Below are 243,793 nucleotides of genomic sequence, written 5' to 3'. Positions count from 1 at the left end.
GGGATTACTCAATTGAAGTTTCTAGAATGGTAGTGGCTGCATGTTTTGTTTAGTTACTCATATAAACAAGAAGTTACTCATTAATTATGTCATAACTACATGAACATCAGAGTACTCTAAGAGCAAGGTACTGACTTACAATTTGCTCTGTTGCTGGGGTATCTGGGTGGCTCAGCCAGTTGGGCATCTGCCTTCAGGTCAGGTCATGATCTCCAGGTCCTGGGATTGAGCCCCACATCAAGGTCCCTGCTTGGCAGAGAGTCTGTTTCTCCCTCTCTGCTTCTGCTCCCCTTGTTTGTGCTCTCTCAATATCTCTGTCAAATAAATAAAATAAATAAAATAAAATAAAATAATAAAATAAAATAAAATAAAATAATAATTTGCTCTGTTGCAATGCCCTTCCTCTCTTTCTTCATCTGGCTAACTCATACATCTCAAGTTCCTGTATCATCTCCAGGAAGCATCCCAGACCTATCCCTGAGTATCTGTATTCAATGCCCCCAAAAGAACTTGTACTTATTTCTTGTCATGTCACCCATTTTTATTTTAAAAATTATTACAAGAAATAGTTATATAAAACAAGCTACTGCACTTACTACAAAAATGCTGTTGAGCATGTTATTTTATGAACCACTTTGTATCCTTTATATAAAATTTCAGTGAGATATTTCTTGTATAATTCAGTGTTATAAAAAAAAACAGTTGTCTCTTCTGAAAAACTACTGATTCTTCCTTTATGATAATGAGAATGATATAGCTAATTACGTGTTTACTTTTAGGTACGGCTGCCAAAGGTTTAGGGCTAAATCTAAAGTTTAAGAGGAATTTTTAAGGTTATTGAAGGTTCTTTTTGGATAACTTTTTGGCCAATTTTGCCATTTTGTTTAATTTCACAGATCTTTTATCGTAAGCCACCTTACAACCTTTGTGAAAAAGGTAGGGCTTTGATAAATATTTATAAAAATAAAATGCGGATGAAGAGGCCAACTATCCAATGAATTTCTTTATTCTGGAGCAAACATGGATTTTTAAGTCAAAGTCCCTTATTTTTTTCTCTTTTTAGTTTGGGTTCTTTGTTTAAGTCTATTGCATCAGTTTGTTTGTTTATTTATTGCCATCAGTTTAGACCTGTTTGAATATTACTAATGAATTTGGTTTCAGTAGGGAATACATTTATTAAACCTGAAATTGTATTCCAAGAGTTTAATTAAAAAGATTTGGCCTTGTACAACTCCTTCTGAAAGCACACTTCACAATTAACCTCCCTCCACCTTGTTTGTACTTGTCACTTTTTTTCCCCCTCAATTTCATTTAATCAAGTTTCTCTTATGTGAACTTTGCTGACCTGGGAACACATATATAAATTATCCATATTTTGAAACTGTGGCCCTGAAATGCTGGGGGTGTTTGGTTGGTGTTTCTTCTGTGTCATTAAATTAATTCTAAGCATGTCACTGTCTTTTGAGATTTCCTATTACTTCACTTCTCAATTAAAAAAAAAAAGTCAGTGTTTAATTTGCCTTATGTCTTCCAGAGTATATGAACAACAGCATCATGATGGTAGAATCCAAACTTTGGGATTTAGACCTAGATTTGAAGATCTCTATTTGGGTAGTACAAAGAATGTTGTTAGTTTTTTCATTTCTGTTGCACTGCATAGCTGTTATATTTTGAACTATAAGGGTATTATAAATCATGAATAATGTGAAAGCATTGCAAAGAAATGAACATACATTTTATTTTACTATTTTTTAAAGATGTACTTATTTATTTTATATATAGAGAGTAGAGGAAGGGCAGAGGGAGAGAAAGAGAATCTCCAGCAGACACCCCACTGAGCGCAGAGCCAGATATAGGATTCAATCTCATGACCCTGAGATCATGAACTGAGCTGAAACCAAGGGTCTGACACTTAACCAACTGAACCATCCAGGCACCCTGAGGAGACACTTGAACAAAGATCTGAAGGAGGTATGAGAACATTAACATAAGGATAGAAAAGTTGTTAGCAAATAGATGTCAAAATCTCCTGGCTCAGACAAGAGAGAAAAAGGCAAAAAGAGACTTCAGGTTATTTTGCCTCAATTTTATCTTCAAATCTCAATGTTTCAAAGTGATTACAGCCCTAAGTGAAAACAAGTAGGTTTCTGATTAATTTCCAGTCCCAAACACAAACTTTATTTAAAGTCAGGAAGAGGTGGTTGTTCTCAAACATCCCCTATGTTACCAGGAGTTGGAGCAAAAATGCTGTAGATGACCTTGAAAGTATAAGCAACTCATGCCACATGAATGTGATATACATTAGATACTTAACAGTAGACATTGAAAACAGGTACCAAAGCTGGACAGCTCATACAACATTTTCCAGGAGATTCAATAACAATACATCAAGATGTAATCTCCTCCAGGACAAATTCATCCTTCCCAAGATGCCAGAAATCTTTTATCTGCTTCCCAGTGCCCGAAGTAATACATCAAGCAGTCATGAAAATGCCATGAATTGCAAAAGTAATTTTAATGAATCAAAAATGGAAGGCAACATGTCCACAGATGTGTAGTTTAGAAACTGTGATCAAACTGACAATTTAACTTACTCAATGTAAAAGTGACAGTTGCTAGATTAAATTACAATCATAGAGATATTATCTGAAAATATGAGATTAATAGATTCAGATACAGAGATTTTTTTTAAATGTATTTTCAGATAGTTCAGTCTATTGATTGCTTAACACGTTCCCAAGATCAATAAAAAAAACTAGTTGCTAGGGTCTTTAATTATTGCCCAAATCCCAGCAATCCTGTTTCTGCTCTTTGATCTGTTTTCCTTTCACTTGTACTGTTTCTTTATTCTTTTAATGAATTATATAGAACTATCATCAGTAGAACGTGTATAACATGCCAGGTGCCAACCTCGATGCTTTTGCATATATCATCTCACTTAAATCTCACATTCCTGTATGAATGTGTCTGCAGACATATACACATGATAGAGGAAGATGAGGGTGAACAATGAATCTGAGATTCATTTTATAGGATCTCAGAGAGGATAACTGCTCTAAATTCCCACATGTAGGAAGTATTAAAGCCAGGATTCTGCTCAGGTTTTTGTAGTCCTGTTGAGCCATCTGCTACTTAACAAAGGCCACTCTAATAATTACTGTTTGCATAGCATTGTATTGTTTATAAATTGTATTGTATTGTATATAATTGTACTGTGTTGTTTATAAAGTGCATTTACATTTTACTTAATTATATCATGATCCCCAAGATCATTCTAATTTTCTTAGTTTTCTTGAAAATTATCAGTCTATGGCACTGATATAACTTCAAAAACCCTGCAGAATGCACTAAAGCCATATGCCTATCTTTTGTGTATGAACACTTATAAACTCCACTTATATAGCAGACTCATTAGATTGCCTCTATCTCATGATTAGGAAAGACTGGATTTTCATTAAAAGCAGGCTCCATGCACTGGGAGCCCGACGTGGGATTCGATCCAGGGTCTCTAGGATTGCGCCCTCGGCCAAAGGCAGGCGCTAAACCGCTGCGCCACCCAGGGATCCCCTAGAGGTATCTTTATAATACCGTTGTTTCTTTACTTTCATTGCTTTTCAATTTAATAAATATATGCTTGATAGTAAAAGTTTATAACATATCAAAATATATAGAGAAAGTTAAAATTTCATTTCATACTTACCTTCCTCAATGCAACCAATTTTCCTTTCCAAGAGATGATAATGATTGCTAATTTGATACTAGTTCTTGAAGATCTATTAATATGCATTTATATTCATGAATTTAAATGTATTTTTTTAAATACATATCAAGCAAATATATTTTACTTAACAATTTTTTTTTGTTTTTGTTTAACAGTGTGTCTGAGAGATCTTGAATAGCTATGTAGTAGTAAGAAATTCTTTCTTATCAAAAATTATACATGCCCTGTATATTTCCCTCCCCCTGTGTGTGGCAGGACTTGTGAATGTGATGGGATTTCACTCATGTGACTAGATCACATTACACAGTTAAGATGGAGGGATTTTGCAACAATCTGAATTATCTTGGAAATAGATTCTTCCAGTCAAGCCCCCAGATGAGAACACAGCCTGGCCAACACCTTGATTTCAGCCTGATGAGATCCTGAGCAGAGTACCAGTGAAATCATGCCAAGATGCCTGATTCACAGAAACTTTGATAATAAATATGTTTCATGTTAGGATCTTAAATTGATGATAATTTACAATACAGCAACAGGAAATGAATATAGGCACACACCTACACATTGTATTTCCAAGCTTCTCTCACAGTGGTGTGGCCGTGAGTAAGTCCTAGCCAATCACATGAGAGCTGAATTCAGGTGAGCAACTTCTGATTAATATCATAAAATTAAATAATGAACATGCTTTCAATTCTTTTGGATTCAGAAGTGGAATTGTTGGATCATATAATAGTTATATTTTTATTTATTCATTTTTGGAGTATAAAGTACCTAAGATTTACTATCTTAATCACTTTTAAGTGTACAGTATAGTCATATTAACTATATTCACTTTGTTGTGCAATAGATCTCCAGAAACTTTTTCATCCTGTAAAACTGAAACTCTATACCCATTGAACAAGAACTCTCTTTTTTCCCTGCCACCTCTGGAAACCACCATTCTACTCTTTAAGAGTTTAACTACTTTAATTACCTCATATAAATGGAATTATATGATATTTGTCTTTTTGTGACTGGCTTATTTCATTTCATAATGTCTCAAGGTTAATCCATATTGTAACATATGATAGAATTCTCTTTCTTGTGCAGCCCTGGTGGCTCAGTGGTTTAGTGCCGCCTTCAGCCCAGGGTGTGATCCTGGAGACCCGGGATCGAGTCCCACGTTGGGCTCCCTGTGTGGAGCCTGCTTCTCCCTCTGCTTGTGTCTCTGCCTCTCTCTCTCTCTCTCTCTCTCTTACTCTCTCTGTGTGTGCCTCTCATGGATAAATATTAAAAAAAAAGAATTCTCTTTCTTTTTAATAATATTCCATCGAATACATAACCCACATTTTGTTTATCCACTCATCTGTTTATGGTCATCTGGGTTACTTCCACCTCTTGGGTATGTATACAGTGCTGCTATGAACATAGATGTGCAAATAACACTTTGAGACTCTGCTTTAAGTTTTTTTGCATATATACTCTAAAGTAGAATGCTGAATCATATGGTAGTTCTATTTTTAGTTTTTTTGAGGAGCCTCAAACATTGTTTTCCATACCAGTTGCACTATTTTACAATCCCACTAACAGTACACATTCCAATGTAACAGTAACATTCCAATGTCTCCATATCTTTACCCATCTTCTTATTTGGGGGAGATTTTTTTTAAGATTTTATTTGATTTATTCATGAGAGGCGCACACACACAGAGAGAGAGAGAGAGAGAGAGAGGAGAGGAGAGAGGCAGAGACACAGGCAGAGGGAGAAGCAGGCTCCATGCAGGGAGCCTGACATGGGACTGGATCCCGGGTCTCCAGGATCACACCCCAGGCTGAAGGCAGCACTAAACCGCTGGGCCATCGGGGCTGCCCTTTGGGGGAGATTTGATAGCAGTCATACTAATGGTTGTCAAGGGGTATTCCGTTACGGTTTTAATTTGCATTTTTCCAATGATTAGTGATGTTGAGCACCTTTTCTTATGCTTATTGGCCATTTCTTTACCATCTTTGCAGAAGTTTCTATCCAAGTCCTTTGTCTGTTTTCTACTGGTTATTTGATTTTTGTTGTTGTTGAATAGTATTCTTTATGTATTGTAGATACATGTCTTTTTGTCCAATATATTGATTTGCAAATATTTTCTCCCATTTCATCAATTGTCTTTTCACTCTATTGTTTGTGTCCTTTGAAGCACAAATGTTTTAAGTTTGATGTAGTCTCATTTATCTAATTTTGTTTTTGTTGTCTGTGCTTTTGGTATGATACCAGGAAATCATTGCATTTTCTTGATCCTGGCCTGATGCTTATTTTCTACCTTGCAAAAGTGCCTGGAACTTACTATGTATGCATGAACTTTCTGCTCTTCAGAATGAAGGCATCTCATGCTGTTCTAAGAGGGAAGTTTATAGCAATACAGGCCTATTTCAAGAACCAAGTAAAATCTCAAATAAACAACCTAACCTTACACCTAAAGGAGTTAGAAAAAGAAAAACAAACAAAACTCCTAACCAGTAGACGGAAGGAAACAACAAAGATCAGAGCAGAAATAAGTGAAATAGAAACTAAAAAAAAATAAAAATAAAAATAGAACAGATTAATGAAATCAGGAGCTGGTTCTTTTAAAAGATCAACTAAATTGATAACCTTTAGATGGAGTCATACAAAAAAACAGATATAACTCAAATGAAAATCAGAAATGAAAAAGGAGAAATAACAACTGACACCACAGAACTACGAATCATTATAAGAGAAATTATGAACAATCATATGCCAATAAATGGGACAACCTAGAAGAAATGTATACATTCCTAGAAACATATAACCTCTGAAAACTTAATCAGGAAGAAATAGAAAATTTGAATAAATTTTTAGTAATGAAATTGAATCAGTAATCAAAAAACTCCCGACAAACAAAAGTCCTGGACCAGATGGTTTCACAGCTGAATTTTCCCAAAACAGTAAATACCTATTCTTCTCAAACTATTCCAAAATATAGAAGAGGAAGGAAAGCTTCAAATTCATTCTATGAGGCCAGCATTACCCTGAAACCAAAACCAGATAAAGGCACCAAAAAAAAAAAAAAAGAGAGAGAGAGAGAGAACTTCAGGCCAGTATCTCCAATGAACATACACTCAAAAATCCTCAACAAAATATTAGCAATGTAAACACAACAATACATTAAAACATCATTCACAATTATCAGGTGGGATTTATTCCTGGGATGCAAGAGTGGTTCAACATTTACAAATCAATGAACATGATACATTACATCAACAAGAGAAAGGATAAAAACCATAATATTATTTCAATATACACAGAAAAAGCATTTGACAAAGTACATTTATTCATGATAAAAACCCCTTAACAAAGTAGGTGGGTTTTTTCAAGATGTTATGTATTAGAGAGAGAGAGAGAGAGAGAGAGAGAGAGAGAGAAAACATGAGAAGGAGGAAAGGTAGAGGGAAAAGCAGACTCCTCACTGAGCAGGGAGCCCAAAATAGCTCAATTCCAGGATCTTGAGATCATGACCCGAGCCAAGGGCAGATGCAAAACTGATTGAGCCATCCAGGCACCCCCAAAAATAGGTTTTGAGGGAACATACCTCAACATTAGAAAGGGCATATATGAAAAACCCACAGTGAACATCATACTCGATGGTGAAAAACTGAGAGCATTTCCCCTAAGGTCAGGAACAAAATGAAGATGTCCACTCTCACTTTTTTTTCTTTTTAAGATTTTATTTTTTTAAAGTAAACTCTACACCCAACATGGGGCTTGAATTTACAACACTGAGATCAAGAGTCACATGCTTTACCAACTGAGCCAGCTAGGTACCTTCACTCTTATAACTTTTATTTAACATAGTACTGAAAGTCCTAGCAATCAGACAACAGAAAGAAATAAAAGGCATCTCAACTTGGTAAGGAAGAAGTATAGCTTATTATTTTTACTAATAGGAAATATTTGTAGGTGTCATGAAACTATATATAGAAAACTCTAAATATTCCATCAAAAACTTCTAGAACTGATAAATGAATTCAGTAAGGTGGCAGGATACAAAACCAATATACAAAAATCTGTTATGTTTCTATACACTAATAATGAAGTAGCAGAAAGAGAAATAAAAAAAAAATCAAACTCACTTACATTTGCTTCAGGAATAATAAAATACCTAGGAATAAACTTAACCAAGGAGGTGAAAGATCTCTACTCTGAAAACTAAAATAATAAGAAAAGAAATTGAAGATGACATGAACAAATGAAAATATATTCAGTGTTTATGGATGGGAAGAACAAATATTGTTAAAATATCATACTACCTAAAGAAATCTACAGATCTTTAAAATATTTTTATTTATGTATTTATTCATGAGAGACACAAAGGGAGGAGGGCAGACACAGGCAGAGAGAGAAGCAGGCTCCCTGCATGGATGTGGGACTCGATTCTGGGATGCCAGGATCATGCCCTGAGCCAAAGGCAGACGCTCAACCACTGAGCCACTCAGGTGTCCCAGCAATCTACACATTTAATGTAATCACTATCAAAATGCCAACAGCTTTTTTTCACAGAACTAGAGTAAATAATCCTAAAATTTGTATGGAATGATAAAAGACCCCAAATATCCAAAGCAGTCTTGAAAAAGAAGAACAAAACTGGAGGTAACACAATCCTAGATTTCAAAACACACTACAAAACTGTAGTAATCAAACCAGTGCGGCACTGGCCACAAAAATACACACATAGATCAACAAAATAGTATATAGAGCGCAGGAAATAAAATGCTTCTGCACCAGAAAGGAAACAACCAAAAAAACTAAAAGCCTATAGAATGGGAGAAGATATTTGCAAATGACATATCTAATAAAGGGTTTATATCCAAAATACATAACAAATATATAAACACCCAAAGAGTCCAATTTAAAAACAGGCAGAAGACATGGACAGACATTTCCCCAAAGAAGACACCCAGATGGCCAACAGACACATGAAAAGATACTCAACATCACTCATCCTCAGGGAAATGCAAATCAAAACCACAGTGAGATATCACCTAACACCTGTCAGAATGGCTAAAATAAAAAATAAAAGAAACAATAAGTGTTGGCAAGGATGGGTAGAAAAAGGACACTCATGCACTACTGGTGAAAATGCAAACTGGTATAGCCATGGTGGAAAACAGTATGGAAGTTCTTCAAAAAATTAAAAACGTAGAATTACTTTATGACCCAGCAATTCCACTGGGTATTTACCCAAAGAATACAAAGACACTAATTTGTAAAGGTATATGCACCTTTTTTGTTTATTGCAGTTTTATCTACAATAGCCAAATTACTGAAGCAGCACAAGTAGTCTATTAGTGAATGAATGGATAAAGAAGATATGGTATTTAGGGACATCTGAGAGTCTCAGTCCATAAACCTCTGACTCTTGATTTTGGCTCAGGGTATGATTTCGGGGTCCTGAGATTAAGCCCTGTGTCAGGCTCCATGCTCAGAAGGGTGTCATGTCAGCTTGAGGATTCTCTCACCCTCTGCCCTCCCACCCCACTCTCTCTTGCAAATAAATAAATACATCTTTAAAAAAAGATTTACCTATGCAATAGAGTATTACTCAGCCATAAAAAGAATGAAATCTTGCAACAACATGGATGGACCCAGAGGGTATAATGGTAAGTGAAATAAGGCAGCCAAAGACAAGTACCATATAATTTCACTCATTTGTGGAATTTAAGAAACAAAAGAGAGACACCTTCGGCTCAGGGCACGATCCTGGATCCAGATCCAGGTCCAGGGATCAGGTCCCACATTGGGCTCCCTGCGGGGAGCCTGCTTCTCTCTCTGCCTATGTCTCTGCCTCTCTCTCTCTCTCTCTCTTGCATGAATAAATAAATAAATCTTAAAAAAAAGAAATGAACAAAGAAAAACAGAGGCAAACCGAAAAAAAACCTCTTAACTGCACAGAACAAACTGACAGTTACCAGAGAAGAGAGTTGGTGGGGGGATGAATGAGTGCTATTATCATGATGAACACTGGGTGATGTATAGAATTGTCTAGTATAGATATACTTACTATACTGTATATCTGAATATTAGTTCAGATACAATACTAAATCTTTCTACTTAAGTACTGTACTTTTCCTAAAGTTTTTATTTTGATCTTCTTAATATTATTTCCCTGCTGAATTTTACTATCTTTTCACTTATTATAGTATATTTTCCTTTACATCATTGAACAGTTATATTAGTTGCTTTTGAGCCATTGTCTGATAATTTCAACACCTGTGTCATCTCTTTATTATCTTTTCCTTTAAGAATACATCCCATTTTCCTATCAGTTTTTATGCCAAGTAAGTCTAAATTTTGTCCTTGATATTATGAACATTGTTTTGGAGTCTCTGGATTCTGTTTTATTTCTCTATAAAGTGGTGATGCTTTTGTTTAGCAAGAAATTTAGTTTTAAACAAACTGAAAATTTTGTCCTGTGTATAGTGAGTAACAGGTCAAATCTCGCTTCAGTTCTTTTATCTGAAAGAGTAGGAGTATATTCTATTTTGAGTTCTTTGATCTGAACTATTTGCATTCTGTCTTTGTTATTCAAATTGAATTAGTGCATAGCCAGAGATTGTCTGAATTTATAAACAGAGTTTAGAGTTCTCTGATTCTCCATTTCTGGAATTCCTCCCTTATTCTCAGGCCAGAAAGACAGTAGACTTTCTATGTGAGTTTTTGCTATCTTGTTACCACACCGCAATTTTTGTTTGTTCATAGGTCAAAGTCACTCAAAGTGGGAAATGCTGTGTTGATCACTTCATATGCATTTTGATTCTGTGTACTTCCGTCTATTCTCTGGACTCCTCAGGTTGTTGTTTTGCCGTCTGGAGTTTCCAGTTGTTATCTGTGGAAAGGTCAATCTGTTAGAAGTTTACTTCTCCATACTGGAATTGGAACTCTCCACACCAAAGTCATCAAAAAATTAAAATTTTGCATATAAACAATTAATTATAAGAAATATACATGCTTTGGGTGCCTGAGTAACTCAGTTGGTTAAGCATCAGACTCTTGGTTTCGGCTCAGGTCTCCATCTCAGAGTTATTAACTAATAACTCAAGCCTGAGTCATTAGGTCAAGCCTTGGGCATTAGTCCATGCCCAGCATGGAGCCTACTTAAAAAGGGGGCAGGGGATGCCTGGTGGCTCAGTGGGTTAAGCATCTGACTCTTGATTTCGGTGGCTCAGGTCATGATCTCAGGGTCATGACATTAAGTCCTGCATCCGGCTTTGTGCTGGGCATGGAGATTAAGATACCCCCTTTTCCTCTACCCCTCCCTCCCCACCCCCAAAGGAATTATGCTTGCTTGACCTAAGGTTTATGTTTTTGGCATGTGTGTTTAAGAGAATTTTCCCTCTACTTGTCCATCCCTAACCACCATTTTACTTTCATAAGAGAAGTTTATTTCCTTATTCTTTCTCAGATTGTCTAATAAACATCCCTTGATAAGCTGATAGGCAACAAACCTATAGATCCAAGTCAGTGCTAGTCAAATTGTGGTTTGCCAATCAGTGCTTGTCCATGAACTATTTATTGCCTGTCCACGATGAGATGAGAACAGAACTGAGAATATCTATTTAGAAACTTTTGTCCAATTTTTATGAAGTCATTTTATATCTGTTAAATACAAAGAAAATTGGCCTTGTATTTTGCACATGTTCAGTTTTTACTTAAGTTTCATTTATTTAGTAATTAAATTTTCTTGTATTTTAAGAAGCATTGGTTGATGCTTAGAAATTAAAAACAGAACACTGGTTCTCTCTGCAGATAATCTGAGAAACACTGGCCTAGATTTCAAACAAGAAAATTACTTTTGGAAAGGTTTCAAGTTAACCATTTAATAGGAGGGATTGAAAGAGGACTTCAACTACTGACATTTTGACCTCAGTCTATACCTTTTAATTAATGAAGTTCTTTCTGGCTTATTTCTTAATTCAGGCAAAAGACCCTGTGGGCAGGGGTGCCTGAGTGGCTCAGTGGTTAGACGTCTGCTTTGGCTCAGGTCATGATCCTGGGGTCCTGGGATTGAATCCTGCATTGGGCTCCCCACAGGGAGTCTGCTTTTCCCTCTGTCTCTGCCCCTCTCCCTCTGTGTCTCTCAGGAATAAATAAATCTTAAAAAAAAAAAAAAAAAAAAAAAAAAAAAGACCCTGTGAGCAAAGCATCCCCTGAGGGGAACTGAAACTAGCACCTCAAGCAGAAAGAGCTTCCCTGAGCAAGACTGCCCATGATTGACTCCACGATAATGATCAATTTAACCTTTACTGCCCACCTGCACATACCCACGGACCTTGGTCACACATTTTCCTTGTATAAATCTGGAAGTATTTTCAGCACTTTAGAGACAGCTGAGAGGATAATTTGCTGTCTTCCCTGTGTTGACCTCACTGAAATAAATTCCTTCCTTGTTTCACCACCATTGGTTTCACTGCCTTTGGATTTTGTCAAATGGGAGTGGCTGCACCTGGTCTGTATGGGCTCCCTGGAGCCAGGTGCTCCTGCACACCTGTGCCTCAGCTACAAGATGAACCTACACTGTAGTTTAATTTTAGCAATAGTTTCTGAAGACCTGGGATAGGCTAAAGTGTTCTTTTAAAAGATAAGAAAACTGAGTTGAAGGGGATTTCTAATCAAGGGAATTTCTCTTGGATATAGGACACAGTAGCCAATATGTCAGAAAAATAATTCAGTACTAATCATTTAACTTTTATCTGAGATTCAAGTATTCTTTGCTTGTTGTTCACTTTCAGAAATTACTGCTTTAATATTTAGAAGTAAAGCAGTAAGTTCAGAGGAAGAAAAAATAACAATAGCATCAGATCCATTTACTGAGATCCTACTGTGCAAACTCTGTATTGGGAAAAACAATCCATTATGTGGATGTTTTTATTCCCATTTCAGAGGTGAGAAAACAGTTGTTGGGGAAGCAACTTAATTGAAATCACAGGGCAAGTACATGATAGAATCAGGGCCCAATTCAAATTTGTCTGATTCTAAAATCTCTACACTAACATTATTATCATTATTATTATTTTTTTTTTTTAGATTTTTAAGTAATCCCAGCATCTAACATGAGACTCGAACTCACAACCCCAAGACCAAAAGTCACACACTCTACCAAATGAACCAGCCAGGTGCCCCACAGTACTGTTCTTTATTAATTACCAGAGAGATTCATATACAAATCATTACATCAGGCAGATGGTTTCAAGTGCTCTATTATCATAGTTCTAGAAAAAAACGGGGCTGTAGAGAGTGCTTGGGTCTCCCATTCAAGGATTCATCCATCTTCACCAAACTTAGCTTAGAAAAATCCATGTCAGAGTATCAGGTGACAGTGAGTCAGCATTTTGGAAGCCAGGTAGAAACCAGGAATCAATAAGCAAATTCTTTTATGAATCATTGTAGATGTTTATGCTTGTTAAGTGTTTCTAACTCTTTGCTTATTAGAGGAGTACAGTTAAAGGACTCTTTAAAAATCATATAAATAAAAACTATCAGCTGCCATCCGATCCTTGCCAAGCTGGAAAATGAAAAGGCAAAAGCTTTTGTGTTTAAAAACATTTTATTTTAATAAGTATGCTGAACACAACTAGGTTAGGTTGTTCTTTTGGGGAATGTACTTGCATGTTAATATTTCACTGGCCCTATACTTTTAAGATTTTCTTAAAACATCGGTTGTCAGTATGAATTAAATCTAGTTTAAATGAACATCACTCTATTCTAGCAAGAAGTGTTTTTTTTTAATACGCTTTTTTTCTTTTTACGGAAATAATCTTAGCATCATTTTATACTTCATACACTGCGATTTGGTCTCAATCAGAAAAATTCCTTTATATTTTTCTTCTGTCCTTCCTGTGTCTTCCATAACAGAAAATTATCAGCAGAAGCATTTCCCCTTCACCCAATTCCTATTCTCTTATCACAGCTCTATCTACCCACCCTCCCTTCCTGCTCCGCAGGGGAATTCAAGAGGGCAGGGAAAGATTGCTAAAATTTGTCCCCTATCCAACACTGCCACACTCAGTAGTAGATGCATCTAATTCTTTTTGCATATTTATCAGTTCCCATTTTCCTCTTCCACACCTCCTTGTTTGTACAATGGACTAATGACAAAGTGCTTTGCCCCTGCACGCTTACAGACCACAGAGACCTCAAATCATTGTAGGACCAAACATTTCTGCTTTTCTAGTGCACTTTCTACAATGCCGGGCTGGTGGGGGGATGAGGAGCATTAATTTTTTTCCTACCTGTCCTATACTTTCTCTGCTAACCTTTGTCATGCCAGCCACTTCTCACTTCTCTGCCATCCCTCCTACAGGTTCCTGTCCCACAGCTACCATTTTTGAAGCTGTATTACTGTTTATACACCTTAACACATCACATCCTAAGAACCCTCACAAAGTAGGGAGTACGACTAACAGCTAATATTTGAGTGCTTACCATGTGCCGATAATTGTTTTTCCAATATTTCATTCAAATTCAATTTGCCGACATTCCGTGTAACAGCCCGTGCTCATCCCGTCAAGGGCGCCCTCAGTCACCCCATTCCTCCACCTCCTCTCCTGCGACTCTGTTTCCGAGTTAGAAGCCTCTCGGGGCTGGTCTCCCTCTCTGATTTTCCGCACTCGGTTCCCCTCCTTTCCCTTATAATCCCTCTCACTATTTGTTATATTCCCCCAGTGAGTGAAACCATATACTACTGATTGTCCTTCTCCGAGGACGGACTTACTTCGCTCTGCATAATACCCTCCAGGCCCATCCTCGCCGGAGCAAATGGCGGGCGTCCGTCCGTCCGTCCGTCCGTCCTGAGGGCTGAGCAGGATTCCACGTGTACACGGACCGCAGCTTCCGTATCCATCATCCGTCGATCCTTCCTCAGTTTGGCTATTGTGGACACTGCTGCTGCGAACTTTGGGGACAAACACTGTTTTAAGCATCTTACAGGTGTTAACTCACCTGATCTGTGAAGATACTATTTTCCTATTTAACAGATAAGAAAGAGGGTGTTCAATGCCTTGGGTTACGCTGCCAGGGACGGGCACAGGGGGGTTCTGAGTTCATGTCCGACTGGCTAAAGGAACTTTTAACCACTATTTAATTAATAATTATTATTTCCAGCCCCAAACCTGGTGACCTTGGCCATCTCCACTACCCTTTCCCCTTCACGTGGTCCCGCTCTCCCTCTCCTGCCCCCCCCCCCCCGCGCGGCCCCCGCCCCGCGCCGCCCGCGCCGGGTCCCTGCCCCGTGTTTCCCAGCATCCCCGGCCCAGTTACCCGCAGCCCCAGGACCCCTGCCCCTGCCCCTGCCCCCGGTGTGCACTTAGTCCTCTCTTTGACTCCTGCCATGCTCCTCCTCCCAGGGGTCCCCCGACCCTCCGGGCAGCGCGGGGGCGCAGGAGCGCGCGCAGCCAGCGCAGGGCGTCGGCCGCAGCCGGCGGCAGCCCCGGGGTCCTCGCTCCTGCGCGGCCCCCGGCGCGGTGCAGGCTGGGGGAACATGGCCGCTTCCGGTCTCCCTCCCGGGCCGGCGCTGGCCTGACCGCGGCCCCTGCCCGGCGCACTCCGCCCTCCGCTCCTCCCGCTCCGCTACCGCGGAGGTCGCTTCGGCCTTTCCGTCCCGCTGTCCCCGCCGCGCCATGGAGAAGAGCTCGAGCTGCGAGAGTCTTGGCTCCCAGCCGGCCGCAGCACGGCCGCCCAGCGTGGACTCTCTGTCCAGGTAACCGGGATGCCCGGGCCCCGCCCAGCGCCCAGCGCCCAGCGCCCAGCGCCCGAGAGGGATGGAGAGGGGCCTGGACCCACCGGGGGCGCCCCAGCTCTCGACTCTGCTTCCCGATGGCTGCGCCGAAATTCCTCTCCTGGGGCCTGGGAGCCACTTCTTCCTCCCCCTCTGGGGTTTGCAGGCTGGGGAGAAGGGAAGGTGAACACTCGTTGCTGCTTTACCGGCGACTCTACCTTTCTTGTAACATCTTTTTTAAATCCCGGGTGGAGGCAGCCCCCAGTTCACTAGTATCTCTTGTTTCTCATTCCCTCTCGAATTATTTTTTTGGACAGCCCTTCCCCCAACCACCACCCCTCCTTTCCTCCCTGCCTTTCTTTCCTGTACGCTTTTCCAAACCGTTCTCCAGGCTTGCTTCCATCTGTTCGTCTGTCTTCGATTTGGGGATTCTTGCTCACTTTTTTTTTTTTTTCCCCCATCACTTTATTTCTCATGATTTTCTCTATACTCCTCCCCCTCCCCCCATTTTGCTTTAAAAATGTAAATAAAAATGCCCACTGTACATCGCCTTTCAAAATCTTGCAGCTGAAAATCATTAGGAATCTGAGCAGTCCTTAACCCTGAGTGAATAATGAGTGTTAGCTTTCTTCCTTCTGGGGCTACCGGTTTTCCTGGTTATTTCTCTTGTGACCAGATGGGATTTTTTTTTTTTTTCCTGGAATTTTGAGGAGGACTCTAGTATGCAATTTTGTAGATAGCTGTTGTGAGTATGAACTAGACATATTTCAGAGAATGTTTTCCCTTTGGTTTTAAAATAGTGAATTAAAATCTAAGGAAAAAATAATAGATGACCTGTGTTTGTTATGTAGCCAAAATGAAATCAGGTTCTTTTCTACCAAAAAAAATAGTCTAATTAGAGTTATTCGATACTAATCTGTGTGAAAACACACATTTCATTTTCCTCAGAATAAATTGAAGTTTCTAACTTTTAGTTCATTTTGCACTCTACTAAATATGAGTGACACAGCTATGTTTTCCTATTACTGTTCAGACCTTGTTGTGAAAATATTAGCTGTTTCCTTCATTATACATTAGATTCTCTTCCTAAAGCACTCCTGGGAACCTGCTCCCACCGTTTTCAGAGTTCTCAACAAACAGTGTAATCGTGGGTTAATTATTTTCTGCGAGACTGTAATCTACTGGACCACATCTTACTATCTTATCTCCAGCATTTAACAGAGACACCTTTCATGTCAGAGGTTCTCAATAAAATTTTTTTTTGAATCTATACATTTAATTACCCAGGAGAGAAGGATTTTTCTTTGCATTCGATCACATATATTGTACATCTGTTTCGAGTATTTTAAAAATTTTATTACTCTGAAATTTAGGAAACTTAAGTTACATTTTTAGCTTAAAATTATGCAGAAAACAGGTTGTAAAATTAGAATTGTATAGGAAAGTTACAAATGGCAGCTATGATTCAGAATAGAATGTAAAGAAAACAAATGAGGCAACCAGTAATCTCACCCAAGCAAGAGGAAGTGGAACCGCAGGAGGCAGCATAGTCTGTTAGGATGAAGAATGTATTGGAAGTTAGGAGGCTCAGACTCTTAAAAGTCCCTGGCTCTGCTAGTTTTTTGGCCCGTATCATTTAACTCTTCCAGTCTGCAATTTTCACATCTTTCAAAATAAAGAAATTGATCTAGAGAACCTGCAACGTCCCTTGGCGCTCTAAAATTCTGTCATTCTTTATCTTAATGACAGTAATGATTAAGATACAATCTTATCAATTACTAAGATATTCCCTTTATGGAGTTTTAAAATTATACTAAATAAATCTGTTATTTCAAATTAACGTACCTAATTGTGCCACTTAAGCATATTTATTCCCTCCCCAAAGAAAGCCCAGTAACTTTAAAGTTTATATATTTTAATTCTTAATTAAAAATTATGTTACTGACATATGAATTTAAGAAAATTAACTCCTTGAGATAGTTTTGACTAGAATATGTTAGCCTCTTCCTTATGATCTACTTTCCATAGGAGAATGCCAGCTTTCATTCCTTTCCTTTGGAAGGTAGAAAAAAAATAACATTTGTTGAATGTCTACTATGTAGAATTCACCCTGCTAAATTTTTTCATGTCTTTTAAGAATCGTTACACATGTTTGATCAACAGTGTAAAATAGTTGCATTGTAGACACTTGTTAGAAAGCTTAAATTTAAACTTAATCTAGGCAAACAAATTGTAGGTGAGAGGGCAGAAAACCATGATTATAATAGCTATGCTACCTGGCTATCCAGCTGTTTATGATTTTAATGTGATAGCCTATAATAAAGCAAAATATCAATATTTGGACTGTATTGTCTCAGCCTTCTGCAGAAACATTGCCCTTAAATTGTAGTTTATTTTTATGCCTTCTGTTTTTTTACAACTAGGAAATTTTCAGTGTCAAATTTTCAATTAGGAAATTGCCACGTGAATTTGTTCCGATACAACAATAGCTAATATGTTCAGTGTATTCCATATGTTTTTTACAGACTAGATTGATAAAAGTTTCTGTTGAGTTTAGCTTCAAGAAATACTGTTCATGCAAAAAAAAAAATGCTTCCTATTTGAAAATGGAAACTATGTAACTGCATATTTATCTTCAATTTGGCAGAAAGGCTTCAGTCAGATTTGTAATCAAAGTTGGTAATACATGCCTATCTGATTTCTTCAAGTATTCTATTAGATTAATTCAGTTTAAATATTATATTGAAATGTGTTAATTTGTAAGTTTTATGTTTTTCTGGGAAATAGGAATATAAATCTGAAAAATAATACACTAATCCTTCTGGTTGCCCACTGTTTTTTGAAAATGACACACTCCATTCAGGTTGGGCAACTGGCTTTTGTGAGACCTATAGTTCATGCTAAATGTACATCGAGTCTTGTGGTGCCTGAGTGGCTTTTGGTTGAGTGTCCTGCTCCTGGTTTTGGCTCAGGTCATGATCTCTGGATTGTGGGACTGAGTCTGGAGTCGGTCTCTGTGATCAGCACAGAGTATGTTTGAGAGTCTCTGTCTCACCCTCTGCTGCACCCCACCCCGGTGTGCACACTCTCTTTCTCAAATAAATAAATAAAATCTTTAAATGTATGTCGAGTCTTGATATGTCTGTTTATCTGTGTTTATCTATGTAGTTGTCTCAGAGTTGCTAGTACTTCTGGCTTTGCCTTCTAGGTCACCATAGGCTTGATGCTTTTGGCCACAAAAGGGTGATTTTATTTTATTTTTTTTATGTGATATCCAGATAGTAGTTTCCTAATAAGCTATAGTTATGTCATCTTGCATCCTTAAAAAAAAGTAATTTTTTTTGGTGAATCTTGCATGTTTATCAGCTCTTGTATATCCTTTGTTATCTATTCTTCAATGTGTCTAGCCCCACAGAGAGAGAATTGTGAAAAAATTCACTTCAGCACACTGATAATCTGGCTCTGTTCCATAATTTAATTCTTGTTGCCCTTGCTCTGATTCTTGACATAAGTATGATTTGTACAGGATATAGATAAAACAGTACTGTAGGCTAGATATGATAGGTAGGTAGGCTTGAGCCTTAGATTGTTTAAGTTGTACAGCAGGATTTGTCACTATCTTGGTATCTGGTTTTCCATTTTTTCAGTTTGTACACTGTTATAAAATGTACTGCTTGAGTGGATTTCTTTGACTCTTTTTTACTATGCATAATCACCTGCTAATACATCTAGTGCCATAGGTGGCCACTAAATGTTTAAATAAAGAAATATTGAGTGAATGTTCTGCTCTCTTCTTTGTTGTCTCCACTCAAAGCATTAAAAAAGGTTTTCTTATGTTGAATTTGGCCTATAAAGACACAATTTCAGGCTACTAAAGTTACTTTTGCATGATGCCTCTTGACACACTGAGCTGATTCTATTGGCTACATTATCTTTTCTGTGCCCAGTCATATATCTTTATAACATTGTGTTCATTTTATCCTACCTGCTTTTCCATCTACTACTCTGGATTGTTGTCTTTTTCTGTCTGACTTATGTCAGTCATCTTTTTAAATGTCTGTTTTTTTCTTTCATCTTTTATATACCCTCATTCTCTAGTTATTCTGGGCACCACTTGTTTGTCTCAGTTTATTTTGGTTTATCAGTTGGTTTCTAGTGAATAAAATTCTTTAGCATTTATATTTACATATTTATATGTATATGGTACTTACAATCTGAAAAGGGAGAAGAGTTTTTAAGGTTTCTGAAACACATTTTTTGTAAGAGGTCATTCCTAGTTTCAGCCTCAAGGTCACTTAGAGCTGATATATTGGTAGGACATGTGCTTTTGAGTTGTTTTCCAGTAGTGGTGATGGATTTGTGTCCAATCGCACATTCTTACCCACTCCCTTTGTGACTCTTGGCATGTATTCTGAGGTAACTGGCCAGGATTAGTGGTAGAAACTAGTTATGGAACTAAGCAAAACTTATAGGTTGAATTTCCAACCTTGGCAAAATAATTAGCACCTTGTGTCAAATATTGGACATACTTATTTTGTATTTCATTATTCTAGGACCCTAAGAGATTTTTAAAGTTCTGTCAGATAAGGTCCAATATTATTGTGAACTAATCAGTAATTACTGTGTAGATTTTTCTGAAAGAAAATTTAAAAAGATTAATTACTAATCAAAAGTATACAAATATACTAAAGTTGAGATTGGGTCCCATATTTTTTTTTTCTTTCCTCATTATGCTATCATCAGTGGTCTTCCATTAATGTAGACCAGTCAGTAGTTCCCAAATAAGTAGCATCAGAATCCTTTGGGGCTTTGTTAAAAATCCAGATTCCTTAGTGCTACGTCAGATGTAATTGGATAAAACATTCTGGGAGTGAAGCCCACAGTGTGTTTTAGCAAGTCTTCCAGGTGATCCTAAACTAAAACTAGAGTCTGAAAACCACTGCTTTAGATCTTTTACGAATTGTTTTTAGTAACTCCATCAGTATTTGTTGAAACAGACTAAGTTAAGGTCTATGTTACAGCTACCATAAGCTGATTACTTAAAAGCATTTTTGTAGAAATATTGACTGAAGTAGTGAAAGGTAAAAGTCATCTCTTTGAGATTTATGATACCTGATTTTTAGGAAATTTCTTGTGGTTTTTCTTTCTCAGCTATGAGTAATACATCAGGAATACATGTTTTAAGCCTTTACTTAAAAATAGGTCTTGGGGATCCCTGGGTGGCGCAGTGGATTGGCGCCTGCCTTTGGCCCAGGGCGCGATCCTGGAGACCCGGGATCGATTCCCACGTCGGGCTCCCGGTGCATGGAGCCTGCTTCTCCCTCTGCCTGCATCTCTGCCTCTCTCTCTCTCTCTCTCTCACTGTGTGCCTATCATAAATAAATAAAAATTAAAAAAAATATATTAAAAAAAAAAAATAGGTCTTTGGGGTGCCTGGGAGGCTAAGTTGGTTGATTGCCCAAGTCTAGGTTTCAGCTCAGGTCATGAGATCAAGTCCTGCATGGGTCTCTACTGTCAGCGGGGAGTCTGCTTGAGATTCTCTCTCTCTCTTACTGCCCCTCCTTCACTCTCATGCATACTCTCTCTCAAATAAGTAAATCTTAAAATTAAAAAAAAAAAAGTCCTTGGTGAAATCTGTAGTTGTAACATAAATTTTAAAAAACATTATAAATAAGTAATTCCAGGAAGCCATCACCTGAACCAGTAAAGTCTGGATTACGCCCCAGGGAAGGAAATACCCAGATACAGATGTCCAGAAATCAGTAAGTTTATTTTGTAAAGCTGCCAAGTTCATGCTATTGTATTCAAAATCAACAGGGCCAAAGGTTGCATGTGATTCAGTACTTGACCAGTGGAAATTCTCTAGATTTTAGTAGAGACTATTTTTTCTTTTTAAGAAAATTAGTTTTGAATAGGTAAAGCACTTGCTATCTTTGTCCTATTGTTTGATTTAGTTAAATCTGTAGATAGGATTAAAAACTATTGAGAGTTGATAGTCAAGGATAGGGAGTGACTTTACAAGCATTCTTCCCACAGGAAGTCAGGTTAAAAATGGAACTATTGAAAACAAAAGATTGGTACAAAGTTATTAAAATCGAAGGGACTAGAGAAGATGCCCTCTTTTTTCTTTTAAATTTATTTATTTGATAGACTGAGCAAGAGAGAGAACACATGAGCAAGGACAGAGGGAGAAGCAGACTCCCCACTGAGTATGGAGCCCAACTCAGGGCTCCATCCCAGGGCCCCGAGATCATGACCTGAGCTGAAGGCAGATGCTTAACTGACTGAGTCACCCAGGCATCCGAAGAAGATGCCCACTTAATGAAAATAATAGTCTCAGTTCCCTTTCCTGTAATTTTCTTACACAGAACGCATTGTGCTGTCCCTCGTAATGTGCTTTTATGTGTGTGCCAGTGCTGCCATCACTACAGACCACTAACGCTCCAACTTCACAGTCCTTCCCCTGTCAAGTACTTAGTACTTACAGCAGCAATCACTGATGACTTTTCAAAGACGCTTACTTTATGAGATTAACTCTTGAGGTCTTTAAATACTTTTTAGTCTAGATTAAATAAAGGCAGATACTGTTTTCAGTGTAAGAATTCACTTCTAAAATCTGTTTTTTAAAAATTTTTTTTAAGAGACTTTATTTATTTATTAGAGACACACACACAGAGAGAGAGGTTGAGAGAGAGAGGCAGAGACGCAGGCAGAGGGAGAAGCAGGCTCCATGCAGGGAGCCTGACGTGGGACTCGATCCCGGGTCTCCAGGATCATGCCCTGGGCTGAAGGTGGCGCTAAACTGCTAAGCCACGGGGCTGCCCTAAAATATGTTTTAAACTATATACTTCAAAAACCCTAAATACTGATATTTGGAAAACTCCTATTATTTTATTTTTTTAAGGTTAGGGTTTAGGTTTGATTGAATATAACAGAAAATCCAAACTTACTGTGGCCTAAAACAGATAATTTTAGTTTTCCTCCCACATAAAAATGCCCAGAGATAGTCAATACTAATCTGATATAGTGGACCTGAAGTAACAAGAACACAGCTCTTTACTGCAGTGTTACCTCATGAATCAAAATTGCTGTTGGAGCTCTAACCATTGCTTTCATTGTAGTCAGAAGGAAGGATGGAAGGATGAAAGGAAGAAGAAAAGCATGTTTTCCTTCTTTAAAGAATACTTTTTTGAGGTTACATCTAGTCTTTTAAGCTTATATCTAGTTGGCCAGAATGTGGTCCCATGGCCATCCCTAGACACAGGAAGGCCAGGATATGTAGTCTTTTCTGGGAAGCCTGTGCTGAGCTAAAAATTGGAGGTTCTGTCTGTAAGAAATAGGAGAGAATAGGCATTGGAGACAGCAGCTTCTCCATAGTATATAAATGAATCATTTTTGCAAGGAAGACAGTTTTCATTTCCGGTTAAAGTTGACAATACTTCAGAGACATTCTTAGACTTGCAAAAGCAGTGACCAAAGTGGAAAATATGCTAAGAGACATGATATATTGTAGCAGACCAAAAAAGAAAACTATCTTGGAACACTCTAAACTCTTGAGTTTAACTTCGTACTTTCTTTGTGTATTTTCTTGGGCCAGATTTTTATAATCCTAACCTGGGATCATAACGAAAACCGGTATGTTTAATACTTGTCAACTCATTAAGTGAAAGGCAAATGGAAATCAAATGAAAAATGATCATCTCTTCTATTTCATTTTTTATTTTGTTTGAAGAGCTCAAGGAATTGCATGGTAAAGTAGTGGTGGTAATGAGGATGGTGGCCAACACTGCTTACTCTTCTTTTGTTTCTAGTTTGCTTCCCAGCCATGTATCCATGTGTTTTATCTCCCCCCAAAATGTTGCATCAGGTTCCACTTAGGTTTTTCTCATCAGTTCTAAAAGTTTAGTCTCCATAGGGGAAATAAACCTGTCCATTTGGGGCAATGTTGGTTTATCAGTGCTTTTGCCAATATTGACTGTTTTTGTATCTTTGACCTAAAATTTTGGAAACTCAGAGAAATCTGTGTTTATGCATTTTTTTGTGTTTTTGAACTTAAATATTAATATTTTAAGCATGTAATGTCAAACATAGGTGTTTAATCTTTTGGGAGTGGGTTGAAGAGGGTAGAGAAGTCTCCTCTGGGTTGGTATGGCATTATTTTTTGGGCTCAGAGGATTTAAAAGGCACATGTCACAAATTATTCCAGAAGTAAATTTATTATTGTTGTGATTATTAGTAGTATATATAACAGCACTTACTATTTTTGAGTGCTTGCTGGGCATGGTGCTAAATCCCTTAATATGCATTTTCTCATATTATCCTCATAATTATATAAAATAAACAATATCATTGTTTCTATTTTACAGATGAGAAAACTGGAGATTAGGGAGAGCACTTTGACATTTGGATTCAAATGGTCTGTTTAACCTCAAGGTCTTTGTAAAGAACTGATCATGCCTGAAGATTTAGTGTTCTAGGTCTAGGCCAAAACTTGGTAGTTATAGGGCAGTCCTAGGGGAGGTTTGATTAAATGGTAGTGGCAAGGAAATGAGGTTCTTTGATTGGCTACACTGTAACGCAGGAAAAAGATACTAATACTCAGTACATCAGTGAATTCAGTGTGTCTCTATTTGGAGAGAATTTTCTCCGGCTTTGATTGTTTTTTGCTTCTGACAGAAAATAGGATGATTTTTTTTTTTTCTTTGCTTGATGATAAAGAGGATAGTGTCATTAGAATGATACTGCATTTTGAACATCAGATAAATTGTGAAGCAGGTAAACAGGGTACCAAAGCCTCTTCGGGCCTCTCCCTCCCCTGCAGGCTTTACAGGATAATTTAGAATACTTTACTGTAGGGTTCCTTAACTATCTGAATTCCCCTAAGTTCCTTTGTGTGTTTGTTTACAGTTAATGTGTTAAGAGCCATTGACATTTGAAGATCATCAGAAGTGAAGATAAAACATCTCAAAAATTATAATGTAAGTGAATGGGAAAACGGAATTAAACAATGGACAAAAGTTGATATTGTCACCAATATTTCTGGAATCCATATTCTTTTATCCCGAGTGAAATTTATGCATTTGAGTAACCAGTACCTTCAGACTTTAGTTCCATGTCCCAGTCCTTAAAATTCTGTGTTCTCTTCTATCCAGAGTAAACGGTTGCTATGTTTTAGTCACCAGTAATTTTCCACTAAAATTCTTTTGGCTTCTGTGTACTGTTTTTTCCCTTTTTTCTCTTTAGTAGTTTGCTGTTTGACAATGGCTCATCTTAATGCTTAAAATTGTATGTGTGTAGAGACTGAGGTTTTTATTCTTCGGCAGCTAATGTGTTTTGCGCAGTTTTAATTTTACTACTGTTTTGTATATTTCTTAGCCAAAAATATGACCGGTTAGCTATCTGGCCTCCTCCCTTCCTTCCTTCTTCCCTTTCTTCCTCTAAAAATTTGTTTAGCATCTACTATATGGCCTGCACATTATGCTAGATCCAGAATTCCTAAGGCATTGGTGCTGAAATGAGTTGTGTCATCTTTTTATACAGTTAGGGACGTTAGAGATATCTGGTGTGACTAGGACTTGTGATGACCTAAAGTGTGACTGACGACCACCTGTGTATTTCAGTCACTTTGTGGTGTTTGGTAGATATTTAGCTTCCTAGGTTCCATCACAGAAATTCTGAATCACTGGGAGTGGCCCCCAGGAGTCTTCATTTAAAGTGAGAACCTTCAGGGATGGCTGGGTGGCTCGGTGGTTGAGTGCCTCTGTTTGGTCCAGGGCATGATCCTGGAGTCCTGGGACTTTTGAGTCCCACTTTGGGCTCCCCACAGGGAGCCTGCTTCTCCCTCAGCCTGTGACTCTGCCTTTCTCTGTGTCTCTCATGAATAAATAAATAAAATCTTAAAAAAAAAATAAAGTGAGAACCTTCAATCCAGATACTTTTTGGACTCTAGACATTTGTAGATGCAGGAACAGACCTAGAGAAGTTTAAATAAATTACCCAAAGATATAATATGTGTTAGATGGCCAGACAATACTGGTGTTGTTTCCTCCAATTAGTGTTAGAAATGATCTCCTGACTCCCAATTCTAGACTTCACTAAATCACCTGGTGACTTTTTTGGGCCAGGCAGCTTTACTATGTGTATATGTAAAATCATAACAAATCTGTCACTGTTAATTAAAAAAATGCACATATGGGTTTTGTGCATGAAAAACATGGACTCTTTCTTCATTAGATATGTGACTGGTTCTGATTTTGAAATCACTGGGTAAAAAGACCTAAGTAGTCCCAAGTAGAGGGCCCCTGCTCTCCCCCTCCCCTGCCATGGTACTATTCCTACTTGGCCTTTAAGTTTTATGCTTTTTTTTTTTTTTAAGATTTTATTGATTTATTCATGAGAGACACACAAAGAGAGAGAGAGAGTAGAGACACAAGCAGAGGGAGAAGCAGGCTCCATGCGGGGAGCCGGATGTGGGACTCGATCCCAGGTCTCCAGGGTCAGGCCTTGGGCTGAAGGTGGTGCTAGACCGCTGAGCCACCCAGGCTGCCCAAGTTTTATGCTTCTGAGAAAGAGGGATTTGATTTAATTTTTGAATTATGGTAGCTAGCGTAGTGCTTTGCAGATAATAGGTGCTTGCTAAATTTTAGTATTAATAACTTACTGCTAAAACTTTTACTGTAAAAAACTTGTTTTTTTTTTTTCCTTTTGGATTCTATGAGGTACTATTAGGAGTGGTTTTATTTTCTTAGTATGGAATCTGATACTTTATATACCAAGACAGAGACCTTAAGCAGTTGAAGTTATTTTATATTTTTAATAGTGAATTATTATGGCTGAGTGAATTATTATGGCTAATAGTGAATTATTATCCCTCACAGTATCTGAGGGACTTAAATAATCTAAATTATTTTCTGAACTATAAGAGTTTGACTTTGTTTTAGTATTCTGTATATTTTATATTGTATTGTGTATGGTATACTGATAATTACTGAGTTATAATCTTACATTAGTAAATCCAATTAGTGATCCAATTTTTGGGAAATATTCTGTAATTCTTGAATTTATTAGTAAGTTTAACTATAAAATGCCATTACCCAATTTTCTGGATATTTTGGGACATGTTTTAATTATATGATGTAAGAAAAGTGATATTTTTTATTATTTTTTTTGAAAAGTGATATTTTAAAGTCACTTATTCATTTCTGATGTTTAAATATTTTGAATTTTTTTTTTAAGGTTTTATTTACTTATTCATGACAGACAGAGAGAGAGGCAGAGACATAGGCAGAGAGAGAAACAGGTTCTACAGGAGTAGAGTCCTCCCCCACGTGGGACTCGATTCCGGGACTCCAGGTTCACGCTCTGAGTCAAAGGCAGATGCTCAACCACTGAGCAACCCAGGTGTCCCACTATTATGAATTTTCTTTCTGTTAAATGATTTTGCTTTTTTTTAACCACAGGCCCAAAATCATAAATACAATAGCTCTAAAAGGGAACTTTACTATGTAGTCTAACTCCTTCTTTTTTTAATGTTGAGGCACTAAAGAGTGTGTAAGAGTGGAAGTTTTGTTGTATGTTAATGTACATTTGTGAACAAACAGGATAACGTTTATGTTTCTATGATGGTATGGTGAAATGCTTTCAAAACTGTAAAGTGTAACACAAATATAATGTATTATGATTACTGCTTTGATGATCCTATGTCTTCTGTGTTTTCTTGTGTCTTAACTTAAAATATTCACTATTGTTTAATTTAAAATCAAAAGAGAAATACATATGTTTGTTTCTTGGTCTTCCACCCATTTTCCATGGAAAAAATTAATGAATGCTTAGTATTAGCCCTCAATGTAATCAAAGTAGCTAATAGTAATGTTAACACATCTTAGTATAGTTTTTGTAGTTACAAAGCTGTTTGACCTACATCATCTCCATTATTTCTCATAACAGCCTTGTGAAGTAGGTCTTCATTTGACAGATCAGTAACTGAAGCTCAGAGAAGTGACACGACTATCCATTATCTCTTGCTTATGAGAGATGGAACTGGAACTGGAACTTTGACTCTAAATGCCATTCTGTTTCCACTGCCCAGCATAAATCATAACATGGAACTCCTGAAATTTCATGGGTCATATACATCTTAGCTATTTAAAGGAAATTCTGAATATTGGAAAATTGGTGACAGGTTCATCTGGTCCTGCCAGCCTATTTATGCAGTGCAGACTTCTCTTTAAAAGTCTGAATCATGTTGCTACTCTTGAAGTACTTAGAAGAGATAAGAGATGCAAGTGTCTTTTGGATCAAAGACTCATTCTTAGCATGGCTATCAGCGTGTGCTGCTTAAAATTGTTTGAGTGTGGGATTCCTGGGTGGCGCAGCAGTTTGGCGCCTGCCTTTGGCCCAGGGCGCGATCCTGGAGACCCGGGATCGAATCCCATGTCGGGCTCCCGGTGCATGGAGCCTGCTTGTGTCTCTGCCTCTCTCTCTCTCACTGTGTGCCTATCATAAATGAATTAAAAAAAATTAAAAAAAATGTTGAGTGTTTAAATGTTTAAAAACAGTAGTAATTCTGTCCTCTGGAAGTATATTGAACTGTATAAGCTCAAAAAAAAATATACCATGATATGATACAACACAGTGTACTGAAAAGTCTTGATCCTTAGTCCTTGGTTCTTTAGTTCTGATTCTACTTCTTGACTGTAACTCTGGATGAGTCATTTGATATCTGTGAGCCAGATTCCCTTATCTGGAGAAAGGGTAAAATCATAACCTGCAATCCTACCTTTACAGGATTGTTGTGAGGCCTAAATATGCGGATTGATGATGACAATTATAAGAGAAAAATCAGTTAACAGCTGTGTAGTGCGTACCATGTGGTAGGCACTGTTCTAAGTATTTTATGTTAATTCATTTAGTTCTCATAACAGTCCTATATGAAGTATAAGAATTGTCATTATTCCCACTTTAGGTGAGGAAACTGAGAGGTGAAGTAACTTCCTCAAGATTATACAGAGTAATTGAACCGAATTCAGTACCTGGCAATCTAGCCCTAGAGTTGGTAGTATGTATGGGAGATAATGTATGGATGAGAGTGCTTTGACTTTTCTAAAGGACTATGCTAATGGTTCAATATTAAAAAAAAATTGTTTAAAAAGCAAGATGTGTTCTTCATCTTTATCATACAGAGAGAGAAAAAGAAAGCAAAAACAAGCAAGAAAAAGTATCTTTTTGATTTATAATTTTTTACAATTAAACTTGTAAATTTGGAAAAGTCTTTGAAATTATGTAGAGAGACATCACTGAATGATGCTAAGACATTCGATTTTTTTACTTTAACCTTTCCAGGCTAGAATGAGAAAGAGACATTGAATGGTTTTCTTTTTCTACTGACTGTTTTAAGTTAATGACTGCAAAACAAAACAAAACACCTGTGTTAACTTACGGGATTTTGAAGGTTGTGCAGAAAATTTTTATCTCATTACACTGTAAAGAGAGTGACCAATTAATAGTAATAATTAGTTTTGCTCTATCTAGGATAAAAAAAAAATCTCTCTAGGTAGCCTGAAGAATATGTGACTTTCTGATTTTGATATTGAATTCAGATTTGCATGATGGAATAAGAAAATTATATGTGAGGTCATTTATCAAAGCCTGAATTCCCTATGTTGTTTCTGTTCGGGTAACAGTGTTTTTGAGCAGGCATTTATTGCATAGGTCAACTCTTCTTTTTTAGTATTTCTGATCTTATATTTCAATTTGGGATGGAAGTGTTCTAAAAGGAAATGCAATTTCAGAGTCAGGCACTTTGAGTTCTAATGATGTGACCAATTTTCAGTTTAATATGACATTTTCTTAGCTAAGCTGAAATATAAATAACTTTTCTCTTCGATTCTACTTATGAATCCATATAGGTTTTAATTTTAGCCTTCATCTGAGTTTTAGTCAGATTTAGAAGTTCTGAGAAATTCTTTTAAGGGGTTGCTGAGGGTGTTGGGATTGTCATTGGGACTCAAGGTGCCTTTTATTTCATTTTTACTCCACCCTCTATGGGCACACTCATTTTGGCTAGAATGCTTTGGCTTTTGCTTGCTTTATTTATTTAGATTTCCCGATAAGAGCTTTGAAAAAACACTACTTTGCAGAAAAAAGAGAAGTATGTACGGTATTTCCTTTACAGCCTGGTTTTTCACACTTGCTGGCACATTACCAAATTATATGCCGTACTTTTATTTTTGGAAGTATAGTTGATAGACCTGAAAACAAAATAATGCAAATTAAACTGTCCCCAAGGGCACATGTACCTTAGAACCTTGCCAGACTAAGTGCCAACCTGCTTCAGCTGTCCCAAGCTCAAATCCTCTTTGTTTGGAGAATACAAAATGTAGTCTTTCGTCTCTATCAGCATCAGATGCCATGATGATAAGATCATTTATGTCCTATCTTTTATATTCTAGACTGGTTAAGAAATTTAGGGTGCTGGTGTAGCATTTCAAAAATAATTATAAGCTGTAAATTAATTTGTTTTTGGTAGTTTTTCTATTTTGGGGATCCTGCAAATATTCTGACAATAAGTCTTTTGTGTCCTAATGTTTTACACACACTGCAGGCCTTTTATTATTTTCTTAATAAAATTTTGAACAGAATGACTAATAAAGCATGAACAGTGCTTATGACACTGTAGTCCATTGTGTAAGTACTGAAAACAAATTTGCATTCCTAGAAAAGCTTGTTCACAGTCAGAATATAGACCACATTCTTTAATGTTCTTGGGCAAACATGTTATGTATGTGTTCAGGACATTACTTTTAAGAGCATAATTTTTAAGAAGAACCTTTTCTTTCTATGGAATACTGAAGAAAAGTTAAATTGGCAGTAGGAGTGAAGCGGTTCAAATAAGGCAAGTGGTTTAGATTTTATTGTAATGACTATGGTCAATAATAACTGAAAATAAAAGACATGCAGCCTCTCCCAAATCCTCTGGAGGCATTTGTTGATTAGGATATATGAAAATATAGGTGACTTGTTTTCAGGTTGTTTTGAATCAAAAGTGTACAATGCTTGGTATGTTTATCTGCACCTTTAGTTTTCAGACGTACTTTTTCACTTTTGGTAGAAATGTTTTTATTGGATTTTGGAATATTAAATCAGGAGAAGTAAGAAGAAAAAATATGGACTCTGTTAATGTTTGGATTTTATATTTCTGTTTATTATTGTGAAATACCTCCAAGTGTACTGTGAATGACAATGAAGTAATAATAATTCCATTAACAGTCCAGCAAATCTGTAGAGCCAGAGAGGTTCAATGCTTTGCTGATGGTTACATTGAAAAATGTAAGTAATAGTTTATTGATTGAAACTTAGCAGTCAAAAAAAAGAAAAAAAAAAAAAGAAACTTAGCAGTCTTCTGTTTGGATATATCAGAAGTTACATAGGATGTGTCTGTGTATGTGTGTAATACATGTATTAATATAAATACATAAAATATAAAAACATTTATATGTATATAAAAACAAGAAAATAAAATTATAAATATAACATACATATAGAAAACTATTTCACATTGATATTTGTTCTTTAAGTGATTCATCAAACTCTTAAAATTTAAAAGTTTGTGCATTCAGTTATCGTAATCAAACGAGGACATTTTACAGTACAGGTCTAAGTAAGAAGTACTTTTAGGATCAGGTGCTTTGCTCCATTTTAATTTTATTAATGGATTCCTCCTTAAAAGGAGACCCTTATTTCTAATCTCATCCTGTTTTCCCTCCTGAAGAGGATACTCTTATTTTCACAATGCTATTTGTCGAACACTTTCTACCACTGAATTATTTAACACTAATAACTTTGTATAGATCATGTTTTTGATCCTCATTACAGTCTTAGAAGGTATCATTATCTTATTTTAGAAAGAAAGAATAGAGCCAGATTAAGGAACTTACCTGAATTATTATTTGCTGAGTGGTTGAAAGCAAGTCTCTGTGACCCTAAAGCTTATGTTTTCAGCCACTAAGCATTTCTGCATCTTGTTCTGGCTTTGTGTTCTCTTCTGTGTTTCTGTTGAGTCCTTTATATTCCTTCATTCATTACTGTATTGTTATGAGACACTTATATATCTGGCACCTTCATTATTAGACTGTAAGTCCCTTGAAAAAAATGAATCTGTTTTCAGCTCTATCCCCAGTACATAATACATTGTTGATGTTAGTAAACATCTGTGGAAGAGAGCTAGGTGGTATGATAAGGGAAACTCAGGAAGTTCCTGCTCCCCAAATGGAGGGGAAACATGGGAAGAGCAGGAAGTCAGATGGCTTTGTACCTTTAGTTGGAGGTAGACATTCTTTTTGTATTTATTTATTTATCTATTTATTTATTTATTTATTTATTTATTTATTTATTTATTTATTTATGGTAGACAGAGAGAGAGAGAGAGGCAGAGACACAGGAGGAGGGAGAAGCAGGCTCCATGCCAGGAGCCCGACGCGGGACTCGATCCCGGGACTCCAGGATCGCACCCTGGGCCAAAGCAGGTGCTAAACCACTGAGCCACCCAGGGATCCCTGGAGGTAGACATTCTTAATCTCCATCCTTCCAAGGAAGCTGAAGCGTACTCTGAGGCATGAGAATATTTGGAGGCAAGAGGTGAACCCTGCTCCCTGGAGGCAGATTTCTCTACCTTTAGCAGCATTAACAGTGATGCTTGTAAGTTTAGTAGTTTTGAGGCATGAAGTACTTCTCTATTAGGTGCCAAAATTTATTTGCTTGGACATAATTGTCTTAATTTGCAAGTTTTTAGCTTGATTAGCTCGCAGGAATGAATATAATTTTTAAAAAATCTCCTAACTAAAACAAAAAATAGAAAAATGGAGAGGATTTTCTCTTATTTGGTAATACTCTTTTGAAAAGCACATAGAGAGTAATTCCTGTCCTACTAATAATTAGTTTGTATAACTCTGTTCACCTAACTCTACACTTTGAAATCCTAGAACTTTTGAGACCAAAAGGGTAGAGCATTGTTCTTAGGAATACTGTAGCAAAGGGAAAAAGACACTCTGTTATAATAACAGCAGACCAGTAAATGTGTGGGAATGACTAAGAGTCAGATGATGGGATTTCTGTTTTGATCTTTTAGTGGAAGGAAAACTGTGTCACTCTGGCTAAGATAGTGGCAGGGCTATTAAAAAACAGTATGACTAGTGCTGCTCTGTGTTGTGCCTCTCTTACTCACTATTGACCAGAATTCTGTTCTTCCACATGTAATGAGTATATGTGTATTCATTTGGTTGTTTTGTGGAACCAGAAGTTAACATTTCAATAAGATTGATTTGATTCTTTTTCATTAGAAATAAAGAGAACAATCTGGTTTAGGATGGGATGAGGGGTGGGTTGAAAAGGGGGGAATTCTGGTGACAGTGACTTTTCCATATATGAGGGCCATCCTGCTGCAAATTTGGATAAATACGTTTATGAATGTAAATTGTTTGCATGTTCATGTAGTCTTAACTGCTCTTCCTAAGAGTTGATAACGAATCAGAATTTAGTACGTTAAACTTAATATAGTTTTATTCTAAGAGGTATTTTGAGCCTCTTAGGAAGTGGAGTCTATATATAAGTATAAAGGATAATTGGTATTATTAATCTGAGTATTCCACAGTGCTAGTTATCTTTTTTTTTTGCTAGTTATCTTTTGATTAGTTTTATTGCTTTTGAGAAAATATTCTTTCCATAACAACTTGATTAATTTCTAAAATGTATGTTTTATTATGATTTATTATGATAGCACACTTGACTTATCTGAGTAAGGGTATTTAATGCTTTTGAGGTCAGGAATTGTGTTTTGCCTACCCTAAAGATATTATGACTGTTTTTGTTTCAAAGTACACTTAACTCTCCATTATTCTGAATCCTATTAATTACTTACAGGTTATCCAGGGCCTGTGAATTTTCTATTCATATATGGCTTATATATTTAAATCATCTTGTCAGTAGTTTTTTTTTTTTTTTTTTTTTGTACCTCCATCAAAGGACTGATAGGAACAGAAGGGAATCATGGTTATAACTTAATTTTATTTCTTTTTTTTAAGATTTTTTATATTTATTAGAGAGAAAGAACGGATAGGGTAGAGGCAGAAGGAGAAGCAGACTCCCCAACGAGGGGCTCAGTCCCAGGACCCGGAGATTATGACCTGAGCCAAATGAAGGCAGACACTGAACTGACTGAGTCGCCCTTAAGTTTATTTCTTAATCACAACTGTGACTAACTAGAGATTTGAGCAGAAAAATGCCCATACTAATTAAAAATGAGGAATAAAATCTCACGGTGTTGCAGTTGGGTGAGGGCCTTTTTTTTTTTTTTTAAAAAAAAAGATTTTATTTATTTATTTATGAGAGACACACAGAGAGAGGCAGAGAGAGAAGCTGGCTCCTCTCAGGGAGCCCGATGTGGGACTCGATCCCCAGACCCGGGATCACACCCTTGAGCTGAGGGCAGATGCTCAACCGCTGAGCCACCCAGGCATCCCATGGGTGAGGGTCTTTCTATGGGGAAGGTTTTTGCAGTATAGCTAAGATATGATGTAGAACAAGTCTTTGAATCACATTTTCAAGTGAGACAATAGTTTATTTGTGTGTGTGTGTGTGTGTGTGTGTGTGTGTGTGTGTGAGGAAAAGTTGGGGGCATTTTAACTAGCTAGATGAAGGGATATAAAAAAAGTAAAACCCAGTTTAGCACATATTTCCACTATTTAGAACTGTAACTCTTCAATTCATTTGTGATCCCAGAATTTTATGTTTTTACTCTGAATCATAGAATCTTAGCTTTGAACTTGGAGATCATCTTGTATTGCAATTCAGCCCTTTAGTCTTCCTTATGACTTGAATGTCACCGTTGAATTGAATTCCTTTGAATGTCATCTAATAACATCATTCACAAAGCCCTCACGTCTTCAGCACTTCCTGCTCTGTTTCGAAGACCACTCTCAAGATAAAAAGAGGACTTGGATGTAAGGAACGACACTTTTTGTAGTCAGTCAATTAAATGGAATATTGATAATGGAGAATGATGGCTTAGTTTAGAAACATAATTGTATTTTTCAGTTAAGTATGCTTTGGGGAAAATCTGCATATGTAGGGGAGGGACAGGTGGCACTTACTGACTAAAGCAGATACTATGCAGTGGCTAGAGTTTAATTTGAATAGTAACACCACAGTTCTTCTGAGCTTGACTTTGAAATCTCTGTAAAGCTGTTACAAAATAAGGGCCATTTAAAAGTATTTGGACCATTAACCTGTAACTCTTTATATATCATATTTTCATTGGTGTGCCCAAATTCTAAGTTGGCTTTTGTCAGAAATGATAAGAAATTTTTTTTCATATTTTATGACATTCTGCTTATTCTTTTATTCTTTGTAATGATAGAACTGATCATCTCAAATATTTATTTAATGTTTTTTTCTATAAATCAGTTATTCCTTTAAGTTATTCTAGTATGAATAGATTAGGCCTGTTATTTTATTGATGCCGTTTTTAATACAATGGATATGTTATAAATGCTAATTTCTAAAGAGTTCTGATTTTCGTTTAGGAAGTTTCCTTGGTAAATAAGTGTTTATGAATTTGTGCATTTTATCCAACTAGAAAACATACGTTTGTTTGACATAGCTGTGAATTAAAGATGAATGTGCTGAATGAATCTGGAAAGTCTTTCTGAAAAGATGTCTTGTTTCTTAAAAAGCCCCATGCGTACTTTTTTTTTTTTTTAAGATTTATTTTATTTATTCATGAGAGTACAGAGAGAGAGGTAGAGACACGGGTAGAGGGAGAAGCAGGCTCCATGCAGGGAGCCCGATGTGGGACTTGATCCCAGGACTTCAGGATCATGCCCTGGACCAAAGGTGGTGCTAAACTGCTGAGCCACCCGGGTGTCCCACCTTTTTTTTTTTTTTTTTTTTAAACAACTTCTCTTAAAGTTTAAGATTTTAAACTTAAGTCTTAAACATTTTAACAGTAACTTCATTTTCAACATTTTAGCACATTATCAGTGGCAGAATGTTCCTATCCCAACCCCTTTTTTTAATCACTGGGATTTACCTATAAAAGACTCTTAACAATGCACATAGCATTTTCAGTTGTTGTTTTTTTTTTTTTTATAACTATCCAGTGAGATAAGAGCAAGTATTTTTATCTCTACTTGTAATATGAAGTCAAGGCTCCGAAAGGCTAACCAACTTTCCTTGAATTATGAGACCAATTTTTTTCTTTCTTGTAGTTTAAACTCACATGTCTTGGTTGGAGTGGGCGAGTAGCTTATTATGTGTTAGCATTTGCCAAAGTATCCTTTGCTTCATATTACAAAGATACTTTTTAGTATGGTAACACAGTCCACTATTAAATGCTTAGGTGTACACATCCTTTTTTGGTTTTGAAATAAAATAGTATGTGGTATTTGTGATGAAAGCATAAATGATCTATGTTTCCAATGATGATTTAATAATTGGAATGGATTGCTAGAAGGGAAGTGAAAAATTTCGTTCTCTAGAGGTTATTTATGTTAGCTTTTCTTTTTTCAAAAATATTTATTTATTTATTTATTTATTTATTTATTTATTTATTTATTTATTTATTTGATAGAGCGAGAGCATGAGTGAGGGTGGGCAAGGAGCAGAGGGAAAAGGACCAGCAGACTTCACCCTGAACGTGGAGCCTGATGCAGGGCTTGATCTCAGGACCCTGAGATCATAACCTGAGCCAACATCAGGATGCTTAACCAACTGAGCCACCCAGGGACTCCTGCTTGTCTTGTTTTAAATGAATTGTTATTAAGTTTTCTGTGGCAGCGACTGTTTGATTATGGGCAATTTAGTTCCTTGGTTCCTTAAAGATCAAATTATTAGAGTCTCATTTGTTTTACTCCTCAAATCCTGTGTTTGACCTTATTCTGATGAACTAGAGTTTTCTGATGGCAGCAGGAGGTGTTCTATTCCAGTCTCCCTTACGTTAAAATAGTTTATGTTGTTTTAGTGTTTCTGTTGTCAGGTAATGTGCTAATAAACTCTTTGCATGCATTATTATTATTTTTAAAAAGATTTTATTTATTCATTCATTCATTAGAGAGAGAGAGGCAGAGACACAGGCAGAGGGAGAAGCAGGCTCCATGCAGGGAGCCTGATGTGGGACTCTATCCTGGGTTTCCAGGATCCCACCCTGGGCTGAAGGCAGCGCCAAACTGCTGAGCCACTGGGGCTCCCTTGCATGCATTATTTTATTTAATCTTTATAAGTAAGTGAACTCTTCCTGGCATATGGTAAGCAGTCAGTAATTATTAACTAAATGGAGGAGATATTAAATAGATAAGTAAAACATAAAGTATGTCAGATGGTAATAAGCACTCTAGGAAAAATAAAACAGGAAAGGAATAGAGAATGAGTGGGCGGGTTTAGAGTGGTTTGCACTTTTAAATAAAATAACCAGGGAAGCCAACATTTGAGCAAATAAGCTGAAGGAAGTGAAGGAAGAAACGGGAAATGTGGAAGGAGAGAGAGATAACTGGTGAAATAAAGGTCTTCTAGTAGGAACTTGCCTGGTGTGTTTGAGGACTGTTATAGGGGAGCAAAAGAAAGAAAAGTAGGATTTACGATCAGGGAGGCTAGGGTGGGAGCAGATTGTGAAAAAGGCCTTATAGGCCATTTTAAAGACTTTGGCTATTATTCTGTAAGATGAGAAGGTAGTGGAAGGTTTTTTGCAGAAGAGTGATAATATTTCAAAAAGGATCACTCCAGCTGCTGGGTTAAGAAAAGACTGTGATGAGATACGAGGGTGATCTGGCTGCACCACATTGATTTCCAGGGTTGACTTGGCCAATCTGGCTGCCTAGGCAGGTGTCACCTTCACCACTCCATGTGCATAACTCCCAAAGCTGTTTTCTCAGGTGAAGAGGTGACCTTTCCTGATAGAGGAGGAGCATTCTTTTTGGGTCAAGGGCATATGAGTAGCTATGCTGCCCTGCTAGAACCTCCAAACAAGCTCTCAAGGTCCATTTGTAGAAAAACTTAGGGTTGAATTTCCAAGATTCCAGATATATCCAAATGAGCTGCTGCATGAGGCAGTCTGCCTTTCCTAAAACAAAAAAAACCCCACAAAACCCCACAAACAAAAAACAGACTGGGATGCAGAAGCAAGGAGACTGGTTATAGACAATTGGAATCATGCAGAGGAAGGAGATGATAGAAGAGGTAGAAGTGACTGGGTACTGGACATGTTTTGAAGATGCAGCCAACAGAATTTCCTTATTCTAGTTTTTGGTCCAAGAAAGTATAGAAGGATAGGATTACCATTTACTAACCATTTACTAAGATGTTAGAGCTGGTTTCAGGAAGAAGAATAGGAATTTGGTTTTGGGCATCTTAAGTGTCCACCTGGAGGTGTTAAACATATGTAGGTTATTAGAATCTGGAGTTCAAGAGAGAAATCTGGGATAGCACTAAAAATTTGTGCTTATCTATTTAATGCTCTTACAGCTGTGAGACTGCGTGAGATTATTAAGAGAGGTGTACATAGAGAAAAGAGATCAGGGACTGAGAGTTCAGGGGTACTCCTATGGTAAGAGGTTAAGAAGGTGAGAAGGAATCATTGTAAGAGATCTGTGAAAAAGAGTGCCTAGTAGTTAGTAGGGTTGCCATGAGTATAGTGTTTTGGAAGACAAGTATGGAAAGTATTTCAAGGAGGAAGGATCAGTTTCGTTAGATGCTGCTGATAAGGACTAAGTTGACAACTGAGTTTAACAAAATGGATGTTCCTAATGACCTTGGCAAAAGCATTTTTGTTGGCTCGATTGAAATAGGTTCAAGAGAGAATGAGAGGTGAGGAATTGGAAGCAGTGAATATAGACATCATCAAGGAACTTTGCTAGAAAGAAGCTCCAAGGAATGATGTGCTATCATGCTATCTGGAGAGATTGAGAGAAATAACATGTTTTTATGTTTGTTGGAATGATTGAGTAGAAAAGGACAGTTGTATGATGGACGAAGTGGAGGGAAGAATTGCTGGAGAGATTTTCTTGTGTAGATGAGTGGAGCTGGAATTCGGGGGAGGAGCTGGCTTACATGAGAGTATGGACAGTTTCTCCAAAGTAAGGGATGCACATGGGTTATAGTTGGGGAGCTTATGGAATATTTCCTTTGATTCCTTCAGTGAAATAGGAATGTAGATCATCTACTAAATTGCAGGATGGAGAGGGCAGTAGAGGGTGAAGAAAGAAAAGACTAAAGAAAGACCCAAAAGAGTTGTTTAGAAGAATGAGACTGGGGAAATGTGGTGTGACTGCTGAGCAGTGTTAAGGGCCTAGTTGAGGGAAGTTAGAATTCAAAATGAGTCCAGGCTGTATGGTTATCTCTGAACTGATTCATCTGTGTGGGTAGAGGTCTCACGTAGGCAGAGAGTTGGCTTTAACTAGCATTTGGGTGTTGCCAGGTTAGTACCATGAAGCAATCAAGGGCAAGGGAGTGATTGTCATGACAGGCCAAGAAGTTAATAATTGGGAAAAGACAGAAGTGAGGACATGAAATAGTAGTAGGAGCAGTGGGGGTCTTGGTAGGATTGAACAGTTAATAAGTGAGCTGGTGTGCTAGAGAGAAGGAGCTGGTGGTCAGACAGCAGAATGTTTGAAATTTAAGGAGAGCTTACAGTTAATTGGTACTGGCAGGGTATGATCCTGGTCTCTGATGTGGATCATTGGAGAAGAAGAGGTCCAGGAACTGAGAGCCAGGATGTTGGATGCTCATTGATATGGATATTGCAATCAGTAAAAATTACGGCAGTTGTACTAATATTAGAATGATGGGGAGAGTTAGAACAAATTATTTTAAGATTTGTGTGGAATCAGAAAAGACCCCGAATAGCCACGGGAATTTTTAAAAAGAAAACCATAGCTGGGAGCATCACAATGCCAGATTTCAGGTTGTACTACAAAGCTGTGGTCATCAAGACAGTGTGGTACTGGCACAAAAACAGACACATCGATCAATGGAACAGAATAGAGAACCCAGAAGTGGACCCTGAACTTTATGGTCAACTAATATTCGATAAAGGAGGAAAGACTATCCACTGGAAGAAAGACAGTCTCTTCAATAAATGGTGCTGGGAAAATTGGACATCCACATGCAGAAGAATGAAACTAGACCACTCCCTTGCACCATACACAAAGATAAACTCAAAATGGATGAAAGATCTAAATGTGAGACAAGATTCCATCAAAATCCTAGAGGAGAACACAGGCAACACCCTTTTTGAACTTGGCCACAGTAACTTCTTGCAAGAAACAAAAGCAAAAATGAACTATTGGGACTTCATCAAGATTAAAAGCTTCTGCACAGCAAAGGATACAGTCAACAAAACTAAAAGACAACCTACAGAATGGGAGAAGGTATTTGCAAATGACGTATCAGATAAAGGGCTAGTTTCCAAGATCTATAAAGAACTTATTAAACTCAACAGCAAAGAAACAAACAATCCAATCATGAAATGGGCAAAAGACATGAACAGAAATCTCACAGAGGAAGACATAGACATGGCCAACACGCACGTGAGAAAATGCTCCGCATCACTGGCCATCAGGGAAATACAAATCAAAACCACAATGAGATACCACCTCACACCAGTGAGAATGGGGAAAATTAACAAGGCAGGAAACCACAAATGTTGGAGAGGATGTGGAGAAAGGGGAACCCTCTTACACTGTTGGTGGGAATGTGAACTGGTGCAGCCACTCTGGAAAACTGTGTGGAGGTTCCTCAAAGAGTTAAACATAGATCTGCCCTACGACCCAGCAATTGCACTGCTGGGGATTTACCCCAAAGATACAGATGCAGTGAAACGCCAGGACACCTGCACCGCGATGTTTATAGTAGCAATGTCCACAATATCCAAACTGTGGAAGGAGCCTCGGTGTCCATCGAAAGATGAATGGATAAAGAAGATGTGGTTTATGTATACAATGGAATATTACTCAGCCATTAGAAATGACAAATACCCACAATTTGCTTCGACGTGGATGGAACTGGAGGGTATTATGCTGAGTGAAATAAGTCAATCAGAGAAGGACAAACATCATATGGTCTCATTCATTTGGGGAATATAAATAATAGTGAAAGGGAATAGAAGGGAAGGGAGAAGAAATGTGTGGGAAATATCAGAAGGGGAGACAGAACATGAAGACTCTGAACTCTGGGAAACGAACTAGCGGTGGTGGAAGGGGAGGAGGGCGGGGGGTGGGGGTGAATGGGTGACGGGCACTGAGGTGGGCACTTGACAGGATAAGCACTGGGTGTTATTCTTTATGTTGGCAAATTGAACACCAATAAAAAATATATTATTAAAAAAAATGATGGGGAGTCTGTGAGCCTGAAGCTAATTCTTCGGGGAATGAGAGAGAGTGACTTAGAGGTTGGTAGATAATGTCAACAAGGAGGGCTTTTGGGTGGTGTATTTCGATGGCATGAGATTGAAAGCTTGGGGTTTCTAAATGCAGACCAAAAGAATAGTCTGCAAGTGACAATGAGGAACAAAGTCCAGTTTGCAGACGCAGTGGTGGGAGAGGATATAGGACAGAAAATGTAGCCTTATTTTTCCATTTGAAAGATCTGTGGAGAGAGCAATGTCCTTGGGAAGACCAGACTTTGGAGTGAAAGGTAAAGAGACCATTTGAGAGAGAGAGAGAGTAGAGGAAATTTTGCTGATGTTTGACCTTGAAAATCCAAAATACAGGAGTTGGAGGTAAGTGGAGGATGGGATCAGAAGAGGGGATGAGGGTCTGGCAGTTCTGATTTCTTTTGGGTACCTTTGAAAACAGAGCTAAAGGATATGATGAAGTTAGTCCTTACAGTTTTAAGATAGAGTGTGGTGAGACTGAGCATTGAGGGGGGAAGGAAATGTAAGGTCTTGCACAGGGTTCTGGGGTTCCCTCTTCACTTTTCCCAGTGGTAGTGATGAGACTGGGGGGAGAGCTGGAGGGACAGTCGTACTCCTCCAGAGCATTTGGATTACTGATGCCCATTTTTTTTTACTCCAGCTGATGGGAGGGTAGGTACTAGAAGAGAGTGAGTGATCTTACTTGGAACACCAGCTGCTGAATAAATGCCTAATGATATGAAGTAGATTTCATCATCTTCATTTTACACACAAAAAAACAAAGACTCAGAGGGTAGAACATCCTGTCCAAGGCCACATGGCTACTTCATAATGGAGTAAAAAGAAATGAAGCATGGTAGTCAGTAAAATAGATGAGTCAAGGAGCAGTAACCTTCTGTGAGCTAATACTAGATTGTCATTAGGGTCTTGTCTTTATTTACTTTCAGATCCTGCAATAATGCTTGGCTTTCCATTGAATTCTAAAGGAGGGATTTAATTGACTATCTAGTCTTCTCATATAGACTGTGTTCCCTCTGTTTGTTTCCATAAACTTAAAAGAATTATGGGAAATGGATCTGAAAGTACTGCTTACTGGTAGGCTTATTCTTTAACCCACTTTTAAATCCAGTTCTGCTTTATCTTCTTTGATTGCTCTTAACTGACCTTCATCCCTATGCCGTGAGCTGACATGGAAGAAATACTGGTTGTGTGTGTCTGTGTTGTGTGTGTGTGTGTGCGTGTGCGTGTGTGTGTGTGTGTGTTTTATCTCCCCAGTTAGATAATAAGCACCCTGAGGGTATTTCTTCTTTTGGTTCTGTGCTCCATATAAGAAGCAATGTGGTTTAGTCAAAGGGGATCTTATTCTGTACCTGGGTCTGTCACTAATTTGAGAAGATACTGGGATCCCTGGGTGGCTCAGTGGTATAGCGCCTGCCTTTGGCCCACAGCGTGATCCTGGAGTCTTGGGATCGAGTCCCCTGTCGGGCTCCTGGCATGGATCCTGCTTCTCCCTTCTCCTGTGTCTCTGCTTCTCTCTATGTCTAGCATAAATTAAAAAAAAAAAATTGAGAAAATATTTCAAACCAGGAATGCCTGGGTGGCTCAGTGGTTGAGCATCTGCCTTTGGCTCAGGGGTCCGGGAATCGAGGCCTGCATCAGGCTCCCCACAGGGAGCCTGCATCCCCCTCTGCCTATGTCTCTGCTTTTCTCTCTATCTCTCATGAATAAATAAATAAAATATTTTAAGAAAAATAATTATTTGAAAAAGAATTTGATATTTCAAACCATTCTCTTCACTTTTCTGGGCTGTTACTTTATCTGTATAAATGAGAGGAGTTTCACTAGAATGATCCTAGAGGTCTTTGAAAATGATAATATCCTATAATTCACTGGTTGGCTATCAATGGGTGTCTCTACTTATATTTGAAAGAAACGATTTGAAAAATATTATCTGGTGTAATTCTTGTTACTTCACAGCTTACTGTCATTGTAAGGTGTGGGCAGTCACCAAGCAGGATCAGAGTGAGAGGTAAGGCAAGGCTGGAGGGAAGTTAGTCCCAGTAGCAAGTATTTGTGAATGCGGGACTGAGAACTAAAGATATGTTTGCATATCTTTTGCACAGAGGTGACAACTGAAACAGTGGGAGTCTGTATTTCTGAGAGATTCTTCTGTATTTCCTATTTTTGTCGTTTTGTGGCCTTTTTTTTTTTGTCTATTAAGACCTAATTCAGTGACCTATTAACTGAGTTTCTGTTAAAACTATATATATTTTCTAATTCTATAATCACAGCCTTAGTCTTAAATATGAAGACTCAGACGAAATAGAAATATTCCAGTATTGTATTTCTTATAATAAAGTCTTTAAGAGATTATTTGTATATAATTATATCAAATGGAAACTAAACCCAATAGCTGTACTTAATTTCAGAAACTCTGGGCTATCGCTGTGTAAAGTCAACACTCCTGATTATACACAAATAGAAATGACATCCTATCAAGAAATTTCAGGTTGGAACTCTCAGCTCCCTAAACTACCTCCTTTTCTTTTTTGCTACTTTGGCACACTGGTTTCTGTGTCAGCAAGACTTGGAATATTTTGACTCTTTTCTCTCCCTTTCTCATCATGTCAAGTTCTTTGCCAAGTGCTATTGATTCTGTCTCCACGGTGTCCCTTGCATCCACTTGTGTTTCATTTGTACTGCTAGGTTAGGACCTTAGTTCCTCTGACTTGGAGAGGTCTCCTAATAGATTTTCCTGCCCTTATCATCTCTTCTTTGACCTGTTCTTAAAATAATCTTCCTAAAACACAAAAACTTTCAGTAGTTTCTCACTGCTTTCAGAACTAAATAGCTAAATATCCACTTATTTGTCATAACCTTCTACAATCTAATAAAAAACTGTTTGAGGCTTATCTCTGATGATGGGTGATAAGTATCCTATACTCCAACCCAAGTGATCTATATCTGCAATAGCTTTAATATCCCCCAATTTCTCACTCCTTTTTAAAAAAAACTTTCTTGCTGTTTCTTAGTGAAATTGTTGAGATGTTGAACCTCTTCTGTGTTTTGGCTAAACTCAAATACCATCTCTTTTGTAAAATCTTTCTCAAGCCTGTAAATTAAAGCTGTATACAAGTTTTTCAATTTTCAATCTCTAACTGCTTTATGTTTCTCTCATTCATTTTCCATATTCTGTATTGTGTTTTGTGTATTTGTGTGTGTATACTTTAATAAAGCACATTGAACTGAAAACTCAGCAGAGGCAGAGAACCTCTTATTATCTCTGTATCTTCAGGGGTTCCTAAAACACTAGGACCTTGAATATAGTGGGTGCTCAAGAGTATTAATTATGTTCACCTGAGATACAGGATAACCAAAAGCATATGCTAGTGAAGGGAGATGAGAATTTACAGTATCAGAACCGAGAAAAGCGCATTTTTGTTTGTTTTGTTCTGTTTTTACAATTGGGTCACTAGTAATCACAGAAAGAGCCATTTTACGGAATTCATTAGAGGCGGAAGCCAGATGGTAGGGTTTAAGGAGTGAATGGGTATTGAGAAAATGGAGCCAGTGAGGATAGACACTTTGTTGTGATGTGGAAGGTGACTAACGTCTTAAGAAATGATATGATCATCTGCTGATTTGGAGAGAGACTTGTGAAGGAAAACCACAGGTGGTATTTAAAAAGAAAAATGAGGGTGCTATCAGAAACCCAAGTGCCAAAATTACTCCAAATCAAATGTTTTCATTTTTTACCTTGGCGGAGGAGTTACTCCAAATGATTCAGGCCTCTGAAGCTAATACCAAGTTGCAGTGAGTGTCCTGAGGTCACAAGGTGAGAGTAAGTGTGCACACCGTAGACTAAGAAGCTTTGTAAATATAAGCATGTTGGGCAGTGGCAAGGGTGATGTTCCTCAGTCAATGGAGTTTGTATTCCTCTGTTCCAGTTCAACATGATGAAGTTATTTAGAGAGAAGAGTGACCGAGTCATATGTATATTTTTATATATAGTCATATATTTCTGGGGATCTATTCCCTTAATTATTACCCATATATATTTTGAAATGTCATACATTTGAAAAAGATCATTATTTAGCAAACTAGAATATTTTTCTAATTTGTGCATTTTAAAAGATAGGTCTAGTTTCTGCTACGATCTCTTAATATGAAAACAGTGGAAATATTTAAAGAAATTGAGGCTTATATTTCTTTTTTTTATTTCTTTTTTTTTCTCATTAAACTTTTGTTTTAATGGGTCTCAAAATTCTGTGACAGATTTTTGGTCAAGTTGTTTCCATTAAAAAGTACTGATTTTAAAAACTAATAACTTAAAACTGCCACACACCACAAAACAAAAAACAAACAACAAAAACAAATGGTCCACAAAACATTCTCCTTTCCTTCTGAAGGTTTTACGATGCATTGTTATCATTAACCAGTCTTTTACTATTAAACTTAAATGGCCAGTTGACACAAACAGTTCTGAGACCGTTCTTCCACCACTGATTAAGACTGGGGTGGCAGGTATTGGGGATAATATTCATTTAGCCTTCTGGGCTTTCTGGGCAGACTTGGTGACTTTGCCAGCTCCAGCTGCCTTCTTGTCCTCTGCTTTGATGACACCCACAGCAACCGTCTTTCTCATGTCATGAACAGCAAAACGGCCCAGAGGAGGATAGTCAGAGAAGCTCTCAACACACATAGGTTTGCCAGGAACCATTTCAACAATGGCAGCATCCCCAGATTTCAAGAACTTGGGACCATCTTCCAGCTTTTTTCCAGAACAACGATCTATCTTCTCCTTCAGCTCAGCAAACTTGCAAGCAATGTGAGCTGTGTGACAATCCAACACAGGTGCATATCCAGCACTGATCTGGCCTGGATGGTTCAGGATAATCACCTGAGCCATGAAGCCAGCTGCTTCCATTGGTGGGTCATTTTTGCTGTTAACAGCCATGTTGCCACAATGAACATCATTGACAGTTTCTTGACATTGAAGCCCACATTGTCCCCAGAAGAGCCTCACTCAAAGCTTCATGGTGCTTTTCAACAGATTTTACTTCAGTTGTAACATTGACCAGAGCAAAGGTGACCACCATGCCAGACTTAAGAACACCAGTCTCGGGCAGCCCCGGTGGCGCAGCGGTTTGGCGCCGCCTGCAGCCTGGGGTGTGATCCTGGAGACCCGGGATCACGTCCCATGTCGGGCTCCCTGCATGGAGCCTGCTTCTCCCTCTGCCTGTGTCTCTGCCTCCCTCTCTCTCTCTCTCTCTCTCTCTCTCTCTGTGTGTGTGTGTCTATGACTAAATAAATAAAATCTTAAAAAAAAAAAAGAACACCAGTCTCCACTCAACCCACTAGGACAGTACTAATACCACCAATTTTGTAGACATCCTGGAGAGGCAGGTGCAAGGGCTTATCAGTTGGACGAGTTGGTGGCAGAATGCAATCCAGAGCTTCAAGCAGTGTGGTTCCACTGCCATTCCCAACTTTATGAGTGACTTTACATCCCTTGAACCAAGGTATTTTAGCACTTGACTCTAGCATTTTGCACCATTCCACCAGAAATTGGCACACATGCTGCTGTGTTGGGGTTGTAGCCAATTTTCTTAAGGTAGGTGCTGACTTCCTTAATGATTTCCTTGTATCTCTTCTGGCTGTAGGGTGGAATCCATTTTATTAACACCAACAATTAGTTGTTTTACACCCAACGTGTAAGCCAGAAGGGCACACTCACGGGTCTGCCCATTTTTGGAGATACCTGCTTCAAATTCACCAACATCAGCAGCAACAAGCAGACATCACCATCAGCCTGAGGTGTGCCTGTAATCATGTTTTTGATAAAGTCTCTGTGTCCTGGGGTATCAATGATGGTCACGTAATACTTGCTGGACTCAAATTTCCACAGGGAGATATCATTGGTGATACCACGTTCACATTCAGCTTTCAGTTTATCCAAGACCCAGGCATACTTGAAGGAGCCTTTTCCCATCTAAGCACCCTCCTTCTCAAATTTTTCAGTAGTTCTTTTGTCGATCCCACCACATTTGTAGATCAGATGGCCAGTAGTGGTAGACATGCCTGAATCTACGTGTCCAATGATGACGATGTTGATGTGAGTCTTTTCCTTTCCCATTTTGGTTTAGGTTTAGTGATGATTTTCATGACACCTGTGTTCTGGCGGCAAACCCGTTGTGAAAAAAAGAGGCTTATATTTCTTGATAGGTTGTTATTTCTATTTGTCTATAAGCAGGAGTGTTGAATTTACATAGTGATAGCCCAGAGCTCCTAAAATAAATATAGCTATTGGGTTTAGTTTCTGTTTGATATAATTATACACAAATATTCTCTTAAAGACTTTATTGTAAGAAATACAATATTGGAATATTTCTATTTTGTCTGAGTCTTCATATTTAAGACTAAGGGTGTGATTATAGAATTAGAAAATACATATAGGTACAAACACACACACTTTGTGGGCAATTTAATTTTTCAGTATTTAGATACTGTAATGGATATAACAAAAGGTAGAATAGTCATTTCAAAAGCCCTAGACTACTTTAGAACTAAAAGGGATCATTTAGGGGGCACCTGGGTGGTTCAGTAGATTATGCATCTGCCTTCAGCTCAGGTCTTGATCTCAGAGAACTGGGATCAAATCCCCCCACATTGGGAATCTGCTCAGCAGGGAGTCTGCTTTTCCCTCTCCTTTTGTCCCTTCCCCTGCTCATGCTCTATTTCTTCCTTAAGTAAATATATAAAATCTTTTTTTTTAATTAATTTATTTATGATAGTTACACACACACACACACACAGAGAGAGAGAGAGAGAGAGAGAGGCAGAGACACAGGCAGAGGGAGAAGCAGGCTCCATGCACCGGGAGCCCGACGTGGGATTCGATCCCGGGTCTCCAGGATCGCGCCCTGGGCCAAAGGCAGGCGCCAAACCGCTGCGCCACCCAGGGATCCCATTATATAAAATCTTAAAAAACAGAAAGAGGATCATCTGGGCCATGGTTCTTAACCTTAAAGTCCCTGATATTGTAAGCAAATCAGAGAATAGCTTTCATGAGATTCTCAAAGAGGTAGAGTATCACCAAAAAAGCATACTAAAATAGTCTGTCTAATTGTTACTTTTCACAGATAATGGAACTGGAATGGGGAATAGGTCATTTGCCCAAGGATACTGCTTTTAGCTTGATGGTACTAAAACTCTGCTTTTTAAATTCTCAACTATTTTTTTTAACCATCCCAATGGAAATAACATAGTCCAAAACAAAACACCTAACCAAAAAACCAAAACACACAGTAAAAAACCAGTTCCCAGCAGTTAAGGATTATTTGTCATTCACGTAAGACAATCTCTTTAAAGAAATGTTTTGTCCCAGTGTGCTAAGAAGTGTTTGAATGGAAATGGGAAACTATGATGTATAAAATAGCATACACAGTAATTCCAGAACTTAAATGAGATCATTTATCTCCCTCTATCCTTGTTCTGCCCTCCTTTTCCTTTCCCAAGTTTCTTTTTCATTTTGTCTTGGATATCCTAGTCATGGCCTCTGATGAATTTGGTTCGAATACTCCAATCTTTTGATCATTCTCATTCATTCTTTCAGTCATTAATTAATTCAACAAATATTCTCTGAGTGCCTGCTCTGTGGTCCTAGGAACAGAATGGAGTAAAATTGACATGGTTCCTTCTTTCTTGAAGTGTGTGGTCTTATGGCACATAGATGTTAAACATATGTAAAGAAATGTAAGAACAGGATTTTGTAGGTAGAGGGAACTAAAAACACAGAGTGTTATGAGACAGCAACTACTGAGGGATCTGATCTGATTCATCTGGTCAGATTTCCCTGAAGAGGTGATGTTTCAATTGAAAACTTAAATCAAGAAGGAGTTTGTCATAACCATGCTCCCTGCAGAGGGGCCAGCATATTTAAGGATCTCAAAGAAGACCAGTGTGATTGAACTGAGGCAAAGCAAGGAAGAGAGAGAGAGGTACAAGAGGAAGCTGAAGAAGGAGATGGGGAGCAGATCCTGTAATGACTTGAAGGCTGTTTGAGGTAAGGAAGTGGGAAGCCATTGGAGGATTTCAAGCAGGGGAATGACATTGACTGGTTTTGACTTTTTGACTATTATGAATAATGCTGCTGTGAACATTCATGTATATTCATGTGTATCCATGTGTTCTTTTGTGTGGACATATGTTTTTATTTCTCTTGGGGGTGCATTGAGGAATGTAATCGCTGGATCATTTGGAAATTCTGTTCACATTTTAAAGAACTGCCAGACTGTTCTTCAGAGTGGCTCTTATCATTTTATAGCCCCACCAGCGATATAGGAGGCTTCCAGTTTCTCCGTATCTTTGCTAACATTTGTTATTGTCTGTCTTTTTGATTATAGCTACAGTAGGTGGCATGGAGTGGTATCTTACTGTGAGCCCCTTGCCTATTCCTAGCAAAGCTTTTAAGCTTGGCACTAAGGATCCTCAGTGGTCTGGCACTAGGCTATCTTTTTGCCCTTTTGTCCATTTAGTTTTGAGTAAATTACTCATTGTCCACACAATAATACCCTATACTTTCCCAAGCTGTTTTTAACATTTCTTGTTGTATATGCTTACGCTTGATTTGCAATGCCCTGATCTGTGCCTCACAATCTTTATTTTTTAAAAAAAGATTTTATTTATTTATTTATTCGAGAGAGAGAGAGAGAGAGAGAGAGAGAGAGAGAGAGAGAGGGAGAGAAAGAGGCTAGAGACAGAGACAGGCAGAGAGAGAAGCAGGCTAGCAGGCTCCATGCAGGGAGCCTGACGCGGAACTGGATCCCAAGACTCCAGGATCACATCCTGGGCCAAAGGCAGGCACTAAACTGCTGAGCCATCCAGGGATCCCCCAACAATCTTTAAAGATCCAACTAGATTTTTTCTGTCTTCTTCATTTTATCACATTGAGCCCAATGCAATAGTTGATATTTGGTCATTTTACCTGTAGAAGTAGAAATTTCAAATGCTTCATTTTAATATATTTCTTGCTTTCCTCTAATCTTTTTTTTTTTTTTTTTTTTTTTGCTTTCCTCTAATCCTTAAATTACTTCCATTTCCTTTGATTTTTTTCTCCTAGTCCTTCCTTGTTTGTATCTTACATGATACTATTGATGTGCTGATGTGGTATGATGTCTCTTATAGGGCTGAAATCTCAAGGGCAGAGGCTATTCTATAACCCAGTGTTTTGTACATAGTAAGGGTTTGGTAATTGTTAGCTTTCTTTTTTTTTAAAAATTATTTATTTATTTATTTTTATTTATTTATGATAGTCACAGAGGGAGAGAGAGAGAGAGGCAGGCTCCATGCACCGGGAGCCCGACGTGGGATTTGATCCCGGGTCTCCAGGATCGCGCTCTGGGCCAAAGGCGCCAAACCGCTGCGCCACCCAGGGATCCCATTGTTAGTTTTCTTTAAAAGGAGTATGTGCACTATATAATGAGTCCATATGAACAAGATGAATCAGTATAAACATAGTATATCAGTATATACGTAACTATAACTGAATACGCATGCAAAGGTGTTGGAATGCCTAGATTTATTGGAAGGATCCAGTAAGGATAATTTAGGACTGGTTTCTTATGGAAAATGAACCTTCAACAGAAGATTTAGGTAGGTACAAACCACAGTGGGTGAGAAAAGGCATTTTGAGAGTAAATTAAAAGATAACTCAGAATTGAAAGTGGGAAGAGTCTGATTCTCATGACCGGTGTCCAGGAACAGGTTTGTGTAGCTGAAGTGAATGTAAACATGAGGTAGAATTAGGTATGGTCGAGAGCTCTGACACTCTGAAAACTATGACAATGAGATTTAATTTGATTTGGAGACAGTTGGGTGCCCATATAAGCACCTTTGTCATAATAAATGTAAGTGCTAAGGAATTGTTGGAGTGATGCTTGAAGTAAATTATTCTTGTAGATTTGAAAATATAGTAGGGACAGATGAGACTAACATCTTTGAAGTGACTGTAGGTATGAGCTGGTTTGGCTTTTTCAGCCAACCTTTATTCCTAGAATGAGACGTGAAAATGGGAAATAAAAATTGTATTCAATGTGAAACAAAAGAAGGGAGGAAGAAAGGAAAATATAGTTTCTTCTTGGAAATTAGTTTGTGCAATTGGAGTATCTGTTAAGTTGAGGTAAACATTTGTGGGAAATGTTGTTCTCTGGAAAACAGAAACAGGCCAAATGAATGTGTATTCATCTTCTACTCACAGTTTTCTCAGAGAAGCATTTTTCTTCTTGTTATTTACATACTCTCGATCTGGACAATACTGGCTCTGTCACTAGCTGTGTGACTTTGGGCAAATTACTCAACATTCTCTTTCTCAAGCACTTAATACTGTTTTTAAGAAATTGAGAGAAAAGCCCAGGGTTACACATTTCTTATTTGATGGTGTCAGAACTATAACCTAGGCCAATTGTGTTTTCCTCTAGTGGTATTTCCATCTTCTACCACTGCTTTTAAGACGGCTGGTTGTCAACAGCTTGGTAGTTGAGTTCAAATAAATACTGAGTTCTTAAAATTATTAGTATTTTTTTTAAAGATTCTAAAGCTATTATATATATATTTTTTCTTTTTTTTTATTGGAGTTCAATTTGCCAACATATAGCATAACACCCAGTGCTCATCCCGCCAAGTGCCCCCCTCAGTGCCCATCACACAGTCACCAACCCCCGCCCACCTCCCTTTCCACTATTCCTTGTTCGTTTCCCAGAGTTAGGTGTCTCTCATGTTTTGTCACCCTCACTGACATTTTCACTCATTTTCTCTCCTTTCCCCTTTATTCCCTTTCACTAATTTTTATAGTCCCCAAATGAATGAGACCATATAATGTTTGTCCTTCTCTGATTGACTTATTTCACTCAGCATAACACCCTCCAGTTCCATCCACGTCGAAGCAAATGGTGGGTGTCGTTTCTAATGGCTGAGGAATATTCCATTGTATACATAGACCACATCTTCTTTATCCATTCATCTTTTGGTGGACACCGAGGCTTCTTCCACAGTTTGGCTGTTGTGGACATGGCTGCTATAAACATCGGGGTGCAGCTGTTCCGGCGTTTCACTGCATCTGTATCTTTGGGGTAAATCCTCAGCAGTGCAATTGCTGGGTCGTAGGGCAGATCTATGTTTAACTCTTTGAGGAACCTCCACACAGTTTTCCAGAGTGGCTGCACCAGTTCACATTCCCACCAACAGTGTAAGAGGGTTCCCCTTTCTCCACATCCTCTCCAACATTTGTGGTTTCCTGCCTTGTTAATTTTCCCCATTCTCACTGGTGTGAGGTGGTATCTCATTGTGGTTTTGATTTGTATTTCCCTGATGGCCAGTGATGCGGAGCATTTTCTCACGTGCGTGTTGGCCATGTCTATGTCTTCCTCTGTGAGATTTCTGTTCATGTCTTTTGCCCATTTCATGATTGGATTGTCTGTTTCTTTGGTGTTGAGTTTAATACGTTCTTTATAGATCTTGGAAACTAGCCCTTTATCTGATACGTCATTTGCAAATATCTTCTCCCATTCTGTAGGTTGTCTTTTAGTTTTGTTGACTGTTTCTTTTGCTGTGCAGAAGCTTCTTATTTTGATGAAGTCCCAGTAGTTCATTTTTGCTTTTGCTTCTCTTGCCTTCATGGATGTATCTTGCAAGAAGTTACTGTGGCCAAGTTCAAAAAGGGTGTTGCCTGTGTTCTCCTCTAGGATTTTGATGGAATCTTGTCTCACATTTAGATCTTTCATCCATTTTGAGTTTATCTTTGTGTATGGTGTAAGAGAATGGTCTAGTTTCATTCTTCTGATTGTGGATATCCAATTTTCCCAGCATCGTTTATTGAAAAGGCTGTCTTATTTCCAGTGGATAGTCTTTCCTGCTTTGTCGAATATTAGTTGACCAAAGAGTTGAGGGCCGATTTCTGGATTCTCTATTCTGTTCTGTTGATCTATGTGTCTGTTTTTGTGCCACACTGTCTTGAAGACCACAGCTTTGTAGTACAACCTGAAATCTGGCATTGATGCCCGGTGATGCCCCCGGCTCTGGTTTTCTTTTTTAATATTCCCCTGGCTATTCAGGGTCTTTTCTGATTCCACACAAATCTTAAGATGGTTTGTTCCAACTCTCTGAAGAAAACCCATGGTATTTTGATAGGGATTGCATTAAATGTATAAATTGCCCTGGATAACATTGACATTTTCACAATATTAATTCTTCCAATCCATGAACATGGATATTTTTCCATCTCTTTGTGTCTTCCTCAATTTATTTCAGAAGTGTTCTGTAGTTTTTAGGGTATAGATCCTTTAGCTCTTTGGTTAGGTTTATTCCTAAGTATCTTATGCTTTTGGGTGCAATTGTAAATGGGATTGACTCCTTAATTTCTCTTTCTTCAGGGATCCCTGGGTGGCGCAGTGGTTTAGCGCCTGCCTTTGGCCCAGGGCACGATCCTGGAGACCCGGGATCGAATCCCACATCGGGTTCCCAGTGCATGGAGTCTGCTTCTCCCTCTGCCTATGCCCCTGCCTCTCTCTCTCTGTGTGACTATCATAAATAAATAAAAAAAAAATTTTAAAAAATTCTCTTTCTTCAGTCTCATTGTTAGTGTATAGAAATGCCACTGATTTCTGGGCATTGATTTTGTATCCTGCCACACTGCTATATGAGTTCTAGCAATTTTGGGGTGGAGTCTTTTGGGTTTTCTATGTACTGTATCATGTCATCGGCAAAGAGGGAGAGTTTGACTCCTTCTTTGCCAATTTGAATGCCTTTTATTTCTTTTTGTTGCCTGATTGCTGAGGCTAGGACTTCTAGTACTATGTTGAATAGCAGTGGTGAGAGTGGAAATCCCTCTCATGTTCCTGATCTTAGGGGAAAGGCTCCCAGTGTTTCTCCGTTGAGAATGATATTTGTAAAGCTATTATATTTTTAAAGAAAAATTTTAAAGAAAAATTTTAAAATTATATTTTTAAAGAAAATTTTAAAGTAAAACAGGTGTATACAGATGAGAGAGAGTTGTACAATAAGCCTCTGATTACCTCTCACCCACACTGAATAGTTAGCAAGAATTTGTCATATTTACTTTATCTGCTTTTCTTCTTCTTTTTTTCCTAAACTGTTTTGAAGCAAGTCATGTCTTTTCATTCCTACATACTTCAGTGTACATCTTTACATTTTTTCACATTATCTTGTAATTACACCTGATAGAATTAAGAACGTTTCTTTTTATTATGTAATGCTCCTCCATACCACAGGATGGCTTAAACAACAGTAATTTATTTCTTCCAGTTCTGGTGACTGGGAAGTCCAAGATCAAGTTACCAGATGATTTGATTCTTCATCTGGCTTTCTTTGACTGGCTTGGCATTGGTTGTCTTCTTTCTGTGTCCTCACATGGCTTTTCCTCTCTCCTAGGGTGCATTCATTGTTGATTGTGGAGGGGGAGATGGAAGGTGGTTGAGGGGCAAAGAGGGCATGGACGTCTATAAAGGACACTGCAGGTCATATCAGCAGGAGTAGCAAAGCACAGAGGTGTGAAATGGCTAGAAGATAGAATCTGCAAGCCATTTTCAGTGACTTTGATGAGTTAAAGCTACAGCCAGTTATGTAGAACAAGGGCCAAGTCATGGAAGTCTTCAAGCCTTATGCTAAGGAGTTTGGGCTTGATTTAGGAAGGATTGAGGAATCACTGAAAATTTAAGTCGGAGAATGATATGATCATTTCTCTGTTTTTGAAGGATCACTTTGGTATTGTTTTTGGATGATATATTGGGTGAGTGGGAGAAAGGAGACAGGTGATTTACTATAGTCCAGGTAAGAGGTATTGAATTAAAACTTAAAAGTTGGGATGGAAAAACAGATGCATTCAAGGTGATACCGAGGTAGACTCTATAGGACTTTGGATTGATTAGATGCGATGGGTTGCTGAGCACTGCCTTGGACCTAGCTCATGTTTGTAACCATGAGTCCCAAGGGATCCCAGTTTGACGATTTTCATTAGTAGCTAAGCTTTAGCACAGAGAGGATAGTTACATTGATCCAAACTTAGAGATTAGCAGAGCATTGATCGCTAATGGATAGGATATAAGGATCCTGAAGGTTTGCCAAAGGGATTATAAAATATTACTGTACATTTCAGGTTGGATAGAGAGAGTAGTGAGAGGTAGAAGGAGAGTAAAGAAGCATGAAGGATCATGACAAATGGAGGGGCTGGAGGATAATTTTTCTCTACTGTGTTGAACATTAGATGAAGGAAAAGTTGAGAAAGTGAGATATTTGGAAAGGATACCATCTGTTTATGGACAGAAATTGGTTTCCTTGAGTTTAAGACACTGAGTAGTTCCTAGAAATGATGAAGTCCAGGGTATGACCACAGATGCATATTGTTAAAGTGGGAATATGGATGAGGGGTGTGGGACTTGAGGAATTTTGAGATAGGTCATTGCTAGTTTATCCTTGTGAACATTTAAATTCTCATGATGATGGCTTTGGTGCAGAGAGAAGCTTTGGAAAAGAGAAAGTAAGACACTTTCCTTACTTAGTAAGATCCACCTTACTAGGTGGATCACAGTAACAGGAAAGCTGAATATGCAAATACCAGAAGAAGGAGAAGAAGAAGCCTTTTACGTATGAAGATGGAAAAGTAATTAATACTAGTGTAGAAACATGAGAGTGGAGGTGGGGAAGTGCTGATTTCACCTTTGGGTTTTGTTAGATGTGGAGAAGAGTCTCCTTTAGAAAAGACTATGAAAGAGTGGGTTCTTGGGAGAAGGGGTCGGCTGAGGGAAAGAAGTGGAAGGAAAATTCTGTGGAAGATGTGAGGCATTTGAGTCACTCTGAAATAAAGATTCTTGTGTAAAGGTTAGGAAGAGTTAGTATCTGAAAGAAGACCTGAATGGGGAGAATGGATGGAGGAAACACATAGACAGGAAGGTCTTGGCATCTTTGCCAGCGAGGCTCAGGATGACGAGGGTAACAGGAATGTTTGGACTGACTGCAGTGAAGTTTCTGGGCCTAGGGAAAGTGAGGACCAAAGTGGTATTGGTTACTTAATGAGGTTAGCAGATTGCAGTCTTTCTCCGAGTTCAAATGCCTTGCCAGTTACAAGATTCTTATCCTCTAGCAGTTTATAATTTAAAAAAGAGGTGGCCATGTAACCAAAGAACTTTAGTCTAATGTGGAAAGTGTTAGGTATAATTATAGAGTATAGGCAGAAGTCTGTGAAAGCTCAGAGGAATGAGAGTTTAATTCCAGCTGGAACACCAGGGGAGGACTTCTTGGAAAGCTTGCTTTTTAACTGAGTCTTAAAGAGTTGGTAGGATGTTAATAAATAGAGGGGGATAAAGAGGCATTCTGTTTTGGAATGGCATGGGTAAAGATGTGAATTCAGTGAAATACAGAGCTTGTTTGTGGAACAGTTCATAGAAGATAAACAGAGAGTTTGACCTCAACATAAGCAAGGCAGCAATAGAAAGGAGCAATGGACGTTAGATTGTATTATACCAGTGGCCCATGGCTATCAGAAACATGCACCGATTCCATCTGACAGAAGAAAAATAACTGAAAATGGAATTCTGCATTGTAGGGTGTCTGTGGCCACCTCCAATCTGAGTAGCCATAAAGGGCAGCGCTTCCTGTTTATATCAGGAGAACTTCGAATAGTTCTCCTGTTGTGTGTATGCATATGTGTATGTCTGCCATCATCACAAGGATAGCACGAGGATCTACCCTACCGCTGTTTCTTTCAGCCTCTCCATGCTTGCCTGGGGTTTATTTTATTTTATTTTATTTTATTTTATTTTATTTTATTTTATTTTTTTAAATATTTTATTTGTTCATGAGACACACACACACAGAGGTGGAGACCGTAGGGAGAGAGAAAGGAGGCTCCACACAGGGAGCCCAATGTGGGACTCGATCCAAGGACTCCAGGATCACGCCCTGGGCCAAAGGTAGGCACTCAACTGCTGAGCCACCCAGTTGCCCCTTGCCTGGGGTTTAAAACCTTTTGTAAACTGGTTATATTGAACTACACATCAGTGCTTATTCACATATAACATGGTGGATCATAATATCTACCCATGTTTATGTATGTCTGAAAAGAAGTTAATAATTAAAAGCTATTTGCCACACTTTTCCTTGAAAGACTGATTCTTTGATTCTGAGACTGCAAGTTATTAGTTACAGAACGCAGTTTTGTTATTTTATTTCCCTTAGATATTTACTTCATATTTTGACTTTAAAGAACCCTTGGGTTTCTTAGTGGGACATGCTATTATATTATCTCTGTCAAAATTATTTTTTTAAGTAATATACTACCTATAATTCCAAATTAAGTTTTAATGCCTTTAATTTTATCTTCTCTCAGAGGGTCATATGAATAAAAAGTAGTATTGCACATTTGAACTTGTCCAAAATAGACTTTATGAGGTGTTGATTGCCATATCCTTTAAAATTGTGTTTGGCTATACAGAATATAAACCTCCATTACAGTGATTTTAAAAATTGAACTTCAGGAGTGTGCGAGTGGCTCAGTTGGTTAAGCATCTGACTCTTGGTTTTGGTTCAGGTTGTGAGATTATGCCTTGTGTTGGGCTCTGTGCTCGCTGGGGAGTCTGCTTAAAGATTCTCTCCTACCCCTCTTCCAGTTTGTGTGCGTGTGCTCTCTCTCTCAAGTAAATAAATCTTAAAAAAAATTGAACTTTTTTACATAACAAAAATTTCATAAGTAGGGAGTTGGTGTGAACTCTGCTGCTTTGTGATACCATGAGATGAGGAGCTTCTTCTTCCTGTTGTTTGGCTCCCTGTTCTTAGCAGGCCACCATGTTGGTCATGTTTACAATCTGGCTACATATTTCCAAACTTCACATTCTTGTTCCAGGAAGAGAAAATGGGAAAGGTTAAGGGCTAGCCTTAGCTTGCTGTTTCTGCTCTCCTTTATTAAGAAAATAAAAGATTTCCATAACTATTAACATAGTTCCTCTTAAATCTCATTGACCAAAGTTGTGTCACATGGTTCTGCTAGCCACAAGGGAGCCAAAAGCAGCATGTCATATTGGGCTGGGCCCAGACTGCCCTAATCAAAGTAAAGGAAAGAAGAGGTATGTGTGTATCTGGAGTAGGCAACAAATAATGTCTCTCAAAGTACTGTGTCTAAAGTTTGATTATTTTACCTGTTATTTTAACACAGATGGTATTTGATTAGCAAGAAATTGGCTACAACAACAGAAAAAAAAAGGAAGGAAACATTCTCTGTCAATTTCTCTATCTTTACATTATAAAACTAGATAATAGAATTTCTTTTTATTTTTTAAAGATTTTATTTATTCATGAGTGACACAGAGAGGGAGGCAGAGACACAGGCAGAGAGGGAGAAGCAGGCTCCCTGCAGGGAGCCTGATGTGTAACTCGATCCCCAGACCTGGGGCGAAAGGCAGACAGACGCTCAACCTCTGAGCCACCCAGGCGTCCCGATAATAGAATTTCTTATGACTGTTCCTTTGTGTAATATTCTAGGTTGTTGGGTATAAACAGATAACAATTACAATCATACCTTCGGTTAGTTAATAAATATATGTTTGTATTTGAAAAAAGTATTATGAGATGTTTCTACTGCAATACTGTTTTTAATCCATTTAAGTGAATTTCTTTTAGGGGAGATGATTTTCGCATTGTATGAATACTTAAAAACATTTTGCAGATGGCATGATCTTATAAATGGGGAACTGTAAAGACTCTACCAGAAAAACTGTTAAAACTAATACACGAATTCAGGAAAGTTGCAGGATACAAAATCAACATGCAGAAATCAATTGTGTTTTTATACACTAACAACAAACTCCCCAAAAAAAGAAATTGAGAAAACAGTTCCATTGCAGTAACATCAAAAAGAATAAAATACTTAGGAATAAATTTATTTATTTATTTAAAGATTCTATTTATTTATTCATGAGAGACAGAGAGAGAGAGGCAGAGACACAGGCAGAGGGAGAAGCAGGCTCCATGCAGGGAGCCTGACGTGGGACTCGATCCCGGGTCTCTAGGATCGCAACCTGGACTGAAGGTGGCACTAAACTGCTGAGCCACCTGGGCTGCCCAATACTTAGGAATAAATTTAACCAAGGAGGTTGAAGACTTGTACAAATTATAAAACTATGGTCAAAGAAACTGAAGACATAAATCAATGAAAAGTTATCCTGTGTTAATGATTAGAAGAATGAATTGGCTTAAAATGTCCATGCTGACCAAAGTGATCTACAGATTCAGTGAATTCTCTATAAAAATTCCAGTAGCATTTTTCATAGAAAAAAACAATCTTAAAATCATTGTGGTAACATAAAAGACCCCAAATAGCTATAGCAATCTTGAACAGGAATGAAGCTGGAAGCATCATATGTCCTATCTTCCAGCTGTATTCCAAAGCTGTAGTTATCAAAACAGTATGGTACTGGCATAAAAAGTAGACACAAAGATCAGGGAACAGGATAGAGAGCCCAGAAATAAAACCACACATATACAGTCAATTTATCTTTGAAAAGGATGCCAACAATGAACAGTGGTTTTGGTAAAAATGGATATCCACATGCAAAAGGGTGAAATTGAACCCTGATTTACACCATACATACAAATCAAACCAAAATGTATTAAACATTTAAATGTAAGGCCTGAATCTGTAAAAGTCCTGGCGGAAAACTGGGGAAAAGCTGCTTGGCATTGGTCTTGAGAACCCTTTGTTGGATTTGATTCCACTAGCATGGCAACAAAAGCAAAAATAGAGTAGTGGAACTATACCAAACTAAAAAGTTTCTCTATAGCAAAGGAAACAACAAAATGAAAAAGGGACCTACAAAATCTGAGAAAATATTTTCAAACCATAGATCTGAAAAGTGGGAAATGGTGAGAAATTGATCAAAATGGGCAAAGTTTTATATATAAAGTGCATAGTTCCAGAGACCTAATATGTATAGCATAGTGACTGTTGTAATACTGTATTGTATACTTGAAATTGCTAAAAGAGTAGATCTCAGATTCTCTCACCACAAAAAGAAAAAGGTAACTACGTGAGATGGTGGATGTTTATATTGATTGCAGTACTCATTTCACAGTATATACATGTATCAGAACATCATGTTGTACACTTAATGTGTTGTACACAGTTTTTTTTTTAAAAGATTTTATTTACTTATTCATGAGACACACACACAGAGAGAGAGAGACGTAGAGACACAGGCAGAGGGAGAAGCAGGCTCCATGCAGGGAGCCGGATGTGGGACTTGATCCTGGGACCCCAGGATCACACCCTGGGCCAAAGGCAGGCACTAAACCGCTGAGCCACCCAGGGTGGCTACACAGTTTTTATTTAATCACACCTCAGTAAAGCTTAAAAAAATAACAATAGAAAATGAAGTGACAATTTCTTTTGGAGAAGATAATTTTCACATTGTATAAATAATTTAGTTATTGTTATAGGCAGGTTATGGTGGACAAATTTTAAAACGAAAATGTAATTTTTAACTATCACATCTCACAATGGATTATTTTATCAAAACCTGAGGAAAATTGACTTTGGGAGTGAGGAGGACTTTAAGTATGTTGAGAATGAAGCTTTAGAAAAACTTCAACTCAAAGTGTCTGAGATTTTTCTATCATTATCGCCATTATTGTTTTTTTGTTTTGTTTTTTACTTTAAATAACTTTCAGGTACTGATAAAAAGAAATGATATAATTCATTCAATTTGTGGCATAGTTATATTGTCAACCATGTTTTGGAATTTAACAAACCTAATACGTGTTAATAGTATACATAGGCATTGGAGTAGATGTTGTGGAAAATGAAGACAGAGTTCTCCCTTTTGGGGTAATTTAGTTGGTGAGAAAAAATGTATATGCACCTGAGATCATTATACAATAAAAGGCAGTAATTCTACAGTTACTCTGAGTACTATAGGAATTTAGGAGAATAAAAGTAACTATAGGGTGTGATTAATGTAATTAATTAATATAATGGAAGAAATAGATATTTAAGACAGGCTTCTATAGAAATTGATTTAGTGGAAAGGTATAGGTGCAAAGACAAGCTCATGTTTCTATCTTTAGCTTCTGTTCTTTTGTTTGTCTAGCCCTGTTGAACTCTAGTTCCTCAAGTGTTCTGGGCTCTGTGATTATTCTGTATCTTTGCAGTGCCTTTTTTTTTTTTTTTTTGTATGCTTTTGGAATTCCCTTACCTGTGTGTCAGCTTGGCAATTTCCTGTCTTTGAATACTCTGATCAAAGAACATCATGTCTCTGAACTCTTCCCTGAACTTCGTGAGTAAAGTTGGTTCTTCTTTTTCCTTTCTCCCATAGTGCATTTTCTCTGTCTCTGTGTCTCTGTGTTTGTAGTGCGTAGACCTCAAAAGTAAAACTGTCACTTATATTACCAGCAAAATGTATTTATTCAGGGATTACAGAGGATTACAATTTGAGACATGCAAGTTATGGCAAAAACCATAGGCAAGCTAGAGAACAAAGGAGAGGAATGCTTTTTTATGTGGGAAAGGGAGCATTTAGGGGAGCAGTTATAAACAGGAGGGGATATTATAAACACAGAATCCTTTGGAGTAAACTGAATGTTGGAAGTGTAGTGGCTTCAACTGGTTGTGTTGTGACTCTCTCTCTTTGGCGGGGCTGTTGCCAGGCAAGGAGAAAATCTTCCTACTGGGGTAGTAAAGTGTAGGCTTTTCCCTGTGGGCATGCAGAGGGCTGCAATGAATGGTAGGGTTTGCGAATTTCCCCTTGCTGGTCTCCTGACTCCATTTGAAAGGAGGCTTTCTTTATTCAGTTTCACAGGGGCTAGTGTCATCATCACAACACACCATTTACGTACTCATCTCTCTCTGCCACAGTTTGTGAGCTTCATGAGCATGAGAATTGTATAATATTTATCTCCAAACCATAGTGCCTGGTATAATGGCTTTGCATGTTGGATCATTCCATGAGTGTTCATTGGATGAATTGGGTGGATGGTTGAATAAAAAGAAGAAATTAGCCCAGAGTTTATTCAGGAGTCCTGGGATAGTCTATCCAGGGGGAATGTGGTAGGAATACTTAACCCTGTAGGTTAAGTATTAGAGTTTGAAATTTATTAGTGGTTGGAATTAAGCTTGAATAGACAAAATAGGACTAGTTGGCAATGGAAGTTTTTTTTTAAGATTTAATTTATTTATTTATTCAGAGAATGCATACAAGTAGGCAGACAGAGCATCAGGCAGAGTGGCAGGCCGAGCAGCAGGCTGAGGGAGAGGGAGAAGCAGCTGAGCAGGGAGCCTGACTTGGGGCTCAATCCCAGGACCCTGAGATCATGACCTAGCTGAAGGAAGATGCTTAACCAACTGGGCCATCCAGGCACCCCAGCAATGGAAGTTTTAATAAATAATGGAGTTATAATTAGTAAAATTTCTGAAATTATTTTTTAAACCCCCAGTTTTGAAACATAATTTGTTTTTATATTTTGTAGTGCTTCCACTTCTCATTCAGAGAATTCAGTGCATACAAAATCAGCTTCTGTAGTATCATCGGATTCCATTTCAACTTCTGCAGACAACTTTTCTCCTGATTTGAGGGTATGTACACTGTTTTTACATTTTGATGTAGTTTTGGTTAGCTGTTTGTGGCCAACACTATGAGTATAACCTTGCACTAAGTAAGCAGGAGATCTTGCTGGAGGAGTCTACCAAGACCCATCTTTATAAAATATCCCAGAACAGGCTAGCAGATTTGGAAATCTTGGGGAATCCCTGGGTGGCTCAGCGGTTTGGCACCTGCCTTCGGCCCAGGGCGTGATCCTGAAGACCCGGGATCAACTCCCGCGTCGGGCTTCCTTTCATGGAGCTTCCTTCTCCCTCTGCTTGTGTCTCTGCCTCTCTCTCTCTCTCTCTGTGTCTCTCATGAATAAATAACTAAAATCTTAAAAAAATTGAAAGTCTTACTTATTTGTAGAAGAAAAATGTGTAATTTATTTCTAAGTTTGATGACTTTTAAATTCTTTACAAAAAGATAATTAATGGACTTTGTTGTGGTATAAAAGTTTTTCACAATTATTCCCATAATGATGGCCAATAATAGCTAACATTTTTTAAGTACTTACCATGTCCCAAGTGATGTTTTAAGTTCTGTAATGAAGTATCTTTTATAATACTTCCAATTCTGTGAGGCAGAGACTATTTTCATCATCATTCTATAATAATAACTCATAGAAATTAATAATAAGTCTAAAGTCTCATCACTAATAAATTCTCTGGCTAATATTCTAGCTCACTAGTCCAGTTCTGGAGCTAAGTCACTTAAATGTTGTGCTGTGGTTGCTATACATCTCATTATCGTTTAAATATTACTGTATTTGCTCAAATCTTGTTGCTACACAATTAACCACATCAGTGATATCTTGTAGCACTTTGTACATTTTTGGATTCATCTGCCTTTCTACAACTGCTTATCTATGAATGATGGAGAAAATGAATTTTATGTGCAGTGCTAACCCTTAAACCTTAGTGTCTTTTTATCCTGATCAAGTGGCTGCTTTCGCAATGGTTATACTTTCACAATTTTAATAAGAACATTGTTTATATTAAGGAAGTCATTTGCTTTTGAGCATATACTGAGACTGTATCTTTTTCTTGTATTTCATTTTCAAAACAGATTCCAACAAATGAAAGAATACAGATTACAAACATCTGTAAAGACTTTCTGCTTATTTTTCCTTATGTATTGTGAATTGTCATAAAATAATACTTTAGGTATAACATGACTTTAAACACTAAAAATAATAAAGATTTGTCTTTATAACCTGGATATATGTTGTGCTAATTATGAAGGCTTCATAATATCTTTAGCTATTGATGCATGAAATACATTAAGGGCAGGTTCATCATTAACAGTAATGGATATAAATCTATCTTTCCATCTCCTTAATTTATTCCTATTTAAAAACACATGTTTTATATGTATATCTTTTATTTATTCATTATGTTGATTAAAAATCCACTGAAGACCTACGAATTTTTTTTGTCTACTTCTAGGCAGATTGTATTAATGAAAAACATTTTTAAAAATAATTTCATTTATTTACTTATTTATTTATTTGAGAGAGAGAGAGAGCCCAGGGGGAGGAGCAGAGGGAGAGGGACAAGCAGATTCCATGCTGAGCTTGCAGCCTGATGTGGGGCTGTATCCCTCACCCTGAGATCACGACCTGAACTGAAACCCAGATTTGGACACTCAACTGACATCATTTGTTTTTAACTTCATGTTGTAACTGATAAAGAACTCATACTAGGAATGGGAGAAATGGCACTTTTGCCTCTTACTATGCTTACATTATTAATATTATATTCTATCTGCAGTTTCTTGCCTGAAGTAAAATATAAATAAATGGTTCAAAATAAACCATTTGTGTGTTCTTGTGAGGGTTAATTTAGTTAAAGTACTTCGCTAGGTACACATGTCAATTGTGGTACATCACAGGATGCTGAAAGGTGGCCTCTGCTCTCAGCTTCTTGGAAGGCTAGCTTCCTTCATTTCCTCGGTACACTATACTTAGAAGTAAGAGTGACTGGCATACATTGGGACAAAATGAGGGTCATTATGTTAATCTTTATATTATACATTGTAATTTATTTTTATTAGGTATTTTACAAAATTTAGAACATGTTTAGATTTACAGAAAAATTGCAAAGATAGTATGGAGTTCCTATGTACTTGACCTCCAGTTTCCCCTCGTATTCATGTCTTATATTTGTATGGTACATCTGTCAAAAATAATAAACCCATGTTGATACATTATAATTAACTAAAGCTCATATTTTTTCCAAATATCCTTAGGTTTTACCTGATTTCCTTGTTTTTGTTCTAGGAGCCCATCTAGGATATCACATTACATTTAGTAGTCATGTCTCCTTAGGAGTCTCTTGGCTGTGACAGGCTTTTAGACTCTTTGGTTTTGATGATCTTGACAGTTTTAAAGAGCACTCATCAGGGGTTTTGTAGAATGATATTTTGCCCATAGACTGGGATTCTATCTTTTGGGGAAGAAGACCACAGATGTAAAATAGCCATCTTCATCACTCATATTAAAGGTACATAGTATCAACATGATTTATCACTGTTGATGTTAACTTTAATCACTTGGTGGAGGTAGTGTTAAGGGTTTTTCACTGCAAAATACTCTTTTTCCCCCCCTCTCCTTTTTATATTATACTCTCTGGAAGGCAGTGGCTGTGTACAGCCCACATTTAAGCCCGCTCTATTGTGAGTGGAACATCTACATGCATTTTTTGTAATTATTCTGCATGGAGATTTGTCTCTTCTCATTTATGGCTTTATGCAATGATTTATTTATCTTAGTATATACTTAATGGATATCTGTGTATTTTGGATTGCAATTTAGTGTTAATTTGTTGCTCAAATTGTTAAAGTTCCAAATTGAGCGTTATTTCAGTCAGATCCTCCACCCCTTTGCCATATTCGCATCATTGTGGTGGTGTTTTTGTTTTGATCTGAGCTCTGTTTCACTTTACTAAGTAAACACTGCAGGATGCTCTTGGCTCATCTTGGTATTTCCTGCCTCAGTCTTAAAATTGTCATCCATTTCTCAAGGAACCCAGGTTTTTTTTTTTTTTTTTTTTTTAATTGGAGAATGGTATTAGAAACCAAGATCTGGACACTAGGTGTTCTCCCCCCCACTTTTTTCTTTTCTCTTATTTGCTTTCTCTCTCTCCCTTCCTTTCTTTGCTTCCTTCTCTCCCCTTCCTTCCCCCCTCCCTCTCTCTCTCTTCCTTCCCAAAAAAGGAACAAAGTTATTTTCCTTCTGAAGCAAAAGATCATTTGCCTACATTTTATTTGGAGGTAATAATCATGGGTAGGGTGATCACATATGCACATTTGTTTGGAGTAGTCTTATTTTATGCCTGTTGTCCCTTCAGGTTTAATGTTAGATACAAAAATGTCCAGAATTACTGACTTTCTTAGCACTGTAGGGTACCAGGGGAATCTTTTGAAGTTATCAAAAACTGATGAAGGTATCATCAGCTTCGTGACTTTAGAATTATCTCCATTAGTACCTTATGAATTTGGCATCTTTCACAACTTAGAGGGTCCCCGAATGAAGAGACAGTTGTTAAATTAAGGAGAAGATGGTTTTGGGCCACAAAGGTTGACTGTACTTTCCATAGTAGTGTTTAAGCTGTTACCTATTCCCCTCATTTTTAAAGATATGTTTGATTACTAGTCTTTTTTTTCCCACTTGTGGAAAGGAGATGAATGATTAACATTACATTAATTGTTAGTATCATTTAAAAATGCAGCCTAATTTCAATTATGTGCTCTTTTCAGAGGTGGGGTGGGAAGAAGGATGTACTTCTAATACTTGAAAAAAAAATCTAGCTTGCTACTGATAAACATTTATATATGCTTCCTGTCATTTAACTTTCACCACAGTCCTGTGAGACATATTATTGCTCCATGTGACTAATGAGAAACCCGGTATTCATAAGAGATTAATTAAGTCCTGTGCTTAAAGGCACACAGTAAGTCTTGCCCTTACTTAGTCTCTGTTTAGTGATATTCCTGTGAAGCACATTATGCAGGGAGACTAGCTTTCTATGACTTTGTTGCTGTCTTCATAGGTGCAGTGAGGTTTTCTTAGGTGACAAGGAAAAAATGTAATAAAGATATTGAGGTAGTAATACCAGTTTTCAATATTACTTCCTTAGTAAATGAAAATTGCTTTTCTAAATAAGCAGAGAAAGAGACTTTTTGTAGTAAAAATCTTCCCTCTTCTCAATTTTATTAGTTGATGAATATTTTGCTTTTAGTGTGTAGATCTTTAGTGGCCATAAAATAGAACTGTGCTAGTTAATTATAGGTGGACCTAACTGCAGACAGCTGTGTGTTGTTTTATGCTGGATCATGGTTTGGCTGTATGTGTGAGATGAGGGGCTTGGTATGATAGTTGTGAAAATCATCATTCACAGATGATTTGAAGTTGGTTAACCTCTAGACTTTGAGTTCTCCACATAGCCTCAACTGTTTATCCCTGCCCTGAGCCTTAACCTTTCTAAAGCTCCTTTAGTAACAGCTTTTAAATGGAAGTATAGAAAGCACTGTGCATTGAAAAGCTAATCCAATTTCATTAAAAATCTTCATTTAAATTGTAGAAATTCAAATTTTCTGCCACAGGTATTATGCAGTGACACTTTACTGAAAGGATAGTGTGTTAGTTGATTAGCAGCTGAACATGAAAGCTTCTCTTGAGGATTTCTTATTGAAACAGGATTTGTTGGGACACCTGGGTGGCTCAGCAGTTGGGCATCTGATCCTGGAGTCTCTGGATTGAGTCTTCCATCAGGCTTCCCGCAGGGAGCCTGCTTATCCCTCTGTGTCTCTGCCTCTCTCTCTCTCTTTCTCTGTGCCTCTCATGAATAAATAAATAAAATCTTAAAAAAAAAACAACAACAAGGTTTTCTTGCTTCTGCATCAGTAAGAGAGAATGGAAAATTAGAGGGTATATGGAACTATGTCAGATATCTGAAATTTATATTTATTCAAGTGGAATTTTCTTTGTACTTTTCACCTTTTCAGTATTGCTTGTTGTGGAAAAAGTCCTATACAGATAAAATCCAGTACACGTTTTTCTGAAAAATTAAGCAACAAATCAGCCTTGGTAAATTCAGTCATGTGTCTCAGTGAATAATTGTAGAGTGTTTCTCTTTGTTTCATTTCCTCTTCAGTTGACAGTGGAACTTACTTTCATTTAAAAAATTAAAAAAGAATCATACAAAATTTTTCCCTTTTTTTCTCTGCCCTTCTTTCATACAAAAATTTTAATGCAAATGCATTTTAAAAAATAGATCTGGGCAGCCCGGGTGGCTCAGCGGTTTGGCGCCTGCCTTCGGCCCAGGGTGTGATCCTGGAGACCCAGGATCGAGTCCCACATCAGGCTCCCTGCATGGAGCCTGCTTCTCCCTCTGCCTGTGTCTGTGCCTCTCTCTTTCTCTGTGTCTCTCTCATGAATAAAGAAAATATTTTAAAAAAATAGATCTATAGTTTTTTAAAATTAGGCTTTCTTAATAAGAACATATTTTTAAAGTTTGACACTTAGTGGAATTAAGAACCTAGGAAATTGGTGTCTGGTTTGTTTATTTGCTGACTGAAATAATTTCCTTGAAGTCTAGGATTTTATATTTATTTATTTATTAAAGATTTTATTAGTTTATTCATGAGAGGCACAGAGAGAGAGAGAGAGAGAGAGAGAGAGCTAGGCAGAGGAAGAAGCAGGCTCCATGCAGGGAGCCCGATGTGGGACTTGATCCTGGGTCTCCAGGATCACGCCCTGAGCCGAAGGCAGATGTCAACCGCTGAGCCACCCAGGCGCCCCAGAAGTTCAGGATTTTAAAATTCAGATGCACAGCTCTATTTATTTATAAAGTGTAATTTGTATAGCACTGGATTTTAATTAAAGTAAGTTCCTTAAGTGATGATGACTAAAAGATAAATTAAAGGTTGGGCTATGCAACATTTCCTTTGTAATGTCTGCGATGAGCGTTTATACCAATGTTTGTCTGTAATTCAAAATCAAATATTAAAATGAAATTCTATTTTGTGTTTTATCTCTATTTTAGAAGGCCTTTTTGATCTTAGAATATATGACATACATATAATGTATGTATATATAAATATATATTCTATATAGGAGATAAAATTGTAATATTTGGATTTTATTTTTAACCATCTGCCCTTATCTTATAATATTTAATTGGCTTAAATGAAGTAAATTTGCTTTTTATATATTCATATTTTTTATTAACCAAAGGTCAGAGATAACTGGATTATTTCTTACCTAGAGCGTGTCCATGAATGTTGACATGTTCTAAAAATACGCAGATCTAGTCAGAATGAGTTAAGGCTCATAGAACCGATATTAGGTAGACAGTGAACAGTGTCTATTACACATAATCATTTCACTAGCCAGGGAAAAAAATGGTTGAAGTTAGCACTTATTTGTGATTAGCACCTCTACTGGCCAGACCAGCATCAACTCTTGAGCGCCTAGGAACTGAAAAGAACAACTTTAGCCAAATAAAGGATATCCATCAAAACTCTGCATTATACTTAATGGGGAAATGTTAGAAGCATAGCCTTTAAACTTAGAAACATGATGCAGAATTTGTAGCCAATAAAATACAAAAAATAATAAATGTAAGAAATGAAAGGAAGAAAGCTTTTTTTTTTAACTTACAGATGATTATGTGGAAAGTTTAAGAAAAATCTATATGCAAACTACCAGCACTGTTGGTGGATGCAAGATAACTTTATTTTTTTTTTATTTTTTATTTTTTGCAAGATAACTTTAAAAAGATAAATCTTGCTTCTGTACCTTAACAAAAATATTTAGACAGTGTGATTGATTTTTAAAAAGATTTCCAGTCACAAGAGCAACAAAATTACATTACTTGGGGGTACATCTAATAAAATATACATAAGAACTTTATGGAGAAAGTTACAAACTTTATTAATGAACTTAAATCTAAGTAAATAGATGAGTAGAAGGATGCCTATGTGGCTTAGTGGTTGAGCATCTGCCTTTAGCTCAGGGCATGATCCCAGGGTCTGGGAATCAAGTTCCACATTGGGCTCCCTGTGAGGAGCCTGCTTCTCCTTCTGCCTAGGCCTCTGCCTCTCTCTCTGTGTCTTTCATGAATAAATAAAATCTTAAAAAAAAAAAATAGATGAGTAGACACAATCGCCTGGAGATGTCAAATATTTTCAGTATGTATCTGTTAGTGCAATATAATTTCAAACCAAATTCAAAAGTTTGTCTTGCAGACCTTGGCAAGTTGATTCTGAAATTTATACGGAAAGGTAAAAGGTCAAGATTATTTAGGAGGAAAAATGAAGGGGGGAATTCATTTAATTAGTTTGTAAAGCTAAAGTAATTAGAACAGAAATAGATCAAGAAGACACATGACAGTTCAAGAATGACTGATTTTGTAGGGACTCTATATGACAGAGATGGTATAACAAATCAGTGGAAAAAGAATGAATTATTTGGTAATCAGTGCTGGGTTAGCATATTGAAATTTTAAAAAAAGAAGTTGAGTTCCTAATTCACATATACACAATGAATTCATTAGATTAAAATCCTAAAATTGAAAACCAAAATTTTATAATTTTATTTTATTTATTTATTTTTTAAAAAGATTTTATTTATTCATGAGAGGCAGAGAGAGAGAGAGAGAGAGAGAGAGAGAGAGAGAGAGAGACAGAGAGACACAGGCAGGGGAAGAAGCAGGCTCTGTGCAGAGAGAGAGAGAGAGAGAGAGAGAGAGAGGGGCAGAGAGACACAGGCAGGGGAAGAAGCAGGCTCTGTGCAGGGAGCCCAATGTGGGACTCTATCCCGGGTCTCCAGGATCACAACCTGGGCCGACGGTGGCGCTAAACCGCTGAGCCACCCGGGCTGCCCAAAATTTTATAATTTAAAAGAAAATATGTGATACTATCTTTATTACGTGCACAAGGAAGGGATTTTTATTTTTTAAGATTCTATTTATTTGAGAGAGAGAGAGAACAAGCAGGAGGAACTGCAGAGAAGCAGGCCCTCTGCTGAACAGGGAGCCCAAAGCAATGCAGGGCTCGATCCCAGGACTCTGGGTCATGACCTGAGCTGAAGGCAGATGCTTAACTGACTGAGCTACCCAGGTGCCTCAGGAAGGAATTTTTAAATAAGACTTAAAAATATTAACTATTAAAGATTATTATTAAATAAAAAATAAATTTTAAAATATGCTAAAATGGTAAGGACCTTTTCTTGCTTATTGATTACTGTTCATTTGACCTCTCTCATCTTAAGCTCTACAAAGGCAGGAACCTTACTTATATCCCTAGTGCATAGAACCACACCTGAGTGAGTGTGACTTAAAAGCTGTTTATACTTGTGTCCAGTTGCAGCCTCAAGCTCCCTGGGACACTGGAGACATTTGTCCTCTCATTTGCTCTGTTTAGTTGGTGGAAAAGTTTGAGGAGCACTTCTAATCAGGTGACTCTTGAAACCACTTGTTAGCCACATCTGGGAAACGAAGAAGGAAATTCTATGTTTTATTCATAGTTCCAAATAAAATCTGTGTACTTCTTCAATGACTCATTGTACTCTTGGAATTTCCTGGAAGTTTTGAGGAGACAGTGTCCAGTAAGACATGGTTTCTGCCAGCATGAGGCTTAGAGTCATGTCATGGAAAAGGAGGTAAGCAAATCAGTGATTATTGCATAATAGGATGAAGAAGGTATACCTTGGGAACAAAGAGGGCAGAACATTCTAAAGCATTCTAAAGTTTATATTACAAGTAAAATGCTGCTACATTTAAATATGCTTCTGAGAAAATATTTGGAGAGCATTTATTAAAAACAAGAGTTTAAAGAAAAATAAATTCATTGGGTAAAAAAAGACTATTGCTCTAAACCCCTTAAGGGCAGATATATTTGTCTTATTCCCTGTTGTATCCTTAGAGCTCGGTATCTAGAATGTGGAAGTACTTAAGAAAAATTTGTTGACTGAATCAGTAGAATGAGAAATATGAAATTGTTTGCTCATTTTCCTTTCATTTTTTTTCTTAGTTTTTATTTATTTATTTGACAGAGAGCACAAGAAGTGGGAGAGGCAGAGGGAGAATCGGACTCCCTGCTGATCAAGGACCCCGGCATGGGGCTGGATCCCAAGACCCTGGGATCATGACCTGAGGTGAAGGTAGACGCTTAACCAATGGAGCCACCCAGGTGCCTCATGCGTCCTTTCATTTTAAATAGTCCCCTAAGTCTTATGTATGGTATGCTTGCCTTTCTCTGATTTAGCTAATGCACCATCATAAGGCTAGTCTTCGTCTGATATCACTTTCATAATGTGACACCTCTGTTTAAAAATTCTTCTGGGGCAGTCCGGGTGGCTCAGTGGTTTAGCGCCGCCTTTGGCTCAGGGTGTGATCCTAGAGATCTGGGATCGAGTCCCACTTCAGGCTCCCTACATGGAGCCTGCTTCTCCCTCTACCTGTGTCTCTGCCTCTCTCTCTGCCTCTCTCTCTCTCTGTGCCTCTCATGAATAAATAAATAAAATCTTTAAAAAAATATTCTACTGGCAGGAGTGACTGGGTGGCTCAGTTAGTTAAGTGTTGGACTCTTGGTTTTGGCTCAGATTATGATCTTACGTTCCTGGGATTGAGCCTTGAGTGGGGCTCCAGCTGAACAGAGAGTTTGCTTGTTTCCCTCTCCCTCTGCCCCTCACTCTACTTTCTCTCTCTCTGGAATAAATAAATAAATAAATAAATCTTAAAAAAAAAAATCTTCCAGGGGATCCCTGTTTCTTACAGAAAGTGTAGACTTCTAAGTCTTGTGTTCAGGGTTCTCCATGTTTGGTCTCATCAAATCTATCACACTGAATGTCCATCTTTTCCAAAACATAACCCTATCTCTATAGATAGAGAGTCTTCTTATCTTCTTATAGTCCCTTAAATGTCACGTCCTCATTCCCGCTTCCATTCATCCTGGCTCACACATTTGGAATGTACTTGTTTCTGCTCTTCAGTGAAACAGATCATGGTCAAAATGTTAATAAGAGACACAGCCCCATCAGGTGATTCCAGCCCTTTATGATCTTTCTTTCCTAATAGAAGATGTGTGGATAATAATCAAATAATGTTGAAAAAAACTTTGAAGAGATTATATGAGGAAAATTTGGAAGAGAGGCAGAAGGTAGTCACTAATTTATTTCTGTCATCAAGAGCCACCAAAATCCATTTGAAAATATTCACAGTTGTCTCACATCCATCCTTAATATGGAAATGTTAGGTCCAAACTCCCATGATTTCCATTTTACTGAAACTTTCCTCTCCAACATTACCACTAACTCTCTTTTGTAAGATTTTATATCTTTTATAACAACACTAGGTATTTTTTATTATGAAAGCAATTAATGAAATAATCTGTGGGAAATAGATATAGGATTAAGGAAAAAATAAAAATCCCCAGGACTTTTACTACTCTTAGTATTTGGTACATAGAAGCTCTTCCTTAAAAATATCTACTTTGACAGTTATTAGGTTGAGTGTCAGAGTAAAAGCTCCTCAGTTCTGCTTACTAGAAGCTTATGATGTCAGCATTGGGCTCAGTAATGTCTTGCCTACTATTCTGTTAGATAGTTTAGTTAGCATGTTCATTGGATCTGTAATTAGTTTGATGTAATTTAAAGATACTATTAACCCCCTTAAGGCCTAAAAGAATAAAAACTCTGTGTTAAAATTCTTAGTAAAAAAAGCCAAATAATTACGATAGAATGATAGAGACTATTTAAAAATTAGAAAGTATGAGAAAATGATAAATGGGAAAGCAATATTTAATATATTCATGATGCAATAGGAATAATAGTGACTGTTCAATTGATAATAAGGAGATAAGGAAAAGTGTATATGTCTAAATTTTATTTAACTAGGTAGAACACTAATTAACATGATGCTAATTCTGGAAAAGATAAGAAATATTTCAGACTTCAAAACTGAGCATAGTGCAAGTGCTGCTGATATAATTTCTGTTATAGTCCACACATTTCACATAATCATCTTTATACAGAAAAGGCACATAATGAAAAGTATTTGACAAAATTCATCTATTTGAGATTTTTAGAATTTTTTAATTAGAAAGGAATAGGTAAATACTTATGTAAGCATCTGACTTAATAGTACAATATTAAAACAGTAGAAGTACTCCCATTAAAGAACAAGATAAGGTTACCTACTATCATGACTGTGTTATTTAGCATTGTTTTTAAGTATCATCCAATGTAATTTGATAACATAAATACATGCTATGCATGTTATTGAAAAGGAAGAGGCAAAATAAGCATATTTTAACCTGGAAATCAAGAAAATCAAATATATTATTAGAAACAAAAAACTTTAACTAGATGACTGGTTATTAAAAGGAGCTTGGAAGTCATCACTCTGTTGTAACAAATAAAAAGCAGAACAAGTTGAAAGTCAACAATGCTTCTTAGATCCATCAGAGAATTGAGATCGTGGGACAAATGGCTGCCTTCCAAATTGGACAGACAGGTAGAGCAGAAACCTATAAGCAAAAGCCTTCTCAGGAACCAGTATGGGGTATCAAAACAGGAACTGTAATTGAGGAGTTGCTGGATGCTCAATGTGGACAAGTCTGAGAGCTAACTCCAGGGAACCCCACTTCTAGGAGTTCTTCATACTTTTGTGAGTTTTACCAACAAAAACGCTACCAAGTTACCACACAGAGGTAAGAGAAAAATCTCTTTTGCTTTCTGGCAGAGGGGAGGGAAAAACAGCCAGTTTGAAATATGTCCAAAGCATTCTGTTCTTTTTGATAAGGCCTACCCTTGAGAGAAACTGTTTTACTAACCTATCCTACCTGGTTTTGTCACAGCTTGCCTGACCTGGGAGAAGGGAAATACTTAACTCCAGTCTCCTCTAGTCTTCTACCTGGAGGAAGAGAAATAGAAATACAAATTCTAGTACTCTAGTCATCCTTTCCTACCTCAGAGCTGGAGACTAGGAAGCACTTTTGGGTGTTACAGCCCAGGGGTACAAGCTCATTAAAAGATTGAGGACTGTATGTAGGACTTAGTCATAGGACTGTAGAATCCTTCCCCTCCCACCTCCATACCTCACTACCACATCACTCAAGGTTTGCTTATTTCAGTTCTTTTTACCTACTACATCATGTCCAGCTTTCAACAAAAAACTACAGGGCATACTAAAAGCCAAGTTTGATATATAAGAATTAACAGCTTTCTATTATGAAGATACTTAAAAATATTTTAAGTATACTTATATACTTAAGTATATATACTTAAGGGAGGGAATATCCTATTTATAATAACAATTAAAAATATGAAATATCCAAGAATAAACTTAAGATACATGCAGAGGTTTTATGAAGAAACTCTAAAATTCTGCTGAATAATATAAAAGAAGACTTAAATGGAAAGGCATATCTTGTTTGATAGAAATGGTTAATATTGTTTAGATTGTAATTCTTATTCTGCAGATAGTCTGGTTAAAACTTGACAGGTCATTGCTAAATTTGTAATGACAAAAGTCTGGAAATAATAGAAATGTTTTTGGGGGGCTGATAATTTATATGTTTATAATTGAATACTATGCAGTCTTTGGAAAGAAGAGGTAGGTCTCCACGTGTGAATATGAAAATATGTTCAAGACAGTTAAAAAAAAACATGTTGAACAGTGTGTATAAGTTCTCATTTGTTGGGAATTGTGGGAGGAGGAGTAAAAGAAACTGGATACACAAGCAGGTATATTACTTAGAGGCAGGTAGAATGGAAACAAGGAGACATGTTTGGAGGCTCTTTGAATAGTTCCAAATAAAAATTGATAAAGGCCATGTACAGGGTAATGACAAATGCGAAGTAAAAGACAAATTTGAAAACATATGTGTGGATGTAATGTGTTAAAGCTACTGAGTGTTGCAGATTCGAGGGAGAGAGGAGTCAAAGATAATGGCCCCTGATTTCAATCCTGGTGACAGTTTTTGGTTCACTTCTCTTTGGACTGCCTCTCATTGTACACTTCCCTGTCCTTTTTTTCTCAGCCAAAAGAAAGGCCTTAATGTGTCCTGCAGCCCTTGCTCACTCCCTGGCTCCCTTCTCCTTCCTTCCTTATGATTTTTTCCCCCTCCTTATAGCTTCAGCCATTGTTTGTTTATGGATGACTTCCACTTGTCACCTCTGGTCCTGATCTCTTTCTCAGCCTCCCATCCCTCATGTCATTTGCTTGCTATATAGTTGCACAAGGATGCTATCATGTCATGATCATAAGCTTAGTACAGTTATACAGTTCAAGTTCAGCTGCTGTTGCAAGGTGTATGTCCCCTTGGAAAAGTTGCTTAACTTCTATAGGGGTCAGTTACCCCATTCATAAATGGGAATAGCACTACTACTGCTTCTCTTGCAGGGATATTATAAGCAATAAATGAATAATGATCTTCTAAAAGCAGAGCATTAACTAGGCCAGTTCATGATGATTTTTTCCTTGGTGTGGGGTGAAATGAAAGTAATTGAGATAATATTTCATCTCTCTACCTATCTACTTCTATTTCATTTTGACAGATATTCCGTTATGCGCCATCTTTTATCAAGGAAGGACTGTTCTGTATCACAAGAATACATCCTCCTAACCTTTGGGTTTTAAAGATCTTTTTTCTGTTATATAATGATGTTCCTAATAGGTAGTAGTCATTATTGTAGTCCTATTTTAATAGTCTCACTTATAAGAAAATACAAAGTCCACAGCCCTGATTTCCCCTCTCCCACCCACACAATTTGTCTTCTTTGCATCTTGTATTAGTGTGGTGCAGTTGTTACAGTTGATAAACCAATACTGATACATTAATATTAATTAAAATCCATAGTTTACATAAGGACTCACTCTTTATGTTGTACATTCTGTGGGACAAATGCATAATGACATGTTTCCACCATTACTGTATCATGTGTAGCAGTTTCACTGCCTTAAAAATCCTCTGTGCTCCACGTTTGTCTCTCCTTCCCTTTCACTGAACCCCTGACAACCACTCATCTGTTGACTGTCTACATAGATTTGCTTTTTCCAGAATGTCATACAGTTGGAATCATCTAATACAAAGCCAGATTGGCTTCTTCCACTTAATGGCGACGTATCTTTAAGGATCCTCTGTTTCAAAAAAAAAAAAAAAAGGATCGTCTGTTTCTTTTTTTTTTGTCTTGATAACTCACTTCTTATTGCTGAATAATATTCCTTTGTATAGATGTACCCCCGTTTGTTTATCTATTCCTTGTCTGAAAGACTGGTTGCTTCCAAGTTTTTCCCAGTTAAGAACAGCTTGCATTTAAAATTCTTCAAGATTAAATTGGGAAAATTTTCTTAATATTATGTCTATTCATTCCTTGGGCTGCTGTAACAGAGTGTTGCAAACTGAGTGGCTTAGAACACAGGGATTTATTTTCTCACAGTTCTGGAGTGTGATATTGTGATAGAAAAAGAAATATATATTTTGGGCTTCACTTTTGGCTCCTGGCTAGAGCTCTTAAAACCTTGTAATTTACTAAGTAATAAGACCCATAGGATGATCTTTTGATAAAATATTTGTTTTTGGTTTCTGACTCATGACATAGTTCCCAGAGTGATAAAAGTGAAAGGAACATCTTTTGTTGTAACACACACCTTTCAACCATCCCTGAGTTTATGTTAACGAGGTGATGTTTGGAAAGCCTCTAAAGGTGGGGGCCTGGTTGTCAGGACAACACCCTTGTGACTAGAAGTTTGGAACTTCCAGCTCCACTCTCTTCTTTAGGAAAGGGAGAAGGGCTAGAGATTGAATTTATTAATGGACAATGATTGAATCAATCATGTCTAAGGAATGAAGCCTCCATAAAAACATCCTAACTGAAAGGGTTCAGAGAGCTTCTGGACTAGTAAATACTTGGAGGTGCTGGGAGGGTGATGTGCCTGCCCAGAGAGGGCATGGAAATTACATACGCCCTCTTACCTTGTACCTTGCCCTTGAGGCTCTTCAGATGGCTGTTTCTGAGTTGTATCCTTTATAATAAACTGGTAAATGTAGATAAAGTGTTGCCCTGAGTTTTGTGAGCCATTCTAGCAAATTATTGAACCTGAGAGGGGAGTGATGGGAATTTGACTTCTGGATGGTTGGTCAGATGTACAGGTGACCGCCTTGGACTTAAGATTGGTGCCTGAAGTAGGGTTCAGACATGTGGTCTGTGCTACTTGTGGGTATTAGTGTGATAATTGAATTGTAGGACCCCCAGCTAGTGTCTGCTGAGGATTGAAGAATTGTTTCCTATGGAAAAACTCACCATATTCAGTATCAGAAGGTTGAAAATAGAATATAGAAAACTATTTTTTCTTTTAGGGGGGTTAGAATCATAGATTGGTTTATAGTTCTTCCCTTGCTGCTGGTGAAGGCCAATAATACTTGGCGTTTTTTGGTTTGTAGATTCATCACTCCAATCTCCGCCTCTGTCTTCACGTAACATTCGCCTTATACCTCTGTGTCTTCACAGGATCCTGTCTGTATAAGGATATCAGTTATATCAGATTATGGGCTACTCGACTCTAGCATCTCCTCATCTTAACTAATTACATCCACAAGGACCCTATTTCCAAATAAGGTCACATTTCCAGATACCTGTTAGTCATGACTTTAACCTATCTTTATTGGGAGAAGGAGGACAGAATTCAACTTATAGCATGAAGTGATGCTTTCCAGACTTCCTCTTTAGATACTTCTTTTTTGTTGTTGAATTATTAATGGTGATGTAATGTTATTCGACCTTTAGTAGTTGTGGTTTCAACTGAAAACCAAATTGTCTTTGGCTATGTCATAATAAAAAAAGGGCTTTTCTGTACTCAAATTTGTACTTTTAAAGATATAACCAATAAGATTTATCCCAGATGCTAGTTTGTGGCTCTACCCTGTTCAGAGTTTTGTTTGTATGGCTCATTTTGCCTCCTTTGTGGTTTGTCAGTCAAGTTGTATAAAAAATAAAGTAAAATTGATGTTAGTTTTTTTTTTTTTACCAGAATTATTCAATGAAATATGAGTACTTAATTTTTTACTTCACAGTTTTAGTATATAAAGAAACTGTGGAGGATAGTTTGTAACTTCTACAGGCTCATTTTTCCCTTTCAGTTGATTAAAATATAGTGTTTTGCAGATTTCCAAATATTCTTTCCTATGTTTCTATCATCTGACATTCCATGTGAAAACTGACCTATAAATTTGCTCATACCCAGATCATCGTTATAGGCAAGTTTTCTGAATTTCCTTTATAGTAATTTCCTGATTGGAGAGAAAGAAACAGAGAGGGCGAGAGAGGGAGGTAGCTTAAAGTCACATGGAAAGTTATTGAGCAGTTTGAAAATAGTTTGATTAAGAGAATGTGGAAGAAAATGGGAACATTTTTTATTGGGGAGAGAGCAAAACTGAATTATGTTTTAGGAATAAAAGAATTATAAATTTCAGTCTGTGTGGCAGTTTTTTTTATTTATTTATGATGGTTACAGAGAGAGAGAGAGAGGCAGAGACATAGGCAGAGGGAGAAGCAGGCTCCATGCACCGGGAGCCCGATATGGGATTCGATCCCGGGTCTGCAGGATCGCGCCCTGGGCCAAAGGCAGGCGCCAAACTGCTGCGCCACCCAGGGATCCCAGTTTTTTTTTTCCACCAGTAAGATTTTAATATGATGAGTAGACTTTTCTTGATAATAAGAAATGCTATCAAAGAGCAGACCTTATTCCATCTTATCTATTGATACAGCCAAGTTCCTGAGACAGGCAGGGACCTCATGTATCTGTATCATATTTTATGTATTACAGAAGATTTCTCTCCTCCTCTTGTATCTGAGAGTCATATGACTTTTTCTACACTAAAGATATTTCCATGTTAATGCAGAAAGACCTAATGAATCAGTCTGGGTTTGCTGCCTTCATTCTTCAGACCCCTTTTTAGTAGGGTAGGCCTTGGTATTTTTGAGTTCTCTTGTTTTGCTGCATCTGTATTTCTTCTTCCTTTACTGAAATACCTGAAATGTAATTTTCTCAGAAGTCATCAAGTGTTACTCAAATGATTACTTGTATTTGTTTCATAAGCTTAGCGTCAAATCCAACCACTTCTTCCAACAGGTATCAAATATTCTTTATTACTGCTACTACAGAGTAATCCAGAATTTTGATATTTCTTAGATTATTATAATTTCATCTTTATCATATTTAGTGTTGTGCACTTCCTTAACTCTGCCATTTACCTGTATTGGGGTCTCCAATGATTTTCCTTTACATGACTGGTCAAGTTTAAAATCTTTATTCCTCCCTCCTAATATCTTGTTATAAAAATCCCCAAATACACTATTGAGTTGTAGGAGTTCTTTATGTATTTTAGATATTAATCCCTTATCAGATTTGCAAATATTTTCTCCCATTCAGTAGGTTGCCTTTTCATTTTGTTGCTGGCTTCCTTTGCTGTGCAGAACCTTTTTAGTTTGGTATAGTTCCACTTGTTTACTTCTGCTTTTGATGTCAAATCCAAATACCATTGCCAAGACCAATATCAAGGACCCTCTGTGTTTTCATCTAGGAATGCTATGGTTTCAGGTGTTACGTTAAACTTTAATCTATTTTGAGTTGATTTTTGTGTGTGGTGTAAGGTAGGGGTCCAGTTTCACTCTTTTGTACATACCTCTCCAGCTCTCCTAGCACCATTTATTGAAGGGACTCTGCTTTCTCCATTGTATATTCTTGACAATTTTGTTGTAATTAATTGACCATACATGTGTGGGTTTATCTCTGTGTTCTGTATTCTGTACCACTGATCTTCATGTCTGTTTTTATGCCAGTACCATACTATTTTGATTACTGCTGCTTTATAATATGGTTTGAAATCAAGAAGTGTGATCCCTCTAGCTTTGTTCTTTTTTAAGATTGCTTTGGTTATTTGGGATCTTTTGTAGTTCTATGTAAATTCTGGGATTTTTTTGTTCTTTTTCTATGAATGCCATTGGGATTTTGATAGAGATTGCATTGAACCTTTTATGTTTTTAATGCCACAGTTCTTTTTTAATATTGTGTATTTATAAAGAAATTATACTGGCTATAGTTATTTTTAATATTCATTTCCTTTAACTTTTATAATATAGTTAAGTGTTTAACATACCACCTAACACAGAATCAGTTTTCTGAATCTGATAATATATTTACCTTTACCAGTGAGATGTATATTTTCATATGTTTTTATGTTTCTATATCTTTTCATTTCAGCTCAAAGAAGTCCTTTCAGCATTTTTTTTCAAGGCAGATCTAGTGGTGATGAATTACCTTTGCATTTGTTTTTCTGGGAAAGGGTTAGTGCTTCTTTGTTTCTATAGGATTCCTTTGTAGACTGCAGAGTGAGGAGGGCATGGGTTTGGTACTTGGTCTGGTGAGGGTTCCTATTGCTTAGATGAGGGCATCTTTGGTTGAGGTTTTTCCAGGGATTCATGGGTGGGGTTCCTATTGGAGTACAGAATGGAGAACTGCATCCCTTTGATGCCCTCTGAAATTCTTATCTGTCTCTTTTCTGAATTCCTCCTTTACCCCCTGTCATGGGGCTCTTGTTTTAAACTTTGGGTGCTGAGGAAGAGAGATGGATTTCTTTAGCAGTGTCCGTTGCTGGGGAAGCTGGGCACTAACTCACTGCTTTACCCTTTCTTCAATGGGAGAGGTCCCCAACCTGCTTTTTCTCTGAGCTGTAGAACCTTGGGGGGGAGGGGTGATACTGGCAAAGTTTCTCTTACCCACTCTCATATGTCCAAACTTTTTTTTTTTTCATCTTCCAGTGAAATGCTGGAGCTTCTCTAGAAATCTGAACTCCTATAAAGGCTTTCTCATCCACGGGAATCTGCCTAAGTTAGTGTTTTCCAGATGCCGCAGCCAAGAAGGTTTGGAGTCCGTTCACAGGCTCCTGCTGTTTCCATAGCCTGTCCCAAGTTCTGTCTGCTTGTTACCTGCTGTATAAGTGGCTGAGACTCCTCCTAGGTCCCTTGATCCCATAGTTCCCATGGAGGCACTTTTGTTTGTGGAGAGGTGCCAAATTTTAGATGTGAAAGGGCAACAAAAATGACGGCCATCTTAGGGTGCCATGATTTTGACACCACTCTCTTTGCTCCGTAGAATAGTAAGAAGCTTGTTATTTTTTATTTTATTTTATTTATTTATTCTTGAGAGACACACACAGAGAGAGAGAGAGAGGCAGAGACACAGGCAGAGGCAGAAGCAGGCTCCATGCAGGGAGCCTGACATGGGACTCGATCCAGGGTCCCCAGGATCATGCCCTGGGCCGACAGCAGCTGAGCCACCCAGGCTGCCCAATGCTTGTTATTTTGTAGCTAAATTTTCAGGGGTGAGAAAGATTGATGACATGAAGTCTCAGATATTAAACCCTGTCTATTTTTTTTTTAAATTTTTATTTATTTATGATAGTCACACAGTGAGAGAGAGAGAGGCAGAGACACAGGCAGAGGGAGAAGCAGGCTCCATGCACCGGGAGCCTGACGTGGGATTCGATCCCGGGTCTCCAGGATCGCGCCCTGGGCCAAAGGCAAGCGCCAAACCGCTGCGCCACCCAGGGATCCCAAACCCTGTCTATTTTAGAGCAGAGGAACAAAGTGCCATGTGGAAAGAGAGTAAAAATTTATATTGATGCTGCAAAGTAAGTATTCTGTTTTTGTTTTTGTTTTTTTTAGTATTTTTTACATTTTGATAGCACCGTGCAAATCCCTTTATGATGCAGCTATCTCATTTCATATTCACTAACTGTAAGGTAGACATTATTTTGATATTAAATGATGAAACTAAGATTCAGAGAGGTTAGTATGGTGGCAGTAAATGGTTTTTTTGGGGGGAGCAGAAAGGTAGTTGAGATGTAAAACTTAAGTCTTTGCTATACATCACAGATTTCTTATATCTAAGTTTTAATGTTGATTTCCCCTTTTCAGCTTAATTATTACCTCAGTTAATTTTTTTTTTTAAAGAGGACATGTGGGTTATATTTTTGGTGACTTGGCATATGTAAAGCATAACTTCCTCTTGCCATCATACATATCAGGGAGGTTACAGCATTTTCTTTCAAAGATCTGCTAACATTTGTTACTGTTTTCTAGAGTATCATTTTACAGATAAGTTGAAGCTGGCCTGATCTTGCTTTTACATGCAACTTCCGCCAGACCGTTCTCTTTTGGCCTGTATTGTCATGGGTTGTCTTTTAATATTTATAGTTAAAAAAAATATGCTACAATTCACCTAGGCATATTTCTGTCCATTGATTTTTGGGGAGGGGTGGTAGAGGAAGAGGGAGAGAGAGAACCTTAGGCAGGCTCCGCACTCAGCCTGATGCAGGGCTTGTTCTTACAATCCTGAGATCATAACCCAAGTTAAAATCAAGAGTTGGATGCTTAACAGACTGAGCTACCTGGGTGCTCCTCTGTTCATTGATTTTTATGTGGAAACTGGTAAACTGTTTTGGTCAACAAATTTAGAAAATCTTTATTCATTTCAAAAATATGTTCTTCAGTTGTATCTTGGATTATTGCTCCTATTCTGTTTTAATGTTTTTTCTTTCAGGAAATGGGAGTTCTTGTATTGGTTTTTTATCATCTTCCCTTATGTTTTTTATCTCTATTTTTTTCCTATAAAGTCTTAGAGCAGTCTTCATTTTTGCCCTCAACATAAACGCTGTTTTCTGAATAATCAATTCAGTTCTTTATTATTTCCAACACAAATTTTATTACTACATTTTTAATTTTTGCAGTAATTCTTTATCTTACCTATTTTTTTGAGTCTCATTGTGTCTCTCCTTATCACTTCCTGTTTTTATTTCTTAAGGAATATGGTCGATTTCCTTTTGGTTATACCAAATAGCTTATAAATATTTCTACTAATGGCTATAGAGAATTCTTTTCAGAAGACTGCTTTTTTGTTGAGCCTCAGGCTGATACCTCCTTTTCCTTGCCAAATAATCCTGTTTTCTAGGCTCTGTTTTTTTCTCTTCTATTTAAGGATAAGTTTGTTCATAATCAATGTTTGCCAACAAAGGGTCTGGATTGCCCTTGGCCCTGCTCTGTTTACTCATTTGGGTTCCTTTTTGTATCTTCAGCTCTAAAGTGAGTTGTTTATGTATATCCTCTAGTGTATGCCTAAGTGTTAAAAGTCTGCCATCTTGGGCAGCTTTTCTGGGCAGATATGGGATCTTGACTAGCTTTTCTTCATTGCCTTGCTCTCTGACATTCTTGTCAGTGCAAGTATAAGAGAGTCTACGGCTCTGAACATGCACTACTTGCATGAGTTTCCCTGTCTATTTTCTCACTTTATAAAGCTTTACTTTGAAGATTATGCCTTCTGTACACTGTGTGTTTGTGCCAGAACTGCCTTCCTCTCTATCCCTGTAAACAACACACATTATCTGAGGTTGGCAGTTTTCTTCTAAGTGTAGAAATCTAGAAAGAGTGGAAGTGTGGTGAACAACACCATAGCAGCTACAAGGATGTATACCCACCCGTGCAGTGTGGGAATTCCTGTGGCTTTGTAGTGACATAATCTTTGTATTTCCAAGTCTGGTGGTAGATGAGGGCAAAGGATAAAGCATTTTAAATGATCTTTCACATATTGAATGTTTGATTTTGGTTCTTTTTGTACTGTGTTGTTATTTGTACCTTTTTAAAAAGATTTGAGAGAAAGCCTGAGAGAGAGAGCACAAGCAGGGAGGAGGGGCAGGGGGAGAGAGAGAGAGAAGCAGACTCCCCACTGAGCAGGAAGCCCGATGCGGGGCTCCATCCCAGCACTCCAGGATCCTGAACTGAGCTGAAGGCAGACACTTAATTGAGTGAGCCACCCAGGTGTCCTATTTGTGTATTTCAATCTAATTCTGTTGTTTTCATGATTAGTAGAAAATTTTACCAGATTTTAGTCATCAATTGTTAGTCTGAATATCTATTATTGTGATTAATAGAAAATATTTATTAAGTTATATATTATGTGTTGACCCTGGTATAAATGCTTTAAATGTATTAACTCATTTAACAGTTTTGTGGGGCAGTAGTATTATTACCATTTTATAGAGGCATAACGAAGGTGAGCACTCTGCCCAAGAATACTTAGCATGTACTTAGCACAGATGGGATTGGAACCCAGGAAAAGTCTATATATTTGCATATTTCAAGTTTATAACCTGCTTTTCTGCATCTCCATAGGCTCATCCTTCCTCTTTCTCTTCTTCTATCTTTTTCTCCCTCCCTCCTTCTGATCTCTTTCTTTCTTCTATGACTTCATAAAAGGCTATATCAGGAACTGGCAACTAGGTGCCATTCAAAAATATGACATTTTATGAATTTTCGAATGTGGAATATAAAAAATTATATGTATATATATATTTTAGTTCTTTAGGTATTGCATTAAGATTACTTTATGAAACAAACTTTTGAAAGTATGTTATAATTTAGACTGCAAGTTTATTGAACAGAATTAATTTATTCTTTATAGACCTTAGTTTATTGGCCTTAGGTGAACACTGGGCTGTGGCAATGTCTAACCCTTTTATCTAATCCTCCCTGAGCACCTAACTTAAACTAAGGAATGACTTAATTATCAAGAAGAATTAAATTCATTAGATTAGTACTGCCTAGTATGAGCATCACTAGAAATATGGCTATTGAGCACTTGAAATGTGCTAGACTGAGATATGCTATAAGGAGAAAATACACTCTGGATTTCTAAGGTGTATATGAATAAAAGAATATAAAATATATCATTAATACTTCAAAAATGAGTATGACATGTTGAAATGACAATATTTTTTACTTATCAGATTAAATAAAATATATTATTAGAATGAATTTTGCCTATTTTTCTTTGTTTAATGTGACTATATAGATAATTAAAAATTACATATATGGCTCGTGTTATATTTCTATCTGGTATTCTAAAGATATATCTCTTCTCTCAGAGTCTGGTAGTAGGAAAACAGATAAGTGGTTAGGAGTGGTGTGGTAAGTGCCAGATAGGAGATCCTGCTTAAGAGAACTCTACCCAAGTGTGAGGGCCTCCAGAAGGTGACCTTTAAAGCAGCAGTGGTTTTTTTTTCCTTCCTCTTTCCCTTGTTTTGAAGACTCTAAGTCTATTTTTCGGACTGAAGGAAATAAAAGTCAAAAGTTACTTAAAACAAGTCTTTGAGAATCTTTTTTCTAGTGGTCTTGTCTTTTTTTTTTTTTTTAGTCTAATGAAATGAGTCAGGGTTGAAGCAGAAGACCTGACTGCGCAGAGACCACTGCTCTGCCCTGACCTCAAACTGGCTTAGCCTAAACCAAATTGATGCTGTGTCCTTTGCTAAGTTTGGAACAAAGGTCAGTTTGAGATCTTTTGAGTTCAGGTGTCTGGGGGACATCTGAATGGGGAGGAACATTAGCATTTGGACGAATGGAACCTACTGTCCAAAAAAAAATCTCAGCTGGCATTGTAGATTGAAGTTAGGTGAAGTCATAGATAAGGTATAAGATATCAGGAAGTGAGTAAAGTGAGATACAGACAAACCTCTGAGGAACAGGGAAGGTTGAGAAAAGGGAATTAAAGGTCAAATGAAAAAGAATGGTCAAGAAGGAAGAGTTTAATAGGACAGTGTGCCTTCAGAAGCAGACAAGTGTAGGTAGTGTCAAATGTAGTTGAGAGATAAAAATAAAGACTGAGAAATGTTCATTTTCTTTAATAATGAGGTCATGGGAAGAACATGGGTTCCTTGGAAGGGTTGGGTTAGATGGCAAAGCCAGATTGCAGAATGTCATGGAATTACTGGGAGCTAAAAAATTGGAGACAATGACCATTATTGTTTGGTTGTGAAAGAGGTGAAGGTGAGGAGGCTCATGGTAGTAGCTAGGGGGATGTATTTATATTTAGCATATGACAACGTGTGTGTGTGTATGTGTGTTTGTATCTTATTTGGGTTTTCAATCCATTATACAATTGTATTTCTCTATCTTTACATTCTTGGAATCTAGTGTCGTGTTCAGTAACAGTTGATCATGATTTTAATCTATTTAATAAGTCTTTTTCAACAAGATACTTTATCACCATCATTTGCAAATTCTCTAAACATTAAATCTACATCAGAGCTTGATTTTATCCGGGTTTGAACTAAGGCCCCTGAGCATGGCTAGATGGAAAGAACATGGGTTGTGCAGTTCCCTAACTGTAATTCATATCTAGATTCTAACTTGTTAGCTGAGTGATCTTGACCAAGTTAATTGTCCCTTCTGGCTTGTTTTTCCTCATTTAGGAAATGAGGATAATAACACCTACCCTTTATAGGGCTGTTGTGGAATACATTGAGAAAACGTCAGGTGTTTTATATGGTACTGTATATGAAGGTAGGCACTTAGGAAATGCTGTGTAGAAAAATAGCAACTTCACATGTTATACATGCCAATACCACAATTTTTATAATTTGATTTAAAGTTGCATCTGTGATATAATGTTATAACTTTAAATTAAAAGCAAGCATGCTCAATTGAAATTTGAGTAAAAAAATAGCCTTTGAATAAAACATGTTTCTTTTCTTGCTCCCTCCTCCCGTTTCCAATCCAGGTCCTGAGGGAATCTAACAAATTAGCAGAAATGGAAGAACCACCCTTGCTTCCAGGAGAAAATATTAAAGACATGGGTCTGTAATGGTATTTTTTGTTGAATTTCTTTCTCCTTTCTGAGTGCACAGATTATTAGTACTCTTGATGTATAGAGACCAGGTTCACTGTCCAAGATACCACCTGTCTGGCCGCGTTCATTGCTGCCAATCTTCCCAACATTTGGTGTGTCCTCTGAGCCTAGATCTACCACACCTATTGGTTATGTTTGTAGTTGGACTTTAGGGAAACATGCAAATTCACATATATTATGCTTCTTCTCTGGATTGCTTTACATTCATTCAAAGTAGGTGGCTTTTTTTTTAAACGCTGAATTTTCTTTTCTTTTCTTTTCTTTTTTTTAAACTTATTTATTCATGAAAGACACAGAGAGAGAGGCAGAGACATAGGCAGAGGGAGAAGCAGGCTCCATGCATGGAGCCTGATGTGGGACTCGATCCCGCAACTCCAGGATCATGCCCTGAGCTGAAGGCAGATGCTCAACCACTGAGCCACCCAGGCGTCCCTTTGCTGAATTTTCAAAAGAATATTTCGTTGTTTTGAATGACTGAAGACTTTTTTTTTTTTGAATGACTGGTTTGCCTAGATAAAACATTAAATTGTTACTTTGTACAAGTGATTTTTCTTAAAATACATTCTTTTTGTTTCCCTTACTTTTTCTACTCTGAATAAACTTGTGTCAATTTTTGGATGAAAATATTTCATCTCCATTGCAAAGCAAGCTGTTTCCATGTAAGTGCTTTTCTTTTACAGCCTAAAGAACTAAGCATTAACTTATTGTATGGACTGGCAACAGGCATTTAAGATATTTTTTTTTTTTTGTCTTCATGCTTTTACTTTGTTAAATCTGTGTGGTAGTCTACAAAATACCATAGCTTTGGAGGAATAAACTATTAGGAGAATAAAGTAAAGGGTTTCTTAACCAAAAAAACACCACCTTTCATTTTACTATCAATTTATAATGTGTGGTAGAAGAGGAGCCAGCGAGGGAAGTTGAGGAATGAAGAGAGGGTGGTACTGTGTGAACTAGAGCAAGCCAGACTGTATATTTATCTTTGTCCAGGTAGGTCCTTTACTTCTCCACTTCTGTATCTTGGATTCAGTTCTTCCTGTGCATTGAGTGCCATCTCACCATTTTTGCCCATCTAAAGGTTACCTGCCATTGGGGCATAACTCACATGCCTATGTTCCTCAGACTTTTTAGGATCCTACACCTGGATGGACTTCCCTTTCATTCTATTACTTAGAGTATGTTTTTGTGCCTCTTTTTCTGTACAGATTGTATGCTCTCATCTATTACATTTGTCTGTATAAATTTTATGTCCTTGTAGATAGATATGTATTTTCAAGGTCACTTTAGCCTACCTCACAGAAAATATGGCTTCTTCCCATGAACTCAGTGAAAATTTGAGAGGGTTAGTAAATCTGAGCTCTTTTGGTACCACTAAGCAGTACCAGTATTGCAGAATTTAGAGGAATACCTAATATATTAAATATTCTGATTCAAAATAATCTAGACTTGATGGTATGTAAAAATGATATTTAACTTAAAGCGTAAGGCTAGAATGACCTAGAATATGTTAATTCCTGTAGAAAAGACATTCGATGTTTAGTTGGTCTAATGTCAATCTGCAGTTTAGTTTTTTTTTAATTTTTATTTATTTATTTATGATAGTCACACACACAACACAGAGAGAGAGAGAGAGAGAGAGAGAGAGAGAGGCGCAGAGACACAGGCAGAGGGAGAAGCAGCTCCATGCACCGGGAGCCTGATGTGGGATTCGATCCCGGGTCTCCAGGATCGCACCCCGGGCCAAAGGCAGGCGCCAAACCGCTGCACCACCCAGGGATCCCTGCAGTTTAGTTTTTTAAGTTAGTGTTAGGAACATCACAGCGTGCTTTTAAGGAAGTAACAGTCTCAGAGTATCGTGGCCTGGACATATCAGGAGAAGAGAGAGCCCCAGAGTCCAGTGTTTCAACCTTTAACACAGGAGTCAGATGGTGCTATGTTAAGCGGCTTGGCTTTGCATGGTGTGATGGAAAGAGACTTGAATTTGTCATCAGAGGAACTGCATTCAAGTCTTAATCTTAGCAGTTCCTGGTTCTGAAATATTAGTGTATTTGTTATGCTTCTCTGAGCCCAGGTATTCGCATTTAAAAGTTGTAGGTATAATTATAGGTCTTATATACAAGGTTTGGTATATTTAGGTTAAAGGAAGTACTCAAGGTGAAAAATACTTCATAAACTTTGAAGTGCTAGGCCATCAGAGCTGGTAGCTGGTTACTATTATCATTTGCTCTAGTATGGTTTCTGGTCAGAATGTCTCATCTGCCTGATGCAAACCCTGCTAAGCATAGACTCTCTCTTCAGCTGCCAGCCTGAGGAGGAAGGGTAAAGAGGACAGAACAGAGCAGAGCCTAATGATTGATGATAACAGTAACAGAGATAAAAACCCTTATGTATGTATAGTACTTTCAATTTTGGAAGTACTTTGATGAATATTATCAAAGGGTAAGGTGTAACAAAAACATGGGACTAACAGGGACATTTCTTGTAGTAGCATATAGAAAAATGAGGTTGATTTTCTTGTGTGAGTAAGAAAACTGGCTCTGGAAAGAATCCAGAAGTGTTTTAGTAACATTTAATAAAACTTCTCTACTTGAGGTGAAAATTTATGAGAGCGAGAAAATGTATGCAAGGCAGGTTTGTGTATCTTTCCATAATAATTTAATTTTATTTATTTTAATTAATTAATTTATTTATTCATTCATGAGAGATACAGAGAGAGAGAAAGAGGCAGAGACACAGGCAGAGGGAGAAGCAGGCTCCATGCAGGGAGCCTGACGTGCGACTCGATCCTGGGTCTCCAGGATCACGCCCTGGGCTGAAGGAGGCGCTAAACCACTGAGCCACCAGGGCTGTCCGGGTTTATTTAATTTTAAAGACGTCCCTCTAAATGAAACATGCATTGGAAACAATTCAAAAAAATGTAGCTCATTCTTGAACATTCCTGAGGGAAGATTTTGAAGGTTAGAAATGTTTGTTATAAGATCAGTCTCATTTTAGCTTGCATACAAAGTGTTCAGTCCTTCGAAGTGGTGAGTAAAAAGCAAGGTCAGGAAGTTGTAATAACTTATTAAATGTATTTTATGTCCCTGGAAAGTTCTTAGCAATTTGTTCCTCCTAGTAGTGCCTTCCTCTCTGGAGTAATGAAGATACTTCTTTATTTATTCGTTTGCTGCTGTAATGACATACCAGGGATTTATGAATATCTTAAGGTGTAAAAAAGTTTGGAGTGGGCATTATGAACTCTGCCATATTGAATATTATTTTGAGCTAGTGGTAGCTGAGTTATCTTGCTTAATGAATGTTTAAAAAGCATTATGCTGTGTAGATTCATCAATTATCATTTAATAGAACAATGTTCATAGTTATTTGTCTACAAGGTTCGACATCAGTTGCTTGGTCAGGAATATAATATTCTCTTATTTTACTATTATCTTTCTAAGAAATTATAGTTTCATATACATTGCATTTCTCTGACAGTATTTTCCCTGTTAGTATAATCAAGTCAGGAGTTTCTGGTATCATATATTACAGATATATTTTTAGAGGAATGTTGACAAATCAGACCGAGCAGAAGACAACCAGCAGATTGGTGAGGTGATCTAGAAACTGTGATGACTGGTGACTGTGGCTTGAGACATTTGCAGTTATTAACCACTTTACTACTACCCTTCCACCACTACTCCAACTTCCACAAGTGTTTTATCCAGTATCCAGCAGGGTTAGTGGCTAGCCTTGTCTCCTGTCTGAGGGTAGGGGCTATCTCTGCCTCTTTAGTCCTTGCCAAGTTTCTGCATGGTCACAAGCCTAGATTTGGCTTCTGAGTTCTGTTGGGACACTGATTCTGTGATATTTGAGCATAGGTTAGAACAGCAGTCAGGATTTTAGTACATTTCACTTGTGAAGAGATGAAAGTGCAGTTTTTAATAGTGCATGATATATACTAAAATGTGGACTCTTTGTTTTTGCAGCCAAAGATGTAACTTACATATGTCCATTCACTGGTGCTGTACGAGGAACTCTGACTGTCACCAATTACAGGTTATATTTTAAAAGCATGGAACGGGTAAGACTTGTTGAATTAGATTTTTATATGTACATCTGTGTGTTGTTCACAGTTTTGTTCATTTTTGCTCATTTTTAATTCAGGCATTTCTAATTAAGATATTTGTACAGAATCAATTGCTCAGTTTTAATAGTTTATTTCTTTCCTTCCTTTAGGATCCCCCATTTGTCCTGGATGCCTCTCTTGGTGTAATAAGTAGAGTAGAAAAAATTGGCGGTGCTTCTAGTCGAGGTGAAAATTCTTATGGACTGGAGACTGTGTGTAAGGTAAATGTTATATTTATGTGATTTTGTTTTGAAAAGCTTTCTATTAAATAGAGCCTATAGGTAGAAACTGGTTTCCAAACTGTCAAATACATTTCATACTGAAATATTCTAGAAGACTTAACATTTAGGAGTAATAAAAGGTGATCTGTTATGAATTAGGCTTGAATTCTTTTGGACCTCGTACAAGGTACTTTGACATTGATTATTTCATGCTGAGCCTCAAAAAATCTGAAGTAGGCATGATAGACATTATTACCCTTAATTTACAAATTGGAAGCAGGGCTGAGCAGTGAAGGCATAGGACTTCATAGTGGAAGAACGGGCTCTCATATATTCATCATCACCTGTCTTTTCTATTTATAGTTCTCATAATTTTTCTGCTTCCTAAACAATGGTGTGGAAAATGTGACATTACATACCTTTCCTATTTTCTTATCTAACTCATATTCTTTTTTCCTCATGATCAGCTCCATTTTATTTTCCTCCCTGTATTTATTATTGCCATGAATATTCTCTAACTCAGAGAATTTACTGTTGTAAAATTTTAATTCCAACGTAGTTAATATACAGTGTTGTATTAATTTCGGGTGGACAATATAGTGATTAAATAGTTCCATTTGTTACTCAGTTTTCATCAAGATAAATGTACTCTTAGTCCCCATCACCTATTTCCTTCATCTCCCACCCATCTCCCCTCTGGTAACCTTCGATTTTCTATAGTTAAGAGTCTGTTTCCTGGTTCGTCTCTCTTTTTTCTTTTGTTCATTTGTTTTGTTTCTTAAATTCCATAGGAGTGAAATCATATGGTATTTGTCTTTCTCTTACTGGCTTATTTTGCTTAGCATTATACTACTAATAATAATTATTATTATACTAATAATAGTAATATAATATAGTTAGAGATAACTACATCCATGACATTGCAAATGGTAAGAGTTCATTCTTTTTACACTTGAGTAATATACCATTTTATGTGTGTGTATGTGTGTATGTATATATATATATTTTTTTTTCTTCATCTTCTTTATCCATTTATCCACTGATGGACACTTGGACTGCTTCCATAGTTTGGCTATTGCAAATAATGCTGCAATAAACATAGGGAAGCATGTATCCATTCAAATTAGTGTATTTGTATTCTTTGTGTAAATACCTGGTAATGTGATTACTGGATTGTAGGATAGTTCTATTTTTAATTTTTCGAGTAACCTCCATACTGTTTTCCACAGTGTTTGTGCCATTTTGAATTCCCATCAAGAGTGCAGGAGGGTTCCTTTTTCTCCACATCCTCACCAACACTTGTTGTTTCTTGAGTTTTTGATTTTAGCCATTCTGACAGGTGTGAGGAGATATCCCATTGCTGTTCTAATTTGATGATGTCTAACTCATATTCCTTAAATGTATTGATACTTGAAGGAAACCTAAATTTTTCATCATTCTTTTCAGTCATAGCTATTTCATACCTGGAGTCACCTCAGTAGGTCAACTGTTCTCATTATGGCCTAATTAACACCCATGCACATTTTAATTTTAGTAATTCATAAGTTACTTTCATGATAATATTAGAAGTTTTGTGAATCTAGTAATAAAGGTAATGACTTTGTAATAGTTATTTTTATGCCTTTCTGTTATAGTCAGAAGGGCTCTTAAGAGTATAGTAGCTGTCAACCATGTGTTTAGCACTTTGTCTCCCGATCACTTTTCTGTAATCTAAGAGTAAATAGAGCATAGAATATAAGAGGACACGAGAGAGGGAGACTTTTAAATCTTGGTCATGTTAAATATAATTTCTTCCTTGAAACAAGACCATTATCAACAAACCCAAACATTTGTAGGGCCCCTGCTTTGGTACTTCTAGGTAACTATAATTAATGAAGTGATTATGGATATATCTACTAGTTGTTTAAAGATATATACTGAGGGAAAAAATAAGGTATTACCTTTGGTTTCTGCCCATGTTTGTTTTAAAGTATGATAAGGCTAGCGTCCTAGTTTTGGATCAGATTTGTAATAAAATGCCCTACTTGTTCATGTACTACAGGTGCATTAGAGTACAGTGTCTCTGTATTCACTTTTACAGAATGGGATATAGTAAAGCTATTTTGAATTCTGCCTTAGATTAAAACACTTAGATAAAATGAGTAGTCTTGAAATTATTCTTAATCCCCATGTTTTCCTTTTTTTTTTTTCTCCCCGTGTTTTCCTTAGCATATACATATGCTTGGAGATGTTTGACGAACTTAGACGAGAGGAGGAAGAGATATAAGTAGAGTGTAATTCTGTCAGTCTAGTAGCAAGAGTCTTATGAAGAGCCAATGAAAATGAGCCCTGGGAAGGGATGTGAAGTAGGAAAGTTAGGACCAGGCATGATGGAAGCAAAGACACTTTGGAAATAAAACATGAGCTAATCAGGTTTTTAATAGGGAAATTCATGACAGAAAATGGGCTTTCATAGGGAAAGGACATACACTGAGCTGTGTATCAGTGATGATAGTGAGCTTCAGATTTAATATCTCTTATCTCTAGTGCATGCATCAGATGGTGTCTCCTTTCCTGGTCTATCCTGAGTATATAAGCAGAAATAAAATTTCTGTGCTCTGAATTTTGCCTTGTATTAGAGGGTCTTGTGTGTGTTTTTTTTCTCTTTCAATAAGGCATTGTGATTTCCCTGCCTCCAGGAACTGCTGTCTTATTTTTGTATTCCACATTCACATACCTTAACATTTTACAAGATAGTTCCAAGTTACCCTCTGTGTTCATGAAATAAAAGGTGAACAGTTATAGATGTCTTGGAACATAAATCTTTTCTAGGATATTCGGAATTTACGGTTTGCTCATAAACCTGAGGGGCGAACAAGAAGATCCATCTTTGAGAATCTAATGAAATATGCATTTCCTGTCTCTAATAACCTGGTAAGATGTTTTTTATCTTTGAAAAATGTGTATCTTAATTTTTGGTGCGGTGTAAAGAAACTTATCTAGGCTACCTAGAATCTACATTTGTGATCCTACTTTGCTATTAAACCTGTTGTATAAGTTAGGTGTAATCTAATCTCTTGGAACAGGTGTTTTGGTTTTTTTTTTTTGTTTTTTTTTTTAGTATGAAATGAGAAGCCTGGACTGTCTGATTGGCGAAGTCTGTTCCTGCCTGTGGACATTCTATAATCATATGATTTTTCTCTCCAGGGTATTCCCATGATGAAAAGCTATCTGTGGTCTTCATTAGGAGTTGAAATCTCCTTTTTAATTAGGAGCTGAGAGTTAGGTCTAGCAATTTTAGGAAGAAAGAGTGGGCAAATACTTAGCTGAATTCCTGATGTCTGCTAGTGATGGGGTGTTAGGCCCCCTCATCAACATTGTATAATCTAACTTCCACATTAGCCCTGTGATAGTAAATATTATTTACCCTTATTTTAGAGTTGAAACCAGCAATGAACTCAAGGGCACAGCTAGTAGAGAGTAAAATTTGGAATCAGTACTGATCTTTTTATTCTTGTTTGAATGTTTTCCATTATAGTTTCTGTCATTCTATCTACATAAATGATAAATTAGATTTTCTTTTGGTACACTGCATGCCACAAAAAATATTTTTATTCAGTATGTTTTAGAAAATATAGCATAAACTTCAGCTGTTTAACTGCTGACATCTGTGATATAAAACTATTTATATTGGAAGATGTCTTTTATCATGTAAAGCCTTTCATTATTTAGAAGTAAACCTGAACAGCTGATATGTAAAGGAACTATGATGGTATGTTAGCATTTGTACATCTTGGTGGTGGGCTTCTGTGCTTTTCTATGTGTTTGAAAATATGAAAAAACAAGACATACTTAAAATTATAAAATAAGAGGTAAAAGAGCAATATAAAAAAGGGCACCGATACAAAAAGTCCTTGCAGATAAGTAAATGAAAACTTTGGGTGTGATAAGGATACATTTCTGATTCATTAACTCCTGAAATGTCTCTTTGTAGCTGTTAATTCTGTTTACTGCTTTGTAGCCTCTTTTTGCTTTTGAATACAAAGAAATATTCCCTGAAAATGGGTGGAAGCTGTATGACTCTCTTCTAGAGTATAGAAGACAGGTATGTACTTTTGTTCTTTCAGTTTTAATATTCTGTATCATTTTCATTACAACAAAAAATGGTGGAAGTAAACAGCCTTATGTAGTTTTGTGGGTTTTGTTGTTTTTTTAATGAAGGCTAATTCTGATTTCTTGTCTGCCTTTCAGTTTCTTTAAATTGTTTTGATACAATACTAGTGATCTTTTATGAATTTTTACTCATCTAAGAGCTAACAAGTGAACCAGCTTATTAAAAATGTTTAATAATGGTAAGAATTAAATGGTAAATACACTTTCATATTCTTATATGCCGTTCAACATTATTCACTCACACTTTTCTCTTTTGGATATCCTATAATTCTGAAAAAATTTCTTAGTAGTTCTGCTTATAATTTAGCTCCCCATGAAATTTTGAAAGTTTTAGATCTTCATAGAGGACACACTTATACATAAAATATTAACAGATAAAATCTGATAGTATACAAAAGAAATAATGCATCATGACTAAGGTGGTTGGTTTACTATGAGAAAACCTATCAGTGTAGTTCACCACAGTAAGAGATAAAAGCAGAATTTATTCTGGAAATCTATGTGACAGTCTGTCATCCTCCCTATTTTCTCTTAGTACACTACTTCCCAGAGCCCTTTTCTGAATATTTAAATTCTACCTAAAATATCTTTAATTTTTGACATGTCCACTCTGCTTTCTTGAGAATTTAAGTTCAGACACTTTGATTGTTTCTTTGGTAATCATTAGATTTGAGATCCAGATTATTCTAGAATTCAAATAGAAAATAAACTGTGGTTTTTGTATTTAGATTTCAAACATTGCTTTTGAATTATGAAGTTTCTAATTTATTTAAGTTTGTTTCACAAAACAAGGAAGAGTAAAAACCACCACTAGAGAACTAAAGATATCCAAATGGCTTGAAACAGAGTTTGTTGCTCAATAGCATGTGGTCAGTAAAATGGGAAAAAAAAATTTTTTTAAAGATTTTTATTTATTTATTCATGAGAGACAGAGAGAGACACAGAGACATAGGCAGAGGGAGATGCAGGCTCCATGCAGGAAACCCGATGTGAGACTTGATCCCCGAACGCCGGGATCACTCCTTGAGCCCAAGGTAAATGTTCAACTGCTGAGCCACCGAGGTGTCCCAAACAGAAAATTTATTATTCACTTGCAAAGCCATCAGCTTGGCAAAGTATGAAGCAGATTCTACACAGTAAAAGGATCAACTAAAAATCAATTGTCTACAAGTAATATTGAGAGATTTTTGCTAATTCAAAAAGCCAATGTCAGAATTAGGTGAGAAAGCAATCAGAAAATCTAACAAATGTCCTTAAAATTGTCAAAATGAGAAATAGTTTCTGGGAGTCTCGGCAAAAATTGCCATCTGTTCTAGTAGCATCCAGCATAGAACTCTGGAAAGCAGATGAAATATCCGTGTCCACATAAAAGAAATAAGTCACTGTGAAAAAGAGAAAATAAAGAGTAAATAAACAACTATAATCCTATAGAAAGAGAATTACAAGATTAGGAAATGTGGCTTTCAGAATAGAGCATTGAACTCTATGTTAAATGATACAGATGTTTTATGATCTTTGACTTTCTCAACAAACTTTCGACTTTTCTGCAGAGCTAACTCTGTCTCTGAGGTAACTAAAATGGCATATTGTGTAGAGAACACTGTATTTCTTGTGGTTAGATGATTCAGGTTCTGGGGTTGATTTTGATGTATACTAACATTGTTACAGGAGAAAATGAAGATAATCTTTTAATATAAACCTTCAGACTAAAGATAAAGCATCAGAGTGTTTCTTTTTTCTTTTCAATAAAAAAAATTATAAGTGGTAATACTTGCACTCTGTATAAAATTTAGAAGTACAAAAGGGTATATGGAAAGGTAGGTTTCCCTTCCAGGACAGCCTTGTCCCCCACTATTCCAGTACCTCTACTCTTACAAAATAATGTTGCTGGTTGCCTATGTATTCTTTCAGAGATTTTATGCCTTTTTCATTTTATGTATTTTGGAGGATACATACCATCTCAGAACATAGAGATGGGCCTCTTCTTTTTTTCTTTAGAGTTGATGTGTAATTCACATACCATAAAATGTACCACTTTAATGTATAGTCCACTGGCTTTTAACATACATACAAAGTTGTGCAACTATTACCACAGTCGAATTCCATAGCATTTAGAAGACCGAGAGACCGAGTTTGCATACAATCTCTACTCTCACTCTTAAATAAATGTTCTTGAATGAGCCATTTTTGTCATAGTGCTTTTATTTTTTACTTGGTCATAAGGATTGCTTTATAGGAATGTTTGAAGGATTAGTAATATATAGGAAGGTATTTTATTAACCAAAGAAATCTATCCAAATGATCATTATTGTTTTTATTACTTTGTAAAGCTCTAAAAACAGAAATCATGACTGGTTAGCTTCATGGTGTGCAGCCATTAAAACATGAAAGGAAAGCCACATACATTAATTCTATAGACCTATACATTATAGTGCTGATCATACAATTTTTAATGGGCAAAATTATTAATAACTATTTAAATTTGTTATGTAAGAGGATGTTTCTTTAACTCTTGATGCATGTAGTGATTATACAGAGGACCCTTGAAATTGGTGGATAAGATCAAGGAAAATCATCAAGTTGCTAAAAGAGTAAAAATCAGTATTAAGAAAGTGAACATGGTCTTCTGCAGAAATATTTAATCATAAGGTAAATGTGTTGCTTAACAAATTTGGGAAACATTCAAGTCCAGTCAAGGAAAACAGAATTTATCCTCAGAACTATAGTATAAATAACTAAGGAAGGCTATAAGCCAGTTATTTTGGTTGTAACATGACTCTGACAAATGGATACGTTAACTGAAAGGCAGAGATTTGCAAGAAGAGTGTAAAAATGTATGCCGAATATCAGTAGTTGTCAGTAAGTCTTTAGTATGACTACAAAAAGTGCATGCTGATTAGTCAACTCTACTTTTCAGTTTGGAAGGCAGTTCATTTAGGGGCAATAGATGTGTTACCTTATCTACAAATAGGAAGACAATAGCCATTAATGTAATTTAAGTCAGTGCTTCTACCCTCACTCTGCCAGTTTCCTGAAGAATGTGACACAATCCCTCCAGTAATAATAGTTCTCCCAAGGAATGATTTTTTAAGGATATGAGAAGGGCTTGAGAGATGGGAGTACATACGTGGGTTGGGGTAATATATCAGGTTCTCAGGTGATCCAACCATCTTAGCTCTGACTCCGTGTTTTCTAAGAAAACTTGAGAAACTAATTTTGCTTCTTATAAAGGCTTCCTTGGGGCAGCCTGGGTGGCTCAGTGGTTTAGTGCCGCCTTCAGCCCAGGGTGTGATCCTGGAGACCTAGGATCCCACGTTTGGCTCCCTGCATGGAGCCTGTTTCTCCCTCTGCCTATGTCTGAGCCTCTCTCTCTGTGTCTCTCATGAATAAATAAATTAAAAATCTTAAAAAAAAAAGGCTTCCTTGTGGTTCATTGATTTATTCATTTATTCCTTCCTTCCTTTGCTCATCCGTCCGTCCAATTTATGTAGCACTACATATATTAGTGACTAAATCTATGAAACAGGAAGACACAATCCTGACTTCCAAAGAGCATATATTTAGTGGAGGATTCAAAGAAGTAAACTGACAATTTTGGTGAATACAATGACTGATAAAGCAGGTACTCCAGTAAGAGAATATGAAGCCCTTTGGGAACTGAAAGTATTGGTATAGGCTTGACTAGAGTCTTGGGTGGCAAGAGATCAGACTGGGGAATGCTGGAGTGTGAAGGGCTTTGCTAAGTCCCATAAAGGAATTATTGAGAAATAATTGACATACATCACTGTGTAAGTTTAAGGTATAAACCATGATGGTTTGATTTACATATATTGTGAAAGGATTACCAGAATAGGTTCAGCTACCATCCATCTTCCATTTAGCTAGAATAAAAAGAAAAGAAAGAAAAAAGGAAAAAATTATCTCCTTATGAGAACGCATAGAATTTACTCTCAACAACTTTCCTATATCATACAGCAGTGTTAGCTTTGTCATCATGTTGTACATTACATCCCTAATATTTATTTCTCTTATGATGGAAGCTTTTGCCTTTTTACCACCTGACCCCTTCCCTTCAATTTCCTTTCCCCCAACCACAAATCTTTTCTTTCTATCCTTTTCTGAGTTTTTTTTTTTTCTGTAATAGTCCACATGTAAGTGAGATCATATAGTATTTGTCTTTCTCTGTGTGGCTTATTCCACCTAGAGTAATACCCTTAAGGTCCTTCCATGTTGCTGTAAGTGATAAGATTTTCTTGCTTTTCATGGTTGACTAATATTTCATTGTATAAGAATACCACAGCTTCTTTATCCATTCATCCACAAGTAGACATTTGGTTTGCATCTATGTCTTGGCTATAATAAACAATGCTGCTATGAATATGGGTGGTGCAGTTATCTTTTTGAGTCGCTGTTTTCATTTCCCTTGTATATATCCACAGAAGTGGAATTGCTGAATCATATTGTGGTTCTGTGTTTGATTTTTTGAGCTTCCTCCATACTGTTTTCCATAGTGGCTGAAAGTTTACAATCCCACCAACGGGGTTTCCTTTCTCCACATCCACACTAGCATTTGTCATCTCTCCCCCCACCACCCTGCCCCACTCTTATTCCTAATGGTGGCCATTCTGACAGGTATGAGGTGATCTCATTGTGGGTTTAATTTGCATTTACCTAATAACTATATTGAGAATCTTTTCATGTGTCTGTTGGCCTCTTATATTTTCCTTTTTTTTTAAGATTGTATTCATTTATTCATGAGAGATACAGAGAGAGAGAGAGAGTGAGTGAGTCAGAGACACGGGCAGAGGAAGAAGCAGGCTCCATGAAGGGAGCCCAATGTAGCCTCGATCCTGGGACTCCAGGATCATGCCCTGGGCTGGTGGCAGATGCCAAACCACTGAGCCACCCAGGGATCCTCTTATATTTTCTTTTTTGAAGAAATGTTCATTCAGGTCCTTCAACTGTTAAAAAAATTTTTTTTTAATTTGAGTATAGTTAAGATACAGTGTTACATTAGTATCAAGTGACTTGGTTTTTGCTGTTGTGTTGCATAAGTTCTTTATATATTTTGGATATTAACCCTTTATCAGATACACAGTTTGCAAGTATTTTTCATTCTGTAGGTTGTCTTTTCACTTTGTTTTTGATTTCTTTGCTGTTCAGAAACTTTTTAATTTGATGTAGTACCAAGTGTTTTTTATTTGTTTCTTGTGCTTTTGGTGTCTTATTCAAAAAATTTATTGCTAAGATCCATGTCAAGGAACTCCATTCCTGTATTTTCTTCTAGGGCTTTCATGGTTTCAGGTATTTTCTTCTGGGTATTTCATGGTTTTAGGACAAATGCATTTCAGTCCTTAATCCCCCCCCCCCTTTTTTTTCTTTTTAAAGAGAGGGAGAAGGAGAGATTGGAAGCACAGAAAGGGAATCTTAAGTAGTCTTCATGCCCAGTGCAGAGTGTGATGCAGGGCTCAATCTCACAACCCTGAAATAATGACATGAGCTTAACGAACTGAGCCACCCAGATACCCCCAATCTTTAATACATTTTGAGTTAATTTTTGTGAACGGTGTGATACATGGGGTCCAATTTCATTCTTTACATACGAATATCCAATTACCCAGCACTATTTATTGAAGAGATTGTCTTTTCCCCGTTGAGATTTTTGCTCACTTGTCAAAGGTTAGTTGACCATCTATGTGTGAGTTTATTTCTAGCCTCTTGATTCTGTTGTTAGGGTATTTATCTGTTTTAATGTGAGTACCATATTGTTTTGATCACTATGGCTTTATAATATAGCTTGAAATCAGAAAGTATAAAAGCTCTGGCTTTATTGTTCTTTCTCAGGATTTCTTTGACTATTTGGGTTTTTTGTTGTTGTTCCATATAAATTTTAGGAGTATTTTTTCTGCTTCTGTAATAAATGCCATTGCGATCTTGATAGGGCTTATTTTGACTCTATAGATTGCTTTTGGTAATATTGACATTTTAACAATATTAATTCTTCCAATTATTGAACATGGGATACCTTTCCATTTATTTGCATCATTGTCCAATTTCTTTTTTCCATGTCCTGTAGTTTTCAGAGTTGAGATCTTTTATCTCCTTCAGTTAGATTTATTCCAAAGTATTTTATTTTTTTAAAGGTTTTATTCATTTATTTGAAAGAGAGAGAGAGAGAGAGAGAGAGAGAGAGCGAGAGCACAAGTAGGGAGGAGAGGGAGAAGCAGACCCCCCACTAAGCAGAGAGTCTGACATGGGGCTTGATCTCAGGACCCTGGGAACATGACCTGAGCCGAAGACAGATGCTTAACTAACTGAGCCACCCAGGTGCCCCATATTTTGTTTTTGATGTTATCATAAATGGGATTGATTTCTTTGTTGTTTTTATTAGTAGATTCATTCTTAGTGCTACTGATTTTTGTGTGTTAATTTTTGTATCTTGCATCTTCACTGAATTCATTGATTAGATCTAACAGTTTTGAGTTAAGTCTAGGATTTTCTACATATAAAACTATTTTGTCTCAAATAAACATAGTTTTACTTCTTCCTTTCTAACTCTAATACCTTTTTTCCTCTTGTTGGGACTTCTGTTGAATGAGAATGGTGAAAATGGTCACCCTTGTCTTGTTCCTGATCTTAGAGGAAGAGCTTTTATTTACTTTTTTTTTTTTTTTTATTTTTTTGAGGAAGAGCTTTTAACCTTTTACCATTGAGAATGATTTTAGCTGTGGGCTTGTCAAATACAGCCTTTATTATGTTGAGATATGTTCCTTCTTTACCTGATTTGTTAAGAATTTTTATCATGAATGGATGTTGAATTCTGTCAGATGCTTTCCCTGTGTATTTTGAGATGATTGCATGATTCTTTCTACTGATGTGATGTATCATATTGATTAATTTGCCTATCTTGAAATATCCTTGCATCTCAGGGATCAGTTCCACTTGATCATCGTATATGATCCATTTAATGTGCTGCTGAATTTTGTTTGCTAGTATTTTATTGAGAATTTTTGCATTTGTATTCATCAAGGATATTTATATGTAGTTTTCTAGTAGTATCCTTTTTCTGGTTTTGGTATCAGGATAATGCTAGCTTCATAAAATGAGTTTGATTGTTCCCTCTTGTTCAGTTTTTTGGAAGAGCTTGAGAAGGGTTGGTGTTAGATCTTCTTTAATAAAATTCACCAGTGACACCATTTGGTCTTGGGTTTTCTCTGTTGAGAGATTTTTGATTACTGATTCAATCTCCTTACTAGTAAGCCGTCTATTCAGAGTATCTGTTTCTTTTTTATTTAGTCTCAGTAAGTTGTCTTAGAATGTTTCCATTTCTTCTAGGTTGTCCAGTTTGTTGGGAATTAGTTGTTCATAGTAACCTCTTACAGTAATTTGAATTACTGTGTTATCAGTTGGAATGTCTCCTTTTTCATTTATAATTTTGTTGATTTAGGCCTTTTCTCTTTTTCCCTTGGTTAGTCTGCCTAAGAGTTTACCAATTTTATTTTTCTTTTCAGGGAACCAACTCTTAGCTTCTTGTGTTCTCTGGTTGGGTCCCTTGGTCAGATAGGCTGAGAGCTATATTCAGCAGTGAGCTTGGCAGTGAGTTAGATTCCCTTCCTGAGTGTGGCAGGAGAAACAGTTCTAAAGCGAGTAAAGCTCTTTGTTATGTTAACTCAAGTTGATCTAGATCCCAAGTTCCCTGACCAAACAGGACCACTAGTTTTGTTCTGCAGATTCTTAGCTATTTGCCCACTTCTTGGCTTGAGTATCATTGGACTACACTGCTACTCTGAGTTGTTGCCAGCCCTTTCTGGTCACATGGGCTAGAAGACACTCTCCACAGCTGCTCGGTCTGTTTTTTAGCCTCCTTGCCTTGGTAGGAGAGGGAGGGGCCTCTCTAGCTACTCTCAGTTTCCCAAACAGTTTCAGTAGTTGGGAAGGGCCAAGAGCTACCCTGCTTGGGAACGCAGCTCTCCCAGTACTGGCTTTACTCTGGGAACAATCAGCTCTTCTCTCCTGTCTGCCTGCTTGACTACTGGTCCACACTCCTTACAGTTTTTGCCAGTCCTTTTGGTCAAATGGGGTGGGAAGACACTTTGCAGTGTGTGGGGCTGTGATGTAACTTCCGGTCTAGGGGTGGGCAAACTGGAGTTTAGGGCTGGCAAAACTCCTTGTTTGAGGGTCCAAATTAGGGAGTTCTACAACTTGCTGAGTTCCCTGGTCAGAGTGTGCATGCTCCTGACTACTCTGCAGATGAACAAAACCACCAATTTGGGTTACTCCTTTGGCACAGCAGATGTGAAAGCAGTTTGTCACGATCCATGTGCTGGTGGTTGGAAGCCCTTTCCCACTTCTCCATCACAGTCAGAGATTCCCAGGGGATAAGCCCCACAGATTTCCCTGCAGTCCCTGAGGTACAGGCTCAAAGTAGGGGCACCCACAGTGCTGGGGGATGGTGCTGGCTGTTTCCCCTGGGTTCTCCTTCCTGCTGGAGGAGCCAGAGGCTCAGGGGAGACCTCTCTGTGTGGTGCTGGGCTGGGCTAGGCTGGCCTAGGGGGAGGGATAGTGAGGTCAACATATAGCCTCTTGTCTTACCTTCTAATGTAGCGTCTCTGGGTCTCTGAAGTGCCGAAGTACTTCAGTCCCATGTTCTAGGATCCTCTCAGTGATGTCTTGTCCTTAAATAGTTGTTAGTTGTTCTTATGATGGAGAGTGAAGTCAGGAACACCTATGTTGCCATCTTGGTGACATCACTCCTGTTCATGGAGGAATTATATTTTATGTGAAAAGGAATAGGTAACCACTGACAATTTTTAGATAGAGGAATGACATGATAACTTACTTAGGTGATTATTGGAGAGGCAGCATGGAAAATGTATTGCAGAGGGACAGGAGAGGAGTGACAGTGGCCTGAATTAGGGAAGTTGTAATGAGGATTGAAAATAGCAAAGTTTTCTTTTGGTACTTTTAGAAGAAAAAATTAGAAATTGTTCGATTGGATGTAGGGGGTTAAGGAAGAGGGATGAGTTAAAGATGGTATCTAAAGTTTTTGCTAAAGTTCCACTTCTATAAACTTGCCAGTTCACTGTACTTTTTTGTTCTATCATGGAAATATATATATATATATATATATATTTAATTTTTATTTATTTATGATAGTCACACACACACACACACACAGAGAGAGAGAGAGAGAGAGGCAGAGACACAGGAGGAGGGAGAAGCAGGCTCCATGCACCGGGAGCCCGACGTGGGATTCGATCCCGGGTCTTCAGGATCGCGCCCTGGGCCAAAGGCAGGCGCCAAACCACTGCGCCACCCAGGGATCCCAGAAATATATTTTTAAGCTTCTAATTAAGTCTTTCTTTTATTTCTAAAAAATAATTAAGAATCTCACCTGAAAAATTGTCTAGTATATAAAGAAGTTGAGGAAGGCAAGAAGGAGGGGCTGACGTGTATCATAAGAAGTAGGTTGGGACTAAGCTAATTAAATAGGATGTAAATAGAGTGTAAGACACCAATGAAGAAACAGACCATGGCTAGGGATACATGGAAACTTTCTTGATGAGGGACATCTGGGTGGCTCATTTGTTGAGCATCTGCCTTTGGCTCAGGGCATAATCCCAGGGTCCTGGGATTGAGTCCCACAGGGGGCTCCCTGCAGGGAGCCTGCTTCTCCCTCTGCCTTTGTCTCTGCCTCTCTCTCATTGTGTCTCTTATGAATAAATAAATAAAATCTAAAAAAAATAGAAAAACTCTCTAGATGGTATTTACCATATGATTCCTGGGAGAGAATTTTCTCTCCTTTCTTAATGTTAATTAATGTCCTCTTGGGTGTTTGTTGATTACTTGAGAAAGACCTCTTTAAAGGAGAGTACATTCTGCCCTTTGATTTCATTTTTTTTTAAATGAAATTTAAAAAATTCACTCTTTTCATTTTTTTTCTTTATTAGAGAGAGAGAGAGAGAGAGAGAATGCGCACGAGTAGTCGCTTGGAGCAGCAGGCAGAGGCAGAAGGGAGAGGAAGCAGGGTGCCCGACTCGGGGCTCTATCCCAGAACCCTGGGGTCATGACCTGAGCTGAAGACAGACAGAAGCTTAACTGACTGAGCCAAACAGGCACCCCTGTCCTTCGATTTCAGATTTTAGAACAATTTCATGAACCAGTATAGTGTTTATATTTATAAAATATTAATTTTTTCAGGAACAATGTACTTTTAAATAAAAGGATAGATTTGGAATGTATGTGGAATTCTCTATTACCTCTTTCATTTTTTCATCTATCAAATGAAGTTAGCAAAACCTGAATATAATATGTGCATGTGTGAGTGTAAAGAGGCTGCTGGTATGTACCAGCGCATAATGTTTCTTGCTTGATAAATGTTTTTTTAAAATTATAATTGCTATAATAAATGCTTAATAAATGTTTTTTTAAACTATAATTTGGTTTCTTTAAAAATTCTTTTTCTGATTGATTATATGAGTTGTAAGGGGCCATAAAAGTTTAAATATATATATTTTCTTAATTCCAATTAATTTAATGGCTCTATTTTCTGTAGAATGAAAGATGGAGAATTTTTAAGTATCTTACTCTAACTTAGGTAACCCCTTATGTGAAATAGTAGACTGGTTATAGCAAATATTGAAGGACCAAATGAGAGCTTAATAATTGATATGTTTTTAAGAAGTTTTTAAAAAGTATTTCTTGCCTCTTGGTTTTGCCTTCTGTTACTCCCTTGCTTTTCTAATATGTGTCAGATTAGCAGCATTACATTAGTACTATAATTTAGGAGAGAAAACTTCACTTTAGGTCTGTATGTGATAAATATATATATAATATTCTGGTGGTTGTTGGTACCTGCTTCCTGAAATTTCTTTCTGTAGACAAATAGCAGAAAAGTCAATCATCCAGTCAACCTGAACGAGACTGTTTTGTTTTTGTTTTTAAGACAAGGAACATTTACAGTCTTACTGTGTCCTTGCTTCCTATTGGATATGTTTCACACAGACCCAGCCACCTATCAGTATTTAATGATTTGAGAAATCTTTCAATGTATAATTGGCTGCCAAAATGAACACAGATCCCTACATTAGAATATCTCATCCTAAAAGCCCAGTCACTACAGGTAGATAGTAATTATTCCAACAACTTAAAAAATGGACAGTGGAGATAAAAGAAGTTAAATAGGATGGCTTTTATTTCAATATCTTTTAATATTTTAGGTAGTAATTTGTCTTACATTCTATTTCACATGTAGGGAATTCCCAATGAAAGCTGGAGGATAACAAAGATAAATGAACGTTATGAGCTTTGTGATACATATCCTGCCCTCTTGGTTGTGCCAGCAAATATTCCTGATGAAGAATTAAAGAGAGTGGCATCCTTCAGATCTAGGGGCCGCATCCCAGTAAGTATGAAACTTTGAGACTTTGCAAATTTTTTTTTTTAAGATTCTGTTTATTCATGAGAGACAGAGAGAGGCAGAGACACAGGCAGAGGGAAAAGCAGGGTCCCTGTACGGAGCCTGAAGCAGGACTCGATCCCAGGACCCAGGATTACCACCTGAACCAAAGGCACATGCTCAGCCACTGGGCCACCCAGGTGCCCTAGTAAATGTTTTTGCACTCTGCATAATGCTGAGGTTAATGAATGGGAGAATGGATACAGGATAAAAATAGCTACAACATGTCTTCTATGGAGATTTTAGAGAATGAGTTATTTAGTAAAATTAAAATGAGGAAAGACTTAAAGAAGTTTCTGGAGAGTCTGACAAGGATATTAAAGAACTGCACAGAATTGTGATTCTTGAAAACAAAGTTGGCTGTTTATTGTTTACTATTTCTTTTTTTTTATTATATACTCTTTGATCAGGGCAACAGATGCTCTTTTCCTTTAAGTCTTGGAAAGAAGAAGACTTGATGAATTTATGATGAATCACTATGTTTTAGAAAGATCAGTTCAAATAATTTTATGTACAAAGTTACACATTCTGAAGTCTTTATAGTTGGACTGGTTGCCACTTTAATAATAAAACTTTAAGGGGTTTACTTAACTCCCTTTTAATGTATTTTTACTCTAGAGACAACACTTCCAAATAATCATGACTTCCATAAATCAATACCTGCTTAAAGGATTAGAGCAGATTTTCCATATGCCAGAATTGGCTTGAAAGAAAGGTGATGATTTTTATAGCAGTCTTGTACAGCCTTTGTGGTTAGACTTTGGAACCAGTTAGAAAGAATTTTATAGAGTGATGTTTTTGAGAAGAATTATAAATAGAGAAATATATAAAGAGCATGTCACTGTTTTCTCCCCCACTAAGGTTTTATCCTGGATTCATCCTGAGAGTCAAGCCACTATCACTCGGTGTAGCCAGCCCATGGTAGGAGTGAGTGGAAAGCGAAGCAAAGAGGATGAAAAATACCTTCAAGCTATCATGGACTCCAATGCCCAGTCTCATAAAATCTTTATATTTGATGCCCGGCCAAGTGTCAATGCTGTTGCCAATAAGGTGAGATTATCTTTCAGTAAATAAGATTACAGTTACAGTTTCATGAATCAGGTGAGTTTGATGGGAGCTACATTGTGTCGTAGAAAGATTTCAGGCTCTCCAGTGACAAACATGTAGATTCTAATCCTGGCTCTCTTATTTGATGGCATGACTTTGAGTTATACAGTCTCTTTCTCTCTCTCTCTTTTTTTTAAGATTTATTTGTTGATTTGAGAGACAGAGCAAGAGCGCGAGTGTGCGCTAGTACAGGGAGGGACAGAGAGAGAATCTGGAGACTCCCCACTGAGTGTGGAGCCTGACATAGGATTTGATCTCATGACTGACCCTGAGATCATGACCTGAGCCAAAATCAAGAGTCAGATGCTTAACTGACTGAGCCACCCAGGTGCTCCTAGTCAGTTAATCTTGTAATTTTTTATTTGTTTACTTTTTTGTTGAAGTACAGTTGAAATACATTAGTTACAGGTTTACAACATAATGTTTCAGTATTTGTGTAGATTGTGAAATCACCACGTGAAGTCTATTTACTATCCGTCAGCATACAAATTTCCAACATTCTCTTCTTCTAATGAAAACTTAAGATTTACCTTCTCAGCAGCTTTTAAATTTGCAATAACAGTATTATTGACTATAGTCCCCATGTTGTATGTTACATTCTCATGACATCTGTTTTATAACTGAAAATTTGTACTTCCTTATCTCCATCGATTTTGTTTCCTGACAAACTCTCCACCCTGTAACCACCAGTCTGTTCTCTGTATCTATTATTTGTTTGTTCATTTATTTTGTTTTTTAGATTCCACATATAAGTGAAATGATACAATGGTTGTCTTTTTCTGTCTGACTTCTTTCACTTAGTATGATACTCTTGAGGTCCATTTATATTGTAAAAATGGCAAGATTTCATTTCTTTTTATAGCTTAATGGTATTCTGGTGTGTGTGTGTGTGTACACACCACATTTTCTTTATACATTCATCCACCGATGGACATACAGGTTCTTTCCATATCTTGGCTATTGTAAACAATGCTGCAGTGAACATAGATTACACAGATCTTTTTGAATTAGTGTTTTTGTTTTTTCAATAAATACCCAGAAGTGGAATTGGTGGATTGCATAGTGATTCTACTTTTAAGTTTTTTTTTTTTAATTTTTAATTTTATTTGTTTATTCATGAGACACACACACACACACACACACACACAGAGGCAGAGTCACAGGCTCCATGCAGGTAGCCTGACGTGGGACTCGATACCGGGTCTCCGGGATCAGGCCCTGGGCTGAAGCGAAGGCGGTGCTAAACCGCTGAGCCACCAGGGCTGCCCTACTTTTAAGTTTTTGAGAAACCTTCATACTGTTTTCCATCATGTTTATTTTTTTGATAATGGTCATTTTGACAAGTATAAGGTTATATCTCATTATGGTTATAATTTGCATTTCCTGGTGAGTAGTGATGTTGAGCATCTTTTCATTTGCCTGTTGGCTGTCTTTTGTCTTTTTTGAAAAAATGTCTATTTAAATCCTCTGCCTATTTTTCAGTTGGATTTGTTGTTATTGAGTTGTATGAGCTTATATATTTTGGATTAACTCCTTACCTGATGTGTGATTTGCAAATATATTCTCCCATTCACTAGTGAGAAGCTCCCTTTGCTACGCAGAAACCTTTTAGTTTAATGTAGTCCTGTTTGCTTTTGTTGCATTGCTTCTGGAGTAGGAGCCAAAAAGAGATCACTAAGACCAATGTCATGGAGCTTATTGCCTTAGTTTTCTTCTAAGAAATATATGATTTCTGGTCTTACATTCAAGTCTTTAATAATTTCAAATTGATTTTTGTCTATGGTGTAAGTTAGTAGTTCAGTTTCATTCTTTGCATGTGGCTGTCCAGTTTTCTCAGCAACAGTTACTGAAGAGACTGTCCTTCCCTGTTGTATATTCTTGCCTCCTTTGTTATATATTAATTGACATGAGGTTTATTTCTGACTTCTCTGTTCTATTCTATTGTTTTATGTATCTGTTTTCATGCCAATACCATACTGTTTTGATTTTTATAGCTTTGTAGTGCAGCTTAAAGATTTTATTTTATTTATCCATGAGAGACACAGAGGGAGAGGCAGAGACACAGGCAGAAGGAGAAGCAGGCTCCCTAAAGGGAGCACAGTGTAGGACTCGATACCAGGACTGGGATCATGCCCTGAGCTGAAGGCAGATGCTGAATCACTGAGCCACCCTGACATCCCTCTAGTATAGTTTAAAATCAGCATGATGCCTCTAGCTTTGTTTTTCTTTCTTAGGATAATGGGATATTTTGTGGTTCCATACAAATTTTAAGATTGTTCTATTTCTGTGAAAAATGCATTGAATTTAGTAGATAGGGATGGCATTGAATCTGTAGATTGCTTTGGGAAATATGATATTTTTCAAATTAATTTTTCCAGTCCATGAGCATATAGTATCTTTCCATTTATTTGTGTCTTCTTCAGTTTCTTTTATCAGTATCTTATAGTTTGCAGTGTAAAGATTTTTCACCTTCTTAGTTAAATTTAGTTCTAAGTGTTTTATTTTTTTTGGTGCAGTTGTAAAGGGGATTGTTTTCTTAATTCTCTTATAGTTCATTGTTAATGTATAGACATGTAATAGATTTTATATATTGATTTTATACCCCACAGCTTTACTGAATTCATTTATTAGTTCTAATAATTTTTTGGGTAGAGTCTTCAGAGTTTTCTCTATATAAAATTATGCCCACAGAAAGTTACAGTTTTACTTATTCCTTTCTATTTTGGATGCCTTTTATTTCTTTTTCTGCCTAATTGCTCTGGTTAGAACTTCCAATACTAGGTTGCATAGAAGTGGTGAGTTTGCATATCCCTGTCTTGTTTCTGATCTTAAAGAAGAAGCTTTCAGCTTTTCACCATTGAGTACAACAGTTGTGGGCTTGTCATATGTGGCCTTTATTATGTTGAGTGTTTTCTGAAATTTTATTTTTAAGATTTTATTTATTCACGAGAAACACAGAGAGTGAGGCAGGAGGCAGAGACATAGGCAGAGGGAGAAGCAGGCTTCCTGTGGTGAGCCCGATGTGGGACTCCATCCCTGGACTCTTGATTCATGCCCTAAGCTAAAAGCAGACACTGAGACTTTGGGTCTTCCAGGGGGAAGGACCTTAGTCATCTCCCAGTTTTAGGCTGATTGGGAGCTAGACTCTCAGCAGTTTTTAAGGTATGCAAATATACCCAGTCCTCAGGGACTGCAACTATAGACCTTGCTTGTCATCTTAGTGACAGTTGCACAATTTGAGGCTTCAGACAAGTAGATGGGCTTTTCCTCTGGAGGTACAGGTAAGCTACAGCAGGGCAGAGTGAGCTCATAGATGGATAGTATCCCTCAGCTTATGTTTCCTGAGAGTGTTTCCATAGTCTCTAGATGTGTTATAAATCTGAAGCTTGTCCCTCAGGCTAAAGCTCTAGATCTAGTAGGTGGTCGGGCCATTTTCAGAGGAAGACTGAAGATGTATTTCAGTCTCCTGACTGTATAATGGCTAGAGGGTGGTAGCCTATCAAGAGCTATGTCTCTAATTGTCTCGGACTCATAGGGCCCAGAAATACAATCCCCTTGGGCCACTAGAGACAGGCACTCAGAGGGTGTCCCCTATGTGGGCTATGTGCACCAACTGGCATTGATGGGGTCAAAGTGAAGTCATGTGGTGATGGATTATATAACCTTTTTATTATTTTTTATCTTATTTTTATTTTTATTTATTTATTTTTTTATTGGAGTTCAGTTTGTCAACATATAGCATAACACCCAGTGCTCATCCTATCAAGTGCCTCCCTCAGTGTCCAGTCACCCCCACCCCCCACCCACCTCCCTTTCTACCACCCTTTGTTCGTTTCCCAGAGTTAGGATTCTCTCATGTTCTGTCTCCTTTTCTGATATTTCCCACTCATTTTTTCTTCTTTCCCCCTTATTCCCTTTCACTATTTTTTATATTCTCCAAATGAATGAGAACATATACTGTTTGTCCTTCTCTGATTGACTTACTTCACTCAACCTAATACCCTCCAGTTCCATCCACATTGAGGCAAATAGTAGCTATTCATCCTTTATAGTGGCTGAGTAATATTCCATTGTATACATAAACCACATCTTCTTCATCCATTCATCTTTCGATGGACACTGAGGTTCCTTCCACAGTTTGGCTATTGTGGACATGGCTGCTAGAAACATTGGGGTGCAGGTGTCCCGGCGTTTCATTGCATCTGTATCTTTGGGGTAAATCCCCAGCAGTGCAACTGCTGGGTCGTAGGGCAGGTCTATTTTTAACTCTTTGAGGAACCTCCACACAGTTTTCCAGAGTGGCTGCACCAGTTCACGTCCCCACCAACAGTGCAAGAGGGTTCCCCTTTCTCCACATCCTCTCCAACTTTGTTGTTTCCTGTCTTGTTAATTTTCCCCATTCTCACTGGTGTGAGGCGGTATCTCATTGTGGTTTTGATTTGTATTTCCCTGATGGCAAGTGATGCAGAGCATTTTCTCATGTGCGTGTTGGCCATGTCTATGTCTTCCTCTGTGAGATTTCTGTTCATGTCTTTTGCCCATTTAACCTTTTTAGACCTTAATTTGCTCTTTTGTAAAATGAGAATAATAATACCTAACAGGATTGTTTTGGGGCAAAACTCATCTAATAAAAACTAGTGCATAATCCTGTGCCCACACATATAATAAATGTTCAGCAGTTATCTTCTCCTTTCTCCAAATTTGACCGCCGACTGAGCTTCTGTGGTTGCGGAATGGAGAGCAGTGTTCCCAGAGACTGGTGGTGCCCTCTGCTGACTGCCCTCCACCTGTGCAAGTTACTCAACCTGAACTTGAAGTTAGCTGGAGCAATAGTCTTGGTTTTTTCTGTAGACACTGTATCTTTCTACGCCAATAAACATTTATTTATAATGTTATTTTAATGCTACAATAACTAATAATATCAACTGTTGGATACTTAGGTTATTTGTGGGGTTTTTTGCTTTTATAAACAATGCTGGGATGATCATCCTTTTAATTAAATTATGGTGCCTGCACCTAATTATTTCCATCCTGTTTATTTAGTGTTTTGAGAGCATTGTGAATTCCAGGTATTCTCTATTAAACTGTACCTATTCCCCCTTAAAGGAGAAATGAGATAATGTATATGTGAAGCTTGCCTCACAGGGACTAGCATATATCTTTCCAGTGATTACTTGTTCCCCTTCTGAAACTTTACTCCAAATTAGCATGAGGGAGACTTAGTATGTTTTCTAGCATGAGAGGAAGAGGAAAGAGAAGTGTAATGCAGGATAGGTGGTAATGCAAAGTGTTATAGTCCCTATCTTATTTTAAAAAATCATTCTGATACATATTTCAGTTTGTAAATCATCCCCTTTTTAAAAGGCTAATATATTTTATTAACTGGTACATTTTGCTGGTGACAAAATATGTACTAGTATAGAAGAACTTGGCAGACATAGAAAAATAAAGGAAATAAAAATCACCCATGTCCACTAATATTTTGCTGTGTTTTCCTCCATTTTTTTTGTGCGCTTATATGTTGATTATTTTGTTTGTCTTTCCTCTTAATGCTATCGGAATTATTTCTTCTAATACAATATTCTTAAAAGATACTTTAATAGTACTTGTTACAGCTGTGTCATTACTCATTTAGTCATTTTTCTCATATCAAGTGTTTAAGTATTTCTTTATTTTAAAAAATTTTACATATTTATTTGAGAGAGAGCGTGCACAGGAGCAGAGAGGAGGGGCAGAGTGAGAGGGAGAAGCAGACTTACTGCTGAGCAGGGAACCCGATGGGGGACTTGATCCCAGGACCCTGGATTCTGACCTGAGCCAAAGGCAGGCCCTTGACCAACTGAACTACCTAGGCATCCTTATTTTAGATATCAGTGAAATAAATATCTTTTGTTGGCATCTTTATTTCCTTAAAAGAGTATCCTAGATATACAATGATTATTCAAAATTTAAAGTATGCATTTTTAAAGAGTTTTGTTACATACTGTCAGTATTCTTCAGGAAAATTGATTCAGTTTACCAGCCTGATGTCTTTCTCCCGAGTTTTTATTGAGATACAATTGTTGAGAACATTGCATAGGTTTAAGGTGTACAATATAATGATTTGATATGTGTATGTATTATGAAATGATCACTACAGTAAGTTAACATCCATCATCTCATATGGTTACACATTTTTTTTCCTTGTGATGAGAATTTGTAAATCTGTTTTCTTAGCAATTTTCAAATATACAGTATATAGTTAACTGTAGTCATCGGGTTTTACATTACATCCTCAGAACTTATCTTTTAAGTGGAAGTTTGTACCTTTTGGCTACCTTCACCCAATCCTCACAGTTATCCCCCTCTTTTTAATTTGCAAAAATGTATATCCTTGTTGTGACAGGTATTTTTTTTACCTGAATTCTCAACTTTTTTTATAACTTAATACGAACATGACAAATCTTCTTGTGATGTTCATGACATGACAAAATCATCATCTCCATGTCAAGAATTACAACTTTGCCAGCCACTAAGTCTTCCATGGGTGCTGTGTCCCAATCCAGTTCACCTTCTAATCCTACTAAAAGTAACCACAGTCCTAACTTTTATAATAACCATCTTGTTGTATTTCTTTATATTCCATTACCAAAGTCTACATCCCTGGCTGGACTCTTGTTTTGCCTTTTTTTTTTTTTTTAATATTGTGCTTAATATGTCTTCTGAGTCTCTCTCAATATGTAGTCTTCCTCTTGCCCATCTCTTTCTTTTCTTGACATTTTATCTGTGGAGTTCCCTTAGTCCAGATTTAGCTGTTGAGTTATGATGGGGTTCAACCTTTTTTCTGTTCTTTGATTTTCTTTCATGTGAATTTAGAGGTTTATTTAGATCCAGGTTTGATACCTTTGGCATGGCTATAGGGGATATATCAGGAGGCATGTCATTTGTGGCTGACTCTCTTTTTTTGAGGTGTTCACAGCTATTTGCTCAGTGCCTAGATGCATTAACTCACTGGGCTTGCAAATGGTGGTATTTTAATTTCATGATTTCTCTTTTAGCTGTTGGTTGAACTCTTTCTATAAAGAAACTCTTTTGTCTGTATTTTGTTTAACCAGCAATTTAGTTCATATAAGAAAGCCAGGAAAAATACTTGATTCTTTCTTCCTAGCCAGTTTTCCCAGTGGTGAGCTTGCTTCCTATCATCCTGTGAAAGTGCCTAATTTTTTAAAGTATCATTATGAATGCATGAATATAAATATATTTCACATTTTCTAATCCATCACAGATAATATTTTTTTGAACTTAAAATTTCTCATCTTTGGTCAGAGGGAGGCTTTTCAAGTTATCTCTCGAGTTCTTTTGACGTAACTGTAGTAATCTTTGCTATCTGGTATGAGGAGATATAGCAGATTCATTCCAAAATCTTGTGCTTTGCTTGCCCCAGATGTGAAAAAGCTATTTGTCCAAGAAGTTTTCATTCCTGTGAGTATTGAATGCTGTTGCAAACCATTGTCTGGCATGCTGAGGATATTTGCTACTGGGTTTGTACTGTTTCGAAGTCTTTCCTGTGAATAGAGTTAGGGGATATTTATATATTTTGAAAGATAAAGAACCTTGGGAGTTCATACTGGTGCTTTCAATTTGTATTCAGTGCTAGACAGTTTTTACATAGCTTCTTTTAAATTATGTATGTATCTCCTTTCTTCCACCAGGAGTCCTGGTTTTCAAAGACCCAGGGGATGAGATATGTATGTTCCACAGTTACTTGTGTACTTCATCTTACCAGTCTTGGAATAATGATATTAATACTGCCATCACCAGTACTTACTAGAAAGTTGATTTTTTTCATCTGTTCTCCCCATTCTCACCCACTTTTAAAATACATTGTATTATACTGTAAGCACATATAGCCTTACTACATTCTCAGTTTTGAACACATACTCTCCCCTTTATCTCTGACTTCCGCACGTAGCTATATGTTTTGAGCTCACAACCAATTTGTATATTTTATCTTTCTAGGCATTCTTATTATTGTTATTATTGTTACTGTCTGAAGTTGTTCTCTAAATATTTCAACAAGAGCTCCTGGGAACAATATTGTGAGTGTGTGCATGCTAACAGGAACTTGTGTCCTTTTATTAAACTTTGAAAGTCAGTTTGGCTGGACAGAAAACCCTTGGCTTACATGTGATTTTCTGGAGTTTCCTAAATATGTTGCTTATTTTCTTTTGGCATAAAACTTCAAAGGCTAATAATAAACTCAATTTCTTTACCTCCTTTTACTTGGATATTCAAAGGACTTTTTTCTTTTTCTTTGAAGTGCAGTTATTGCCAGAATATGTCTTCATGTGTGTTCTGGGTCTGTATTCTCAGGTATGCATGTGTGCTGTTTCAATTTGTAATTTCCAGTTACAAAAAATTTCATGCAGTTTTCTTTAAGTATTCTGTTTCTTTGTTCTGACTTTCTTCGTCAGGACTCTTGTGTTGACTCTTCTTTTTCTTTCTTCATCATTAGTCACTTTCTCTTGACTCCTTCTTACGTCTTTTTTTTTTCTTACGTCTTTTTAATTTCATTATGGTTCTAAAGATTTTCCTTTTCTGTTTCTTTTAACTTGATATCTGCTGTATTTATTTACTCTTGTGTTGCTGCTGCTGCTGCTTTAGTCTTCCTGATTTTTTTCTTTCATTTCTAATTTGTTACTGAGTTCTATTCATTTTTGAGTTTTCTAATTCCAATTTATTTTGTCGTTAATGCCTGGTATTATTTTTTAATATCTTTAGCTTGCTTGAAAAGAGATTTCAGGGATGCTTGGGTGGCTCAGTGGTTGAGCGTCTTTCTTTGGCTCAGGTCCTGTGATCCTGAGGTCCTGGGATCAAGTCTTGCATCAGGCTCCCTGATGGGAGCCTGCTTCTCCCTTTGCTTATGTCTCTGCCTTTTTCTCTGTGTCTCTCATGAATACATAAATAAAATCTCAAAAGAAAAAAGATTTCAGTGTTGAGGGAAGTTATCAGTGGGTATATTAGTATATTATGATTGCTGTTCATTCTCTTTTTAGGATAGCACCTATGGGAATTGACCTTGATCCTTTTATGTTACTCATTTTTAGGTGAAATTAGTTTTCCTTCAGGATGGTTGCTTCAGTTAGAGGGCATGGTTCAGAAGTTAGGTGTACCCAGAAGTTAGAAGGACTAATAATTTCACTGAGCTGCCTCTGTTATTATTTGCATGTAGCCTTAAAATATAGGAAGTCTTACTTTCTGGGACTTCTGGCTCTGTCCTGTCTCTCCTACCCAACCAACACCTTCTTCTGTTTCCTTATCTGAAACTTCTCTTCCTTTGTTTTGTTTTGTCTGGACCTTCTCTTCTGTCTTGTTTTGTCTCTGTCTTGCTCAGTTTTGATTATGTGCTTCGTGGAAGTGATCCCTGGCTGGTCTATTAGGAGAGTTTATAAAGGTTGGACAGCATTCACTCCTTTAGATCTACTGTAGACCCATTTGACTCATCAACTGTGAGAATGGACAGAACCCTTCCTGGTTTCATTTGCACTTCTTACACTGACCTGTTGGGCTTTCCTGCTATTCCGGAAGATGAAGTCCAAAACAGGAAGCAGAACAAACACTAAAAAATATAAAGCTCTCTTGTAGTCCTCCTGTTCTCCAGTCCTTTACTGTCTTTTGCTTCCTCTGCTTCTTCCACACATTCACAGACAACATTCAGAGCTTGTGGCTGTGGGTGGTTTTGGGGTTTTACAGAATGCTATGTCCCCATTTGTGTTTTAAACCATTTGTGTGGGGATCCCTGGGTGGCGCAGTGTTTTGGCGCCTGCCTTTGGCCCTGGAGACCCGGGATTGAATCCCACGTCGGGCTCCCGGTGCATGGAGCCTACTTCTCCCTCTGCCTATGTCTCTGCCTCTCTCTCTCTCTCTGTGTGACTATCATAAATAAATAAAAAAAATAAAAAATAAACCATTTGTGTGTTTTGCTTTTACTGTCTACTTGCTCTACTGTTTTTTTAAATGTTGATTTTATTGCAGTATACTGCACATGTCATAAAATGCACTCCATTCAAGTGTATATTTCAGTGTTTTTAGTATATTCACAAGGTTCTACAACTGTCTGATTCCAGAACATTTTCGTTTTGTTTGTTTTTGTGACTGGTTCCGTGTAGTTTACACTCCCATCTTTCTAGAATTTGTTACAACGAATTTGAACTCAAAAGTGTTTCTTACCCCTGACCTAGTCTCTTCTCATGCTGCAGGAGTAATCCTTGTTAACAAGTCCCAGTGTAACACTGTTAACTTTGTATCTGTGCCATTTTTTAATTCAAACTATTTCCCGTAGTGTCAGAAAGGAAGCTTGACCTTCTGTTTTTTTGGTAATTTATGGTTGTTGGTTAGGAGTTGGTGAGTTTTGTTGTTTTCGAGGTGTGAGTCACATGAGCACTTAATTTTATATAGCTACAGTGGCTATCCTAGTATTTTTTTTTTAAAAGATTTTATTTATTTATTCATGAGAGACACGGAGAGAGGGGCAGAGACACAGGCAGAGGGAGAAGCAAGCTCCATGCAGGTAGCCCAATGTGGGACTAGATCCAGGGACTCCAGGATCATGCCCTGGGCCAAAGGCAGGCGCTAAACTGTTGAGCCACCCAGGGGTCCCTATATCCTACTATTTTTCTGATTTTTTTCCATTATTTCTCTGAGAAGCTTGATTTTATATGTCATTCATAGAAAATAGGAGAATATTATACTTAAAAAGACAAAAAGATTAGTCCAAAAAAGTGAAGCTCTTTCCAGCCACAGCTTATTTTGAACACCAGATATTTCTCATTTTGTTCTGTAAATGTAGATTTAAATATTTGAGGATAGAGATAGTAATATACTATGGTATTCTGTGCTTTTATACTTGTTCTGTCTTTTTATTTAGAAATAACTACGTGGTTAAAATTGAGGCAAGTCATGATTGCAAAGCATTTTGCAAATATTAAGATGAAAATGAAGTGAAAAGGAAAAACATGGGCCAGAAAGAAACTAGATAGACATAGTCGCTGCTCGTGGAGCTATTGATTTCCATTTTCTCTAATTATGTTTGGGTAGAACTGGAAGTATAGGGAGGAAAATGTTTAAGTGCCTTCGTATATGGTATCACATAAAATTTTTCTAACAGCCATGTAAGGAAGTCAGGGTGAGTGTTTATTCCTGTTTTATAAAGAAGAAAGTGTAATAGAGAGTGGCTGTGTTAAGATGTCCTGGGCCATTGATATTTTCCTATTCATAAGTAATATGAATCATCTGGATGCCCAGGTGGCTCAGTTGGTTGAGTGTCTGCCTTCAGCTTAGGTCATGATCCCAGGGTCCTGAGATTGAGCCTGGTGTTGGGCTCCTTGCTTAGTGGGGACTCTGCTTCTCTCTCTGTCTGTACCCACTCCCATGCTTTCTCTCCCTCTCAAATAAATAAATAAGATCTTAAAAGATATGTATGTATAATCTTTCATGCTGCTGGATACTTTATGGCACTTTTTTTCATTTGTGTTTACATATAATAGGTATAGTTCATTTATGATTTCCTGTGGTGTGTGCTTTTTTTCCAGGCAAAGGGTGGAGGTTATGAAAGTGAAGATGCCTATCAAAATGCAGAACTAGTTTTCCTGGATATTCACAATATTCATGTTATGAGAGAATCATTACGGAAACTTAAGGAGATTGTGTACCCTAACATTGAGGAGACTCACTGGTTGTCTAACTTGGAATCTACTCACTGGCTCGAACATATTAAGGTTGGGTATATGTTGTTATTTCCTTATATTATTACAGAATTTCACTCAAGGACTTTCTCTGCCTCTTTGTCTATTTTGACATTCTTCTTACAATTGAAGACGAAAGTATCTTTCTGTACATTGAAAGATTGATAACTGCTTTGAAAATTATAAGTACTTCTAAGGTACGTTGCTTAGATGAATTAGTTTCCTATACTTGCATTTGGTTCTTTTTTTTTTTTTCTTGCATTTGGTTCTATTGTGGTTTTTTCTTCCCCTCTCTTTCCTGCCCTGTCTGAATACTGCCCATCCTTCAGACCCCAGTTCAGATATTATCTCTTCTATGAAGTCTTCCTGGATCGCACTCACTTCCATTTTCTCTGCACTTTTCACTTTACTTTCTCTTTCCACCTCATTAGGTACGACCTCGCACTTCATTTAATTACTTTGTGTCAGCTGGTGTATATGCCTAATTCGTGGAAACTTGGACTGGATAATTTATTAGTGTGTTTGGACCCCTCAGGAGCTAGGGCAGTGCTGTCTGTGTGAATAACAGGCACTCGCTAAATCCTTGTTGTGCGCTTTGTGAAGTAGGATGCATTCTGGTCGGGGAAAGGAGGTGAAGTAGTTGAAGGAAGGGTATGAAGGCTAAATGATGTGGGGACTGCCCTGTGAGTACTGATGTGCTCACCCCATTACTGTTGGTTTTGGAGCACCAGACAGTATTGCACTTAGTACAATTACATACATGTTTTCAGATATAGTCTGAATTTCAGTAATACAGCATTCTGAAGTGTAGACTTCTCTAACCACATATGTATTCATATTGTGAAATGCAGGGAAATGAGATTTTTCATGGTAAGGAGCAGACATGTGCTCACATTCGATTCTCTAAAATTCAGACAGAACTGAAGAGAAGGCCAAAATTACCTAATGAGAATTAGAGATTTTTATTACTATTTCTCTTCTAGATGCTGGGAAGCTTGAATGTAGCTGAGTGTACACATTCCTCAGTCAGAGGATGAGTTCCTGTGGCCCATCTGTTGGAGCTAACACTTGATTTGAAACTAACATAAATTGCAGTGTTGGCTTCTTAAATTGCAGGGCATTCCACCAGCACACACCAAGCTTTCTCTCCAAAAAGCTTGCTACAACAGAAACAAGTTTCATGAGGGGTAAGAGATTAGGCTGTGTGTGGACTACCTTCTTCCCCCGTAGTCCTCACACCATCACAGTTTACCTACTCACCTTCCTCAGATCTCCGCTCAAATATCACCTTTTCAGAAAGGCCTTTCCCAGCCACATCTTACAAAGTAGCAGCAACACCAGCAAGGTGTTTTCACTTACTGCCCTCTGGCACACTATATGTTTTCTTACTTATTTGTGTCCTGCTGGCCTCCCCTGAGTAGAATGTACCAGCCCTTTGTTCCATTCACTGTTCTATTTCCAGCACTGAAAGCAGTGTCTGCCACATGGTAACATCTCCAAAAATGTTATAAATGAAGGAGGGAGGGAGAAAGGGAGGGTGACTACTTTGGATAACTCCTTGGTCAGTCCTAACTTTCCAACTGTTCTAATCCTTTAGGCTAGCGATTCATAAATCTCCATATACACTGAATTACACGTGGGAGATTTTTTTTTAAAGATTTTATTTATTTATTCATGAGAAACAGAGAGAGAGGCAGAGACATAGGCAGAGGGAGAAGCAGGCTCTCTGCAGGAGCCTGATGTGTGAGACTTGATCCCGGGACTCCGGGATCACAACCAGAGCCAAAGGTGGATGCTCAGCTGCTGAGCCACTCAGGCGTCCCACAAGTGGGAGATATTTAAAATGGTAAGCTGGAGTAGTGGAGAATGGGGCCCAGACACTTAAAAAAATGCTCACAGGTGTCTCTGATGCATAGTCCAGATTGACATTACTTCCAAGTACCCCATTTCCAGAATATGCCTATAGTTATAGTCAAAAAGAGGTCATCGTGAGATAATGCAAGCCTAGTAGATCTACTTTATTTCATTCTAATCCATGTTTGGGGCCCATAGTGTTCTTTAAGTATGTATGGTAGCCGTTGCAGAGAAGAATGGGCCTGTATTATTCATTTTAAAGGATATTATACTTTTGTGTTTCTTTTTTGGTTATATCTAATTCTGTCCAGTTTTAACTCAAGATCAACTTCAGAAAAGGTAATTATTTTGCAGTATCTCCATATTTTAAAAAAATATTTTAAATACCTTTTAAATTGACAATAGTAATCTATTGACCTGATGAGAATGTTTCACTCATACTGTACAGAAAAGTAGCTTACTCTCTAGCTTTATACTGCTCTTGTTGTGAGCTATGTGACAGATACAAAAACAGTAAAACACATGCCATGGAAGCTATAGAATACTTTGAGATCCAATTTTATTGCTTTCATATTTATTCTAATTTGGTTAACTATTGTTTAAGTAATATGTACGACTTCATTTGGCATATTATTTTTATTAAATAGATGATGTTGAACATTTGAATATTCTTAGAAACATCCCTTTTAAACTTAATCCTTCTTTTCTCGCACTCATACTGTTGATTTTTACAGAACCCAAAGGTACCCTTCATTTTGGCTCTTCTGTTGTGCAGATTAATAGGAGCCTTCATTTATGAGATTTTTCTAGTTCTAAAGGCAAAAGCATTATAGATCTTTTGCCACTTACAAGAATTCCTTTTAGGAAGGGACTGATGTTTTTTCTCCACATGTTATTGAGACAGTCATATGTAATAAAACTTTGTTAATTTTGAAGAAGGAAGCACTTTTTAAAAAATTTCATTTAAAAATCTGTGTTGCAGCTTATTCTTGCAGGGGCTCTTAGGATTGCTGACAAAATAGAGTCCGGAAAGACATCTGTGGTAGTGCACTGTAGTGACGGTTGGGACCGCACGGCTCAGCTGACTTCTCTTGCCATGCTCATGTTGGATGGATACTATCGAAGCATCCGAGGATTTGAAGTCCTTATAGAAAAAGAATGGTTAAGCTTTGGGCATCGATTTCAGCTTGTGAGTAAAGAGCCCGGGCTCCATATATCACCTGCACCCTACATGAGGCATGTGAGAACAATGCCTTTTATTCACTAGATACTCATCGAAAACTACCGCTTTAGACTAAAGGGGTCAACTTTTAGAGAGAACTTTCTTGTTAGTTGTGGGAAGTGTTAGGATGTCCTCTCATGGCTGTGCAATCTGGCCAGGGCTGTTTGTTGAGTGCCTGGCTCCGTGTCTTCTGTGATCATCGCCAGGGAAACATCAGATACCAGTCCTTGATTTGCAGAGGTGTCTCTATTTCAAATGCAGATTAGCAGGAATGGTTTCAGAATTACAGGGCATTTCCAATCTTGACGTAAAGAAAGCCAAGAATGGTTTAATTATTATTCTTAATTTAAGAATACTTCAAAGTAGCAGCGCTCACATGGAAACAGGGTCTTAAAATAAAAATCAGTCTGGGACCAAAAGAAGGATCAGAGAAAAAAAAAGAAAAATTTAACTCAGAGTTGGGAATAAACAGCTTTTTGATGATCCTTCTTAAAGTACTAACACTGTAGTGAGCATCCATATGGAGAGTGTTGCAGGTAGTTTTATGGAAATGACAAATTTTTGTGCCCTCCATATAACTCAGAATTTATTTTGATGTTGTCATTGGTCTCATTCTGAGTTGGCAGGACTGGAGATCCAGGCATTCATTGTTAAATGTCTTCTGTGGTGTCCCCATGAAATGATATTTAGTTTCTTCGTTAATACCTCCAGAAACCAGCAGCTAGTCTCTTCCTCAGGCTTTCCAGTCTCACTTCAGAAAATCTACTTACTAGAAAGTTCTTTCTCATAATGAACTAAAATTTCCTTCCCATTTCCCCTTTGAAGACAAGAACAAATATGACTACTTATCCAAATAAGATAGCCCTTCAAAAATTTTGGAAGTAAGTATCTGCCCATGTCATGCATAAACTTAAGTTCTTCTGGCTAAGCATTCATTTTCCTCAGTATTTTCCCATCTTAATCCCCTCTTCACCCTAGTTGTCCTCTGGACTTTTCTTTGGTCATGCCTTTTTTCTAGTGTGATACCCAGAACTAATCACAGTTCCTAAAGTAGAGGAATGGGGTTATTATGTCCCTCTGAAATGATACCAAGCTTTCAAATTTCCTTTTTTGTTTCACTGTACTTTGGATTCGTGTATTCATTCAAGTGATCTTTAGCTGTGTTTCTCCTAAACACGAAATCTGCAATCAGAAAACTTGAGAACAGTAACTGTGTAGGCCCTGGTGCTCATGTGGTGCTCATCTGTGCTAGTTGTAATCATAGAATTGAATAAGGAATAGGAATATTTTCCCAAAAAGGAGGAACAGAGTGATCAAAAGTCTAGATGGGATTGACCTTGGCAAGAGTAGAGTTGAGGGAGGGGCAGCGTTAGAGAATCACGAAGGGAAGAGTTAGATAGTCAGAAGCGTTGAAGCCACTGAGAGTGTGCATGCTCTTGGCAGCATTGTCCTAGATTTGCTGAAAGACTTTCTGAAAGGTGTTTATCCAGATGCTGACTCTAATGTTAACCATTATTATTCTGTGGTTACCAGAGTATACCAGCAGTGTTTATAAGTACAGAAGACCCTTGCATAATGCACAATACGAGGGGGTTCGGGATGTAGTCAAAAATCCACATGTAACTGTTGACTTCTCTCCAGAACTTAACTCCATATATAGCCTATGATTGACGGAAGCCTTACCGAAAAGATAATTTACACACATTTTATATGTTGTATTTATTATATACTGTATTATTATTAAAAAGTAAGCTAGAGAAAAGGAAATGTTACTAAGAAAATCATAAGGAAGAGAAAATACATTTACATTTCTGTAAAAATTCCATATGTAAATGAACTCGCAGAGTACAACCCCTGTTGTTCAAGAGCTAACTGTTAACTTGAAAGAAACAGACATTTAAAGGTAGTCTGCTCTTTTGAACTTGAACCATTAAATAAAATTGGGCATCTGGAGTATCTTTTCAGATGGCTCACGTTTTTCAGTTCTTGCTAAAATACACTTACCATGAAAAAAATTACCAAAACCCTCTAAGTTTTAGTCATCCAGAGCTGGACATGTTCACGTAAATGTGGCCAAAATAATAAATATTAAAAACTGTTGGAAGTTGCTATGGATTCCTAAATTGCTACCTCTGGTTACCTACTGCATTTTTTCCCCTCTAGTTTATCTGAACACAGAATTTGCAGTTGAAGGACAGTTGGTCAAGAGGGTACATTCACTTGGTTAATGTAGAGTAATGAGTCTCCAACTTGTAGATTTCAGGACCTCTTTCCATTCTTAACAATTATTGATAACCCCAAGAACTTTGTTTATATGGTGTATATCTACCAATATTTACCATATTAGACGTCAAATTAAAAAATGTTTATTAATAATAAATCTCTCTTAGTCTGTTTGGGTTCCTGTAACATAATACCATAAACTGGGTGGTTTGTAAAATTTCAACAGAAATTTATTTCTCACAGTTTTTAAGGCTGGAAATCCAAGATCAGGTTGCTAGCATAGTCTGATTCTTGGAAGGTCCTAGATTTTGGATTGTGGATTGTCAACCTCTTGCTGTGTCCTCATGTGGTGAAGAGAGCTAGGGAGCATCTGTGGGGTCTTTTTTTTTTTTTTTGTGGGGTCTTTTGATAAGAGCACTAATACCATTTATTATTAGAGGCTTCTGCCCTCATGACTAGCAGCTCCCCGGTGATGACTCCTGCCATTACATTTGGCATTAGGATTTCAACATGAATTTTGGGGGGCGGGGGGCACAAACACTCAGACCATAGTACTACTATACGTTAACCTAAATAACATTTTAAAGAAAACTGTATTTTCCAAAACAACAGAAGCTTAATGTGAAGAGTGGCGCCGTTTTAGAATTTTGTGCAAATTTCTTTCATGTCTGGTTTATTAGAAGATTGCTAAAATTCACAACTACTTCTGCATTCGGTTTACTGCAATGTGCACCATTGTTTGAAGGAAATGAGGAAAATCTGACCACACACAGATAAGCAGGTTAAAAATCAGAGTGTGTCTTAATAGCTTTCTCAGGGAATTATGGATATTCGTTCATACTTGGCCAAAATTTAGCAAATGCTAATTTCTTTGAGGTTACTTGTAATGTGGAATCCAAAACTAAATTGATAGGTTTTTCATTGTTTGTTCCATTAAATTCCATTGGTCTGCCTTGTGCTTTGAATAGAACTTTTACCCATGTATGATTCTGTAGCATCATGTATTGGTTATTTAGAAAATACTGGCTTTACTGATTTACACAGCTCTTCCAGTGTTAATGTATTTCATTGTTTACTATCATTAATATCTCACTGGTTAGTACCACCATTGATATCAGAAAGTCTGTTATGAAGTTTATGCCAGGTGGTTTTCCAGAAATCTAATTTGCACTCAAAACTTGAATTTCACCATTGTTTTTCTTGAAATGACACATTCACTTTGTACATTTTCAAAAAAATGTCTGCAAGACATTCAGGTCTTAATAACCATAGTTCTTTCAAGTAAAAATGATGATCCATGAACAAGTGGTGTTTTTTACCATCAACTTAAGTTTTGCAGCAGAAGAACATGATGAGTGTTTCCCAGTTTGTGACACAGGATATTAAAAAAAAAAAAAAAAAAAAAAGCTGTCCTTAAGGGGAGAGATTTAGTAGGATTAATTTTTATTTCATCAAGGAAACTGGCTCCCTCCCTTTCATTTAACTGCAACTCTGTGTCAAGGCGGAACATGACACTACCAGTGTAGCTTGATTCCAGGGCCTGGCTTGATTTCTCCTAAGGAACCTAGAGTTTTCTCCTTTGTCACTTTTGCACCATTGGTGTAAATGTCAGTGCATGGAAAAAGGCAAGTAACATCTTAGTATTATTATGACAGTAGTTTTGACATCACAATCCCCCCCACTCCTTCCTGGCCTCTGGAAATTTACAGACCATACTTTTAGAATCACTGCTTTGGAGTGTGGAGGGTCTGTGTCAGTCATCTGGGGCAAAGATCCTTAGAAGAAAAAACTGAGAAAGGAGGTGAGTACATGCTTGGAGGGCAGATGTGAAGCATTCTTTAAAGGTTTTCTAGAGTTTGTGCTAATGTGATTCTTTTCAATAAAGACAGATGAGCTAAGATAAGATACAGCAGATCCCCCACACGTCCTGGCCAAGGTGTGATTCCTGAGGCTGTTGGACAAGTAACTGTTAATATTTAGGGAATATTAAATCTCTGCAACAGAAATCTGGGTTTTGAGGTCTGAGTGCTCCTGTCTTCCACTATCAACCTTTTAAGATCTGGGTTCCATTTTTTAAACAAAATGGTAATTCCCATTACGAGCATCCCATGTCAGAAAACAATCTGGCAGTTTGTACCTCACACTGGTAACAGAGACCTCTGCTTGGTAAGGCTATGAGTGATTTCTATTTTCCTTGCTGTCCTCTCTTCAAAAGACTTTTGAACCTTAAAAAATATTGCAAGATATTACTTTTATTGGAAAAGAAAATTACTTCCATTAAAAAGAAAACTCCCACCAAGCTCATATAGTATTTCACTCTTTCTGCTTCAGAGACTTGGCCATGGAGATAAGAACCATGCAGATGCAGACAGATCACCTGTTTTTCTTCAGTTTATTGACTGTGTCTGGCAAATGACAAGACAGGTAACTTATCTAGGATAATCATTTTTACATTTTTCTTTTAAGCCATCTGGAGTTGGGAGGTTCGGTCAGTGCTTATCCTACATTTCATGTAAAATGGAAATTCTTGGAAGATTTCTCGGTAATAGAACTATTACGTGTTATTATATTATGTAAATTATAGAAATGAAAAGGTATTGCTCAGAGATCATAGTAAACACTTGACAGTTTGACCCATTAGCATTTCAACCAGTGGCATTAATAATAACGCAAGAGATTTCCTCCTTCATTTTGGACAAGTAGTTAAATAATGACAGTATATTTACCTGGTCACTCATCTATACATTGCTAAGAAAGATAGAAAGATAGGTTTACATGGGAATTATGGTTAGGTAGGTATGCAGTAGGTTCAGTTGTGTTTTTGGTATGGAGAAATTGTTTTTTAGATCTTCAATCAACTTTCTAACAAATCGATGGAAATATTAATGGTAATGGATTTTAGTCTTTTGGAAAAGTATCAGATACTGAGAAACAATCTGGCAGTTTGGATCATTTCAGTTGTGAGGCAAAGGGTTAGTGTCTTAAAAATATTTAACTCTACCCAGGAAAAACATCTCAGACCTTCACTACAGCTCATTGGTATATCAGCTAATTATTTACCCAGGAGTTTATTAGACCTCACAACTGGGAGTCCGGTTTGTTGTAGTTAGACCGCCACATGAATATAAAATGGGGCATTTGGTGGCTCTGCTTTGCTTTAGGATTACACTTTAACTTCAAGAAAATGCTGTTATTTCATTAAAAGAAAGCGAATGGGGACGCCTGGGTGGCTCAGCGGTTTAGCGCCTGCCTTTGGCCCAGGGCGTGATCCTGGAGACCCGGGATCGAGTCCCAAGATCAAGTCCCGCATTGGGCTCCCTGCATGGAGCCTGCTTTTCCCTCTGCCTATGTCTCTGCCTCTCTCTCTCTCCGTCTCTCTCATGAATAAATAAACTCTTAAAGCGAACGGTGATCTTCAGGTGAAACACACCAATTATATAAGCATTTTCCCCGTAAGCATATCAATTTGGGTGGATTATTTTGAAAGCTCCTGAGTCAAATGCAGTGTTGTAGATACATCTACAGAATGAAGAGGCTGGTATTTTAACGTATATACTGCAAATGTGTATGACAGTTTAATTTTTGTTCTGTAAAAGGCCCTTGGTGTGTTGGAGGGAGGGGAGATGCTACATAGTTTGATGATGTTCACTACTTCTTGGACTAGGTTTGAATTTTTCCTTTGGAATTGCTTTTGAGGTAGTATAGCAGCTCTACAAATCCTTGCCAATCCAGTTTTGGGGGTTTGACCAAAAACAAGAAGACCCACTATTGGCCATTCCTGTATTTGAGTTTTAAATGTTTGACTCTTGGCAAAAATTAAAAATGCCGTATAAAAAGGCTGGAGAAGCTGTTTGAAATTGACACCACTGATGGCTGACTATCCTGTTCTCTGACAGGAATGGTTTCAAGGGGCAACATGTGTGAATGTATTAGTTCATTTCTAACATGTGCCAGTTGTTTGCATAGAAGAGTACATGATAAATATCTTTCTTCCTTATGTTTATTGACAATCATCATTTTTATAAATAATTGAACTTTTGTGCAGACTTAAGTAGCACATTTGTCAAAATGACACCAATTATGTTGTGATTAGCCAGATTCTACTAGTCCCCTACCCTAGCCCCATCCCCATCCCCTCACTAGTCCCCTATCCTCAGCCCCATCCCCATCCCCACCTCCTGGGTCAGGAAGCAGTTGATGAAGGGCCCTTCCGACTTACTTACTTTCTACTTTCTTCTTTCTTTCTCTCTCTTTCTTTGTTTCTTTGTTTCTTTCTCTTCCTTCCTTCCTTCCTTCCTTCCTTCCTTCCTTCCTTCCTTCCTTCCTTCCTTTCCTCCTTCCTTTCCTTCCTTTCCTTTCCTCTTTCCTTTCTTTTCTTTCTTTCGTTTTTAAAAGATTATTTATTTATTTATTCAGAGAGAGATAGAGAGAGGCAGAGACACAGGCAGAGGGAGAAGCAGGCTCCATGCAGAGAGCCCGACGCGGGACTCGATCCTGGGTCTCCAGGATCACAACCCGGGCTGAAGGCAGCACTAAACTGCTGCGCCACCGGGGCTGCCCGCCCTTCCGATTTCAAACACGTGAGGAGAAAATGTTCCTCTTCTGCTCAGAGCAGTTCCTGCTGTGCTCCTATTGTTTTGTGGGAGCACATGTCCGCTGTCAAATCTCTCTTCTCTTCTAATGACTGAGCATGTGGTTTTGCCAAAAAGACGAAAAACTAATCACAAGCTTAGCTCCTTGGGATGGCTGTTTAATGAGTTTAGAGTGCATTCACAGTTGGCTAATGCGGTTATTAAGAGTGTAACAGTACAGGAAACAGGATTTATTTTGTAAATGAATGAATGGTATTTGACCAAATATCTTACAGGTAATTGGCTTTTTGTTGGCATGTGCTGGATCACCTGCTTCAGCTTAGAAGCCACAAAAGTTTCGATTCAAGGCAGGCTAGTAACCCTTCATTGTTCAATAAATACCTTGCTTATAATTTTTGGAAACGTCAAGGCAGAGTTGCTTTCATTCCTATCCCATTTTCATGGCTCAGGCTGTTTTCTTGTACTACTGGGTAGGGATCATTCTAAGAAAAACTTGGAACCAATATATATTCCCCAAATCTGCAATCTAAATATTCACAGTTCTTTTTCACAGTCCTGGAATCAGTACAATTTTCATGGAGACTTTCAAATAATTTTGAAGTATTAGATGCATATACTAACCCTTTCCCTTCCTGGGACCTGTCATCCTTCCTTGATAAGCCCCCCACATTGATTGTTTATGTAATATTAAGATATCCAGTCAAGCTCTTGTCCTAGGTTAAAGAGAAAATGATTTTTTGTTTGTTTGTTTGTTACAAGGAGGCTGCCAAAGTACTGGATTATAGGATACTCTGGTTTGAGTGCTTGGCTTTTAAATGATCTGCACATCTCCTTGGATCTTTATTTTTGTATGTTGCTGACATTTTCTGGAGGCATTGATATTTTTTGTGTAATTCCTAATAACAAAACTATGTTGCTGAAAATTTAAAGAAAATCTTCTTATATTGTTTATGGTCATCTTTGGCAAAGAAAAGCTCAGAGTTCCAGAATTTCCAACTTCAAAATGTATCACTCTTCAAGTTTGGTACTAACAGATACAGGAGATACAGAAATACCAAGGTCACACCATTCACACTCTTGTTGCACAAGAAAAGGATATTTGGGGAGAAATCTCAGAAGAGTGATAGAGTGACTTTCGAGCAGAGAACGAAGTGGATGATGCCATTATGGCTTAGAAATAGTTTTGAATATTGTTTAACCCAGTTTTAAGAAGTATAATGAAGGACCTACCCATATATGGATGAACATGCTTGGAAAAGTGTCCTAATAATTTTGTGTGTTTGTGGTATTCAATTTGCAGTTTCCTACAGCATTTGAATTCAATGAATATTTTCTCATTACCATTTTGGACCATCTCTACAGCTGCTTATTTGGAACATTTCTGTGTAACAGTGAACATCAGAGAGGAAAAGAGGTAAAATATGTGCTGTGACCCTCCCCCTTCTACTCCCCACATGTGTCATGTTCCCACGAGGCTGCATTCTTAGATAGATTTCAACTGATTGTTTCTTTTGGATGATTTCTTTGGTCAAATTTTATTGCCACATACTGTAGTATTATTACTTCTTTCCACACACCTGAGCCTGATTTGTTTTCAAGTAGCTCTGTTGTGAGGCTGAAGGTGGCAGCTAGCTGTCCGGTGAGTTTGTGGGTGAAAAGTAGTGTCTGCTCAAGAGAACTGAGGTATTTGTAATCTTAAGAGCACCAATGTTATTCGTCAGGCCTTGCAGGATGGAAATCCTTCAAATCACATGCAGAAAAATGTAGTTAGCAAAATATACACGTATGAATGGACAGCTCAGATCCCCAAATACCTTCTGCATACATAGGAGCCATTTTAATTTTTTTTTAATTTGTAAAATAATACTGTAAAACATCCAAACATTAACAAGATACTATGTAGAAAGTTACCATTTCCTTGCTTCACCAGTGAGATCATTGGTAAGTGGTTGGTATTATTTAAAAGAAACTTATAGGGATTACATTTCAAGTTTTACTCCTGACCTCAAAGTATCTCTATCCTATATGTATGAAATTCCAAATCATCTTGATTTGGTGTCTCCCTCTGCATCAGTTTTCATTCTGAAAATGTGATTATCAACTACTTTATTCTTGCTGTTCTGTTAAAGCATTATGGCAGGGAGTGGAGCCAGGCTGCCCCGGTTGAAATCTTGGATCTATCTCTTCTTGTGTAACCTTAGGCAAGTTCATTCCTGCTTTGGTAAATTAGGAAAAATAGTACTTACTATTGTGTGGTTAAATAAAACACTAAGGTAACTGCCATGTAGTAGACTGTAAGTTCCTTGAAGGCAGGTATTAAAACATTTTATTTTAAAAGATTGTATCTAGTTAAGCACAGGAGAGGTGGGGAGGGGCAGAGGGAGAAGCAGAGAGCCTGACATGGGGCTGATCCCAGGACCCTGAGATCTTGACCTGAGCTGAAGGCAGACTCTTAACCAAGCCACCCAGGCGTCCCTTAAAAATGTTAATATACTGTATCTCCAGTGGCTAGCATGCAGTCAGTATTCCTATGCATAGGAGGCATTTAAGAACTTACTGAATTATTAGATAACTAAAAGTACCTAAATTCCAAAGATACTTTTAATCTTTTGAGAGCCTTGAATACGATTTAACTGTATCTTGATTTTAAGAAACTTTTGCTGAGCTATAATTTGCAGTCCATAAAATTTTAAGTGTATGATTTAGTAGTTTTCAGTTTCTCTAGAGTCGTACAGCTATCACCACTACTAACTTGGGAACACTGAGAAGTACCCAATCACTTCTCCTGGTCCCTTGGCAATCACTGATGTCTGGGTTTGGTTCTCCTACATTTGTCCTATAGATGGAATTATTCAGGATGAGGCCTTTGTGTCTGGCTTCTTGCACTTAGCCTGTTTCCAAGTTTCTGTAATATGTATCAGGATTATTCCATTATATAAACATACCACCTTGTATCCGTTTATCAGTTGATGGACTTGTGGGTTGTTTCTTCCTTTTGGCTCTTATGAATCATGGTGATTTGAACATCTGTGTACAAGTTTTTGTGTGCATATGTTTCTGTTCTCTTGGTATATATACCTGAGTGTAATTGCTGGATGGGAACTTGATTAAGTTTTTAATGAAATGCACTATTTTCTAGTACTCTCTTATTTTAATGAAAGTGAGGCTGTCACTGAAGTGTCCATGTCCTCTCCCTCTAAAGAGATTTTAATAATCAAAAATACTTATGTTTCCTTCATACAGAATCTTCCTAAAAGGACTGTGTCACTGTGGTCTTATATAAATAGCCAGCTGGAAGACTTCACCAATCCTCTCTATGGGAGCTATTCCAATCACGTCCTGTATCCGGTAGCCAGCATGCGCCACCTAGAGCTCTGGGTGGGGTATTACGTCAGGTGGAATCCGCGGATGAAACCCCAGGTACGCATGCTCACCAGTATACAGTGGGAGTGTTCATCCATGCAGTTTTATATCAGTTAGGTTCACCCCCTTAAAGCAACTAGAAAAATTAGGTATACTTAAGATTTTTTTCTGTTAATGGTTAGAATTGTCTAGTAGAAAAAAGCACTACACGGGGAATCAATATACTTGATTCTTACTGATTTTGCTTGTCGGTCTTAGGTGAATCACTTGTCTTTTCCTCTCTTCTTGGAAAGATGAATGTGGTCGATTTGAGAACTTCTACAAGCCATTTTAATAGTTTGAAGAAATAGCTGTAAGAAAATTAAAAGCCAGACAAGATTCTAGTCCATTTTGACATATGTCTCGTAATGTGTAGTACTTAGAACTGTTTAAAAGACTAAAAATCTGCAAGTAAATGATAGGCAATCTTTGAGTTTGGGCTTTTAGATTGTCTTAGTTGTTTGTTGTATTTAAGTACCAGCTTCAGGGTGTGTTTGTGGGAAGGCTATTGAAAGAACAGTGTTGTCAGCAGAGTCCAGTTAATTCTCACCGATGTGCTGGAAAGGCTTGGTCCCCGTAGCTGGTGACCATTTAGGAAAGAACTATATGCTAGGATTACTGGACTTTGGGTCTGTTTAGGATTGCCTAGTTGAATGACATCATGGTGTTCTGCTCTTGTAGGAGCCCATTCACAACAGATATAAAGAACTTCTTGCTAAACGAGCAGAGCTTCAGAAAAAAGTAGAGGAGCTGCAGAGAGAAATTTCCAACCGATCAACCTCATCCTCTGAGAGAGCCAGTTCTCCTGCACAGTGTGTCACTCCTGTCCAAACCGTTGTGTGAAAGGACCGTACGAGGGGGTCCAGCGTTGCCATGAACTCTGGATTATAATGGCAGCTTTAGGAGTTACACAGTCTTCCTAAGTTAGAACCCACCCATGGGAGAAATTAAGTTGCTTTATTTATTTTAAATCTCTCTAGGATGGGTTTAGAACTGTAGCAGTGCAGGTGGTTTATGTGAAATAACCCCGTAATTATATGATTATGACACTAATCTTTTGGAATTTAAAGTGGATCTGAGAAAGTCACCCAAAGAATATGAAGATGCTTCAATACCAGACCTACAATGGGAACAAGTTTCTGAATTTAAAATCAAAGTACAGACCACTTCAGAAACATACCTCTTGATGGAAGAGAACTCACTGTACAAAGGGAAGGAGCATCAGTTATCATGGCGCACCAGCGCTGCAGTTCCGTGGCATTATATACATTGAACCTCCATGTCATGAAAAAAGCTCAGAATCATTTGATACTCCTTCCCCCATCATGGGTTTTTCTATTCTGGTGTAAAGTGATTTACTTTGATCACCTTTCTGCAGCACACACTCTTCATATATGATATGGCAAAGTCTTAAGGATATTGTGGTGTAGTTAGTAGTTGAAAATTGTTGTCATTACTGGCATACGTATTTAGGATGTAGTAGATAGCGGTTCCAAACTGATGCCTTAAAGATTTTCTTGGGGGCAGGGGAGCAGGGTTGAGAGGAGGAATTGGTAGCCGTCCTGGATTTCAAAGAATTCTACACCCTTCAGATTAGTTTCCATAGGCCCAATTACTAGAAACAATGAAACACATTTTACAAATTCATTATTATCTTACTCTGTTGCATTTATGTTTTGTGTGTGTGTCTGAACTCAGAAGTTAATTAGTTTTGAGGAAATATTTTAAAATAAGTTTACTAGGTTTCACTTTTTTTCTGAAGTCTGTATACATAGCTTATGGGTGAGAAATACTATGCTCAAATTTTACATGAAATATTTTACTACTACTTTACTTTGCAAATTCTGTAATTCCACTGAAAGATGAAGTCTACCAAAGAACTTACTGCATGTGCACATGTATTACAATCTCAATGCCAGTAAAGGAAATACTGCTTCACTGTTCGCCCGCCAGTAACAGTTCAGTGCTGGTATCATTTGAGTCCCTGGTATCCTAAGAGCCATATGTTATGTACTGTAACAAAGGAGCTTCTTGTCCCTTGGGTCTTTAATTAAAAGGAAATTTCAACCAACTTTTAAACTTGTCCTTATCCTAAGTTGTTTGCCTTAAGAAATGTTATTTGGAAAGTTCTTGAAGAAACGGGGTAGCTTATTAGAACCTGCTCCAAATTGAAATGTTCAGTTTCAACCCATTTTGCTTCTAATACCCAAATCAAACAGTACTCAAAAATGCAGTATTCTGTGTCTGGACCTTAGTCCTATTCTCGGGTTTTGTGGTGAGGAACTATAATTTCTCTTAGTACATCCAATATTAGCAAAATTAGTATGATTTGGTCTGTGATAATTCGTTACAAGAAAATTAATAATGGTATTTAAATAGCCAACCTATCCATTGAAGCTAAGTTTTCTATTCCAAATATTTTACAAATCCATTCTTTCTTGTCCATTCTACCATTTTCCTCATTTAAGCCTTTATCATCTTGGTCTGATGCCACATAGAAGAATTTATATGACTGATGAGCTCAACTATTTCAACCTTCCAGTCTCTGTACCCTCACATCCACTTTAAATTCCAAAGGCCAGAGCAATCTAAATGCAAATCTAACACCATTTTAAGACTTTCCAGGGGTTTCCTTTCACATTCTGCGGGAGTCTCCAAAGTGGAGTGCATTTAAGATAATCCACTGGTGGTAACGTCAGGATCCTGATGGCATGAGACATTCCTCTTTCGTCCCCCTTGACTTACAACTAATTGGACACCACAGGACGTCCATCTGTGTATCTTAAGTCAAAGGAAGCTATGGAGCCAAGGGAGTTACGGTGGCAAGGATGACAGTGACCTCTGTAGCAGAGGGTGCCTGAAAGTCGGCTTGGGCTACAGCTGGAGGGTTCTGTTGCTTTTTAGGAATGCCTGGATTTCTGAAGAGACCCCTCCATGACTGGGTAGAGGGAAAGAAAGCAAGCAAAGAATGCTGAAGGGACAGGTATTCCTGCCATACATCCTGGGATTCCAGAAAGAGGTCCATCCACGGGCCTTTGGGAATCCCCCACTCTATGATGGCTCTACCAGGCCACAGGTGCACCTAAAGCCCTGAGTGCTTAAACACACACCTCCCACCACTCTGCTTCCAGTCTTTTAAAAAAAAACAAACAAAACCTAAGATTTTATTTGAGACAGCACATGGGCACATGTGTGTGAATGCGGTAGAGGGGCAGAGGGAGAGACTCTCAAACAGACTGTGCTGTGCTCCTGGAGGAGCCCAAGGAGGTGCTGGATCTAAAGGCCCTGAGATCATGACCTGAGCCCAAACCAGGAGGCGCTCAACCCACTGAGTCACCCAGGTGCCTCCAGTGTTTTGTTTTTTTTAATGCCACTTTCTTTATGCACATGACCAACTTTAGCAGTGAGTCACTCCCAGTAATAAAAACCGAAAAGCTTGTGCTATAGTACCACCTTCTGGAAAACAAAAGAAAGGCTTTTAACTGCTAACCTGATGAACTATTAATCAAAGTTAACAAAGCCTTACCTAAAGAAGAAGGATGTTTGCTACTTTAAATGTGGATAGGCACATTTCATTGAACACTGTGAAAAATGGTAATACAGTATCACAGAAAGGCGATGACAATTCACCAACTGCACTCAGAGACAGAATACTGCAATCTAATAAATAATTCAAAATAACAGGACAAAATTAAAAAAGCTACAAGAAAATTCGGAAAGGCAATTCAGTAAATTAGGAATAAAATTAATGAACATATAAGTACTTTAAAGAGACTGAAATTCTAAAAAAGAATCAAAATGAAAATCTTTAGCTGACCTACTCAATGAGATGAACATTATTAGAAAGCATTGGAAATAGAGCAGATCAGATGGGAGAAAGAATAAGGAAGCTGAAGATAGGAATTTAGAAATGATTCAGGTGGAAGAGGAGAGAGAATAAGATGTTAAAAAGATGAACACACCCTATAATAATGGTCAGACTTTATTACAAAAGCCACCATAAGATTAATGGTGGGTATAACAGAAAGAGAAGAGGAGGAGACAGAGTTTATAGAAAGAAATAACGGTGGAGAACTTCCTAAACCTGGAGGAGGAACTGGATATACAAGAATACAAAGCTAACAGAACTTCTCCATGACACATTGTAATGAAATGGTCAAAAGTCCATGATAAAGCCAGGGGGAAAAAGACCCACAAGGGAACCCCCACCATTAGGCTATCAGATTTCTCAGTACAAATTCTACAGGCCAGGAGAGAATGGAATGACCTATTCAAACAACTGAAAGATAAATATCACCAGGCAGAAATCCTCTAAGTGGCAAAGTTATCCTTCAGAGATCAAAGAGAAATAAAGGATTTCTGAAACCAATAAAATGTGAGTTCACCACCACTAACACTGCCTTACAAGAAATATTGGAAGTAGCTCTTCCAGGTGAAAAGATCTAAGTACACAACATTCTTACTAAGGCCATCATTGGACAGAAAACTCTTATATTAGAATATAATAATTGCAGCACAGATTAAAAGCATTAAAAATAACCATTCCTATGAAAATTTGGTAACAGTTCACAGTATAACGAGATCATTTGTGACATCTAAAGTATAAAAGGATGAAATAAGGTAAACGAAGATAAATTTTTTTTTAGATTTATTTATTTATTCATGAGAGACACAGAGAGAGGCAGAGACACAGGCAGAGGGAGAAGCAGGCTCCATGCAGGGAGCCTGATGTGGGACTTGATCCCAGGACTCCAGGATCACACCCTGGGCCAAAGGCAGGTGCTAAACCGCTGAGCCACCCGGGGATCCCCCAAAGATAAATTTTTACCAGCATAAAATGGCTTTTCCTAGATGTTTTATGTAAAACTGGTCATCACAAAGCAAAAATCTAGAGACCCTAAACAGAAAAAGGACACTGAGCAAATCCCCAAGCACAAACCCCAGCTCACAAAGTTAGAAAGAAAAAGAAACAACAGAGAAACAAACTTGAAGGCAAAAGAGAAAATGGCAGTACTGAGTCCTCACATACCAATAATCACCCTACATGTAAAATGGATTGATTTTACTAGTTAGAATGCAGAGTAGCTCCATGGGTTAACAAAAAACAGAAACAAAAAGGCCTAAAGGCCCAACTGTATGCTCTCTACAGAAGACTCATTTCAGCTCTAAAGACCTACATAGGCTCAAGGTGAAAGGATGGAAGATGACATCCAAAGCAAGTGGAAACCAGAACAAGGTGGGCATTGCCTACTTACACCAAGTAGACTTTAAACCCAAAATTTAAAACTGGCAAAGGTCATAATAACATGATACAACAATCATAAATATGTATGCTAACACCTGAGCTCCAAAATATATTAAGCAAATACTAACGGAACTTAGGGGAGAAACAGACATTAAAATAAGAGTAGGGGACGTTAATACCCCACTATTGCCAATGGCAAGATCATCCGTATAGAAAACAAGGGAGATGTGGCCTAGTGGTCTAAGGCTCTGGGTTAAGAAAATCAACACGGTAAACACTGGCACTGAACCACAATTTACAGCAAGTAAACTTACTAGATGTACAGAACAATTAATCAAACAGCAGAGTACACATTGTTCTCAAGTCCACACACACCTTCTCCAGAGCAGATCATGATAGGACCCGAATCTTAGCAAATTTAGACTGAAATCACATTATCTTTTCTGATCACAGTGTGTAGATCTATAAATGTATGGAACTTAACACACTTCTAAACAAATAGGTCAAAGAAATCAAAAAGGAAAGAAGAAAAGTTTATAATAATAAACACAGATGTTAAGAAATTAGATCTCAACCTAACTTTTTATCTCAAGAAAATAGAAAAAGAACAGATTAAGCTCAAAGTTAGCAGAAGAAAAGAAGTAAAACAACAGAAATAAATGAGAGACCAGAGAAACAAGAGAAAGGATCAATTGAACTAAGACCTGGTTCTTGGAAAAGATAAAATTGACAGACTTTTAGCTAGATGGAGAAAAAGAGGAGACATTACAACTGATACCACAGAAAGACACAGGATCATAAGATACTCCTATGAAGTTAGATGCCAAAAAATTACATAACAGTACCCATCAAGATATCAAAGGCATTCTTCACAGAAATATAACAATCCAAAAATTTTGGATCCAAAGCAATTCCAGGAAAAAGACCACAGCTGAGGCATCCTTGAACAACATGGCCACTAGGGGTGTAGACCCCTCATGCAGTTCAAAATCCTAGTATAACTTCTGACTTCCCCAATACTTAGCTACTAACAGCCTACTGCTGACCAAGAAGTCTTACCAATAAGAGTCAAAAAACATATTCTGTGTTATATACTGTATTCTTAAAGCTAGAGAGAAAAAAAGGCAAGCTCATAAGGAAAATAAAATACTGTAAAAAATCCATTTGTAAGTGGACCTATCCAGTTTAAACTCCCGTTGTTCAAGGGTCAGTTGTATACTACTAAGCCATAATAATAAAAATAGTCATGGTTCTGTCACAAAACCAGAATAGACGCCAGGATTAAATCCTGGCATATGTAGTCAACTAATATTTGACAAGGGAGCCAAGAACACTTGACAGGGAAAGAGACTGTCCCAGTCTCTTCAACAAGTGGTGCTGGGAAAACCGGAGAAATACATGCAGAGAACAACGAAATTGGACCCCTACCTCACACCACTCACCAAAATTAACTCAAAATATATCAAAGACTTAAATGTAATACCAGATGCCATAGAATTCCTAGAAGGAAACAAGAGGAAGCTCCTTGAGGTTGGTCTCATTGATTTTTTTGGACGTAATGCCAAAAGCACAAACAACAAAAGGAGAAAATAACAAATGGGATTACATCAAACTCTGCTTATGCAACTTTCATATTTGAGTTGATAGTTGTTTTATATATAACTTTGTATCTATGTCTATTGGTTGTGCAGGTGCCCTTTCTCCTTTATGACCAGGGATACAAAACTGAGACCCATGTGGTTATGTCAAAGCTCTTTAGCCTCCTGTAACTTGTCAGCTTATCCTTCTATTCTCACTTGCATACCTCAACTCATGTACCAGTGCCACTCAGCTGGTCACAATTCTCCCACGTCCCAAAATCTGGCCACTTCCCTTTTATTCTATCCTATTGACCTGGAATTCTCCCTTATGGCTAATTCCAGTTCTCCGGAGTCTTAAGTGTCACTTCCTCCTCCAGGATGTTAACCTCCTCCTCTGTGTCCTCATAGCACTGTGCTCATGCGGTCACACTGTATTCATCACACAAGTGCTGAAATAATTCAGAGGTCTAGCACCTACCTAAGTAAGCATACCCTCCTTACTTAGCCTGGTAGCCACCTCGGCGTCTTACAACATAGAAGGTACTTGCAATAATGCTCTTAAAACAGCCGTACAATGATGTACTCCTCTGCTGTAAACTCTCAGATAAGGAGACTGAGACAGTATTGGTATTGTTTTCAATTCTCACCTAAGGGTATTAAAAGCTGGAGTCGACAATCTGACTCGTACCCAAGGGATGGGGTGGGTTTTAGCACCATTAAACTTCTAATTAGGACTCAGAGCCACTAAAATGCAAAATGAGTGTCACACGATTTAATGACCTGAAATTCAAACACAGCGATAGCAAAAGTTTAATAACTGAAATGGTGGTCAAGACACAAGAAATATTTTCCATGTCAAAGCAGTGATTCCTTGGGTCTGTGGACTCATTGTGGTGAATTCAATGGAGATATAAAGCTGCACACACAAGAAGTTTACATAACATTTCAGAACATTCACAAACATCCAAATTGAAGGAACCTAAATCAAGAACTCTGTAAAAAAATTAATTCAATTAAAAGGCCTAACAAGTTTAGAACCCAGATAGGCACTGCATTTCATGCTGATGATACCCAGATAAAATCCCAGAACTCCACTTCATTCCCAGGGGAGGCATAAAAAGGAATCTCCTTAACATGTGGTTAATGTGTTAATTAGTACTCTTTAGAGTATCTTCTCTGATGCCATGAGACAGTTCAGTCTTGTTGGTTTGGTTTCTGTGTGAGCATGACATAGGCATATGTCATGCATATTCTTATTGTTTCTTGATATGTTAATATCCTATTTAGAAATTCAGTTTTTGGAGAAATTACAACAAATAAAGCCTTTTATTATCAGGCTGTTAAGGAAAATTTCAGTGTTTCCTTAGAAAAGCTGCTTTATTTACTTCAGTGGCAAATATATAAAAAGTTAACATGTCTTGATCTATGCAGAATTACGATTTACATTATTAACGTAATGACAAACTGCATGTGTACAGTTAATGCCACACTCATACTATACACTGATACCATGTCCAGGGTTCTTCTAAGTTTCAAGATTGAAAACCACAATGCCTCAAACTGAATAGCATGATTACAAACAGGTATTTAAAAACAGCAAATGTATATGCTTTACAACATTTTGTCTTCCATCTTCGTTCTAAAAGCTCATTTACTTCATTAACAATTTGTTTATTCTTTAAAAAATGCTTTTATAATTTCAGCAGTTAATGGACTTAAAATGAATGCTTGGGTCTTTTAATTTTTTTAATGATGGATAACATCAATACAAGTGTATTAAATACTGATCAGTGTTTGAAATGTCAAAAAGCAAAACAATCCTCTTAAATATGTATAAATACTTAAATAGAGAAAACCTCCATCAATAGTCAAAGTACATTTAATGGTCATACTGGAAGGGAGAAACAGGCGGTTCGTGCCAGGGGAAGATCTAAAAGGAGACTTTTTAAGCAAACACTGCCTATGGGACAGCCTCATATTTTGATAATTTAAACCTAATTTTACTTAGATATGTAAAGAACTATTAAAAAAAATCACACCCACAAGTAAAAAATTGGCAATTTGTTTACAAAGTGCAGTATTTCATTATAGCAAATTCATCTCAAAGAAGCAGAGTGTGTGGCTTCCTAGCTGTTAAAACTCCCCTGGTTTCCATTCAGGTGGTTTAACATTTAGTCATGATGCATCACACAAGAAGCCTGTGTGATGAAGCCTGGGCCCCCCTTCACACCTGCTATTCATTAATTCCAAAAGAGAGTATGAGACCTGGAGAGTAAACTGGCCAAATCTGATTGATGAGGTACAGATTATCTGAATAAAATTTATGACCTGGTAACAGTCAGTAATCCCAACATAAACTACTGCTTTGTAATGAACTCTGTATGGTTTGCATGTCCTTCAATAACTGCAGATTCTTCCTGCTTTTCTCACCGGGTCTCAGCTTGGCAACGTCCTTCTTGTTTGTGGTCCCTGTGGTTCCAGAGGATCGACTGCTGGTGTTTCCTTCTTCATCAAGAGTCCTTCTGGTGGTTCGCAAGTCCCTCTTTTGCTTCTCTATCTTCTGTTTCTCCAGCTATAGCAGATAACCAAGGCAGGGAAAAAGGAGCAGCCAATGAAAACATTCTCTTCTGACAACTGGTATTTTTAACTCTCATACAAACCAAGATGCAAGTAATATATTCTGGGTTTATTGTTTTAAAACCTTCAAAAATCTGCTGTACCTGTCATTTAACACTCAGTGTGTAAAAATATAGAATGACATACAAACAAGTGAACAGGAGTAAACACACCAATACTGGTGCTGTTTCTGAAGGTGCTGCCCAAGTGCAGAAGAGGGTTTGGAGGAAGGTGTCATGAAAAAGACAAAAAATAATTTGACATCATAAGTGAAGGACAGGACAGATACTACTAGATGAAGAAGAGGTGAACGGTGGTTCTAGAACTAGTCTGAAGAGGCAACGAAACATGCTCTAAATAGATGAAGACATGGTCATATATTAATACAAAAAGTTTTTGATTTTATTTCACTATTTTAGAATAATTTCACACAGAGAATTTACTTATTTTTAGAGAGCTTTACTTGTACTTTAAACCACTGCCAAGTTGGTTTTCCATTAGAATAGAGTCTAATGTACAACAAACAAATCAGACCATTACTTCTACAGCAATCATTTGCTTATATTCTTTTTTGAAACATGAACTTTACAAAAAAATACTTCAGGGCTCAGGTTTTGGAGTTGAAAAGACTCAAGTTTGCATGCCAGCTCTGCATTTACTACTAGTGGGTTAGTGTTTCCTTGCACAGGAGTTAACTTAATTTCACTTTAAGATCTGTCTACCTCCCAGGAAACTTAGCCTGGTTTCCTATAAAATAAGATCATACACTCAGTTCACAAGTGTTCCATGAAAATTAAGAGGACATATTCAGACGCACTCAGCATCATGCCTACTACACAGCCACCAATCAGTAAATGTCAGCCAAGCCTGTTCTGCTCCTAGTCTTTCTCCATTTCCATCAGTGGTACCGTCATCCTTTCCTTCCAAATGATACTCAGCAGCAAGTTGCCCTGATCCTTCTACTTCTAAAACACACCTCCAATGTGTCCACTTCACGCCCACTGCAGTCACTGATGACCTCTGGCAGAGAAGAGCTTCACCCGGCCCTGCTGTTCTCTCCGCCTGGTCTTTAAGCCCACCCCTAGCAGTCACAGCTCTCTCTTAACAGCCACGAATCATTATATTTCTCTGCAGATGAAAACCCTGGAATGTGCCTTCCCACTGCACTTAGTAGATATTAAATACATGGCTGTTCTATTCATTTAATTAGCAACATAAATATAACTCAAGATTTTTTTTCACATATTTATATCTGACTTAGTCCTTTGGAAATCAATTTCTCAGTGCTTTTTAAAAGACTAAGGTAAATTTAGAACCATTTAAATTCATCATGGAAGTTAAAGTTTGTTCATATAAAGGTAATAAAAATATTAAGTATTTGAAAGATGTATCTTAGGTGGTAAAATCTCTCAGATTATAAAACTGTCTTCCTTCCTAACCCACTTAACACCAATTCTTAAGTGTCTACAGGAAAGAAATGTTTCCTGTAGTTCCCTATCTGTGATACACTTAAGTGGTCATCAATTAACATATTTGAGGAAAAGGGTTTTTTGGGTTCTGCCTTGTTCTTGGTTTTGAATCATTCACAACAGGGAAAGGGAAACCGAGTGTGACTTACCTGGGCTTGGTATTTCCGAACTTTAGTTATTTGGTTGGCTTTGGCCTCCATCCTCCCCACTAATGCCTCCAGTTCACACTCTAAGTTGTCCTTCAGTTCAACAGTTGGGGATTCTTGGATAAGTTTCGCAAGCTGCTGGTGATCACTACATAGAAAATAAAGGTAGGGGTTGGTTAAGTTTTCTTTTTTTTTTTTTTTTTAAAGGAAAGCTTTTTTTTTTTTTAATTTTTATTTATTTATGATAGTCACACAGAGAGAGAGAGAGAGAGGCAGAGACACAGGCAGAGGGAGAAGCAGGCTCCATGCACCGGGAGCCCGACGTGGGATTCGATCCTGGGTCTCCAGGATCGCGCCCTGGGCCAAAGACCGGCGCTAAACCACTGCGCCACCCAGGGATCCCTGGTTAAGTTTTCTGTTTCATGGTTAGGTCCACCACATCCCACTACTCACCATGGGACCACTGCTGTGTGCAATAAAAAATGACTCAATTTTGTAAAGAGAAACAAGATTCAAGAAAGGCACTGGAGGCAAATGCAAAAGGAGTTCTTAATTTCAAAGACCTAGTTATTTATATTTCTACCTCCCCCAGAACAGTATACACGAATAAAGGAAAGCCTAGAAAGAAAGGATCTTGTTCCTCAGATACTCACATCCTAACTTACCATGTAAGCTTAACTAAACTCAATGTATTTCAAGCTCCCAAATAAGGAAATAAGACTGAAATGTAAACCCTGGTCTTCAAAACATTTAACAATATTAGAAAACAGAGAGATTTTCCCCAGAATAGTTGTATCTGTTAAGGTCCTAGTAACTTGCTCAGTGGTTGGTGCAAGGACTATTGCTCAGATATTCGTTGAACAAATTAACAATAGGATTAATGAAATCACTAAGGTTAATGTAAAGCTTTAGAACTAAATATAATTTAAAAAACAAAAGCTAAAACTCACAAGCTCATTTGCCCAAATTCATCTTGTAAAGTCTGTAAGACTTCTGATAGCTCTTCATTAATGCTGTTGGAGGAGGGAGGTGTTCCTGACAACTTCTTACTTTTACCACTTCGTGAAGAACTTTGCTTTGTAATAGGAACGCTGTTGACCACTCTATCGTTGCACAGGGCTTTACTGTGTTGCTTCATCAGATGCAGGACATGCTGAACATTGGCTACCACAGCATGACTAGGACTGGTGGACTGAAGAAAAATGAGAATTAACTGAAGCCAACCCTCTAAATGTTTTCCTGTTTACTCCCTAATCTGAGTAAAAAGACCCCCACCCACAAAAAGGCTTTATGATGTAAATCTCCTAGAGTAAATCCAAATACCAAGTCCCAATTAACCTCTAAGTATCTATACTCCACTTTAATCTCTACCCTGCTGTCATTCCCTTACAACCACCTTACTATCTATTGGAAGAAGATCCCATTGGCCTCCCTGCCCCAGTGTCTTCAGTCTCTTAACTCCATAGTGCTATCAGCTATCCTAAAATATCTTCATTGTAGTATCAGGTTTTTCTCTTATGAAATATTCGATGTTAAGTCCACTAACACTAATGTCTACACTCCTCAGCATAGGAAAAAAGTCTCTCATCATTGAGCTGCAATTTATATTCCCTGGCTTTATGTATGTCCCATCATCCCCTAATGGAACTAGAAGGTATTATGCTAAGTGAAATAAGTCAGCCAGAGAAAGACAATTTTGATTTCACTCATATGTAGAATTTAAGAAACAAAACAGATTATCATAGGGGAAGAGAAGGAAAAATAAAATAGGTGAAAATGGAGAAGGAGGCAAACCATTTTAGGATCACCAAACTATAGGAAACACACTGAGGGTTGCTGGAGGGGAGGGGGAGTGGAGGGATGGTCTAACAGGGTAACAGGCATTAAGGAGGGCACTTGATGTAATGAGCCCTGGGTATTATACACAACGGATGAATCTGAATTCTACCTCTGAAAATCTGCATTACTTAAACTATATTTATTTGCACATGTCATTTCTTTTGTGTGGCCAATATTTCTACCATTCTTTAAAACCCAGTTCAAATATATTAACTTGTAAAGACTTCCTTAAAACCTCCAGGTAATGAATTGGTCCAAATAAGTAGTTGACTCTAAGATCACCTACAACATTTCTATCATAGCATTTATCACGATAGATTGCAATTGTGTTTCCATATTTATTTCATGTACTAAATAGTGTATGTACTTCCAGGTGTTAGGAACTGTCATTATATTCATTTCTCTATCCTCAAATACTAGGATGTACTAAGTCCATCCTTGTCACATAAATAACAATAGGAAAAACCTGGTAGCCTTCTCAAGATTTCTGGTTTTGAATATTAAATGATGGTCTCAGCATACTATTTCATTTACAAACAGATGCCTAGGCTAACTTGGCTCCATAAGCATAATCTAGACATCTTGTTTAAAATGCAGAGTCCTAGGCAGACTCCAAACCTGATCAGTGCAGGGGTCAAGGCTTGGAAATGTATACTTTTAATTCTACCAGTTGATTCTGACCAGCCAGGTTTGGAAACCACTATACTAAGTAAGTTAAATATGTATTTTTTAAATTCTACTTTCTATTGTTGGGTAGCAAATTGAATCTAGCATTATATACTAAGAAGTATGTATACTTGTATCCAAGTGGGGTTTATTCCAGGAATTCAAGACTAGTTTAATTATTTTTTAAAAAATTGATCAACGTAATGTAGTAATGTTGTAACTTTCAACAGTAAAAAAGAAAAATCACATAACCATATCATTTAATGAAGAAAAAGCATTTGAAAAAAAATCCAATGCCTTACTGGGTACTCTCAGCAAAGTAGAAACAGAAGGAAATTTCCTCTAGCCTGATAAAGAGCACTGACAAACAACCTACAGCTAACATCATGTCTACTGGTGAGACTGAATGCTAATGCTTTCCCCAGACTTAAGATCAGAAAGAAAGCAACGATGTCTACTCTCATCATCCTTGTTTAATGTAATACTGAAAATCCTAGCCAGTGCAGTAAGGCAAAAAAGGAAATGAAAGGCAGTGCAAATTAAAAAAATAAAACTGTCCCTGTTTACAAATGATATGCTTCTCTACATAGAAGATCCTAAAAAAATCCAAAAATTAAGACTAGTAAGTGAATTCAGTGCAATCTCAGAATGTAACTTCAACATATAAAAACTAAATATACTAGCAATGATCACACAGAAACTAAATTAAAACTAAATCCAACTTACATTTGCTCTAAAACAATTATGTGAGTATAAATTTAATAAAAGACAAGGGACCAATATGCTGGAATCCACAAAACACTGATGAAAGAAATCAAAGATCTAAATAAATAAAAGCGATACTGTATTCATGGTCTGGAAGACTCAACAATCAATTCTCCTAAGCTGATCTATGGGTATAATGAAATTCCAATAAAAATTATAACAAGATTTTTTAATAGATAGAGCCAAGTTTATTCTAAAATTCAGATGAAGAGGCAAAGAAACTAGAATTCTGAAACAATTTTGAAAAAGAATAATAAAGAATCACTCTCCCTGATGTTACGATTTATAAAAAGCCACAGTAATCAAAGCAGTGTGGTACTGGCAAAGATATATCAATGGAACAGAATACAAAATAAACCTTGACTTAACAAGGCTAATATTGTCTATACAAATCATTTCCAGTGGATCATAGATTTAGATGTAAAATATAAAATTATAGAATATATATGAAACATAAGTGAAAATCCAGAGGATGTTGGTCCTGGCAAAGATCATATTAGACCTGACATAATCCACAAAAACACAAATCTCAATTAACTAGATTTCATCAAAACAAAAAACTGCTTTGTAAAACAGTGTAAGAGGGAGAAAGACTGGGAGAATATATTTGCAAACTATGTGTCTGATATATGACTTATATCAAAACAACTCTCAAAACCTAACAGTAAAAAAACAAGCCAGTTGGGATCCCTGGGTGGCACAGCAGTTTGGCGCCTGCCTTTGGCCCAGGGCGCGATCCTGGAGACCCGGGATCGAATCCCATATCGGGCTCCCGGTGCATGGAGCCTGCTTCTCCCTCTGCCTATGTCTCTGCCTCTCTCTCTCTCTCTCTCTCTCTCTCTCTTTCTCTCTGACTATCATAAATAAATAAATTAAAAAAAAATAAAAAAATAAAAAAAAAAGTGCTCAAAGTTTAAAAAAAAAAAAAAGCCAGTTAAAAAAGGGCAAGAAATGTAGATACATATTTCACTAGAGGATAGATGTATGGTAAACAAGCACATGAAAAGAATATGATCACCATCATTAGTGTAATATAAATTAAAAGCACAGTTAGCTTTCAGGATGTGTATTTTAGATCTTTTTAATTTCATTTTTCTAAGTAAATCATTTTTTTTTTTTGCATTTTGTAAGTATACTGGTCTATGACAACATACAATTAAAAATAAAAACTAAAAAAAAAAAATAAAAAAATAAAAAAATAAAAATAAAAACCGACCCTTCACAATACAGAATTTGAGGACACAAATATTTCACAAAGAGTACAAATAACTTCAGAAGGAGAGTTCAGGTTGAAAAGACTGGTCTTTGAACCTAATCTGTTCAACCTTTACGTTAATGACTTCAATGAGAATTACCAAAGGCTTTACTTCAGGATAACAAAATACTGAACTAGATTCTAATGCAATGTGGGATAGGGTGAATCTATTCCTATAGAGTCTCACTTACTTACAAATATTGTATAAAATAATTAAATCTACAAATGTAGGACCTACAAAGACTAATGCAAAGACTCAGGAAAACACCTGTTACTTCAACTGACTCTAAAAATCAATGAGAGCGGGATCCCTGGGTGGCGCAGCAGTTTGGCGCCTGCCTTTGGCCCAGGGCGCGATCCTGGAGACCCGGGATCAAATCCCACGTCGGGCTCCCGGTGCATGGAGCCTGCTTCTCCCTCTGCCTATGTCTCTGCCTCTCTCTCTCTCTCTCTCTGTGTGACTATCATAAAATAAAAATTAAAAAAAAAAATTAAAATCAATGAGAGCAAGGGATGATGTGGCTTCTCCCAGAACATTAATATGATGCTAGGCTGAGTTGGCAGACTCCCAGAACATGACAAAGTCTCTAGTCACACGACATTTAGAAAAGAGAGTAATGAGGAGGTAAAGAAACTCCTAAAACACATCCTATGCTGAATACCTAAAGAAAAAAAGTGTTTGTTCATAACCTATAATAGAGTAAGGAGTGAAGAATTAAGATAAAGTTATTTTCAGAAGTTTTAAAGTTTCTCTACAGTCAAGGGCTCTTTTGTTCCATGTGGATCCCTGACAGCAGAGCAGAAAAAGAACAATGAAAATTAACAGTGAAAGGTTTTAACTTATTTAGGAACTTTCAAATAAAGTGGCCTAGAAATGTATTACCGAGGTCTCATCAGATGTAATTTTTTTAAAGATTTTATTTACTTATTCATGAGAGACACAGAGAGAGGCAGAGACACAGGCAGAGGGAGAAGCAGGCTCCATGCAGGGAGCCCAGGATCATGACCTGAGCAAAAGGCAGGTGCTCAACCACTGAGCCACCTGGGCATCCCATATATATATATATTTATATTTATTTATATATAAATTTTATATTTATATATAAGTTTTATATATATATATATATTTAAAGATATACTTATTTATTTTAGGGAGTAAGTGGGAAAAAGGCAGGAAAGGGAGAGAGAATCTCAAGTAGACTGCCAGCTGAGTGCAGTGCCCAATGTGGGGCTTGATCCCAGGACGCTCTGATCAGACCTGAGCTGAAATCAAGAGTCAGCCGCTCAACTGACTGAGCCACCCAGGAGCCCCTAAACTAACATAGTGTTAAGCATTTATTGAAATTACTCAGTACTTGCTGATATCTGACAAAATTATCAACTCTACATTTAGACACTGAAGGAATCTAAGATTCAAGTCTATTTGTAACTACTTCTTGGAGAATAAGTTCTGTAAGTAATATGCATGTGAGGAAAAGCAGAATGTGATTTCTATTTATTTAAATATCTACTTATATTTCCTTGCACATACGCTTTATCTGCCTTAAAGTCCCCCTAGTCTCTTCCCTGCTCCTCCAGTCCCATAAAACTTTCCATCTCTTTCTCACATCACTATGATCCATATTGGTAAAAGGGCAGAAAAATGTTTTCCCCATTTACAGTCATACAGGTGTAGGAGTTTTTTTAACTCAAATAACTAAGTTGTAAAGAAAAAAAAAAATTCAGACTTTGACCAACTTACCTTTCCAGCTACAAACGGCATATCCCCCAAGCATAATCTATAATGTGGTTGTACAGCAAAATAGTTCCTAGAACTTTTCTGAATGGAAAGAAAAACAAGCTTACTCACATGGTGATAAAAACTAACCATACACAACAAGCCTGAAATTTCAGCTTAGTGCTGGGCTACTTGCTTCATCGATACTGGAATGTTCTCAAGCTCCTAATAATGCTTGACAATGCATCCTTAGCCTAGCAAAGGGTAGGAAGGAAAAAATAGTACCTGCCAAAATAGCAATTAATCTCAGTAAAGAAACTGTGTATATATGTAATGCATGTATAGTCACATATGTCTAAAGACATGTGAAGAATAAAAGGTCATTAATGCAGTACTGAATAGTCAAGATTTGTATATGTTTTGTGGTTCCAAAAATTTTCATACATATTATCAAGATAAAAATTTCTAAGTAGATATTACTTATCTCCATCTTCCCAATGGAGAAATTGAATGAAAGAGATTTTTCTCATCCAAGTTTGATGTACCACATTGTTTTATGAGCATTTTCACATAAATCAGCACTTTGACTTACTGGTCCTGTTTTCATACCTTTTCAGGTGGTTTTGACTTCTTTTTTTTAACTCTTCTTGCACTGGGAACATATGGGGTTGTCTTATCTTCAAAAATAATTCTATTTGTTTCTAGCCCAGTCTGCAACTAAGAAAAATACAGCAGTGTAAAGTTAATGCTATAGAAATAAGAGCTATTATTTAAATTTGAGATTTAAATCCGATAGTAGTATCTGACTGAAAAAAGCTGTGTAAATTGTCAATATTTTATTTTTTTTTAAAGATTTATTTACTTATTTATTCATGAGAGACAGAGAGAGAGAGAGAGAGAGAGAGAGAGAGAGGCAGAGACATAGGCAGAGGGAGAAGCAGGCTCTATGCCGGGAGCCCGACACGGGACTCGATCCCAGGACTCCAGGACCGCGCCCTGGGCCAAAGGCAGGCGCTAAACCACTGAGCCACCCAGGGATCCCCGCTAAATATTTTAAATCAATATAAGTCTCTCATTTTATCTTGAAATGTGGTGTTATTTATAATTTATCTTCATCTTTTTTTTTTTTTTTAGATTGGAACCCTTTAGCTCCATTATTTATGGTTGTTCCATAAATTAAGCCTAAGGTGATCAATGTAATATATAACTCCAAACCAAAGCTTTGATATATTCTTTTTTACACATGGCAATTGCATCAGTGCCAGACACAAAGCAGCTGGAGGGCAAAATACATTTCTTCCTATTTAAAAACTCATACTCTTAGAATGTAAGAAAAAGCAACCGGAAATTTACGTCTGAAAGAACTAAAAGGTGTATCACAGCAAATGCTATCATGCCCCTTTTCTCCAGAAGTTTAGTAAAACTACATTAGTTTTAAAATAGTTCCCTATGCACATAGTAGAAATTCCAAAGCCAATTAATAGGGATTTCAAACAAGGACTGGTACCTTCCCTAAATCAATGTTCAGATTTCCTTTTTTCTTTTTTTAAGATTTTAAATAAAATCTTTATTCACAACACACACACACACAGAGGCAGAGACACAGGCAGAGGGAGAAACAGGCTCCATGCAGGAAGCCTGACGTGGGGGACCCCTGGGCTGAAGGTGGCGCTAAACCATTGAGCCACCCAGGCTGCCCAATGTTCAGATTTCCTAAAAGAAAAAACATTTACACCTGTGGATTTGTCTACAATAGTGGTTTTCAAACCAGCCTGTGTATCAAAATCATTTGGAGTTCATGAGGAATATTCAGATTGTCATGATCTTCTCATTGTTAAAGTTCCCCAGGAAATTATGATGGAGTTCGGAACCAATGGACTAAATAAATACCGAGAATACTAACATTTCCCACAATGACTGCATTCTTGAAGCACAGAAATCTATTCAGAGACAAAAGAATGGAGGGATGTGGGCAGCCTGGGTGGCTCAGTGGTTTAGCGCCACGCCACCTTCAGCCCAGGGTTTGATCCTGGAGACCTGGGATCGAGTCCCACGTTAGGCTTTCTGCATGGAGCCTGCTTCTCCCTCTGCCTGTGTCTCTTCCTCTCTCTCTCTCTCTCTCTCTCTCATGAATAAATAAATAAAAATAAATGGAAGGAGCCTCGGTGCCCATCGAAAGATGAATGGATAAAGAAGATGTGGTATATGTAAACAATGGAATATTACTCAGCTGTTAGAAACGATGAAAACCCACCATTTGCTTCAACGTAGATAGAACTGTATTATGCCGAGTGAAATAAGTCAATTGGAGAAGGACAAACATTATATGGTCTCATTCATTTGAGGAATATAAAAAAAGGTGAAAGAGAATAAAGGGGAAAGGAGAGAAAATGAGTGGAAAATCAGTGAGGGTGCCAGCACATGAGACTCCTAACTCAGGGAAATGAACAAGGGGTAGTGGAAAGGGAGGTGGGTAGGGGGTTGAGGTGACTGGGTGATGGGCACTGAGGGGGGCACTTGATGGAATGAGTATTTGGTGTTATGCTATATGTTAGCAAACAGAACTGCAATAAAAAATATACAAAACAAAAAGAAAAAAAATGTTTAAAAAAAGAAAAAAAAGAATGGAAGGATGTCTTCCCTCAGGAACACCTACATTCCCACACATCTAATAATGCTTTATATATAGTAAACTGGACAGGATTCATTGAACATAAAATTACTACCCTGGGGAAAAAAAAAAACACTACTCTGGAAAACCTATGAGACCAAGGAGTTTGAATAGCATAAAAAGAACAATTTCTTTTTAAATGTTTTAACTTCCAGTTTATTTAGTTCTTCCTGGTTGTGATTATGTATTTGTGTGGCAGAGTTTTAACTATTCTAAAGTACTTTCATTGTCTTTTCTCCTGTTTGATCTCTCCAACACTAGGAAGATATAAAACGAAGACCACTTCATCAATGGTAATCCAAGCTCTGAATGGTTAAATACCTTGCCCCAGACTATACAAGTTAAGGTTAGCTTGACTTGGGGGCACCTGGGTGGCTCACTCGGTTAAGTGTCTAAGCTTCAACCAAGAGCATGATCTTGGGGTCCTGGGACCAAGCCCCGTGTCAGGCTCCCTATTAGTCAGTGGGGAGTCTGCTTCTTTCTCCCTTTCCCTCTGCCCCTCCCCTTCACACACCCCCATCCCCCGGGCTCATGTGCAGATTCTCTCAAATAATAAATTCTTATAGGGGGAAAAAAAAATAAAAGTCAGCTTGACTTGGAACCATGTTCGGTCTCTGGTCGTTGTCATTCCACTATAATGGTGTTCAACTATCAGAACTCAAAACTTTTTACTGTATTACCAGTAGTAACTATTTGGTCCCTTCTTTATACCTGCTAAGTGAAAAAGAAAGCACAAATACTGTAAATTAAACTCATAAGATAATGAACTTGCTTTATTTTTATTTCACATACAACAGAACTCACCACCACAATGTATATAAAGCACAATCCACGAGTTTGCATGTTACAACTGAGGAAATGGAGACACAGTAAAGTGGCCTACCCTAAAGTGGAATGGGCAGAGAAACCACGTAATTTCAAGATTTGTTGGTGATCAAAAATAAAGCCACATGACTACATAACTCAGCACACTAAAAGCAAAACGAAACAAAAACAAAACCCACAAATTGATCAGAAGGTAAATATTTGAGAAAGAAATACACTGGGTTTAATACAGAAAGAGAACAAGTTAAACCAATGAGTTGTGGAAGTGATAACAGGATGTTTATGGTCCTGCAAGCCTATGTACAAACTGAGCTCGGGGTACTGCTGGCATCTGGCCGCAGCCTGAACTGCACAGCCTCCGTTCCTAACTGGTTTAGAGTTAAGTCTTGCTTCTTGTGTTAACAGGGTAAAAAAAAGATACATACAAATGTAATACTTAAAGACTTTGAAAGTGGGAGGGCAATATATAAGAGGTATCTGAAGAAATAAGCTCTTAAGAGAGTCTTCAGTTACAAACAAGGTGTTTATCTGTACGACTTACTGGGAACAAAAGTATTAATGTATCTTTTAGAAACCCAGTTCTGGGTGGTATATATAAACGCCATGTTTCTGTGAATTCACACCGCCTCATCTATTCTGGCTGATAGCCAATAAATCAAAGACTAGGAGCAAACAGACCTCACTCCCCTCATATGGTAGCTCTTGTTGAGTTAGTATGGGTCACTAGCTACTGGGCCAGCCCATTACTTCAATTTCTGTCCTGGTGTTTTGAAGCCACCAAGGAAAAGGAAAATGTGTGAGAAAACTACACGATGGCTTTCAAACATTTCCAGTAGCAACTCCTGTGAGACATTTTACATGATTATTATCTTATGTATACTATCTTTTATGTTTTTTATTGATTTTTTTAAATGCTGACTGAAACCCCATAATTTGGACAACTCTAAAAAATTGCTCAACTTTTACTCTCTCCCTTTAAACATAAAGGTTTATAATTTTCCATATTCATCTATGTCTGACAATTATATGTTGGACTTTTCCAAAAATAATCTAAGAAGCCCACAATCAATCTTTTGCTTATGAAGAATGAAATGTGAGGAGCCAACTTGCTGACACTGCAACTCACCTGGGCTGCCTTAACTTGCATACGTTTCCTTTCCTGTTGTTCTTCCCGGAGTTTTGCTTCCAACTCTTGCATTTTTTTCTAGTGATAAAAATATTAAAAGTGGTTAGTGAAAAGACTTTGTGTCATTATGTAAAATTGTAATACAGAAACACAGTAATGTGCTATACAATTTTAGCATGGTAAACATATGCCTGTTCACTATAGTAATGACACTGTGCTGGCCAGTAACCATGACACTCTCCTTTGTGATTCATTATCAGTCATCTGTGAAGTAGCTGTGAATCAGCTGAAGAGAATTATGGGTAAAATCTATGGCCAAAGAACACAGTTCTGTATGAAGCCATATAGGCTACATGGAAGCTAAATTTGGAACTTAATCTCAGCGGTATTAAATACTTCCTAAGTATTTAAAACTATGAAATGAAATGAAAACTAAAAAGAACAATTTAAGCCAAGTAATACAAGCCTTAAAGATGCTGAATACCATTTAAGCCTCCAACATTTTCAAAAAGAACTACTTCCTTATGTACATCAAGATTATAAAATGTGAACACTTGCTCCAAATTCACATTTTTTCTTTAAAAAATACGTTCCTTTGCTACAAGATCACTGTTCGTCGAATATACAGTATTATAAAGTGATCAATTTTATAAAAGAACCAGTATTATGCACTGATGAGTAAAAGACACATTTACTGACTTCTGCCAAGGCCTGCATTGTGGTAAGTTTGTTATACTCCTGTTCAAGAAGATCCAGCTTTTCCAGCTGGCTCTGCACATGTGTTTGATCATGTTGTCGTTCTCTTTCAAGGGAAACCTAGGGAACAGTATTAAACATAGCATGATAATGTGACAAAACAAAAAACAACTGACACTGGGCATATGCTATATACTATATTTGTCTGGCCTTTCATAGAACCACTTAGGTACTATAGAAAAATTCTAGGATAACAATATTAAGATGAAACCACAGGGAGAAACAAAAAAATACAAGTGGAATCCTGTTCTTACCATATATTTTATAACATTTGGTTGCATATACTGAGACTTCCATTACACTCTGGGATAGCAGGGATTTATTAGATATATATGGACTAATATTTTCAATGAGTCTGGTTCTCTTACACAGTTAATATCTAAATTAAGGCAATATCCATGGGTTTTGTATCTATCATTTATACTTCCTCTGAATTCTATGCAAAAAACCTATTATGGCAGTTATGTGTCATACTAACAGAAAATCTGAATAAGACAAAATATAGTGATTTTCCCAGGAATTTGTGTCAACTACGAAATCCCTCCAAACCACTTTAGTGGACAGTTACTGCCCTTAAAAATAAATCATTTTATTTCCAGTATTGGAACCATTCTTAAATACCAAATTTATACTAATGAAAGTTATTAATTCAAAGACATTATATATGCATAACAGATATATCAATCAAAACATTTCATTTATTTTTAAAAAAGTATTTTATTTATTCATGAGAGACAGAGAGAGAGACAGAGACAGAGACACAGGTAGAGGGAGAAGCAGGCTCCATGCAGGGAGCCCCATGTGGGACTCGATCCCAGATTCTCCAGGATCACGCCCTGGACTGAAGGCGGTGCTAAACCGCTGAGCCACTGGGGCTGCCTTAATCAAAACATTTTAATCTTCTCCTACAGATGCTTTCTAACCTAAGAACTGGAATATCCCAATGAAAAGAATTACTATATTACTGTATATAGTGTTTTACCATTTCCAATCATGTGGCAGATTGAACTATCCTCTTCCCCTCCTTATAAATGATTCCAAGTAATTTCCATCTTGGGCTGTTAAATTGTTCAAAAGCCAGAAGCTATAAAAGCTGTATAGAGAGGATATGGCAGGGAGTATGAGGGTCATCCAAAAAGGAAACCTCTTTATAGCTATGCTGAAAAAACAAATTACATTTTTCCTCAAAAGCTTACAGTAGTTGTTTCTCAAGATGAATCACTATTAGTGATTAGGATAAAAGGGAAAATGATTATTATAATAGAACCATTAGTCTTCACTGAGAAAAAAGATCTTTAGATCAGTCTAATTTTCACAACTAACTGTTCTTGAAAACGAATCTGTGGCACCATACCTGTTTTTCTAACACAGACGTTCTTTCCATTTCTGCGTGCTTTATCATATTGCGCATGTATTCCAACTGTTTTTCTAAAAGATTACATTTATTTTCTGCAGCTAACAACTGAGATGTCAGTTCTAAAGAGAATATGTAAGAAAAGCAGAAATTAGCTCATGCACAGAACAGCTGTAACAAGCTATTTAATGGGAATTAACTCTACTGTAAATACAACACTTTCCAGTAGCTCTAGAAGCCTATTCAGATGACCTAAGTCACTTTCTCTCTAGATGCTAGTCCAATCTGTCTTGAATTTAGTCAGTAAATATAATACAGGACCATCAGCACTTGTTCTTCAAAATGCACTTGAGTATAATCCAATTCCAGAGTGCCCAAAGGCACTGACTACTAGAAAACACTAATGTCAAATTGCTTTTAGAATAATCGTACAATACTTATTTTGTGTATTTCATTTTGTATTTTGTGTATTTGTAGGTTTCACCTCCTTCATAATTAAACGAACCTTGATTGTGCTTTGACTCCTCATTCTTTGAATTCTCTCTTTCTTGTATCTGTTCATCCAATACCTTCTTATATTCAATTGTTTCTCTAGACAAGGTTTTCACACTTTCTTCTGCCTGAATCCTTTCAAGTTCTAAGCGTCGAATCTTATCTTGAAGATTCTTCAGAGCAGAAAATATGGCTGCCAAATCCAAACATGAATAATGTAACTACATGGAAAAAGTTCAATTAAAAAAAAAAACTCCTCTAAATAAAAAATAAAATATGGGTGGGCTCAGGGGAGAATCATTCTTTGGGAAAAATGAAATGTTAATTACTGCCATATAATTGTTTAAAAAAATCGATTTAGAGACATCTTCTGAGTCTCTGATACACACTAGGTACTTAAAAAAAACAAATTATAATGGTAAAACATTTTAAAGATTTCATAAAATGGTAAAAATATTTAACTAATCATACAAAATTCGTAACTGTCCAAAAGTACATCAACCATCAATCTCTTTTGTTTCATTAATAAGATCGCATGCAGAATCCAATTGTAGAGTTAAAGATAAGCACAAAAAAGGACTATTTTTTTTAAATCTCCATTTTTCATTATACAGGAAAAAACTTTTTTTAAAGATTTATTTTTTTTGACAGAGAGAACTTGTGGGGAGAGGCAGAGAGAGAGAGAGAGAGAGAGAGAGAGAGAGAGAGAGAGAGAAAACTCTCTGATGAGCAGGAAGCTGGACTGGGGCTTCATTCCAGGACTGGGATCCTGAACTGAGCCAAAGGCATGCTTAACCAACTGGGTCACCCGGGCATCCCTATATAGGAAAAATTCTAATCATTCTTTAAATTGCCCCCCCTCCCACAAAGTTTCTAATTATAAAAGTAATACACAGTCACAACAAAAAGAACTTATACTTCTACTACCAAGAGATAATGACTATCATTTTTGGTTATTCTTTTAATCAATCTTTTTTGATATGCATAAAATAAATTGAGATCAAAATTTATCTAAGTTTTCTTTTTAACTTTAACCCTATGAAACTGTGAGTACTCCCTGATACAATCAGATAATCTTAGATTGTCTGCTCATAACCAATAATTAAAAATTAAATAATTAAGTTGCTGCATCCAAAAATATCCATATTTGAAAGGCTCCTGAAACAAAGTACCTTCATAAAGGGTTGTATCAATTTATACTTTCACAAGATGTATTTTTGGCAATATATAATCACTATTAATTACAGCATTTCTGTTATTTTGATTAAGAAACAAAAGCTACTTCTGGTTATTTCATTTTGCATTTCTATGAAAAAGTTTATGTATGTATATATGTATACATATATGCCAATTTTCTTTTGAATTCCTTAAAAGACCCCCCCATCACACTTCATTATTTGGTCTTTAATTCTAAGTTTAGATGTTGCAAGTTTTGGTATAAGATATTCTGATTTTTTCATATCGTTGTAACAATCTTTCAAATCAAGTTCTTTATACAGTTCTTTATACAGAATGTTCTTCTGTAACTTAAGATATATAAACTTTACATTTTCTTTTATTATACTTGAAGTTTCATAGATTTTTACATTTAATCAAATGAAACAAAAGATACTTTTGTATTGAAGGAAGAAGAACTTCAAATGGCAACTGTATCATATACTAAATTTGCACAGGTATAATTATTACTCACACAACACATAGCTAGTACATAGTTTCTTTTTCTTTCTTTTCTTTCTTCCTTTCCTTTTCCTTCCTTCCTTCCTTTTTTTTCTCTTCTTTCTTTCTTCCTTTCTTTCTTATTTATTTATTCAGGAGAGACACACAGAGAGGCAGAAACGTAGACCGAGGGAGAAGCAGGCTCTATGTAGGCAGCCCAAAGTGGGACTCGATCCCAGGGCTCCAGGATCATACCTTGAGCTGAAGGCAGATGCTTAACCCCTGAGCCACCCAGGTGTCCCAGCTACTGCATAGTTTCAAACACACATACCTGAAACCAGTTTCAGGACTTTTATTCTGATTTCATTATTATTATTCCTGTGTTGTTTAACTATTAAAACCTTATAAACATCAATACTGCCAGTCTCCTACATTATATAAATCTTTAAAAAATTCCAAATTTCTTTTATTAAAGATTTTATTTAACCATACAACTGCCATCTTTTAAAAATCGAGGCTTCTTACTCAAAGCAAAGCACACTTTTCCATTTATTAATCTAATTCATTCATTCATTCACCATTCATTCATTCTAGTGCCTAGAATGTTAGAGGCCCCAGTCAGGAGACTGATACATTTTATAATATAGTTGGCTTATTCTTTCTATTATGCAAAGAGACTAGTGTAATTAGAAAAAACACAAGACATGAAACACATACAACGTAGAAACTTGAAAAATCAACTGAAAAGACTATGAGAAGAAGAATAAAGTCCAGATTTAAGATTAGTATTTAAACGAACAATTCTCTGTAAAATCTGGAATAATTAGATAACAAAACAAATGTAATACGAAAAGAGAAAATAAGTGCCTTTTAATATCAATTCAGGTTTTTTTGTTTTTGTTTCTAAAGATTTATTCATTCCAGAGAGGGAGAGACAGAATGCAGTGGGGAGGGGCAGAGACAGAAGGAGAAAGAAACTCAAGCTGACTTCCACTCTGAGCACAAAGCCTGACAAGGGGCTTGATTGATCCTACCACCATGAGATCATGACCTGAGCCAAAACCAAGACTTGGACACCCAACCAGCTGTGCCACCCAGCCACTCCAACAATTCAGGTTTTTTCTAAACCTCTTCTGAACTACTAAAACTTTGTAATACTAAACATTTCTTGAATTCCTTCATTAGATTATATGTAATAGTGTATGGTTTTGCTAGTCCTTTCATTTCTGCATTTACAGTTACTAGAACAATTGGCTAGAACACAACGTTTTTGTTCTGTATATCAGCAACAGTAATATCACAAGGATGTCCTGGGTTAACAAAAAGACCCAGTATGGGGTATATGCTTTCCTTCTCTACATTCTGGAATGGCTTATAGGTCACCAAAATTATTTAAACATGTCTCAACAAACACACAAAAAATAGAAAGATATACCATGCTCATGGATTGAAAGAAATATTAAAATGTTAAAATTGCCAAAAGCAATCTACAGATTCAATATAATTTTCATCAAAATACCAACTAGTATTATTTCACAGAACCAGAACAAAAAATCCTGAAATTTATATGGCACCACAAAAGACCCTAAATAGCCAAAGCCATCTTGAGAAAGCTAAACAAAAGCTGGAGGTATCACAATCCCAGATTTCGATATACAACAGAGCTATAGTAATCAAAACAGTAACAGTACTGGCACAAAAATAAACACACAGATCCATGGAACAGGATGGAGAGCCCAGAAATAAACTTGTATGATCAATTAATCTGTGACAAAGGGGTAAAGAACATACACTGGGGTAAAGACAGACTCTTCAATAACTGGTACTAGGAAAACTGGACAGCTATATGCAAAAGAATGAAACTGGACCACTTTCTTATACCATACACAAAAATAAACTCAAAATGTAGACCTGAAACTATAAAACTTCTAAAAGAAAATATAGGCAATAATATCTTAGACACTGACCTTAGCAATATTTTTATAGATCTATCTCCTTATATCAGGGAAACAAAAGCAAAAATAAACTATTGGGATATCAAACTAAAAAGCTTTTACACAGCAAAGGAAGCCATCAACAAAACGAAAAGGCAATCTACTGAATGGGAAAAGATACTTGATAATCATGTGTCTGATAAGAGGTTAATGTCTAAAATAGACAACTCCTAAAACTTAACACCAAAAACACCCCACAAATAATCTAATTCAAATGAGAAGACCTGAATGATATTTTTCCAAAGATGACATACAGATGGCCAACAGACACATGAACAGTCAACATCACTGATGATGAGTAGTTCAACATCACCAATCATCAGGGAAATGCAAGTCAAAACCACTATGAGATATCACTTCACCCTAGTCAAAACAGCTAGTATCAAAAAGACAAGAAATGACAAGTGTTGACAAGAATGTGAAAAGGGATCCCTCATGCACTGTTGACAAGAATATAAACTGGGGAAGCCACTGGGGAAACATTATGGAGGTTCCTCAAAAAAATAAAAATAGAAATACCATATGATCCAGTAATTCCACTGCTGAGTACCCAAAGAAAACACACTAATTTGAAAAGATACATATGCACTCCAATGTTTATTGAAGCATTATTTATAATAACCAAGATATGGAAGCAAATCTAAGCATCCATCCATAGATGAATAAAGAAGATATGGTACATATAACAGAGTATTACATCTTCCACACATATATACATAATAGAATATTAGTCATAAAAAAGAATGAAATCTTGCCATACATGACAACATGGGTGTACTTAAAGAGTTTTATGCTAAATGAAATAAGCCAGAGAAAGACAAATACCATATGATTTCACTTGTATGTGGAATCAAAACAAAAAAATCCCCTAACAAACAAAACAGAAACAGATTCATAAATACAGAGAACTGGTGATTGCCAGAAAGGAGGATAGTGGGCGAGGGGCAAAATAGGTGAAGGGGATTAAGTGGTACAAACTCTAGTTATCCTAAGTCACAGCAATGAAAAGTACAGCATAGGCATCATAGCAAATACTGCAATAATGTATGGTAAGTATAGTAAACTATACTTATTGTGATGAGAAGAGTACAATATACAGAATTGTCAAATCACTATGTTGTACACTTGAAACGAATGTCCACACTGTATTGTCAATTGTCCTTCAATTAAAAATAATTTCTTACATAAAAATTTATACAGCAGGCCTGAACTTTAGCTACCCTCTGTTAACTAGGCTCTTGGAATGTTTCCCATGTTACTAATTATAAGGTTTTGTATGCTTATGGCACTAAATCCTGCTGCACAAGTCTGCCTTGATTGCGTAAACAATGTGCTTCATGGTGAGTATCAGGACTGATTGTGCAGGTGCAAAGTGTCTGTTGAGCAGCCACCCCAACAATTCAGGTTTTTTCTAAACATCTTCTGAACTACTAAAACTTTGTAATACTAGACATTTCTTGAATTCTTTCATTAGATAAATAAAAGCAATAGTGTCTGAGCCTTAAGTGGGCTTTCCTGGGCAGAAGTACTACACATATCATGCAATTTATTGCTGGAGAAGTGGTGTTTTTCTGCGTGACCTCCAAGCAGGAAAAATTTGAAAGCCTGCATCTTGGTTTCTCTTGTTTCTACTGTAATAAGCCACAACCATAATTACAGTCATTTCTGAAACTTGTGAGTCCTCTGAGTTAATCTCCCACCCTACAGGTGGTCTTGAGGTCCTAGAATATGAAAAATTCAATGATGCTTTCAGATTCCATGATGCAACTCAATTTTAAGAAACTACCATTTGCAAAGTTTTGGTGTAATATCAAATAAAAATATCCACAAATTGTTGGAAAGGCTATTAAAGTATTAGTTCTTTTCCACCTACATACCTGTGTAAGGTCAGACTTTTTTCACATACTTCAATCAAAACAACTTATTAACACAAACGGAATGCAAAAATAGATGAGAACCAAATGGTCTTCTCTTAAGCCAGAAATAAGAGATTTAAAAAGTATAAAATAAAACACTGTCACTCTTTAGTAGTCTATTTTTTAAATTTGGAAAATAGTTATTCTTCATTAACATATTTATGTAAACAAGTAATGGGTTAATTAGGGTTTTCTGGATTAAAAAACTGGATAACCAGTGTTTTAGAAGAACGGATGGGCAGGAAATGGTTATCAATACCTGATACAACAGTTACAACTTGACTTCTGTCACTGGTCAATAATGCTGAGCTTTTTGCAACATGTGGGACACAAATTTGTAATAGGTCAAGATGTTTACTCTCTCAGCAATTAGAGGGGGACATGAGTGGCTGGGCACAGGGAAAGATCCCCAACTAGTTACCATCAGCCCCATCAGTTTATCTCCATGTGCTGGACATGTATTACCATTTCATTTTTCACATACATGGACTAGGAGAAGTGAAAGGGTTTAGAAAGCACTGGGCTAGCAGAATTGCCTCATCGTTATCTTGCTTCAAAGGTTCAAGCCATTTTCAAGCCATTCTGTACGCTGCTCTCATTTGAAATGTATTTGAAATGTATTAAATAACATGAACAATGGGTTAAACTTTTTGGGATTGACATTAATTACCATTTTTTTAAAGGGCTCCAAGGGGGAAGGAAAAGAAGAGGTCCCAAGGAAAACAGATTTTTTTGAAGGCAGTAATAACTTCCAATTTCTTGCTCATCTCTTTTCTAAAACTCAAATGAATATGAAAATGAGAATTACAAGAAATATGGTTTAATTATCTCTTTCCACAGCACTAATTCAAATTATATTTTCAAAGTGATTATCAGATAGAAAAGTGAAATGGTAATTTAGCAAATGAAAATATATTAAACTAGAACAATAGAATAAGTCTCTTTTCCTGTACGGTATTAGTGCAAAAAAAGCAATTATTACATATAAAGAAGAAAAGTTTATCATACAGAGGATCTACTCAAAGTAAGACTTCACTCATTCAAACAGAAGTCTGGTTTTGTTTTGTTTTGTTTTTCTACAAATATCTATATTCAATACTCAACTTATTAACTAGAAACATCTTAGAGAATATGGTATCTGAAAGATGGTGATGATAAAGAAAATGCTAACTTAAAGGCTAATAAAATGAATGATAAAATCCTACTCATCTGAACACAGCACCTAAAGACTTCGGCAATTTAGAAAAATCAAAGTTGTATAACTGCAAACATATGGTAAAAAACCAAAAAATAAATAACTGAAGCACACATGGGATAAAAATCAATTAAAATTTAGTAAAAATTTGTTTAAAAAATAAGCACACACGCAAAAAAATAGTCATGCAACATAGTTCTAGCAGGAATTTAAGGCCTAGAATTAGGTATCAATCCTTCCACTATAATATTATATCTAGTTCTGGGATTCCTGGGTGGTGCAGCGGTTTGGCGCCTGCCTTTGGCCCAGGGTGCGATCCTGGAGACCTGGGATCGAATCCCACGTCGGGCTCCCGGTGCATGGAGCCTGCTTCTCCCTCTGCCTGTGTCTCTGCCTCTCTCTCTCTCTCTCTCTCTCTCTGTGTGACTATCATAAATTAAAAAAAAAAATATATATATATATATAGTTCTGATCTTTACCTCTATCTAAAGAAACTTTTAAAAAAAGTTCAAAGAAAAGCAATTAATAAAGAATGAAAGAATAAGAAAAGTCAAATGGAGATTTATTCATAGAGCAAAATCAGCAAATTAAATGTTTAGCCCAGTATGTCAGCAATAATGATAAATTCTGCTTGCGTGTCACTAATGGTTTAAAGAACATGAGAGAAAAGAGGGAAAAAAGAGATGAGAAAAATAAACAAGAGAAAAAATAATGTGTAAACAGTAAATTGGCATCTTTTATCCCTTTAGAGCATGGTGCTGTGAACTGTTTAAGCAATGCCTCAGGATATTATGATCCATTACACTTTTATAATATTTTTTCTATCAATCCAGTAATATCTACTTTCAGTATGGGATGGACAGATGAGGAAACCACTACCTGCTTGCCCCTGACATAAAAAAGTGAAGGCTATGGGGTATGAATAAAGGACAGAGTTAAGAAGAGACATCTGAGGAGAACAGGAAGAGATATGTGTTGGGGAAGCTGGTAGAGAAGAAGACTTCTCAAAATAAATAGTTCATAATGTGGACTTCAAAGAGTACAATTCTACAATAGAAAGATTTTGCTAAGAGGGTAAAGCATGAGAAAGACTTTAGGCCTGACATGGCTGACATGGCAGCCAGAATGGACACCCAAATACATGTAAGTCCTAATCGTTCGAACCCTGAATACCTGCTATATGTGGTGAAAAGGACTCTGGGAAAGGACCCGAAGCAGAGAGCTATGAAGCATGAGAGATACCTGATCCACCATTCCTGAAGGGGGCCATAAAGAAAGCACAGGAATGAACACAGACAGCTCCTAGGAAGAAAGTGCCCTTGACTAGAAATTAGCAAGACAATGGAACCTCAGCTCTGTAACCACAACTAAATGTGGCCAAACATCTAATCTGAATGAGCCAAGAAGGGAAAGATTCTTCCTAGACTCTTCTAGTAAGGAACACAGTCAACACCTTGGTTTCTGCCTAACAGGACCCTAAACAGAAGCCCCTGCTAATAAGCCCATCGAGATTTCTAACCTACAGAAACTGTGATAACATGCTTGTGGCTAAAGTTGCTGAACTGTGGTAATCTGTTAAGGCAGCAAGAAAGCTAATATAGATGGCAAGTTCCGGAAACAAATACATTTATATATTTCAAAGTAGCCAGAGCAGAGGATGTGTGGGTAAGGAAGAACCAGAAGAGAAGCTAAAATGAAATTGGTAAGGCAGGTAGAGTCCAGGTAATACAAAATCTAGGACTTTGTTATGTAACCCATGGAGAAGTGCTAACATTTGTTTCAAGCAGGAGAGATGATGGCAGGAACATTGTTTAAATGAGGACGGAAGGGAGACCGCAGGCTAAGCAATTATTTAGGAGTATCACAATCACATTTGCAATAATTGAGAGTCTGAGCCAAAGCAATGAGAATGAAGAGACAGAACCAGTAAGTCTTTGGGATATTTCAGAGTAAAAAATTTTGGTTTTTAGTTCCTGGCTGATACTGCAGATGACAGAGCAGTCCTAGATTTCTCAAAGTATTTAGCTTTGGTGATTTGGTGGATGATACTATTTACCAATCAACGAATAAAAGAAAGGCACTGTATTTTGAGGAGGTTAACCTCCTCAAAAAAAAAAAAAAAAAAAAAAAGTAGGAAGGGAGAAATAGACACTCCCCCCCCCCTTTTTTTGAGAGAGAGAGAATATGTGTGAGCAGGGGGTGGGGTGGGGGAGCGAGACAGGGAGAGAGAATCACAAGCCCGAAATCATGACCTGGGCCGAAATCAAGAGTTGGAAGCTTAGCCGACTGAGCCACCCAGCTGCCACTCCTCTAATTTTAAAATATACAGAAGACACAAGAGTTTTAAAGCAGTGGGCAAACAAAAAATATCGATTTTGTTAGGCTCTATTACCTCTGCTGTTACTTTCCGGATAGGCAAATGTAGGCTTATTCGGGGAGCGTCGTAGATCACTATTAAGGAAAGGCTTATCAGGTGGATATACTACATATGGAGATGAGGAATGGCGAACGACACTTCCATTAGACCTTGAGGGTTCGACTAAGATGTTCTGAAAAATAAAAATATAGAAATTACCTTTCAAAATTTTAAACTGCAAATAAGATGTAAATACACACACACACACACACACACACACACACACAGACATTTGTTCCTGAGAATTATACTGTTCATGTTCCACTGATAGAAACAACAGAAAAAAGAGCCCACTGGCCATACACAACAGAATTCAATCATTACTTTAAAATAAAAAAAACTTTTAAGTGTTTCTCATGTGTCTAAAGACAGTCATATGCAGACACTGTAAAAAAGGAAATAACGTTCAAATGACTTGAATAGAAATGCTGCACAGAAATACTTAAATGATACTCATAATAAATTTATTTTTCTTAAAAATATGTACTGAAAAAATACATTCAGAAAAATAAATATTGCCCTTTTACAGTATCTGAAGCTGCTACAAAATGAGTGAACTAATCTCTCTCCAATCAAGGAAATAATTCCTGAATATTTATCAAATATCCAAGACTGGGGTATACAGGAAAGAAAGGCATAGTTCTTGCTTCAAAAGATGTATACTTAGGAAGAAGAGGTAGGAAGGGAGCAATTAGAAAACATTAAAGCTTATCAAATACCCAAATATACAATTTTATTTGCACACAAACACCACTGTATTATGAATGAGATTCTGTTCAACTAGAAATGATGTTCCACTTGATTTGGTTGGACGGGATGATAACTGTGGCATTTTGTTAGTTGTAGATGACTTCTTATTGGAAGAGAGACCTAGAGTGGGGAGTAATGGAGAAAATGAAAGCTAAGGTGGAAGATACAACTGCTGGCTGATCAAAATTCTCAGACATTTATTTTTCTTACTCAAATAACCACAACAAAGTAAGTTCTTGACTCTTACCTTTGTAGAACTACACTATACAGCACCAGAATAACCTGTGTTCAGAAAAGTACAGAGGAACAAAGAGTATTTACAATATGGTAAACAACCTCCTGGAATAAACAGAAACAATCAAGATAACCACACTGTACCTAAATCTTATTAAAAATCAAAGATGATTTCCATGTAAAACCATGCAATTTTGTAATTGATTTAAGAAAGCAAATACCAAACACACACTATGGCTATGAAAACTAGAGGGTAAAGAGCTTGGAAAAGATAGGGTAAGTCTCAAAGCGATCCTCAAGTTAAGGGATGTTATTAAGACAACAGTGAACAGTGTGTCTACATGCAACAGGACTAAGAGTTAGCAGTTTTCAAAATTTCTGGCAAGCTGACATCAGATTTTGGAGGTGGCTGGAAACCAGGGTGTTTTCAAGTCTTAAATTATATTATACTGCAAAAGCTCTTACAAAGCATCATAAATTGTCACTTAGCTTAATTCCAAAATGATTATTCACAGAGAACCTTACATTCTAGTAGGTTGTGTGAAGACTGATCATTTAACAACTATCATTTAAAGTAACTGGTTAGGAAGTATTCCTTTTGATACATATATATGAACATAAAACACCTGCAAATTTACTTCAGATATAAATAAACCACTTCCATTAAATTCACTGCCTGCTAGCTCTTACAAAAGTTTTTCAAAATTTGTCCTGGGCGGCCCGGGTGGCTCAGCACTTTGGCGCCGCCTTCGGCCCAGGGTGTCATCCTGGGAACCGGGGTCGAGTTCCACATCGGGCTCCTGGCATGGAGCCTGCTTCTCCCTCTGCCGGTCCAGTGTCTCTGCCTCTCTCTCTCATGAATAAATAAAATCTTAAAAAAAAAAAAAATTGTCCTTTTTGAAACTTTTCTCCAAAGACGACTTTTGAAAGGCTAACAGGTACTTGAAAAGATGCTCAACATCCATTAGTCATTAGGGAGATGCAAATTAAAACCACAATGAGGTCAATCTCTCATCTGTTGAGACTATACATCATCAAAAAGACAGGAGTTTACAAAAGCTGGCATGGATGCAGAGAAAAGGGAACCCTTGTGCCCTGTTTGTGGGATTGTAAAATTGGTATAGCCACTGTGGAAAACAGTATGGAGGCTCCTCAAAAAATTAAAAATAGGACTATGATCTATTTTTATCCAGCAATTCTACTTTTGGGTATATATCCAAAAGAAATGAAAAGACTAAAGAGATATCTGCACCTCCATGCTCATATCATAGCAGCAATACTTACAAGAGCCAAGACATGGAAGCAATGTCCACTGATGGATGAATGAAGAAGTTGTGGCGTATACAGTAGAGTATTATTCAGCCATAACCAAGAAAACCCTACCATTTGCAAAAGCGGCTGGACCATGAAGGCATGCTAAGTGAAGTCAGACAGAGAAAGACAAACACTTTATGAACACACTTATCTATGGAGTCTAAAACAAAGGGGAACTGGAGGGAGATGGTCAAAGGTATAAACTTCCATTGTAAGATAAATAAGTACTAAGAATGTCATGCACAACATGATGACTACAGCAAGTGCTGCTGTGTGATATACAGGAGAGCTGTGAAGCAAGATACCCTAAAAGTTCTCATCACAAGGAAAAAAAAAATTTCTTTGTATTCATATGAGAAGATGAATATTAGCTAAACCTACTGTGGTAATCAATGCACGATAGATGTAAATCAAACCATCATGCTGTATGCCTTAAACTTGGACAGTGATGTATGTCAGTTATTCCTCAATAAAACTGGGGTGGGGGGAAGAGACGGTCTTTCAACAAAGTTTGTCACATATTCATCATCAAAGTATTGCTTAGGTTGGGTCAGCAGACAAATTACAAAAACTCTATGTAAAAATCCAAGTATGAGGAGATTATTTTTGAAGAGCCATTCTAAATGTTTTCCATTTTCTAAGTAGTCCATTTCATTTTGAATACTTAGGTTTAAGCAATAAAAGTTACTTTCATCACAAAAGTGTTGGGTCAGTGTCCTCATTTGCTATCAGCAGCTCAAAGCACAGAAAATACATAAATAAAAAGCAAAGGAAGATAAAGTGGCCTTGTAAAAATTATTTTGAAATGAAATCAAGCCAAGAACCACAAAACTGGCAACTGTTAATTATTTATACACACACAAATGTACCTAATACAGATATTAAAGGATAAAATGTGGTATATACACACAATACTATTTAGCCTTAAAAAGGAGAGAAATCCCATTACATGCTACATAATGGACAAATCTTGAGGGCACTGTGATTAGTGAAATAAGCCAGTCAAAAAAAGACAAATACTTTATGATTCTTGTTACATAAGGTAGTCAAATTCATAGAAAGAGAAAGTACAATGGTGGTTACCGGGGCAGGGGAGGTTGCAAAGCAGAGGTGTTCAATGGAGAGTTCCACGAGATGAAAAAGTCTGGAGATGTTTCACAACAGTATGATTATACCTAACATTACTGAACTGTACCCTTAAAAATGGTTAAGATGATAAAGTGTTAGGTAAACACGTAATAATATAGCAAGAAATAAACAGTATGTGTTCTTAACAGCCAGGTCTTTCCAAGTGAGAAAAACAACTGGGGATAAGTTATAAACTTCAGGGATGAGAAAAGTAATTATTTTTAACACTTAGAACCACAAAAACAATCTAGAGGGAGAATCTCCAGCAGACTCAGCGCTGAGTGCACAGCCTGACATGGGGCTCCATCTCAACACCTGAGATGATGACCCGAGCTGAAATCAATAGTTGGGAGCTCAACTGATTGAGCCACCCAAGGCACCTTCTTACCAGGATTTTATGGGCCCACATATCTAACCTCAGGCTGTGATTTCATTCCCTCTCCTCTTTCTCCATTCCATTGGCCCCCTCGTTGTTTCCCAGTGATAATGACCAACATATGGATTTTGAAAATGCACAGTACACTCCACTTTCTTTTGCTAGGTTGATGTGCCTAGAAAGCTAGCTCCCTTTTCTCATGCCACTCAGTCATCTGCTCAAGTCTTGGCAGCAAGGCTCTCCCTGACTAGTACCTAAAGTAGCATCTTTCTGTCGCCTTTATTCTTGTGTAAAAATGCTTATCCCTACGTGATATATTTAGTATCTCTATGGTCTATGGAATTAAAAAAAAAAAAAAAAGATAGTTCTTGTCCTTGGTTTCTGACACAGAGATTCAAAAACCCTGGGAATTTCTTAAGTGATAGGCATCTTTGTTATGCTAATAATGGGACACCCCCACCCTCTTCAACTTCAGGATGAGAGCTGGTAGCCAGAAAAACCAACCAAGCGCTCAGTTAGAAATTTCAGTCCCACATCCTGACCTCAGGAGAAGGGAGGGGCTGGAGACTGATGGCCAATGATTGAATAAATCATAAGTACATCATGAACCCTTCATAAAATCTCTTGAAATATGAGGTTTCAAGAGCATCCTGAGTGCTTATGGAAGCCCCTTTACATTTTGCCCTAATGTCCCTTCCATCTGGCTATTTCTGAATTGTATCCTTTATAAAAGAGCTGTATAAGCATAGCTCACCTTCCTGAGTTTTGTGAGTTAATCCAGCAAATTAATAAAGGGTGAGGAGGAAGGGTAATGGGAACTCCTTAATTTGTAGTTGAGTGGGCAGAAGTACAAAAGCCTATTACCTTCAGGAAAACCTGGGACTTGAAGTGGAGACTGAAGTAGGGGCAGTCACGTGGGACCTAGCCCCTTAGCTTGTGGGGCCTGCACTATCTCCAGCTAGGTAGGGGCAGAACTGAATTGACTGTAGGACACCCAGCTTGCACAGGAGAACCTATGTTGGAGAAACATAGTCATTCCCACTAAAGTCACAATAAAAACACTCGACGGGATGCCCAGGTGGCTCAGTTGGTTAAGATCTGCCTTCAGCTCAGGTCAGGATCCCAGGGCCCTGGGAGGGAGCCCCTCCACTGGGCTCCCTGTTCAGTGGAGTGTCTGTTTTTCCCTCTCCTGCCGGTCCTTCTGCTTGTGCTCCCTCTTTCTGTTAAATAAACAAAATCTTAAAAAAAAAAAAAAAAAAAAACCTCGATAAAGATGTTGAATTATGTAATTCCTCTGCAAAACAAGAAACCTGCACATTGTTTTTAAAACTGAATTACCCCAAAGAATGTAAATTATAAAATAATTACAAACATTTATTTATAAAATATAAATTGCAAAATATAATTTCCTTTATAACAAACAACAAAAAAGAGCACAAATACCATAAAAAGACTGTGCAGAAAGGGTTAACATAGCAAACATGAGACTGCTATCCTTAGAAATGTCTGCTTACAAGGCTGGTTCTTGGCTGGTATCTAGGAACTTGAATTTTGGAAAGGTTCCAACTATTATCACCATGATGGTCAGCTGTTCTCAGGATCAGCCTCAGGTCCGATGATTTACTAGGACTGACAGGTCTCAGCATCTACTTATACTCATGGCTAAGAATTATTACAGCAAAAGATTACAAACCAAAATCAGTGAAAGGAAAAGACCCATGGTCGTGAAGTCTGTAAGATACTAGGCACAAGCTTTCAAAATTCCTCTCTGGGTGCTTACAGGATGTGCTTAATTCCTCCAGCAACCAATAGTGACAACTTTTGTGTTTTCTACTAAGGAAGCTCCTTAGACTCCGTCAAGGTTTTTGTTGGGGGCTGGTTACATGCCTGACTCCCAGAAAGTAAGCAAGTGTTCAGCATAAAGCACACTGTACAGCTTAGGCAGTGAAGTACTCATCATTTAGGTTTAGGTTTTATATCAGAGTATGAAATTGTTCACCCATTAAATTCACAGTTGCCTACCAAGAGCTAACTCTGCCAATAGGACTTTCTAAAGATATCAGCCATCTGAGATAATAGAAGAGATCAATTAAGTGATTTCTTGCTTTCAGTGCTGCATGCCCTTCAATCGTGGGTACCTGAGAACTACTGAAGAGCAAAGGATCTTTCAAGCAGAATGTTTAGGCTCCCCCCTTATACATGCACTATATATATATATATATGCAAAATAAAAACAATCCATAAATCTCAAACTTGCATGGTACTTTACAATTTACATTTCCATTATCTGAGTTGATCTTCATAATTTACATTTCCATTATCTGAGTTGATCTTCACAACAATCCTAACAGTTAAGAAAGTATCTCCACTTTAGAGTTCAGAAAAATATATTTGGGATTTTCAGAACACTGAAAATAGAATCTTTATATTTGTCAACACCTTTTTTTCCAAGCACAATCATATTCTCCCTTAGTTATTATAGAACCCTGTGAAGGAAGCATAGCAAATATTATTGTCCCCATTTTGTAGGTGAAAAAATCAGCTAAGAAACAAGCCATTTGCTTAAGGTCTCAAAACTATTAAGGAGCCTGAGACTAACTCCTACTAATCAGTATGCTTTCCAAGACCCCAAGCATTCAATAAATATTTTCCAACTATAAAATGATATGATTGTAAGAACACTTTCAGGATTAAAGGCAAAATGTTTAACCTGACCACTTTCTTCTCTGGTAACTTTAATTACTACTTAGGAACACTTATGATTCAAATATTTATTGAACATCTCTGTGTATGGCAATGTATTAAGTAGGAAGGATGATTTAAAAAAAAAGTGTATCATTTGCCTTCTTTACAAATGAAATTGCAACATGGTTGACAGAAATCAGGTACATAAAAACTTAAATACAATTTAGCAAACCATACTCAACTATATAAAAAGACAAAACAGTATGATCAAAATGAATTTATTCCAGGAATGTTTAAGACCGAGTGAACATTAGTACATTTATTTCACTTTAATGTGAAAATCCATGATTATCAACAAATAAAAGTAATCAATAAAATTCAATATCCAGTCATTATTAAAGAACTATTTTCTTTTAAGAAAATTTACAAAAAACCCTAACATATTTAATGGTACAAAATTTAAAACATTCCTTTTCAATTCAGGAACAAGGCAAAGATATCTGCAAGACATCTCCTGGACAATGTTGTGCTGCATTTTGTAGCCAGCATATTAAGATAATAAAAGGAAGTAATAGATGTTAAGATTGAAAACAAAGTATCAAAATTTCACAGGTAATGATCATCTAAATAGAATCCCCAATTATTAGAATTAGAGCTTAGGACAAGTTGCTGAGGAAAATTACTATGAAAGAATGTATAATTCTGTGTAACACCTAGAAAATGTTATTTATGAAAGTACATAAAAAATAAACTAAAAATAAATTTAATAAATGATGTACAGACCTGAAATTATAAAATTTTACTGAAAAATACTAAAGTTCAACAAAACTGGAGTAACAAGACATGTTCAGATAAAAGACTCAGTATCTTAAAGGCACTGGTTATTCCCAAATTGAACTACAAATTCAATTCAGTTTTGAATGAAATTGCAATAGCAGATTTTATAATTTCTTCTGAAGAACAACAAAAGATCAAGAATAGCTCACATTTTTCTTAGAGGAACAAGGAAGACAAGCACTCTCTCAGAAATATAAAAATGAGAACCATTAAGATAATAACTATAAACACAGAGAGACACAAATACAACAATGGAACAAAGAGCCCAGTAAAACAAACATACGCATATAGAAATATACTGATAGCTATAGAGCAAACCATGGACACTGATAGCAAACCACTGGGGAAAGATAAATTTAAAAAGCAATGTTGGAGCAATTGTGTATTTAAGCAGAAAGATTAAACTGGATCCCTACACCTCACAGTACACAAATTAAGCATATTACTTAAAAAGCCCCAACTTTAAAATTTGTAGAAAAAAATACATAAGAATGTCATTAATTGTCCTGGCTACAATAATTTTTCTTTTTTAAAAAGATTTTATTTTTTTATTCATGAGACACATAGAGAGAGAAGCAGAGACAGAGGCAGAGGGAGAATCAGGCTCTATGCAGGGAGCCCGATGTGGGGACTCCGGGATCACGCCCTGAGCAGAAAGCAGACGCTCAACCGCTGAACCGTCCAGGCATCCCTATAAGAATTTCTTTCTTTTTTTTTTTTTTCCTATAAGAATTTCTTAATCAAAAAGTACTAAACATAAAAAGGAAAGACTAATAAATTTTACCACATCAACATTAGGAACTCCCACATCAAAAGATACCTTAGAAAAATAAATGAAAGACAAGCCAAAGAATCGTTTAGAATATGGCTAACAAGCAAGGATTACCAACCAGAAAGAATACAAAAGGAATGAGTAGAAATCAAGAGAAAAAGATAAACCAACAGCCAACAGGCAAAAGACACAACAGGATTTCATAGAAGAAAAAAACATGAAAAACCAGTAAACTCATGAAAAAACTAAAGGTGCATCTTCTCCATTGATCAGGGAAGCAAAAGTGAGAACAAGAAGAGGACAGCATTTCACACTCCCTGCTTGGCAAAAATCCAAAAGTGAGACAATACCACCTGTTCAAGAAGATATGGATTAAAGGCAACGGTTGGTGGGACTATATTGGCACAACTGCTTTGGAAAACAATTCAGCATTATCAAATAAAGCCAAAGATGCACCCTCTAAGACCCTGCAATTTCAATCAGGTTTCTTTGCTGAACTATCTTTCTTTCTCCTGCTTTTTTAAAAAATGATTATGTCCTCAGTCACTAACACAGTCCACAACCCACCGCTGAGTTGTAACCCCCAGCCTAATTTGCAGTTTGAAAACCACTGCTGTCCCTCTCATTTTGTGTTTGGGGACCCCTTTACACTCTTAAAAATTACTTACGACCCCAAAGAGCTTTTGTTCATGTGGGCTATATCTAAATGTTACGATACGTACTAATTTAAAAACAAGACACCCATGATGTTACCATAAGTAAATTTTTGAATGAAAAATAATCAACCAAAGAATTTAATGAAGAGTGACTTTTAAACACATTTTTACAAATCTCTTTTTAATTCTTAACTTAAAAGAAGGCTGCTGGATTCTTATATTTGCTTCTGCACTCACTCTGCTGGATATGCTATTTTGGTTGACATACCTGGATATGCTATTTTAGTTGACATACAAGAAAATTTGGTCTCACACAAAGTGGCTGGGTTAGGAAGGTAATGGTAGACCCCCTTGAGAGGGCCTCAGGAACCACCAAAAGTCACCAGATCATGCTTTGAAAACTGCTCTCTCAAGAAATTTTTGCACTTGGGAAACACAGGGATGATCGCAAGAGAATTGTTTCTGAATGGCTGGCAAACTAGTGAATAACAAACTGACTGCCATTTACTACTTGTATAATCTTGATTTAACCTCTCTGCTGCATTTTGCTCACTCAAAAAATGGAAATACTAATGAGTTAATATGCGAAAAGCATTTAAAACCATGACTGCTAGGTAATACTATATATTTTATAATCTTAAAACGTATGGTGGTAGTTATATATAGAGAGAAAAGCAGGCAGATGCAAAAAGGAGCATAAAGGCATTCATTTTATTATTCTCAAAAATAAATATTTTATATATTTAGCATTAAAAAATCTATGATATATTCATAAACCTTTTAAGAGAAAAAATATGGAACACCATTAGTTACAGGGCCTGGCTCAAAAGCCACAGAGACCAGTTAGGAGATTAGCTTGTTAAATCCAAAGAGATGAAAGAATTCTATGGTTACTGGAAATATAAAAAACGACTAATAGGAAAAATACTCTTCTATTATCACACTTTGCTGCCTATACCTCTTTTTAATATCAGTATGCCCAGTTACAGTTGCTTTCCTGAGGTGGTCACTAGCTCAAGGATACATAGCAATTACTCAGTACAAGTTACCTGCTATTGTTACTCTTCTTGCTACCACAGCAGAAATACTTAAACGATTTGAATGTATCACCTGCCTCCATCTTGCTCACATTTGAGGTTTACATAGAAGCTGTTTTCTTAAGGATGCTATTTGTGAATTTGCCTGTTAAAAAACCTTGCCTACTAAAAAGCATATCTATTTACTACAGCTAGCTCCAAGCTGGGTTTATGAGTGTTGAATACATATTATTTTTTTTCCACATGAAGTGTTTATACAACCCTAAAATCTGAATATGAGTAGCCTCTGAATTTATGCTATAATCTTAAAAGGTATTTTTGTGTTCTCTTATCTTACAATCAATTGTTCATTAAGCCAAAATGCTTTTTACATTTTGTTGGAAACACCAGCCTTATTTCTGACAGGACAGTTAAGGTGTCTAAGCAGGGCTGTTTCTTATACACTAATAATAAAGTACATTCAGTCATTTGTTTTGAAACAGTCACTTCCAAATGAGACATTTTGATGTAGCAAGTCAAATTAAGAAGGTTGTTACACTTTAGATTTCCAAAAGGTACTTGAAAAGTGTATTCCTGGGGGAGCCAAGGTGGCTCAGCGGTTTAGCGCCACCTTTGGCCCAGGGCGTTATCCTGGAGTCCTGGGATGGAGACCCACATTGGGCTCCCTGCATGGAGCCTGCTTCTCCCTCTGCCTGTGTCTCTACCTTTCTCTCTATATCTCTCATGAATAAATAAAATCTTAAAAAAAAAAAAAGCGTACTCCTGATACTTAGAATCCAATTAAAGCTGAGCTTAACATGTAAAAATATATATATATATATATATATATATATATATATACTTTCCTATTAAACACTATGAAATTTACGCCCAGGCTACCTTAAGAACTAAGGGGTTGACAGCACATCCCAGTACCGCAGCTCAGCTACACGGACTCAAGAGAGTACATACAGCTCAATTAACAGTTATAGGAGTATTTCTTGCTCAGTCTCCAAGTGCTAAATTTTGTGAAGAAACCTCCCCCCTTGTAAGTAGGGCCAGCCCTAATCCAGAGGCAGCCCATCCAGGCGCCTTCCTGAAATTTTAGCAACTAAAAGCATTCTGTTCTCAATAAGAAAACCATTTCCCCCCACACCCTGATTGGAATGTCCCTGAATAGGTTCATGTTGACCCTCCCCGAAATCAACCTGGATGCTATGCGACTCCCGCGGTTCTTTTGCCTTTAGGCGGTTTCTTTCCTTTTGCCTTTTAAAAGATCCCTGTAATTGCTAATCGGGGCTCTTTTCCTCCTCGGAGGTGGAGAGCCCGTTTGCGCAAACGTTCAATAAACCCTCTTGCTGATTGCATCTGCCTGTCTGGGGTCTGGGTCTCTGGGGCGTCCACGGGACACGTTGGCACCCGTGAGCCAGGGTCCAACATTGAAAGCAGTGAAAAGCCTTCTTCTCACAATTAAATTTAATTAATCACAACTCTTATATAATCCCATCCATCTACTTAGGGACACTTCCTCCTAATAGTTCCTCTTTTTATATTCCCTTTCACTGACCTAATTCCTGAAAGAACTCTTAAGTGCTTCATTCATTCTTAATCTTCCCTGACTGCTCTGCAAATTCGGTACTCCCATTCCGCGGAAGCGGAGTTGCTTTTGCCCTCGTTATCATTTTGTGACCTTAAGTCACAAAAGCTGCAACTGAGGAAAACTGAGGTAACTTTGCTCTTAACGCTCCCTAAACTTCTCCCCCTTAAGCGTCTATGACATAACTCTCATCCTGATAGTTTCCTGTTTTCGTCCCTATCCCTCTTTTTTCCCCCAACGTTTATCTACCTCCACAATTCATCTAACCCAACTCTCCCGCCCCACGACCTCAGTACGCTCCACATTACTTAGTTTCCCGGAAGCTCCCATTGTCCTGGCACCTAACTAAAGGGCCCGCGGGTGCCTTTTCCTCCTTTCCAGTTCTCTGGACTAGCACTGACTGACGATTCCTTCCCCACTCCGCTAGCGAGCTCCGTCTTCCCTACTAGGAAACCGTTTCCAGCCAACCCAAGCACTGACCACTCACGCTTAGGTCATACCTGCATGGCAGCATCTATCAAACTGAGCCGTGTAACAGTCTAACGTACACGCAGTTTCTCTTCGGTGTCTGCTCCTTCGGCGCAGGGATTCCAACCCATTCACCTGTGTGTGACCTTTCAGCCCCAAGCACTCCGCTGCAGCTAAGTGAAGACACAGGCAGCTCGCCTGAGCTGCCTCCCATTTTCTGCCTATTCCCCGCGCGGCGGATTCTCAAATCCGGAGCACCGGCAATCCGGTTCGACAGATAATAGGGAGGCAGAACACTACTTAGGACCAGCTCCCCCGTGGCCGCTCTGCAACAGCGCGTACGCGGTGCCGGCAAAGTAACAGCGCAGGTGGAAGCGCGCGCTCCGGGTACGACCCGCAGGAACGGAGTCACGGGAATACGCGGGGGGAGGCGCTGCAGGCAACGGAATCTGCACAGGCCGCAACTAGCAAGCGGGGGAGCCGCCAACGAAGCCGTGTCGTGAGCTACCTGGTCTCGGCGAGTTTCCAGGAGGTGCCGTTACCCCCACGTGACCAAAGCCGCGAGGTTTCCGCCAGGCCCGGCGGGAGGAGCCTTCCCAGAGAGTCCTGGCAAAGTTTGGCCACCTGGGCAGCCAGAACGGGAAGGTGAGGGGAGCAAGGCACGGAACCGCCCAGGCCTGCCTCGGCGGGGGTGGGGGGTGGGGGGTGCAGCCCCGGCCGAGGGGCGGCGGGCGTCAGGGGAGCACGGCGCCCCGTCAGGCACCCTCGGCCGTGCCCCGGACGCGGTGAGACCCCGGGCCCAGAGCGCTCTGAAAGGCGAGGAAAAGCAAGGAGGCGCCAAAACCGAGCCTATTCGAACGTCAGCCGCTTCTTACCGAGAACGGAGACCCTGAAGTCGCAGACACCGATGCTGCCGCCATCTTCCTGCCAGCCCAGAGGACCTCCGCGGCCCCAAGGGGGTCTGAGTTTTCGAGCTCTTCCTTAAGATTCGAGAGCCGCCCGCCAGGGGCGACCCTAAGCCGAACCCCTGATGGAAGGGGCTGGGGTGCTGGTGCGGGGCCTGGAAACCCCTGCACACACCCCCACAGGGCCGCCCACGCTCAGGGCTGCGCACGGAAAAGGCAACACGTCCTAACGGACGTCTGGAGCAGCCAATCAAAAAAGCGGACGGCTTCCGGTAGCAGCAGAGAACCCGCCTCTTCCGGCGCTGACGTCACAAGGTAGCGCTTCGCCGAGTCTACGGCGGCGCTCACGCTGCCGGCTCCCGGGCGGCCCCGAGGGAGCTCCGCCAGAGGGGCGGGCCGGGTCGAGGAGGTGACGGGCGCCACGGACCGTTGAATAGAATGACTGAAACAATAAAAGCGAGTGTGAAGTCCAAACACGCCATCGGCCCCCTGGGACTAAATGCCGGAGGGCGTGAGCTCGGCCCGGAGACGCCTCTCTAGGTGAAGTACTTAGCCTCTGACCAGTAACAAATAGTGTCGGAAGGGCCTTTAGTGGTTCGGCCCAACAGAAGTAAGTCCAGGGGAAAGCACGTGGGCACGGAGCAAGCCTCGGCGAACACGCGCCCAGCTGCATTGGGGCGGCCGCACGCACAGCCGGGACTGGCCGCTAGCTCCGGGCGCTCTCGGGCCAGTGGGCGGGGCGGGTTTGAAGCGGCCTTGGCGCGCTGAGAGCTCCCGGCCCCCATTGGCCAGCAGCTTCCTCCCTTTGTGGGCGCTTCCAGCGTCGCCGCGGTCAGGGGGTGGGAGGGGCGACCGAGTGACGCAGCAGCCCTCCCGGCCAATCAGAGCTGGGGAAGGAAGGCCGAGAAGGAAGCGGATCCACTGCCGCGCAGCTACCCCGCACCGAGCTATCCTCTTGGTCTCCCTCCGCCGCTCCAGGCGCCGAAGCGGGAGCGGCTGGGACGGCGTCACTGAGAGGGCCGGGGGCGGAAGTGGAGGCGGAGGGAGACGGTGTAGACCGCAGGGCCCTGGGCTCTCGTGGTGCGGCTCTGGTGGGCGCGAGGCAGGGGGAGGGGGAGGAGGAGGAGCTCGCGGCGCGGGCGGCGGCGGCCGAGTTCCCCGTGGGGCCCCGCCTCGGTGCGGGCGGCGGTGGAGGAGGAGACTGAGCAGGATGGCGGCCTCGGCCCTGTACGCCTGCACCAAGTGCACCCAGCGCTATCCCTTCGAGGAGCTCTCCCAGGGCCAGCAGCTCTGCAAGGTCCGTGGGCGCGGGGCGGCGGGCGGGCGGGGTCCCCTCGGCCAGCCCGAGGGAGCGCGGTGGCCGCGGCACCGCAGCCCGGCTCCCGTCGCCGGCGCCCTGAGGGCTTGGAGCGCTTTCTGGCCTCCTCTCCCGGGACCCTTTATCTGAGGACGTGGGCATCGGATGGGAAAGGCCCCTGAGAGGAAGACAGAATTCTGCCCTCTTCCAGGCGGCCCAGGAGGGGGCCGGGCCCTACCGGCGCTCAGGGGTCTCCGGGTGGGGCTGAATGAGGCGGCAGCCACCTGTCTACGCCGCAGAGACCCTGGGGTGGAGATGTTTTCATCTCGGTTTTCTGCCTGGACTGTCCTCTCCTTCCACCGGGAGGCAGGGGACGGTTTTTGCACTTTCTTGCTAGGAACCTGAAGCCGCAAAGCTGATGGCATCCTCCTTCCCTGTCCAGGAAAGCGAAGCGACTGGTTTGGGGACAGAATGCTCTATGATTTGGAGCTCCTCCCATCCCATTAAAGCCGGGATGCTGTCTGTGAGCAACGGTGCAAAATATTAAGTAGTTTCACATTTAACCAACCCTTGAAATCGGCCCTGACAGCTTTCTTAATTTATTTGTAGCTTACCCCCCCACATCAAATAAAGACAAAGACACCTATGTCTTCCTTAAGGAAATGTGCTGTAATTGGCCACTTACATGATAAATCGTTCAATTGTGTACGTTGGGGGACAGGTATTATTGATGTCTTAGAAATTTGGCTAGACTGTATGATAATTTTCTACCAGAAAAGTGAAATTTGGGACTTTGAGATAGATGCTAATACATTGTCTTATTACAGGAATGTCGGATTGCGCATCCTATTGTAAAATGTACTTACTGCAGATCAGAATTTCAACAAGAAAGGTTTGTATACTAAATAGTTTTTGATTGTTAAAGACACAGATGTCTGTGAGGAGTACTTGGGGGTCGTAATCCCCTATTTGTGTTAAAGTATCCTTAAATATGGTTTTAAGTGGTATACCTCTTATATGTGGTGGGAAAGGCCGCGTTGACAAAAAATTTATGGCTGTTTTATAGCTACACTTCAGTTTACACATGGGGAAATGGAGAACAAATTGTTGCATGGAAAATGTACACTTTTGCTGATTAAAAATGCAAATATAAAGTTACTATTAAGCTGTTAAAAGTGACAAAACAAAGGTCTGTAATGTTACCAACTATCTTCCAGAGATGAACTCTAGTAACTTGTTACCAGTGGAAGAACAGCACATGCTTTTTAACAGGGCGATTCCTGTTAAAAGATCAGAGCACATATAAGAGAGTAGCCTAAGAAGAACAAGTAATTTTTTTATAAGTAGATACTGGCATCATAATAGTGGAGAAGGTTAGGTAGGCACCGAGATGTAATGCTTATATAAACAGTGGCAAATGTGAAGATTTTGGAACTAGATAGGAAACATCAGGATTTTTTTTTTTTGGGGGGGGGTATTTCTTTACTAAGAGATACACAATAAAAATGTATAAAAACATTTATCTAGGGACACCTGGGTGGCTCAGCGGTTCAGTGTCTGACTTCAGCCCAGGCATGATCCTGAAGACCCGGGATCGTGATTGAGTCCCATGTCGGGCTCCCTGTATGGAGCCTGCTTCTCCCTCTGCCTCTGCCTGTGTCTCTGCCTCTCTTGAATAAATAAAATCTTTAAAAACAAAACAAAAAAAACCATTTATCTAGAGTTAGTGAAAAAGGAGAAAATTTGTATAATACACATCCCTAAAAAGATGCTGGGTCTATGTTAGAGAAAGTTTTAGGAACTACTAAAGTAAATAGTTAAATATGAACAATATTTCCATTAGTTCAACAGTGTGCTAATTATCTCAAAAAGCTATGTAAATTTGATCATTTATATTCAATTTCCTTTTCAGCAAAACGAATACAATTTGTAAGAAGTGTGCTCAAAATGTGAAGCAGTTTGGCACGGTAAGTATGTCTTGCATTTTTATTTCATGTTATTGTTACTAGTCATTGTTTTTCACAAAATGAACCTTGTAAAAGTATGTATTGATGTGTCCTTAAATATTCAGTATGTTAAAATATTCCATGAAAGAAATTTTCTGTAGTTAATCTGATTGGACGATGACAATGTTTAAAAACGGTCATATTATGCATGTTTTGTGTTTATTGAACTTCAGTGTGAAATGTATGATTTTATTCTTTAAAGACTCAAATATAACAAACTCCTGGTTTGGAGAACCCACTTGTCTATAAAGTTTGCATAATCACACTTTCTCCCTCTTCAGAACCTCCAGCAGTTTTTATATAGCAGTATAATTCAGGTATTCATTCATAGAAGTCATGACATTATTTCATATCAATTTTTTTATATGTATAGGATAGTCATTGGTATAGTATAGTCATGATTAGTCAAAGTGCTGGCCTTAAGGTTCTGTAAAATCCTGAATTGTCTTTTGAGTATCAAAGAAAAGCAAAGTACATTTGTTAGAGTTTAGATTGACTATGCTTCTGCCACTTCTTAAGTTTAAAGCTTATGTGTAATGTATGGTCTTTTTATCTGTACCAGTATATGATGAAAAGTTGTTAATTGTTTTTTTAATCTATGGAACAGTAATAAAAGTAACTAGGATATTAAATTAGTTCACAATCCTAAATATTGGATGCATGAAACTTTTCTATTAATATGTACCTTTATCTTCATTCTTTGAGACCTTTTTCACATGCAGCTTTTATATAACATACTACCCAAGCATAAATAACATTTCTTATGATCTTATTTAATAGAGTTAACAAGAAGTTACTCTAGAAGTAAATGTTAGTGAATGAATAGAAACATGGTGGATGTCATTAAATATGACAGGGTAACATACTTGACAAAATTTTTTTTACCTGTTTCCTTAATTAGTCCCAGAAATATGTCTGTATACAGGTATATATTTTATGCAGCAAATTTTTAATATTTTTAAATGTCTCACTTAAAATGTATATCTGCTTTTCAGCCTAAGCCTTGTCAGTACTGTAACATAATTGCAGCATTTATTGGTACAAAGTGTCAGCGTTGTACAAATTCAGAAAAAAAATATGGACCACCTCAGACCTGTGAACAGTGCAAACAGCAGTGTGCTTTTGATCGAAAGGAGGAAGGAAGAAGAAAGGTATTTATATTATGATATCTTCTGGAAATTAAAACACATGAGTTGGGAGTTAGCTTAATGAATACACTGCTGATACATCCTTTGGATCCCTGAAAACAGGTAATTAGATAGAAGTGCAGGAACAGTGTATTTTCTCCTTGTTTGCATCATACATAGATTTGTGTTGATCAGTTGAGATGACTATTTTAAAAAAGTATTCTGTGCTAGCTATTCTGTACTGTTTGGTTATCCAACATTTTGTTCAGGAGAATTACTAATTGCTTTTAAATCCCGTCAGCTACTTACCCTTTTGCTGGGTACTTGAAGTTGCTGGTGTGAAAAAAATACCTGATGGCACATTAACATGTATAATTCAAAGCCTTGTGCCTTTTGGCTTGGGACTCATGCTCATGTTTTGAACCATTGTTTGTTTTTTTCTATCTACAGTGACTTAAAAAGTATGTATGTGCCTGTGGCATTCCTCTGCTGATCAGCAGCATTCACATAGTCGTCCTGTTGGTTGTCAGTTTCAGTTGATTTGGAGGATGATTGTCTCTTTGAGAAGCTCCCCTGGGTTCTTCCACAGCAGTATATGTACCCTAGTTGCAAGGCATGTTTCTCCAGCGCATCTTGTGTGAACAAGATGTAGGAGAAAGAAACCTAATTTTATTTTTATAGGGTTTTGTCTTAATTTTGGAAAGAAGTCTCTTTTCCCTTGACACATGTACAGTTGATCTTCATTATTCATGGTAGATAAGTTCTATCAAGTTGCTGCAAACACTGAATTAGTGAATATTGAACTATTCCTCTAAGGGGGCAGGATAGATGAGATTCTTGCCTCTGGTCACAACATGGTAATCATTTGATCAGTACTTAATCTCATTTTGTGGATGTTATATTTTAATGTAAAAAGCTTTTTTTTTTTTTTTTAAGATTTTATTTATTTATTCATGGGAGACACAGAGGGAGAGAGAGGCAGAGACACAGGCAGAGGAAGAAGCAGGCTCCATACAGGGAGCCTGACATGGGACTCGATCCTGGGTCTCCAGGATCACACTCTGGGCCGAAGGCAGGCGCTAAACCGCTGAGCCACCCAGGGATCCCCCTATATCTTAATGTAAATTGTTATTCGATTACATTCAAATCATGGCAAAACAGCACTGCATACCTGAAAGGAACTTATTCAAGATAGGTATTTTCTAACATAAGGTATATCACAGCTTTCTTGCCCTAGAGAACACTATACCTCACTTCAGCACTACACTTGGGGACCATTAGAAGCAGCGGAATCACCAGTAGAAAGCATAGATGGAGAAAACATGGCACTAAATAGACCGTGAAAAGCACACTTGTTTATGACACAAGAGCTGAGAGAAGAAGGCCACAGAGTGTCACCTTGTTAATCCTCTACAAGAAACATTTGCTGTCTGGCTACAGAAATTTTTTGCTGCTATGTGTGTTTGTGAATGATCATGAAAGTAGTGCAAATTTATTTGAGGTTACAGATAAATTTTAGCAAATAGGTGATGAATTTGCAAATGGGAAGCCTGTGAATAAGGAGAATCAAATGTATATGTCATTCAAGTTCTCCTCGTTTTTATAAACTAACATCTTCACTGTAGTGGGAGCTACTTTGTCATTTTAGTGATTACACAGTGATTTAAAAATTCAGGCCAGTGCTTAGGTAAGATTCTTGGAAGTATGTAAATTTATGCTTTAAAGCTCTCGAAATTAAAAAATGCCTCAAAACTGATGGAAGTCCTTACATCATCCTCACCAATTTTACAATATATGCCAAATGAGCATTTTCCCAAGTTTCAGTAAAGTCTAATTTTATTTCCATTTTGTAATAATCTGTGTGTGTGTGAGAGAGAGAGAAAGAGAGAGAGCGCGCGCATGTGCATGGGTAAGAGTGCATACACTAGAAGTTGAACAGTTTATCTTTCACTTACACTCAGTCTCTAGGTGCATTTAATCTAACGCAGATATTTTCTTTAAAAAGGTTGATGGAAAGTTATTATGCTGGCTCTGTACTTTATCATACAAGAGAGTTTTACAGAAGACAAAAGAACAAAGGAAGAGCCTGGGATCTTCACATTCAAACTCATCTTCTTCATCTCTTACCGAGAAAGACCAGCATCATTCAAAACATCATCACCATCATCATCACCATCACCATCGTCACAGCAGTAGCCATCACAAGTAAGTACTTTGAAATCAGGTTTTCTAAAAATCTCCTGGTATTTTAATGCCATATATTGGTGTTTAACTTTTTGCAAATACTACTTTTGTGCAAATCTACTTTCCATTGTATATGGTAAGCTTCTTGAGTATTTAGGGTCTTTTCCCTACTTTATTCAAGATACAGGCACACCTTGTTTTATCACATTTTGCTTTATTGTGCTTCACAGATACTGCAGTTTTTACAAATTGAGGGGTTGTAGTAACCCTACATTGAGCAAGTGTATGGGCACCATTTTCCAACAGCATTTACTCACTTCACATTTCTGCATCATGTTTTGGTAATTCTCAAAATATTTCAGATATTTTTCCTTATTTGTCATGGTGATCTGTGATCCGTGCTTCATGACTTGCTGAAAGTTCAGATGGTGGCATTAGCATTTTTTAGCAACAATTTTTTAATTTACTTTTTTAAGGTATCTAATTGTTTAGCACACTTAGTAGACTATAGTATGGTATAAACATAAATTAGGTGCACTGGGAAACAAATTTTGACTTGCTTTATTGCAATATTATTTTTATTGGGTGGTTTAGAATCCAACCCACAGTATCTTTGAGGTAAGCATGTATAAAATTATACACGTGGAGTGTGTTTAGCTGTTTACTATAAAAATAGGACATGTAGGGAATTACATGTGATCATATGTAATTCCATAACGCATATGTTAATTCCCATATATTTTATATGATCATATAAAGTCAAAATACAAGTACACCAGAGTTAGTTAATACTTCATTAGTCTGTGTTATGAAAGGCTTCAATATTCTTTCTTTCTTTAAATGATTGTTAGGGTTTTACTATAAAAGTTATATTTTCAGTTATAAATACAAATTATGGTTATATGGAGTTATATTCACCAGTTATCACTAATTTGTTTTACTTAAACTAGTGACTAGAATATATACATTCAATGTTTTTATAGAACAGATTCTGAGACTATCATTTGTGATCATGATAGAAACATTCTAAATCTTGAAGTTTCCAAAAGTATGAAAAATAATTTTTTAAAAGAATTTATTTATTCATGAGAGACCTGGAGAGAGAGAGGCAGAGGGAGAAGCAGATTCCATGCAGGGAGCCCCATGTGGGACTCGATCCCAGTACTCCAGGATCATGCCTGAGCCGAAAGCAGACACTCAACCGCTGGCATCCTGAAAAATAGTATTTTAAACAGGCAATACTTTGCTTTTTTTTTTTTTTTAAAACACATAGGCAGAAATTCTATTCAAATATAAACAACTACTTGATTTTTAAAGTGCCTTAGGAGAAAAGAGTTATATAGTGGTAATATGTGTGTAGCATAAAGTTGCTTGAACTGTGGTTTTAGTCTTCATGGAAAAATCAAGAATATTAAAGCACAAACTAAACACAAAATGGACAAAATAGGGGCATGTTAACCAGTTTTCAGAAGAATTTGTTTTTTCCCAAATTTCTGTATGAGACTTCTAGATAGATAAAACATAATTTCATTTACCAAAAATCAATGCCTACGACATTTAAGAACACATTTTTAGAATATAATACAGTGCTAATTATAACAAGATTTGATTCTAATTGTAGGCAAGCACATATTATGAAGTTCTATTGAGGTACTGATGTTTGCTTAAGCAATTTTTCCACTTGCTTTACCCCGTTGTAGTGCCTTCTGGATGTCAGAGTGGTCATATAGTGACTTCTCTAGCTCTTCTGAAGAAATCTTGTGGTGCTTCTATCAGAATATCCCAAGTAACAAAGGAACATAAATCTTTCTTGTTTTTGCTTCTTTAAGAAAAGCTATGAAAAAAAAAAAGAAAAACTATGATAAAGTAACTATCATAATGGCATCCATTGGACCTACTCTTCTTAAAACTCAGTTGAATTACCCTTTCCCTGTTCTTACTAGATAAATTTTTCTTAGCATGTGATAAGACACACTCAATATATGTATAAAGACCAGATTCTGTGACCGTAACTTAATCTTTAGAAAGAATAACAGGTATCAAAATAAAAGGAATAAGGATAAAATTAGCCTTTAATTTTTTTTTTCCTTTTTATTGCTGAAGAAATAGAAATACTGTTTTGTATTTGATGGATGTAGACCATTTAATGAGTAGGCAACCAGTTGGTGAGGTTCTATCCTAAGTTCGGTGGGTGAGAACAATTATGAGGAGCATACCTATTGTGATAAACAGTGATGCGTGGGGATAGAAGAGGGCAAAAAACAAGTCAATCTGGATCCAGGAGTGGCCATCTCAGAAAGCAAAGATGAATTCCAAGTGTTTTTGTTAAGTATTTTAATATGTTGTTTCTCAATTTGAGATCCTGATACTGCTGTTAATTCATGTGTGATAATATGGTTTACTAATGCTTATGATGAAAATAGTAAAAGAAAGGGCAACTGAGTTCCTCCGTAGGGTTGGCATTTATTTATTTTTTAAATTTTTAAAATTTTTTTTAAGGGTTGGCATTTATTGCCACAAATAATAACTCAGGTTTATAGAATTACAGCATTTTCCCCCAAGTTGGTATTTATTTATAGCTGATTTTAACATGGTCTGATTTTTTTTTTTACTTTTGCTTGAAAAACTTATCCAGCTACAATAGTAAATTTTATATGCATAAATATACCCACATATTTTTATTTACTGTGTATATACTAGTAATGTAGAAAGTGCTTTTATGTATATAAACTCGTTTAAGTCTGATATCCCTTACAAGGTATAAATTATACCCATTTTACAGCTGAGGGAACTAAGCCTCAGGAATTTTGGGTAACTGGCAGAAGGTCACACAGCCTAGGTCTTTTAACATCTTATATTGTATAAGTATGTGATGTCTGGTACATAGGAGATGCTCTATACATGTTGAATCAATAAACTAGGGATTAATACAGGATTGACTGATATGCAACCATAAGAAAACGGGTAAGATTGATAGTAAATTAAAAAGTTGTTATTGGCATTATGGCATAATGGAAGAGAATTAGTAATATGACTTTATTTAATTATAAGTAAAAGTAGAATCATTTCTTACTATGGAATTTCCCAGTATATTCAGCATGTCTGTTCCACAGTACTGACTAAAACATCCAGAGACTTTGGAGATGGTTCTTAGGAAAGAAACAAATTACAAAATTTCATGATTCAATGTGACACACTATTATGAACAACTTGAATTATTCCAAAGGAGAAATCTGTACATAGGATTATTAGGAAGGTGTTAACTTTAAAGATAAAACATTTTCTGTCTGAAATAGTAACGGCAGCCTAAGTGTGATGACTGTCATACTTTATGATTATAGAATCTTATCATGGTTGAGTTTTGTGCTTATATACCCCAATTCTTAGTATGATATTAAACTGACTTTTGGAAAATGATCTGAATAAAAGGAGAATTTAGTCCCCATCACTGTACTTTTGTTAAAGAACTTAAGATGCCTAGCAGTTACTTGAATTTATCTCAATAGAATATGATTTATTCAGTATATATATTAGTTTAGTTCAAAAACTTAATTGAATATGCTTTCTCTGAACAAAAGATTCTTAACATACATAATCTGAGTCCATTTAGGAAGAATGCTGTTAAATGTAGAGGTATTAAATAAATGTTGTTGTTAGATGTCATTTGTATATTTTTCAGAATCAGCAATCTGAGTCCAGAACAAGAGCAGGGACTATGGAAACAGAGGTAAATATGTCAATATATTTTCTGAAGTATTTTGAAACATACGTATTTTTTTAATGTGACTTCCCTTTAACTTTGTTATTTATGCTTTTAAAAAATCAGTGATATTCGGTAATATTTTAGGGGGAAAAGAATAACTTATCACTTGAGGCTTCTGCCCTTTTTTACTCTAATTATTCTTATTAATGTTTGGTTTCAGCCATAAATCCTCTGCAGCAATTCAGAATGAAACTCCAAAGAAAAAGCCCAAATTGGAATCTAAGCCATCTAATGGAGATAGGTAAAAATGAATTCCTTTAGCGCTACAAAAATTCAAGTTAGCTAAACAGTTACAGTTGATTGACAGTTATTACTAGGTAAAAGAATAGAAACGTATTTTCTGCATTGACTTTTTTGAGTCACCAAGAAGAGTAACCATAAGTAGTTTAAAATTTTAACTTAATTTTGGCAATAAGCAAGTGGCACTGAACTGTTGTTCTATTTGGGGAATACATTGGGTTTTGAAAAGAAAACAAATCTGAATAGAACATTCTCTTGATCTTAATTATTCTTCAGTGAAACACAAATCTAAAAATCTAAGTGTGATGTTTTAAATTGACCTGCTTGGAAAATGTATTAAAATTTAAAGTATTATGAGCGTGAGTTTGTTTTAGTTCATTAGCCAAAAGTTTGCTGATGTTACTGTACAAATTGGCTGCCTATTGCTTTACACTAGAAGTATTGACCCCCTAAAAGCTAATACTGAATTATATTTCTGCAGGTGTATGTAATGTGTGCCATTAGTAAGGTAATTTGCCAGTTGCATCCATTTCTGTCAGGTACATATTTTTTTGCATTAGCCTTAAGGATGTTTGTGGAATTGTCTAATTTATGCAATTTGAACACCTGCTAATTTTCCTTCTACTTCATTTAACTCTGTTTTACTTTTTTCTTTTTAGTAGCTCTATAAATCAGTCAGCAGATAGTGGGGGAACAGACAATTTTGTCCTTATAAGTCAACTGAAAGAAGAAGTGATGTCACTTAAACGTCTCTTACAGCAGAGAGACCAGACCATTTTAGAAAAAGATAAAAAGGTAAGAACATGGTTTGCTGAAGCCTGGTAAGATTTACATCTTGAGTTTTGCTTGAAAATTCCAAGTTTTATTAGACTTTAATAATTTGGTAATGCTTCTTGTGCATGATTCTTAAAAGACACATTACAAAAGCCAAATTGGAATGTAAGCTGTTAATGAAGATAGGTGAAAATGGCCTTTCAGAATCTTAGTTCTAAGAATTAACTGAGAGCTAATTGAAGTTGTAATAATGTCTGAACATTAGTTTTCAGTAAATCCATAGTTTAAAAATAAGCCTAATGCCTTAATTTGAAAATGACAGGTAAATGGAATATGTGAATTCTTATGATTTGAAAAAGTAATTGAATATATATAGTCTTTGACATACCAATTATTTATTTGGTAAAAAGTGGTGCTATGGGAATTTCCTGTGTCATAGTCGGTGATTAGCAATAGGTGTCTAAGATCATTTTGTAGGAAATAAGTTTACTTCTGACTTGTCAGTTAGATGAAGAGTATCAAATATGTTGTCAATTTAGTGAAAAGTTTTTAGCACTTTGTTAACTTGAGCAGAATGCTTTCACATCTCTGGTCCTGTTTTTTAAAAATGGGAATATTAATACTATTTCAGGAGATGGTCGTTACGATTGAATGAAAATATAAAGTACTACAGCTCCTGCCCTGTATAAGTGCTTGTAACTGCTATTACTGATGTTGGGTCATCTTTGAGGATAGAACCAACTTTTGTACTCGTTTATAGTCTTAGACTTTTCTTTTTTGACTTATTTCAAATATCTTATACAATAGGAAAACATTAAAAACATTCCTTTAAAATTATGAATAAGCCTTGATTATAAGTATGTGTATGAATTATTTCTATTTCTGAGTATCTGTAGTGGTAGTTGAATCTGAGCTTGGCATTTAATAACTTGTGTTAAATTTTCTCACATCTTGATGGTTAGTGGATTTAAATTTATTTTAATACATTTGTACCTTACGTTAAGCAAATTCAGTATATGAAATTTAGGATTGATGTAAGTTAAAAATAGGATAGTTATGAGTGTCTTATTTTTTATGGTTCCTTTTAACAGAATTTTTTGAATTAATGAGCTTTTATTGAAATTTGTTTTATGCATAAAATTTTAGGGACATTTCTATTGCACAAAGATTTATCTATATTGCTCTAAGTAATTCTAGGTAAAAGTTGAATAAAATAGTAATTTTGCTATAAAGCAACAATTCCAAAACTAAGTTAATGCATTATAGAATTTGACTTTTTTAGATTTTTTTTTCCATACCTGACTCTTCTGTGTTAGTGCAGTTTGTTGAAAGTTTTCTGCTTTTGTTAGTGTTTTTTCAAAAACAAAACAAAACAAAACTAGTAGGAATGGAAATAAGCCATGTTGTAAGGAAAATAATAATTCTAAGCTTAAAATAGCTATATATTTGCTATTTTCTCTTATAATGTAAATCTACAACAACCAAGATATTTTCTTAAGTTTATTTCACTTTATTCAATGACTTCTAGAACCAGCCATGTATCCTCAAGTGATCATGAAGATACAAAAATGGGTAAATTGGGCATAATCCTTATCTTCTAGAAATTCATAATCTGAAGGCAACACACAGTTGAGTGACAAGAATAATTATCTTAGCTGATCTGATGTGAACTGACATTTCAGAACAGGAATTCCTTTGTAATGTAGAAAACAGAGAGGGAATTCAGTTATTCTTTGAATTTGGCAAAAGCAAGGGCTTTTATTCAGACAATAAGAATATAATACATTATAACTTCCTTTCTCTTTTTGCTGTTACATATCTTTGAGTTTACTGGCTAGTAGGTAATTACAAAAAAGAACATTCAAATCTTTAACATATGTACATAATGAAAAACCATTTAAAAATAACCAGAAGCTTCTTCTCCATGGCTCTAATAACATAATAATATAATATGAACTTACCTTTTAGTTTGAAGTCCTAAGGATTTTGTATTTTTATCTATGTCATTGATATTTAAGAAGAACCCGTAGCTTCCTTAAACCACTGATTTATTTTTTTTACATTTGTCTATGTGAAAATTTTAAAGTAACTCCCTTTTCTTTCTCATTCCGTGTTAGTTGAGCTTCTGTGCTTTTTTGTTTTATCTCAAGTCTTGGGTGGTATTGGATACATAATTCTGGACATAAATTTTAAAGTAAAAGCAATATAGCTCATGGTTGATAAAACCACTCCTGTTTGTACTTGCCCAGTGTGAAATTTTATTCTTTTGTCTTTGAAAGATTATTTTAACCTGAAACTACTATTAACATTTCTTTGTTTATATATGATGTGAAATACATTGTAATTGACACAGTTTTTCCTGGTATTAGCCATTAAGCTTTCCTGTTGGTATACCAGTTGCCAAACTCTGTGTCCAAAAAAGTCATCTGTAAATTGAAAAAAAAAAAAAAATCTTCTCAAAAGTTTTACTGATAGTTCAGTATTATCTTACCATTAAAATATAGTGTAGTAAAATAGATTAACTTTAATTTCACAAAACAAATTCTAAATTATAAATTTCAGGAAACTGCTAACGTCTTCCACTTCTATAATGAATTGTGAATTTATAATGAAGAATGTTTAAAATGATGTGTTTGTACATTATTATATTTTTTACATGTGCACATATATGTATTTATATGCTTGTTTGTCTGTCTCTCAGTTAACTGAACTAAAGGCGGACTTTCAGTACCAAGAGTCAAATTTGAGAACAAAAATGAACAGTATGGAAAAAGCGCACAAAGAAACTGTGGAACAACTTCAGGTAAATGACATTATTTATATGAACTGTTAGGCAAGGAGGGCTAACCTACTTAATTGTTAATAATAATATTTTAGACTAGTATTAGTATCCCTATCTTATGTGTATTTGGTGCAGTTATAGCTTCGATTTTGACTTTTTTTTTTTTTAGGTTTTTTTATTTGAGAGAGCGAAGAGGGTCAGCAAAGAGCATGAGCAGTAGAGAGAGAATCAGATCCCCACTGAGTGGGGAACCTGATGTGGGGCTTGATCTTAGGACCCCGGGATCATGGCCTGAGCCAAAGGCAGATAAATGACTGAGCCACCCAGGGGCCCCTGATTTTGACTTTTTAACTCCTGCTTCCACTAAGAATTATTGCTTGAAATCACTCAGTAAGGTGATTCAGTATATTAATTCTGAAAACTTTTCCTAAACTTAATATGGGGTTTTCTGAGGATCCCAATGGAGTACGTTCATTGTGTGAAAAACAAAAAATTAAAGATCGGATTCATGAAACTATGGTGGAAATAAGGTCTTTAGTACACTGTGCAATCATTCTTCCTGTTTCCTCCCAGATAATGGGAAGGAGGTAGGTGTACAAAACCAGTTCCCAGGGACCTCAAGTGGAGGAAATTTATGCTACGTGCAGTGATGAAAGGCAAAAGAGTGCACTTTAACTGTCGTACTGTGATTTTCAGGGTGCCAAAGAGGATTCTGCTGTGTGCTGCAGCAGGGAGCCTCTAGTGACCTAGGCCAAGGCCAGCCTCCAGGAGTACTGCAAAGTATACTCAGGAGGATTTCAATATACAGAGCAACTGAATGGTGAAGCCAACAATCACCATAGTGTCAAAGAGGGTGGTATCTGATGTCCAGCATGCAGAGATGGAGAGCATCCAGCAGGGATACATGTTATTCCCTTATTTATTTAAGGCTTTTCTCACCTTGTTTTCAGAAATCTAGAAATCAGACCACACTAAATTAATTACATGTTCTTTTGATTTATACATTCTGATGTCTGAAGAATTAATCTTTGGGTAACAGTGTTTTAAATTTCAATAGTTTTAAGTCTTAAAATCCTAGAGGATGCATGCCAGCACATAGACTTTAGACTTGATGGGAGAGTGCAGCTTGGGAAGGAAGTGAATAATACTGCCCTGCATTTTTTTTATCATTACAACACTAGGGTACATATGCTGTTTCTACCTTTTGGGTTGTATTCCTCATACTTCTTTGAGGGTAGCTTAAATTGAATGAAACCGTAAAATGTACCTAGGAACCTGCTAAAATCTGAATTACAGGTTTTAACATTGGTCTTAACATTTGTTTTGAAGACAAACCTTGTAGAACCTGGCACATAGCAGGCACTCAATTTGTTGAATGAGTATTGATTTATGGAAGTGTCCATATGCCTTCTGTCCTGAGAAATTGTCCATATAATTGGGGTTCTTATACATTATCATCCACCAGTATGTGTTTGTTTTATGATTTTCTTATTTTTCTCATTGAGTTATTAATGTTGAAGGATTACTTGGCAGCATAATTTTCTGCATGATGATCTCTCATTTAAAGTGGTATAACCAAAACTTTGGAGTAAATCCAGAATTGAGTAACAGAAAAACTGTGAGCAATACTTAAATTTATGATAAAACTTAGTATGACTCACTGTCCAAAAGAGCAATTTGTTTTACTTTGTTATTGTAAACAAAGGGGACCTCCTCTTTGACATCTTAGTCTGATCGGTATCTTAAGCCTAACTCTTCCTGGTCAGTAGCTGAACTTTGATGTGATAGAACAGCAACTAATATTTATATAGCAGCATAGCATCTCTAACATGATACCACATAGGCTGTGTTATTTGCTTTTTCCAGTAACTGAGTTTCCATTTACAGATGAAATGGTGGTCACAATTAATCAGAACTGACATAGAAACCTACATCTTGTGACTAAAATTAAACTTCACTTCTCTTGTGTTCCCGCCCCCTAGGTCACTCAGGTTTCTGTTCCGTGTTATCAGATCACTTCCCTCTATCTTTTTTGTTAATTGCCAGAGATATTCTGCTGGTTGTGTACCCTCTCTTAATTGTAGTCCCTTCAGCAACCATGTACTAGAAGGGTTTTCTGTCCAGTTGGGAAACATAGTTAACTATTTTTCTTTTTGTGATCACAACCCTGTAGCAGAAAATTTACTATGTTCTAATAGTTCTCAGAACACTTTAAAACTATTAAACCTAGAAAATCAGTATCAAAAAAAAATTGTGCAAAATGCCAAAACAACCTGAATTGTCTAAAATAAGAATTCCAAATAAAAAGAATCTACTTTTTATTTAGGAACTATGTTAATACAGGGGAAAAGGGGACTAAGATTTGAGTGCCTACTATGTATCAACCTCTGTGTTAGGCTAAGTGTTTTATATATTTGATTAGTTCTTTTAGCTCTTTTTGAGGTGGTGGTGAAGTTCTGTTTTATCCGTGAGAAAATAGATTCCAGGTTTACATAGCAAGATCTGTGTTACTCCAGATATCCTTTCTTGTAGGCCACTGTTTCTAAACATTTTTAGCTTAACTTGTTAAGAGTTTTAAGTTATTTGATTTTTGCATGATGCATAATACAGAAGTAACGTTAGGATAAAAATTTTGAACATGTACATAATTTTTACATTAAAATATATTTTTAGTGTACCTAAATTAGAATAAGACAGATTTGGACTTACCTCCATTTAACAACTGATACGTTTATTTCAACCTAAGGGCTTTTTTTTTGTTACATAATTTATCATCAAATAAATTTATTAGTGTGCATTTAGGAGATTGAGTATATAAATTCAAATTGAAAATTAGCTGCTAAAAAATTAAAAGGGAAAACTGCTTTCAACACCTAATGTTTGATTTCTTGTGTTTCATACTTAAATTATGAAAATTACGAACTCTTGGATTTTTGTCTTTGTTTCCTATTGATGACTGAGAAAAGATAATTTGAATATTAACTTTTTAATGATTTGGCATGTCCGTATAAAAGGTTTTGGATAAATATACCTTATACATCTGATGGTGATCTCTTTGAGGCACATTTGTGAACATACTGCTTTTTTTATGGCCTTCATTAATCTGTATTTTAAGATTTCTGGTTTTGGGGCAGCCCGAGTGGCTCAGCAGTTTAGCGCCGTCTTCAACCCAGGGTGTGATCCTGGAGACCTGGGATCAAGTCCCACGTCAGGCTCCCAGCATGGAGCCTGCTTTCTCCCTCTGCCTGTGTCTCTGCCTCTCCCTCTCTGTCTTTCTCTCATGAATATATAAATAAAATCTTTAAAAAAAAAGATTTCTGATTTTGGCAAGAGAGTCTATTGTAGTTAGAAATTAAATAACATGTAGTTGACAATAAAAAGAAAACAATATAAAACTATTACACTGACTAGGATTGGTCAGCTGAGTAATAAACCAGTTGATCTTAAGTGTACTCACTTGACTTACCACTAACTACCAGGCATTCTCATTATTTGTCTTCTGAGTTTCTCAAACTTTAATTTTAAAGGGAAAATGAAAATCCTTTTAAGTTCTTTACAGTTTTATAGATTTAAAATTGGAATTGAATTTGAAATTTAAACTTTTTTTTTTCTTTAAAGAGGACTGGGGGTGGAAGGACAGAGGGAGGGAGAGGGAGAGAGCCTTAAGCAGGTTCCATGTCCAGCACAGAGCCTGACGCAGGGCTTGATCTTACAACCCTGAGATCACAACTTGAGCTGAAGAGTCAGATGCTTAACCAACTGAGCCCCGTAAGCACCCCTGAGATTGAAACTTTTGTCACCTTACTTAACTAATTAATAGGGAGAAATTGCTGTTAATCATGCAGACATAAAAATGGTTAGATTTGCAAATATGAGATCATTCTAAGAATATTTGTATTTAGGAGTAATAGGCATTAATAGGAGAGAGTTTGGTTGAAGAAAGACGAGGAGTCGAAGTACAAAGCTTTGGAAAGGTTTATGTTTCATGAAACTGGCTTAAGATGGTGTACAGAGAAGGCGCAAGGTGTTATCTTGCCACCCAAAGGCCAAAATTAGAGTAGGAGATGAAGCACTGGGATTTACAAAAAAAAAAAAAAAAAAAAAGTATTATGTAGAAAATAAAAAGTCTTAAGACTTGTGAAGGAAAATAAATGGTTTTCCTAAACCGGAGGGAAAATCTTGTTGCTTTTAGGGCAGTGCTCAGATTCTTGTCTATGGTAAACACTCTCCCCATTTTGGCTCAAAAACTCCACAAAAGTGTTTGATTGTTAATGTATTTGTATATATCGAAGATTTTTATTACCTGTGTGTCCACAGCTAAGAGATCTTAACAGGAAGACAAAGGCAGTCATAGTATGAAAATACTCATTGAAGGTCTGTCTTTACACACTCCTCTTTACTAAACACTGGTAATTTTCACAGTGCATTGGCTCAAGGACAATGTCTTTGGTGTGTGGAACGTTTGAATGAAGTGCACATTAAATTCAGATCAATGGCAAAGTGAAACTTGGAATCTCTGAAAGATCATTTCATCCTTTCAAAGATATGAAAATGATGATGTATAGATGTTCAGATTACATCAAAGCCAGTACCTAATGACTGTTATGGCAATTCAAGGAACAAAAATGAGATCAAAAAAGGCATTCCTGATGGGTGCTTCAAAAAAAAAAATTATATGAATAGCATTAAGTTGAGAGTGTCCATTTGGCAAAGTGATAAAAATGTGAATATTTTTGCAAAAAGGACCTCTTTTGCTTATTGTATAAATTAGGTAAACATCAAATGGAAGACTTGTGCAGTTTGTTGGGCAGTATTTCTTCTGAGTCATTGAGTCATTAATTATAAAAGTTATTTTCATAGTTTTCATTTTATGTTAACTTAAAGAGCCAAACATTTTTTCTTATTTAAAATTTGACCCTTTCTTAATGGATTGTCTAAGTTGCTATTTTTCTAACTGATTGTATCTTTGAACAACAATTATATTAATATCGACATTTACAAAGGGGGCTGATAAACCAATCTAGAATTTTCCGTCTCCATTATACAGCATTAAACAGATGAACCTTAATACACCAACTCTTTCATCTGTTCTTAGTATCTCAATGAAATCTTGTTGTGTAAGTGAAAAGCATAGCATTAATAAGTAGTATTCTTCAACATGACTTATATTTCAAGCATTTTTCATCTTAAATGTTTTTGTCTCCCACAGGCCAAAAACAGAGAACTACTCAAACAGGTTGCAGCATTGTCAAAGGGTAAAAAGTTTGACAAAAGTGGAAGCATACTAACATCCCCTTGAGAAAGTAGTTACTCATGTGGTATTTCTGCTGAAAATGTAAATTTGAAAAAAATTCTGTGAAGCCCTTAAATTCTGTGTAGTGGAGAAATATTTTTGCACACCAGATGAATTGGCGTGTTTCCTATTCACTTTTGTAACTGATATATAGCATTTTTTAAGTTGTAAAACGTTCAAATAAAACTTCAACTGGTTTGAAGTTACTTTTTAATTATTTGATATCCAGGAACTTTTTTGCCAGCAATAGTATTAAACACTTGTAAAGGAGTGCATGAGTAGTGCTCTTTATAAAATGCAACATGCAATAATAGAGTAGATTACGGTTTTCAGAAGTCAGAGCAGCAGGGTTTTTGGTTTGGTTTATTTTTTTGTTTTACACTATGCTAATTTCAGAAAAACAGTTTTCAATTTAGAAATACAAAAACTTTTTAAACAAGGAAAATGGTAAACACTGGTTTTTTGGTAATTGTGTTTTTACTTTTCATCAACATGAATTTAGGAGAAAATCATGGTGCTTTTATTAAATGAACTTCAGAGAATATGTAAATATGTTTTTAAAAGTTACACCATTAACTTTAGTTAGTAAACTAGTATTTTCATTATTGGTATAAGAATTAATGTTTATTGTACAGTATCCAAGGTAAAATGTGTTGTTTTGTACAAACTACTGTAGATTTTTACTTACAAGTGCCTTTTTGCCACCTAATGTTTTTATTTATAGGAATGCTGATCTTTTGTACATACAGTTTGTTTTAAAATCATGTTTAATACATGTTTGTATATAAATGCATATGTACAGAAGCCTATTTCAAAAGGAAATCTAAGTAAAATGTTTGAGATTGCATTAAGAACTGATAATGCATATAGACTCTAGATGATTTTGTGGTTTGTTTCTGTGTTATATGAGAAGCTGTTGGTCACTGAATTCATTGAATTATGTAAAAATACTTCCCCAAAGATTTGATTTTTAAATCATTTCTGATAGAGTAATTTTATTTTTTATGTCATTCATATGGCTTCATGTTCATATTTTGTGAATTACAAGTTCTCTATTTTTCTTTTATAAAAGTTTTAAAAAATTTATAATTTTTCTGCAGTGGTCCATATATCTGCTTTCCCTATAATATGTGGTTATCTAAGTTAATATTTATGTACACCATACTTGATTTGTAAGTTTAAAGCAAATCTGGAAAAATTTAAATAACTTAAATCAGTCCATGAGTATCTTTGAATAAATTGGAATCTACTGTAAGATACAGGCACTATTTATAAGAAAAATATATCAGAGTCTTTAAAATTGTCTATAAAAGATTAAGGTAGGTTGGGATAGGTTATGTAAAGTTATTGACTATTTTCTGATCCAGTGGTTTTCAGCCTTTAATGGAATTATCTACTTAATAAATGCCAGTTCAGATTTTTAGTTCAGTTGTAAAGCATCAAGCATTGCTAGATACACTGTATAGAGTGGGAGAGAGTTCTTTCTCTTAGGAATTTATGGGCAAGGATAAATTTGTTTTAAGTAAACTGTTAACTAAATTTTTAAGTTGTTTTTAAACAATGATTATGAATGTCAGGTCAAATATCATCTTTCCTCAGAACACCGGGTGATTATAATAATTGTTTTTAACATAACTGATGTTTCATATTATTATTCCTATCCATTATACATTGGTATCAAGTAATTCTTTGTCTAATTTGAAAACATCTAGGGTTATTTTGAAGTAATAGCAAAAGATTGAATCAGTCAGACTTGGAAAAATTAAACCAGTTTATTTTTATGAGCTCTTCATGCAATAATCTTCCTAAATTTAGTGCTCTCAACAATGATAGATAATGCCTTCTTAACACAGATTTTAATATTTGCAGGATTTGCTAAATTCATAAGATAGTCATTACCTTTCTTTAAACTTTATAATGTTTTATATTGTGGTTTCATAGCCGTTTATCAATCCACAGTGCTCATTATGATTTTAAAATAAACTGTAATAGTTCTTATAACTTGTTGGAGCTGCTACTAAAAACCGAGGTGCCCCTCCCCCCTTTTTAGGAAACAGATTAAAAATTGAAAATCAGTCTAAATAATAAGTTTTGTAAATTCCAAGGCTAAAACTTTTTAGGGGCTTCACAGTATTTAGTCCTAATTAAATACCCTCTCTTTATTCCATGACCTTGTTTTATAACTTAATTTTTTTTGCAATTGTATAAACTAGTAATTGAGTCCCAGTCCTGGATCTGTAGTGTATTGACATAATGAGCTGATATTCTTTAAATGTGGACCTGTAAGGAGATACTATGGTGTGCTGTATTGTGCTTTTTAGCCCGTTTTCAGCTATTAATTAGCATTTACCAGTGAGGGTCATTTTGGCCCAAGTTATTTATGTATTAATAGCCTGTGAATATTGCAGTTCTTTTTAGATTGTATTGGTCTAAATATGCATTCTCTGGTGAACCTGGTAAGCTGTTCACATGTATAGACTATTGAAATACTGTACTTGTACACATCTGACTGTTGACATTTTGTACTTTTTTTCTAAATCCAGTATTTCACAATAAAAACTCGTCAAAAGTTTTGTATTAGTTTCCTATTGCTTCGGCAACAAATTATCACAAGCTTAGTGACATAAAACAGCAAAGATTAATTCTCTTACAGTTCTGAAGGCCAGAAATCCAAAATCAGTTTTACTAGGCCAGTGTCAAATTTCGGCAGGGCTGGCTCCTTCTGGAGGCTCTAGGGGAGAATCTGTTTTCCTGTCTTTTCCAGCTTTTGGAATTCTGTTCCTTGCATTCTTTGGCTCTTTGCCCCTTCCTCCATCTTCATAGCCAAAAACGTAGCATCTTTGAGTCTCTCTACCTCTGTCATCATTCAGTCTTCTCTCTTTGGTCGTGGTATCTCCCTCTACTCCCTCTTACAAGGATATCATTGGGCCCACCTGGATGATCAGGAGTCTTCAAATCTCAAATAATTGGTCACATCTGTTAAACTCCCTATTGTCATTATAAGGTTACCTATTCCCAGAGGTTAGGACACGGACTGGGCCTGCCAGAAGCTTCATTTACATTTTCCCAGTGTGAGGCTTTAAAACAACAGATTTGAGAGAATTGGATCAGGCAAACACATTCAGTTTTGTTACATGTTCACTAAGACTGCTTTCATGAAATGTCTGTTGAGTTATTTTATTGAGATATTTCAAAGCAACAATAAAGCAAATCAAGGTAGATGTTATGTTTTTGCAAATTTTGGAACATGACTAAAACCAGCTATGTTGTTTGATAAAATGAGCTAAAGACCTGATTTATAGACCTTTATAGTCTATAGACCTATTCTAGACCTTTGTAGTTTAGTTGAGGAGACCATATACATGAAAAAAAATATCTGGAACTTAACTTTGGTATTATGAAATGCAGTAAGAAGCTAATAGCTTTTAGCAAGGGCATTCTAAATATCGTGGGAAAGGTAAGTCTTAAGTCATTGCTTTCTCAAGCTTGAGCATACACCATTCACAGGGTGGGATGTGTGTTGTTGGACCTCTGCCTCAGTTTCTTGAGTCCGTAAATCTGGGATTGGTCCCAAGAATTTGCATTTCCAAGCTCCCAGGTAATGCTAATGCTTCTGGCCCAGAGCCCACACTCAGAACAAGTGGTGTATTTTTAAAAAGCATGAGAAGTTTGAAGGGATAATGAGTAGAGGACCTTCTGAGAAGAATTGTGGAGTGAACTTGGAAAAATTATTTGGAGCTACATTTTAAAGGCAGCTTAGGTAGTCTCTGCTAGAGTTTTGAAAAGGAACTGACATAAGACCAGATAATTAAACACGTTGAGATTGTTAGGTATCATTTTCTCCAACTGCTTTATTTTGTCACCAAGTGGAGCAGGAAGTGGTAAATGGCTTGAGTACTGACTTTTATTAATGTGCCATTTTCCAAAAAGAATTTTGAGATAGTTTGGTTCAAGTAACTTGTACCTAGGTAGTTTGCCACACAAATGAAAATCAGTGTTAAGGAGGTATGTGTTTAGTTGTCCTCTCAGATGTAGCTAAGAGGTTGAGGATGATGAGAATCACCAATGGGATATCAATTGGATAGGACGAGCTTATGGGCAGAGAAAAGCTTCAACTCTAAACAATTCTTGGCATATAAGGTGCGGAATTTGTTTTAAAAAGACAAGGGGATTGTAGATAGCAAGCCCAGTGGTTTTTCTCTCATGGTTTGATGCTGGTATAACTGCATTTGGAATTTTTTTTGCTAGTCACCATGTTTCAAGAAAAATGCAATCTGAGAAATTATATGATTAGAGGGTTGAAAACTGTATTTTAACTAAAATGATTGACTTGTTTCTAAAAAAGAAGAAAAACAGCAACTGCAGAAACTGGGTCAGAGGAATGGGTAGATGGTTCATAGGAAAAATGCAGATGGTTTTTAACCACATGAAAAAATAACCGTACTCATGATAAGAAAAGAGAAAATTAAGAAAAAATTACAAGTGTATGGAGTTGACCATTTCTCATCTATAGGTTTGCAGTATTCCAAGTCTGACAACATACTTTGTTGAGGAAGTTGTGGGGAAACATACTCTCTGACATCCTGGTGACCATTGCAAAATAGTCCAATGGAGTTTTAATAACAGGCAACATTACATATACATGTTCATGCTTTGATCTAGCAATCCAATTTCTAGGAATCTATCCCAGACATTGTCTTAAAAAATGAAAAGATACAACTCAAAATTATTTGCAGTAGCAGAAATAGGAAACAGTTGAAATTAAAGGATTGATTAAAAAACTTTGGTACATCCATATAATGGAATCTATGTTGCTGTAGAATTTACTCAGCTACTATGTTGTTGATGTGAGAAAAGCAAACTAGATGATAGTATGTTGTAACATGTTAAGAAGGGCAGGGCTGGGCAGCCCTGGTGGCTCAGCAGTTTAGCGCCGCCTTCAGCCCAGGGTGTGATCCTGGAGACCCGGGATCGAGTCCCACGTTGGGCTCCCTGCATGGAGCCTGCTCTCTATGCCTCTACGTCTCTGTCTCTGTGTGTCTCATGAATAAATAAATAAATATTAAAAAATTTAAAAAAAAAGAAGGGCAAGGCTGTACACAGACACAAAAATAACTGCTTATATTTTAAAAAAAATTGAAGGTTTAACCATAATTGTTTAAGAATGGTTACCAATAAGGGATAGGGGAGAAAATATGTTGGAGGGGACACCATTAGAAATTAGACTTCCTTAAACATACCACATTTTATTGATTTGACTTTGAAGTCATTTAGAATGTTTTTATGAAATTCTAAAATAGGGGCACCTGGGTGGCTCAGTGGTTGAGCGTCTGCCTTTGGCTCAGGTCACAATCCTGGGGTTTGAGATGGAGTCCCACATTGGCTTCCTGCATGGAGCCTGCTTCTCCCTCTGCCTGTGTCTCTGCCTCTTCTGTGTCTCTCATGAATAAATAAATAAAATCCTTAAAAAAGAAAATAAAACTATTCAAATGTAATTTTTAAATTTGAGTATAGTTGATACAATGTTACATTAGTTTCAGGTATATATGGCTTAGTGATTTGACAAGTTTATGCATTGTTATCTATGCCCACCACAGTGTAGCCACCGTGTATTGCCTTACAACACTATTGCAGTATCATTGACTATATTCCTTATGCTGTGCCTTTTGTTCCCATGAATTTTTTTAAAGGATTTTTTTTTTTTTATTCATGAGATACACAGGGAGAAACACAGGCAGAGGAAGGAGCAGGGTCCCCGCAGGGAACCCAATGTGAGACTCGATCCCAGGACCCTGGGTTCATCACCTGAGCCAAAGGCAGGCACTCAACCACTGAACCATGCAGGTGCCCCTATTCCTATGACTTATTCATTCCATAACTGGAAGCCTGTATCTCCCACTCTCCTTCAGCTGTAAACTAAAACAGTCTTTAAAAAAAGTAATGAAACAAGTGTACCTAAATAAATAGCCAATCAACACAGTCTAGTTGCTGTAAAATGCAATAATGTGTACCTCTTTAGTGGGATATGTTCTAATGTAAAACAAAAAACCCTGAAAAAAATAATTTTACACTGTTGACAGTAATCACACTGTTGGTGGCAGTGTCAGTATTGTTATTCTAAAATTATGGCATGGGTTAAAATTTTGTGGGATAAATAGCAAGTGAATAATTATGTGATAGTCTATTATTTAATTTGTTTCTCAGGCCTGGGATCTTGGCTAAAGAGAAAAGAGCTGTATTTAACAAAATCTGTGTCATGTTTTTAATTAGAATTATCAGTATAAACAAGATATTTTATCTAGGAAAAAAATTGGCATATTTAGTTGGAAATGTATGCACCATCTTGTCATGCCAGATAGGAAGAAAGCTACCAAGGACTATTTAGTTTGCTCTCAAAAGACTCGTAAGGCAATTGGAAGATTGCACAATTTGAACTTCAACATAAAAAGCCATAACTGCAATGGATTGAAACACTAAATATATTTTAAATACACGAACTCAAAATAATACTAAATAGACAAATATGCCACATGAAAAACAAAGCATTAATTGCTCGCCCTTAGAGGATGCTAGTGAGTTAGCACTCATTATTTTAAAAATTGGTAAACAGAAAAGAATATTTTCTATAGTTCTCATACAGATTGTATCTCTGGGTGGATAAGTAGTAGTAAATGAGGGAGCATTCTCTCTGAAAAAGCATTCCAGTTAATAAGTGAAAAGGGGATGTTGAAATTACAATATCATCATTTTGCAACTTCTAATGAATTGATGGAATAATAAGCATTATTCATGCTTAGGTCAGCTGCTAAAAATACACAGACACATTCACACTCTCCATTCCTATCTGGTGTCTCTGTTGCCCACTGGTCATTCTCAACAAGGAAGCAGAGAGTGATCTTAGTAAATGATGTCATGGCATGTCGTCCCTCTATTCTAATGATTCGCAACTGTGTGTTGTTTTGCTTCCTTGGGGACATTTAGCAATGTTGTAGACATTTTTCATCATCAAGACCGGTGGTTAGAGGAGTGGGGGATTTGCCACTGATGAAAACTAAGTAGAGGTCAGAGATGCTGCTAAACATCCTATAGTGCAGAGAACAGCATCCCCCGCCCCAAACAAAGAACGATCCAGCCCGAAATGCCAATAGTGCTGAGGTTTAGAAAACTTGTGCCACTCTGAAACTCGAAAATGGTTTTCGCTCTTACAATGGCCTAAAGACCTTTGACCTTCACACAAGTCTTTCTGCTACAATACAGCTTTTATGGGCCGTCAGTGAAGCAGCTACCTCTTCTTTAATTCCATGATATAAGTTTTAAAGAGGAAATGAAATGTATTGAAGAGATTACCGTTTTTGCTTAAATTCCTACTTCTGCCCACTAGGTGGGGCACGTCACTGCTAAATAAAACCACACTGCTGTTGTAGAAAGGCCGTGAGAGTCACTGCGATAAGAGCAAGCATTTCTCACAACTGCCCTTTTAGCAAGGTTTATTATATATGATAAGAAGCAATTGTTTTTCACAATTCCACTGTACAATTCTTCAGTTAATGGGTTGGCTCACACACAAAAAAAAGTTTAAACATGTTTGTCTTCAGACAAGTTGTTTTTGAATTCAGAAGTATTAGGGACGCTTGGGTGGCTCAGTGGTTGTGTGTCTGCCTTTGGCTCAGGTCGTGGTCCTGTGGTCCTGGGATCAAGTCCTACATCAGGCTTCCTGTGAGGAGCCTGCTTCTCCCTCTACCTATGTCTCTGCCTCTCTCTGTGTCTCTCATGAATAAATACTTTTTTTTGAAAAGAGAGATTTAAAGACTTTTTAAAAAATGAATTCAGAAGTATTACTTTTTAAACAGTTCCTTTAAAGATTTATCTTGAATTTTCGTGCACATTTCTCTCTCTCTCTAACGTCAGTCCCACTTTTGCCCTAAGCACATTTGTTTGGCCCTTCTTCCTTATACTTGTGAGGGAGTTCCTGTACCCAGTACAGGTGCAACATAATGGGTCAAGGAATCAACAGTTCTAAGTCTGAAGCCCATCATCTCCAATTAAGCTAGGCCTCTCAGAGAGGTTGGCAGAGACACTGCAGAGATGGGTTTGACTCTGTCAACAGTGCCCTGGAGTCCTGGAGTTATTAATACACAGCCTGTGCAACCGTGAATGATGGCCTGGGATTTGGAGTACCCATTGGGCTGGAATGGTATGCTCTGAGTCAAGCTATTGCGTGTATGGGATGGCTCTGAAATGATCATTTCTTTGTGGATTTTGCTCAATTCTGCACATTTCATGTGACATGGATTTTTCTTTGAGAGGGTGATTAAAGCCTCCCTTATTCTTTGGTAGTGGCACAGATCTGCCATTATCAGGAATCCATATGAGCTGGGCCGCTCAGCTTCTATTGAGAGGTCCTCTTTTTATATTCTTAATTGTCAATGAAGTTAGAAAATAATCATTTATCCTTTGCTTATGTAACAGCCAACCAAACTGCTAATAGAATGTACATTCTTATTACTTTACATCATTGGCAAATTACCTTAGGTTCTTTTCTAATATAAATTTCATTAATACAGGTTGATGGTTCAACAGTGGCTGTAGGAATTGAGATACCTCTTTTAGATATCATTCCCTAGTAATTCTCAAAAGGACTGAAAGGCATTTTATGTAATATTTCCTCTACATCACCTGTGATTCCTTGAAACATAATAGCACTGAGCAAACAGGAGCCACATACAAGCTTCTGTTGTCATTGGCTGCCTGCTCCTGTGGTCACCAGGATGGGCCCAGGATGCCTGATCATCTCTGCAGAAAAGTGGCCTGGTTCCTAGTCTATAAATATCTGTGTGGCTGTACCGAGTAAAGGGAGAAAAGGGCACTTGTCAGTATTTTGTCTCTCCTTTAAGTAGAGAAATATGAGGATGTTGTGATACAAATCATTTTTAAGACATAAAGCACTATATATTTTCTGTGTTCTTTAAATAACTGTTCTCCATCCACCTGTCTCAAAGTACTTTTGGGAGCACTTGAAAAAGACTGCAGAGCAAACATCTGAATTAGGAATTGGATGATGAATTCAGCTTGTGTGTACAGATCATTTGTGACAGGACATGAGATTGAAAGTCACGATTGAGACCCCCAGACTCAATAGATAGATAGCAGATTCCAAAGTGGGATGGACCACCTTGGGGACTTGTGAAAAGGAGGTAACGAAACCCAAGACACAATTTTTGATCCCTCACCACACTGAGGGTCTTAAGAGGTTGAGAGTGGTACCTAGGAGGAGATTTATTTGGGGACAGCTGAGCTATAAGCCCCTCATCTTCATCCAAGGAGGTACATTTGGTGTGTATTCCCTCAAAAAGAGGATATTCAATGAGTTCACTTGAAGAGTTTGAGAAGTTCCGTGCTATTGTGGGGACAAAATGGACTGGTATCTGACTTGTCCCTGGAATATCTAACACCCGATAGATATGGTGGCTTAGCTAGGTTCTTTGGTGGCACCAACAAAGGAAATGCTGCTATATCGAGATTAATTTCCATTCTCAGAGATTATTGGGTCAAGGATGTATGAGTAATGTTTTCAATTGTGGGAAATGTGATTCAGCCAGTTTCGGGCCATTCCAAATTTTGCCCAAGAGAGCAGCTTCGAATGAGTAGAAGATGAGCAGTGAGGGGAATCCAGCATAGAACCTTCTTTGGATAGTCAAAAGAAAAACCTGAGCTTTATGGACACACGGTGAGCCATAGACAAATATCTTGTCCAAGTTGTGGAAAGTACAAAACGTCCCCAGTGGTGTGGAGGGAGATGTCAAAAGAACTTTAATGAAAGCACCAACTTTGCCATAGCCAGCTGTCCCCTTGCAAGAGAAGATATCAGCTCTAAACATTTGCCAAACCCAGAGAGTGAGACCGTCTTATAGTAATATCACTATAAACTCCCACCTTGTTTACTGCTCTTGCATCTCCCTGCTTTGAGACTGGCTGGGTCAGAAACATTGGCAAGCTGCAGAAGAGGACGATGTTAAGTGGAGGGAAAGAAGGATCACTATCTCTCTGCTGACTGCAAATGGCTGGCCCAGAGCAGCCCTCAGCTGGAGAATAAAAAGACATCTTAACTTTCAGGCTGTAAAGTTTTCATTAATATGCAGGTGTGATAGCTGTCTCCAAAAATTAGCCCATGAATCATGCCTTCCAGTATTCATATTCTGGTAGACCCCTCCTACGTCGAATCTACGATGGCTCGGTGTCTCCCTTTAAGTAATATAATGCAAAGGAAGTGATGCTGTGCCAGTTCTGGGCCTAAGCTTTAAGGTCTGGCAGTTCCCAGTGCTGTGTTCTTGGGAGTTCTTTCTGTAAGAAGGCCAGTTATGCTGCTGAGGAGACCACAGAGGAAGGCCACATGGAAAGGAAAAGTCTGGAGAAGGAAAGGAAATCTGCGTTTCACTCAAGTTAAAGGTCAATCTTATTTTGGGGCGCCTGTGTGGCCCAGTCAATAAAGCATCTGCCTTCGGCCCAGGTCATGATCCTGGAGTCCTGGAATGGAGTCCCCTGTTGGACTCCCTGATCAATGGGGAGCCTGCTTCTCCCTCTCCCTTTGCTTGCAGCTCCCCTTGCTTGTGCTCTCTTTCCATCAAATAAATAAAAATTAAAAAAAAATAAGGTCAATCTTATTTCACCTATACCTATATTCAATTCCCCCAACTGAATCTTGAAGCAAATCCTAATCATCACATAATTTCATTCATAAATATTTTAATATGTATCTCTAAATGAAAAAGATTTTAAAAACATAACTCAATTCTATTATCACTGAAAAGTTACAGTTTCTTTGTATTATTATTATCAATGTTCAAATTTTCCCAATCATTTTTGCTATGTTAAAATTCAGATCTATATAAGATCCATATAGAACTTTATGAGTCAGGTCTGTAAAAGAAGAGACTTGTTAGTGGTGAGCTGGTCCGCCCCACAGAGATCTTACAAGGCTCAGAACTTGGAGGTGTCCAGGTACTGTGGAAGTTGGGAATGAGGCACAGGGCTGAAAAGAAGAAGACTGTTTGAAGGTATCTAGCAAAGAAAAGAAAGCTTGAGTTCAGAACTCAGCAATTTCAGGCATCACGTATGGTGAGGGTGAGAGGCGAACAAGAAAGCAGGAAATGAATGAGTCCACATTCAGAAAATAAGACCAGTCCTCTCTCCTTGTACTGCTTCTATGATATCGGAAGCCTAAGAATGAATAAAATAAGATACAAATACACAGGGCTGGAGAAAAGGGGAGAGGAAATCACCACGGATATGATATGCCAACAGATACTCTAGAAGGGACAAGCTGATGGGTGTCAACTTAGCTGAGTGACAACAGCTGAAATGTAAGTGCCTGCAAACAAGGTGCCAACAATGAAGCTTCACTCTGCAAGATCCAGGAGAGGCTGGAGAACTGGAGGCAGGCTGAGGATGGCTTAATGAAGATCGATAGAAATTTAGGCTATTTGAACCCTTCTCCCACCACCACAAAGCCTGGCATCTAGAGGTTTATTTTCTAGAAAAATTGGAACCAAGACACTCTGGACTTATGATGATGGGTATAGCTGGAGGTCAGAGTGAGTCACTTTTCTAGTAACAGTGATTCCATTAAATTCTGCAGAAGGAATGGTAAATATCAGTCTGTTTCTTTAGCGGGTGTCCCATGTCACGGACAGTCAGCGTATGGCACTGAGGTAGGAATGACAAGAGCTAGGGTGATTATTAATGCTATATATAGCAAACCACTACAAAATCTAGTGGTATAAAACATAGTTTGTTATGCTAATGGTTCTGTGGTCAGGATTTCAGACAAGGTATTGATTCTCTAATGAAACTTAAGTGGGGATGTTTGTCTCTGCTTTATCACACTTCAGAGTCTCAACTGGGAACACTCAAACGTCTGCAGTGACTCAGATGATGAGGGACTGGAACCAACTAGAAATGCCTTCAACCATGCGTACAGTGCTCGGTGGGATGGTGTAAAGACTGGGCTCAACTGGAACTGTGAACTAGAATGCCCACGCGCAGTCTCCATGCTGATGGACCTTCCTAACAGTGTGGTGGACTGGTCCAGCAAAGACGACAGAAGCTCCCGGGCCACTTATGACCGAACTTCGTAAGTCACATTGTATCACTTCTACTGCACTTTGTTAGTCAAAACAGTCAAAACTCACCCACATTCAAGTGGGCATAGACCTCATCTCTCAATAGAAGGAGTGTCAAAGAATTTGTAGCCAGGTTTTAAAAACACCCCAGATAATCATGAAAGCAGTAGACAAACAGTAGCTTATCAGAGAAATCAAAGCAGAAGCCCAAAGAAAAATCAGACTGAGCCCTGGTTGATAGGGGTTATGGCAGCAAAACTAATTTCCCCATTTACCTGCTGGTGCCTGAGGCTGCTGCTACAATTCCTGGCTGGATCAGCTCTGGCTTAGGAGCTTCAGGGGAAGGGCATCCAGGGCCCTGGAGAGGAGGGTCAGGGAAGTGGGTATGGGGTGAATCTCTAGAACCCTATCAGCCAAAGGCTCAGTGTGGACCTTGTTTGGACGCTGGCTCAAGAAGTTCAGGGAAATCTGAACATTGTTGATGCTGAAGATTTACTGTAGTTTTCAGGTATGATAACGATATTATTGTTATGTTAAAAATAATATAATTTTGTTTAAAAAAAAAAGTCCTTTGGGGTGCCTGGGTGGCTCAGGTCGTGATTCCAGGGTCTTGGCAGGGAGTCGGCTTTGCTTCCCTTCCTCTCCCCCTCCCCTTTGCTTGTGCTGTCGCTCACTTTCTCTCTCTCTCTCTAACGAACAAATAAAATATTTAAAAAAATATAAAAGAGTCCTTATTTTTTAACAAATGTGCTAAGTAAATGCAGACAAAATAATATAAAGTATTGGACTTATTTCAGAGTAACCCAGTGAAGGAAGGAGGAGGACATGGGAGTATAGATCAAACAAGATTGGCTAAGTAATTTCAGAAATGAGTTCGTGGAGGTTTGTATTTTATTTTCTTTTGCATATAATTGAAAACTTTCACCCTGAAATAATTTTAAAACTTTACACACACACATACAAATAGGAATTAACATCTAGAGTGGATGTGCCATATTTATTTATTTTACAGATTTTATTTTATTTATTTTTTAATGATTTTATTTATTTGAGAGGGAGAGAGAAAGAGAGTGAGAGGGAGAGCAGACTAAGGAGGAGAGAGAGAGGAAGACTCAGATTCTGCTGAGCAGGGAGCCAGATGTGAGGCTCGACCCCAGGGTCCTGGGATCATGACATGAGCCAAAGGCAGATGATGACTGAGCCACCCAGATGCCCCTAAGGATGTTATTTTTAAGCAATCGCCACACCTGACATAGGGCTTGAAATTACAACTTCCAGATCAAGAGTTGCATGCTCCACCACCTGAACCAGCCAGGTGCCCCTGGATCTGCTGTATTTAAAAGAGCAATGAAGAACTTGTAATAAACTAAAGTTGAATTTACTTATGTTAATTTTTATTTTTATAGGTAACGATAGTGTAGTGCTTTATATTTTATGACATGCTTTGACTTTTACAGCCATTCTACAAGGTAGGCAATGGCGAACTTAGTCACAGAGAGATAAACGGATATATCTAATGACACATGGGTAGTGTACAGGGGACATGAATCTCAAACTTGACGTTTGATTTCATAACTTGTTATTACATGACAATTCACTATGCAGCAATGGTTCATAACATTTAGAGATTATGTGATACTTTGATAACCTGGCATTCTAAAACACCTCTTCTTAGAGAACTGTGTATGTGCACACATCCAGAAATGTAATTTTCAGGGATGGAGAGGTTCATGGCTCCCAAGAAGAACATGCTTGTTAGTCACTTATTTGCTGTCATTACCTAGCCTTTGAACAGAATTCTGGCTTCTTTCTTTGTGGAATTAGCTACATCAGATCTGGTCTCTTGTTTTCTCTCCTTCTCTCTGATAATGATCTATGCATTGAACATGAGGATTTCTTCACTCAGCCCACTCAGCAGCCCCAGAAAAAGCTATTTTGTTTTGTTAATATTTAACTTAATGCTTCCTAGTTCAAAACCCTCTCGGTTCTTAGATGCTTTTATGTTGACCATAATCTACTACTGAAATGGTACCTGTTCTGGGTAGCTTTTCCAGTGACATGGAGACTTACTCCCTCTTCTGTGTTCCTATAGCACTCTGAGCATGTCTCTATCAATGCTATATCTATATTATAACGATCTATATTATATCTATACTAGAGTGAGCTAGTTACACATCTTGTTCCTCCAGGAGACTGTGAGCATCTTGGGAATGGTAACTATATCCACATCCATCCCTAGGAAATGGCTAACATAGGGCACAACATGTGGTAAACATGAAATAAATGTTTCTGAGTTAATAAGTAAACTATTCCAAACATGCTATTTAACAAATTACTTAAAATAGTGAAAAACAGTAATTAAAAACAAAACAAAGTAAGGCAACGACAACAAACTAACCTATAAACACTGGCCAGCTGTAACTGCATTATCCCTTGGAAGTCAATTAAGTAGGAAGTGTTTTGAATGCTTCCCTCTTTGCTCTTTTGGAGACTGGAAGTTGAGAGATATTTTGATTTAATGTTATTAAAAGTTCCCCAGTTTTATTAACTATCTACCTGGAGATTATTTAAAGACCTGATCTAATTAAGATGTTCATTCCCAATGACTATCCAAGAGGCCTTTGTTCCTACCTGGGCTGATCAGATGTACTCTTTTGGGTTAAACAACAAAGGCAGAACTGTTGTCTCCAGAAGGAGTCCACTAAAAAGAACAGATGTTACCTTGGTCAAAAGCAATAAACCTTGAGCTAGTCTCCCACCACCACTGAAGTGTAGCCCACAAATATGGTCCCTGAATGGGTAGCTGAACTTTGAACAGATGGCTAATTAGGCAGGATATTCTGTTGAGAGGCATTTTGGAAAGAATGAGGAGCATGATGTACTGCATGGGGAATCCAGAACTAAGAATGTCAAAGAGGGAAAGTGGAGAGGCAGAGGAGTGTTGCTAACTGAAAAGGGTACATAACCTTTTTAATGGAAGTCCTGCCAATATAACCAATGGAGGAGTTCTTTGACTGTTTATTCTTTGCTTTTTCCTAAATCTGTTAAATGATGAAAAGGGATTATTTTGAAGGAGAAGGTGAAGTCTTTTGTAGATGAATGTGAATTTTACTTAAATCAGAGAACCATTTTGGCTGCAGTATAATAGCAATTAAAACACAATGTTTGGCTTCCACTTCCAAATATGATGAAGTAACTGAGATTGGACTTGCTCTCCCACCATAAACACACTAGAAAATTGGACAAAAATACAATAAACTGTCTTCAAACTTTGGACAACAGACAGTGCAAGATTGTGATCCTTTAGAGAAGGTAAAAAAAGCAATGTGAGGTTACTCAACTATTCCAGTTTTCTGTACTTTCTGGAATGGAAACTCATAGAGGGAGAGCCCAAACAGAACTCAGTGGTCTTGTTATGTTGGGGACAGAGAAATCTGAAGTTGAGGAGGCTAAGGTAGTTGGCATTTGTAGATCAGTGATCTGGAGAGTAGGAGGCCATGCAGAGAAAGAGCACCAGAGACTTGCATAGAGGTCCAGTTGCATCTGTTGCTAAATACTAATCTATGAGAGGCTTGAAAACTCCTCCCAGGCAAGCAAAGCACCACTTGGGAGTTGAAAAATCAGCAATTTTCAGAGATCACACTTGACTGAGAGGTATTTGAGTTCCAACTAACCAAAGTAGTGAGGCCTCATTTAACATTAAAAAAGGGATCCCAGAAGGTTCACCCTCTAGTAATAGAACTAGACTAACCCTAGATCTAATAAAGGCAACTCTGGACATTTCTAAACACTGAAAAGCAAACCTCAGAATGATCAAGCTCATCTTTGATTGCTTGCCAAAATGAACAAAACACACTTTCATGGAAGACAACAAAATCAAGGCATGTAGAATGTAACAAATCACAGTTCCCAGCATCCAATAAAAATTACTAGACATGTAAAGAAACAAGAAAATATGAGGCATAACCAGAAAAAAAAGTCATAAGTAGCACACCTAGAAATGATAAAGAAGATAGGAATTGACTATAATAGCTTAAAATTGCTCTAACAAATAGGCACAAGGAATTACAGAAAAACATGAAGTTAGTGAGGAGAGATTAAAAAAAATACAGGGATCCCTGGGTGGCGCAGCGGTTTGGCGCCTGCCTTTGACCCAGGGCGCGATCCTGGAGACCCGGGATCGAATCCCATGTCGGGCTCCCAGTGCATGGAGCCTGCTTCTCCCTCTGCCTGTGTCTCTGCCTCTCTCTCTCTCTCTCTCTCTGTGTGTGTGTGACTATCATAAATAATAAAAATTAAAAAATATATTAAAAAAAAACAGGTCATCTGTTTAAAAAAAAATACATCAAGGAAACAAATGGGATTTCCAAGAATGAAAAATCATGGTCTAAAATAAACATGTTACGGGATGAAGATAACAAAAGACTAGATAGTGTAGAAGGAAAGATCAGTGATGTTGAAGATGTAGGAACAGAAACCATTCAAATGGAAACAGAGAAAGAAAAAAAGACTAAAATAAATGAGTACAACTTCAGCAAACTTTGCAAGGATTTCAAGTAGTTTACATACATGTAAATGAAATCCAAGAAGAAAGGAAGGCAGTGTGATAAAGGGAAAGCATTTCCAGATTTGATAAAATTCAAAAAACTATAAATCCAAGAAACTCAACAAATCCCAACCAAAATTAACAATCAGATAAACAAAAAACCCCACCAAGTTTCTGAAAGTCAATGATACAGAGAAGATCCTAGGACAGGTAAAGGAAATGAGCATTATCATATTACATAAAAGAGAACACAGATAAAAATGTCAAACTTCATTCCAGAAACAATACAAGCCAATACATAATAGAAAAACATTTAAGCTACCAAGAAAAGAAAAAAAAATAAAACCCTGTTAACCTAGAATTCTATATTAAACAAAAATATCTTTCAGAAATGAGGCTGAGAAAAAGATTTATTCAGACAAACATAAACAGCCCACAGCAGATTGTATATTTAAACTCAGCCATGTCAATAATTCATGAAATGTAGATGGACTAAGGGCACTAGATAAAAGACTAAGGCAGTCAAATTGGATTGAAAAAAAAAACAATACTCAGCTCTATGAAACCTGCAAGAAACCCACTTTAAATATCAAGACCTAAGTTGAAAGTAAAAGAATGAAAAACTATCAAGAAAAAAACAAATCAAAAGAAAGAGTGGTTCTACTAGACTGAGAACAAGGAATAGTATCAGGATGAACAGGGACATTATCTAGGCTTCCATTGTAAGAAGATGCTATTGGATACCACGGGGGAAATAACTCCAACAGAAACAAAAGAAAATAATAGGTAAGAACAGAAAATATTTTTTGATGGCTAAGTAATATTCCATTGTATATACATATATATATATATGTAGCACATCTTCTTTATCCATTCATCTGCTGATGGACAACTGGGGTCTGAGACTAATAATATATTATATATCAATGAATTAATCAATAAATTGATTTTTAAGAAAGAAATACAAGTAATTAAATAGAAAGTGGACCAACAAAATCAATAAAACCAAAAGCTGATTTTTTGAAAAGATGGTTAAAATTGATAAGCCTGCATCCAGGCCAATCAGAAAAAAAAGAAGATACAACTTACAAATATCAAGAATAAAATAGGATTTATCACTATAGATTAAGAGAAAAATAAGGAAATATTATGAATAACTTCATGTTTAAAAAAATAGAAAATTTGGATGAAATAAGCATTTCCTGAAAAGCGCAAATTACCAAAACCAAAAAGTAGAATATTTAAATAGCTCTATAGCTATAGAAGCTATTGCATGTAAAGTTAAAAGATGTGCCATAAAGAAAGCTACAGATTCGTTAGGTTGCTTCATTGGTGAATTCCATTGAATACTTATGGAGGAAATAATACAAATTCTACACCAACTTTTTTCGGAAACAGTAGAGGAGGAAATAATTCTTAACTCATTTTAGGAGGCCAGTCTTACTCTGAGGACAAAACCAGACTAAGACATTACAAGAAACTGAGTAGCCTGAACATGTAAAGAACTCTCAGAATTCAATAATAAGATGAGGAAAGCCAAGCTGAAAATAGGCAAAAGATTTGAACAGATATTCCACCAAAGAAGACATATAAACAGCCAATAAGCACATGAACAAATGCTCAACATCTAATCATCAGGGAGTGAAATTTAAAATACAATGAGATACAATCACACATACTCACTAGCGTTACTAAAATTAGAAAGATTGGCAATATCAAATATTGGAAAGAATGTGCAATGACTGGAACTCTTGTTAGTAACTTATGGGGATATAAAATGGTAAAACACTTCGGAAAACAGTCTGCCAGATTCTTACAAAATTAAATACAAAATTCCCATAGGAGCAGCAATCATGCCTAGGAATCTACCTAAAAGAAATAAAAACATATGTCCACAGGAAAAACTGTCCATAAAAGTTCATAGAAGCTTTATTCATAATAGTAAAAAAACTACAAACAGTTCAAATGTCTATCTACAGATGAATGAATAAACAAATTACAGCATATCCATATGTTGGAATACTACTTAGCAAAAAAAAAAAAAAGAACCACTAGAACATGTAACAATATGGATAACACTTAAAAACATGTTGCATACAAGAAAATATATAGAAAATTCTTGCAATGGCAAAACTCATCTGCAGTAGCATGTGAGTTGTTGCCTGGGACTGGGGTAGGAATAAATTCCGGCTAAAGGACACAAGGGAGCTTTTTGGGGTGATGGAAATGCATTGAAGGTGGTGCTAGTTGTACAGATCCATATATTTGTCAAATCTCATTAAACTGAACAGTTAAAAATGAGAGCATTTTATTATATGTAATTTATACCTCAATAAAGTTGATTTTTGAAAAAGGCATTTTTTTCATTGGGAAAAAGGAAGGCCACTAAGAAGCATGATTCCCTGAGATGACCGCTGGTCAGGCAGTAATAATCATCCTGCTAATGATATGAATTTGTGTTATACTGACTTGATATCTAAGCTAGGATATGACTACAGCTTCCTGGATACAGCTGTGGGGGTTTTGCTTGGCTACAAATCATTATGACAATTTATCATGAGACCTGGATGGTGGAAGGTATGAGTGAGAGGCGCCAAGGCAAAGAACAGGGAAGACCAATGTGCACCAGTCTGCCATGTGGTTAATGATGTCCTTGACCACATACCACTTCAACTAGGTTCCAGAGAGATCTGAGTAGAGGGCAAGGCCAAACAAACATATACTATTGCTTGCCAGGCTTTAGGGCCCTCACGCTGTATCAGCCTTGTGAGATGCTAAGAGATGCAGAAAAGGGAACAGCAATCACAGAGGGCAATTTACATGAGGGCAAGTGTCCATAAACTTGTTACTGCTCTGCTACTTGTCTTTCACAGAGTAATGGCACAAGTTTTTATTTTTGTTTTAGAGAGGGAGAAGGGAGGGGAAGGGGGGAGAGGGCAAGGGAGAGAGAGAGAGAGACTCTTAAACAGGCTCCACACACAGCATAGAACCTCATGCAGGGCTTGATCTCATGACCCTGAGATCATGACCCTGAGATCATGACCTGAGCCGAAATCAAGAGTCACATGTTTAACTGAATGAGCCACACAACTGCCCCCACAAGGTAATGGCACAAGTCTGCATGATGTTTACTCTGTGCCAACATTTGATAGATAGATATAGATGTAGATAGATAGATAGATAGATAGATAGATAGATAGATAGATAGATAGATATACAGAGACAGGTAGATAGAGATATATGAAATCTGTTTACTCATGACAACTCTCATTATTATCCCTGTATGATGGTTTAGTAACTAAAGACACCGAGAGGCTAACTAACTTGCCTTAAGTCACACAGCTACTAAGAGACAGATCCAAGATTGAATCTCATATGAGATTCAAGTAAGGTGCAGAGTCTGTGCTTTCAGTTGTTACATTATTCTACCAGTTGTACTCTGAGATTTTCAGCATTCCAGAACTATTTGTCAATGATGGGATGAAGCAAAGAGAGCCTTCATCTCTACCTTTAGATTGTGATGCATAAGAAAAAAGCCTTTCTCCATCTTTCTCAGTCTCTCTGTTTCTGTCTCTCTCTCTTCTTCACCAAGGTAACTGCCAATCATTTATTTTATCTTTTGTTTAAAAGATATATGTCCAGCGACCTCTATGTGCCTGATATCATGACCATCACTAGGGATTCAGAAATAAATACAATGTAATCCTCGTTTTCAAAAGATTGGACATTTTTCCAAGATAATTTGGTGGAAGGCACCTGTCACACTACTGTATCCATGTTATCAGGAGACTGTCTGCACTTGATGAATGGAAGGTCACACCTGGGCATCCCTGGGGGTCCTCTAAGCTTTACCATTAAGCAATCTGAAGCCATAAAATGATTAGGGTTGGCACACTTTTATAGGATTAATGTTCTAACAAATTAGGTGATTTTGCTCAGCTTGGCTATTGAGGATAACATATTGTGAATTTACTGAGCTCATCTGTGACCAGATTCCTCTGCAGGGTAATTGAAAGTGAATGGAAATGGCTATTTATGTATCCTCAGCCATTAGATGTTGCTTTCATCTCTGATTTCCTTGGATGAGGAGTCAAAATATATACTGAGATCACTGCCTGCGGGTGGCTCTTTGCATGTTCAATTAACTAAGGCCTGTGTACGGCACTGGTCATGAAAAGGCAGATGGTGAAGGCAAGCTATACTGTTAGGCTTCAGAAATGACTCACTGGCCAAAGGGGGTATTTCTGAATTATATTTTCTTTTTTTAGGGTTTGATGGTCACTAGGGGTGTGTGTGGCCATCAGCTATATTTCCAGTTCTATGGCAATTTTGCCTAAAGGTTTTGCATGGGATGTTAAGAATAACTTCAAAACCCACCAAAAAAATGCTCATGGTGAAATAGATTGGGAAGTCCTGTATTGAACAAAGTTCATGCATTTCTTTAGTGCAGGGTATTTTGGTGCTCCAAATGAACATATGTGCATTGCAAATCTCAAAAAGCAAGAGGTAATACAATTTTCAAGCATATATCCATCGAGTACTTATGTATTTATTACGTTAAATGTAATGTACACTAAATGTTTTACATAGATTACTTCATTTAATACACATAGTTATTCTATGATGTATCTTTATTTTCTGGAATGATGGCCCTAAGGCCTGGAGTGCTCAAAAAACGTTGCTAAGCTCATAGTGAGCAAGTGGCTTTGCTAGGATTTGAACCCAAGTAGTTTGACTTCAGAACCCATACTCTTGATCATAATGCTCTATTTTCTCCCCTTTTCATCTTTTATTTTTCTAAAGAATATCTTGCCGGGGCAGAATCCCGCAGATCACACCTTAAGGAGGAGCATTTCTAGGTATCACGGATTGCTTGGATGTCCCCCAGCTCAGGGTCAACTCATTAATGATAGGGTAGCGACAAGGAAACACAGAGCCAACGTTAGACTTTTTGCAACTCAACCTAGCCTGATCCTATTCCCTAGAGTTCTAAATAAATTAATGACTCCTGGACTTTTGAGTGAGAGCTGGCTCCCCATTTTCCTGAGCATTAGATTTGCTTTGTGCTTATCTAGGTCATTCTTCACATTTCTATTCAAGCATCACAAAATCTCTGCCAATATTAGTTCATTAAGCTTACTCATTTTTGAGCTCATATCCCAAGCCAGGCCCTGTGCTTAGCTGTGGCACTCCGAGCCGATTCAGGTAAGGCTGGCTACACACTGTGGTTTAGAAATGGCATCTGTCATGGTCCAGCTAAGAGTTTACTTCTGAATTAGGCAGACTTACCCACCCAGGCTCTGGAACTCCCTCACTCTCCAGCCAACCCCATACACTTACCCTACGAAGGTGACAGTACATCTGGGCATCCTGAGGGCAGGCTGACCTGAAAGGGCTGTCTGGTTCTTTCTCCTCATTTCCCAATGAAGTTAGCAGCCCAGAGAGGGGCAAAAGAGGGCTTCGAGAGACATTGGAAGTTCTGAGGTAGGAGGGAAGGAAGACTCTAGAGACATATTGGTCTTAGGCTGACCCTTAACCTAAAAGTCAGCAGGTCATAACGACAATCCTAAGATCTGACTCATGAAAGACCACAAGACCCCACTCCCTCCGCAGTAAAAGTCATAAAGCCTGGATGTTCTTAAAATTGCTCCCTGTGGGGGTAATTCCACAACTCTAAGAAGATGGAAAAACTAACCTCCCGAGGTAAGTGACACACCCAAAGCTTAAGAGTAAGCCCTGCCTATATGGGTAGCTACTTTAAAAACCAAGGGCGACAAGTTATAAAACCCTTTGCTAGAGGCAAAGGGAGGGGGGGTCCTCTTCCTTACCTGAGATGAAAGACTGCTACTTTGTCTATGAAGCAGCTCCCTTCTTACTTGTATACTTAATAAATCTTTTTCTTTTTCTTTTTCTTTCTTTCTTTCTTTCTTTCTTTCTTTCTTTCTTTCTTTCTTTCTTTCTTTCTTTTCTTTCTTTCTTCTTTCTTTCTTTTCTTTCTTTCTTCTTTCTTTCTTTCTTTCTTTCTTTCTTTTTCTTTCTTTCTTCTTCTCTTTTTTTTTTTTTAAGATTTTACCTATTTGACAGAGAGAGTGAGAGAGAAAGCACATGAGCAGCGTAAGGAGCAGAAGGAGAATCAGACTCCCCACTGACCGGACAGCCCAACAATGTGGGGCTCAATCTCAGGACCCCAAGGTTATGACCTGAGCCAAAGTCAGATGCTTAACCGACTGAACCACTTAGGAACCCAGTGTCCCTTTTTCTAAATGGTTTGCTCTTGAATTCATTCTTGCACAAAGCTAAGAACCTTCTAGGTGATGGACCTGGGGCCCTCTCTCTCAGGGCCTCAGTCCATCCAGCATCAGTTCCTCCATGTTTTGCCATTCTGAGGAGGAGAGTAGATATTCCTGCTCCCCTCTGGCTGGAAACAAGTGGGGGAAATAAATGTTCTCTCTCTCTGGATGACAGGAGATAAAACAGCTCAACACATCTCTCGGGGAGCTCAGAATTCAGTGGAAGAGACAGGCAGACACACAGACACATGAAACACTGCGAGATGAAAGTATGCATGGGGAGGGGATAAAGCAGAAGGTTTTAGGAGAAATATGGTCTCAATTTCAACTACTTAAAATTCACATTGGGTTTTTTTTTTCTCTATCAGATTATATTTTCACGTATTAATGTTATTCATTCTTTCATTCATTCATTTTACTAAACATATGTTGAATACTAACATGTATTGAGCTCTGGAGATACAATACTGAATAAGATGAAGCCAGAACCATTCCACCCCCTTTAAAAAAAATCACGTACTTTACTTGGATTAAGTTAACTGTGCATGAATTAATTTATTACCAACTACTGGTTTATCTGTTATGTGGAAAGTCTTCAAGGTAACGCCACACACGGGGTAAGCTTTGCGGGGGAGAGATATGCACAGTTCAGGGCCACCGTCAGAGTCCTGTACATTGCAAGGGAAGAGAAGAATGGTAATAAATGGATTAAGAGTCTCAGAAGTGAGTTGTGGAGGGGCTTCCTCCCAGTCTTTACTTGATTCGCTACTTTGCCCAGAGTGAGTATGTCTTTTATTAAGATGGGCTTGTACCTATGGAAGTTCATGGGAGGTCCAAGGAGTCAAATGAAAGTTTTAGAGTTTAACTGATAGAACTCTGAAAGTGGTTGTCCTATTCTGACATCAAAGGACACGAATCAGTTATTCTATTTGTGAAGGGAAGATGGAAAGATTGAATATTAAGGAGAGACAGGAAGCCAAATGAATTTTAATGAAATATAATAGATATTGAAACTAGGGTATCCTAATATGTTGTTCTCCAAAATCAGATCTGGAAATTAGAAGAGTCAGAATGACTATGCAAAATTCTATTACTTGTTTGAATGGGAAGGGAACAAAGCTATTACGTGCCAGTATGAAACCCTGTTCCAGAGAAAAAGATGTATGTCTTCACAGAAACCTCTCTTTTGAATACAAACTATTGAGAAGACAGGGGGACCTCTCTCCCCAACTCTGATTAGCAGTCTTCATCCTGCTGACTCTGCTCTACAGTGCATTTTTAAATCTCTAACAGTTGTCGTTTAACACATGATATAATTTCCCTCCTTATTGTATTTCTTATTTGCTGTCTGTCTCTCTTACAAGGAGAGAGATCTTTGTTTATTCCTTAATGTATCCTAAATGCCTAGAAGAATGCAAGGCGACTATGGATGGCGACTTTAAACACTTCTTGCATGATGAATTCTTTGCCAGATTTCCCCAGGGGACCAAAATGGAAGTAGCTCTATGAAAATAAGGGAAAGTGGTTCTTGAAAAAAAAATCGTTTGAGAAGAAGAGTGAACAGGCTGTGATATATCATACTGGGAATCTGAACTAGAGAGGAAGACAAAGCACTGAAGGAGAAACCAGAACTTGGTGATTTGGTGAGAAAAACTGCCTCCAGGGAGGTACTTAAATAAGAAAACTACTACAAGAAACTTAGGCTTACAAAACTAATTTTTCCCCATCCCTTTTGGCAATTATTTTAAGACAAAAATGTCCAGGTAAACTTCATTTCCTCTGATGATGATTTAGTCCACTGTTTTTATGGGAAATCATTGGTTTGCTTGTTTAGTGGCTTGCCAGACCCAGGTGAGCCCTACACATCTGGAATATTTTGGGCTATAAAGATTCAATAACACAGCTGGGTGCTGTAAGTTAGTTTGAGGGTTCAGCTGCTGCAACTGGGAAGGGATTGAGAAATCGTCTATGTTTCTCTTCTAATCCTTTAGTTGTTTTCTCTTCTGAAGACTGGGTTAATTATATAGTGACTGTTTAGGTTGCTTCTGACTACATAATGTTTGTGTCCATGTTTTTTCATCTGGTAAAAGGAAGCCTCATCCTTGGGTCCCTGAAATAAAAAGGAAAACAACAATAGTCAACATTTGTATGGTAATGACCACTAGCTTTATTCCATTAGATTGTCACAATGACCCTGTGGAATGATACTATGACTGTAATGATTTATTTCAACTAACTTGAGACTCAGAGTTGTCAAGTTGTTTGTCCGAAGATGCACAGCTAGGAAAGCACCCCAAGGGGTACTTGGACCCAAGTCTTGGAACTCAAAATCCTGGGTACTCTCTACTGCTGTAAGTTATCAAAGCCTTTTTGCAACAATGGCCTAATTGTTAGTCTTGTCATAGCATTCTGCCTAGAAATCACAGACTTAAGAAGTGTATGAACCCTTGAGCTTTAGGGTCATAAACTTTTTTCAGACATTAATTTTTTTATTGTTGAAATAACTTCACAATGTCAAAAAAAAGATCGAAAAAGAAGCCATATCTTCCAATTTTATTTACTATTTTCATTTCTCTAAAAAAAGATAAACCTTTGAGATTAATGTCAAGATAAGATTTGAACCATTACTGTCTCTTTCTCCCCCGATGCTGCACTGGAGGTAGCCAGAAATAACATGAAAACTTCTAACCTTCTGTTTTTGCCTCATTTCCACCAATCTCGATGCCATAAAAGGCCAAAAGAATAGGGCTGCTGTGTGATGGAATCTGAGACCCCTATTTGCTGTGTGATGGAAGCTGAAACCTCCATTTGCAAGTTCTCCTTGAATACTAATCCACTCTAATAATGTTTCATCATTGGGTAGTCTTTCTTTCTTTCTTTCTTTCTTTCTTTCTTTCTTTCTTTCTTTCTTTCTTCTTTTCTTTCTTTCTTCCTTCCTTCCTTCCTTCTTTCTTTTCTTTCTTTCTTTCTTTCTTTCTTTCTTTCTTTCTTTCTTTCTTTCTTTCTTTCTTTCTTTTCTTTCAACTAAGAGAGTGTAAATCCCTTTCCCTTGCTTATGTTGATACCTGTATTTTGAAATGTTCTAGAATAGCACCATATAGAGAATCATTTACTCTGACAGAAATTTTTGAATGTTTTCCAAATTCTGCAACATGTGTTTATTCTAACTTTGGCCCAGAGTTGATTGCTGGCCTCAGATCTATTCCTTGCCCTTTCCCTGCTTGACTGGGCCAATCCCTGTAGGCTGTTTCCCAGGTCAGTGTGGCCAACAGGAAACCCTGCAGGAGATTAGAAGGTGAGAGAAATGAAGATGCCAGGGTATTTCTCTTTATTCTTCTCTTTCTTGTGGGTATCTTTGGCTGAGCTATATATTTTCCATGGAACTAATTCCTGTCTGACAGGCCTGCTGTGAAATCAGCGACTGGTGGGTGACCCTGACACGAAGGCTCCGGTGACTTTGCTTCTTCCCTTTATCTTTCCAGCCTAAGGATAGTAGTGGTTCTATGATATTGGTAATTTCTGGATTCCCTCTCACCATTCCATTTGGCTTCTTAGTTCCTTCACCACCTGTGCAAACAACTGTTTTAAATACTTAAGTGAATTGTGTTTTCCTGGGTATACCCTGACCAAAACAGACACTGATAATCACTTGAAGATTTCTGAGACAAGCAGCTTTGTTAAACTATAATAGTAACAAACATTGACTTACTTGATGACAGAATTTGCTTACATTCTGAATGAGTATGTCCACTTTACTGGACCAGTAAAAAAATGAATGGATGGTGATTTTTACATAAATTCACAAGTTATTTGTAAGGCAAAGCTATTACTTCTTTTTTTAATTAATAAAATTTATTTTTTAGAAAAGTTTTAGGTTCAGGACAAAATTGAGTAGGAAGTACAGAGTTTCTATATATCTTCTGTCCCCACATATGACCATTTTCTATTTTCTCAAAAGAAGCCTAAATAAGAAAATCCTGCTACTGTTGTAGGGCTTATAGTGAGAGGGTAAAATAAATGTATTTTTCTAGAATTTTCTGCATGGTAAAATGGCAAGTTAATAGTTACTTCCATGTAATGAATACTCTGAAGAGAAACACAAGCCATGAATCTATTCAATTGAAGGAATTTTGGAAATGGGGTATATGAGAGCATTCTGAGTCAGAGAAAATGGAAGAGAGTGGAGATGAGATTAGGTGCTGCTCATAAGAGGAGTCAAGTAAGTCTGGGACCTCTCTCAAATCAGGTGGTGTATGTTGGTGGCAAGGGATGAGGAGAGAACTTATATAGAGACACCTAGACATACACAGCAGAATCCAAGCAGACTATCTCCTGATGGGTGAAACATTTTAGTAACTTCACCTCAATGAAGACACTGAGGCTCTCTGCACAAGAGAACACCTTGCATGTGCTGAAGAGAAAGTTTAAGAACTCCATGAATAACTTAGATAGGATGGAAGTGGGCAATGAAATTCACTGTGACAAATTTGGCACTGTCTCAGCAGCTTGGAGATCTTAGAGGTCACATAGAATAGGGATGTCCTGACAATATGAGAGACACTTCAGACATTGTCCCCTTCTTTCTGACTTCTTTCCTTTCCTTTCCTTTCCTTTCCTTTCCTTTCCTTTCCTTTCCTTTCCTTTCCTTTCCTTTCCTTTCCTTTCCTTTCCTTTCCTTTCTTTCTTTCTTTCTTTCTTTCTTTCTTTCTTTCTTTCTTTCTTTCTTTCTTCCTTCCTTCCTTCCTTCCTTCCTTCCTTCCTTCCTTCCATCTAACAATTATTTATGAGTGTCAAGTATCAAGCACTATTGGTGGCAATGGTGACACATTAATAAATAAAACATCAAAAAAAATCCCTTGTCTATAAAAGAAAAGAAAACAGCCGGTCAATATTATAAGCTATAATTACATGGTATGCTAAAGGGGAAAAGTACTGTGGAGAAATTTATAGATAATAATCAGGGTGTTAGTGTAGGGTAGAGGATAGGGTGGGACTGGTTAGTGTAGAGTTCATCAAGAAGGTGACTTTTGGTGAGGAGTTGAGGAAATGAGGGAGTAAGTCATTAGATACCTAGATGAGCAGTATTCTAAGTAAAAGGAACAGCAAGAGCAAAGGCCAGAAGGCAAGAGTTGCCTCATAAAGTTAAATATGTATTTAACTTATGACCCAGTAATCTCACTCCAAGGTATTCACTTAAAAGAAACAAAAACAAATGTCCTTAAAAGACTGTGTACTAATGTTTATATCAGCTTTATTCATATTAGCCTCAAATGGAAACCATCCCTTATATCCAAAAGGAGAATAAGTAAATGAATTATGGTATATTCATACAATGGAATTCTACTCATCAATAAAAAAGAAAGAACTATGAATACAAGCTACAACAGGAATGAATCTCAAAAACATTGTGTTGAAAAAAAAAAACATTGTGTTGAATCAAAGAAGCCAGACACAAAAGAATATATCCTATTTGATTCTATTTATATTAAGTCTAAGAACAGGTAAAACTAAATCTATGGTGACAGGTATTAAAGTGTTGATTAAGGGAATGGGTAAGAATTAACTGAAAGGGACTGAAGGAAATTTCTGAGGAGATATAAATGTTCTAGATTTTGATTTGAGTGGTGTTTATGTGGGTATATATATATATATATATATATACATATATATATATACACATATATATATCTGTCAAAACCCTATGAGCTAGACACTTACAATTTACACATTATAGAGTATGTAAATTATACTTCAATTTAAAAAAATGTGCCAAGAGGATAAGCAGGGAATCAGGGTGTTTGGTGTGGAGTGAGTGAGGAGGAATGTAGCAGCAGAGGAGGCCAAAGTAGAATAGTGGATGAAGCTAATCATATAAGGCCATTAGGCCATGGTGAGGCCCCTGGGTTTCATTCTGAATGAAATAGGGACCATCAGTCAGATTTTGAGCAGGGGCATGAAATGATCTGGTATAGGTTTTAAGATTACCACTCTAGTTGCTAAGTTAAGAAAGACTGGAGAGCCAGGCAGATCCATCCAAAGAGCATTGCAATCATCTGGGCTTGAGCTCATGATGGCTTGGATGGGAGGCAGCAGTGGAAATGGTGAGATGGATTTGGATCTTCGATACGATTTTGAAGGTAGAGGTGATGGAATTTGTGGAAAGAGTGGATGTGGGATTAGAGAGAAAGCAAGGAATAATTTGATTCCAAATTTTGGCTTGAGCATCAAGAAAGATGAAGTTGCCTTTAGTTGAGATGGAGAAGACCGGAGGAGGTTTTGTGGACACACGAAGTTTGGGATACCAATAGATTTCTAGTAGAGACGATGGCCAGACAGTTGTATACAGGAGTTCTTAACCTACAGAAGTTACTAAAAGCCTGGATGAGGTCAATAAGGAATCAAGTGTGACTAAAAAAAGATACCCTACAGTGAAGGGAATGCTGGCCCCATGTTTCGCTGGAGAGGATATGCCACCATAGGAAAGGTATGGAAACTCCTCAAAGACAGTTGCAGAAGGAGACAGTTTCTTCTCCCTTTCCCCCCTCCCTGCCTCAACATCACAGGAGGATTAGGAGATAGGATGGGGATGGGTAAAGAGGCAAGGAGTCAAGAACCCTGTTGTCCTCAGCCTCCTCAAGCTTCTGTAGTCACACATTTAGCCTGTACTGGGGAGAAGAGAAAGAGGGCTTTGAGTCAAATTTGAGATTGAAGCTAAGTGAATAGCACTGTTTTAAGATCCAAAATGACTTTTCTCTAACAACTGAAAGTGGCTACAAAGATGTAAAGCAAGATTAATTACCTTCAGGGAGCCTCTACCCAGCCTGGGAAATGGTATGTGCTAGAAAATGGTATGGGGTGTTCATGAGAGCATACCTAGTATTGGTTATTGGGGTTAAAAACACCTTTCATGTTTATATCCTGTGAGTTGAGACTGCTCACAAAACTGAGTATGTCAGCATTTGATACTATGAGATTTGTGAAAGAGCTCTGGGCATTAATTGCTCATCTATAAAATACGTATGTTGGGCAATATGATAATCTATAAGGTAATTTCCAAATCCCAAATTTTATCACTTGATTTGAAGCACTTAAGATCAATCATAGTACAGTGGCTAGTGCTAAGCCAACATTTTGCTAAATAGTGAGTTCTTTTTTTTGAGACTCCATTTGTGATAACAAGGTTTGATCAAGTGAGTTACATAAGACTAAAGAGTTTTTTAAATCCAGTTATTAAAATACTTTTAAGATTCTGCTTTTAAGGCAAGCATTAACAGTAATAAGGAGCAATGTAATTTCTATCCATATGCAGAGCAAGCATATCAATGAAATTTCAGTTTATGCAGACACCTGCTTTACTGGGTTTAATGAGAATCTAAAAATAAAAACTAATGTCCTCCGTGGAAATAAACACAGTGACAGATTTGTTTGACACAGAGTTCCCAACATTGAAGTACATATCATTCCAACTCATGTTTTGGCTTCTGTAAGCCCTCCAACAGCTATCTTCCAGCAAACTTAATGATGGATGTATTGCAGAAACCATTCCTATAATTCTTCCACATTAGTGTAGAAATCAGCTAAGGTTGCAGAATGCAAAGCAGTGATTTTACCATACAAAATTTATTCTAATGTTCCTCTTGGGAAAACCTTGCAATTGAAACACATTGGTTTTGAACATATTTGAATCCTGTTTGGCAACAGTAATATACAAATATTGAACAGCAGCTAATGGTCATGGTATCTCTGTGACTATGTCTGCTATAAAAGAAGAAAAATCATCTAAAGTTGATTCTTGGAATTCATTGCTATTTTTCCAAAATTTAAAGGATCAATGAAATTATCAAAAATAAAATTTTGGAAAAGCTGGGTGCATTATTCCAATAGAAAAAGAGCACTTAGTAAGGTCTTATCTGGATACAGTTCTGTGCCCAAGACAGGGACTGATTGATCAGTTGACTGGGGTTTTCATACAGATGGAGGCATCAAACATAGAAAAGGTCACCTCATTCACTTATTTTTTCATTTAGTAGGAACTGAGGTGAAACTGTCAACTTTATCTAGGCAGTAATAAAATAGGATGCTAACATGTTAATTTCAGTATTTTTTATTCAGAATTTAATAGTTCTTTCCAGAACATTGAGGAGTTATAACTATTTGCCTATGTTACAAAGTTTTCTAACTTTTGTTTTCCTATATATACTTTAAAAATTCTAGAAATACTATTTTCTTCAGAAACAAAAAGTGTGGGTATCATACACATATGTGCACAGCATATAAGTTTATTGACGTGTATGTGTATATATATAAGTGTATACACACAAATATAATATATGTGTATACACACATAATATAAATATTGCATATGAGCAACTGCAATGTACAAGTTCTTTACATGGTTCCTCAGAGTAAGTTGCGAGATCAGCAATAGCCCTTCTTTACAGATAGGAAACTAAGCTCAACAAATCTAAAGAGCAGTTTAAGGTCACATAGCTAGTTAATGGCTGTTAAAGATTTATTCTAATTTTTTTAAATTTTTGATTGATTTATTTATCTTTCTGATTTTAAACTCATACTTTTTTCACTCTACTGTGCTGCAAATATCCCCTTTCTGCAAATCTGCTAAAGAGGCACTACAAATCTACAAAGAAGTGAATGACAGATGATTATTTCCTTTACAAATGAATTTACTCTAGAATTTTTTACTCTGTAATGACCAATGTTTAAAACACCATTTGCCTTTATATGCAACATAGAGACTTTTCAGAAATGTAAGTATTATATAATATAGACATGTCTTTTAAAAAAAATATAATAGGGATCCCTGGGTGGCGCAGCGGTTTGGCGCCTGCCTTTGGCCCAGGGTGCGATCCTGGAGACCCGGGATCGAATCCCACGTCGGGCTCCCCGTGCATGGAGCCTGCTTCTCCCTCTGCCTGTGTCTCTGCCTCTCTCTCTCTCTCCGTGACTATCTTAAATAAATAAAAATTTAAAAAAACATAAAAAGAATATAATAGGTGTGTCTGGGCTACAAAAGATCTTTGTTGCTATAGTCCATATGTACTATTTCCTGACATCTTGACTAATAGCATAGGTAGAATTTTTTGCTGAGGATAGAAATGATACTGAAAGGATCCCACGTATGTGAGGCATTAGGGTGGTCACCGAAGACAAAGGTTTATCAAGTTCTTACAGAATGTCAGAAAGTGTTCGGGCAAGAGCCAACAAATGTATAAAACAACTTCTATACCATCAAGCATGATGAAATAGTCGGGTTCAGAGGCAATACTCAAAGAACTCTATAGATATGGAGACAGAGAGATCCACACATTTTTAGGGATGTATGCATGATGTTTCCCAAGCCACACTAAGTAAGAGGTAGAATGAGAGTGTCAGAATCACAGTGCAAATGTTTTATTTCTTTGGCTCTGTCTCACTCACTCCAGACTCTTGTAAAAACCTTTACAGATTACTTCTGAGTTATCCTTAGAGTATTTCACTGTAATGTATGTACCCAAATACCATCATTTTACTTCTTTCCAGCCCCAGCTTTGCTGCCTAGGGTAAGGTCTGCTGCCAGATTTCCTAGTACCAAAGAGCAGATGCTGCTGCCCAGGGTGCTTGCCTTGGTTCTCCCCTACATCTCACTCCCTGCTTTCCTCAGTACTAAAGCTATTTGATTGTGCCAAAGCTACTGATGGGAGAAGCTTTAGTGCAGAAATCTCACATTGTGTTCTCCACTGGTCTGTGGAGAATCCCTCTTTCCCTCTTTGTATCACACCCCTGGTATATATGTGACTCATGTCCTCCGGCTTCTCCAGTATGTGGGCAGAAATGCAATCACATTAGCATAATGCCCAGAATTTTCTGGCTTCTTTGCCCTCATTTATAAAACTGTAGGAATTTACCAATTCCCAGCCTTGCCTGAGTCTTTCCACTTAAGTGAGGGAATCCTTGGTGAGCATCTTGGAGCATGCACAAACAGATCTGTTCAGATTTCTCTACCCACTGCATCCTCTGTGGAGATGTCTCTTTTACTCCATCTCTTCCTCCTTCCTTCAGACAAAAAAGAAAAGTTCCGTGCAAAGAATGTTTAAAAAGAATCTTTGGGATCATGAGCCTTAGACACGTGATCTTGATTTCTGAAGCAGCACAATGTTCTTGTGATAAATTCCTATGTCTTGCTGTAAGGAGGCGGAAGTTAGTGTCTGTCACTTCTGACAGAAAGAATCTCAAATGATCCAGGTGTAGAAGGAAAGGTGGTATATTCATCTCTGAATATAACTTTTTCTGTTCTAAATCATTCCAGTTCTTCCCAGATTCCAGGTTTCCAAGATTATTGGAATTCCAGAATTCCAGAATTCCCAAGATTATTCAAAATAACCCATCACTAATTATATCCCATTGAATGAATGAGGCTCTCTCCAATTAATTACTGTTGTGGGCTTGACTCTTTTTTCTGATGTGATTTTTTTGTCTGCACTGATTAATTGAACAGATTGTTGGGTAATTTCATTTTCTTCTGATATTGCAGTTTAACCTTCTCAGTCTCACTTATTCATGTTTATAAACAATTAAATTGAAAAATAGTCTTTTTTTATTGAGGTAAAGTTGGTATGTAGCATTATATTAGTTTCATGAGCACAACATAATAATATATTTGTATATATTACGAAGTGATCACCATAGTAAGTTCTTCTAATAAACAACCCTCACTACAGCTATAGTACAAATACAATGGAGCTTATAAAGGACTTATAAAGTCCTGACTGTAAGCCAGGAAACTTGCAATTTGATTCTGAGTCCATCACTTATTTGCTATATGACTTTAATTCAGGTCCTCAGTATCTTTGAAAGTATTTCAGGATTGAGGCACCTGGGTGGCTTAGCGGTTGAGCGCCTCTGCCTTCAGCTCTGGAATGATCCTGGGGTCCTGGCATCAAGCCCTGCATTGGGCTCCCTGCAGGGAGCCTGCTTCTTCCTCTGCCTATGTCTCTGCCTCTCTCTCTGTGTCTCTCATGAATAAATAAATAACATCTTAAAAAAAAAAGAAAGAATTTCAGCATCTATGAAACAGACCAGTGGCATATGTTTTATAAAAAGGCACTGAAAAATATGAAGCCTATAAAATGTGGAGTATCAATAATACAAATAGCAAACAAAAGCACAATGAGAGTTTTATCTCAGCTTCTCTGTAGAACCAGGTATGCAACATTTTCTTGTTTGAACACATTTCATAATACATTTGGAAGTACTATTAGAAAAATATTTCAAATAGTATTCAAGCTAAAGTTGGTATACCGAGAAATAATAATGTATTAGAATGAGTTAAGATTTTGGTAGGACAAAGTATATATTTATGAATTCATAGAGTGAAATTAAAATATGTATTTACATCAGAATCTTCTTTGTAGTGTTTTTAGTATTTGGTACAAGTGATATCTTCTTCTCTAGATACACTATCATCAACCTATTTAAATAGTCATTAACACTTCCAGATTTTAGGATAGGGAGAGGAGAGGAAGGACAATGTTTAATCCTAAATTTGCTTCAGGGCTGGAAAGTTAAGATATCCAATTCCTCAATAGGTGCTAGACATCATCACCTGAACCAGACAATGAATTTGGGCTTAAATACATTTGTATGACTTCTGATGACATTTCGCCTGAGAACATTCTCTTATTTGAAGTTTCAGATTGCTTTCTCCTTTCATTTCCATTCTAACTTCATTTCCAGCATTATTTTACAAACACCTATTTGTATGTTTGTTAAGTCCTTGGTAGCCATGGTAATATTACTATAATATATCGCATATCCTGAAATGAGTGTGACTAAATTATCCAATACATAGAAAAATCTGAAACAGTGTGTTCCCATACATTTAATGTAACATCATGGATTTGTTTCTATCAAGTCAGTTAATGTAAATAGAATATACCACAAAATATATTACACCGTAGTTACCAGGTTTCATTTTTATTCAACAGAAATACATGAATCCTGTCTGAGTTGTTAAAAGTTCTGAATTAGTGATGTACAAATTAATGAGGTCTTGTCACCTAGATTTTAAGCTCAAATGTACTGTCTACTTTTTCCTTTCTCTATAACATATTCCCTGCTTCCAGAAATAAGTTGGATGCAGCTTCCTTTTGCCCTCTGCAAGATAAATTGAATTTCCTTGTGTGAAAGCAAAGCAGCTAGAAAAATAATTTTTTTCCATTTTGGGAAGCTGTGTTGAGCTATAGCGTCATTGCACAGCAGGATTTTACAGATCAAAAAGTCAGGTGTGGAGAGACAAGAGTTCTCAAGAAGAGAGGGGCAAATTAGGGAAGAAAGAGGAAACTATATCTAGCAAGCCTATAGTTTGTGATCTAAGAAAAGGGAAGACGACGTATTGGAGTAGAATGTGGTCTGGACTAGGGGAGCAGACTATGTAAGTGAGGTTCTAGCTAAACTACTGAAAGTGAACATTAAATGTGGTTGACAATTTACACAATCACATTTAATCTTCACACCAACTTTGAGGAGTTAGTATTATTTTCTAAGTTTTACTGGTTCAGAAATTGTAGGTCAAGGAATTGAAATGACTGATGAGAGATAGAAAGTGGAATGTGATCCCAGGTCTTCTGATTCTAATAAATCCATTCATGGCTTGCTAACCCCCACCCTCTACAGAATCCTCTTTGTCATCAACAAAGTGCTTGTTGGCTGGGCTAAAAGGCAGCCTTCGGCTGTGAGGCCCAGAGTAAAGGATATGATGCTTTTCCCTTTGGGATCAGTCTCAGGACATCGTTACAGACTCTGTAGCTACCCTACTTAACAAAATCCTCACAATGTAATCACTCTCTCTCTTTGTGTATTTGCTGAATGTCACTACTCCAAATTAGACTATAAGCTCCCTGAAGACATAGACCAGTTTTGTTTTGCTCACTGTTTATACACGGTGCAGCACAGTACAATGCAAGAGTATAGCAACATTTGCTCCAGATAGAATGGATAGTTTTTAAAAATATATTTTATTTTTATTTATTCATGAGAGACACACAGAGAGAGGCAGAGACATAGGCAGAGGGAGAGGCAGGCTCCCTGCAGGGAGCCTGATGTAATTTAAATCCCAGGATCACAACATAAGCCAAAGGCAGACGCTCAACCGCTGAGTCACCCGGATGCCCCTAGAATGGATAATTTTTAAAATAAAATTTTTAGATTTACAGAATTGAAAATACAGCAGCTTTTCCATATACTCCACATCCAGTTTCCCCTTATTAATATTTACGTAAGGATGGAACATTTGTCCAATTTGATAATTGATATGTTATTATTAATGAAACTCCATATTTAATGCAGATTTCCTGTGAAATCTTTAGATTATTTTGCTTTGTTTTTGTTTTTACCAGATGTCCTTTTTCACTTTCAGAATCCCATCTAAGATACATTACATTTAGTAGTCATGTCTCCCTTTACCTGTGACAATTTCTCAGATTTTCTTTGTTTTGAGGGCCCTGATGGTTACATGGAACACTAGTCAGATATTTTGTAGAATGTCCCTCAATTAGGATTTGTCTGACTTTTTTTCCTCATTATTGACTGGGTAATGTATCTGAGAGGATGGTCATAGAGGTAAAGTACCATTGTCATTACATTATCTCAAAGGTACATATTATCAAAATGACCTCTCACTGCTGATATTAACCTTGGTCACCTGGCATGAGGTAGTATTTGTCAGGTTTCTCCATTGTCGAGTTACTCTTCTCCTTACCAGTGTACTCTTTGGAAGAAAGTCACCGTGTGCCCCACACTTAAGGAGTGGAGCATTGTGCTGCATCTCTTTAGGATAGAGTATCTACATAAATTATTTGGAATTCTCTTGTAAAGGAGATTTGTTTCTTCTCCCCCATTTATATATTCAATCATTTATATCAAGTGAACTCATGGATATTTATGCTTTAAGTTAGAATCCAATGCTACATTATTTTGCTTACTCAAATCATTCCAACCTTTGCCATTGGGAGCTCTTTCAGTTGGCTCCTATATACCCTTGACATATCCCCATGAGGGTGGGGTTTTTGCTTTGTTTTGTTTTGAACAGTTTCTTACTTTCTGGCATTAGAAGATACTTCCATTTTATCTTGTATATTTTCCGCCTAAGTCCTAGAGTTAGCTATTTCTCCAAGGAAACATAGTTTCTTTTATTGGAGAGTGATGTTAGAAACCAAGATTTGGACAGTAGATGTACTCATTGCTACTGGGGTAGCATTGCTTCAAAGTCTTCTCAGATGACAGAGCAAGGAGGTATACATGTGTACTATAACTGGAATTTATACACATATCTATAAACATTTCTACAGGTATTATCTGTATTAAGCTAAATATTAATTTATACTGGTGTCTCCAACTCTAACCTATAGATCATTCTAGGCTCCTTCTACTGCTTATTTGTAATCTCTCTGGTTCCCACCATCTTCTATCCATTTACTTAATTGTTGAATTCTAATATCCATAGATAGTAGTTTTAGAGTTGCTAACCTAGACTTTGTGGGGTAAAAACTTTATCAACTGGAGTACGTAGATAGTTGTCCCTTTTGCCTTTAGACTTGAAGACTCTACTGATTTCGAAAGTTATTTAGGTCAGCACTCTCATTCCACACTACATTCAGTGAGGTTAGGTTGTTCATACATTGATAATACATTTTTATTACTTTGTCATATTCTGTTTGCGATACTGGGATCCCCTGCCCTCCAAAGTGGTTTTTAAACATTTGTGTACACTAAGGTTGCACTTTGTGTTGTACTAGTCTGTGGGCTTTGACAAAGATAAGCTGTCATGTATCCACCATTACAGTATCTTACAGAATAATTTCACTACCCTAAAAATCCCCTGTAGTTTGCCTGTTCCACCTACTATCCACACTACCCTCTACTTGAACATCTGGCAACCACTGATCTATTTACCATTTTCATAGTTTCATTTTCTCCAGAATGTTACATAATTGGAATCATACAGTATGTAGCTTTTTTAGACTGGCTGTTTTCACTTAGCAATATGTACTTAAGATTCATTCATAACCTTTTGTGACTTGTTAGCTCATTCTTTTTTTGTCACTGAATAATATTCCATTGTATGGATATACCAAGATTTGTTTATCCATTCACCTATTGAAGGGCATCTTGGTTGTTTCCAGTTTCGGGCAGTTACAAATAAAGCTGCTACAAATATACACGTGGAGGTTTTTGTGTGGATATGTGTTGGGGCCCAACATGGGACTTGAACTCAGAATCCTGAGATCAAGACCTGAGCTAAGATCAAGAGTTAACCAATTAAGGTGGTTAACCAACTTAACCAATTGAGCCATTCAGGCACTCCTGGATATGTGTTTTCAAATAATTTGAGTAAATACCTATGAGCACAATTGCTGCTAAGATTACATTAGTTTTATAAGAAACTGCCAAACTGCCTTTTAAAGTAGTAATATTGTTTTTCATTCTCACCAACAATGAATCAGAGTCCTGTTGCTCTACATACTTGTTAGCACTTAGTATTCTTAGTGTTTTGAATTTTAGCCATTCAATAGTTGTGTAGTAGCATGTCTTTGTTGTTAAAAGAATATATTTTTCTCAGAGAAGTTATCATTCCCTCACATATCCTGTGAATGCACAATTTACAGATCATCTTCTGCACCAAACCCTTGTTTTAAGTTAGTAAGTTGAGAACCAGTGACTTGGCAAAGTCCTGATGAAGTTTGATAGAAGAGAAATAATACCAAGGCTATCTGTGTGATCATCATTCTGTTCTTTTTTAAAATTTACTTTCTTTTTTTCTTTCTTCTTCTTCTTTTTTTTTTTTTTTTTACAATAATGAAGCTAGTTTTGTTGGGTAGAATTTGAAGAACTCCTATTGGCAAGAGATATTTTTAAGAAAGTTATGAGTCTTCAGAAATATAGGCAGGAACTACAGGCATTGAGTAAATCTTTGCAGCCAGGCACTAGGGGAGCTCAGGTAATATGGAGCCATGTTTATGAGGCTGAGGTAAACATTCTATGTCCAGTCCTATTAGCTTTGTACTAAGAAAAATACTATTTTCTGACCCTGTGCTTGTATCTTTTTAGAAACCTTTAAGGATTAAAGCAAATCTATGGGACACTGAAGGGGAAATATACCCTCCGATCTATTACATTTGCTATTTATTAAACAAAAAGATGGAATAAAAACATTTGCAGTTCACCTAAACTTTTTGTCTGGATATGAGACAAATGTTGCAAAATCCAGTGAAGTTTCATCCCAGGCCAGAAATCTTCCCCCCCACTCCAATACCTGGGGGGAATTCTTTATCTTATATTTTATTAAGAAAATAAAAGAATTAATAGAAAGTTAAGAAATCCATAATATGAAATTAAATGGTATGAACTTTACAGTTAGTTGAGTACAATGATTATAATATATAGCAAACTAAAAATCCTATTACGGTAGTAATTCTGATTCCTCCTTCCAAGGAACTGATGAAACCCCCTGAGAGATGTGACCAAGAAAAACAATTCTGTTTTAGCTCTTTATCCAGGGTGTCACTTGCTATTCTGCTGCCTCGTAATGCTTATATCCCAGACTCTCTGTGCAGATAGATTATTTTTTTCATGAGTTTTACATTCAATTGCATTATTTTTTTTGTATTCCTATTTGCAGTTGCCAAAGTTCAGATGCAATGTTTGGAGTGCAAAGATGCTCTAATAATCTTTTTTCATGTATTTGCCCAGCCACAATCAACACTCTGAAAGATACTGGATTCATTTCTCTATACTTCTTTATACCATGACCTAAGCTGTCATGATGGCCAGGGCATGGATTTTTACTTTGTGAGGGGATGAGAGCTTTGCCCAAGTAGATATGACTTGAAAATGTTCCCCAAAGGTACAGAACTTGTGGATTCTTTAGATTGATCAATTTCCTGGTGTGGCACTTGGGATAGGTGCTGCCAGTGTCATTTCTCTCTGTCAAGAATTGCTGGGGGGTTACCCTGGGTGCCTCTTCTTAGGAACAATACTTTCTAAAAGTAAACTATGCTAACTCTGCTAAATTTCTTTGGGATCTGTAATTTCTGTGTAGTTGTGTGACCTGAAGCCATGAGATAGATCTCAGGAGCCTGGCTATAGGATTTTAAACATTTTATTCTATTCCCTCTTAACAGAAGGGGACCAGTGTGGTAGCAATCTCAAAGGGTTCCTCTCCAAGAATCTCACTCTGCTTCAAGGTTCTCAGGTCCTTTCTCTTCAGTTTCTCTATGTTATTCTACCAAAGATCTTCAGGCCCAGGTGATCTAGAGTCCACTCATATCACCACACAGCCCCAGTAACGTGTGGGTGGGAAGTAGAATCAGTAGAGAGTGTTAAGAAGAAAGTTCCTGGAGGAGGAGGAAGTACTTATAAGTTGTGTTTTAAGAGGCCCTAAAAATCCTTTTGACTCCTTTACCCAAATATTTCCCTTCCTGATTCTGCTAAAGATCTTGGAATTCCTCAAATGTATCTAATCCCTTGGGTTTAGTTCCTAAAGTCTTTGTAAAGTACAGGTGCTGTTTAGGTCCAAGAGCCATGGAGAAATTTAATTCAGATTAATATATCAGTTAAGATGCAGTAATTTAGTAAGGGAATAGGATATTCTTGAAGGAACAGAATGTGAAGATGTGGGATCTGATGTGGGAAGAGCAGTGGTTCTTACCTTTGGCAGTTAGGGACTCCTGAGAGAATATTTCAAAAGTTGTAGACCTTCTCCCCAGAAAAAAATACATACTGTGGAAGTGACTTTTGTAGCTAGGCATGTTCAAAAGTCAAAACTAGATAAAAACTTGGTAGGGACAAAATTTTGCTTGAAAAACCATTAAGTCGCCTTTGAGGTATACTATAAGTGGTTTTTAAAATATTATGCTATTCAGTAATTGTTAAGCATATTGGAATTTGATTACCACTGATGTAGACCGAAGATAGAAGAAAAAGAATACATATATTCTTCTGTCTGGCCCTTCACAACATTCTGCCTTTGAAGAACCTATTAATCTCTGGAGAAGGAGGACAGATATAAATTTTAAAGCTTGACTAGAAAACATTGTTCATTCTGGTTTTTACTGTTCAGCCACTGTAACCTTAATACATGATAATAAATCTGTTTGTGGTTGAAGGTTAGAAAAAATTAGTGGCAAGCCTAGGTTCTAAAGTCAAAATGTAAATTAAATTTGTACAAAATGGGGCTCCACTGTACCCACAGAACTAACTCCTGATTTGGAGCATTTATTGTTTCAGGTGATTGAGAGGGTGAGACACAGAGCAGCTGTGAAGGGGTAGGGGCTGAAGGGAAATAAATGCAGAGGACGGTGTTAAAGCCCCCCTACTCGCTGCTGGGATTTACCCCAAAGATACAGATGCGGTGAAATGGCAGCACCCCAATGTTTATAGCAGCAATGTCTACAATAGCCAAACTGTGGAAGGAGCCTCGGTGTCCATCGAAAGATGAATGGATAAAGAAGATGTGGTTTATGTATACAATGGAATATTCCTCAGCCATTAGAAACGACAAATACCCTCCATTTGCTTCAACGTGGATGGAACTGGAGGGTATTATGCTGAGTGAAGTAAGTCAATAGGAGAAGGACAAACATTATATGGTCTCATTCATTTGGGGAATATAAAAATTAGTGAAAGGGAATAAAGGGGAAGGAGAGAAAATGAGTGGGAAATATCAGTGAGGGTAACGGAACACGAGAGACTCCTAACTCTGGGAAACGAACAAGGGGTAGTGGAAAAGGAGGTGGACAGGGGGTTGGGTGACTGGCTGATGGGCACTGAGGGGGGCACTGGATGGGATGAGCACTGGATGTTATGCTATATGTTGGCAAATTGAACTCCAATAAAAAAATATGAAAAAAAAAAAAAAAACTCTACTGACCTTTTATTTGTTCTTGAACCAGCCCCGGCTGGAGATCTTTGTCTTTTTAAGATTCCCTTTGCTCCGTCTTCTGTGCTTCTTCCCACACTCCTTTCTCTCTCCTATATGTTCCAGCATTCTCCTCTGGCCTTGTAGCACTCATCAATGAGGCCCTCAGAAAGTTCCCAGTTGGATAAGGGAAAAGCATAAGGCAGCCTTATCACTGCATTCCTGATTCCTCTGGGTTTTATTATTATTAATTTTCTTATGTGGTTTTTCTGTGAGGCAGCTGTGTTTTCAGCTGGAGAAAAGTTTGTGACCTTAAGGACATGAAAAAAAAAAAAAAAGAAAAAGATGCCATTAAGAAAGGGAGTGGAGAATTTTGATAGTCAGGATTTCTTTAAATAGTATCAATCTGTAGCCAGTTGCCATCTTTTCTGACAGAATAGAAGGTAGATAGCCCTTCTCTCTGATCTGGTCTGATGATTTTCCATTTCTTTTTTGGCACAGGGTAATGAACAACAAACTTTCTTAGTGTCTGGTGAGACCATTCATCTATTCCTCCTCTAATAAAGTCCAGAGGTCTGTTAGGAAGTTAAATTGTGGTTTAGGACCTCTGGCCATTGCAAAAGTACAATTTCTATTGGTATGCAAAAGCCTCTGATCCTATTTCTTCATTTGATGGAAAATAGAAGAGAGGTCATACAATTTAGTTTTTTTATTTATTTTTATTTTATTGTCAAGATCAAATGAGGTAATATATGTGAAAATTCCTATCATAACTTAGCACATACAAACAGCTCTGTACATGTTAGTTATATATCCTTCTCTAGATGAATACTCCCATACTCCACATGTTTCTATTTCTATCAGAATCCAGTGCCTACTACCCAGGATCCTTGTAAGTGGCAATAAAAAAATAGGACACATGCATTCATGTTAACATGTGGGCGGGAAGTTTCTAAAGGTGGGCATGGAGTAGTATGCAGCTAGCTTGTTATTCATTATAGTAGATTCCTCCACCTTTAAATTATATTTCTCATGTTAAAACTCGACTGGTATAATACCTCACCTGATTGAGATAGAAAGTTTGTGTGATCCATAGCAATGTCATCTAATCTGAAAACTAAATGATTTTGTAGTAATGTAGCTAGATTTTTAAATTTCTTTCTCAAATATAGTTAGAGTGACATGCAAGCTCCATGAGGACAAAAATTTTTGTCTGTTCTTTTAATTGTGAAATCCCAATCATTCAGAACAGTGCCTGACACACAGTGTGAACTCAAAAATATCTGTTGAATAAATGAATGAATAAATAAATGAACTATCTTGTCCAAGTCTAAGGAAATAGCCAATCTTGGCTCTGCCACTAGAATATCTGAGAATCTCTATTCCCAAGAATACTTAGAAAAAATGTTTTTGAGAGCTTAGTATGTATCTGGCATTGTGTTGGGCCCTTGGAATTTTATGGTTAACAAGATAATCATGCCATGAAATGAGCATATAATTTAGCAGAGAAGAGAGACATTATATTAAAAGAGTGAATATTAGAGAATTGGTTTTTATGAAAAAGAAGGTACAGAGTGTCATGGTGCAATGCAGAGGGCCACAGCATGAGAACCAAGGCAATATTCCCAAAGCAGGTGTTATAGAACATGAAAACATCTTGAAAACTTAAAATATATATATTTTAAATGAAAGGCAGTATTAGTAAAGGCCTTTGCTTAATTAGGTGGATCTTTCCTGATGCTGGGTCTCTTTTGGGGGGCACAGAGGGAGAAGCGTAGTTACTGCTGCAATATTTCCCATGTGGATATGACCTTGAGATGCAGATGAAGAACTAAGCCCACATAGGACAGCAAACAACTTGTTCTAAAATTCTTCTTTTGAGGAAACATCTGTCTCTTTTTCAGGATGCCAACCATCACACGGGTCTTCCAGCTTTAGCATATTTTTCAGCCATCTGCAATTTTTACCTCCCAAACACATGGGCTTAGTCACTGCACACAACACACACCTCTGCCCAAACTTCAATATCAAGCTTTACTATGAAAGACTGAAAAATCTCCTTGGAACCACCGTAAAGCTTCATAGCCCAGGCATATTATTTTTAGGAGTATTGTGTGGCTACTTTAGGTGTAATATGTTTATCACTTTTAAGCTTCTTTTAAAAATATTTTATTTATTTATGAGAGACACACAGAGAGAAGCAGAGACACAGGCAGAGGGAGAAGCAGGCTCCATGCAGAGAGCCTGATGTGGGACTTGATCCCAGGATTCCAGGATCAGGCCCTGAGCCAAAGGCAGATGCTCAACTGCTGAGTCACCCAGGAGTCCCTGAGCTCTTTTGAATATAAGGGAAAACAGAGGAGAGAGACTGGAGGTATGTATGTATGTATGTATTTATTTATTTATTTTTATTGTTTTTCCTTAGAGTCACAGGGTGGAAGACAGCCTGAGATGTTCTTTGATTTCACTTCCTACTAGGCAATCAGGGAGCCCACTTTTACGTGAAGCCTCTAATTCAATATCTTCTCACTTTTAAGTTGACTGGGGGTGGAAGGAGATGAAATTCTGCAGGCTCCTACGGTAAATTGTTCCAGAGTTAATAAACCTGTTTTCGAAAATTCATTTTATATTTAGCTAAAGTATCTCATTGCCTCTGCAAAAAAGTGTTAAGTTTCTGTTGTAAGACTCGGCATAGTTAAGAAC

General features: G+C 37.3%; 3 protein-coding genes across 15 annotated transcripts; 2 read left to right on the top strand and 1 right to left on the bottom strand.

Annotated features, from left to right (window-relative positions):
* The first annotated feature begins 15,292 nt into the window (after positions 1 to 15,292).
* Positions 15,293 to 135,390, top strand: MTMR2 (myotubularin related protein 2). Of its 8 annotated transcripts, none has more exons than XM_055320604.1 (17): positions 15,336 to 15,462; positions 24,388 to 24,458; positions 62,402 to 62,507; positions 85,770 to 85,897; positions 87,132 to 87,207; positions 91,226 to 91,320; positions 91,476 to 91,586; positions 94,398 to 94,499; positions 95,587 to 95,670; positions 106,993 to 107,142; positions 108,058 to 108,246; positions 119,874 to 120,059; positions 122,863 to 123,069; positions 127,657 to 127,749; positions 131,218 to 131,331; positions 133,161 to 133,337; positions 134,001 to 135,390. In XM_055320604.1, exons 5-17 carry the CDS (start codon positions 87,162 to 87,164, stop codon positions 134,160 to 134,162), a joined length of 1,716 nt encoding a protein of 571 aa, XP_055176579.1. In that variant the 5' UTR covers positions 15,336 to 15,462; positions 24,388 to 24,458; positions 62,402 to 62,507; positions 85,770 to 85,897; positions 87,132 to 87,161; the 3' UTR covers positions 134,163 to 135,390. The 8 variants fall into 8 exon arrangements, with proteins under 8 accessions (XP_055176583.1, XP_055176579.1, XP_055176578.1 ...); XM_055320603.1 differs by lacking the exon at positions 85,770 to 85,897 and adding an exon at positions 71,573 to 71,709; XM_055320606.1 differs by lacking the exons at positions 15,336 to 15,462; positions 24,388 to 24,458 and adding an exon at positions 48,873 to 48,941.
* A 5,511-nt stretch (positions 135,391 to 140,901) lies between these two features.
* Positions 140,902 to 180,341, bottom strand: CEP57 (centrosomal protein 57). The gene is made up of 11 exons (XM_055320411.1): positions 179,727 to 180,341; positions 166,995 to 167,151; positions 157,855 to 158,034; positions 157,350 to 157,471; positions 155,939 to 156,055; positions 155,240 to 155,317; positions 151,227 to 151,334; positions 150,642 to 150,719; positions 145,326 to 145,567; positions 144,379 to 144,523; positions 140,902 to 142,716 (listed from the first exon to the last, which is right to left on the bottom strand). Exons 1-11 carry the CDS (start codon positions 179,769 to 179,771, stop codon positions 142,483 to 142,485), a joined length of 1,506 nt encoding a protein of 501 aa, XP_055176386.1. The 5' UTR covers positions 179,772 to 180,341; the 3' UTR covers positions 140,902 to 142,482.
* Positions 180,342 to 180,550: 209 nt separating this feature from the next.
* Positions 180,551 to 212,195, top strand: FAM76B (family with sequence similarity 76 member B). Of its 6 annotated transcripts, none has more exons than XM_055320415.1 (11): positions 180,551 to 181,053; positions 181,881 to 181,945; positions 182,966 to 183,020; positions 184,055 to 184,210; positions 186,192 to 186,391; positions 190,050 to 190,097; positions 190,294 to 190,374; positions 191,033 to 191,168; positions 193,849 to 193,950; positions 211,111 to 211,352; positions 212,139 to 212,195. In XM_055320415.1, exons 1-11 carry the CDS (start codon positions 180,967 to 180,969, stop codon positions 212,149 to 212,151), a joined length of 1,185 nt encoding a protein of 394 aa, XP_055176390.1. In that variant the 5' UTR covers positions 180,551 to 180,966; the 3' UTR covers positions 212,152 to 212,195. The 6 variants fall into 6 exon arrangements, with proteins under 6 accessions (XP_055176390.1, XP_055176393.1, XP_055176392.1 ...); XM_055320414.1 differs by lacking the exon at positions 180,551 to 181,053 and adding an exon at positions 181,069 to 181,576 and having other exon boundaries at positions 191,036 to 191,168; XM_055320413.1 differs by lacking the exon at positions 180,551 to 181,053 and adding an exon at positions 181,069 to 181,576.
* Positions 212,196 to 243,793: the final 31,598 nt, after the last annotated feature.

Source organism: Nyctereutes procyonoides, unplaced genomic scaffold (genome assembly GCF_905146905.1).
Source record: "Nyctereutes procyonoides isolate TBG_1078 unplaced genomic scaffold, NYPRO_anot_genome, whole genome shotgun sequence".
In the NCBI taxonomy this organism is placed as follows: Eukaryota; Metazoa; Chordata; class Mammalia; order Carnivora; family Canidae; genus Nyctereutes; species Nyctereutes procyonoides.
This window is presented reverse-complemented; position numbering and strand designations above follow the sequence as displayed.

Bases quoted from the DNA above. Each gene is read 5' to 3' on its own strand.
- MTMR2 (XM_055320600.1), top strand. From the start codon at position 15,383: ATGGAGAAGAGCTCGAGCTGCGAGAGTCTTGGCTCCCAGCCGGCCGCA. The intron at 94,500-95,586 runs GTAAGATGTTTT...ACTGCTTTGTAG, and splicing joins TTCCTGTCTCTAATAACCTG to CCTCTTTTTGCTTTTGAATA. The intron at 95,671-106,992 runs GTATGTACTTTT...TTTCACATGTAG, and splicing joins TTCTAGAGTATAGAAGACAG to GGAATTCCCAATGAAAGCTG.
- CEP57 (XM_055320411.1), bottom strand. From the start codon at position 179,771: ATGGCGGCAGCATCGGTGTCTGCGACTTCAGGGTCTCCGTTCTCG. The intron at 167,152-179,726 runs GTAAGAAGCGGC...TTTATTTTTCAG, and splicing joins CTTCAGGGTCTCCGTTCTCG to AACATCTTAGTCGAACCCTC. The intron at 145,568-150,641 runs GTAAGTTGGTCA...ATTTTTCTTCAG, and splicing joins TGCCGTTTGTAGCTGGAAAG to TCCACCAGTCCTAGTCATGC.
- FAM76B (XM_055320413.1), top strand. From the start codon at position 181,472: ATGGCATCCTCCTTCCCTGTCCAGGAAAGCGAAGCGACTGGTTTGGGG. The intron at 181,577-181,880 runs GTGAGCAACGGT...GTCTTATTACAG, and splicing joins TTAAAGCCGGGATGCTGTCT to GAATGTCGGATTGCGCATCC. The intron at 191,169-193,848 runs GTAAGAACATGG...TCTGTCTCTCAG, and splicing joins TTTTAGAAAAAGATAAAAAG to TTAACTGAACTAAAGGCGGA.